Source organism: Tachyglossus aculeatus, chromosome 8, assembly GCF_015852505.1.
Source record: "Tachyglossus aculeatus isolate mTacAcu1 chromosome 8, mTacAcu1.pri, whole genome shotgun sequence".
In the NCBI taxonomy this organism is placed as follows: domain Eukaryota; kingdom Metazoa; phylum Chordata; class Mammalia; order Monotremata; family Tachyglossidae; genus Tachyglossus; species Tachyglossus aculeatus.
The window spans coordinates 20,970,616-21,223,367 of NC_052073.1; the positions used below are offsets into that span (position 1 = coordinate 20,970,616).

The window sequence follows — 252,752 nt, forward strand, 5'->3', positions numbered from 1 at the left end:
ACATACTAACAAAATAAAATAAATAGAATAGATAGGTACAAGTAAATAGAGTAATAAATATGTACAAACATATATATATATATATAACACCTATATACATATATAAAGAGCCTGAAGCCTGGGCTCTTTCCACGGAGCCCTGAAGATCAATCAATCAATCAATCGTATTTATTGAGCGCTTACTGTGTAGTACAGTGCTCTACACGTAGTAAGTGCACAATAAATACGATTGATGATGATGATGATGATGTGTGCAGAGCACTGTACTAAGCGCTTGGGAAGTCCAAGTTGGCAACATCTAGAGACAGTCCCTACCCAACAGTGGGCTCACAGTCTAAAAGGGGGAGACAGAGAACAAAGCCAAACATACCAACAAAATAAAATAAATAGAATAGATATGTACAAGTAAAATAAATAGAGTAATAAATATGTACAAATATGTGTGTATATGTATATATACATATATGTGTATATATATGTGTATATATATGTATATATATGTATATATACATATACATATACATATGGTTCTGACAGAGATAGACTGCCTCTAGGAATCAGAAGACAATAGGAGTTTGCAGAAGGGTAAATACTTAATATTTTAAAAAGCAACATTAAACTTTCATAGACTGAAGGGGCAAGATGCTGGGGCAAGAAGCACCCGTCTTGTGAATGGGAGGCTCAGCAAAATAAAGTTGGGCAAAAAAGCTCTGAAATGAACTGGAGAAGAAATGTATTTCTTGACAGGGTGTTCATCTGTGAAGCTGGGATGATTGATTTTTCAGAGATTAAATTGCCTTCCCTTCCCTCTTTAGCTCACTGAGAACCCACTTTTCAATAAAACAATTTTTGTTATAAGAACACAGACTCCAGAAGACCTCTCATTGGAAAACTCTTTCCTCTCGGCTCAGCTTGGATTCTAGATAGAAATGATAGTAATTCAAGACAAGCCGGACTCAGACTACCAATGGGCATGAAAACTTAGTTTTGTCTTTCCTATGATTTACTTAGGGGAAGGAACAGTCTAGAAGTAGCTGCTTAGCCCTCTGGAAAGCCCTAAAGCAAGTGAGCCAAATAAGTCTTTTATGTTTCAGGATCTCAAGTAGCATTATGGGTGAACAGTGAAAGTACTTCCTTCTTCCCATGTGTTCTTAGGGATCAGGATCCTGCTTCTTTTGGACTGTGGTTTAAATGCAAATCCAGGTTAGAAAGAAGGGAAAGGAAAGAGGAGAAGGAGGTGGAAGCCTTGGGAGAAAAAGTTAAATTGTGGTACTATTTTAGCTTCAATCATGTTTCCTGCAGTACAGCTGACAGATTGGTTTTCCATTGAGAAGCTTCCCATTCTGCCCTGGTGGCACAATAATAAAGCAGCCAGTGCTAAGATGGGTTTGGATTAGTCAGTTCTCATTTTCACTCTACCCAGCTCTCTGGCGTTGAGCAGTCTCAGGGATAGGTGATAGCAACCTGAACTTTGCGCTAGTAGTGTGTGGCCTTTCCTCCTTAGGGTACTAGGTTTGTTTGGAGTCTGTGCTGGACTCTGGGGCTTCTTCTATTCCTCCAATGAAATTCAGAATTGGATGTTACTCCAGGCTATGAAAATTCAATTTATTCCTGATCTCAGTAGGTATGTGATGTTATTAAGTAGATGTCTGGAGGCAACTGAAAGCCTGCACTTAAAGGAAGAGAGGGAGTGATCAGGTGGGAATGAATACTTATTTGGTCAAGGCACCCAAAAGGTAAGTCCTTGATTTGGTCCAAGAGGCTAAAAGAAAAATGGTCTAATCCTCTTCAGCCTCCGTATCACATGCCAGTCAATCCAATTATTCAATCAATAGCATACATTGAGTGCCTACTCTATTTAGATCACTGCATTAGGCACTTGGGAGAGTACAATAAAGGGAGTAGATACCATCCCTGCCCTTCAGGAGCTTATAATCTAGCAGGGGAGACAGAAACTAAAATACATTGCAGGTAGAAGCATCCAAGTATAAAGATGTGCACGTAATGCTGTGTGGAAAGTGCTGAGTGGGTAAGTACTCAAGGGCAGGGTAGGGAGGGAAATAGGTTGGGTATAAGAGATCAGTCAGGGAAGGCTTCCTAAAGGAGATGTAATTTTAGTAGGGCTTTGAAGATGGGAAGAGTAGTAATCTGCCAGATATATGATTGAACACTTTTAAGCTGATGGTCTGGAGTTTCTGTTGGATTTGGAGAGGGGTGGGCAACTATTGGAGGTTTTTGAGGAGTGGGGAGATGTGCATACAAGACTTTCTCATGCCCCCTATGATCTCCTTTGCCCTCTCACTTTCCAAATTCTGAGCACCCACTGAATCAAATCTCCTTCCTCACGCCAAATTGAATGGTAACTTTTCTCCCCTCACATTCTCTCTCCACCCTTGCAAGTATTTGGTGTTCTGTGCCGGTGAGGGGCTTGGCTTGAACTCTCCTTCTGAGTCATGGTTTTAATTAACTGGTGGCAGAGGGTTAGCCTGGGGCACATTTAGCTTAAGGAGCATTTCTGGGAATGGATAACCCTAAAACTATGATTAGCTCTGCCTTCCACCCCATTAAATGAGGAACTGCCTGGAACTTCATCAGTTCCATTGTTATTTATCTTCTTTTCTAATTTATAAATACTCTTCCCTGTTATGTCTCTGTAGGAGAGGATAAGCCGGGAAGGGAAAAAAATGTCATAAAGCTGAAGCAAAGGACTACTGGATGTATCATCAGTCTAGTTTAACTGCTGCTGTGAAGAATGCCATTGAGGGGCCTTGTCAGATCAATAATGGAAAAGGTAAAATCTTTGATAAATTGCTGTTTCATATTTCCTGTGCCCTAGGTGGATGTAGACTAGGTTAACTATATTTTGCAATTCATTTGTCTGCCTACTCAAATGATAATAATGGTATTTGTTAAGTGTTTCCTTTGTACCAAGCACTGTACTAAGTGCTGGGGGAGATACAATATAATCATAATAAGACATAGTTCCTTTCTCATATGGGGTTTGCAGCAGCTCCACCACTTGTCTTCTGTGTGACCTCGGGCAGTTCACTTCACTTCTCTGTGCCTCAGTTCCCTCATCTGTGTAATGGGGATTGAGACTGTGAGCCCCATTTGGGATAGGGACTATGTCCAGCCCAATTTGCTTGTATCCATCCCAGTTCTTAGTACAGTGTCTGGCACATAGTAAGCATTTCACAAATACCACAATTATTATTATAATTATTATTGAATGGGAGGGAAAATAGGTATATGATCCCCATTTTTCTCTATGAGGAAACTGAGGCACAGAGATGTTGAGTGACTTGTCCAAGGTCACACAAGAAGTGTGTACCTCACTGTACCTCGTTCTCGCCTGTTCCGCCATTGACCCCCGGCCCACATCCTCCCCCTGGCCTGGAATGCCCTCCCTCTGCACATCGGCCAAGCTCGCTCTCTTCCTCCCTTCAAAGCCCTACTGAGAGCTCACCTCCTCCAGGAGGCCTTCCCAGACTGCGCCCCCTTTTTTCTCTCCTCTTCCCCATCCCCCCTGCCCTACCTCCTTCCCCTCCCCACAGCACCTGTGTATATGTTTGTACAGATTTCTTACTCTATTTTACTGTACATATTTACTATTCTATTTATTTTGTTAATGATGTGCATCTAGCTTTACTTTTATTTATTCTGGTGACTTGACACCAGTCCACATGTTTTGTTTTGTTGTCTGTCTCCCCATTCTATACTGTGAGCCCATTGCTGGGTAGGGACCGTCTCTATATGTTGCCAACTGGTACTTCCCAAGCGCTTAGTACAGTGCTCTGCACACAGTAAGCGCTCAGTAAATACGATTGAATGAATGAATGAAAGTGGCAGAGTCAGTCTCCTGACTCGCAGGCTCATGCTCCTTCCACCAGGCCACTTTGCTTCTCAAGGACTCAAAGATCAATTTCCTATGCGCAAGTTTCTGTGGTGCATTTACTTTTTAAACGAGTGCTGGTTAAGTCGTTAAGTGCTCAGTAGAAATTCCATGATTCAAATGATGCTCCCAAACCGATGCATGTTTTGAGGCTGTAGCTCAAGATTTAATCTTTAATGGTATTCCACTTTTCAAAGCCTCTCCTCACTTAGTGGAATGATTCTCAGCATGAGTCTCATGAGCACAGCAGAGTAATTCATGGAACTAATTGTCCTGATGTAACTGATGACTAGTGGAAAGCTGTCACCACTGATATACTGCACAGCAGTAATCATCTAAATTCTGAATGGCCTCAGGATAACTGGAACCCAAAGCAGAAAGCAGTAGTATTAAGGAACTCTGACAGCACAAGGCAAGAAACATGTGGCTGGTTCCTATGAATATCAAGACTTGGGAGCTGACTGTTCTTCCTTCTCATATCTCTTACTCTGTTTATTACATTCAGATTAAAAATATATATATTTTAATATATATATGCCCTGGAAGTGAGTTGACAAAATTACAGGAGGAGCCGTTGCAGGGAATTCATTCATTCATTCAATTGTATTTATTGAGGGCTTACTGTGTGCAGAGCACTGTACTAAGAGCTTGGGAAGTACAAGTTGGCAACGTATAGAGATGGTCCCTACCCAACAGCGGGCTCACCGTCTAGAAGGGGGAGACAGACAACAAAACAAAACATATTAACAAAATTAAATAAATAGAATGAATATGTACAAGTAAAATAAATAGAGTAATAAATATGTACAAACATATATACATATATACAGATGCTGTGGGGAGGGGAAGGAGCTAAGGTGGGGGGGATGGGGAGGAGGGGGAGAGGAAGGAGGGGGCTCAGTCTGGGAAGGCCTCCTGGAGGAGGTGAGCTCTCAGTAGGGCCTTGAAGGGAGGAAGAGAGCTAGCTTGGCGGATGGGCAGAGGGAGGGCATTCCAGGCCAGGGGGAGAAGGTGGGCCGGGGGTCGATGGTGGGACAGGCGAGAACGAGGCACAGTGAGGAGATTAGTGGCAGAGGAGGAGAGGGTGTGGGCTGGGCTGTGGAAGGAGAGAAGGAAGGTGAGGTAGGAGGGGGCGAGGTGATGGAGAGCCTTGAAGCCCAGGGTGAGGAGATTTTGCCTGATGCATAGGTTGATTGGTAGCCACTGGAGATTTTTGAGGAGGGGAGAAACATGCCCAGAGCGTTTCTGCACAAAGACGATCCGGGCAAATGTTAATGATGGGGTAGATACAAGATAATCAAGTTGGTCAGAGTCCCTGGTGCCACATGGGATTCACAGTATTAATCCCCATTTTATATTTTTTATAGTATATGTTGAGTGTTTACTCTGTGCCAGGCACTGCACTAAGCACCTACTATGTTCCAGGCACTAACTAAGAGCGGTGGTAGATGCCAGCTAATCAGGTTGGACACAGTCCTGGTTCCACATGGGTCTCACAGTCTTCATCCCCATTTTTCAGGTGAGGTAACTGAGGCACAGATAATTTAAGAGACTCGCCCAAGGAAACAGAGCAGACAAGTGGTGGAGAAGCAGCGTGGTTCAGTGGAAAACAGCGTGGGCTTTGGAGTCAGTGGTCATGGGTTCAAATCCTGGCTCTGCCAATTAGCAGCTGTGAGACTTTGGGCAAGTCACTTCACTTCTCTGTGCCTCAGTTACCTCATCTGTAAAATGGGGATTAAGATTGTGAGCCCCCCGTGGGACAACCTGATCACCTTGGATCCCCCCCAGCACTTAGAACAGTGCTTCGCACATAGTAAGCACTTAATAAATGCCATCATTATTATTATTATGTGGTGGAGACAGAATTAGAACCCTGCTCCTTCCTACTCCCAGGCCCATTTTCTATCCACTAGACCACACTGCTTCAAATATTAAGTTTCTACTGTTGCTCAATTACTCCTGCTCCATTCTCCTCCAATTCCTTCTCAACATGACTAATTACTTACTGTTGCTCCACACTTAGTAAGCGCTCAATAAATACGATTGAATGAATGAATGAATGAACTACTTTCAAAGCCCTACTAAAGTCCCAACTCCTCTAGGGGGCCTTCCATGATTAATCTCTCTTTCCCTGACCCTATTCCCTTTCTTGCTGCATTTCCTAAGCACTTGAGTCAGTCCTCACCCCCAAGCACTTGAATACTCATTCTCTCAATCCTCCACCTCTGGACTTAACATACATATCTTCAAATGCCAATGCGTCTCCATACTTGTAATTTATTTTAGTGGCTGTCTCTCCTGCTAAATTGTGAGTTGCTTGAGGGCAGGGAGCATATCTATGAGCTCTACTGTAGTCTCCCAAACACTTAGAGCAATGCTTTGCACATAGTAACTGCTCAATAAATACTATTGATGTATTGATCAACTGAGCCACATTGGGAGGGGTCAGGTTGGGTAGCAGTGCAAAGCATGGCATAGTGAATAGAGCATGGGCCTGGGACTCAGAATGTCATGGTACTAATCCCGGCTTCGCCACTTGTCTGCTGTGTTACCTTGGGCAGGTCACTTCACTTCTCTGTGCCTCAGTGATGTCATCTGTAAAATGTGGATTGAAACTGTGAGCCCTGTGCTGGACAGGGACCATGTCCAACCTGATTTGCTTGTATCCACCCCAGCGCTTAGTACAGTGCCTGGCACATAGTATTGTTGATGTGAGAAAAGGAGGCTTTCTCCCTAGCAAGGCATTTCTGTGAATGAGGTTAATTGCAGTTTTGTGTGGCTGCCAGTCACTCTAAATCTGTAGTTCTGGCACAGCACACAGATGGCCTGGAGACCAGAGACACCAGCTTAAATATCCTAGGAAACCACCCCTGTGGTACAAATAAAATGAGTCGGAGAAGAGCAAGGCAGAGACGGGTTGGAAAACTGATATACTGGTCAGAGACCCCAGAATGGGATGGTGTACTTCCCAAGCGCTTAGTACAGTGCTCTGCACACAGTAAGTGCTCAATAAATACGATTGATTGATTGATGTTTTACCTTCACCTTCTGAGTGTCTCAAGAATTCCTCTTCTTCCTATAGAAATCTCTGAACCTGCATTGCTTGATGTCCGTGACTTCAAAGATCTTAATATGGAAGGAAAGCACTCATCCTAATGCAGCTCCAGAAGACAACTGGCTCTGAAAGTGGGTAATGAGGCTGGAATGGCAGAATCTCTCCATAAGCATTAAAGGACAAGGTGTGTTTGATTCACTCTTTCTTTGAGCCCATGCAAGGGATTAGAGCATATGCTTAAAATCCAGCTCTTTGGCATCTACTGTACAAATTACAATGAAACTCTTTGTTCAGCAGCAGACTCCCCATCTTTCATTTGCACCATTCCCTTTAAATGGGCTGGAGCCCAAACATTGACATTTTACAATGCACATTCCAACTTCCTCCATTCCCTCCAAGTGGAACAATGGACACTGTACATGTGATGGCATACAGTACTGGTGAAGGTGTACACCAATGGTTAAAAAAATGCACATTTCTTAGGCTCATATGAATCAATAAGTGTAAACTGGGGAATGCAACTTCCAGGTTCACAGATCTCAAACAAATGTTTCAGAAAGATGGAGAATATAGGATTCTTAGCACAAGATCAATGTGGTTATAGTGAAATCTAAGGACATTTGGCTTTGTGTCCATATTTAATTTCTAGAATCACATCAGTAAATTCCATCCCAGCTGTAGACTGCTAGCCTTTGGTTGCATTGATGTCCCCTTAGTAGAGGGCTGCTGTCTTTCAGTCCCTGAAGAGCAGACTGCATTGACATGCCGCTGTTTTTTTGTAGAGTACTATGCACTCAGGGGGCTGATTTCCTCTTTGCTGTAGTTTCTTCAAACCTGGCCTCTGAACCCTTTCAGAATGATTAGGCACTCAGGGAATGGATGAAGTCAAAAGAGCTAATGTCTTGCACCAACATTAATGCACTGTTATAACTTTCCCCTACTTCTATTTAGCTAGCGCATCCTCCCAGAAAAGGCATTCATCTCTTAACGGAGGTGGAATTGCAGGAGTGTTTAACAGTCTAGTTAATTTTGGTAAGTTCTGCTGCGTTTACTCTTTGAGTATCAAATGCAAACATCCCTGCTTTCTTCTGGGATATCTGAAGGTCCCTCTTGTCTTGTCTGGTAGGAAAACTGTGGCACATTTCAGGATGTCTTTCCCATTTCATTATAGTAATCATAAATGGGGTGATGGCACTGTGGGCAAATTAATTCATGAGCAAGGATGACAGAGCACACAGTCTACTTGACCTATCTTTGGATGGAATAGTGTTCCCCTACAAACCCACTCTCTTATATCTCGCAAGAGAAAAATAATCCTCTGAAATAGCATGATCTTCCAAAAGAAAATGTGTCTTCCCTTGGCATTCTGACACCAGGAGTCCTCATTTTGAGTTTACAAAGGACTAAAAATGCTGCAAAGTTTTTAACCTGAAAACATGCTCAGTCCTTAGATATAGATGGAGGGACCCTTCAGTGCTGATTCTCTATTTTAGCTAGAGGGAGAAAAGCATTTTCCCTCAGTTCATTCCTTGGACTGTCATTTAAATTACTCTAAGAGCTTAAATGAACAGTCAGAAAATATCTAAAGGAAAGGGTTAGGGGAAGGGAAGTCAGAGCATGGACGATCATTTTTTTCTTACAGAAGGAGTCTGAACAAAGCAAAGGAGCTGAAATGGGGAGCAAAAAGAGAGGTAGTGTGTATTTATGAGGAGATGGGAGCCCTGGGGGGATTTCACACGCTATCTGTTTCTACCTTTTTACCAGGAAGCGGCTTTCTGAAATGTCAAGTAAATATCTTCTTAGCCCAGGAGCTGCTGTGGGTGACCTGCTTTTGATGGTTTGGCTGCTCACAACACAGAGTGTAATTCCTCCCACCCCATGAATATTTGATCAGTCATTTGAAATGCAAAAGGAAGTGTGGCAAGAAGGCATTGTATGATCCACATAAGCCGAGTTTGCCTGGATGCAGTTTTGCTAGGCTCTGTCCTGGAAAAACTTCAATATTTCTATCTCCAAACCCTCAGATTCATTTCCTCAGCATGTTTCAAACTTCTAGACACATAAGGCCGGTGTGGGCAGGGATTGTCTCCCTCTATTGCTGAAATGTAAAAGCACTTAGTACAGTGCCCTGCACACAGTAAGCGCTCAATAAATATGCTTGAATGAATGAATGAAACATGTTCAGGCACGTTCACTTCTCTGCAGCAAGAAAATTTGGTGCCAGGTGACAAAATGATATTTATTTTGCAGTGATAGAGAGGCAGTGTGGCCTAATGGAAAGAACTTGGGCCTGGGAGCCAGAGGACCTAGGTCCTAATTTTAGGTCTGTCAGTTTTCTGCGTTGAGATCTTGTGCAAATTGCTTAATTTCTCTGTGCTTCAGTTTCCTCATCTGTAAGCATCTAGTTAGACTGTAAGCACCATGTGGGAAAGGGACTATATCTACCTTAGGTAACTGGTAGCTACCCCAGCACATAGAACAGTGCTTGACATATAGTAAGCACTTAATGAACATCATCATTATGATATGGCATTTGATTTTTGTCAGGCTCTTCCTACCCATTTACATTAATTATTCAGCTCCTAGAACCAACCTTAGGGAGGTTGGTTAGTCCCTCTGATCCCACCTTGCAGATGGGGAAATTGAGACTGAGTGATCGATTCCAGATCACACAAAAGTGTCTCTAATCTTCAGTTTGCACTTGGATGAATGAGCTATTGCTAATACGTACTGCACCATCACCTTACATGGAGAAAATCCATTTTTTCTACAAGCCACAGCATGTCTCTGCCCATAAATTCCCATAAGTGGCTGCCAAAAGAGAATCATTATCCCTTGCAATGCTCATACCACTTAGATTATGGTCATCATCATCAGCATCACTACAACTTATATTTACTTAGTCTTTGCTGTGTGCAGAGCAATGTACTTAGCTTTTGGGGGACTTCAAAACAGAATCGGTAGACCCATTCCCTGCCTACAGCAAGTTTATAATCTAGAGGGGAAGACTACATTACTATAAATGAATAATTTATAGTTATGTGCAAAAATGCTGTGGAACTGAGGGTGGGGTGAGTATCAAATGCCCAAAGGTCACAGATCCAAGTTCAGAGATGATACAGGAGGGAGAGGGAGCTAAGGAAAGGAGGGCTTAATCTGGGAAGGCCTCTTGGAGGAGATGTGACCAGGACTCCTTGAGAATCTGCTTTACTATCAATGTGTCAGTGAAACTCTTGTCTGACTTTGTCCGTGATGTGTCTCTCTCCATTGGATTTGATGCCACCACTATACTCTCCTCAGGATAATGCATTTTAGATCTAAATGAGACTATGTGTAAGAGATATTGATTAACTATACTTAGTGGTAGGTATTTTAAAGGGAAAGCAGATTGTGAATGTTGTTTCCTTTTTGACAGTGGCAAGAACCTTGACATTCTACTTTGTTTTCCTAACAAATATGTTCCATTCTGTATTCTCCCAAAATGACTATTTTTTATGGTATTTATTAAGTGCTTACTATGTACCAGGCACTGTTCTAAGGGACAGCATAGATACAAGAATATCAGGTGGGACACAGTCCATATCTCACATGGGGCTTACAGTTTTAATCCCCATTTTACAGATGAAGTAGGTAACTGTGGCACAGAGAAGTTAAGTAACTTGCCCAAGGTCACACAGCAAAGAAGTGGTGTTGCTGGGATTAGAACCCACGTCCTTCTGCTTCCAGGCCCGTGCTCTATCTACTAGGCCAAACTGCTGTGAAGATGAGATTCTTTGCCTAATGCCTCAAGAAAATCATCAGGTCCAAATTCACAGAGCAGCTCCCTGGCTTAGCGAGCTTCTAAATGTTCATAATTGACTACAAACAATTTTGACAGGAGCAGTGATATTATATTTCTTGATTATTATATTAACTCTGTGACCTACAGCTTCACAGATCAAACAGAACTGTCCCCAAGTATGACTGGTGGAAATTTTCAGATGAGGACCCTTAGAAATTTCATCAGGGTGAGCAGGATTTTTTAATACATAAAAACAGTTTAACTCAACTGTTAACTGTAAAAGCCTTGAGCCTGATTTTTTTTTTTAAATGTTATTTGTTAAGCTCTTGTGATGTGCCAGGCACTGTACTAAGCTCTGGGGTAGATACAAGCTAATCTGGATGGACATAGTCCCTGTCCCACATAAGGCTCATGGTCTTAATCCCCATTTTACAGGTAAGGTAACTGAGGCACAGAGTAGCAGACCTGTGGCAGAAATGGAATTGGAACCCAGGTACTTCTGACTCCTAGGCCCCTGCTCTATCCACTAGACCATGTTTATAGTGAGACAGAGTGAAGAATGGAAGGCTTCTTTACAAATGTTTATCCCTGAGACAAAAGTTGGGGGCCCTCAACTCCTTTAAAAACAAAACAACCTCCCCAGGTTAATTTTCTAGCCTTGATGTTTGCTTCTTGGCTCATTCCTTTGTTACTCCATGTTGCTTTTGTATTGCACACCTGATTAGTGCTTAAAAGCTTCCCCTGTTCACACAGTCCAGAACCAATTTCTGCAGACACAAAGTTCAAAGTCTGGGACAGAGGTGAGTGAATGTGTTTATTTAGCTAGCTCACTACCACTTCAGTCTGTTAATGCAGCAAGGGCATCATGAGGAGGACAAAACATAGTGAATCTGTAGGTATTTTTTTTTCAATTTCTCTTAAGATAGTTATTTCCCATAGAAGGAAGTTCTAGGAACTTGTAAACCCTGAAGCTGTGCTCTGAACACTTTTACCCACTGAACATATTTCCTATCTATTTTTTTTCCACATTTCATGCCATCTAACCAGACCCATTCCTCTTCCCGCTGCACTAATGTCTGTAGGAATGAACCGAAGTGGAAATACAAGGTCTCTACCTGCTGCTACTGACCTAACATCAAGCTTTATTTCCACCTGTCTCTGTTGTTTTTTTTCATCAAGTATTTCCCTACCTGGGTTTCATAAGAAGATGCCCAGATAGTTGAGGCCCCTGAGGGCTTAGTTTCAAGACGGCCCCTCTCCCTAACAGAATCCATCTGAAATAGCTAAATAATTTGGTGAACATTTTAAATCTGAACTACCTGGAAAATTTCTAAAGACACAGTAGTTTGCACACTGAAAGCTGTTTTGGCTGCCCTGAATCTGTTACCATTTTCTTTTTTCTACAGGGTTATGGAAAGTAGATGATCTAAATGAAATCAAAAGGGCTCAGAGATTCTAGGTAAATTTAAAATATTTTTCCTTCATGCTGGCTCAGCACCCTGAGGTTATATCTGAGCAGCTTCAATTTCCCAACTAATTCAGGCAGAAGCAATTCCCAGGGCAAGGAAGCCGCTTGGACCTGGCCAGAGAAAGCAGCCAACTGAATCAAGTCAATCAGTCATTCAATGGTATTGATTGTTTACTGTGTGCAGAGCACTGTACTAAGTACTTGGGAAAGATGGTAAACGTGTTCCTGTTGTGAGCCAGGAATGTGTCTGTTATATTGTTCTATTGTACTCTCCCAAGTGCTTAGTACACTGCTTTTCACATAGTAAGCACTCAAATACCTTGATGGGAGGCTTACAGTCAAATGTTCATTTGAGAGTGATTCAGAGAGAGATCGATCCTACTTAGCTTACACTCCCTTTCCCTGATGGAGTTTTACAACGTGTTACACCTGCCTCTGGTTGCTAAACTGTAGGTGGGAATCCTGACTTGATAAAGGGGAAACCTGGGGCTGAGTAGTGATGCATCTGATCATGTGCTTTCACCTGAAGGGGTTTACAAAGCAGCAACACTTTTGTTAAATATGTGGACAATTGAGAAGCAAAGAGGGGCCATAACCAAAAGGTTTCTCTGGCTGAAATGGCCCCAGAGTCTGTCAACCCTCTTTTTCCCAGCCAGAGGTTGGCAATCTGATGCAGCCTTCAAGGCAGTGACTGTTTCCGTGGTTCCCTTCAGGTCAGAACTGTCCCAGGAGAGGGAGGGGGAATTTATTTCTAGAATGGCCATTACAAATATATAAATGAGCTATTTCATCACCTGACCCTTGTCCAAAGGAAATCTCGTAAAATACACTTAGGGCTGTCAGTGAATTCTTAAGTGCCTCTGTACTCATTAGTGAACACTTGTGTCTTTGTATTACAATATATATATATCTATGTAGATTAACACATCAGTGGTTATCACCATGCTATGAATGAAGTTTGGAAGATTAACTTTTAAAGCATCTTGGAAAAATAAAAATAAATTAGCAGTTATTTTTCCGATAGGCTATTCTCTTTGGAGAAAGTGACACTTAGCATGAAATGAATTACACCAGAGGCTCTCATTCAGCAGATATTGTTACAACCCTCGGTAACAAAGTGAGGAACAATTTTCAAGGCTGCCTTAAAACATTTAAAGATGGGGATGGCTTGGGAAACAATTACCCTTTGAAGGTGTTCCTCCAGGAATGAGTCACGTGCACGTGACAAGATACATTATTCAGGGATTCATTTTCATTCATAGTCTCTCACTTTCCCATCCTCTCTGTATTCAGATGCACTTCAAATGTTTTCTGGATCCTTATATCATTCCTGCCAGCCAAGGTGGCAAGAAAAGTCCCACAGTTCCCAATAAGCAAACAATGATAAACATCCAGAGGAAGATCCTGTCTATAACCATGGCGACGTATTTCCAGTCTTCTTTCACCTAGAAACACAAACAGTAACAGTAAGTGTCTACGTGCTCTGACAACACAGCTATAACTGGATTAGACATTGTTTGCATAACCAGAAGTTCATTCTAGGACCTCAACTAAACGATGGCAGTAGTTGAAAAATACATAATACAGTATAGATGGCTTTTTATGTAATTCAAGGTTAACAAAAAAAATCTCCACAGCTGCATAGGACCATGAATGTAGGGTACATTCCTATATACAAATGATTTCCTACTGCTAAATCTGTGAATTTAGATAGGTTTTTACAGCAAAGGAGCAATAATGAAGATATTCAGCATTAAGGAGGGAAATGTATTCAATTGGATTTCATGTTTATTGGTCCTTTGCCTAACCAGTCAGATGACTGATGTCTAGGGACACAGAACTCCTGGCAGGTTCACTATGTCATGAAATATTGATGATAGACTTCAAATCCTACTTATAATATTGAGCTGTGTTGGAAGCATCTGTTCCCTAATGTCATAAACAGTTTTATTATATATGAAGATCCAGAAATAACGAGATGTATTCTTCACTTTTTTTTTAACGGTATTTGTTAATAGCTTATGTATCAAACACTATTCTAAGCACTGGGGTGGGTACAAGTTAATTAGGTTGGACACAGTACTTGTCCTGCATAGGACGTATACTCTAGGAGGATGAACAGGTATTTAATCGCCATTTTGCAGTTGAGGAAACTGAGGCACAGAGACTTTAACTCACACAGCAAGCAATTGGCAGAGTGGGGATTAGAACCCAGGTCCTCTGACTCCCAGCTCTGCAGTCTTTCCACATGTCCCACTGCTCTGATAGACCTTGGAGGGCCCAGGGGCATCATTCTCCAAAGTAGGGGGAACCTGCTGCATTGAGCAGTCAGAGAGGGCTAGGGATGCCATCCACCAGCCTGGGGAATTCTGCCACTTTGAGCAGACTCAGCAGGCCTAGGGACATCTCCTAGCGACATCTTCCCCATCCCAGGGGGAGTCTGCCATTGGGAGTGGCCTTAGAATGGTTAGGGGCACAAACCCCTAGCCTTGGGGGAGTCTGCGATTGTTGTGAACAATCTCATTTATTCTCAGTAAATGCTGATGGTGATCATGTGGAAGGTGGGAATGAATAGGGGCTGGAAGGTTAGAATGCCATAAAGGTTTCTAAGTTGTTAATGAATTTATGTCCTTGGTTAGGATAAAGAAAAAAAGGAGCGGAACTTGCCTCACCTAGAACCAAGATTTAAGTTGTGCTAAAGAAAAATACATAAGGATAGACAGGTCTGGAGTGAGCCCAGTTCAAATTGACTGAAAAAAATAGGGGGTGGGGGACAGGATATTAGCTATTTAGCTTTCCGAGAGCACTAAAGTATAAAATGATTTTACAATACTTTTTTCTGTTTCTTTCAAGTAATTTGAAAAGTACCTCTGATGTTAAAACAATGGAAATTGGACATTCTTGTCCAATAAACAGGAACTAGAGGAACAAAAAAGACAGTGCATTAATAGGCTCTGTAAATAATCCTTTTGTTTCCAGTGATAGTCAAAGAAATGCTATGCCCTAGGTTATTATTTTTTCAATTTGCACCTAATTGTCTTGGCTTTTTTTCCTCCCCGGTTCTCCATCAGACCCTTGAGAGGAAATATATCTAAACAAAGTGTTCTTTTGCTTTTCCCTTGATTGAGACAACTTGTTAAAACAGCTGGCCTCCCCATGAAGGAAAATAGGTTATCTTAACTGAGCAAAATGTGTCCAAATAAAAAGGGAACATGTCTGCTAATTCTGTTGTTTTGTGCTCTCCCAAGTGCTTAGTACAGTTCTCTCGGCAAATACAGAGATATCTGCCTTTTCCAGATCTACAAAGGCTTCCCTGACTGGGACAACTGAGGTAACCTAGACAACAGACCCACTTCTTTCTAAACTCCTTGAGGGAAGTTATAGGGTCTACTAACTCTATTGCATTGTACTACTCCAAGTGTTTAGTATAGTGTTCTGCACACAGTAAATTCTCAATAAATTGCATTGATTGGTACCCACCATCAGATCTTGAACTTGTACATCAGGTCACAAACTAGAAGGGAACACCCCCAATGCAGCATGGAGGTGAGAAGCAGTGTGGCTCAGTGAAAAGAACACTGGCTTGGGAGTCAGAGGACCTGGGTTCTAATCCTGACTCTGCCAATTGCTTGCCATGTGACCTTGGGCAAGTCACTTAACTTTTCTATGCTTCAGTTATTCTGTTTTCCCTCTTATTTAGACTGTGAACCCCATGTTGGTCAGGGACTGTGTCAAACCTAATTAACTTGTATCTATTCCAGTGTTTAGAACAGTGTTTGACACATAACACTAACAAATACTATAAAAATGCTATTTCTTTTTTTCCTCCTGAGCCATCTAATGGCCCAGTTTCACCCTTTAACTCAACCCCTCCTCATCTGGGGAATCTTAATAACAAAAGGATTGGTTTTGGGATCAGATTCTAGTTAAAAGTGGACAGAGCCTGTTTTTCTTTATTTGATTTTCCTCTTCTGCTCAGAGGGTCTGTTTTCTATTCCTGGTCTTACAGCTTTTTGTAAAATGAGTTATTACACTTTTCAGCAGCTCTTAAGTGTGCTTCCTCAGGTATGTTTGTCTTTCATGGAGTTATATGATTATCCTTCCCCCTTATTTACAGTGATGTCCCTTGGTGTTTTATTAGGAAGCAGCTGCAAAGCCTAACTGGTATTATCTTGCTCTTGCTGAGCTGCAATCAGGCCACTGGGGACTAATCTTAGAAAAGACCCAGAAACCTACTAGGTGAATGAACAAGTCGGATGGCTTTCATCTATTCCTCTGCTATCAAAGTTAAAGGCCCAGAGATAGCAGCTGCTTCCCATCACAGCATTACTATTAGCTCTGCCTGCTTTGGGGTGCTGGGCTTGATTATAATAATAATAATAATAATAATAATGATGATGGTATTTGTTAAGCACTTACTATGTGCAAAGCACTGTTCTAAGTGCTGGAGGGGATACAAGGTGATCAGGCTGTCCCACGTGGGGATCACAATCTTAACCCCCATTTTATAGATGAGGTAACTGAGGCTCAGAGAAGTGAAGTGACTTGTCCAAAGTCACACAGCTGACAAGCGGCAGAGCCGGGATGAGAACCATGACCTCTGATTTCCAAGCCGGGGCTCTTTCCACTGAGCCATGCCATTTCTAAAACTACAGCCCAAGATACACATTCAAGACTCTTTACTGGGGGACTTTCTCCTCTTTTCAACCTACATAGCTCACATAGGACACCTTTCCATTACTAAATGGCAATGAGTGAAACTGAGCAAGTTTGCTGGCAGGAAGATAAGGGGGGGAGGAGTTTGAAGGAGAAGTGACCAAGAAGGAAAAGCTAGAGAAGTGAAGCAGTGTGGTAGCGGAAAGGGCACTAACTTGGGAGTCAGAGGACATGGGTTCTAATCCCAGCTCTACCACCTGTCTAATGTGTGACCTTGGGCAAGCCACTTAACTTATCTGTGCCTCAGTTACCTCATCTATAAAATGGGGAATATGAGTGTGAGCCCCAAATGGGACAACCTGATTACCTTGTATCTACCGCAGCACTTACAGCAGTACTTGGCACATAGTAAGTGCTTAACAAATACTATTATTATTATTAAGAGCCAAGTAAAACAATTGCATGTTTTTATAGTGTCTCTCACAAAATATAGTGTCTCTCCAGAACCTTTGTAGACTAGCCTCTGGCCTGTCACTTCCTGTATATCTCCAATGGGGCTTTGTCTAAGGTTGTGCCAGACAAGTAGCACTGATTCTACCCATTACTTCTCCTGCTTGGGCAAGAGGAATAATTTTGATATTAAAGAGCTTTTCCCCTTGAAACAAATGATTTCTGCATTTTCACTAGTAAAGGGAGATTGTGGTTCTCTGTCCATTCCCCACTCCACCGACTCAAAATAAAGTGACTTTCTTCCTAGGGCTCTAACTGATCTCTTATGATATTTAAGGACAAAAAAAAAAAAAATCCCTCAAGTACTTGAAATATCTAGATCAATCAGGTCCAAGAGATTTCTCTACTAGTTCTCTCTGTTTTTCTGCTTGCTTCATCCAATTCAGCCCAGAACAGTTTTTTATGTAATAATAGTAATAATAATTGTGGCATTTCTTAAATGTTTGCTGTGTGCCAAGCACTGAACTAAACACTGGATTTTATACAAGATAATAAGGTCAGTCACAGCCCCTGTCTCATGTGGTCTCACAGTCTAAATAGGAGTGAGAAAAGGTTTTACATTTTACAGATAAGGAGACAGAGCTGAGAAAGTGAAATGACTTGTCCAAGGTCACACATCAGGCAAGTGACAGAACCCTGATTAGAACCCATGTCCTCTGATTCCCAGGCTCCTGTTCTTTCTTTTAGGATATGCAGATATGCTGGTTTTCATTCTTGATTTTCCAGTAATCAACTCATTGCTCACACCCTTCCTCCTGCCTGGAACTCCCTCCCTCTTCAAAGCCAGGAGCATATCTCCTCTAGACTGTGAGCCCACTGTTAGGTAGGGACCATCTCTATATGTTGCCAACTTGTACTTCCCAAGCGCTTAGTACAGTGCTCTGCACACAGTAAGCGCTCAATAAATACGATTGAATGAATGAATGAATCTCTCCCCGCTTCAAAGTCCTCCTGAAAAGCTACCTCCTCCAAGAGGTGTTATTCCCCACCTAATCCCAATTTCCCTTGATTATCATCCCACTAGCTATTCTTAGCACTCCTGTCTATAACTGCTTCTTTCTTCCATTTGTTTTCATTTAATGCTTGCTATTGTTGTACTTGTTTTTGCTCTTCATATTGCAGAAGTTTGTTTGTGTCTGCCTTCTCTCCCAAAATTGTAAGGTCCTTAATCAATCAATTGTATTTATTGAGGGCTTACTGTGTGCAGAGTACTGTACTAAGCACTTCATAGAGTACTTCAGAGAGTATAGTGAAGCAGCATGGCTCAGTGGAAAGAGCACAGGCTTGGGAGTCAGAGGTCATGGGTTCTAATGACCACTTAGCTGTGTGACTTTGGGAAAATCACTTAACTCCTCTGAGCCTCAGTTCCCTCATCTGTAAAATGGGGATTAAGACTGTGAGTCCCACATGGGACAGCCTGATCACCTTGTATCCCCTGAGCACTTAGAACAGTGCTCTGCACATAGTAAGCACTTAACAAATTCCATTATTATTATTATAAAATAACAGACACATTTTCCATCCATGATGATCTTACAAACTTGAAGGGGAGACAGGCATTAATATAAATACATAAATTACAGATATATACTTAAGTGCTGAGGGGCTGGGTGGGGGAATGAATAAAGGGAGCAAGTCAGGACAATACAGAAAGGAGTGGAAGAAAAGGAAAAGAGGCCTCAGGAGCAATTATGGTGGCTTTTACTTCTATTGTAGTAACCTAAACAGCTTTAGTGCTCCACCCATAGTAGTCAAAAATGCTAATAAAGGAACTTTTTCAACCTGAATATGCCAGATACTTTGCACATGTACATACAGCCTATTTGTAGCAGTGAGGTGAGGGACTGATAGTAGAAGCATTTATTGAGCTCACACTCGATGTGGTACACCATACTGAGTGGCATATCCCTTACCAATGAGTTTCTACTCTAAACCAATCAGTCAAATCAATCAATGTAGAGAGGGCCGTTTTGGCTTCCTCTCTTGTTGGCCATTCCTAAAAGTTCTGAATGGGATGAAACTGCTTGAATTAGTCACGAGCCCTCTGGTCTTTGTGACTTGGAAGCCAAACTAGAGGGAAAACCATTTCTGTCAGATTCTCTTCCTTTGTGTGTCTGCAACCTCTCCATCAGTTTCCCTGGCTGGTCTGAGCAGTTCAAGTGAAGTGGAGGACTGAGCAGTAGTTGGGTTGATTTGTTCCATCTAGATGGTATAAACACTGACTTCAGGGCCCAAGTGTGGGGCTCGAATTAAACAGGAGGTTTATTTAAATGGAGCAAATCAACCCAGAAATGTCTTAATCCTCCAGTTTGTCTGGACTCTATATATCCAGCCATGTGTACCTCCAGACTGTGCACTAATGTTTCTACAAAATTATTCAATCCTCTGCCAGCCTGAATGGTTTTTAGGAGGGACAGTAAAGGGAAGAAGCTCTTGAGGTTGTGGCACTATCTAGGTGAGAGACATACATCAGTAAACCTAGAAGAGCTAGGTATTCCTTTGTGAAGAAGCAAGTTAAGGAACAGTATGCTTCCTTATTCTGACATAGTTGATCATTTGAATATTAAGGGAAAATCCCTGAATGTTCAGTGAAAACACAGCAAGAGCAAAACAATGGGTGATGCCCAGAGAAATGGCTGGGGCTTTTCTTATGAACAGGTGGTGATTTGGGGTGAAATGCCTGAAGCTTCATGAGTACATTATTACCTGCTAGCTGACCTACCATCCTCCACACCACTATTTTGTAACAGCTTTTCCTAAGACTGAGGCACAGAAATCAGACTTACCGAAAAATCAGCATCCTCTGCCCTCAGATGGTCTGCGATGTACTGGACACCCTCCACAGCGAGCTTCAAGGCTGGCGACATAAGCAAATGATGCTGCTCTTTGGAGCTCCGTGATTGTGATTTGGCACCTGGGTCTGGAGAGGCCGGAGCTTTGTTCTTTTTACATTTGCACCTGCAAGGGGAAGGCTTGATCTGCTGCTGGTCTTTGTTGAGGTGGCTGCGCAGAGAGGCAGGGGAGCTTCTGGAATGGCCATTAACCTGGGACTGTCCGTTGGTCTGGGAAGAATCTTCTTGGAGATAAAAGTACTGAATGCTTCTTGACCTACAGCGAATGCCCCCTTCCTCCACTTTCCCAGGGCTGTGCATTTGCTGGACACTTAGAGATCTGGTTTTAGGGAGACCCGGGGACTGGGCATCACTTGGAGGGTGGCAGGAGGCTGAAGGAGAGGGACCATCATCCTGCACAGGATACTGACGAGAGGGTGACTTACAGATGGGAGGGGGGTTTGCTGGATCCTCCAGATGAATGCGAAAAGAAGGACAGGGAGTCTCCTCCTGACTCTGTGGGCTGTTGGAAGATGAGGTAGCAAAGTTAAGTTCCCCTTCCGGCTCAGGCCAATACCTTGGTGCACTGGCAATTTTGTGCATGGACTCAATCAATTTCTTACAGTTATTTTTCACAACAGCGGGCCTTTTCATGAAGAGGAGGCGGGGAATAATGTCCAAGAAAACTCTTCGGACCCAGTCCGGCATGGAGTGGGTGCGAGGAGATCGATGGTGGACGTTGAGTACAAAGACAGTGATGATGATAGACAGGGTCACAAAGATCATGGTGAAAAGCAGGTACTCTCCAATCAGGGGAATGACTAGGGAGGTAGAAGGAATTATCTCTGTGATGAGGAGGAGGAACACAGTCAGAGACAACAGCACTGAAATGCATAGGGTGATCTTTTCACCACACTCAGAAGGCAGGTAGAAGACCAGGACAGTCAAGCAAGAAATCAGAAGACAGGGAATGATGAGATTGATGGTATAGAAAAGTGGAAGCCTCCTAATGATGAAGGAGTAGGTGATATCAGGGTAAATTTCGGTGCAGCATTCATATTTCTTGATGTTGTAGTTCCCAACGGCATTGATGATGACCCATTCTCCACTCTCCCAGTAGTCCAGTTGGTCTACGTGGCTGTGCATGCTCACCAGGTCTATTTTTGCTTTGTCGTAGGTCCAGGAGCCAAACTTCATGGTGCAGTTTTGCTGGTCAAAGGGAAAGAAAGTCACATCAATACTGCAGGAGCTCTTGTAGATTGCGGGAGGCATCCATTTGACTCTTCCGTCATAGAAGAGGTGAGCTTTGGTCAGGTGTGTCACTGCAAAATCCCCGTCTGCACTAGGGGGAGGGGGAGAGATGGGGAGGGAGAAAGGGGAAAAAATTGGCCAGAATGTTAGAATCAAACAGGAGCTATTCCCCAATATCAAAACCCTGCTACTCATCCTGGCAAATACCCTATGCTACAGTGTTTACAGGCATTGGAATAGATCACTTTGCCTTGCCCATGTGGCTAAGCCATTGAAAATATTGAGGCCCTGCCTGAGAAGGAAGCAGCTATATGGTATAGCACAGACTAAGTAGTGCTACTCTCTCAATCTGTTGATTTCTCAATCCACTCTAGCGATAGCATCTCCCAATAATGCCTTTACTGCTCAGCTTTAGGCCCCATAGCATGTCTTGCCAAAATGAGACCAATGTGACATAATTTGGACTGTTATTTCTAAGATGAAACTTTATTATCATACAAGAAAACCAGATAGTAAAGGCATGCTGAACCTCCATAATATGAAGCAAGACTAGCCTGGAACCTTAAGCCACCTTGACCCAAATAAAATTTGAAATGGTGGCTGCACATAAAAATGAAATCAACAGACCTGAATTGTTTTGTAAATATAATATACTAACATAGATGAAGTATCTATTCATATCCTTATATTTTATATAAGGCTATCATCACAATTTAGGTATCCAATCATGCACTGTACATTTCTCCTCAGAGGAGAAGCAGTGAAATCTGTTTTGAATCTTTTTCAATTCTAAATCAGTATTCTCAGTAATTACTCCTCTCTCCCTCCTTTAAATCAGTGCCTGAGGGCAAGAAGCCATATGGCTTAGGGCTTTCCTCTTCCTCCACTGGACATTGATCATCTTTTATTATTATAATGCCCTGTAGGACTTGTTTCATTCTCCAAATGATGAACAGAAAAGTAGCCCAAACCACTTTCTAGATGTGGTTGCTTTTTCTGATTGAAAAATAGGTTATAGAAATGCACTGTAATCCAGAGAGTTATGTCACTTGTAAATCAAGATTTTCAGTTTCTGAAGTCACCTTGATTTTTGGCATGACCTGAGGTGGGATTATGTCATCTGGGGCCTTGTCACAGAGACTGCTACCCCTGTTATTCATCTCAGGACTTCCCCACCTCCTCCTCTTCCTCCTCCTCCCCAATCTCTGCTGGATATCTCTGACTGCTTCATCGGGAGAGAAGAGAGGGACTCAGAAAACAAAGTCAAAACCATTCCAAAATTGCCAAAAAGACACCAGAAATGATTTCTCTCATAGCTAACCATTTGCACCAGACCTCTGCAGTGCATCTTCCCCCATGGTGCTCCCCTCTGACTTTGCACTCACTCTAAACACCCACTAAAGAATCATAAAAATAATCAGTTCAGAGAACACATGGTTTTTATACCAGTGCTGTCCGAGGGCTTCTAAGCACAAAAGCATTGCAGAGAGCCTGAGGGGATAGGTCATTCCCAAGTCATTAGGCTAAAATGGTAGCTCTGATTTGGGAAACTCCATTTCTCTGTACATCCATCATACTGAATCATGATTCCTGAGAATATTTTGAAGGGAAGGAAGGCTTGAGTGGAAATGGCCCAGGTGCCCCTAGCATTCAATAATTAGGATGTGTGATCTTTTTGGTCTAGTAGCTGGGTATTTATTAAACTGCTCCCTCCCTTTCTTCTCTTTCTGTCTCATTGCTCTTGGCTGAATTAGCAAGCAGCTCCTGATTTATTTGATGCATATCTAGCCCGACTTACTCCTTAAAGTAATTCTGATTTGCATTCCTAGAAAGAAAAAAAAAATACTAGAAGCAAGTAATACTTTAGATTTTTAATGAGGAGAAGAGATATTTAACAAATCATGAGAGGGGGAAAAAAGGAATAAGTCATTTGTTTCAATTTGTGGAGTTATAAGTGTTGACATAATGGAAGAGGATAGATTCTTCCTTAATACTCCACTCTTTAGAAAAATAGGAGAATGATTTGGGAGGAGAGCTAACTTGTAGGTATTCCTGAAACCCCAAGTACTCAGAAATGCCAATAAATGCATGGAATGGGCACCTCCTAAATAGGTTAATGTCTGATTGACAGCCACTCTACTAAGAGATGTTACTTAAGCTACCACTGACACTATTACACGTGATCTTGGTGTTGAGTTCTACCACTGACGCTGTTACACGTGATCTTGGTGTTGAGTTCTGGAAGATAGATTTGTGATTTTGACATTTGTTTGGCTTCCTTGTCTCCAGCCTCTCCCCACTCCAAACTATGCTACCTGATTCTGCATGGATTGTCATCTTCTTGAAATATCACCTGAAGGAAATCTCTCCACTCCTTAAAATCTTCCATTGGGTTTCCAACTGTGTCTGCTTCAAGCAAAAAACTTATCACTATCATCTTCAAAATTCTCCACCTGCTACCCTCTAGCTCACTCTCTTCATTTCTCCCAAGCTAGTCCAAGCTCTCCTAAAATATCATCTCTTCCAACAAGGCTTCCCCACTTAGTTAACATTTAAGACCTTAAGCTGTACAAATCCATTGGTCATTTTCAGCACATATGGATTTACTTATAACCATCTTCAGCAGTTTTGCATATGTTTAATTATGCTTTCAATTATTTATATTGATTTTCTCTTTGTAAATACTTTCATGTCTGTCATCCCCCATTATAGTGTTAGCTCTTGCAAGATAAGATAACATCAAGGCCATAATAATAATTGTGGTATTTCAATCAATCAATCATATTTATGGAGTGCTTACTGTGTGCAGAGCACTGCACTAAGCACTTGAGAGAGTACAATATAACAATGTGTTTACTATGAGCCAAGCACTGTACTAAGTGCTGGTTTGTTTTGTTGTCTGTCTCCCCCTTCTAGACTGTGAGCCCTTTGTTGGGTAGTGACTGTCTCTAGATGTTGCCGACTTGTACTTCCCAAGCGGTTAGTACAGTGCTCTGCACACAGTAAGCACTCAATAAATATAATTGAATGAATGAATGACTGAAAGTGTAGATACATGATAATCAGGTTCCACATGGGGCCCACAATCTAAGTTAAAGAGAGAACAGGTATTGAATCCCCATTTTGCAGATGAGGGAAGTGAGGCACAGAGAAGAGAAGTGACTTGCCCAGATTACACAGCAAGTAAGTGTTAGAGCTGGGATTAGAACCAAGGTCCTCTGAGTCCCAGGCCCATACTCTTTCCACTAGGTTACACTTATTCTCTAGCAATGCCATAATTGCTAGTTCACTTCCACCTGAGAGGGAAAGTCTGAGACAATGGATCAATTAAATCATGTCTAGCCACCTGACAAAGTAAGCTATCAAAAAAGGATAGCTCACTAATGATCAGAAGAATGGAGAGTGTAGAGAAATCTCTGGGTTCCTAGGTGACACTAAGCTTTTATGGTAGTGAAATCTTGCTGATGGGGATAAACTGTAGTAGCACCTCAGAAAACTGACGGGAGAAAAGTGGTAGAAAATAAAAGTGGTGATTGATTAGCATATACTATGGGTCAAACACTGTACTAAGTGCTGGGGTAGATACAAGATAATCAGATCGAACAAGCCCCTGCTCATATGGAACTCATGATCTAAGTAGGAGGGAGAACTGACATTGATCACCATTTTACAAATAAGGAAACTGAACACAGAGAAGTGAAGCAACTTGTCTAAGGTCACTCAGAAGGCAAGTGGCCTAGTGGGATTAGAACATAGGTTCTCTGACTCCAAGGCCTGTGCTCTTTCCACGAGGCCACACTGCTTCACTTCATTGGCTTAATTGGGAGCAAATGGTTTTAGGGAAAAATAATCCAGGTCATAATACAAGATAATGAACTCTGATCCATTAGACACATTGCAGGAAGAGGCTTGCTGATCAGTGCTGATCCCGCAAATCATTTGTTCAATGTGTCAGCAGCCCAGAAAAACCAATAAAATTTAGGGCACCATTAACACAGAATCACAAACAAAGCAAAAGGCATGTATTTGCTCCTACCTTTGCATTTATTAATATACGCCCATCCTAGGCACTTGTGTACATATGCATATTTAACATTTATGGGCCTCATTTTTAGAACTGGAAAAATGGAAGAAAAGGGCACACAAAATGTTAAGAATGTGGAATGCTAGACTGAAAAAAATAGGCTGCTTCATTCACTGAAAGGGGACTTGGTTGCACTTTACAAATTCATATGAAGTTTTAACAGAGAAAGGTGAAATTCATATTCTCCAAATCCCATAATTTCAGAACCATGAGGCATCCATTTAAGCTTGAAGATGGTAGGTTTGAAACAATTAAATCATGGATAGGGGCCTGGGGGTTAGGGGGCCTGGGTTCTAATCACAGCTCTGCCACTTTTCTGCTGTGTGATCTTGGGCAAGACACTTAATTTCTCTGTGCTTCAGTTACTTCATCTGGAAAACAGGGATTAACTCCTCCTCCTGCCAAATAAGCCAATGAGCCGCATGTGTCCAACCTGATAAATTTGTATTTACCCCAACACTTTGAACAGTGCCTGACACATAGTAAGTGCTTAACAAATACCATTAAAAAAAAACAACGGGAATATTTTACCTGACTTTAAAATGAGCTAGATTGAGACCTTTCTCTTTCAGATGAAATACCCTCTCCAACACTTCACCTCCTAGCCGGTGGATTTAAAAAAAGAAACAAACAAAATCTTTGGACATAATGATCATCAAAGGAGGAGGTCCTACATCCTACTTCAGAGAATATGGTTGGGCAGGTATGAAATCAGGCATGGCAAATTGAGTACTGAACTAATTGCTTGGGAGAGTACAATATGACAGTTGGTAGAATTGACAAACTGAATAATTATGAAATGTATTAAGTGCTTACTCTGTGACAACCACTATGCTAAGCACTGGAGAAGCAGCAAGATGAGATCAGACACAGTTCCTGTCCCATATGGTGTTCAGACTCAAAAAGGTATTGAAAGCAGGCATTTAACCCCTATTTTATGGATAAAGATACTGAGACACAGAATGGTTAAGTGATTTGACCCAGGTCACAGAGCAGAAAATGACAAAGAACTCCTTCTGACTCAAAGTCCTGTGTTCTATCCACTGGATAGAACTGCTTCATACAGTCCATAGCCATAACACTGAACTTTGTCTCCTCTCCTTTAGGGAAAAAAAAAGTACTCAGAGAATTTAGAAAGGAGAGGAGGGTCGGTAAAATTCAAGGGCTGAACTAGAAAACCCACTTGGTCTGACAAGTATTTTGACCCTAGTTTTCTTCTGTTCTTGCCAGCATTTATGACATTATTGGGTTAATGCTCAATTGTCCTAGATTAGCTAGTTAAACCCTCCTATTCCCCTTTCATTCTTTGATTGTGAGCTGGACCTCTCTCCATTTTCAGTCTATTTAATTTCCTCATAAAGAGGGGAAGAAAAGGACCAAGGATGGAAACAAAGACAAAGTGGAGAGGCAGATATGCCTCTTTTCCAATTTATTTATCTGCTCATTTGTAACACCCACAAAAAATCAAATGGGGAAGAGATTTTAAACAGTGGGCAAAGTGAAATGTGCCAGCTATAGTTCTCTGTCCTTTGCCACCATTGGGAGAACTGAAAGATGCCTGAAATTCAAATCTATACAAGCTATTCACTAATACCTTTTGACAGTTGAGTCCCTGAGACACTAACCATCTCTCTCCCCTCTTTCAAAGAGCAGTAGTAATGGAAAGGAATTGTAAAAAAAAGTCTTACATTACTATTCCCAGTGTAGGAGGACTAATGCTGTGAAGTATAAGTTTTTCTACAGGCCACTATATCATAGTTGTACTTCTATGTGGAGCTTTCAATTTTTTGTTTGTATCAATACCTCTTCCAAGGATATTGAGAAGCAGCGTGGCTCAGTGGAAACAGCACGGGCTTTGGAGTCAGAGGTCATGGGTTCAAATCCCAACTCCTCCAATTGTCAGCTGTGTGACTTTGGGCAAGTCACTTAACTTCTTTGTGCCTGTTACCTCATCTGTAGAATGGGGATTAAGACTGTGAGCCGCTGTGGGATAACCTGATCACCTGTAACCTCCCCAGTGCTTAGGACAGTGCTTTGCACATAGTAAGCGCTTAACAAATGCCATTATTATTATTACATTTAAATTAGAATATTCTGGGAGATACTGGAGTCTCTGGATACTTCTGAATACTTACTACTTTCTAGGAAAACATTTGGAAGTTCTGGCAAATATAACAGGAGTTTTAGGGAAGTCTAGGAATAAACCACATGCCTCTTTCTGCTATACAATTTTCCCCTTTGATCTGGTGGAAAGTATTCACAGATTTTAAAAGTGCTTTTATTGTGCCAATTCAGTAAGATTACCTTAGAATATTAATTTAGGTATAGTTTACTATAATTTGATCAAGCCAGTTGACCACCAATTTCGATTAAGGTTGCCTAGTGGCCAACATGGATGTTTTGGAGAACACTGAACTTTGACAACAGAATATTACACACCTTCCAAGACTTCTGATATGCACAGAACCAACTCAAATTAGTTGCTGCCATTTGTGTAAAAGGTGCTCAGTGGAGACAATAACAAAGAAGCTTTTTCAATCAATAAATGGTTTGGGACTTTTCCTTAATGTTTCTCATCTAAAACAATATTGAAAAACTTTTCACATCCATAGTAGGCTTTTACAGGCTAATATTATGAAATTAATGAAATCTAGAGATAAACCCAATCTTCTTAATCAAATATTAACATTTTCTAGTTAAAAGCCACATTCACAGAGACCCTGGTGGGGTGGGTGATTTTATTTTAGCATACTCAGATAGGGCTTGGATCTGAGTGCTTATAAGGGTTTTGGTTTCGGGGTGGGGGTTCTTTTTTGTTTTGTTTTGTTTTTAATGACCAGATGGTTAGAAGTAAGGAGATCAGAAGAAGTTCAATTTATTTTATTTGTAAGCCCCTTAGTAAAACAACTTTTTCTTGGCAGTAGCTTACAGCTAATAATTTGATTTAATTCCTATCCAGGTGGGGATTTGTTTTAGTTTGTCAAAGTTAGTAGAAATGAGGGATTGAGTAATTAGAGCTTTTCCACTATGGAAAAATCATGCAAATCTAGCCATTTGTGACTGTCTGTTGTGCCAGCTAACTGAGGTCTGAGATTTGTCCTATGAAAAGAAACTTGAATTGCTCCTTTGAGCTGCTGGCTTTTTGATGTTTGTTTACGTCGATTTCACATTAGTGGTAGAAAACCTGAAATATGCAGTTGAATACTGGACTCAGGTGGAGCTTTGTATGTTTGGAAAATATCCAAATGCCAGAGATGTTAAGCATCCCAGGTGTGGGAAAGCAAGGGGCTAACGGAAGAGAAAATGATGTGGGCTTTGAGAACAGTGGCAGGTGAAAGGGGCAGCTGACACAGAAGGTGCATTTTTCTGCCCAGGACAAGGAACTTTAAAACCAAAATGAAACGAGAGTGAAACAACCCCATTTCCACAGATGGAAGAGGAACAGGTGGGTTTTCTGGCATCAGATAAAGCCTCCCTCTGAGTTTCTTATCTACTTTCAAGAGTCCCTTTCTGGATTTCTCCTCTGCCAACAGAAGACAAATGGAAAGTGGAAGAGTGATAGAGCTGGCAGCAGGACTTGCTCTGTATATGATGCTGATTTGGATTAAATAACAGCAACTATTTCAGGCAGAATCTAAAAGGTACTAATGAGATGAAATATAAAAAGACAATTTTTTCTTAATGATTTATCATTTCGGGTTTCAGTCGGCTGGGGCTAACAGTAAAAGTTTTCTCCCTTATATTTGCTGGTGCTAATTACCCCAAGAATGACATAATGTGCACAGTCCCTTATGCTTATTTTTATAAGTGGTTCCTTCCCAAAAGCTTTGGAAAGAGACTGGAATTATCCCTATATTTTTTTCAGATATGGAACTATGACATGGCAAAACCAGCATCATGGTCAAAATAACAAAAATGAGGCTATTGGAGAGAAGGAGGCGGCTCACCTCAAGGGTCTCAAATAAACAGGGGGTCTGTGCTGGTAAGTTGGTATTTTGTATGATCAACTATATTTGATATTTTATGCAATGGTGTGAACAAAATTGGGTCCAGATTGTGTAGGATATTGGAGACCATCTTGAAAATTCAATGACTGCTTGGCTGTGGTCCTTTACAACTACTCATCAATCACCTGGAAATTCCCACTCTTGTAGAAGTAGATCAGCAGTACAAGATGGTAGAAAGTTATAGCTTTAAAATTAGTTGCAGCCCTGCCAGGAGGACTTTGAGCCCATAAAATGAATCAAATATTCTGATTCTCTGCCTTCTAAATGATTACTAGATCCCCAAGATGATGCGTCCAGAAAATGTGGCCATTATTACAGCATCTACTTATAAATGATGTACATAGTCCAATGCATTAGCAAGGATACAGGGGATTGCCTGGGTTGTGGGAACTGAAAAGTGTTGTGAGCAAGGACTGACTAACAGTAGGAAAGTTGCAGGAGGACAGGGATAGTGTCTGCCAATTCTGTTATATTGTGCTTTCCCAAGTGCTTAGAACAGTGCTCGGCATACAAAAAATGCTTAGTAAATACCACTGACTGAGTGATTTCTATATTTCAATAGAAGTTTTTTTTGGAGTCAGGTAGAAAGAGAAGGCTTTACCAGAAAGCAAACTCACTTATTGTACAGGACAATGTCCGGTCTCCAGATGAGTTCAGAGGGAATGCGGATGGAGGTGACATTCTCATAGTCCTGGGGATCCCAGCGAAGTTTGTAGTCATGCCATTCCTGTAGACCCGCCAATGGAAAACAAATCCATCCATCAATCAATCATATTTATTGAGCACTTACTGTGTGCATAGCACTGTACTAAGTGCTTAGAAGAGTGCAATACAACCCAGTTAGTAGAAGCATTCCCTGCCCCAAATAAGCTCAGAGTCTAAAGGATATTAGGGTGTTGAAGATAGCCCCATAATGATGAAGGAGAGGTTTGGAATTAGGTTGCTGTTGGATACTCACCTGCTTAACCCACACATTGGTGGTCATCATTTGATTCTTCTCATCCTAAAAGAGAATACAAAGAGAATTAACTTTTTTTTATCCCCATTAGAACTGCCGTAGTTGTTTTCAACTAACAAGTGGAATCTATTTTTCTAAAAGTAGTAATAGCACTTATTTTATTCCCACTTATGTGGTGCACTAAGGTAGGCATTTAGGAAGTACAGAATAATGACGTGACAGGTTTCTTGTCCTCTAGACAGTAAACTCATTGTGAGCAGGTAATATATCTACCAAATCTGTTATATTGTACTCTCCCAAATGCTTAGTACAGTACTCTGCACATAGTAAGCACTCAATAAATATGATTAGTTGATTGTCACAAGAAGTGTTGAATGGAGGAGCTGTTAAATTCAGGAATAAGGGTGAAAATGTCTACTTAACAGAGGCGCAGTCATATAAGGATGAAAAAAAGCACAAACCAATAGTCACCACAGGGCATTATGGACCAGGCAAATCACACTCAGTTGCTTGTGACATGAATTAATGTGTACAAGTGTGGCAACAAGTAATGTTTAGGAAATCACACTATAGAAATGAACTTGATATTCTAAGAGAAAACATATCAGATTTGCAGGATTTTGAGTATTAGAAATTGGGATTTTTATTCCTTTATCTTGGATGGACTTACTGATGGACATGGAAAAAAAACAATTCAATTAAATCACAACCTCCACTAATTTATTCCATGGGCCAAATTCACTGACCTTTTGCCCAGAACTTGACCTCCCCTAATTTTCCTATATTGATTATCCATTTCACCATGAACTAAACTGTCTGTTCCTTCTTGAGCATTTAGTTGATGTCTTCTAAGTCTCTGTGAAGCATAATTGCTTTATCTGATAGAGTGCTTTGGCTTCACAGAGTTAAATTTTGCCACATTTTATCCCCAAGACATAACTTCCTTCTGTGGATCTTTGGCCCCAACTCTCAGAATCCTTCAATACCCTGCATCTAGGTTTACACTGGAGTATTTTGTCACTGTAAGTCTTCCATTCTGCTATAAAGAAAGGAGTGGCTTTTTTGAACAAAATCTTCGTAAGGAATGAGAAACAAACAGCATAAAGAGGAAACAGCACCGAACACTGCAAACATTAAACATAACTCAAGGAAGGACAACTTTTTTTGGATACACAATGTGGCTGGTACTTTGTGTCCCCCACTGGTCTTTTCAGCCACACACATTCTTAAAAATTAGTTTCACTTCTGTGGTATCTTCTTCAGATACAAAGGGCAGTTTTATATTAAGCCTCCACAAGTGCTTCGTGCTATCTGGACCTGTCTGTGAAACGGTTCCTGCTCCTCTTCAGGAACTCCAACACTAGGGTAGAATGTTGCACCCATCTTCTCACCACACGTTACACATACCACACCAGAACATACTGATGATCTTACCCAGTTCATTTTGACTTTTTGTCCTTCTGCATTGTTTTTAGGCTTTCATCTTTGGAAGATTCTGTGTACATATTATGAGGAAAGACAATTGGTAGACAATCAAATCTGGCCTAAAGGGGAGTTCTCATTGAAATCACTCTGGTTTGGCTTCCTGAAATAGGTTTGTTTTGAGGGGGGGTTTTAACGAGAGGAGGGCAGGAGCTGTTTGGATGGGAGGAGGAAGACCCGATTTTGCATTCTCTTTACTTCGGTTTGGGGCAAGTTGGTAAAAGTACTAATTCTCTATTTTAGCAAATGAAACAAATTGTGGTAAAGCAAAAATAGTATTTATCACCCATTTATCTAAAAGCTATGTGTTATGACAACTTTGCTAGTTCCTTCAGTGTCATGAAACTTTGCCTCCTATGATGGGCTCATCACATCTACACTATAATATTCATGAGAATTGTCATGTCCTGTACTAAGGTATAACTTACAGAGTGGCTTTTCTTTTCCCAACTCATATTTTCTTCAATGATGCTATAATGCTCTTTCCATCTCCTGCCTTTCCTTCTCCATCTCACATTTGGGTTGTATTCCCACATCAACATTTACATGTTGACTTGTGAAGAGATACTGAAGAATGAGGGAGGGAAAGGGGTTGGTATTATCGATGCACCAAGAGTATCTCTCCAGAAACTGACAGCTTAAGAAATTAATAAACAGGGATAAAATGCCCCAGCCTAGTCTGTGCAACACTGTTTGAAATGGTTTTAGAGGGAATGCTTGAATGCAAGAATCCCTTAATACATTTGGCCTCCTGGCTCTCTTTCCAGATGTTTGTTGAGTTTTCTTTAGACTCAAGCAAATACCTTAAATACTAATGCATTCATCAGCAAATATTGCAGTAACTGGATTTCAACTGCTCTCTTCTACCATCCCTGACTGCCCAAGCACATGTGAATAAACACACATGCGTGTACAGGCCACATAGTTTATTTCCAGCCTAAAAGGTGTTGAAGTGTTATATTTGCAATAAATATGTATGCATAGATAATAGAAAAAGTCAATCTCAGGGATTTTAAATGCAAGTTAATTGAATTATTGTTTACTAGCTTGCTTATGCTATAAAGCCATCAGCTAAAATTGACAAAAACTACCATAAACATAATATGGGAGTTTTCCACATAAAGTGCTACTGCCAAAAGGTTTTGTGCTAGAGCATCATTTCAAACAGCTTGTAGGCTAGGGCTCTTCATGAGTTGAATTGTACACTATTAACCTCTCCATCATTCTATTTCACAAGTATTCTGGAACTTCAAAGGCTAACAAATTTACAATTAGTGCTGGACTGGCTCTCTAATTCCCCAGAACTCTGTCCCTCAATCTTGTGGCTAAGCTATTCAAATCTAACATATCACACTCCACATCTTTAGGTGACAGAGAGTAAGGAGGTTGCCACCTTTGACAAGCACCTTTCTATCCTGCAGCATTGTTTTTGCATTCTGGTGGCATTTTAGTAAGAACAAGGAGAAGCAGTGTGCCTAGTGGATAGAGCATGGGCCTGGGATTCAGAAGGACATGGGTTCTAATCCAGCTCTTGCCCACTGTGTGATCCTGGGCAAGTCACTTAACTTCTCCATGCCTCAATTAACCTCATCTGTAAAATGGGGATTAAGACTGAGCCCCATGTGGGACATGGATTGTGCCCAACCTAATTAGCTTGCATCTACCCCATTGCTTAGTACAGTGCCTGACACATAGTAAGTGTTTAACAAATAACATTAAAAAAAAGGAGAGCTCAATCATTTAAACTCAATAATTCTGACTTTTGGAAAAGATCACCTATGGTCTTAAACTTCAAGGAGATTGACTGAAGGCAAGCAAAGAGCCTAAATAAAGGAATGAAGTGCAAGTCCTCTTCTCAACAACACTGGGAGATCAATGTGGGTCAGGATTCCACCATCTTTCCTGAGGAATTAACTCACATCCTTTCACACACTTCAATTTGCTCCTGGTGCTGCTCTCCAGGCAACCTGGGCACAAGCCATTCAGGGTAGATGCTATTTCTGCTTCCTACTCGGGAATAGAGGTAGAAAGGGATAGAATCTGTATTTGCGTCTGGCATGGAAGATTTGGGCAGTCATGACAATGACTCAGGAGGCCTTCCCAGACTGAGCCCCCCTTTTCATCTGCTCCTCCTCCCCTCCCCATCAACCCTACTCCCTCCCTCTGCTCTTCCCCCATCCTTGCCCCACAGCACTTGTGTATATGTACATATTTATTATTCTATTTATTTTATTAATGATGTGTATATATATCTATAATTCTATTAATTTACTTTGATGCTATGATGCCTGTCTACTTGTTTTGTTGTCTGTCTCCCTGCTTCTAGACTGTGAGCCCATTGTTGGGTAGGAATTGTCTCTATCTGTTGCCGAATTGTACTTTCGAACCATAGTACAGTGCTCTGCACACAGTAAGCACTCAATAAATATGATTGAATGAATGGATGAATGAGTGAATCACTCAGGACTCACCACTTTCAAATATTTTAGAAAAGAAGAGACCAACATGGCTTTTCTTGATGATCTTCCCAGAGGATGAATCCAAAGAGTGCAATCTGTTATAGAACTCCAGAGCTGGGTTTTGGCTGCTCAATAGACTCTTATTCCCTCTACTTACCAATGCTCATCTTTCGCTTCAACCTATACCACACGCTTTGTTCCTCTAATGTCTGCTGCATGACCTTGGGCAAATCACTTAACTTCTCTGTGCCTCAGTTACGTCACCTGTAAAATTTGGGATCAAGACTGAGAGCCCCACGTGGGACTGTGACGAACCTGATTAGCTTGTATCTACCCCAGCACTTTGAAGAGTGCTTGACACATAGTAAGCACTTAACAAATATCATTATTAAAATACCATTATTAATTATTATTATTATTATTACTACTGTACCTTACTCTCATCTCTTACCAACCACCCCTTGTTCCCTGTGTACTTCCTGATAAATAGCTCAAACTTCTTGACACTAAAGAAAGATGAGACAAGCCCTGATTTTTATTTATAAGATTAATTAAAAGCACCTGATTAAACCCATTTTAAGGGTGAAGAAATAGAGGAAGAGGGACCTACCCAACATTTGTGGGCAAAGTCAGGGAATCTTGTGTGATGAGCACAATGATATGTGACTGGTCTCTGTCTTTGATAAGCATCTGACTGCCAGCATTCAATTGCTCACAGGTGTACTATATGTGAGCCACAAAGCATGCTTAACTATGAGCTGCAGGCTAACTGTCCAAGCCATGCCTTCCTTAGAGGCAGCATATCACAGTCCACATCAGTATGGAAAGGATCATCCCACTAGCATTCGGTGGGATTAGAATCTAAAATACCAGGCTCATGTCAGAAAATGTGTTTTGTGAGACCCTTATCTAAATCCTTTCCCCAACAACCATGCCTCACTGCTATGCTGCTCAGTTTGAAATACTTGTGTAAGAGTTTTGTTTTGCGGGGGAGGGTTTTTTTTTTGCTAGGAAAGGCAGGTCCTTTTGAAATAAAATTACTGACCTTTTTGCTCTACAAATAGACTGAAAGTAGTAGCATAGGTATCTTTCCCCAATGTCACTATTAATGCAGCTTCCTCACTGAATTATTCACATGCCACCCAGGCAGCTGATTGGCATGGTCAGCTGCAGGTGGTCTGGACATCTTGTTCTGCTTCAAAAATGAAAAGGAGGGCACTAGGTGAAACATTAACATTTCTGAAATCTACTCTTTTCCTGCATTTACTTAAGACTGTGACCTCCATGTGGGACAGGGACTATGCCCAACCTGGTAACTTGTTTCTATCCCAGCACTTAGAACAGGGCATTACACAGATGTAAGCACTTAAATATGGTGATAATAACAATAATAATAATAATAATATTCATACATCAGCTCAGTCGTGAGCCTGCATACAAACACACACAATTATACATATGCACACCAAAGACCCCAAATTTAAAATCAAACCACAAATGGGATATTTTTTCCATAGACAGCACCAAAGACCTAACAACCTCTTTTGGGTTTTGTAAGACATGACTCACATCCAGTATTGCAGCAGCTCTCAGTAAAAACTATAAACTGAGGCACAGAGAGGGGCACATTTTTTCTATTGTTATTTTATCTCATCTAATTAGTGCTGAAGGGAGAGGTGAGCCCCATGTGGAGATAGTCCCTATGTCCAACCTGATTGACTTGTCTCTACCCCAACGTTCAGAACAGTGCTTAACACATAGTACGTGCCTAACAAATACTATTTATCATAATTTATTATTATATGTGGGACCTTTCAGTTTTGTTGCTGACTGAAAAGGCAATTAAGAGGCAGGAAAGACTAAGGCAGGAAACTCAGAATTTTAATCTCAGCTCTGCCAATATCCTGGTATGTGTCCTTGGGCAAGTCACTTAACTGCTCTGTGCCTCAGTTTATTTTATATTTTAAGATTTCTTCTCTCCCATCCTCTTAGGTTGTAAGCCTTATGGGGGACAGGGACTATGCCCATTCTGACTCTCTTATATCTATCCTAGCATGTAGCACAAAGTACCATGATTATTATTTGGGTGCTTACACCTTCAGATTGCTTGCCTATATATGCATCACAGCCTTGTCAACAAGTAACAAATCCTGACTAGTGGTAACTAATTTGTTCCTCTCCCGAGTCCTCTAATGGAGGAATTTGCTACTTGTCCATCCTGGTTGGTTACCCTTCATTTTATTTTAGTAATTGTTAAGTATTGTTCTAATCACAAATTAATTCAAGATGAACACAGTCCCTCTTCCACATGGGGCTCTATTAAAGTAGGGAGAACAGCTACTGAAACCCCATTTACAGATGAGAAAACTGAGGCACAGAAAAGTTGAGTGACTTACCCAAGGTCACATAGCAGACAACTGGCAGAGCCAGGATACCCTGAATGAGAAGCTTTTCTCTTCTCTTTCCTACTAGGTTATGGCCATGCTTGTAGGTACTCTGTGACCTAACTCATTTTTCACACTATACAGTTTTCAAATGTAAATTCAGAAACCATTCTCAATCTAATGTCAAACCCTCATACGAGAAAAAACTAAGTCAATTTCTGAATCTCTTTGAAGTCTGGACAAACGTGGAGGAAATGCACTCTGTCAGAAAATGAGCAGAAGGATTTAAAATTTTCCATTTAGCTAAAATTGGAGGTTGAAAAGAAAGCTCACAGTCCTGCATGGTGGGTGCACTTACCACATCAATGAGTTGCGCGATGGACAATCCAAACCGGACCAGAACCACATCGGAGATATTAGCCACTGGCCGAGACCACTTGTTATAGCCGGAGAAGAGGTTTTTCAGGAGCCGCTCCTCAGCATGGGCTCGAGTCTCTATATGACAACAGGCTGCAGGAATACACGAGATAAAACAAAACATGCAAAAAAAATCTAGTTCTGAAACCAAACCTTCCCAGGAGGCTCTGAAGACTCATCTCCTGTTTCTTTTCCTTTCCTTTTTTTATTGAAGGGAAGAGGAGGGTGGGATAGAGAGAGAGAAAGATGAAGGGCAATGTTTTAGCTCTAAGGCATTGGAGCTATTTTATTTTTTCTGTGACTTGTGACAGTGGACTATGTAGCACAAAAAGATGTTCTTGGGTTTTTCCTGATGATCTTCTTAAAGGTTACTTAAAGGAATCTTTAGGGAACTTTTGAAAAAGTAAATAAAAGGCTTTTCTCTCACACACTCGCCTATGGTTCCTCCCTGCTTGCGCTGCTGAAGTTGGCATTTTCTAGCTGTACGGGGCTCATATAATCACCTGGGACCCCTTGAACAGTGTATCAGTCCTTGCTTTGCTTGACAAGATGAACTGGTAAGGGCAAGAAGGAGAATTAGAGGGAAACATAGTATCTCGGAAAGGGTGTCTGATTTCTGAAGAAGGGAGACAAAGGAATCTGAGTCAGCTAATGAAGCACCTACTCCGACACTGAACGGCCACTGAATGTTGATGGAGTGTCAGAGGAGGGCTGGGACCAGTCTGGGATCCAGGGGTTTATAGGGATGGGGGCAGACCAGGCTCTGGGCTCCAAGAGCTCCAGAAATTAATTGCCCCAATAGATAAAGAAGGCTGATTCTGCCTTCTGTCTGCTTGGTTTTTACAGTAGGGGGTCTTTGGACAAACCCCAATTTGCAGCACCAGGGTTTAGGAAAGAGGTGGGGGTGAAGGCCTTTCTTCCACAAACTTGGTTTTGGATGTTCCCTAAATGGGGACACAGGGTAAAGCGTCGGCGTTGGGGGGGCGTGGGGGGAAAATCTCTGCTTCTATGGTGGGGTGGGGCCCAAGCCGGGGTCTCGGAGGGGCTGTAAGTTATTAAAGTAGTAAAATGAAGTTCTCTCACCAGATCGAGTTTCTGCCTAATCACAATAATAATAATAATAATTATTATAATAATTTTGGTATTTGTTAAGCACTTACCTGCTAGGCACTGAACTAAGCACTGGGATGGATACAAGCACATCAGCTTGGACACAGTCACTATCCCATGTGGGGCTCACAGTCGCAATCCTCATTTTACAGAGGAGGAACTGAGGCCCAGAGAAGTGGAGTGATTTGCCCAAGGTCGCATAGCAGACAAGTGGTGGAGCTGAAATTAGAAGCCATGACTTTCTGACTGCCATGCCCCCGTTCTCTATCCACTAAGCCATGCTGTAGGGGCTGGAGCTGCAGTGGTGCGGGGCCCATGGGGAGGGGGATGGGGGAGGTGTCCTGAGTACTCAGTAGTGAGAGATACACACAAAACACACCTGCAGATCCAATAGCATCCTCTCTCCCTCCCCTTCCAGACCCAAGGAAACCCATCCCAGAGTCCGAGGGTTAGGGTTGCTGGATTCCCTGAAAAGCAGCGTGGCTTAGTGGAAAGAGCACGGGCTGGCTCAGGGGTTGTGGGTTCTAATCCCGGCTCTGCCACTTATCAATTGTGTGACTTTGGGCAAGTCACTTAGCTTCTCTGGGCCTCAGTTACCTCACCTGCAAAATGAAGATTAAGACTGTGAGCCCCACGAGGGACAACCTGATTACGTTGTACCAACCCCGGCGCTTAGAACAGTGCTCGGCACATAGTCAGCGCTTAACAAATACCATCATTATGATTATTATTATTACAACCCGAGCGCACAAGCAGCATGGCTCAGTGGAAAGAACCTGAGCTTTGGAGTCAGAGGTCATGGGTTCAAACCCCGGCTCCGCCAATTGTTAGCTGTGTGACTTTGGGCAAACCACTTCACTTCTCTGGGCCTCAATTCCCTCATCTGTAAAATGGGGATTAAGACTGTGAGCCCCCCGAGGGACAACCTGATCACTTTGTAACCTCTCCAGCGCTTAGAACAGTGCTTTGCACATAGCAAGCGCTTAATAAATGTCATTATTATTATTATGCCCCTCTCCACTCCTCCACTCCCCAATCCCTCGTTTCTCCCGGCCCACAGCCCCCCGTTGCCCGCTTCCCCAACCCTCCCGCCCTGGATTGGGAAGGCCCCGGGCTGGAAACTCACCGGGAAGGGCGAGGACGCAGAGGAGGAGGAGGGCGAAGGGCCCCCGGCGTCCGAGAGGCCCCATGGCTCTGGGAGCACGGCCTCTAGACGGGGAGGGTCACGGGCTGATGTCGGGACGCCCGCCTCATGGCCGTGGTCGCCCTCTGCCTTCGGGGCTGCTCCGTGGCCCGGGCCCCCCGGCTTCTCCTCCTCTTCCCTCCCCAAGGGGGCTCGGCCGTCCCTCCGGCCGTCAGTCTGCCTGTCCTTCGGGGTGACTGATCCCTCTCTGTGGGCTCAAGCGGACCGCCTGTCTTCGCTCTTTTCTCCCCGCGCTCCTCTCTCGATCCCCTGTGCGCTCTTCTCCCTGGTCCTCTCTCCCCTCCCCTTTTCTTCCCTTTCCCCCCCTCCCCTCTCCCCACTCTGCTCCCCCCAATTCCCACTCTGCTCTTCCCAATTCCCTAACCCCGCTTCTCTCCCCAGTCCCTTCTGCGCACTTCTCTCCCCGCTTCCCACTCCCCACTCTCCTCTCCCCACTCTGCTCTCTCCTCTCCCCACTTTACTCTCCCTGATCCCCTCTCCCTACCTTGCTCTCCCCAGTCCTCTCTCCCTATTCTGCTCTCTTTGCTCTCCCCTGTCCTCACTCTGCTCTCTCCTCTCCCCACTTTGCTCTCCCTGAGCCCCTCTCCCCAGACCTCTCTCCCTATTCTGCTCTCCCTTCTCCTCCCTCTGCTCTCCCCTCCCCTCTCTCCCTATTTTGCTCTCCCCTCCCCTGTCTCCCTATTCTGCTCTCCCTTCTCCCCCCTGCTCTCCCCTCCCCTCTCTCCCTATTCTGCTCTCCCTTCTCCCCCCTCTGCTCTCCCCTCCCCCTCTCCCTATTCTGTTCTCCCTTCTGCCCCCTCTGCTCTCCCCTCCCCCTCTCCCTATTCTGCTCTCCCTTCTCCCCCCTCTGCTCTCCCCTCCCCTCTCTCCCTATTCTGCTCTCCCTTCTCCCCCCCTCTGCTCTCCCCTCCCCTCTCTCCCTATTCTGCTCTCCCTTCTCCCCCCTCTCCCTACTCTGCTCTCCTTTCCCCCCTCTCTGTGCTGTCCCCTGTCCCCTCTCTCGCAGAGCTGCCTCTTCCCCGTCGGACAGCTCCTCCTCTATCGGGAGCCGGGGCCCGCGCTTGCCAGGAGAGAGGCAGAGAGCCCTGTGCGTTTGGGCGTTTAATCCACTCGGCTCAGCCCACCTCCTGCCGGAGACAAGGGGGAGGGGAGCCGCGGGACAAAGCAGCTCCTCCATCCGCAGTGGGGCGCAGGGGGAGAAACTTTCATCCTAGGATGCCCAATTCTCGACAGACATTTCCCCTTAACAGCGTCCCAATCTCTACTGACTTTTTCAACCTTATGCACTGAACATCTTTGAGCCGGCGACTGAAGGACATGGAAAAGATTCTTCCCTGGTGATCAACTCCTCTCTAATTCTCAATTTTGGGACTTGGGTTTGTGGGTGCAGGCCTGCCTGGTGGCAGGAGGATGGAACAGGTGACCCCAGGGGGCCACTGTCTATTGTTATATTGTACTCTCCCAAGCGCTCAGTACGGTGCTTTGCACACAGTAAGCGTTCAGTAAATAATGATGGCATTTATTAAGCACTTACTATGTGCAAAGCACTGTTCTAAGCACTAGGGAGGTTACAAGGTGATCAGGTTGTCCCACGGGGGGCTCACAGTCTTAATCCCCATTTGACAGATGAGGTAACTGACGCACAGAGAAGTGAAGTGACTTGCCCAAAGTCACACCCCTGGCAAGTGCCGGAGCCGGGAGTTGAACCCATGACCTCTGACTCCAAAGCCCGGGCTCTTTCCACTGAGACACGCAGTAAATGCAATTGAATGAATGAATGGTACACTCTAGAATTTTGTAAGCAGGGAAATAGATTACCTCAGGCTGTTGTGACTTCTGTTGATTTATTTCACTTAAAATACTTACTTTTTAAAATGATTTGATCCCAAGATAAGTGGTTGCACTTTGGATTTAACACTGTTTGACTTTCCAGAGTATAGAGATACCAGGCAGTGTGAAGAACTCTTCCCTAATTAAGAGGCAGCTGGAGGATTAATTCGTAAATGCACTTTATCTGTCCCTACAGCAAAAATCAAACAGTATCTCCATGAATCTATTATTTAGGGTCATCTATCCTACAAACACTTTTCATGATATTTTTCAACAGCTCAGACATATCAAGCAGTGAAATTATGTGGTGCACAGGGTTGGTGTGGTTTTGTGGAGTCCTGTTCCCAGACAGCCTGTGACTAGCTACTTGCATTAAAAATGTTCAGCCTCTCTTGGAGGAAGGAAGGAATCCCGTAAGACACAATACTAAAAGGCTCTGTGTTCTACAAGAAGAATGAAGATTGGGTGGATAGGTGGAAGTGGGAAAAACAGTGCATAACTTATTAATGTTGAATGGGTAAAAGGATGCCTATACTTTAAACATATTGCAGCAGGACAGGAGACCACCTATCCAGGATGAAGAAAATGAGCTGGACATGTTGGAATGTATTTGGCGAAAGTTCAAAATCAGAATTGGTAGTATTGTGGGAGAGTTCAAATATCCTCACATTAGGTTGAATGTGGATGAAAAGTGATGGTAAATTTTTTAGATGGAATGAATGATTTTCCTGGGACAGCTAATCCTAGGACCCACTTCTGGATTTAATTACTATTAGTACAAGACAAGATCTAGTGCAGGAGGTACATGGGAGAAAGCCTTTCTATAATAGAAATTAAAACACAATGAGTTTAACTTTCCTCCTTGGATATTAGGGAAGAAGGCCAAAAAGCCGAAACAATAATGTTATACTTTAGGAAGGGAAATAATGATTGGAGGCAAACTTTTCTTGAATAAAGCTAAAAGAAATAACAACAGAAATTCTACATAGGTAATTTGCAATGTATATAATTTGAAATATATAAAAGGGGAAAATTATTTTTAAAACAGCATGACTTTTCCCCCTATAATGACATTCTTTTTCTTATTTCTTGAAACTTCCTTATTTCTTTAAAATATGGAAAGCTCACCCAAGTGAGGAGAACAAGACAGACCCAAAGGATTGCCTGAACAGATTCAAACAGGAGATTAATGTCCCCAGAGGAATAAAAATGGACACCAATGTTAATAAGAAGAGATTCTTCCAATATATTAAAAGCTGGATGCCAGCTAGAGAATTAGGGGGGGCACTTAAAGATCATGGTGTGAAAGGTACATTCAAGGATGAAGAGATATCAGAGACTCAATTAATTCTTTAGCTCAGTATTTACAAGGAAAATTCTGAGGCGATTCCTTCATTCAAATAATTTTTGAGAGCTACTGGATCACATCAAGGAAAGCACAAGAGCTGTTTTGGGTGGATTGGCTAACAGCTACCTAAGGCATTCTTAATAAACTGTAAGTGGTAGTAATAGTATTTATTAACCTTCTACTTTGTGCAAAGCTCTGTATTAAGCCTTCTAGACTGTGAGCCCATTGTTGGGTAGGGATTGTCTTCGTTGCTGAATTGTAATAATAATAATAATAATAATAATAATAATGGCATTTATTAAGCGCTTACTATGTGCAAAGCACAGTTCTAAGTGCTGGGAAGGTTACAAGGTGATCAGGTTGTCCCACGGGGGGGCTCACAGTCTTAATCCCCATTTTCCAGATGAGGTAACTGAGGCACAGAGAAGTTAAGTGACTTGCCCAAAGTCACACAGCTGACAATTAGCAGAGCAGGGATTTGAACACATGACCTCTGACTCCAAAGCCCGGGCTCTTTCCACTGAACCATGCTACTTTCCAAGAGTTTAGTACAATGCTCTGCATACAGTACACACTCAATAAATGTGACTGACTGAATGAATGAATTAAGCACTGGAAAAAAAAAAGACATGGGTGAGAATTAGACATAGACACTCAAGGGGCTTGTAAATCTTAGGAAAAAGTGTGAGAGGGTTGATGACTGACATAAAGAGAAAGACAAAACACAACACAAAAGGCAAGGATAGGAATAAATCAATTTCATGTACCTTAGCACCCAATCAGAGCTGCATGGAGTCTCAAAGTCACAGTAGCCACGGCCCCTTCACCTCCCAGCCCGTGTTTTAAAAGTGAAGGTGTGCTGCTATTTGTCCTCACCCTGTCACAGGGGAGAGAGGAAGGTGGGCTCCAGGGTCGAGGGGGAATGGCAGCTGTAGACTGTAAGCACCTACAAGGTAGGAACCACATCTTTTTATTTTACTCTTATGTTCCAAAGTCCCCAGGATGAGGTTTTACATCCAGTAAGGTGCTCATTCAATTCTCTTGATGGTGTTGAAAAGAAATTCTGGGGTAATAGCAAGGCCTAACAGCCTGGCCTACTAGATAAAGCATGAATCTGGGAGTCAGAAGGACTAATCCCAGCTCCACTACTTGTCTGCTGTGTGACCCTGGGCAAGTCACTTCACTTCCCTGTGCCTCAGTTACTTCATCTGTAAAACAGGGATTAAGGCTGTGAGTCCCATGTGGGATAGGACTGTGTCTCACCTGATTAGCTTGTATCTACCCCAATGCTTAGTACAGTGCCTAGCACATAGTAAGTGCTTAACACATACCATAAAAAACCATGAAGAAGTTGGAAAATTGCTGACAAGAGTATGTAAACTATGGTTGCATTCAGACACTGCACAAAGAGGACTTAGGAAGTATCAGTTTATCACCCAAGCCCTCAGAGGCCTGACTGGAAAATTGGTGGAATCAACATTCAAACTTAGGATCAGCATGTAAAATCTCTTTGGGGGAAAGGCACAGCATGGATTCTGGAAGGTAAAATCATGTTTTATGCATCTGTTGAAATTCTTTGAAGCATTCAATAAACACAAGGATAGAGTGAAACCAGTGGGAAATATATATGGGTTTTCAAAAAGCCTTAGACAGTGTTCCACACCAAAATCTTTTTAGAAACTGAATTATGGTTGGATTGAAGGTAAAATTTTGACATGGGTAGAAAACTGACTAAAATATAGAAAATGAAGGGAATGACCACTTTACTGGGTGGAACAATGCAAAAAGTGGTGACCCCCAGTTTTATCTAATATTTTCATTACTGATATGGGAAAAGGGGTATGTAGAGAAATCTCCAGGTTCCCGGTTGACAATAACCTTTCTTGGATGACAAAGCACTTTATGAAGAGGATTGCGATACACTAAATTCTAAACTTATTGAGGGTAGGGATCATGTCTATCAACTCTTGTCACGAACTCTCCCAAACAGTACAGTCCTCTGCACACTAAAAACTCAAAATTATTTTACTTGTACATATTTACTGTTCTATTTATTTTCTTAATGATGCACATCTAGCTTTATTTCTATTTATTCTGACAACTTGACACCTGTCCACATGTTTTGTTGTCTGTCTCCCCCTTCTAGACTGTGAGCCTGTTGGTTAGGGACCATCTCTATATGTTGCCAACTTGTACTTCCCAAGCACTTAGTACAGTGCTCTGCACCCAGTAAGCGCTCAATATGATTGAATGAATGAATACCATTGATTGATTGATTGATAAAGAGTCAGGAAAATCTCCAAGAGCCGAGAGATTTCATAGAGAAGTGGCAGGTGTGTTGCTTCATTGAGAGTGTGTGGATTCTGCATTTAATAAAGATTTATAACTATCAATCTCCTCAGTTGGTACACTTAGATCAGATGCCTGCTGGTGGAATAATGATGAAATAGCAATGACCCAGTTATAGCGGAGTTAAGCTTTTCAATAGCCCATCTGACTGCTTGGTATAGGACCATAGTCTTATGACAAACATAAAAATTAAGCGCTGTTTAAAAAAAGAGTTTTCTCTTTTGGAATGATTCTGTAAGGACAATTTTCTATCCAACTTTCCCTTCAACATACAATGCCAACAACATTGCCATGGCAACCAATTGTCATTGTAAACAAATACTTTTTACTGGTAGTAGGAAGCAAGCATCCAGAAAAGAAAAACCTCAAAGACAGAGATGAAATCACTTCAGGAATGAAGACTGATGTGGAGTAAGGATTGTAGACACAAAGGGGAGTGATGGCTGAGGGCAGGGAATTGCAATTAGAACAGAAGGAAGGGCTGACCTGATGAAGAAGGGGAAAAAAGGAAACAAAACAGTTTCCAGTGACTTGATCCACATTCAAAATCAAGGAGGGGAAAGAGTTCCTATTGCTGCCCATTTTGGAGCTCATTCCCTTTAATATTCACAGCTTTCCTAGTCTCCCTGTATCCTTCATGAAAAACCAAGTAGTCTTGCCTTTGCACCATGACCATCTTTCCTGCCTGCCATGGATGTCGAAGAACCTCTCATGAATTCCTTTCTACTTGGCTCTCCTACACAAATACATTTACCCATCTATCTTCAGGAGCATAAACCTGCTCTATTCCCTCCTCTTCCTCAGCCTATTTTGCTAGCTATCCTCTGCCTCCCACTCCTTTCTATGAGTGTCTCACAAGGCTCTATTCTGGGTCCCTTCTCTTTTCACTTCAGACTCACTCCCTTCATCATCATCATCAATCGTATTTATTGAGCGCTTACTATGTGCAGAGCACTGTACTAAGCGCTTGGGAAGTACAAATTGGCAACATATAGAGACAGTCCCTACCCAACAGTGAGCTCACAGTCTAAAAGGGGGAGACAGAGAACAAAACCAAACATACTAACAAAATAAAATAAATAGAATAGATATGTACAAATAAATTAAATAAATAAATAGAGTAAAAGAATATGTACAAACATATATACAGGTGCTGTGGGGAAGGGAGGGAGGTAAGATGGGGGGATGGAGAGGGGGACGAGGGGGAGAGGAAGGAAGGGGCTCAGTCTGGGAAGGCCTCCTGGAGGAGGTGAGCTCTCAGCAGGGCCTTGAAGGGAGGAAGAGAGCTAGCTTGGCGAATGGGCAGAGGGAGGGCATTCCAGGCCCGGGGGATGACGTGGGCTGGGGGTCGATGGCGGGACAGGCGAGAGCGAGGTACGGTGAGGAGATCAGCGGTGGAGGAGCGGAGGGTGCGGACTGGGCAGTAGAAGGAGAGAAGGGAGGTGAAGTAGGAGGGGGCGAGGTGATGGAGAGCCTTGAAGCCCAGGGTGAGGAGTTGTCTGTGTTCACATAGCTTCAACTATCACTTCTGCTTGGATGGCTTCAAAAATCTCCCCAACCTCTACCTCTTACCTCCCCGAAAGTCTCACATTTCTTCTTGCCTCCAGTACATGTAAAAATTAAACTCCTTATCCTCCCTCCCCACACCTCTCCTCCACCTAACATTGCCATTCCCATTGACACCATCCTTTCCGTCTCTGAAGCTGTCTCCCTGGTTAGATTGTAAACTAACTGAGGGAAGGGGCCATGTCTACCTACTCTATTGTACAGGGTTTTGCACACAGAAAGTATTCAGTAAATACCATTGATTGATTGCAGTCTGAAACTTAGGCATTATCTTTGAATCCCTCTCTTTCAACTCTCATATTTAACCTAATGCTAAATCCTATAGGTTTTTCTCCACAGCAGATTCCTGATCCTCTCCTCCCTTCATGCCCGGATGGCCTCCTCCCTTCAGGCTTTAGGTGATTATTACTTCTCAGCTTGTCCACTTTAACAATCGTCTAGTCTCCTGGCCTCCTGACAATCTCTAGTCCATACTTCAGATTCTGAGGTCATTTTTCTAAACTTCTATTTAAACAGCCTTAGTTGAGCTATGTGACAGGCACTCTACTGAAAAATTGGTTAAGGTACATGCTAATCAGATTGAATATAGTCCATATCCCACATGGGGATCTGTTTTAACCCCCATTTTGCATATGAGGTAACAGAGGCACAGAGAAGTTAAGTGACTTATCCAAGGTCACACAGCAGACAAGTGGCAGAGCAGAGATTAAAACCCAGGTCCTTTTTGATTGCCAGGCCACTGTTCTATCTGCTAGGGCATTTTGCTTCTCTATCCCCATTCTTTACCAACCACACCCTGTAGACTACACTGCAAGACTGTAAGCTCCTTGTGAACAAGGGTTGGGTCTACCAACTCAGTTGTATTTTCCCAAGTATTTAGTACAATGCTCTGCAAACAGAAAGCACTCAATTCAAACCATTGATTGACTGGTTGATTCCAAGCATGTGCTTCATAATTTTTCACACAGTACACTTAAAACAAAAATCTATTGATTGATTGCATTCAAATCACATCTGTGACTGGTCTAGAATGTCCTCCCTCCTCTTATCTGAAAGACAATTACTCTCCCCTCTTCAAAGTCTTATTAAAGGCACATCTCCTCCAGGAGGGCTTCCCTAACTAGGCCCTCCTTTCTTCCTTTCCTTGTGCATTGCCTTAAATTTCTTCTTTTATCTATCCTTCCTCCCAGCCACAGCACTTATGAACATATCTGTAATTAATTTATATTAATATCTGTCTCCCTCTGTAGACTGTAAGATCATCATGAGCAGAGAATGTCTATTATTGTATTGTACTCTCCCAAGTGCTTAATACAGTGCTTTGCACACAAGCACTCAATAAACACAAACTGACTGACTGAATCCCCTCTCAGGCCTTATCAGAGTCAGATTAGTAGATGAGGTAGATTGCTGAATGCTGGGCAAATCTGCTGGAGTCTGAAGCAATGAGATTTAATTGATTCTAAGATCCATAAATTTGAGTGAGTGCTTGGGGAACAATAATACCAGATTCTGCCCATCAGAAGATATTATCATGGGCAAAGATATCTTTGCAAGTGCTTTGAGCTCATTAAAGAAAAGGTGATTTGTAAAATCATCAGGGCGCCATTATTATGCTACAAACTGATTGCCTGGGACAGTTCTTTTTGCTGTGCAATGAACATGTTCTTTTTATGTGAGCATTGAGTGGAGTAAGAAAGCAAGTGGCATGTCCTGGGTATACATGCACCATTTCAGGAGTGTCATACTCCCTCTTTCCTCATTATCATTGACTCTCAGAATTACGCCCTCCACTGCACAGTACATCTTCAACCCTGAAAATCGTCTTTCTCCCTGCTCCACTCCACTTCTATTTTCTGCCTGCTTCTCCATCAGCGGAATTGTACTGAGCAGTTTCAGCCATGAAGCTCTTTGAAATTGCTCCATTATATGAATTCAGGATTGTGATCATGTTACCAAATAAAGTGATAGGCCCATTGAAAAATGAGAAACATGACAGAGTAAATCACAGTTTCAGTAAACTGATATTCCCTGAGGGTGTGAGGCTCCCCACTGTGCACAGTATGGCAAAAATCCATTTACAATTGTCACAAAGAATGGGCAGAAGGAATAGACAGGGCCAGTTTTGAAACCCAAACCAATATTTTCTTGACATTAGAGGATTGACTGCTACATGACTTTATAAAAAAGGTATTTTTCCCCCCCAGTCCCAGGAGAACTTTATTTTCAGTGCTTGGCTTTGAAGATTGATTAGCTTTTGGCCATTCTTTTACAGAGGGCAAATGAGATCTGACTTCTCATGCAGAGGAAACTAGAACTGGCTGCTAGATAAGTGAAGCATTGATTAATGCTGACCAGCATAGCAAGAAAGAACGTGGCAGCAGGAAACAAGTTCTATGTAGAGGTAGAAATATTATCTAAGAGATGAGAAGCAACTCATCGTGACCTAGTGGTTAAAGCTCGGGCCTGGGAATCAGAATGACCTGGGTTTTAATCCTGCCCCTGTCACTTGTCTGCTGTAAGACTTTGGGCAAGTCACAACTTCTCTGTGCCTCAGTTACTTCATCTGCAAAATGGGGATTGAGACTATGAGCTTCATGTGGGACAGTGACTGTGTCCAACCAGATTGCGTTGTATCTACCCCAGTGCCTACAACAGTGCCTGGCACAAATATCATTTTTTTAAAAAAAGAAATCAATCAGTGGTATTTGTTGAATGTTTACTGTGTTCTTGAGAGATTACAGTACAATAGATTTGGTAGATATATTCCCTTCCCAGAAGAAGATTAGTCTTGCTCTGCACACAGTAAGTGCTCAATAAATACGATTGAATGAATGAATGACTAGTAAAATGCCTTTACCCTCCTGATGTTTTTCTTTCCATCCCACTTACCAGTTTTTACTTCTCTGCCCCAGCATCATCATCTCACATACATTGTTCCCTCCCATTGTTTTGTACTGGTCACATTAGGCATGGGAGTGAATGGAGTTTCTTTTGGTAGCAAGGTCATTTTTGAATCAAGCCAATGGGAAGCAATGGCCATGGCTTATACAGGACAAAGTGAAGTCAATTGTACTACTGGGAAGAACCACATCATATGAAAGTGTTTTTTTTCTTTGTTTTTTACTGTAATGAAAATAATCTGAAAAATTTGGATTATTAACAAATGTTTATTTCTTCGGTTAGGAAGACCTATCCAAAGTGAATGGACTTGTAACAAGATGTGCAAATGTTTTTCTAAATATGTGTTGGGCAGTGTATCTATGTTAACAAGAATAAACTGGGCCTTGCTCAATATTCTTGATATTTCAACTATCCCAAAACACATACATTTTTTCAAAGTGGATAAAAAATATATTCTTAGAAGCATGGGGTTTATCCTATTTTCTATTGTATTTTCTCATGGGAGTCACATTGTGTCCTCTGTTGTTGGAGCCCTGTTAGTCTTCAGGGCTTTGCATGCCCTAAAATCTTTTGCCCTTTACATTAAAGTTCCAGGGGCACTGCACACAGAATGAGAAAGATTAAGGGGATAGGTATTTAACAACAATATGACAATTTTCACCATCAAGTGTTCTCAGACAAGACTGGACAGTGATTGGAGAATATAGCAATCTAGAATGAACATGCACAGAATGGGGTAGAATTAAAAAGGATCAGTTGGCATAAATCATTCACTCAAGGGATAAAGAGAACAAGAAGGCAAGTGAACAAAGAAAGCAAGCAAAAAAGAAAGATGTTTATCTCAGAATAATCAGAAGTTCTCACAGATTGTCAGCTCTGTGTGGGACAGTTTCTGTGTCTGACTGGATTATCTTGCATTTAATGCTTGTCACATAGTAAGTGATGAATAAATACCATTATAAAAAGAGTTCTTCTAAATACTTTTAAGTTTCTAGTGATTGGGGCTGATCACTGCCTGAACATTTCCTTTATGTGATTTTGATCGCTGACTTCCTCCAGAATGAAGACAAATCATAAATTAAAAGGAAAGTTGTTTGAAGCTTCTATTTTCTCATTTTCTCAATTGATTTGGTTTTGGGGATTGCTTTGAGGAATGGAAGTTGGGTTCATTTCTCACTGCTCTGCTCAAATTTCATTTTAGAACAGAAAACAGCATTGATACCCCCTCACTGGTATGAAAATCATCATCAGATCTTAACCTGAGGCCCAAAGTGGGTGGAAGCTTTAATCCTAACAATTGCCTTAGAGATAGTTTCCTACCTGGAGGCAGCAGAATCTCTGGAGTCTGGTCTAGGGGTTTTTAGGTCTAATTGTCTCTTCACAGATCTTATCTGTGGGCAAACACATCTCTCTCTCTCCCCTCATCACTTTTGGGCTCAAAGGGAATATTGATCACCTGCCTGCATTCAAAGCAATCTCTCATCCCAGGTTTTCCAACAGCAGGGAAAAGATTTTAAAGAGGTTGACAAAAGAAAAGGACACAGCTTCCTTTTTTTGCTGGGTATTTCTAAATTCATTCCTTTTACTACTGATATTTTGGGTTCCATGCTCCCCTGCTGCTGATCTTATAACTGAACATTACTTTTGTGTTGATTTAACAAGGTATTTCCTCCCTTCACTCCTCTCCATTGTTTGTAATTCAAACAGCCTTAGCATAATCATTTTAATAAGACCTAGAAATTGATGCCTTTTAAAAGTGGTAGAAACTGGGACAAAGGGGAGAAGAGCTTGGAGGCATCTTGACAAGTTACACATGCAGGGATTTTTTTTTCTTTAAACAGCCATTTTGCAAATTCTGCTACTATCTTATTCATATTAGAATAGGGAATGTATTTTTCAAGTTTAAAAAGGTGTGATAAAGGATACAGTGGATAATTGGGTTTTTTTTAAAGCAGGAGTGAAATAAGGTTTAAATTTTTAAAATATTACCTTTTTGTTAAGGTGTCTCCAATAATATTTTTCCTTCTTGATATTTGCAAATGAAGTTAAAGGTTAAAAGTTGCTCAACATTACATCAACTTCCTCCAATTCAGCACAATGTTAAAGCAACTTTACTGAACTTGGGTAGGTACCAGCATCACTCCAAAATGTAACAATATCCTAATCTTGTTTTGGATGTAAGTGCTCAGTATTGGCTGGAGAAAAATGATGACTTTGCACAAAAGATAAGCAAAAATGGACCAGTGTCAGTTATTGAGATTCCTTACAGAATGCCTAAAAAGGAAAATTATCCACAGGAAAAAAAAAAAAAATATATGCCTGCACATATACATTTTTCATTTCAAATGTTCCATGAATATATTTAAAATTTAACTTTTATTCCTAAAATGAAAAATCCCACCACATATAACAAGGACAGTATTTATTAAGCATCTACCCTATGCCAAGCACTAAGTTAAGCACTAGCATAGGTACAGCATAATCAGATCTTACTATTGCAGAAACTTTATTCCCACTTTACAGATGAGGAAACTGAGGCACAGAGAGGATAGGTGATTTGCCCCAAGTCACACAGCAGGCTAAATCCAGTGCTAGGGTTTAAATCTGGAACTCCTGACTCCCATCCCTATGCTCTTCACACTAAGCCACACTGTCATCCCAAATCACAGTACAATAAGCCTGTAATTCTATTACTAGGGCACACATTCATTAAATCAAGTTATCAACCCAGTAGCATTGCTTTCACTCTAATTAAAAGAAAGTTGACCATAAGAATTCAATTATAGAAGCCCAGCTGGCTTGCCTGTTGCTGACACCCCTGTTGTCCCTTCCCCTGTCCCCAAGCAGTGATACATCAAATGGTGTCCAGCCACTGTGGATCAGATGGAGCCCAGTGAACTAGTGCCACTTGTTGTGGGTAGCTGTGTCAGTGGTGTCAGGTGTGATCCCAGTGGCATGCAGGTGGGCATTGGGTGGGTGCTCTCTGAAAACTCCAGGTGGAAGTTTTAAATGTCTCTTTCCCACCCCATAGCTCAGCCATACTTTGTTGGTTGCACGAAGAGCCAGAAATGACTTCCAAGCAAAAGGTTGCAGACACCTGTGCTAGATGATCTCCTGAGGGCCCAACCAGACAAGAAGTTTTCTGATATATATGTGCAGTCAACATGGGTGCCTGTACCTCCTCACCATACTCAAGCACCCCACTTTTTGAGGTATGTTAAGTGCTTACTGTGTGTCAAACACCATTCTAAGCGCTGGAGTAGGTACAAGTTAAGTTGGACACAGTCTCTGTCCCACATGGGGCTCCCAGTCTTAGTAGGAGGGAGAATGGGTATTTAATCCAAATTTTGCAGATGAGGTAACTGAGGCCCAGATAAGTTAAATGACTTGTCCAAAGCCACAAAGCAAGCAACTGACAGAGCCAGATTTAAAACCCAGGTCTTCTGATTCTCAGGCCCATCCCCTGAGTAGGCCATGCTGATTTAAGAGGAATCAAAGTTGGAAGGATCCTTTGGAGATCACATAGTTGCATCCTCTGCCTCCACGCAAGTAGATCCCCAAACCATCTATAGCATATTGTTATCTGTCCTCTCCTTACAGAGCTCCAGGAATGGAAGTTCCACCATTTCCCTTTTTTGTGGTATTTATTAACCACTTAATATGTGCCAGACACTGTATGTACTAAGGGCTGGTGAAGATACAAGCTCATCAGATAGGACACAGTCCATGTCTCACATAGGGCTCACAGTCTTAATCCCCAATTTACAGATGAGGTAACTGAGGCACACAGAAGTTAAGTGCTTTGCCCAAGGTCATAAAACAGAAGGGTCAGAGCAGGGATTTATAACCCAGGTCCTTCTGAATTCCAGGCCAATGCTCTATTCCACTAGGCCATGCTGTTTCCTTTAGTAGCTTATTCTAGAGTTTTTGCCAATCTGTTAGTCAACAAGTTTGTCTTTATGTCAAAAACTCTCTCCTGGTTAAATTTAAATTTGCTCTTTTTCAGTCCTCAGTGAACATGGAGACCAACCTCTCTCTAAAACTTTTTCCTATAGTTGAAAATAATCCTTATGCCACCACTCATCCTTTACTTCTATGGGTGACATGATTCATCTCTTTAGACTTTCCCCAGGGAACCCATTTACCAACCTGTAACCATATTGGTCTCTTCTCTTGTCCCTCTCCAGTTTCTCTACATTTTTTAAAGTGTGGTGACAAACTGGACAGAGCAGTCTAATCTTCAAGACTGTGAGCCCGTTGTTGGGTAGGGACCATCTCTATATGCTGCCGACTTGTACTTCCCAAGCGCTTAGTACAGTGCTCTGCACACAGTAAGCACTCAATAAATATGAGTGAATGAATGAATAAAAGTCTTACCAGTGCAGCAGAAACTAAAAGATCAAAATGTGCTTCTCCCCTTAGAAATTGACCTAAAGGAGAGAACTCCAGGAGAAAGATTACTCCCTGATTCATACCTATCCCTACTGAATTTCATTTGTTTTTTTTTTTTTAGGACTCCCTTCCCCATTTACCTAAATTGCTTTGAATTATGTTCCTGCCTTCTGAAATGTTAGTAATCCTACCCAATTTAGCATCAGCAAGACCTTGAGGAAAGAACACAGAACTGGGAATCAGGAGATTTATGATTTAGTCCCAACTTCCCCACTTGCCTACAATTTTCTTATCTGAAAACTGGGCGAGGAGGATACTTGTTCTCCCTCCCTCTTAAACTATTAGCCCCATGTGGGATAGGGACTGTGTCTGATCTAATTATCTTATACACCCCAACACTTCACACCATGTTTGACACAGGGAAAGTACATAATAAATACCAGCATTATTAATATTAGCCTTAGTGGTACTAACTTCAAACTCTTCCTGAGTTCCCAGCCATCTCTTCTGGTCCAATCTCCCCACAATGGCCAGAATACTGTGCTCCTCATCAGAAAAAAACATTTCTGTGGAGCTCTTTGTCACTTCCCTCTGTCACTCATCCATTGTTCGGGGAAATCCAGTTCTTGATTATCCTTCTGAGTAGGGCAGAGAGAAATAAAACCTATAAGGGAATGAAGTCCAAGACACCAGCTTGGCAAAGGAGCCACACTAAAAGTGCCCATGTCAGCTATAGTCCTATCCACTCTATAGGCAAGAAAAGTGGAGAGGATTTTCTAGCAAAGATCAGTTACGTAGAAATAGTGCTATCTTTAAGCCATCCAGCTAGCACTTTAACCAGGGAAAATAGAAAAAAGCACAGAGGAAAAACAAGTTTGTTTCAACAAGCATGTCCTTGGTCTATGCAGACAGCAGGTATTTGGTCAATCAGATTCCTTCAGAGGAAACTGCAAGGGGAAAGATACTTCTCAGCTTTGGAATCTGCTTACTATTTCTGACTAGACAAAGAAGCAGCAGATCTGCTATAGGGATGCATGGAGCTGTTGTTGTGTCAGAAAAGGAAAATGGATCCAGGGATGTCTTTGTGAAAACTTACAGTCTTGACAAGTGAGCTGTACAAAAAGGCTATTGTAAGAACAGGGACTTTGCTGTAATTATTTTTCTTGTCAGCTCAGTGGATATTACTGAGCATCATTTCTAGACTGATAAAGTGATGAGCTGCAGCACAATGGATGCTTTCCGATTAGCTAGCAGTGACACATTTCAATCAATACTGCCCATAGGCCTTTCATGTTAGAGGATTCATAATTCCCCAAGAAATAAAAGGCAGAGAAGCCAGCCTATCTGAACACCACTCTTTAGTCATACTCTTCATTATTTTAACCAGTTGCTATCTTCATTATTAACTAAAGGCAAAAGTCCAGTTAAAGTGTGTTTTGCATTTCAAACAAAATGAAAATGTCTTGGATTTACATGACAGTTTAGTTTTGAAGAACCCTGAGTACTTATATAGAGACCCGCTATTGTATTTTGTTAAACTACCTGAGCCATTGCTGAAGTACAGATATCACTTAAGCACTTATTAACAGTGCTCTGGAAACAGAAAATGCTTAAAAAATACCACTGGTGACTTCATACTTGTCTCATTTAATTTTTAATCTCATCCCATCAGTCTCTCAGGTTTTCATGATCCTCTACCTTCCAAAACCACATAGATTATGAAATGTTTACTGGGAGGAATAACTTCAATTATCCATCATAAAATCCACATTAACTAGAGACAGGCAAGGACTAGTTAACCCCCACCAATTCCATATTATAAATGAAGAAAGTTGGACCCCAAATAGAGATTTCCTCAAGGTTATTTAGCACGTTAGTGATAGCTAGAATGAATTCCTGCCTATTGCTTTTTAGAGTAATAAAACAGAGCCTTGACAAATGAGTTACTAGGGTTTTCTCTTCACAGTCTGTAGGGGACTTACCTGTGTTCACTAGACATGATGAAACAATGTCCAACCAGCACTGAATTCTGACTGCCAAGTGGGCCCTGAATATAGGGGATCAAGATTGGATGAATTTATCCTGCTTGACAACCATTATCTCATGCAGCTGATCCATTTTGAAATGAATGAGTGAGGTTCACCTGAAGCCTGTTAAAGGGCCCTGGGAGCTGTGATAAAGGAGTGGGTAGGGGAAACAGCAATTTTGGTAGTCCTATTTTTGGCTCAAGAAAAAGGCTTTCCTTAAGGACAGATACTTGTAAGAGGTGAATACTCTGAAATAGGCTTGATAGTGATAATGGTGAGTTCTAGAATGGGGAGCTTCATGAGGAGGGTGGAATGGACATGAAGGAGAGTAATTGTTCAAGGAACTTGGCTTGGGATACAAGGAAATTTGTGATACCTGATCCACTCTTTCATTTGTCTCTGAGGGTCTCAGTGGGTGACTAACAGGGACAGGCTGAGAATCCCGGTGCATAAGAGGAACAAAGTGTGAGTTTGTTCTGAAGAAATTAGTCAGTAACTTAAATGGGTTGAAAGAGAAAGGAGCATTCCTAACCAATAATGACTCTGGTCTTTGTAATATCATTTGGGAGTGGCATGTAGGTCAGAATGTTTTAAATGTCAGTGTTGTGAGATGTTAACTAAATTCTGGGTTGGCAGATATCAAGCCAGGTATCCTAATTTCACATACTGCCCCTTTGTATTTATAGGGCTGAAAAGGACCTGAAAGAGGAGCAGTTGAGTAGCAGAGTCATAAACTTAGGTAAGCCAACATCAAAGTCCCCATACTGATGCTGTAGTCCAGTTCTAAAAGGTTCTCTAACTGTTGATATAGTAAGCGCTCAATGAATGATTGAATGAGTGAATAACCAAAACTATGATAAAAGATAGGAGTTAGAGCCAAGATGGAAAGAGGTATTTCCCAGACTTTGAAATCAGGATCAAATGCAGCAGATGTTCCATCAATTAAAATGGGGAATCATAATCACTGAATCAAGACCAATATTCTTAACTAGCCTCCCATTCTCTCTTGACCCAAGCACAGGCAATTACCCTCCAGTCAAGCCAGATGAACTTTGGTATTTAGAATAATGAAAGTCTAGGAAAGAGAGTGAACATGAACATGTCCAGATTCTTTGACTAGCTCAAATACTATAAAAGCTAATGACTTGTCTTATCTTAAAATAAAGCCACCAACTGAAGGGTGGCTGGTCCATTTCCCCTCACCCTCTGATTTTTCTGTTGCAAGCCTTTAGGATAAATTGAAATATCAGATGAACATTGGATAGTAAAATGGCACATTTCAAAAAGATAATAAAGACTATGGAATTAAACACTTTCTGTGAGCCAAGCATTAGGATAGATGGAATAAAATCAGTTGGGACACTGTACCTCTTCCACATGGGGCTCATAGTCTGAAAGAGAGCTAGAACATTAAGGGAGGTGAGAACTCCCCCTCTCCCCTAGAATGTGAGCAAGCTGTGGAGGGATTTTTCACTGTTTATTACTGTATTGTACTTTCCGAAGTGCTTAGTACAGTGCACTGCACTGTAAGCGGTTGATAAATACGATTGAATGAGCAAGCACTTTATTCCCATTTCACTGATGAGGAAAATGAGGTTGTGATGTGCACGCAGCAGGAAAATGGCAGGGCTAGCATTTGAACCCAGGATCCCTGACTCCAGGTTTCAAGCTCTTTCTACTAGGCCACAATATCAGCTGAGGGAGATAAAATCCCTCAGTGCACAACAGAAAGATGTTATACAGCATCCTAGCCCCTAAGTAGAGGCACAGTACTGTCCAGGGCCATGCCAGAAGCAGAAGTTAGTCAGTGGGGCATCATTGCTCTGCTGTCCAGCAACTTTACAAATGCATTTTAGGAACATAATGAGAGAGGGAGCAGTGTAAACAGCTGTTCAGACTCATTCTCCTTTGAAATAATACCCATATTCTTCAAATGTATAATAAAGGAGGTGGGGGTAGTGGAGTGAGGTTTACTTCTTTACCCCATTTCCCCAGGTACATTGCTGCACCTGCAGAAACCTCAAACTATTTGAACTCACTTTTTTTAATGGTATTTGTGTGCCACACACTGTACTAACCTCTGAGATAGATACAAGATAATCAGGCTGAACAGAGTCCATGTCCCATGTAGGGTGCACGGTCTCAATCTGCATTTTACAGATGAGGTAACTGAGGCATACAGAAGTTCAGTAACTTGCCCAAGGTCACAGTAGACAAGTGGTGAAGCCAGGATTAGAAATCTGGTTCTCTGATTCCCCAAGCCTGGGCACTTCCCTTTTTTGATAGTCAAATAAATACTTTGATGTAGGAAATATTTGGAAGACTCTCTCCTTCAAGGTGGGTGGCAGGGTCATTCTAAGGGAAAGTGGTCCTTACTCTGTAGCTGTGCAATATGGATAATGGATTTCTATTTTCAAGCTCTTTCTTGCTTTTGACTTTAGTAGCTGAAGACATAAGGCTTTGTTTTACTCTCCAGCCTTTCTCAGTGGTTCTTGTGCACTGACAATCGCCATGATCAGCATAACAAATGATTGCTCTGGGCCTGCTGGGGGTTCAGGAAAGAAACATCTTCATCTTGTCAGTCACTGAGTATTTAAACAAACTTCACAATCAACAGCAAATGCAAGCAAGGCAGCATGCAGGAAACACTTCCTAAACTGAGCTCTCAGTTCTTTGCCCTTTCAGCCACCTGTGCTGCCAGTGAAAACCCAGACCGGGACTGAGTCTGCTTATGACAATGAGCCTCAGACTTTTGAAACTCTTAAAGGCTACAAATTTCACCATACAACCAATCTCCCCACCACAAATCCCTCCTGATACTTGGCCAAGGAGCTTCACCTCAAAGATAGAAATTTGCTGTGAGTGAACTGGTCTTTTTTTAAAATCACAAATCCTTTCAGTTTTGGGACAATCAGATAATTGTCCCTGGAGTGAGAGATTACAAAACAATAACAGGGTGTGGTTCCTACACTGAAGGATCAATTAATCAGTAGTACTTAATCAGTGCCTTCGACACTGTGGACCACCCCCTTCTCCTCAACACGCTATCTGAACTTGGCTTCACAGACTCTGTCCTCTCCTAGTTCTCCTCTTATCTCTCCGGTCGTTTATTCTCAGTCTCTTTTGCAGGCTCCTCCTCCCTCTCCCATCCCCTTACTGTGGGGGTTCCCCAAGGTTCAGTGCTTGGTCCCCTTCTGTTCTCAATCTACACGCACTCCCTTGGCGACCTCATTCGCTCCCACGGCTTCAACTATCATCTCTATACTGATGACACACATATCAACATCTCTGCCCCTGCTCTCTCCCCCTCTCTCCAGGCTTGCATCTCCTCCTGCCTTCAGGACATCTCCATCTGGATGTCTGCCCGCCACCTAAAACTCAACATGTCCAAGACTGAACTCCTTGTCTTCCCTCCCAAACCCTGCCCTCTCCCTGACTTTCCCATCTCTGTTGACAGCACTGCCATCCTTCCCGTCTCACAAGCCCGCAACCTTGGTATCCTCGACTCCGCTCTCTCATTCACCCCTCACATCCAAGGCGTCACCAAAACCTGCCAGTCTCAGCTCCGCAACATTGCCAAGATCCGCCCATTCCTCTCCATCCAAACCGCTACCCTGCTCGTTCAAGCTCTCATCCTATCCCGTCTGGACTACTGCATCAGCCTTCTCTCTGATCTCCCATCCTCGTGTCTCTCCCCACTTCAATCCATACTTCATGCTGCTGCCCGGATTGTCTTTGTCCAAAAACGCTCTGGGCATGTTACTCCCCTCCTCAAAAATCTCCAGTGGCTACCAATCAATCTGCGCATCAGGCAGAAACTCCTCACCCTGGGCTTCAAGGCTGTCCATCACCTCGCCCCCTCCTACCTCACCTCCCTTCTCTCCTTCTACAGCCCAGCCCGCACCCTCCACTCCTCTGCCGCTAATCTCCTCACCGTGCCTTGTTCTCGCCTGTCCCGCCATCGACCCCAGGTCCACATCATTCCCTGGACCTGGAATGCCCTCCCTCTGCCCATCCGCCAAGCTAGCTCTCTTCCTCCCTTCAAGGCCCTACTGAGAGCTCACCTCCTCCAGGAGGCCTTCCCAGACTGAGCCCCTTCCTTCCTCTCCCCCTCGTCCCCCCTCTCCATCCCCCCATCTTACCTCCTTCCCTTCCCCACAGCACCTGTATATATGTATATATGTTTGTACATATTTATTACTCTGTTTATTTATTTATTTTATTTGTGCATATCTATTCTATTTTATTTTGTTAGGATGTTTGGTTTTGTTCTCTGTCTCCCCCTTTTAGACTGTGAGCCCACTGTTGGGTAGGGACTGTCTCTATATGTTGCCAACTTGTACTTCCCAAGCACTTAGTACAGTGCTCTGCACACAGTAAGCACTCAATAAATACAATTGATTGATTGTGTGCAGAGCACTGTACTGAGTGCTTGGGAAGTACAAGTTGGCAACATATAGAGATGGTCCCTACCCAACAGTGGGCTCACAGTCTAGAAGGGGGAGAATAAAAACAGTCCCAAAAATCTTATGGCAAACTAGTCCCTCACAGAGGCTATCTAGGTATAGTGCTGTTCACTTACATGAATATTCAGTGAAGCCTTGATGGATTGCCTTTGAGTATTTATAATTATCTCTAATTAGATTTACAAAGCCTCCCCTGTGCATACTTCAATAATTCAGACTTTCTGCTTGTCACTTTTTTGTTCAAGCCAATTTGCTGCATTTCATTATTAGAGTATTTCTTGGCTGAGGGAAGACGGGAACCTGGCCCTAGAGCAAGTTTACAAACCTGCTCTCTTCCCTAGGGCCTTGACAGAATAAAAGCTCATTTTAGCTTTTTGAATATACAAAGTATCCTGGCCTCTTTAAGGGGTTCCATGAAAAATAACTTTTCTTAAGAAACATTCTCATAGGCCAAGGAGGGAATCTGTGGTAAATCCTTTCTCACTTTTGTTAAACCGAGAATCATTTTCTTTTTCAAATGCACAAGTTGCTCTTGTGTTCTGGATTTTATCTGTGGATTAGAGTGGAGATAATTACCTTAGCACCAGTTTTCAGAGTTTATGTTCATTTTCTGTGCATCACAAAGGCAAATTTGGCTCCAACATGTTATGCAAAAGTCTGCTCTTTTTCACAAACTGTTTCGTATTTCAGGTCAAGCTACTGTCTGTTATTCTACTATTTTATATTTTAGACTATTCTTTCTTCTTTAAGACAACCAAAAATTGAATTTATAGACACCCACACACAAGGATAATTTTGCATAGCTCATTACCTGAAGCCCATCTGGCTGCCTGACTCTCATTATAAATCAGAATGACTTGAAACCAGATGAGGTATTTCTAGTCTAAAAGAAGTGATGGCTTTTCCTTGAAGGAAGCTGTTGCTACAGAACACGTAGAAGCAGGTAAAAATACAAAGCAATGCAGTAATCACAGAAATAGCCCAGTAGAACTTGTCTCCAAGGAATTCTTCAGTACCAAACACAACTTCTAGAAAATCCAGGCCCCCAGACCCACTTTGGGAGAGTCAATTTTCTAGGAGACCTCTAGTAGGCAGATAAATGTTGATTTTGTTCTCCACATGGCTAATGGAAAAATAATTTTTAAGATTTTGTATCTTCTCTTACAGTATTATCATTACTATTATTATTTTATTTGCTAAATGCCAAACGTTATTCTAAGCACTGGTGTAGATACAAAATAATAATAATAATGATGGTATTTGTTAAGCACTTATTATGTGCCAAGCACTTTTCTAAGTGCTGGGGTAGATACAGGTTTATTAGGTTGTCCCACGTAGGGCTCATATTTTTAATCCCCATTTTACAGATGGGGTAACTGAGGCACAGAGAAGTTAAGTGACTTGCCCAAGGTCACACAGCAGACAAGTGGCAGAGGCAGGATTAGAACCCAGGTCCTCTGACTCCCAAGCCTGCGCTCTTTCCACTAAACCACACTACTTCTCAAATAATTGTCAGACCCACTCCCTGTCCCATATGAAGCTCACAGTCTAGTAGCGGGGAGAGCAGGCGTTGAACTGCCACTTTACAGGTGAGGAAGCTGAGGCACAGAAAAGTTGTGATGTGCTCAGAAACACAGAGCAAAAAAGTGGTAGAGTCAGGATTAGAACCCAGGTGCACTGATTCCCAGGCTTGGGGTCTTTCCACGAGGTCAGGCTGCTTCTCCTCCATGAGATCAGGGTGCTATGTGGATGTCAAAATGCAAATAACATAACATGACAGTGGATGGTTGGGATGCAGCAGCAGAAGACCAGTCACCTTGATGTGCAGGAATCAAAAAAGGATAACTCTCTTGGGGAAGAGGGAAAGGGATTGTTGGCCATGGATGGCTCTCATTAGCCACATTTGTATACCCTTTTCCAAACCTCACCGGTGATAGCATCATTTTCTAACCCAAAATAATCTGAGCAAAAATGAAACCTTCATTAGCTTTGGTGCTACCAAGCAAAATGCTTTGATTCCGTAAAATTAAACTGCTTGCTAATGATGGAAGGAGTGATCACCACTGTGCCCGCAGTGGCAAAAGAGATTGTTTCTCCCTCTGTCATCCAGATTGGGGTCACCTGTGACCATGCCAGCAAATCTAATGCACCTGCTAAAGGTCTGCACTTGCGTTGGCAGATGGTTGTGGAAGCTTTAAATCAATTACGAACTTCTGGATCCTTGAAAATTATCCAAAGGGAAAAACTAGGAGTTTTCAGGTGGAATAAGAGCAATATGGCCATCCGATATTCCCTGCTTTAAAAACTGATCATGAAATGCTGTTTGGGGCACATTCCGATAAGGAGATGGAGTGTCCCAACAAAGAAGAGAAGGGCTCACTTCTTTCACATCCAGTGTCATCTGAGATGTGTGTGGATACCAATGTATGAAAAACATGCAGGGGAATCAATTCATTATCTGTAAGACCTTTCTCTGTGGAGAGCACTGTTCCAAGCACTTGGGAAAGTACAACAGAATTAATAGACAGAGCCCCAGCTCTTAAGGAGCTTACAATCTTTGTGAAGGGTAGTGACGGTTGTTTTGCAGCCCTGTAAGCAGATTTTTTGCCTAATAATACAGAAGTAATGCATTTGTCCTCAAAGTCCTGAAGAGAAGTATTGGAGCTTCCTATCAACTTTGAAAATTCACTGAGAGGAGGCAGGGCTATACTAATCAATTTATAGCCTCTCTTCCCCCATTAAATTGTAATCTTTCTGATGGTTAAGAACTCAACTTTTACTTTTTTTCTGGTACTTTTCTCAAGTGCCTAGAACATCTCTGCTGACTGAAGGTGCTCAATAAATACTGAAGCAGTTTCTCAAGTGAGAGTTTGCACAGCTACTTAATTCCAAATGATCGATCTATCCTCATTGGAAAAATCTTTGCTTTATAATAAGATGAGGTGTTTTTAGAGAATGCAAGCTTAAATGGCTTTTCTTGGGGACTCCTTTAGTTTTACTTCTCCTCCCATTTCCTTCCAGCTTCTCCATTCCTCAGCCCTGAACTCCCCCATTCCTTGGCTGAAGGATAAAAATGTTAACATTCTCTAAAAGGGAACATTTAGTTCTACTTTATCTGGACCTGAAGGGAAATAGTAGAACTCAGGAGGGATTGGTATTTCCAGGAAGTTTCAGTATATCTAAAGAAAAAAAAATTGGAAAAGCATTTAAACTTTTAGATACTGCTTCCCGAACAGTCTTTGAGCTATTCGAGGCATGTGGCTCCTTACTAATGAGTCACATAAACCTTGATTTAACATTAGCAGTGTAGGAGCTGAGGGGCATCTTTCTATGCCTGCTGGGAATGCAGGAGCATTTGACCAACCACTCTCTCACTATTTTACTTGTACATATCTATTCTATTTATTTTATTTTGTTAATATGTTTTTTTTTTTGTTCTCTGCCTCCCCCTTCTAGACTGTGAGCCCACTGTTGGGTAGGGACCGTTTCTATATGTTGCCAACTTGTACTTCCCAAACGCTTAGTACAGTGCTCTGCACACAGTAAGTGCTCAATAAATACGATTGATTGATTGATGTGCAAAGGAGAGTTCTAGATAGAATGTGAACAGATTGGACTTAGCCCCAGTCCCACATGCAGCTCACAGTCTAAGGTGGAGGGAGAACAGGTATTTTATCCCCATTTTCCAGATAAGAAAACTGTCATAGAGAAGTTGTGACTTGCCCAAGGTGAAGTAAGATTAGAACAGAAGCAGAATCAGCAGAAGCAAGATTAGAACACAGGTCTTATGACTCCCAGGCTAGAGAAGCAGCATGGCTCAGTGGAAAGAGCACAGGCTTTGGAGTCAGAGGTCATGGGTTCAAATCCCGGCTCCACCAATTGTCAGCTGTGTGACTTTGGGCAAGTCACTTGACTTCTCTGGGCCTCAGTTACATCATCTGTAAAATGGGCATTAAGACTGTGAGCCCCCTGAGGGACAACCTGATCACCTTGTAGCCTCTCCAGAACTTAGAATAGTGCTTTGCACATAGTAAGTGTTTAACAAATGCCATTCATTATTATTATTATAGTGTTCTTTACCCTAGGCAACACTACTCCTATGAGAAGCAGCACTTAATTGCTTCACTGGTATATGATAAGTTTGCACCTCATCAAAAAGCAGCATCACTGTCTGTGAAGGTTCATTTCCTTAAAGAAACCACTGCCATCTATATTTTAATTTATTTGGATAAATTTGTATTTTTAATGGCATTCATTAAGCCCTTACTATGTGCAAAGCACTGTTCTAAGCGCTGAGGAGGCTACAAGGTGACCAGTTTGTCCCACGGGGGCTCACAGTCAATCCCCATTTTACAGATGAGGGAACTGAGGCACAGAGAAGTTGTGACTTGCCCAAAGTCACACAGCTGACAATTGGTGGAGCCGGGATTTGAACCCATGACCTCTTACTCCAAAGCCTGTGCTCTTACCACTGAGCCATGCTGCTGAGATGAAAATATTTCATTTTATCTGCATTTTTTTTTACAATTCCTCTTAATTTTGTGGACCCGGAATTGAAATAAAGCAATAACCGCTGTTCCCCTCATAAAGTATCTGATTGTCAACTTCAGTTGCATCATTAAGGAACATTTATGATCTGGTGCCTAGTGTTGATGGTGATGATAATGATGCAGACTCCCATCATCATCAATCGTATTTATTGAGCGCTTACTATGTGCAGAGCACTGTACTAAGCGCTTATGAGGGAAGAGGTTTTGTCCTGGGACTTCAGTACTGAGAATCTGTTCAGGACTTCTGATTAAAGGGGCAGTGGCATGTATAGTGTCATTTGCACTTCCTTGTCCTTTTTAGTCATGTTCTTCTGGGGCATGGGATAGGTGGATAGGGGTGCTGCACAATGAGAAGTGCATGTGTGGTCTTCTGCCATGTTAGCTACAGGCAGAAGCAGGGTTAGAATTCAGTACCTTTCCCATATGGGGCTCACAGTCTAAGTAGGAGGGAGAACAGGTGGTTTAATCCCCATTTTATAGTTGGGGAAACTGATGCAAAGAGAAATTAAGTGACTTGCCCAAGGTTATACAGCAAAGCAATTGGCAGAACTGGGATTAAAACGCAGGACTCTGACCCCCAGGCTCGTGCTCTTTCTAGTAGGTAGAGCTGTCTTTGGCCAAGCTTATCCAGTTTCCCGTAGAATCCTGAGTTAGATAGATAATCTTGTCTATCCTCTGTGAATCAGAGGAATGTCTATATCACTCATGACAGATGATAGCCTGTCGTGTTCTTTTTTTTGTTTGTTTTTAAATTCCCCAGAAGTAGCAATTCCACTGTCTCCTTTGGTAACCTGTTCCAAAAGGAATCATTGCTCCTTATGTCTAACCAAACTCTTTCTTGCTGCAATTTGTGCCCATTGCCTCTGTGGAAATGGAAAATAGCATAATAGTGTTAAATACTGTCAACAGTTTAAAGTTTGAATAGACCCTAATCATTGCCAGAGAATACATCTCAGAGATTTTCCAGACTTGAGAATATCCCCTGGCACTGCAGAATTGAAACTTTTGAAGCATTTTAGAAAATCCTTCACCAGGGTACTTTCTCCCATATTTGGATTTTTAAGACCTCCTTGACACTACATAGTTCAGTTTAAATCTTACCTATTGCTTTTCATTCTAAACATGTTTTAGAGTGTTTAATCAGATCTCATCATCTTTAAACCTTCACTTTCCACTGAACCCTGGAAAGAAAGAAGATTTCAGGAAGGAATCTAATTGACACATCTGTACGGTTCTTAGTGTCTGTTCTTCTGCATGCTTGATTGCTTCCACTCTTTTAATCTCTGGAAACTGCTTCTTCAATAGACTTCTATCTTTTCATGGCAACGTATTTTAAATATTTCATTTGATTTTGAGATTTAATGAAATGAATGGGATTTAGATTAGTAACAAACGTTATTGTGAAAAAATGATCTTTTCAGGTCCTCTGTTACCTGGGGCCACTTGATATTCAGCTCATCTCTGCTCTTTGGCAATGTAGGCACCAAACTCACATATACATCAAACAGAAGGCCCCAGGAAAGGTACTTTGCCCTTGGGTGCTCTCTCCGTTTTCTGCCTCTACTTTCTTGCTAAATACCATAATCCATCCTCTACTTAAAATTTCATTCAAGTAGGCTTAGGCTGAATAGCAAGGAGACCTTTTTTTCTCTTGGAAGAATGAGTTTGCTTTTGAAGATTAAGGGACAGAAAGTTGCATTTTCCTGTTGGTATAGACCATTAACAGAAGAATCAGTGACAATGTCAAACACACCATCTATGCCTCAGTGTCCCCTCTCCCAGAGCACACAAGCAATCACATTCCATTTCTATCCATCAGGAGCCAAAATGAAAACTTTGAAAAGGAAAACATGCTTTAGTTCCAGGAATACAATAGCTTTTACATGTCCACCCTGGAGCATTATCCCCTCTGAAAACTTTCCCAATCTGTGATGATGATTGAATAAAATGAGCTATTTCCTTTTTCATCTCTTCTCTCATTTTATATGAATTTTTACCCTAAGCTTCCAGTGCTTCCAGGGCAGGCAGCTTTCAAGGGCATTTCTTTTCATCTTTTTAAAGGATTTATCTTTGCCCCTATCAGTGAACACACACACGCACTTTCTTCTGTCCAATGTGTAAACTTGTGATTCTTGAGTGCGTCTACAAAGTTCCATATTTTTATGTTAGTAACTTTTGCTTCAATTCTTATTTTCTGACCTCCTGAGCTATATTGAACATATATCAAACACAGTTTTTGTCCTGACAGACAACCCGATAAGGTGACATGCTTCTCACATCACATCTGCAAGTTTGTACCATTGTTCAGATTCTGCACATATTGGTTCAATTTTATGGTTTATTTTTTAAAATGCAATCTCTTTCCTCACTGATAAGGGGGAAGCTCATTGACTTTTCTTCCAAATCAGGTACTTTGGGGGGAAAACTTAGATCATAGATATTTTACTTTGATAGGCATCGAAATGATCTCAATTTGTTGTATCAGGGAGAGTTCTTCAGAACAGAAACTCTGGAATTGGATATGATTGGCTAAGCACTGGAATCAGTTAATCAATCAGTGGTTTTTACTGAGCACTTACTCTGGGCAGAGCATTATACTAAGCACTTGGGAGAGTTCAGTATAGCAGAATTGGTAGACATGTTCCCTGTCCACAAGGAGTTTACAATCTAGCATGTGAGCACCAAAAAACAACTCCAAGTATGCCAATAAATAGATAACAATAACTCTTATACTTTTAGTAACTTCACCCAGCCTGAAATCTGTTTAGAGCAGAAGGGTGCAGTCAGAAAACATTCAGGTCATGGAACAAATGACCAACCAGAAAAGTAAAAACATAATATTAAAGAATAAAATATCTCTACATCATTTAATGGCATACCATGCTCATATGAGTTCAGAATATCCTTCTGAAATTCCAGTGTTACTTAATTTCCTTGCCTGGTATCAAGTAATTTAGTGTCTGTCTCCCCATCTAGACTGTAAGATCCTTTTGGGCAGGGATTGTAACTACCAATTCCATTATATTGCACTGTACTAGACACTTAGTACAGGGCTCTGCACACAGTGCTCAATAAAGAGAATTGATTGATTGCATGGCATCGAGGTAGAAATACATCTTCCCGTGTTGTTTAAAACAACTTTTGCATCCCCTGGTGCTGGGATTTTATTAAGTCCTTCATCTTCCCTCCATCTAACTTCCTTATCACAGTACCACCATTCTCCCCATTTCTCAAGCTGGTAACATTAGCATCATCCTTAACTCGTCCCTCTCTTTCAATCCCCATAACTAGTCTGTCACCAAACTGTGTTTCTTCTTCCACGAAATTTTCAGGATCTATGCCTCCCTTCCCATCCCAACGGTTGCCATTCTTATCCAGGCACATCCAAGCATATCTTGGCTTAAGTACTGCACCACCAGCCTCCTCACCATCTACAGTTTCTGTCCTGTCTCCTTTCCATGCTTCTTTCTGCTGCTCGGATCATTTATCCAAAATGATGTTCTCAACCCATCTGCCCATTCCTCAAAAACTTCCATTGTCCAATTGCCCTCTGCCTCAAGCAGAAACTCCTGATGATTGATTTTAAGGCTACCAATCAGATCCATGCTCTTCTCTTCCTATACCCTAGCTCATAATCTCCTTTTCTCTCAAACAATTTACTCACTTCACCTCATTTTCATGTCTCTGGCCACCAACCTCTTGCTCACCCCATTCTGTCCTGCCTGGAACTCCCTTCTTCCCTGTTCATATACTATAGTCCACAGCTCTTCCCATCTTCAAAGCCCTTCTGAAATCATCTCTTCTTTGGGAGGTCTTCCCTGATTAATTTTTAATCTATCCAGGTTATATCCCCCAACTCTCACACCAGCACTTTGGTGCCACATAAGCCACATACACAAGCCCCTGTATGACTTACGTGTGTTATGTCATATACTCTATTGCTTCCTTCTGTCTGTAATTTACTGCAATGACTGCCTCTCCTGCTAGATTGTAAACTCTTTGAGGGCAGGGATTATATCTTTTAATTAACAGTAACAATAATAACTAAGTGCTTGCTATTTGCCAAGCACTGTACCAAGAGCTAGGGTGGATACAAGCAAATCGAATTGGACATATTCCCAGTCCCATGTGGGGCTCACAGTCTCAATCTCCATTTTACAGATGAGGTAACTGAGGCAAAGAGAAGTGGCTTGCCCAACTTCACACAGCAGACAAGTGCTGGAGTCAGGATTAGAACCCATGACCTTCTGACATCCAGGCCCATACTCTATCTGCTGCACCATACTGCTTCTCATAAATTGTACTCATAAGTACACAGCAGAGTGCTTTGCACACAGTAAATTATAAATACAATTGGTTGATTATTAGGTAAACAGGTTGGGAACACTGTGTGGACTGATGCTTAAGGCCTGAGGATGCTTGGTTCTCTTCAGCCTTGTGGCTTATAGTGGGTAAGAAGGGGAATGGATGGGAGAACGGGAAAAATTAGCCAGGAAGGAAATTAAGATCAAAAAGAAAAAGCCATCAACAACAGGATTGTTTCTCCTGGGGTCTTATTTTTGTTCTTTCTCAATGAGTGCTTTAGGGAAGTCAGGAAGAATCTTAGGATGGATTTAAGTATTCATATTTAATTTCATTCTTCTTACTAAATGAATGACTTCCAATGTACAAACATCACACTCCAACAATTTAGTCATAACTGTATTTCTCAGAATACAAATGTATTTCCTCATGACCAAAAATAGCATGGCATCTTCACTAAAAGAAGTGTGTATGAAGACTTCACATTTGAGGCATTTTGACATCAAATAACTCTTTGTCAATATTTGTTCTGAGGGATAATGTAGGATTGAAGAATACAGTGTGAGCCCCCAGATGTAAGAATGAATGGAAAAATAAATGTGATAAACACAGACTATTTGAAGAAAACATAAAGCAATACAAGGACTCTAAGAGGACAGAAAGTTTATCCCTTTTCCACTATTTTAGGTGTTTTATTTAGATTTGTTTTTCTAAGTTAGGAAAATATTACATTTAATTCCAGCAAAAACAAACTCTGCTCTGCCAGTGCAAGACCTGACTTGTCTTTTTAAATTAGAAGTGATAAGTTGGGCCACTCATCTAATTCCTATAAACTCAAATTCACATCTAAATAAAAAATCCTTTTAAATGAAACACCTCTGGGAAGAAGTATCTGGAGAGATGCCAAGAAATAAGGATTTCTGCTAATCACATGCTCAGCACTCCCTCATAAAAGACCTTAATTAGTTGGACTGTTCATTCTCCCATGTTTTCTATATCTTATGGAAATGTTGAGGGAATCAAGTTGAATTTGTATGTAATGGTGAGTTTGTGCAGTCCTTCACCTCTTCTCTAAGTGGAGAATGAGGAATGTTTTAATTTTGTATGCTCAGTGAAATTTCCTCTAGAGGTATTGATTTCTTGGAGCACATTGATTTTGGTGTGAATCGTGGAGCTAAACGTGGGTTGGTAGAGATACTCCTGTCTTTGTTATGGGTTGGTAGAGATACTCCTGTCTTTTTTATGCCTAGAATCCATGAGACTTGTTTTCTATTTCTATAAAAGTCCTATAGTGATTCTGAGACTTCTCTGGACATTCAGTGAGTGCTCATCACCTATCAATTAAGGATGACAATATGAAAGGTCTTGGTCTCTACATGTTGCCAACCTGTAATTCCCAAGCTCTTAGTACAGTGCTCTGCACACAGTAAGTGCTTAATAAATACAATTGAATGAATGAATGAATGAGTCAAGAGGTTCTCTTTTTTTGCTCAGGGATGCGTCTAGAGTATTTCTTTCATTTCCTCTGAAGGCTGTTTTAGTGGATGAACCAACTTCCAGAACTTCATTTCCTAAATTTCACCCACTATTCCCTTTTCTCAGAAGTCAGCATAACCAAAAGAAGGGAAAATTGGCATAATGGAAACTGTATGGGGCAGAAAATCAGGAGACCTTCATTCTGAACCCAGCTCTGTCACTGGTTTCTGAGACACCTTGGACTAGTCATTTACCTGTTTCCTCATCTGTTAAACAGGGATAAAATCCCTGCTACCTCTCCTTAGATCTAGTGCTCTATGGGGCAGGGATTTTATTTTATTTGATATCTGCTATCTATCCCAGTCTTGATCCCAGTGCTTCAGACCTAGTACATGATTAATAAATATCAATTATTATTATTCACTTTGGAAAGTTATTGGTAGGGATACCAAACACTTTATATTCAAACTATTTTTAAGAAATTCATTAAAATTGTTTCTTATCTCCCCTTTCTGCAGTTGGAACCAATAAGCTAGCAAGACTGTCACTGTGTTACGCCCTGGTGGAGAATAATTTGAGAATGATAGTATTAAGCTTCTAATATAGAGCTTAACACAAGGTTGTCTCTTTTTTTATTTGCTGTTCTTTTATTGTTACTTTTCACTGCTGTTGCCTGTGAGTGTTGGTTCTGGTATGCTGTGGGGTAGCAGGAACAGTAATAGAACAAACTACATGAAGATGCCAGATGTCAAGTACCTTATCCTTTCCACTCCATTTGACTATTTCATTGTTTCCAAGAGTGATCCTGGACCTGTGTGTGATTTGTAGCCCACAAAATAATCAATATCCTATCATTTGGGGTTAATGCATTTTTGATGTAAGGGACTCTTCTCTGCCTTTGGCAACTATGTGAATTGTGTTATTTGCAGAGTCATTCATCGATGGAGTTCAGGATGATGCTACTGAACAAATGAAGGTGGCTTGAGTGGCACAGAAAAAAATGGCTTCCCTTTTAGAAAGAGATATATTATTATGTTTACCCCTGATCCATGAAATTGGTGGAGATGCAGAACAAACAAAAATCCAATATAGCAGAATCACTAGCTAGCTCAAGGTTGTGACCCCTCCTATAGGGGTATGTTCTCTTTTCCCCTCACTCATGGAGAGATCTGGGAACTGTAGGTAGGTAGATAAACCCAAGCAAATATAATCATTAATTTCATAATTAGACTATGTTGTAATGAGTGGCACTTTAGTCATCTTAAAAATGGTCTTGTGAGATATTTGTACACTTAAAATATTGCTGTAATCCCTGGTTTGCTCTCGGGGTGGGGGGGAGGGGTGTGTGTGTGTGTGTGTGTGTGTGTGTGTGAAAACATGAGCACATAGAGTGTAGAGAAGCAACTGAATAGCCACATGGATTTCTGGGGAGGTAATACAGCAATTCATAAATAAGTAATGAATGAATTTGGTCTGTAAAATCACTCCTGTCACACTCGTTAACTGTCCTACATTTTACAAGTTCCCCAAGGTCACCCAGAAAGCAGGTTCTGGGCAACAGCCTTTAGTTTTCCCTCACTACCCTGCAGCTTGGTTAGTGTACTGACAGGGCCAACTTTATGTTTAACTGATTTTAGCTCTCTCTCTCCATGAGATCAAGCCTTTTTGTCTATCCTGCTGTTTGTGTTGGGGTCAGTAACTTTTCTCAAACTTCCTATGATCTTGGTTTTACATTATCAATGAACTCTTATGGTTCCCAGAAGAAGCTTGTTGGGAACAGGAGCTAATCAACTTCAGGTTTTGTCAGGATGAGTCACTCAGTTACTGTGTGTGCAAACCATCACCCTCCTCTATACACTGCTCAGAGATTTTCTCAATGCTCACTCCAGCCAATCTTTGGAGCCCTGGGCTGCAATAAAAGGGAGATGGAAGACAGTGACACAAAAAAAGACCAATGTGCAAACAAGGGTAGCATGATGGAGGCCAATCCTGTCAGAGGCTCTTTGTGTCTATCACCCTGCTGATCCTTATAGAAGGAGAAGGGAGAGCAGATGGCTGTTCTGGGTTTAAATGAAAAGAAGACTTGAAGATAGAACCACGTAGCCTTAAAACTTCATACTAAGATTTAAATACAATCGAATGGATTCAGAGATTGCCTGAGAATGTATTTATGCATGTGACTTTGGCAGTATCATATGAAGCAGTGTGGCCTAGTGGAAAGAGAACAGAACTGGCAGTCAGGAGACTTGAATTCTAACCTGGATCAACTACTTGCCTGCTGTGTGAACTTGGGCAAATCACTAAATTACTCTGTGCTTCAGTTTTCTGGTCTGGAAAATGGGGATTCAATACCTGTTCCACCTCTCTTCTATACTTGTGAGCTCCATGTTGGAGCAGGACTGATTCTGCCTGACCTGATTATCCTGTATCTACCTCAGTGCTTAGTACAGTGCTTGGCACATAACAGTTGCTTAACAAGCACTGTAATCATTATTATGTGGATGGGACTGATATGGGAAAGTGGTTGTGCCCCATTTCTTTTCGTATACTGATCCTGTGGCCACCACATCAAAAACAAAATATCCCAACTGCAAATAAATAACAAATTTGCTGGGTGCCTAGAGGCTTTTTCAAAGACACAGAATGGTGGGAATGTATGCCTATTTCAGGGTGTAATATTACCTTTTCTTTCCAGGCTCCATCCTTCCTTTCTCCCATATTGCAGCATCACCTTCCAAGTGAACTCTGTATGCTCTCTAGCATCCCTAATACCTTGAGGATCTTTTCCAGTCCTTTGAGTGATTTAGGTGGATTTCAAGGTGTAACCTGCAGCATTGAGCATGCCTCAACTACATTTGACAGAAAAGGACAGGGGATTTTCCCTTGAGTTCTTGGTTCACTTAGTTTTAGCTTTGTGTCAGTGATTAACAGAACCTTCAAAATCTAGTAATAATTAGTCCTTTGAGTCCTTTTCCTTTCCCCATCTAAGGAGGAAGCAATTTCTGTTTAAAATCCCAGAGCCTTTAGAAGAGCACACAGTGCCTTCCAAAAATCACCTCATTTTCATATTCACATTTCTTCTGAAAGGGCAGTTCAGTCACAATGTATTCTTCTACTTATCGCATTTTGATCTAAAATGAGAGTGGAAAAAAATCACAGATAATTAGCTGTTCCCTAGTGTTTAACTTAATCTCAGAGCAGAAAATTCTTTACTTTGCTGATTGGTTTTCCTGAAAGCTGTTTCTGCTGTGGCTCTCCCGAAGGACTTTACTGAGGAAGTTTCTCATCCTAGAGGTTGAATTTCAAGTCTGAACTACCTGATATGGTTTCTGATTTTCCCCAAACACACTCCCAACCATTGTAGATGCAAAAGTGAAATGATAAAAGACAGTAACTTGGTTTATCCATTTCTGCCCTCTTTCCCCTCTGCTCAAACCTTTAGTGATAATAATAATGGTAGTAATAATGGTATTTGTTAAGTGCTTACTATGTGCAAAGCGCTGTTCTAAGCACTAGAGTAGATACAAGGTTATCAGGTTGTTCCACGCAGGGCTCACAGTCTTAATCCTCATTTTACAGATGAGGTAACTGAGGCACAGAGCAGTTAAGTGATTTTCCCAAAGTCGCACAGCTGAAAAGTGGTGGAGCCGGGATTAGAACCCATGATCTCTGACTCCCAAGCCCATGCTCTTTCCGCTAAGCCATGCTGCTTTGCTTCCCCTCCAGCTATGGAAGCCTTGTTACTCTCCCTATACATGGCTTTCCATGAGCATGGCATTTTCCCTAACTGAAATATCCCCTTCATGCTGCCTCTTTGCTAAATATGCCCTTCTCCTTCACAACTCTACTAAAAGCCCACTTCCTCCATTCAGTCCTCCCTGATTTACTTTACCTAGTTTCAGTTCAATCACTCAGTAATGTTTAGCATGCACAGACAACATACATATATAAATATGAAAAAATACAGATGGGAGTATGTGTGCTAAATATGTTTTTCTGTCATTTCTCATTATTTAATGGTATTTGTTAAACGCTTACTGTGTGTGCTAAACACTGAACTAAGTGCTAGGGTAGATACAAGGTAATCAGGTTGGAGACAGTCCCTTTCTGACATGGGGCTTACAGTCTTAATCCCCATTTTAGAGATGAGGTAACTGAGGCCCAGAGAAGTTGAATGATTTGTCCAAGGTCACACAGCAGACAAGGAGCAGAACTGGGATTAGAACCCAGATCTTTCTGTTTCCCAGGCCTGTGCTCTATCCACTACACAACACTGCTTTCCATGCTGTTTCATGTCTCCCTTGTTATGTTTGTTTTAGCTACCCTATCAAATTTCATGCTTCTCAAGCAAGAGTTGTGTCTAATTCTTCTTTTGCAACTCTTCAAAATGTCTGCACAGGGCCAAGCACATAGTGTATACTTCACTACCTGTTAAGTAAGGACCTGGAAATAATTTTCAGAAATTGGAAGACTGAAAAAGATGCTTTGGCCGTAATAATAATTATCGTGCACTGTATTGAGCTTCATGGTAGATACAAGATAAATAGGTTGGACATAGAATCTGAACCACGTGATGCTCGCAGTTTTAGGAGAAGGTAGAATAGATGTTGAATCCCATTTTTCAGATGAGGAAACAGGTGCAGAGAAGTTGAGACTTGTCTAAGGTCACATGGCATACAAGTGGTGGAGCTGGGATTAGAACCTAGGACCTCTGAATCCCAGGCCATGCTCTTTCCACTAGGCCACACTGCTTATTATCCTTAAACCCTGTAACCTCCAAACAACTCCTTCGATCCTTGATAGGTATCATGGGGAATGGATTCTTGCTGTCTTTTAATATTCCTTTGTATTTTAATATTTTTTTGTATACTCAGGTTCCCCTCTCAGGGTCTCACCTGGAGAGTTTTCAGTAATCTACCAGTCTCGAATATGGGAGGGAGAGTCAAGCAGAGACCTGTCCATTCCATTCCTAGCTTGAGCAGTGCCTAGAGTGGAAGGGGCAATCTGCTACAAATCAAAATTCACCCACGCTGGGCAGCAGCGGCATGGTAGAGAGTCGAGGGCAGAGACTCAAGATGACTGTGCGGAAGGAGGCAATTGTAAGCCACTATTGTATTTTTACCAAGAAAACTCAATGGATACACTACCAGAACAATGGTAGATGGAGGTGGGGTGTTCTGGGAGCGATTTGCCCATGATGTCTCAATGGTCGGAAATGACTTGACAGCATAAGACAAGACAAGAATATTCAGGTTGTTGCCCAGCTCTTAGAACTCTGGTTTCACATGGCTACTCTATAATAGGTCAACAGCATGACTTCCAACCCCAAAGTCTTGCAAGTTCACTTTCCCTTGCACTTGAAAGCCATTAACAACTCATCTGAAATATGTAGCAGCTTGAAATTGTTGGGTGTCGGTGATTTCTGCTGGGGAATAACTCCTGGGAACAGTGACCTTGCATTCAACCAGACTTGATAAAAGACGTTGCAGCCAGACAAGCCAGGTCCTGAGGGGACAGTAGCAGTGTTTGGTGTCCTCTTAAACATTATTGTCCCTGAAAAGAATAATCCAGGATGGTGTTTACTGAGCCTTGGTTTTTCCAATAGGTCCTAGCCAGCTGGCTTGGAAGCTGCTGAAATCCCCTGAAGTAGTAGGAGTGGGGAGGTTGATGCAGAAAGGAGGGGTGGACACTGTAACTACAGGCCTCAGGAAAATACACTCATCTAGGATCTTCACCCTATTATCGACCCCCATGATGGAAGGGCAATGGGGATACGCATTAAGCCACTTCTCGCCCTATTTCCTTGATGATCTACTCAAGTTCTTCATCAGCCAGATTTTTATGCTGATCAATTTAAAATCATTTTACACACTTAAATGAAGGTCTTTGGTCTTTCTTTCTTTTCCTTTTTTTTCATTCTCTGTTCTTTCCTGGGTCTTCTCTCCCATTACCTCACTCCCTTAATATCTGGTCTTTCCCTAGTGCTGCCTTGCTTCAGCAAAGAACACATTTAGGTAATTACTGAGTGCTATTTTGCATCCCTAATCAACAGCCTTGAGATGAGTTAGCATTGAAGGATCTAATTCCAAGAACTGTTCAATCAAAACTTCCAATGACATGGTCAGATTTATTCCTTAATGGACCTGTGCAATTTTATTGACTTCTCCACTGACATCAGGTCTCTCCATCCCTGCTTATCCTGTGCTTTACTGAGGGGCAAGTCTTGAGTTTTGTGTGTGTGCTTACTTGAATGTGTAACACAAATGGAAACATAGCAGCAGGTGTGGTGTTAGCCTGAGAAAAGTTCAGAAGCCCCACGCTAAATGTCAAACTGAAGCTGGGGGCTGAGTCAAAAGTACTGAGTAGTAATGGTAATGGCATTTACTTAGGAGTTCTCATGACCTGTTTCTATGCTGATCTCATTTGTCTAAGCCTCTCTCTTCTGAGGACAAATATCAGAAGTCTAAGACATTTAATTTACCTGGGAAATGCTTTCACACCATTCTCTAAAATGTATTTTTGTGTGAAAAATTGGGTTAAATGGAATGAGGTTCTTTATGGCATTGGTGATTGTCCATTTTCCTCTGGACAATCCCTTAGGACTGGGTCTATTACTGAATGACGTTCTCTGTGTTGGACAGTATAGAGGGAACCTGGGAGTTATTAACAAGGCACATTGATGCTGACTCAGCCACTTTAGACTTCATTTTTTGGGATTTAGGTTTTCTTTTTTTTTGCCCAAGTTATCACTCCCCTTACTTCTAATAACTTTCAGGTTTTAAGATGTATTTAATTCATTCATGGCAAGTTGCTAGATTCAAAGACTTCCTTTTTAGGATAGATGGAGGATGGATTGCAACTTTTACTTATTTGGCATGCTCTCATGGTATTTAGACCTGTGACCTACACACCATAACCACTCATTGGTTCATATGATTAAGTCCAATTCTCCTCCTGCTCAAGCATGGTCTTGGGAGGATGAAGCTAACTGAGGAAGTTGCATTAATACTTTTGATCCTCTCCATATTTTGAAAGATCCTAGAGTTGTATTCCCTACCTGTTAGCCAGGGTGCAATAGTGTGACTTCCTGGGCTTCCTCTGGCAATTCTGGGTGCCACCATGTTTGATTGGGTGACACAAATGCAGGTGTCCTCCCAGAAAATGCTTACAGGTGCTCAGGGAGTTACCCCAAACCTCATCCCAAAGTCACTCTCTCGCAACTGGATATTAGAGGTAGAAAGGAGCTCACAAAATGTCCTTTTGCCCTCTGAGTTGAGATTACCTGAGAATAAAAATGGCTGGGAAAGGTATTTTTTGACGTAAGGTTGCTATAGCTATTTGATAAATGGATTCTAGTGAGATGAGAGAGAATTAATGTAGCTTCACAAAGTGCTTAATGAACTCCCATGGAGAAAATTCCTCACTGGGAGAAGCCAACCCTATATGAATCACAGTCCCCACCCTTAGTCACCATTATATTATCTTATTATTGGAGCATTAAAAAACTCTTTTATCTTTTTGGTTTTTTATGCCTCTCTGAGAAAAAAAGACCTATGTAAAATTCTTTAATTGCACTAGTTCTTTCCAGTTCACCTTCAACATGAGCTCTTCACCTTTCTTTGCTCACCCCTTTCCAGTTTCTTTTAGTTCTCACTTTCCATTTAGCAAAGGAGATTTTGCAGAATTATTCAATGCTATTCCTTCTTTCCAAACTGCCCCTAGGATCACCTTGATAAACCAACCAACTCCATGATCTGCCTGCTCCAGTTTGGTGCCTTCTCTTCATGCAAAATCTCTAACTAATTTTGTTAGCACTTCTTATATGGGTGAGCAGTTGGATGGAGGATAGAAGTAAAGCAAGTAAAGCAGTGACAGCCCAAAACCCTGCTTTCTATGACATTTGTTAAACTCTTACTATGTGTCAGACACTGTACTAAGTGCTTGGTTCAGGTACAATTTAATCAGATTATACAGAGTGGCTCAGTGGAAAGAGCACGGGCTTTGGAGTTCAAATCCCAGCTCTGCGAATTGTCAGCTAAGTGACTTTGGACAAGTCACTTAACTTCTCTGTGCCTCAGTTATCTAATCTGTAAAATGGGGATTAAGACTGTGAGCCCCCCCCCCCCCCCCGCCGTGGGACAACCTGATCGCCTTGTAACCTCCCCAGCACTCAGAACAGTGCTATGCACATAGTAAGTGCTTTATAAATGCCATCATCATTATTATTATGTACCTCATGTCTATCAGTCTTAATGCCCATTTTACAGATGAGGTAACTGAAGCACAAATAAATTAAGTGACTTGGCCTAGGTCACATAGTGGACAAGTGGTGGAACAGGGATTAGAACTCAGGTTCTCTAACTCCCAAACCTGTGCTCTTAACACGAGGCCACGCTGCTTCTAGTGACCAGCTTTCAACCAAGGTTAATAGAAGGAAATGAAAGAAATGCAGGTTGTGCTGCTTTCTTGGCTTTGACATTTTCAACCCCAGTCAATGCACCATCTATAAAGGAAGGGCTCCAGGACACTCTTTATGAGCCTCTCAAGTCAGGGTGATAGGGACAACGGCTGGTGTCCAGATCTGAAAGCTGGGCACAAGCTTTTCTTTATCTCAGGTCTCTTACAAGAATTGAGAGCTTCCAATCATGGCTGAAAAGGCCCAAATTGTAGGCTTTCTGACATAATAGCTCTATGAAGCCCATTCCCTCCCTGCCCTCTTCCTGCCCCATACATTCAAAATGAAAAGTTGGCAACCTTGCTATGTCCGAAGTGAATCAATTTTTTTTTTAGTATTTTTTATTTAAAAGTTCTTGATTAATGTAGGCATGTCCTATTTGGTATGAAAGGCTTCATAGCAAAACTTACAAGGTTTTACTGGCTTTCTATTAAACTGGCAAAGTAGTTCCCAAAGCAGAAAACATCCCATCTTGATCTGTTAAAAAGTAAAATGAGCCGGGCCATGTAACTGGAAATTCCTGATAATGTCTTTTACACTATTTTCCCCCTTTTCTGGGTAAATAACATTAGATAAAAACAAAAAAGGGGAGATTTCTTTTTTTAATCAAATTTGTGAAAACTCAAAATTGCAAATACGCACCCTTTTGGAGGAAGAACAGAGAATATTCCACAGCTCTGTCCTTAATGTCCCTTTGATATGTTATTCAACAGTATCATTAACCCCCTGAAGTTCTCTTGTTTTATAATTAGCTCAAATTTTTTCATGAATGTTTACCCCCAAATGGGAATCAGAATTATTTATGGTTTACGATGAGTGCAAATGGACTTTTTTTTTTTAAAAAAAAAAAAAAGCAACCTTGGGCTGTCCTCTGGAATATACTGAAAATTCTAATGAGGGCTAAATGGTCATTTGAATTCATGTTAAAAGGGAAAGGAAGATTTGACAGATTAAAAGGCCTGGTCTTCGATCCGTTGTGTTGGAGTTTTGACCTTGATTTTCTCAAGTCAAATACATTTCTTGAAAATTCAAGTAGGGGGGTGGGGTGGGGGGAGGGGAAAGGTGCTTTTCAAGTTCAAATTGGCACCCTTTCCCCCTCCTTCTCTCCTTTCTCAGTTGCCAGAGGCTGAGAGTAGTTGGCAACTAGTTGTCTGAAAGGGGCTCCCAGCTGGGGGAAACTGCTAGTAAAGTAAAAGATGTCCAGTGCAGAATGAAAGTCTTGGAAAAGTCTTTTTATCTACACCAATATGGTATCCTGGATAGTATTTCACTGTCAGTAGTGAAAAATGCTTGAAAATTAGCATTGAAATAGCATTTCTCACAGCAATCATTCTAATAATGCTCAGCACTTGAGGATACCTCAGAGTGGATGCACTGCATGTTTTTACATTTGTCATGCAATGCTTGTTTTTACCTTTGTCATTCCAATCAATCAATCAGGGGTATTTAATGAATACCATACTAACAGTTATGCCCAGAGCACTATACTAACAATTCTTGTGGTATTTATATACATAAAGTTGTCATTTATGTTGCATCATTTATTTTGTGTTTTACTTTATGTGAATTATGTGGCTGTCCTGCATGTTCATACCTTTGCCATTCCAATCAGAGATATTCACTGAGCACTATACTAACAATTTTTGTGGCCTTTATAAGTATAAAGTTGTCATAGGCTTTGGAGTCAGAGGTCATGGGTTCAAATCCTGGATCCACCAATTGTTAGCTGTGTGACTGGGCAAGTCATTTAACTTCTCTATGCCTCAGTTATCTCATCTTTAAAATGGGGATTAAGACTGTGAGCCCCCCACAGACTGATCACTTTGTAACCTCCCCAGTGCTTAGAACAGTGCTTTGCACATAGCAAGCACTTAATAAATGCCGTCATTATTATTTGTATTGTATAATTTATTTTGTGTTTTATTTTGTTGTGTGAATTAGCAATGGTTGTGTCTTTCCCTAATTAACTGCAGGCAACTCTTATAGAAACTGGGTCTTTTTGTTCCTCAAGTCTCTGTGGGTGGCATGTAGTCAGTGCAGACTGTTGGCCAACTGTCTAGCAACTTGCATGTATTGGCTCCCTTTTGACTCGAAGAAAAAAATAGTTTGGAGATAGAATTCCCCATCCATTAATCTCTTATCACCATAGTATTTTGCTTGCCAGGGGCACACCCCAAGAGAAGACTTTTGTTTCTTTAACCTGGGTCTGTGCTTAAGTTTTAAAATAAAAATAATTCAGGGAAAATAGTGGAATGTTCAAATAATATTAAGTATTTGTAGTGGCACTGAGGAATTTTAGGCCCTCAAGATCAGTGGAATTTTTCTCTCTCAAATGAACACATGCAAAAGAGTCAATCCGCAGTGAAGCAGAAAAACAGACTGTCGTAAATAATAGGTCAGCTTAAAATCATCAAGGAAAGCTATAGAGTCAGAAAATTAATAGGTGATAATGATGGCATTTGTTAAGTGCTTACTATGTGTGAAGCACTGTTCTAAGCGCTAAGGGGGATATAAGGTGATCAGGTTGTCCCACATGGTGCTCACAGTCTTAATCCCCATTTTACAAATGAGGTAACTGAGGCTCAGAGAAGCTAAGTGACTTGCCCAAAGTCACACAGCTGACAGGTGGTGGAGCCAGGATTAGAACCCATGACCTCTGACTCCCAAGTCCATGCTATTTCCACCGATCATTGTAGATTTCCAAAATAGGCTTTAAATGGTAAAGAGCAATGTTGAAGGTAAAGGAAGTAGACCCTTTTTTAGGCAGTGAAAACTGATTATGAAATAGATATAGTACTCACCTGACTGTCATAATAATAGTAGTAATAATAGCATCTGTTAAGCACTTGGTTTGTGCCAAACACTGTTCTAAGCACAAGGTAGGTACAATAGCAGTGGATTGGACATAGTCCCTGACCCATATGGGTCTCGTAATATAAGGGAGAGGGAGAACAGGTTTTTAATTCCTGTTTTACAAAAGATGACGAGGCACCAAGAAGTTGTGACTTCCCCAAGGTCACACAGCAGGTGAGTGACAGAGCAGGGATTAGAACCCAGGAGTGAGGGCCAATGTAAGGGCACATGAAGGTCAAGGTCAGAGTAAAGGAAGTGCATGGGTGAGAAGTACTGTTATGTAGCCCTATGTCAATGTAATTTTTTCCCATGTTCTTGGCAACAAAACGTTGTCACTGCTTTCAAGAAGCTTAAATAAAGTAGAGGGATGTGTTTACCAACTTTTTTTATCTGCCTGAAGCTCTTAATGCAGTGTCCTGCCTACATTAAGTACTCAGTAAACACCATTTACTGATTAAACACATGAATTAACATGAAAGTTGTCAAAAAAAACCATGTTTGAGGCATAAGAGTTCCAATGGAACAAAAGGTGGCCAGAATCATCTATTTTGGTGCAGGTATTCATAAGCGGCAGGAGAGAACTGGAGTGAGGTAAGGCTTATCTAGAAAGTTTCCTTTTAGGAAATAGTTTGGTGTTCCTTCAAGATGATAGAGATGATTTAGTTAAGTCTCTAGCAGTGCACTTAAATGTGGCCTGAAATAATGCATGTACCAGCCTGAAGGAAAGAACACGGTCCAGGGAGATGGAAGACCTGAGTTATAATCCTGTATCCACTATTTTTTTGTTGTGTGATCTTGGACAAGTCTCCTAACTTCTCGGTGCCTCAGCTTCCTCATCTATAGAGATGAAGTACCTATAATTCCTTCCTCTTAGATCGTGAGCCCCTGTGGGACAGGGACTGTGTCGAAACTGCTTATATTGCACATACCTCAGAGCTCACTACAGTGCTTTGCACATAGTAAGCTCTTAAATATCATACTTAAAATATCCATTTGCTCCTTTATTTCTTGGTTCTAGTCCAAGTTTCTCTGGAAACTTGCTAGCGTAAGTGAGGGTCACACTTGTACATCATGATGTCGTCCACCTCTGGCCACCTACTTGTCTTTCCACCCTGTTGCCAGTGGAAATATGACTTGCAGGAAAGAGAGAGAGTGATTCACTGCAAGCCTCGACAACTACAGCTAATTCCTCTATGCTGGTGCTAAATATAGAGATGCCAATGGTAACTATTTTGATGTAACCATTTGCGCATCAACCAGTCAACTAATGATATTTACTGAGCTCCTACTATGTGAGCATTTGGGAGGGTACAACAATAGAGCAGGGAAATACAATCCCTTCCCTCCAGACTCTTACAGCAGAATGGTGGAGACACATGAAAATCAATTATAGGTAGGGAAAGCAAAAGCTTTTTGGGGACAGGGAATGTGTCTGTTTATTGTTGTACTCTCCCAAGCACTTAGTACATTGCTCTGCACACAGTAACTGTTCAGTAAATACGATTGAATGAATGGATTAGAACAGTGCTGTGCACATAGTAAGCGCTTAACAAATGCCATTATTATTATTATTATTATTATTATAAGGATTTTGCCACAAATATAATGGGGGTGGGGTGGAGCTTTAGTGCTTATAGATTTGTGTGTAAGTGATGATACAGAAGGGAGAGTAAATAGAATAGGGATGTGAGAGATTAGTCAGAGAAGGGTTCCTGGAGTAGATATGATTTTAGTAAGGCTTTGAAGATAGGGAGAAAGGTGGACTGTCAGATATAAAGGAAGAGGGAATTTCAAGAAGGAGGGAGAAGATTACACCTCAGCATCATCAAAATTTCAGACATTTTCCATCCAAGCGTTGGTATATAAGTAGACTGTAGCCCTACTGAATTGCTTTTTAATCTAACATTTATGTATATATTCCATAAACAATGTTGTATCAATGCATTTAGATATAATTACTTGTAGCACTTTTAAACAATGACATATTAGCTCTGTTATGTATCCACCCTTCTTTTTCCTCTTCTCTGTAAATTATTTTAGTGTGTATCTCCCCCTCCCAAATTGTGAACTCCTCCAGGTCAAGGATCTTGTCATCTTCTACTGTACTCCAAAGTGCTTAGTAAAGGGCTCATGATTGATTGCATTTATTTCAAAATGAAACCCTCAGGGATTGTTTTTTAATCTTTAACAGAAACAAATTTGTAAATGTCCCAGTTTGCATGAACTTCACAATATCCTACCTCTGGAAAATAACTCTTTGAAAAACCCATAATCCAAGTGGAATTCCTAATTGCATGTATTCTTCGAATGAGCCCCAGGTTTGTAAATTGCCTAATTGGAATGGAAATATATTTTAATGAGTTTTCTGGTTATTAGAGTGGCCTGTAGTTAATAAGTAGAATTGTCTCATGAAAATTGGTCTTAGAGAATTGGGTTATGAATCTTGATTCCATCATGACTTGTGTGACCTGGGACAAGCTGATTCAGCTCTCTGTGCCTCAATTTTCCAATTTGTATAGATGATAATTCCTTTCCCTCTTTACCTAACAAAGAGGATAAAGTTGAAAAGAGGTATGAACAGGCTTTCAATTTCTTGAAAGAAATGTGCTATAGAGCAATGAGGCAGTAGTGAATTATTTGAATTTATATCACATTCCAGTTCTAAATTATATGTATGACAAAGAGAATACTATTTAATGAATTCATTCCTTTGAAAAAAGCATATAAAGAGAAATTCCTACAGGATGTATTCTGCTGGGTTTTAAAAGATTCGAGTTTCACTTTGCTCTGCATGTAATATACGTATAGTTTCCTCTTATTCAGAGATGACCTCTCCAATGATGAATTTTACCCATCTGTCCAGAGGCATATGAAAAAGCTGATGGGTGACTGACAGACTATAGCCTAATATTGCACACATGTTTTATCTGACCTTTTTATTATTTTTCAGGGTCTGAAGCTGTTTTGGTTTTCCTCGGTCCTAGTCAGTTCAATATTTTACTATTTCCAGTTAGTAGTTGGAGGAGCTTAGTACCCAGAATGCTTGTCAACTTAATCAAGTTAGTAAACAAGTATTAAACTATCACTGAATTTTCTGTCTGTGGAAGAGGAGTTTAAGAGGATAAAAGTAGATTTGCTTACAATCAGGAATGAAGAGGTGTTAACCTTTCCTGAGGCCCAATGCCTCGCAGCTATCAAAACCCTCAGAAAACACATCCTGGTGCTTCCTCATTTCCACTTGCAAACTGATTTGAGTATTTCCTATTTTCATTTATCGTTTGAAAGTCAATGTTCACTTAAGCTTCTTCTTAGTTGTATCTGTTTTTGAAAAGTGATTCCTTTCCTCACTATAAATTGGGTCTTATTGAGTCCTTGATTTTTCTTATTTTTCTTAAAAATTGTCTCAGTAAGGTGAGTTCAGGATTTCAGGAACCTCCTGATTTTAAGATTCCTGAACTTTCTCCCTCTCCTTTGTCCTTTTTACTCTTGCCCTGTTGAGCCTCATCTCTGTTTTTTGTTTATAGTTAGGCTTATGTCTAAGAAATAACTGAGAATTTTCTGTCATAGTTGTCCATTCAAAACCAATCAGCCAGCGGTGCTAGTAGAAATTATTCCATTGGTTTACAATACCTGCTCATCTAGGGAAGAGACAGCCAGATTCAGGGTAGGGGGAGATTTCCAGATGAAGTAATGCTACTTAAAAATGCATACAAGACCTTAGAGTTGATAATGGGATACAATTTAAGATAGACAAGCAGCATGGCATAGTGGATAGAGAGAGCGTGACCCTGGAAGTCAGAAAGTAATGGGTTTTAATCCCGGCTCCCCTACTTATCTGCTGTGTGACCTTGAGCAAGTCACTTCACTTCTCTGGGCCTCAGTTCCCTCATCTGTAAAATGAGGATTGAGACTGCAAGCCCCACATAGGACAAGGGACTGTGTCCAACACCAATTTGCTCGTATCCACCACAGCGCTTAGTATAGTGCCTGATACATAGTAAACACTTAACAAATACTGTTTTATTATTATTATTGGAAGCTTTGGTAATGGAGGAAAATAAGTAAATTATAAGGATTTGTTCAAAGACAGAGGATAGGGAAGAAAAAGGTGACTTTTAAGGTTCTTTGAGATAATGCATGGTTTTGAGCATTGCTGAATTCACAGTCTCACTACCTATTCTGGCTACTGAGCAAGACATAGGATCCTTATTTTTTAACTAAAAATAAGACTCGCTATAAACAAATTATGAAAAAATAGAATGAACTTCTGTTTGTGTTTCTATTACAAGATGATCGGCCTCTAACAAGATTTTTTTGCTTAATTTCTCATCTATGAAGAAGTGCATTTGCTCTGTTTTTTGAGACAACTTTGACCAAGTCTACATAGTTTTCTCTTTGAGAGAGATTCTTAGACTAGAAATAAACTACATGGCATATAGGGCATAAGTTTGACCTCCGGTTCTGTGCCTCACAAAATCCTGAGAAGACAAGCATGAAAGTAATGAATGAACCATCACCCGCCCAGTAAAATTCCCTGTGAGAATATACAGTTTGAGAAATGAGTTCTTGTGAAACCTGAGGGTAGTGAAGGTGTTAGCCTCATGCCTATCGTGCCACCTTCTGGAGGCAGCTGAGAAAAATCCCAAAGGATTTGCCATTTACCACCTCCTGTCCGAAATGTTATTAATAATAATAATATTAATAATATTTGTTAAGTGCCTACTATGTGCAAAGCACTGTTCTAATCAATGGACAATCACCCTTATCCTCATCATTCTCATTATCATCACCTTGAGCCAGAGCTGGGTGGCATGAAGCTTCCCTGACTACTTTGGAAAACTATGGAAAATAGAGAAATAGTAGTCCCCGGGATCATGAAGCACACAACCTAGGGAAGGGGTATGATCTAGAGAGAGGTTTGCAGTCTGTTCAAGCATTTATGGAGGAGGAGAAGCAAACTGCTGCCTCAGAAACAACTTTGTGAACTTTAAACAATGTTGAAGGGCCTGAGATCTTAGAACAAAATGAAAAGAGTCATTTTCTACCGTGAAACTTGGTAGACATTGAATAAGTTAGTGAGAAAGTTTGCAGAATTTCCTTCCCAAAAGTTTAAAAATTTGGATGAACCATCATCTGCCTGGAAGGAATGATCTGAAGCTGCATTACTCAATGGAAAGAGCACGGGCTTGGGAGTCAGAGGTCATGGGTTCAAATCCTGGCTCCGCCAACTGTCCGCTGTGTGACTTTGGGTAAGTCACTTCACTTCTCTGTGCTTCAGTTACCTCATCTTTAAAATGGGGATTAAGACTGTGAGCCCCCCGTGGGACAACCTGATCACGTTGTATCCTCCCCAGCACTTAGAACACTGTTTTGCACATAGTGCTTAACAAATACCAAAATTATTATTATTATTATTATTATTGAATCAGTCAATGTGATTTATTGAGCATTTACTGTGTGCAGAGCACTGTTCTAAGAGCTTGGGAGAGAATACAATAATGTAGAGTTGGTTATTGGGTTGTGCCATATAAGCTCTCGGGGTTCCTTCCAGTCACAGGAGTTAAATGAGTTTGTAGTTCAGTTAATAGTGATAGCCATTGTTGCAGGTCCACTTAAATATGCTTTGGTCCTAACAGTATATTAAAGGGAGATTTACCTGGGTCATGGTGGGATAGAGTGTCATGTCTTGATCTCTTCACTTAGTTCCAGAGGAATTGCTAAAGGAGCTGGAGAAAAAAGGGAAAAATACAAACTGGAAGTCTCCTTACAAAATGTGGATCCTATGAATTCAGTGGCTATCTTGGAAGCTCCTGAAGGGGGGATGGGTGTAGGCAGTATTGGAATCATATAGCCATAATTCTATTTATTCTGATGGTTTTGACACCAGTCTACATGTTTTGTTTTGTTGTCTGCCTCCCCGTTCTAGACTGTGAGTCCGCTGTTGGGTAGAGACCGTCTCTATATTTTGCCGACTTGTACTTCCCAAGTGCTTAGTACAGTGCTCTGCACACAGTAAGAGCTCAATAAATATGATTGAATGAATGAATTAAGGTGGAGATTCCAAGGCCCTGACTTGGAGTGATCCCTGCAGAGACCCTTTAATGACCCTCAGTCATTAAAGCAATCAGAAGCAGAGTGGCTCAGTGGAAAGAGCACGGGCTTGGGAGTCGGAGGTCATGGGTTCAAATCCCACTCCACCAATTGTCAGCTGTGTGACTTTGGGCAAGTCACTTAGCTTCTCTGTGCCTCAGTTCCCTCATCTGTAAAATGGGGATTAAGACTGTTAGCCCCACATGGGACAACCTGATCACCTTGTATCCCCACAGTGCTTAGAACAGTGCTTTGCACATAGTGCTTAACAAATACCATCATTATTATTATTGCTTTCCACAAGCCATCTCTTGCATTAGTCCCCTCCCCAAATCTCTTGTTGCAGTGGGCCACGCCTAAGCACAAGTCCTGGTGTTCCCTTTGTCCTTAAAACCAAAAGATTGAATTTGAGGCCCCAGAGAGGCTGAACACTGCTCAGAGCTATGAATAGCTCTGGAGAGTTTAACATTTGCATTCTGACACAGTCTTCCCTTTCGAGAAAAATTTTTTCTGATTCACAGCATCTTCTCTAAACTGCATAAAATATTTAACAGATCATTCCATGTAGACTTAAGAAAATATATTCATTTTCAGTTTTTCAAGCAGCCAAACTGTCCTTTCCATCCCCACTTAAAGAGAATTTTAATAAGTTCCCATCTTCTTTTCCCCAGGAATTATTTATCAGCAGTAGTTTTATCCAACATTCAGTTTGAACAGTTTTGTGATTACAGTTTCACTGATTGGTCTTTTACTTTGCTTATGCTAATTCTCTCCTCTTGGGGGTAATGCTTCTGTCCCAGTCCTTTAACTCAGTGCATTCTGCTTGCAAGACTGTCTTTGAAGGCAAATTTATCTAAATCCCTTTCTGCAGGGTTTGTAACTGGGCATGGTTGAGCCAAAGACATCTCCGAATGTTGGAAGGGAGGAAACCTTTCATTTTTCCTGCAAAGAAGGAATCAAGATTTAGGTGAAATTTGGCCTTAGAGTTCTGAAAGAACCCTATCATTTTGCTCCACGTTTTTGGATGGCTAACAATGGAAGCTACTTGCTGAATATTGCTGAGCAGTACTTATAAAGGGCAAAAAATAAGGAATCTACCCTGGATTCAATTCATAAATTCGACACATGAGGGTTTAGGTCAATTGGGTGATCTCCTTGGTTTTAAATGAAAGTTGAGAGTTTGAAATAGTTCATCTTTTTTCATGAAAATGAGATGCACTTTCTCTTTTTTTAATGGTATTTGTTAAGTACTTACTGTGTGTTAGACACCATGTTGAGGTAGATACAAGCTAATCAGGTTGGACTCAGTTCCTGTCCTTCATGGGGCTCACAGTCTTATCTATTCTATTTATTTTATTTTGTTAGTATGTTTGGTTTTGTCTCCCCCTTTTAGACTGTGAGCCCACTGTTGGGTAGGGACTGTCTCTATATGTTGCCAATTTGTACTTCCCAAGCGCTTAGTACAGTGCTCTGCACACAGTAAGCGCTCAATAAATACGATTGATGATGATTCCCCATTTTACAGATGAGGTAACTGAGGCCCAGAAAAGTTAAATGACTTGCCCAAGTTCACACAGCAGACAAGGTGTGAAGTGGGATTAGTACCCAGGTCATTCATTCATTCATTCAATAGTATTTATTGAGCGCTTACTATGTGCAGAGCACTGTACTAAGGGCTTGGGAAGTACAAATCATCAACATATAGAGACTGTCCCTACCCAACAACAGGCTCACAGTCATTAGCTGATGTGGAGTGAAGTGGAACAGAACAAAGCAGACAGTGGGGACGTAAACAGAGCTGCCAGCAGGACATTCCACTGCCTGGGAGGCTAATGTCAGGTGAATTGTTACCTTCAGGGGAGGCCTTGCAAGTCACAAGGACAGACCATGCCTGGTGCTAGGGCTTCAGCGATTAGGGGTAACGGAGGAATCTGTTTAGGGCTCTCCCCTTCATACCTAACCTTGTTAATCTCCTTCTAGACCCAGCCCACACAATGCTTCTCCAACACCATCCTGCTCACTGGACTGTAGGTGACTGGAGTATTAATAATACTTGCCTCTCTATATCACAGGAAAATGTGATAAACAGAAAGTAATTTGGAAAAAATAAATATTATACAAATACAAGGTATTAATATACATATTAATATTTCAGTAGTCTTTGTCCACCCTGAGACTTCAGCCCTGGGGAGTGCTTGGACTACTGCACCAAAGAATATTCCTTAATTTGCGGAGAGAATGTTTTGGGATGGTCTTCTTGAACCATCTTGGAACATACCAAACATCAGCAATTGACTGTCATGAATGCACAATTACACAATACACTACTAACAGTAACCTGGAAAATAGAATAAGCTATTAGGGTTTAGAGAGAGCAACTCTTTCAAGCACTTACTATATGCCAAATAATATACTAAGTGCTGGGGATGATGGAAGATAAGCAGATTGGACCCAGGTCTTGTCCCACTTGAAGCTCAGAAGACAGAGCGAGAACAGATCATTTATCCCCATTTACAGATGTAACTGAAGCAGAGAGAAGTTGTGACTTAACCAAGTCACAAAATAGACAAGTGGTGGAGATGAGATTAAAACCCAGGTCCTCTGATTTCGAGGTACATACTCTTCCCATTAGGTCACACTGTTCTATGGTACTCTCCTAAGCATTCAGTACAGAGTCAGCACCCTATAAATATCTTTGATTGTTAAACCTAAAGCAAAAAAAAAAAAGCTCAGGATGTAGCATCTCCTCCCAAGATAAAAACATATTGTCCGGAGCAAGAATGGAAAACCTAGGAAGCAAATGCTTTTCTGGGCTGTCTTTTCCCTCCCAGCTTTTCTCTTCATTGCATTTTGAAAAGCAATTTTAAATTCAAATTGGGCTGTTGCCTGGAGCTTCAAAAGGAACTTGTTCCATGAGGCAGCTATCCAGGTGTTTGAAAGGAGAGGGAAGGAGCAGCATTGTAACCAGGGCCTGAGGCCTGTAGATAATAGCACTGCCATGGGAACAGATTTACTGGAGGTAATTGTCTGGGACTTGATCAGGAAGATCACACTTTCTCTCCTTGCAGAGGGAGAAATATGCATGGAGACCATAACCGTGTTCCTGGTAGTCTGGTGGCCACAGATAACCACTCTGCTAGATTATTTGTGGGTGATCTGTCAGGCCTCAGTTCATTTTAGAGTTATGCCATTTGTTGAACTTAATGCCTTTTCATAAATGGGCAGAACAACTGGAGTCTCTGGGGCCTCTGCCCTTCTCACGGGACTTGGGCAAAGTGGGTCTTGCTTTTGGGCAGGGAATGTTTCTATGAATTCTGTTATATTGTACTCTTCCAAGCACTTAGTACAGTGCTCTGCACACAGTAAATGCTCAATGAATATGATTGATTGATTATGGGACAGAGCGAAGAAATATCTCAGGAAGGGAACCCTCTGACTTCTCTTGATGATAGGGCAGGAAAGTTAATGGACAGATGAGGGAAAGAAGGGGAGCTGTCCATTGTGGGGGCTGGTGCCCTCTCATGATTGAGGTTCTCTAGTCACTAAAGACCAAAGCCTACGTGCTCCTTCCATTCCCTATTCTGTCAGGTCAACTGTTCTTTCCAGGCAGGTTGCAATTGATCTGGCTCCCAGTGGATCTCCTAAATGTGAAAGATTAGGATTGCTATGACTGGGGGGCCAGGATCCCAGACTCTGGTGAGGCTGGGAGGTTTCTTAAATTTCAATAAGCTTATTTTTATTGTTAAATTCTTCAATAAGATATCCTCAGAAGAGGTTTTGATGTCCTAATAGTAAAAGATGCTGGGGATTCCATCCAGCCATCTGGCAAACTTTCTGTTAGTGTAACAATTTCTGAGAAACATGTATTTGGAGACCGTTGGGTGAAATGGTGTTTGGGAAACATTGATTAGCTACTTTGAGGAGGAGCTCAGCGCAGTACTAGGCACATAGTGTTTACTATTATTATTATTATTAAAGTAGTGTTATTTGGAATTATTATTAGGTGGACAGCCCAAGACATCTCTCCAGTGGCTCTGAACTCCAGCATGACTCAGTTTCTCTCTCTTCCTTTATTATCATTTTGCCTCAGTGGTTAGATCCTTGGTGACGTACCACTGCAGAGAGAAGGGGAATGAGACTGACAGATTTCTCCAGCAGTTTGTTTTTATGCTCTCAAACTTTCTGCTCAGAAAGCTCTGCCTCCCTGGAGTCACTATCTTGGACCAGGGCCTCGGCTTCAGAGGCATAACATAATAACATGGGGGATGACTAAGAGCCAGATAAATTGGAAGAAAGAGGCTGCCAGGTTCTTCTGTCAAACTGATTTTCCTTTTTGTGAAGTGTGTGGGGCTGGGCTGACTCACAGACTCTCCCTCCCCTACAAGTCCAGGTTCCAAAGAAGTTAAACTCCCAACCAGCTTCTGAATGATGCCCTATTAAGTGACAAAATAAATATGCTTCTTAGAGCAGGTCTAACAGTCATAATTCATCATGGTATCTGGGACAATCCAAAAATGTTTTTCCCATAAACTCAGAGGTTGTGGTCCTGCCACCCTGTATCTATCCTATTGCTTCATTCACCCCTTGGCTAAGCTATTTGAACAAACCAAGGGGACATAGGGTGCCTTGGTTTGTGTCTGTTAGCCTCTCCCATGCTGAACCTATTGACTCTTGGGTAGCTCTGAGTTGGAATCAGCACATGGGACTGGGAGCAAATATCTGTTCTTTCCAAGTGGTATTTTTGATTTGATTAATTCACATTTTCCTTATCAATGGCATCATCAACTTTAACAGTTCCCACTAAAATTGATGCTGGTACATTTACTTTCCTATCTGTTCTATCTGGTTGATGCTGCTGTGGCTGCTTAAATATTAGGAAAAGGTAGCAATTTCTCCAGGCTCATGATGGGGAACATACTGCTGCTGGGGGTTTGCCTTGGCATCTATCTCAGTTGATGCCCTGGGATCTGAGGCCCTCCTCCCTGCTTTTATAGTGGGGGACCACTAGTGGTTCATAGGGCCTTTAGGGGTTTTGCTGGGAAGGAGATGGTCATGTTATTCTTCAGGCAGACCTGCCTAAATAACAATCATGATGATAATAGTGGGATTTTGTAAACTGGGCACCAAGCTTTGGGATAAGCATTGGGATCGATACAAAACAATTAGATCATACACAATCCCTGCTGCACATGGGGTTTACAGTCAAAATGGGATGGAGAAGAGCTATTTTATTGCTTTTGAAGATAAGGTGTCTGAGGCACAGCAGAAAGGCAAGCAGGAGGCAGTTGGGATTGGAACCCAGTTCTCCAAATCCCAGGCTTGTGCACTTTCCCCTAAACTATGCTGCTTGCTGGAGAATAGCCCCACTGTGGGGTCAGGGGTTGCAGGTCTGAGAAAGAATGGATGGAGCTGGTTAGGCAATGCTGAGATGGAAACAACAGCGTGGGGAAGATAAACAGCCTATCCCCTTCTTCCCCACTCTCACCAGTTATGCCAGGCAGTAGGAGGAGAGTAGTAGTAGAAGCAGTAACATTTATTGAGCACCCCTTTGGTTGGTACCCTGGACAAATATTTGGGAATTACCCATTGAAAAGTGTTATGTTCCCTGCTCCCAGGTTGCTTACACTAATGGGATAGATCAAAATTGGAAATATAGCTAGTGTGATCAAAATTAATAATTGAATGAAGATATAAATGGGTGTCAAGGAAGGATATAAATAATGTCAAGTTCTAGAGTCAGTGGATGGCATTGGATGCTAGGAAAGTAATGGGAGAAGACTTGAGGAGGTGGGATTTTTAGGAGGGTTTTGAATATTGGGAGAGCTGTGGTCTGTCAGATTTGGGGAGGAGAAGAGTTCCAAGCTAGGGAAGCAGTATGAGTGAAAGGCAGTGGGGAAGACATTTTTTTAGGCTTTGGTCAGGGCCTGGTGGTCATTGTTTCACTTGCTTTCTCTTTTTTAACTCCTCTTTCATTACAAATCTTTGAGGATACATCTTGATTTTTTTCCTTCTCATTCCATGATGGTCTTGTGTTCAGTCTAGCTTTCTATTTTTAGCTTGTTGCAGTGGCTGTACAATTTTAAGTGTTTTTCCTCTCCATTGCTTGTATAAATTGGCTCTTGATGGAGCACATTACTTGTTTTAGTATTTCTTAATTTGTCTATTTGGTTCTCTCCCTCCAATAGTTTATCCGTTTTCTTGTCAATTCGGAACTTTTGTGAGAATTTTTGTGGAAACTTTTTTGGGGTTCAAGTTTCTACTCCCAAGATTATCTATGGTGAGACACTACGAAATGCTGCTATATCTCTGGTGTAAACCCCTCACCAACTAAAGGAGTAAGCATTTGATCTTCTCATTCCCATTCACTACCTATAGGTTGTATATATATGAAGAGGAAGTCATTAAGCCAACTGGGTTGTAATTTTTTTTAATGCTGATTCCATTCACTGAGAAGATCCCACTTCGGTCTTGAGATACCTGCTGTTTACAATCTTGGTCTATTTGAACATTTTGGATATTTTCCTGCTATTAAAATTATGAGTTTTTAATTATTTAATGTCCTTTTCAAATAGGATTATTTAGATATTGTCAAATCCCCTCCCATATAAGTTTTAGGATTCTTGAGATTAGGGGACAGGTCTTCTAAAATGTCTCTATTATTTTCCAAGATCCAATTCATTGCTCTGGATATTATGAGTCTTCAGTAATTCATGGTAAATATTGTGTAAATAAGTCAGTTGGCTCTAAGAAATGTCGACCTGGTAAACATCTGAGCCTTCCAAATGGGCTCCTAAGCACTTTCTTCCCCTTTGTCCTTCTTCTTCCCCTCCTAGTTGGTTAAAAGAGGAGGTGAGGGGGTTAGGGAAAGAGGAGAAATCAGTTCTTGAAAAATGTTAATTTTTATATTGAGTTGGAAACTAGGAATGGAGGAAGGTTCTTGGAAAATTGTGGTGTCAGAATAGTGACCAAACCACAAATCACATCTCCATTTTCAGTGTTTTGAAGTTCATCAATTCAATTGTAGCTATTGAGCACTTATTGTGCGCAGAGCACTGTATTAAGCACTTGAAGTTGATTATTATACTAATTTAACCCCAAGGTTCCGTTCCTATTCCTTTGAATCTTCATCAGCACAGGAAATTTAAGAACAGAAAAACATTGATCATCCAAACACTTGTTCATTTAACTAACCATTTATTGGTATTGAGGCTGACCAATTTTTAGAAGCCCCCAAAAAAGCAAAGCTTGGGTTATAAATTAGGTTGTGGCCGCCCAACACAGTCAACCCAATTTTTTCCACTATTATCCAAAATCCCAGTTTTTTAAACTAGTATCGATCCTAATTAGTCTGGAAAATTAGCTTTCAAAGCTGTAGGTGAATAGTTGCTTAACATGAACTGAAGGCATTTGCATCCCTCCAAGAGCCCAATTAAGAATGTCCTCATGGAACTCTCTTCACTGGATCTTGAAGAGATCTGTAGTGGAAAAAGACATGATCAATGTCAAAGACAGGGAAATCCTACTTTCCTTTAGGACAAAAAAAAGGATCAGTTGTAAATATACTGTCGTCAAACTGTTGGTATTTCTAAAGCTTTCCAGAAGAATAACTTCCTAAATAGCATTAAGGGATTCAGCTTGTTCAGAAGGAATGTAAGCAACATAAATCTATTCTGATGCAAATGACAGCTCAACAATTTTGATGAAAAATTAGCAGCTCTGAATGTCAGAGTGAGTTCTGTAGCTTGCACCTGTCTCCTTCAGCCAAAGTGTCCAAACAGGGAAATGTGTTGCAATTTCTGAATACTAGCACTGGACAGGTACATTTTGGCATTGATTATGGATGACAGACAAGCTAGGGCTTTAAGCCATTGGATTGGGATGTTCTAAGTTTTTAGAATACTTCAATGTGAATTCATGCTAGATTTTGGTCAGGTAAGGAGGTTAGACAAAGAGATACCAGAAGTCTATGAGTTAGGCTGTAATGAAGTAAGAACTAAAGTCACATTTTGTAGATCTTGGGAAATGTTTGGAAAGTTTCTCTCCATCACTTTGTGGACTAGACATCTGTGACCTTTAGATGAGTCTAGCCCACCGTAAACAACTTTCCCCAGGAAAGTCCCCTTCCAAGGAAAATGGGAGTTGCTGACTAGTTCCGGACATTGCACTTTGCAATGTAAGAGGGCTTTCCAGTCTGTTGGTGCCTCTACCATACTATTTTCTAAAGTATTTTTAGTTTTCTTTAGCTTTCTTGGGTTAAAATAAACCCCAAACCTTCTGCCAATCCAAGGGGAATTTTCTCTGTTCACTGAGGGGGAATAAGTGGAGGTGAGGTGAGTTGGTTTAAATCCAGCAGCCAGTCACTGAAACAGATTGGAAATAGAGCTAAAAGTTGTGGCTATTTTTTTGCCAATTTATTTTCATGGAATTTGGTAAGTACTTACTATGTGCCAGACACTGTATTTAGCTCTGGGGTAGACACAAGATAACTGAGTTGGAATTTTATTCAATTCACAGTTTCAGCGCTGGGGTGAGAGCAGTTTTTTGAGTTGATCTAGGCATTTGTAATGGAGACCATCTCATCTCATCATTGATAATAAAGCTTGTTGTTTTATCGATGTAAACATCTGTTTGCCTGGTGGCAGACATGCTTCTTGATTAAGGAAAATCATGGGGAGAGATCTCTGCAAGACAAATTCTGGATAGGTGTACTGGAGGAAGAATAAAAGCTTTGGTGTGCAACATTAAATAGAATCAGAAATTATGCTTTGAGTCTAAAATTCTTATCAAATACCCCAGGGAGGAGCATTTTAGTTTGTTTTGAACTTCTGTAAAATTAGTTTTGCAGTAATTAAATGTCTACATACTTGAAACACTATCTTCAGAGTAAATAGTTTAGTATTGAGATTAGAAGCTTAGCAGAGATTTTTGGCTCAGAGATCAGAAACTTCTCCACCAGCATTCTTTAAAGTTATGTGACTGAGGAGTCTTGGAGACCTGGTGAGAAGTTAGGAACGATTCCATGCAAGCCAAAAACAATGACTGGAAAAAACAAATTCAGCCTACAACACCTAACCCTTTTTTTGCTCACAAATCTCAGTTATCGGCATCATCACCTTTGAGCCACAAGAGCAGAATTTATTGTTAACTTCTAAAGCAAATGTGATCAGTTCCATATATGTGTTTTTAATGGTATTTAAGTGCTTACTATGTGCCAAGCACCGTACTAAGTGTTGGAGTAGATACAGGCTAATCAGGTTGTTCACAGTCCCTGTCTCACATAAGGCTCGTAGTCTTAATCCCCATTTTACAGGTGAGGTAACAGAGGCACAGAGAATTAAGTGACTTTCCCAAGGTCACACAGTAGACAACTGACAGAGCTGGGATTAGAACCCATGTCCTTCTGTGCTCTATCCACTGGGATACAATGCTTCTCTCTATTCTTATATACCTATGCATGCATTTACCTTTCCTTTTTCCTTCCTTGAGTATCATCTCTTTCTGATAACTGAACAAGCCAGCCTCTGAATTGGAATTCTGATCTTTGGGAAGGCTCTGTTGGAGACAACCCTTCCTTTGATTGTTGCATGCCAGGCTGGTGGATGTATGATACGGTCTCTGAAAAGTCATCTGTTCCATCGCATTGTTTGAGACTGTGTCTCATGAGCCCTTTAAATCATTTATTCTCTTCTCTGGCTTGTGCCCCGTTCCATCACCCTCAATAGTATTTGCTGAGCACTGACTGGGAGCTCAGTATCTCACTAATGCTTGGGTGAGTACAGTAGAGGGAAAAGCAGGGTGGGAAGAAGAGGAAAGAGATGGGACTGGGAGTCATAGTCTAATCCAAGTTCTGCCACCTGTCTGCTGTCTGACCTTGAGCAAATCACTTAACTTCTCTGTGTCTTAGCTTCATCACCTATAAAATGGGGATTAACTCCTACTCCCTCCTAGTATGTGGCACAGACTATCTAACCGAATCACCCTTTTCTACCCTAGCACTTATTACAGTGCTTGGGGCATAATAAGTGCTTACCATTTATTATTATTATTATTATTATTGTTGTTGTTATGCATGGTCTCTGATCCAAAGGAATTTACCCTCTATTGGAGGACCTCTCAATACAACAGCTACTTGGGTATTCTACCTTCCACTGTCCACACATATTATGTAATAATAATAATAATAATAATGGCATTTATTAAGTGCTTACTATATGCAAAGCACTGTTCTAAGCACTGGGGAGTTTACAAGGTGATCAGGTTGTCCCACGTGGGGATCACAGTCTTAATCCCCATTTTACAGATGTGGTAACTGAGGCCCAGAGAAGTTAAGTGACTTGCCCAAAGTCACACAGCTGACAAGTGGCAGAGCTGGGATTTGAACCAATGATCTTTGACTCCAAAGCCTGGGCTCTTTCCACTGAGCCACGCTGCTTCCCAGGAGAATCCCACCCAGGAGAGCTATGTGGCTATAAGTTTCATGAAAACACTGGTGAGTGGCTTGGGTTTGAGAGTCTCAGTGCTTGTAATCTTGTCCTGACACTTGGTGTTAAGAATGGTTCATCAGTAATACTACTGAAACTGCTTGAGAAGCAGTATGGCTTAGTGGAGAGAGCACAGGCCTGGGAACAAGAAGGACCTGGTTTCTAATCCTGGCTCTGCCAATTGCTTGCTCTGTGACCTTGTGACTTTTCTATGCCTCAGTTTTCTCAACTGTAAAATGGGGATTAAATATCTGTTCTCCTACCTATGTAGATCAGGAGTGCTTAGTACAGTGCTCTGCATACAGTGAGTGCTCAATAAGTATGATTGAATGAATGAGTCCCTTGTGGGACAGGGACTGCATCTGACCTAATTAGCTTGTACCTACCCCATTGCTTTAAACAGTATTTGACACATAGTAAGTATTTAACAAATACCATCAAATACAAATTCTTGCCATCACTCCAAGACTCAGAGTTATGAAGAAGGTTGGACAAAAAAGCTTCATAGGCCTGTGACTTGGTAAAGAGCTTGAAGTTCCCTTACCATGACACTTGGTTTTGCAGTTTGAGCCATGTTGACCTTTTATGATTATTTTTTATTTTCTTTATTTGTTCATTTAAGCAGCGTATTTGCTTTTGGGACAGAATTCACCATTAAGTTCTGTATTAATCAATGGTTTTTATTGTGTGCAGAGTACTGTACTAAGCCCTTGCAAGAGTAAAATACAACAGACAAGACTTAGTTAGGGGCTAGGGGCTTCCCAGTCATAGCCAGAGAGAACTCGGATATCTTCTGACACATTGGATGTCCGCAGCGCTATGCTATAGCTGCAAAGTCAATGGATCTTTCCCACAGGCCTATTTTACTCTGGATGTTTATAGGGTGAAAAGTTTACCTTTGATTCAACCAAGATATTGGTGAATTTCTAAGGACAGCCAATTGACTCAGCAATTGCTAGTTCCATGGTCTGCTTTTTTGAGGGCCAGGGAAGTAGTTTGGAAGTCTTGGGAGTTATATTCTGCATTTCCTGGGTTTGCTTTGCTGTCTAGTTCAGTGCTGAACTGCTTTGAGATTCAGTAGATCGTAAGCTGCTTGAAGGCAGGAACATGTCTACCGACTCTTCTATTGGATTGTACTCTCCCAAGCACTTAGTACCTTGCTCTGCACTCAGTAAGAGGGCAACAAATTCCATTCATTGATTGTGTGGTCTGTGTGGAAAGACTGAGTCTTGAGACAGCTTTACAAGCAATGATAAAATGTGACAGTAGAGGGCAATGGTTGAACGTACTGATGAAATTAAATTATGTAATTATAAGCTTGTGTATTATTAATGCCAACTAAGGTGTTAGACTTGGCAACATTTGCATCACCCAGACCTCTCAGCAACTATTTCAATTTTAATGGTCTTTTTTCCCCCAGAGTGTAAAAAAAAGTCCTTTTCAAATATTGTCTTCATTCTCTCAGTTTTCATGTGAATGAAATAATTATTATTATTATTCTAATAGTGGGTTTACCATGTACCAAGCACTGGGATAAATACAATCAGATCAGACACAGTCCCTGCCCTCTATGGGACTCCCAGTCTTGAGGGCGAAAGAGAACAAGTATTTAATCCCCATTTCCTAAGCCGTTTTGAAGTAGAAAAAAGTAAGTTCTAATAAACACTCTACTAAAATATTTTCCCAAGGAAAAATATTTTATCATACTTACTTCCCTGACTAGAAATTCCTCTCATATTGGCAACTGTGGGGATGTTTTGAGCAAAAAGGGTATTGCCTTATTTTGTTTCCTCTCAATCAATGATATTGAGTGCTTACACTCAACAACACTGTACAAAGTGCACAACACTGTACAAAGCACTTGGGAGTGTACAGTAAAATAGAGTTGGAGCTTCCAGACTGAAGGGGAAGACAGACAGTAAAATAATTATAGATAGGGGAAATGGAAGAGTATGAGGATATATACATCAATGGTGTGAAGCTGAAGTTGGCACAAATATCATCATGCTGGAGAGGAAAAAACCAAAGTGCATAGGCAGAGTAGAAGGGAGAGTGATTTGGGAATATAAGGGTTTAGGGACCAGACTCTGCCAGAAGCTTGAAATAGTTTAGTAATTTTTTAATACAGAGTGAAGGTTAATATGGTAACAAAAGTAATGGAAAACTTAGCAATTGTCATCACATTCCCTGAGAAATTACATCTCCCAGAACTAAACATAATAATAATAATAGCATTTAAGTACTCACTATGTGCTAGGCACTGGAGTGGATACATGCAAATCGAGTTGGACACAGTGCCTGTTCCAAGTGGGGATCACAGTCTCAATCCCCATTTTACAGATGAGGTAACTGAGGCACAGAGAGGTGAAGTCACACAGCAAACAAGTGGCAGAGCAGGGATTAGAATTCATGACCTTCTGACTCTCAGGTCTGTGCTCTTTCCATTACACCATCTGTTGAATAAGCAACTTGTGGAAAGGAATCGAGAAGTGGCATTCACTTCACTAAATGTTTTAGGAAAAGTCCCCTAGAGAACTGATGAACCTGTTTTGCCACTGGCAGTGTGGCTCAGAAACAGCATGGGGTTGGGAGTCAGAGGTCATGGGTTCTAAATCCCGGCTCCGCTACTTGTATGCTGGGTGACTTTGGGCAAGTCACTTAATTTCTCTGTGCCTCAGTTACCTCATTTGTAAAATGGGGATTAAGACTGTGAGTCCCACGTGGGACAACCTGATCACCTTGTATCCACCCCAGTGCTTAGAACAGTGCTTCGCACGTAGTAAGTGCTTAACAAATGCCATTGTTATTATTATTATTATTATTATTATTATTATTATTACCTGGCCTTTCTCTCCTTCCTGATTTGACCATTAGGAAAGAATCATCCCTGAGGAAACGTAAACTGAGACTAGGAGAGATAGGCAAGTGGCAGAGCTTGGATTAAAATTCAGGGACTCTTCCACCTATCCCCACTGATATTAGTCCTGACATTTGAGGACTTGATTTTTTTTTTCACTGTTCAAAATTTGGCTTTTCAAGCTGCCGAACTTGTAAGGAGGCTGGAAGGGGTTCGGTATCTTCTGGAGTTCTGTTTGAAGTCGGAATTAGTTCTCAGATACTATTAGGCAGCAGGGAGGATCCATTGACAACCTCTTCATCTTAAAAGAGATTTGGTTGGTGTCTTTGTAGTGACCTCTACCAAACTCAAGTGACCTTGCTTGCGTAAGCCCCTACAAATCTGTAGATTTGAATCTTTCAAAGAGACTATGTAGAGCCCTACTTGGCTTCTGAGTTCAAGTAGTAACATCTCATTTTCTTCCTGTCCCCTGGAGGGATAAATAGCTGGTAGCTTTATAAATTTACCATTCACTCATAAACCCAGCAAACACAGTGTGGAGTTTTCCAAGCCTGAGACCCACTCTACTTTTCTCGACAGGCTAAAGCCACTTCAGTGTGTCCAGTCACTCAGTAACCTTGAAAGCAACAAATGCCCTGCAAATTAAATGCTCTCAAAATCTCTACTGGGCTCTATTCAATTATAGGCCTAATGGAGCAGGGGAATTTCAGTGTGTGTGTGTGTGTGTGTGTGTGTGAGAGAGAGAGAGAGTGAGAGAGAGAGAGAGAGAGAGAGAGAGAATCCTTTTTCCATTTATGACTGGTGCATCAGATTCAGCCGAGAACATAGTCTGAATTATTTTAGATCCTCTCATCTTAAAAGTAAAAAACCATGTTCCCCCTCTCCTGTGACCATTGTGCTGATTTCGTAATTCCCTTTTGTTTTTTCCAATTCTTTCTGGCCATCTATGCTGTGATTTCTGGATGTAATGACTGAATCGAGTGGGCTGGGGAAGGCGTAAAACAGAGTGAGAAGGGGTGGCTGTAGAGGAGAGCTACTAAGTGCTAAAATAAGACTCCACATGCTCAGTAGAGAATGCCCAAATCCATTTATCCCCTTTTGAATTTCTTTCCCTTTTTTCCCCACTTATACTCTCCATTTCCTTGGCATGACATACGTCTCAGTTTGAAAGGCTCATTTTTGCTGGTATGTCAAGAAGCCAAGACCCCAACTTTTACTATGACACAGTTGAATGTCACACTAAAGCAGCATGACCTAGTGGAAAGAAGATGGACCTGGGTATCAATCAATCAATCAATCAATCGTATTTATTGAGCGCTTACTATGTGCAGAGCACTGTACTAAGCGCTTGGGAAGTACAAATTGGCATCACATAGAGACAGTCCCTACCCGATAGTGGGCTCACAGTCTAAAAGCCAAGTATCATGAGACTTGGCTTCTATAATAATGCCTCTGCCACTCACCTGCTGTGTGGCCTTGGGCAAGCCACTAACTTCTCTGTGCTTCAGTTTCCTACTCTGTAAAATTGGGGCATTAATACCTGTTCTCCCTATTAATTAATGATGACATTTAAGCCCTTACTATGTGCAAAGCACTGTTCTAAGCGCTGGGGAGGATACAAGGTGATCAGGTTTTCCCACATGGGGCTCACAGTCTAAATACCCATTTTACAGATGAGGTAACTGAGGCACAGAGAAGTTAAGTGACTTGTCCATGGGCACACAATTGACAATTGGTGGAGCTGGGATTTGAACCCATGACCTCTGACTCCCAAGCCCACTCTCTTTCTATTGAGCCATGCTGCTTCTCAATCATTCTCAATCATTCACTAGTGTTTACTGAGTTCTTACTGTGTACAGAGCACTAGACTAAGCATTTCGAGGGTGTAATAGAGTTGGTTGTCATGATCCCTGTCTTTATAAAGAGCTTAAAACTAGTTGGGGAGAAAGACATTAAAATGCATTACAGACAGAGGAAGCATGAGAGTATAAGGAGTGGTAATCAAACTGCTTAGAAATACAGAACCAAATGAAAAGGTGAGACAGAAGGGATGGAGAAAAGGATAGGAATAAAGTTAGTCATAGAAGGCATCATGGAGGAGACTGAGTCCCACATGGAAATGATTAGTTCTGATCTACTTACATTGTATCTACCCTAGCATTTACTGTGTACCAACCGCTATACTAAGTATTTAACAAATACTATTATTTTCATGATTATTACTCTACTATGAATTGTGAAATGAGTGTGGGTGTGATAATGTCTATTCTCGAGGAAGTCATTCAGAGATTGTTCTTTCTACTTGTGCCCCCTACCATCAGCCATATCAAAATATGTGTCATTGGCCATGTGGGAAGTAACTGATTATGGTGTTTATAGTGTGCTGAGCCCTGTACTAAGTGCTGGGATGAAAGCTGGGTTGGGGACAGACAAGTAGAAAAGAGGGAAAAAAAAATCGACCCGCCCCCGGCCAAATGCAGGCAATAGATAATGGGAGCAGTTATAAAATATAACTTTATGTACATACCGAGTCCCTTACATCAACAGTCCTTGATAAGACTGAGGGTTCCTGATGGCCTTCCTCAGTCCAGGTCACTCCAGGCATTTCACACTGACCTAAAGTAATACTGAATTTTTTGTAATGGAATGAGAGTTTAGTTCTATGCTGTTAGCTTTTTGCAATTTAAAAGAATTTCTGATCCCAGAAAGTGAAGGACCTCAAAAGATCAGGATGATCTGGCTGTCCGGTCTTGGATATTAGTGCCTAAACTACCTAAGCTAGGTAATTGGTTTATTTAAATAGCACTGAGGAAGAAGACTTCCGAACCTAACCTATTCAAGTGTCTCATCATTTGACAATCAAGAAATGCTTCCTTACCTCAGACTGGACTAATTTGCTGCAACATCCATTTCTTTTTTCTCATTCCTTTGTGGAAATGAAGAATGGCCAACATCTTCTGCAGAAAAACTTGGATGATATTTAAGCCACCTTTTCTCAAAACTAAATAATCCCAACTCCTCTAACCTTACTCCACAGTGCCAATACTCCAACTTTTAATTGTGTTGTAGCTCTTCTCTGAATCCTCTTCTGTTTGTCTCATACTGTCAGTCATGGTGTTCTTGCTCTTTAGAAAATATCCACAGCATTTTTAGCTGGAACAAAATCCAGATTCCAGCAGGAGACACTTAAATGACTTAATTTGATACAAGAATGGTCCTTCAAGGGGTAGTAACGCAACAGTAGAAGGAGAGCCAACCCGAGGCCTGTGTGGGATTTATGGGTTCCAACCTGGGAACTTTATTCAGTACATCAGATAGGGCCTTGAAGAAATCAGATAAATAGCATGGTGGGAGCTTTTAACCAGAAGTTAGTAGGAAATGACCTATGTGCCAGAATCTGTGAGGTTTTGTTACACATATCCTGGCTCTGGTGAAGCTTTGTATAATACCACATGGGTTAGTCATGGTATGGAAAAAAAATAAGGTTTGTGTCATTCTGTTGTACTTTGTTCTAAGGGGAGGAAGATATGACTTTCATATATCATAAAGGAATCATTGTGGTATTTGTTGAGCATTGAATAAGTGCCAAGCACTGTGCAAAGTTCTGAGGTAGATGCCATACAACCAGAAAGTGTCTCTTACCTCTTCCGGACAGGAATTTAGAATAATACTAATAATTGTGTTTTTTTTTTAATTCCTCTTATGTTCCAAACACTATTCTAAACCCTGGATTAGGTACAAGATAATCAGTTTAGACACTGTCTCTGTCCCACTTGGGGCTCCCAAGTCTAAGAGGGTGGGAAAACAAGTATTAAATTCTCATTTTACAGGTGATTAAACTGAGGCATAGATAAGTAAAATGACTTGCCCAGGGTCACACAGCAGGTAAATGGCAAAGCTGGGAGTAGAACCCAGGTTAATTTCTATGGCCTAGTACCAATACCGCAGTGAGAGTCAACATCAGGAAGATTTTATCACCTCCCCAAATTTTCTTTGAAACTCAGAAGAGAAGCTCTTGCTGCATCTTAAGTTTTTGTTGAGCATAATTTGAGGAAGATGCCTCTGTCCTCAGTCTGATTGATTTCAGATCTCAGTGTTGAGCAGTGAGTAGTGTTGGGCAGCAAGTGTCTCTCAATGACTACTATGGTCACTGCTGCAGTCCTCTGTTAGGGCTGCCATGGCAGGTGTGTGACCTTGGACAAGTCATTTCACTTCTCTAGGCCTCACTTACCTCATCTGGAAAATGGGGATTGAGACTGGGAGCCCCATGTGGATGAGGGATTGCGTCCCACCCGATACGCTAGTATCAACCCCAGTGCTTAGTACAGTGCCTGCTACACAGTAAGTGCTTAACAAATACTACAGTTATTATTATCATCTTTCTGAGAGTAGGAGAACTTGCAGGCCCACTTGTGAACTCCCTTGGGCATCCACCCCAGCTTCTCTAGTCATTCCTCACATTACAGTGAATGACTATCATTAGTGGCTCAAAAGATATGAGTTTAGCCATCCTATTCTGTCTTTGACAGTGACAGACAGATGGTTGGAACAATAGTGATACCTCTTTTTTTATTCACCCTAATGGTTATGAATATAACATTTAACATGCAAAATTTTATCTTTCATCCATGAAGTTATCCCAGGGTTTCACAGATCTACTGATATTTTCTCCCCTCACAATTTCCCATGGTAACAAATTCTATTTTCTTACCCTGGTCTGTGTTTTTTTAATTGCTTTGAATCGTGTTTACTTCCAAACATGAAAGGATTCCCAGTCATTCTGGTGCTATGGAATTTGGGGAGCAATAAAGCTAGTTTTCTCTAAGTGTGCAGTGATGGTGGTAGTTTAATTTACCAACTATTAAAACTGTATAGATAACAATACATGGTCATTATTAAATGTTGCTAGTGGCACATTCAAAGACGTTACTATTTGAGGAGCTCCAGCTCCTCTTTTATTACCCAGTGAGCCCTGCATTCCTATAGCAAAGCACAAAAGAGGGATCTGCCTTGTACGGGAACATTGCTGGGTTGTACATTCATTCCGGGGCTTATAAACCTGGATGAGCTCTGCCATCTAGAGGGTTTGCTGGATACCGACAAGTTCAGCAGGACACTTTTCAGGACGTCAGCATACAGCTGAGTGTTTAGGGCTCTGATGAGTAATTCATCATATCCTAATTTGAAAATTCTGAAGGTTAATCCTAAAAAGAATCAATGTCCTCCGCCCCCCCCCCCCCCGTGCACACACATTTCCTCCTGCCTTCAGGACACCTCTACTTGGCCGTCCCATCGACACCTCAAATTTAACATGTCCAAAACAGATCTCTTCATCTTCCCAGTCAAATTCTGTCCTCCCCATGACTTTCCCACCACTGCAGACAGCACCACCAACCTCCCAGTTTCACAAGTGTGTAACTTGGTGTTACCCTTGACTCATCTCTCTCACTCAACCCACACATTGTGTCACCAAATACTGTCAGTTCTACCATCACAACATTGCTTTAATCTGCCCTTTCCTCACCAGCCAAACTACTACTCCACCGATCCAAGCACTTATCATATCCTGCCTTGACTACTGCATCAGCATCTTCACTGATCTCCCTTGCCTTCTGTCTTTCCCCACTCCAGTCCATACTTCACTCTGCTGACTGGATCATTTTTAATAAATAAATAAATAATGATGGCATTTGTTAAGTGCTTACTATTGTATCTCTATCTTGCTGCTGACACATTGGCCGTGCCCTCCTTCTGGCCTGGAACTCTCTCCCACTTCATAGTTGACACACCCCTACTTTCCCCTCCTTCAAAGCTGTATTAACATCAAACCTCCTCCAATAGGCCTTCCCTAACTAAGCCCTTATTTCCCCTGCTCCCTCTCCCTTCTGTGTTACCTTTCAGCACTTGCTATTCACCCCACCCTCTGATCCACAGCACTTAGGTACACATTCATAATTTATTTTAATGCCTGTCTCGACACTCTAAACTGTAAGCTTTGTGGGGAGGGACTGTGCCTGCCAACTCTGTTGTTGTTGTGTATTTTCCTGAGAGCTTAGGACAATGTTCTGTGCACAGTATGTGTTTCTTGAGCACTGATTGATTGTTTGATTGAAATCACATTGTGGTCTAATGAAAGGAGCAATCTGAGGCACAGAGAAGTTAAGTGACTTACCCAAGATCACACAGCAGGCCAGCAGGGATTAGAACCCATGTCCTCTGACTCCTAGACCTGGGCTCTTTCCACTTGGCTACTCTCAGCTTTTCTCAGATTTGTTCAAACTGTTCAAAATCACTGCTTCAGTGTGTTTATTAGCTCCATTGGTTATTTTTAAACCTGGGCCCACCCTTTTCATCAAAATACAAGTGGAGAGTAGTGCAAAGCACAGCGCTATGCATACAGTGGGTCCACAATCAATACTAAAAATGAGAACATAGTATAGAAGTGTGAGGGGTCTTACAGTGCTTTAGATGTTCAGAAACAATGGCCCCAAGACCTGTGCCTTGGAGAGAAATGTAATATTTATTAACATTGTTTCTGAAGATTGCCAGGAAACAGTCTGGACCTCTAAATTGTTAGCTATGCATTTGCAGGAGAAATGATGCTCCTTTAAATGTCTTCTTGCCCCCACTTTTCCTGGCCAACATGTTTGCTTTCCCACATGATATTTGAGGTGGATTGTTAACCTCCTTGTCTTTGTGGCCAACTGTTGACATTCATTGAGGTTTTCACCTTTTCTGTTAATGGAGGTAAGAAGGTTTTTGGATCTTACAGGAGGAAAAGAGTGCCTTGCATGTACATAACTAGATCATTTATAACAAGGTGATATAACCCCAAATTTCCCCTAAACTCGGCATAGAAGTCATTTGACCTTTCCTTCCATAAAGCCTAGCAAGTCTTGTGGTCACAAATATGTATCTGTTGTGGCAGATCCCAAATTTCAAACCTTCCAAAAGCCTTTTAAAACCTCCTGATTTTAGAAGACCACATCATTCAGGGATTTGGGGAATTGCAAGTTGTGAAGAGTTCAGAGCTCTTCAGACGGTACCTATTGAGTAAAGCAGTAATCAGATAGAATAAAGCCTCTTAAGGAAAGGGCGGATACTTAACACACTATGGAAAGACTCTTAAACAAAAGGTTGGATATTTATCACACTGTGGTATAGATTTCAATGCTTGTTTTCCAAGACAAGTATATGGGAGGTCAAACTATTCTTTGAATCCTCTCTTCTGACCTGGCTTTTGGAAAATGGTTCAGAATTTCTGTACCAAAAGGGACCTTCTCTCTAATGGGTCTGTCTGGAATTAATAAAGCCCTCCTCTCCTTCAGAGTTTCGACCTGGAAGGTGAGAATCTGGGTAGTATTCTTGACTTTCCTCTCCTGCTCACTCCAGGCCATTGCAGTTATAGTCTCTCAGCTCATTTCAAGGATTAGGCAACCAACCAAGATCATTTATTGAATTCCTACGGTGTACAGGGAATCGTGCTGGCATTGGGGCAATACAAAAGTTAGGAGATAGGCTCCCTGCCCTCAAGGAGTTAAAAGTGTAGCAGGGACGGAAATGCTTACATTTCAGTAGGGGGTCATGATAGCATATATAAGTACAGAAGTGTTAAAAGTCCCTGATTTTGTCTGAATTACTCCAAAACTTGTGCTTACTTTTGTACTGTGTGGGCCCTGGCCTCTTTGAGTCCTGCCTTTTTGTTCACCAGTGCCCAAGAGATTAGTGACCTGGCCTCTTTCTTTTCACCACTCCCTTTGGTGAAAATGGAAGCTACTCTGTCTCTACTTGTGTTTTGCATTAACTTCTGCGGTTAGTGGCACTGTGTTTAAGCCTGGATGGTTCTCAGGAGAGAGGAGTGTGGAGGAGATGCTCTGACAAGTTGAACCATAAAATCTACTTCTGTAAATATTTTCTTCAACTCTGTTCCATTGGGGCCACTCACTTTTGTGGCCACCCATTTCCAGGCTGTGGGGGTGATAGGATCAGGACAGTAGCGTGCTGTGACTTACAATAATAATGGCATTTATTAAGTACTTACTATGTGCAAAGCACTGTTCTAAGCGCTGGGGAGGTTACAAGGTGATCAGGTTGTTCCACGGGGGCTCACAGTCTTAATCCCCATTTTTACAGATGAGGTAACTGAGGCACAGAGAAGTTAAATGACTTGCCCAAAGTCACACAGCTGACAATTGGCGGAGCTAGGATTTGAACCCATGACCTCTGACTCCAAAGCCCATGCTCTTTCCACTGACTCATGCTACTTCTCTTAGGACCTTGGTTCTAACTCTGGCTTTGCCAGTTACCTGATATGTGATCTTGGGCCAGTCACTTTACAGTTGAGAAAACTGAGACATAGAGAATGAAAATGGGGGTTCAAAACCTCTTCTCCCTCCTACTGAAACTATGAGACTCATGTGGGACAGGGCATGTATCTGGCCAAATGAACTTTAAAAGAAGATAGAAAGCCAGATAATTGCTCCATTAATATTATTATGATTATTATTATTAGTAGTATGATATTTGTTAAGCACTTACTATGTGCCAGGCACTGTACTAAGTGCTGGGGTGGATTCAAGCAAATCAGGTTGGACACAGTCCCTGTCCTAAGTGGCGCTCTCAGTCTCAATCCCCATTTTACAGAGGAGGTAACTGAGACCCAGTGAAGTGACTTACCCAAGGTCACACAGCAAACAAGTGGCAGAGCAGGGATTAGAACCCATGACTTTCTAACTCCCAGGCCCTTGCTCTATCCACTGTTCCACGTTGCTTCTAATTAATTCCATTAATGCCCCTCCCTCCACTCCAAAATAATCAGACTAAAATGTGTGCAAATTAACAATGTGTTTAGAGAGAATTAAGAAACTCAGTAACACTTCAAATTTCATGTTTCATATTTTGCATATTTAAGAGGATGATGGGTCAAGTTTGAGGCTGATGTGTTAACTAATCAATTATGTCATGCTTAATTTACTGATAGTGCCAAATATAATGGGGTAAAACCTTAACTAATGAAAATTCAAGGTTTTCCCCTTGCTCTGGAGTCAGTAGTTTTACACATTCTCATTTAGAAAGTGTTTGCCTTACCCAAGGTTTGTGTTGCTGTTTCAACTCCCCAGCCACCCCAAGAAGGCAGCACCCAGGACAAACAGCACAAAGAACTCGTTAATAGTTTTGCCCCTTGGTATCTTCTACTTACATGGCATGATTAATCAATCAATAACACTTACTGAACACTTAATCTGGGCAGAGCACTGTACTAAGCACATGGGAGAGTACACTAGTAGACACAATCCCTGCCCACAAGGAGTTTGTAATCAACTGGGAATGACATTTGCTGAAATAAACTACAGGTAAAGGGAAGCAGAGAGTTTACAGGTATGGACATAAGTGCTACCAGGGCTAATGCATGGAAACCCTTCCCCCCTTCAAAACCCTACTGAAGGCTCACCTCCTCCAGGAGGCCTTCCCAGACAAAGCTCCCCATTTCCTCAGCTCCCCCTCTCCCCACCTCTCCCCAATTTCCTTTTCTCCACCCCCCTCCCCACCCCACAGCACTTGTGTATATATGTAGTAATAATAATAATGGTATTTTTTATACACTTACTATGGGCCAAGCACTGTTCTAAGCACTGGGGTAGATACAAGGTAAACAGATTGTCCCTCATGGGGCTCACAGTCCTAATCCCCATTTTACAGATGAGGTAACTGAGGCTTAGAGAAGTGAAGTGACTTGCCCAAAGTCACACAGCTGACAAGTGGCAGAGCCAGGATTAGAACCCATCACCTCTGACTCCCAAGCCCAGGCTCTTTCCACTAAGCCACACTGCTTCTCACATATGTACAGATCTATAATTCTATTTATAGTAATACCTGTTTTACTTGTTTTGATGTGTGTGTATATATATATATATACATGTATATATATATATAATTCTATTTATTTCAATTGATGCAGTTGATGCCTGTTTACTTGTTTTGATGTCTGTCTCCCCCCTCCAAGACTGCGAGCCCACTGTGGGCAGGGATTGTCTCTCTTTGTTACTGAATTGTACTTTCCAAGTGCTTAGTACAGTACTCTGGGAGGCTATAATGTTTTGATATTCTGGGCCTACTGTCAGTTTGGGCAGTCCTGAGCAGGAGAATCTTCAAGGTGTAATGCTACAGCAGGACAGGGACCAGGTTAAAGGAAACACTACTTTTGGTGATGGTCCAGTTGTTCATGGGGAAGAGGAGTTCAGGGTTGGTCACGGCAAGGTTGGGTTAAGTGGGGAAGAAAGATAAATCAGCTTACCTGGGTAAAAATCAGTTCATATGGAATGACAAAGTATATGTAGGACAGGTAGTTAAGACACTCCTCTGGTACTCACCTGCCAGTAGTGCCACAAAATCTGAGTAACAAAAGTCAACCAAATGCTTTTCATCTACAAAAGCTCTGTTGTACGAGCCAAGACTTTCAGGAAACCCCCCAGCTCATGAGCCCACTCTCAGTAGGGTCAGGGATGACCATGTCTGAATCCATGTCTTTTGTGTATCTCTCCATACTTATGGCAAGGTTCTACACGTTGGAATGGTTGATTATAGGTCATTACTAATAGTGTTTTCTGCTCTGCAGAAAGTGCTTTTCTTGTTTCAATGATTCAGTCTAACCTCTACGCGAACTTAGTCAAAACTCTTTTTAGGTTCACCCTAATATTTCTTTAAAGGCAGGCCCCAGAAATGAGACTTGGGGAAGGGGGATCATACAAAGCAGTTCTATGTTAATTCAAGGTCCTATCATTATTGAAGAGCGTACATGACCTTTTACCATCATTGAGACGGGGAGAAGAGTCCGTTTTAATATGCAGTTGCCTAAATGAGGATTCATTGGTTCTCTATGCATTCTAATATAGACCCTGCAAAATGAGTTAATAAAAGAACTCTAGCTGAATCTTGCCCTCAGGGCTGCTAGGTGAAATTATACCATACTGTTAGATTGCTGAGGTCATGCTAACATTTGTTAAGATCAAGGAATGTGTTAGAAAGCTTGAGCAACAGATGATACCTTTCCCAATTAAATATTTATAAGCTACAGAAAGCAATCCATTCATCTTTTTATGGTATTTAAGCGCTTACTATGTGCCAGACACTGTACTAAGCACTAGGTATTTAGATACAAGGTAATCAGGTTGGACACAGTCCCTGTCCCATGTGGGGTGCACAGTCTTAATCCCCATTTTACAGATGGGGTAATTGAGGCACAGAGAAGTGACATGCTCAAGCTCACAAAGCAGATGAGTGGCATAGTCAGGATTAGAGCCCATGACCTTCTGACTCCCAGGACTGTGCTCTATTCACACGTTTCTAATTAATTGAGATTTAATAAAATCACTTATTGAGTGCTTATCATGTGCAGAGCACTGTACTTAATACTTGGGAGCACACTACTTATGCTTCCTGCGTCCCTCAGGTCAAGGGGTAAGACAGAACTAAAGACATGGTGACTGGGAATGAAGAAGACCTTTTCCTTTAAAGTATCCTGAAAACTCAGAATCCTAGGACCTTGGAAACCTCTTGAGGTTAATCCAGAATCCTGCAGAGTGTTTGTCTTATACAGAAGAGGAGATAGAGCAGCATGGTCTAGTGGAAGAAGCATGGGCCCTGGAGTCAAAGGACCTGGCTTCTAATCCTGAATCTGCCATTTGCTTGCTTTGTGACCTTGGGCAAAACACCTAATTTCTCCTTCCTTTAGTTTCTTCAACTGTAAAATTAGATTCAATGCCTTTCCTCCCCACTACTTAGACTGTGAGCCCCATGTGGGACAGGGAATTGTGTCCAACCTGAGTAATTTGTATCTACCCCAGCATTTAGAACAGTGCTTGTCACATAGTAACAAATCACATAATGATAAAAATAATACAGGAAAAATATTGTTCTCATCTCAGAAGATACTCTTCAATAAGGTCTTGGGCATACAATGAGTTTTTGTGTTATTGGTCAGCCTGGTCTTTTGTATTAATCATTAATGCAACTAGTTCATTCACACAGAATTGACCCAGAGGAGGTGGGTCAATTACAACAGAGCAACAAATTACAACATACTTCATCCCAGCAGGTTGAATCACTGGCCTTTTACTAAATACACATCATCCACTTTGATACTTAGATGTATAAATTCTCCTGGAAGTCTCCTCTTTCCCCTATGATCACAGGATATGTTTATTATAGTATACATACATTTTCTGTAGCTTTTACAATCTTCCATGGGATGGAACAAAGTATTTCATGCTGAAAATGTCCATGGAAAAGTCTGGCTACATATCAGTTAAGTGGTAACAGTGTAAAACCATCAGTGATTTGTGTAATTTAATATCTTTGCTATTCCATTAGAAAACTAGAGTTCATTCCCTGGGCATCTATTCCTATAAAATGTACAGTGCACAAAGTCATGATTGAAATTTACAGAGGAAATTACACATTCACAAAAAAAGTCTTATTACTATTGTACAAGAGAAGTGTGTACCATTCAATACATACAAAAATGTTTAAAATTGTACTTCGGTACCAAAGGCATTATGAAATATTCTTTGGAGCATGAACAAAAGTGCAAAAAAGCCAAGGCAACAGAGCAAATGAAAGGAAGCAAAGCAGCTGCCTTTGTTTTCTAGAGGACAACCAACCAAGCATTAATGCTAGTTCCAGGCTGTGTGTAGGTGGGTGGAGTTATGATGATTGTAGGAAGAAACATCAGTCAGACCAATCTACCCCGGGAGACCCTGAAGAGCCAGTCCCACCAACAAAGCCATTTAAGCATCATTTGAGGTGCTTCAAAACCATCTTCGTTGAGTTGGGCAGCATTTAAGCATCTAAAGTTCTAGTTTTAGGTTCTTAAGTCTTGAGTTGAGTTGCCACCACAGGAGATGAAGTGAGGACACCCGAGGCCAGTATGGGTCTTCAGGTGGTTTGGTTGGTCCCATTAGTAGGATTTTGCCTAGACCGGGTTTGGGAATTGTCACAGTCTCCGAACAGAATGCAGTTTGAATTAACCACGTTCTGCCATTGAGTAGAGTTGCACCTAGTGAATCTTAGAAAATCCATGGACTTTTCTAAGGTACCTAGGAGGCCAGCTGGGAAATTACTGATGCAAAGCACTAAATGATACTTCTAGCCAAATAATCTATGCCCTCTGATACGGAAACAAATGCCACTTGTCTATGTGCCAATGATGAAGGGTAAAGAAGAATAACTCTTCTCGAGGGAACTGCATATAGCACCAACTGCCTAGTGGCCATGTGGATGCTTAAATTTCTGGGATTACTTTGATATTTTTCATCATTGCCAGTAGTTGCAGGATTTTTTTAAACTATTGGAAGAAAAGTTTTCTTCAAGAGTGCAGCCCATTTCTAATTGCAAGAATTACTGGAAAGATGTGAAAGATCTGAAGTCCTAAAATTTTAAATGTAGATCAAATTTGAATACCCTGGTCTGTATTCTGGGTTCACAGCAATGCACAGCCCTACACCAGGGTAGGTTTGACTTATAGCTCCCTTGCTGAGGAATTTTTGCCCAACTTTAATTATAAAATGCACCATCACCAAGAAAAGAAGATTATATTTCCTTGGAGATTTGCTGCTTGTTTATTGGTCTTCAGCCATTTTCTAAATGCCAGTGAGTAGGCCTTGGTTTCTTAAGTGCAATTAAATCATTTTAAATCATATCTGTATATAACTACAATTCATGGAATGACTGTGGATCAGATCTTAAGGAATGAGGAAAAATAGATCTAAATCACAGAAGAGGAATAATAATTGCTTTAAACCTGTTCTTACTGTGGTTTCCTCTTGGTCCCCTTAAACATCCATGCCTACCTTCCCACAATGTCACTATCTAGTCAAACTTCATTAACTTGTATTTCAAGGCACCAAAGCAACCGAGAATTCAAGGGTTCCACATATTGTGTCGGTTATTTCATTTAAACAGTGAGGGAGCTGAGCAGTTAACCAAGGCTGGATCTTCTAACCTATGAATGGTCCTTACTTATCAATAGGGTCATGATACATTGCCTTGCTTGTTTGTTCCTTTCAGAACTTTTATTTTGGCCTGTTAGCCAGCAAAATATGTGACTCTCAGATGTTGTTTTCTCTTGGTACATTACCTGTATTTCTGCTTTAAAACCTTGGCTTGGAAAGAGTTGCTGTTATTAGAATGCTCTTGTGAATGAATTAATAAGGTTTTAAGGTAATTATTCATGTATCCATTGTAAATTACAGAAATCACACCAACATACATGACAGGACGTTTTCTCTCCCATCCTTGGCGGAAGAGAGAGGTTCACATTTTCGCTTTCTAGTAGGAGACATAGTATTTATTAAGTGCTTATGGTATGTTGAGTGCTATTGTACTAAGTGCTGGGAGAGAACACACAGGGTGGTATCTGACACAGTCCTTGTCCATTGTGGGACTCCAGGCACCAAAGACAAGTGACAAGGCTCTGACTCAGCTAAAGCATAATATACTCCTTAGGATAAACAGCCATAGGATGCTAAAACTAAGATCACTTTTGGGTACCCAAAGACCCTGGGTCCAGGTAGGTTAGGCTACTCTCCTTGCTCCTCTGTTGATTTTGGCAGGTTGATGATTTCCCAGCCCCTGTACTTTTCCCTAGAGAAGCTTTCCCTAAGGGGAAGGAGCCTATGGACAAACAGTGTCCATTGAGTAGGAGAACCAAGCCTAGCCTGAGGCTTCCTCGTGACTGGAACACAGTTTATTTTCCCTTCAATAACCAGGAAAAATGGGATCAGTTGTTTTGGATAATTCCCTGACTCAATTAAAGAACCCAAACTCCCATCAATTTAAATACCCTTCAAAATTAAAGAAGCTGGTTCTTGGAGACAGGTAACGTAACAACTGAAACATACAAGCTGCAAGCACTGCTTGTATCCAAAGTCACTTTAAATCCTAATGGTTCAAAAAAAGGGAACTCAACCTGGGAAAGACAGGGATTTAGGCTGGCCGGGAAATCTGATGCAAAGCCACTCTGAGGGCCCGTAGTCCTCAAAGACATTAAGGCTTTTCCCTTTGTCTTCAGCTAATAGTGAATGGACAGGAACTTCGAGTTCTAGGTGGCACTGCCACCCTCCATAGGAAAGAAGAGTAGATTAAAAAAAAAACCTTTAATTGCTCTCCAACCACCAAGTAGGACCAACCTTCACTAGCACTAAGGGGGTCCTATTTTTAGGAGCCCAGGACAGTCAAATCCACAATTTCATTCTGGTAATTCATAACCTCCCTTTCAACTACCTAAAACGTTTACACTCAGGCCACCTCTCTATTATTATTTTTCTTTAAAAGACTGCCCTAAATCAAGGATTTTCAGGTCACCTATTATTATTTCTTAAAATGATTGCCCTAAATCAAGTATTTTGGCAAAGGCTCCTTTTTAAAGTTGTGTTGTCTTTTTGAGCTTTGCAGTGCATGACACAGAAAAGATGTATACACTAGTAACTCTATACATTATTTACAGCTTGGAGTAGTTCACTGTGGTGAAAATTAAATAATATCAATCTTTTTTGAGTGAGACCAAACTCTTCAGAAACAGTCTTGCTCTATTTTGCTTTCTGGTAAATATTTTACAAAGCATTCCCATACAAAATTTCTCTCCGTAGGATGAATTGCCTTCGTAAAAGAAAGTGGTCACAAGTAGGCAGGTAATAATGAAGAGAATTAATTTCTACTAAATGCATAACTAGATACAGGCTTAGTGCACGTGACAGATTCTATCAGTGCTAAGAAGACAACGTGCAATTCCCGCTCTGGATGTGAAACTATACAGAAATAGCAATAAGCACAAGGAATCTCTTTATATACGTAGTGTCTTTATGAAACTATACTACTAGTCATCACTAAACTAGTCATACATAATGCTCTGAATACTAGGCTAATTAGATTATTTTAGTCCAACTCAATTTCTGCCATTAAGTCTAAAGAGTACACCCTTGACAAATTGGAAATTCATCAGCTGAAATGAAAAAAAAAATAGAAAAATAAAATTCTTGACCTCAGGGTTAGTAGTTAAGCCATACTCTTGTTCGTTGTTACATCTGTATTTTGAAACTTACAAATTACAAAGAGAGGTGTAGGCCACTGTCCTTTTGTACAAATATTCAATTTCATATTTTCCTTATAAAGCTAATGCTGCAGTTTTACACTTTAGGGGATAAGGCTATCATAAAATGTGGTGTCCAGATCCCTTTGTTCAGCAAGGTCAGAAGCACTAAATTTTAAAACTGGGGACAAGCTTGGGGGCTGGAAATTTGTTTATTTGGTAGAAATTGCATTTGTCCAAATTTTCTTTTTAAAAAAAGTATTTTGATTTATGAGAAACTTTTTGAAAAAGTGTGATGATTACTGTCAGGTTTAGGGAGCATTTCCTACCATTTTTTTAAATCACCTAACAGCAAATGGTGAACTCTAGACTTGCTACTGCAAATGCTCATTAATCTTGTACACTTCCAAAATGGACTAGTTGCAGATGAACCTAACTCCATATCAAGAAGTAGAGAAAACCATTTCTGTTTTTAATTGTCAGTCTATCAATGGGTTCTCAATATGGTATACGATTTATCATCGTAGTTATAGATGTAAACACGGGAGAATGAGATAAGCAAATTTAAAGAAAATTCAGAAATATGGTAACGATTCAACTAACCCCATGTAAATACTTCCTCCTCCTTTATATTCACATAGTGATCATTAAGATCAATGATCAGTGTTTAGGAAAAGAGCCAATTTTGTCTGCACCACAATGCTTGATTATGTTTGAGGACTTATTTACAATTATTTATTCTCATTACCCTATTTCTAAGTATTTTGTATGTCTTTCCCACTGGAGCGTAAGCTCCTCATGGGTAGGGTATGTGTCTCATGCTTCTGTGATACTTTCCCAAGTGCTTAGAACATGGATGAGACCTGATGGGCACTCAGTAAATATCTTTACTGTTACTACTGCTATTACTAATAGGGGTGGTGCATGAAAAGATCTTAGTCATGGTGTTTTACTGTATTTAAAAGGACAATGCCATATAAACACTGGATATCAAAGAGATCCCAAGTCAAGTTTGCAGGTTACAAAACAATCCTGAGTCTAAGTCCACTGGTCTAGGTCCTCTCCAATGTCCCCAAATAACATCTGGAATTTAAGATTTACCCGGGAGGCTTAGCCACAGAAAATGCCTAAGAAAGAAATAGAAAATCTTGTAGGGATATAAGTGTGTGTATGGTGTATGCATGTCTGTGACTTATTTGAAAGGGCTAAAGATGATCTTACCTCAGAACTTGCTGTTGACACTGCATTCATTAATTGTCCTTTTGACTTGTGTCTTGGTCACTTTGTTTTTAAGCACATGCCCATCCAAGAGAAATACTTGAGAGAGAGGAGTAAGACCCTACTTCTAGAGTGTAAGAAACAAATCAAATAAAAATTTAGACCACTCATAAAATATTTGCATGCATTTTAACATTGGCAGTCTGGTGAATAGACAGCCAAATTGGAAAAATGTCTATGAAAGTTCGGGGCTGCATATTTATCCTCCAATGTGGATTCCAGCCTTCCATGAATGAGCTTCAGAAGAAGAAAGTTTCAGGTCAAAGAATCAAAGGGTTGAAAAGAACTCCTGCCTTTGTGAATCTTTGTAGTACTCCACTTAGATAGCTAGTTGTCTATTAAATTACTTAAAAAGTCTCCTAATAAGGAAACACTATCATTTCAGTACCTCCCAGCTTTGACAGTCTTCAGCCTCAAATTGTTCCTCTGCAGTTTAAGCTCATTAGGAATGATTTCAGCAGAAACAGAACAATTACCGTAATTTCCAAAATGTCTCTTGGTCATCTCATAAATAGTAATTTGTAGTAAACTCACACTGCATCCATGTGTCCATTCACTTGTGTATTTCTGTGTATTTATATGCTAGATGGGACCTACTTCTGGTTACATGTAATGGAGCCCATGCATACTTGGAGGGTCATGTATAAGATGAACCAACCCATGTAACAGATGCTGTTACTTCAATGATACCTATAAAATGATTGAGTGATTAGTGCATCTTTGGATGCTCCAGGAGGTGTGATATTTTACCACTGTAAAATGGACTGTATTGAGAAAGAACAAACTGGGTAATGAAAAGAACATGATTCTGTTCTTGAATAGCATGCACTAGCAGGCAAAATTGAAAGTTAGATAGTTCATTCATATGTGCAAAGTATGTTTCACTTTCCCCTGGACCATTGAGCAGGAGAGTATCACAAGTGTTTTGACTCAATCTGAAGTCTTATGAACTCATCAATGACAAAATTCTGAGTATTCCTCTCCTGCTCAACATAATCTAAGGCAAGCAGCAATTGTGTTTTTCAAGCATCAAATTTAGATATATATTCAAGAAGAATCATCCTATATATTTTCCTAAGTATTCTTTGAAATCACCAGTTTAAACACTGCTAACATGATCTAAGAAAAGATATCAATGCCACTAGAAAAACATGTGCACTCTTCTGAAATGCATATTGTATTGAAGTGGAGATTTTTTTAAAAAGTTATATTACACTGAAGAGTCTATTTAGGGGACACAGTGATGACACTATCTGGCACACTTTTTCCTCCTGAAGTTCATCAGTGTTCCCCATTTATAGGAGATGGCTAAATTTACTGACTTTAAAGAGCCTAGAGGAAGTCTGACTCCTGAATTTAGGCAAAATAGCTGTGGGGAAGAATCCCTAGATGGTGCAGACCACCCACCTTTTCCAATAACACCTTTAATGTTATTGGAAAAAAAGGGAGGTGTCATTAATTTCCTATTTGTTTTTAAGTATTTCTCTAATGGGCCATCACTATGGAGATGATGTTGGTCTAAGACAGAACTTTAATATCGGCATTGAGTGTGTATTGAGATGGAAAAGAACGATTATACATTCAACTCATCAAGCAGTGGGGTAAAGAACTTTGGGAAAGGCACCAGAAGCCTCTGAGGGATGTCCATGGCCAGAAAAGCTGTATTCAAGTTTGCAAATCCACCCCTTGTGGCAACGATGTTTGTGCCCCAGTGATAAAATAGTCTGCAGAGCCATGCTGTCATTTTTCAGAAGTTCACACCCTGTAGTTTCCAATGAGAAAGGGATGGATGCTGTTCTAGTCTTTCTTGCATAGAAGGAGGGTTACCCAGTGTTGCTGGGTCAATGGCTCTAGCTAATGGTTGTATGATGTTTTGGTAGCTCCTAAAAGTCCTATAATGTTTAGGACACAGAAGCAAACTCTGCAAATTGTCCAGGGTCCTGTTTAATTAGGGTGCTGCGGGGGAGAATTCTCTTCTCTTTCCATCTTCTTACTTTGCCATTTGACTTCCTTCTGTGTCGCTTCCATTTGCCTAGCTGCCCAAGTGCCTTTAGCCAATCTAGCTTGCCTGATGTGCCTTTTGGTACTTGGCACTAGTGCCAAGTGCCATTAAGAAGGGTCATTTTAGATACTCTTCGTGATGACTAAGTGCAGGGGGTGGGGGAAAGAGCCTCAGGTTACTTCACAGCTGTGGACACTGAGGGGAAGAAATCAAGTATCACTCTGACCAAGAGGGAAGGAGTAAAGAGAAGCAAGGGAGAGAACGCTGATCAGGCTGAGGAGAATTCTTCTCAGGGACAGGATGGGCATGGGAGATTAATCAGGAAACTAAATTTACTTTGTCTTTAGGTAAATATTACTCCTCTTGAAGATGTAGCTGAATTCTTCTCCAGTAAAAAATGGAGAATTTGTAAATTTCAAGAGCTAGTTTTTAATGCTAATCTCTAGGGCCATAAGTCAAAACCCATTATTAAAGTAATAATGTTAGCATCTTGTTTCTTTATTAGGAACTGAACTATTTCTAAATATGGGATCTTAAGAAGTGTATTTTGTTCTACTTTAGTAATACAAATTATTTTATGGCTGCAGTTCAGTTCCATTAATTATTTAGGTAAAATGTTTATAAATATTGGAACCCACAGTTATTTTACTTATCTATTTTTAAAACGTTGTAATTAAAAGTACATATGCAAATTGTTAAACAGAATATTTTCACAAAGGCATATGTATATTCATTGTATTAATAGAAATGACACTTTAGCTGGTGCTGGTTGCTGAGCAAACAAATAAAAATCCAGTCTAAGTAAAAAAAGCAATCATATACTTTACCCAAGAAAACTAATCTAATATTAAATCTGAGTTGGATTTCTTGTTTATCATTTTTGTTGAAAGCATTCTGTTTAAAGAAGCACAAATCATCACAAAAGGCACCCAAATTCTTAAATGACATATAAATATCCTGTGTTCAATGAATGAATGCTCCAGAATGATGAAAGTTACTGTTCAGAGTGAGAAATCCAGTTTGCAGTTTCCCTTGTGACAGTCTGTGGTCATTTAAATCTAGTTTTCTAGATGTGCCATCATATATGCCTAGCCACCCAGATGTTGGATGGAGATTCAATTAAGACAGGCCTTTATTTAAAAAGGAGAACTACTTATCTGGCATTCTTCATAATGCATCAAAAGATTAAAAGATAGGAAAATTACTCTCCAAAGGTAAATATTTTAAACCAACAGTTTGTGAAATTTAGAAGGTATGGTACTAAATCACTGAATACCTTGTCAACGTCTTCAAAAGAGAAAGGGGAGGCAGTCACTTCCAAGGAGAGAAGGAGGATTATATCCAACATGGGATGGAAAATGAAAGAAAAGTGTCATTTAAGCAAGAACACTATGGAGCGTGTTTCTAATCCTTTTGTTTTGGAGTTAGTTTAAATCAGAATGAGCAATGAGTCAGAGTTTTTGTTGCCTGGCAAATGGGAAGTTACCATCCGGAAAAAAAATTACATTCATTATTGGTTCTATAGGGTGACCCATGGGAAAAAAAACCCACCCAACTTGGTAGTGATAGAAATGTTACAATTTGAATGCAGAAGGTTTTAAAACCAAGACTTTTTTTAACAGCAAACTTGAATTTAGTTCACATATGTGCCAGTTTTTATTTTTATGCCAATTTGTACTCTGCCCAACATATGGTATGTAATACATATGGCATAGTATGGAGTTCTTCTGTTGTTTTTGAATCCAAGTAAACGGCACCTCTTTATCTTGGGACATCCTATATTGTCTCAATAAGTACCTCTGAATCTGCAGTTCTAGTAGATCAAATGACAGAGCATTTACTAGGTTTCACTGTGTTAAGTTTCTAACTTCCAAGGGGGCTTTGCTGTCCAATGGGTGAACAAGGCTGCTCTTTCACCTCATGAATTAGTAATTTCTTTCTTTCACATGGAGTGGGATTTCTAAAGAGAGCTTAGAAAACAACACCCCGGTAGCTGCTTTTCCTGACAATTCTTGGATCAATATTGGGTCACTAGTTAAGATTCCTTTTAAACAGGACAAATCAGCACAAGAAAGGACTGGGGTTCAAAGTGGTTGTTGGACACCTTAGCACTCTTCCTTCCTGCTCTAAGTACAGTGAAGAGGAAGAAGAGAAAGCCTAGGAAATCAAAGTTTCCCTGTCTATCCTCTGTGACACAACTGGCCCCTGGCACATGTTTCAAACAACACGAAAGCTGAGCCATTATATCACTAAGGAAAGGAGTGTGGATATGAGCTGACGGGAACACGAAATCCTGGTCATAGCCTAAATACCTCAGTAGGTTTTGGTTTTATTTCCCTTTTAGAAACATATCAGAAATACAGGATAGGAGGTTAAAAGAGGACTTAAATGGGACTTTCAGTGGGGGTCAGTTTGAATGAGGTTTTTGATCACCCTCAGAATCCACCAACCCCATGTCCCTTAAATGAGGTTTGTGGTTATACAATAGTAAAGGATCACTTTGTGACTTCAGTTTGGTCCCCAAAAGAAACCATCCTTGTTCTTTCTTCTGGCTCTCCCTCAGCTCCCAGCACTATTCCTGACTCATGACCCAAAGTAGGATTATCCATATGGGCACTGAACAGAACCCTACCCAAAATGTGGAGAAAACAGGGAAATGGTTGTCTGGCAGCACTTGTAAATTGGTACCAAAAATGTGAGGGGAAAGAGAAAAAATTTCTGACTCTAGGCAGGAAATCTGCCCTAAAATGCTGGAGAGAGGCGCAAACTCAATGAGGAATGTGAGGGATGTGGGAAGGAGAGTCAAAGAGGAAATCTCAGTTGGAGTGTGAGGAAAACTTTCTTTGTAGAAATGTAGAGGACACACTTTACCAGGCACAATATGAACCATGGAAGAAAGGGCAACATTGAACTACACAAGGACAGGACAATCCTTCCACTTGACTGTTCACTACTCATCACATAATAAATGCACTCACCAGATACACAAAAATAAAGTTTCCCTATTCACCCATTCCTCTCCCTCTCCCCTGCTGCACACACACCAGTGTATGGAGTAAAGGTGGGATTCCAACAGCATGCCTGCAGAAAATCACATCTAAAGGGTCTGCAGTTTGAGGATAAACTACTTGCTGGAAGATAATTCATGGTTCCAACCCTCTCTTCTTGCCCATATTGACTGGTGTCATTCCCCTTCTCATAATTCTATGTCTAAAGTCTTTTCACCTCCTCTGTGATTAAGTGACCCTCAAATGGCTTTGGTCCACCCCAACTTCCATCCTAGCTTTCCTTCCCTAATTGCAGGATTCATGTCCTAAACCCTCTCACAGGAAATTTCAGTGTGTCAAAAGAGTTACTAATTTTGACAGTGGATCCTTCAAAATGAAATTTTCCAGCCCCGCCCAAGCTCCTATGTTTTTAGGCAGCAATTACACCACGCTTCCACTGGTCAATAGGAAATTGAAAGATTCCAGCCTGTTCACGATCATTGCATAACATGAAAACTGTTTCATGAGACAGTCATTATCATGTTTCCTTTGTAATCACATGGCACTCCGTATGTAACCCCCTTAGCACAGTAGTGCAATATCAGGTATCTTTTATACATAAAAACGTGCTTGGCCGATATCTGTGCCCTGCAACTGAAGGTTCACCAAGAAACAAGGTCACCCACCCTGCACCAGGTTACCACTTTACCTAGAGAGCTTAGAAAGACATTTTCAGAAGAATCCAGACATTTCAGGCTCCTGATCGCTTATTCAACCCAGCAGCCGTCTGGACTCCAGGTAGCAGTATGAATTTGTTCCAGAACTAAGTGAAGTCCCAAAGGGCAAAATCTTAGCTGTACATCTCCTGAAGGAGTTCAACACGTGGAGTGCATGAAAGAACAGCTGGCTGGCAGTCTTCAGCTCCCTTGGATGGCTTCATTTTCGGGGCCCGGACCACCCCATGTCACTGAAAGGACCCTCCCCTGTTGCTGATCTTGGGGGAGGGCCGCAAGGAGTGCAGAGGTCGGAATCAGTGTCTGATTCGCCTTCTGCAATGTAGGGTCTGATTTTGGCACAGGGTGCCACGGCTGCATAGCAACTGTTGAGGACGTCCAAGTTCTCCTTGGACTGGGAGATGCTAAAACCACTGAAGGAGCGCTCCAGCTCCTCGTGATCGACCGACGGGATGGAGATGGAGGTGTCGCTGTCCCTCAAGGCACTCTCGTGGTGCTTAGTGGTAACGTCTTCATTGCGGAGATATTCTGTGCTGGCCCGGTTGCCCCCACTGTAAGCCGATAAGGAGCGCTCGTGGGAAGGTGGAGGGGGGATCCGGACTAGGGAACCGTTGTTGTCTCCCACAGGAGAGGAGCCGTGGCCTTGCCGCTGATAGGCCTGGTGTTGCCAGGAAGTGGACGGTGGGCATGTATTGGTGGGCACTCCAGGGACCGGAGGAGCAGAGAAATTCTTTTGCCCCATGGAACTGGTCGACCGGATGATCTTGATGATGCAGCCATTTTTGTCGATATGCTCTCGGCTCTCCTCTGGGCTGTGGTAGGGAGGTGCAGGCTCTGGTTCTTTAGATCCAAAGTAGGCTTCGGTTTCTGTTGGTGGGATGCCCATTCGCTGCATGTAAATGTTTACCAGGAAGTCTAGCTTCTTTTCCATCGACAGGACCTGCAAAATGTCATACTCATCTCAAATGAAGCCAGGAGGCCTTCCCAGACTGAGCCCCCTCCTTTCTCTCCCCCACCATCCTCCCCGCCCTACCTCCTTCCCCTCCCCACAGCACCTGTATATGTGTTTGTACAGATTATTCTATTTTACTTGTATATATTTACTATTCTACTTATTTTATTTTGTTAATATGTTTTGTTGTCTGTCTCCCCCTTCTAGATTGTGAGCCCGCAGTTGGGTAGTGACCGTCTCTATACGTTGTCAACTTGTACTTCCCAAGCACTTAGTACAGTGCTCTACACACAGTAAGCTCTCAATAAATACGACTGAATGACTGAATGAATGAAATGTGCTGAATGAAGAACCTTCAGGGCAAATACCCAAGATTAAGGAGATGACTACTTCTCAGGGAGGCAACATTCACATCAACAAACCATCAGCATAGGGACCGTCTCTATACGTTGCTGATTTGTACTTCCCAAGCACTTAGTACAGTGCCCTGCACACAGTAAGTGCTCGATAAATACGATTGAATGAATGAACAGTAAATCAGAAGACATTCCAAACTAAGGCTGTCCGCTGCAATGATGACTGGGAAAACTGAGGGGTGGCATGTATAGCCACCACCATCTAATAGAAAATATGACTCAGTGGGGCTTCTTTATCTTGGGTAACCTATGATAGTGGTGGTCCCCACAAATCAAGTGATCATTTTAACAAGACTGTACCCTAAAGATTAATGAAATGAAGAGGTATGTAGCTTCTTTAGCATCCCTTGTCAAAAACTTCTGGTCTGGGACTCCCCAGATGTAAAATGTGAACACAGGGTAATAAGAGGTCTGATTTATTAAGCAGGAAGTAGGGGAAATAACCGACAGGTTATAATAATCCAAATAATGGCATATCTTCCTGCTATACTTAATTAATGCTAAACATCGGTAAAAACAACAGTACTTCAATGTTAAGATTCCAAGAATCCTAGAACAAAGCAGTGTGGGAGATGCTAGAGGAAACTATAAATGTTTTTAATCCTCACTCCCATTCGGTGGCTACCACTCACGGAACACTACCCAGAAGATTCAATATAAGGTGTACTGTTCCAGTGAGTGGAACAAAGAGTTTTAGATTATAAAGACAATTTTGAAGATGGCAGTCATCTGACAGCTCAACTTTTAATATTAAATAGACACTTTGAAACATGAGTTAGTAAGTCAGAAACAAGAGTCACAATGTACCTGTTTTTCCACCTTTCCAAGCCTGCCCATCATGCTCGGATCTTCTGGCAATTCTCCTTCAGCTGGAACTTTGGTTCGATCCTTGTCTGTTATAGCTGGCCCTCGTCCGACAATCTGGTCAACTCTACCAGGAATATAAAATCCCCCCAAAGGACCGTGAGTTTGTCAGGTGAATTACTTAAACAGTACTGTGACCACAAGGTTTCTTTATAGAAAAAGCAATTGCTCTTTCTCGATGAGGGGGCTCAAAACGAGTCACAGAATAGTTTTGGGAAGGCTACTAAATTAGATGCCTTTAGGTATTTTGGTTTGTAATTGTTTTTTATTGGAGAATTTTGAGTGGATCATTTTGGGGACGGATGATGGCACACTATGCAGAATAAAATTTTGAAGTATGGAGAAATTGCTGCTTTTGGAAGCAATCGTTTGCATTTTCCCCTTTAGGCTGAAATGAATGTTGAGTCTTTCAGAACTGTAAATGGAAGGGCACTGATCATTTGGAAATGTGGTTGCTCTGTGTCAGTTCATTTAACATTTTATCTTCGCTCATGAAAACTCCACAACTGCATAATGGGAGACTGATTTAAACCTGGCCATAATGGTTTCAAAATTCCTCTGTGAAACACATGTCCCCTTAGAAAATGCACTAGAAGGCCTTCTTCAAAAAGACACAATTCCCTCTTTCTCAAAAAGTAATTTGTTTTATGGTTCATGCCATTTTATGAGGTTGGGACAAACTGAGTCCTGGCTTCATCATCAATCTCTGGGGACTTTGCTGGCTTTTCCTCTGCCTGATCACTCCTTCCTTTTTATTTGCTTTGTTATCAAACTTGTTTTGCCCTTTATTTAACCTGTTTCCCATTTTTTATTGCTCATGCTAATCATTGGATAATGTGACTCAATATTAGGGAAATTGTTCAGTGGTGAGGGCTATATGTTCTCTGTACAACACTTAGTACATTGTAAGAAGCCAGAGACTATTGAATAATGAATCAAATTGATCCCTGTTCCAGTGGCCATCAGGACCCATCTGAGTCCATTCCTCCCGGGTTACACAAGCTTTCTCCATTCTTCTTAGTAACTTTGTTTTACTCTTGCATAATGTACCACTAAGTGCAGTTAATACAAATTGAGGAGTCAGATTGAAACCAAGTTAATTGTCTTGAGCGGAAATAAGAGATGCCCCTTAGGTAATGTGGGTAATGGATCCATGCACCAGTATGAGGAAAAGATAGCGTAGATAACCGACAAAGGAAAACCATCAAACGCATGGATTGAAAGGAAAGGGATGAGACAAGGCCATTTCCACCAATAGAACAGTCCGTTTTCCTTAAGTGTTTCTTGTGTGTGTGAAGAATTGAAGAAAAGTCAGCTGACCTCTCCTCAGACTCAATGGCCTATGTAGAATGATAAGAAAAACAGCAGATCTCTATTATCCTTACCCCTGGTGAGCAGATACGGCTCTTTGATCTGGACTGGCACATTTCATCTCTGTCTGTGGCAAGTCATTTAACATGGTCATTCACAGTAAGAACTGGTCAGTGGTACAATGCGTTTTCAGGGGGATTAATGTTTTGTTAAGAGAACAGATCCTATACCCTACATTTCTCTACATAAACAGCTTTTTGCCTTTCAGGTTGATAAGACTATGGAAGACTGTGGAGTAGACTGCCCATTCCAGGAAATGAAGTCTTCGGTGACTTCTCATTAGGTTAGATTTTAAGGGTCCTGATTCTCTCCTGTATAAAGGGAGAACATATTTGGATGTACCTGTGGGGCACATCTACTCGACCTTGCTGGTATGTAGCAAATACCACCTGGGTTCGGAACCGGGACAGGCTGCGACACTCTAGTGCCAGTCCTGCCACCCATGTAGCAGTGCCACCTTGCCTCCTTGCACATCCTTCATGGGTAAGCCAATGGGTGCTCTGAACCCGCATCCTCAAACTTGTAGAATCTTGGGGGCATCCCCAGGGCCCCAAACAGCCAGGAAGCTTGGAACATGTTTGTCGGAGTCCCAGCCGAGCTGGTTCTGATCCTGCTTTTAGCAGACTCTGAAGAAAGGTCTAGGGTGGCTCTTAGAATTACCATCCCCGGCAAAGTTAATCCTGAACCCCCTTTGCAGCTGGTACCCATAATGTACTTCAAGGTAGCACAAGAACTGATGATTTCAGTCAGGGCAGTGGAAGCAATGGGCAAGCTGGCTGTACTCACTAGAGTGCAGAGTGCTCTCACAGGTTAATGATTCTGCCATTAAGACAGGGATCTCTGCATTGAGATTGCAGTTGCAATTGACTGGTTGGGGTGGGGTCTAGCCAGCACTCTGAGACAACAGGGTATTTTATCAGATGCTGGGATTCATGACATAAGGAACAAGTTTAACAGCAGGGAAGGGCATGTATTCACTGTTACTTTGAGAAACTTGGCTAATACAGAAATGCAGTAATTTAACAGAAGACCCGAAATAGTAAACACTAGGAGGGTTCTAACCCAGTCCTAATGATATATAGCAATTCTAAACTGCATTTTCCTGTGCTGTTTCTGGGCTTCTCCCACTTACTGAAAACTCATCCTGCCCATCCTCCAGATAGAGTGGAAATGCAGGCAACTGGCTCTGGGAGATGAATCCAAGATCAGATATTTCATTGCATCAGTTATGTCAGTGGGACGAGATCAGAATTCTAAACCTGCTGCTGACAGAGCCAATGGGCCCAGAAGGGGACCTGTAGGATAGTTTGATTAAAAGAGAAGTTGACGTATCCCACATGTTTAATGGTTCCTGAGCTGCTTTGTTTGTAAGCAAATAGAAAGGTGGGGGTGTGGATTAGCTTTTTTAATCACCATGAATGTAAGCTAGGAGGAATTAACTTGTAGGTTTTGTTCCCTTGAGACTGGGTCCTTATGGAGGCTTCTTTGGCCAGCTGTTGCTGACACAGGTCGTGTTCCCTCCACACTGTCAACCTGCTTAGAGGTTGCCGTGGGGCCTTGGAGCAGGCTTTGGGCTGGGAAGAGGAACCTAGTACAGGAGAATCCTGAGATGGTCCATGAAAGGGCACGTTTCTCTCTGGCTGTTGTTTGTCTCCATGTTTGGAGCAGGCTAGGGGGCCCTAGTGTGGCAGAAATTCCCACGGTTTGTTCTGTTGACCTGAGGCTTCAGTACCTGCCATTAGCTTGGTGTCTGGTGTTGGACTTTCACTGGGTGGAAATGGAGCAGGAATCATCTTTTCAAAGGAAAATTTCTCATTCTAAAACAGCCTTGCCTCATGGAAACATATTTACTGACCCTTTCTGTTGCCTTGGCTCAATCAATGTTTGTTTGTTTTGTTGTTTTTTTCTTTCTCTCTCTGCCTCAGCCTGCCCATTTGAAAAGCTGGGGATAGGGGCTCTTATCATTCTCTCAGGTTGCTGACAAGACCAAGAAGTTTAAATGCTCAGAACAGAACAATTTTTCCAGATGCTACCTAGCCCTCCATGCATCAGCCCTTCAAATGATTGTCAACCAAACTCCACAGAAAGGCAAGGGGATGGAGAAAAAGGGAGAAGAAAAATGCGAGGTGGGGATTTTGCTGCCCTACCAGGTGGAGAGTTGACCATTCATCTATAAATCCAGGTTCCTGCAGGAGAATAGGACACTGGGACATAACCAATCTCAATCGAAGTTTTTGTATAATTCAACCCAAAAGGGATTTAAAGGGAGGGAGAGAACTGAATCTCAATGCACCATTTTTGATTCATGCAACAAGACCCAAACAAAGCACGGTCACTTCCTTTATCTGCCAGGAGTCTAATAGTACACTCTGCACCAGTGCTACTCAATTTGGAAAGTCACAGGGCATTTCTGAGACTCTACTGAATGAAACTGAAAAAGGCAACTTTTTGCATCAGCCGTGGTGCAATTTCTTTCATGCTTCATTAAGCTTCATGCTTGCAGGGCATGCACAAAGATATCAGGAGTCAACCCTTGGCCAAAAGCAGACATCAAATGTCAAACAGCTCAAATGAGAAAAATGGAGTGGGGAATTAGAAATCGTTTTTTAAAAATTACTATTATTATTATTATTAACATAATCCAGGCAGGCATTGAAGCTAAACCCCCTTCATCCATGCCACATGACTGGCTATTTGCCTACTTGGCTTGAAAGAAAAACAAGCTGCTGGAAAATAATCATGGCAGAATATCATTTTAAAAAATACATTTTTATCCCAATTTATCTTGAACAATTACAAGTCCATGAAGATTTTCTTCTCATATGCAAGTGATGGTATATATTTCATTGGATTATATACACAATCCCAGCATATAGCCCCACTACCTAAACCAGCTCTTGGAATCAGAGTTCCACAACTGAAGATGACACTACTGCAATGCTCTTGATCTAGCCATTAATTCTGAACTCTCCTCCATCCAGGAATGGATTTAAACAAGGATAAACTCATAGGAGATATTTTAACCTCAGAAAATCAAAACATCGCTTATTCTAGAGCATTAAACTGAAGCTCTGGAGCTAATTTTTGGGCTTTTCGATTTTACAAGTTTATCCTATGTAGGAAACTGGGATCGTGGGAGGAAATATTCTCATGAAATAAAAAAGAGGGTGCAATAAGGGAGGTATTACAGGATTTCTTTATGGTCCATTTGTTTGCGATCGTTTAGATTTTCTCCTGTTTAGAAGCAAAGGGTTGAGTTGCTTGACCTCTTGAGGTCTCTTGCAGCTCAAAGTCTATTTTTGTAGGTTCCATGGGAGTATGGTTACTGAATGTATGGAAAAAGTTAAGGGTCAATTGGGCTGTTTCCAAAGAAACCAACACTCAGTGAAAAGAAATTATTAAGAACAAACACATAATAAATGCCATCATTATTACTATTATTATTTTCCCTGTGCAGATACCTCTCCTCTTGTTCAAGCCCTCAAAATTATCTTTAGGTTTAGTAATCTCAGACCAGCTAGTATTAACCCATGAAGCTTCTTTAGGATTTAATCTTTTCAGGGATTGGATCAGGGGTCTGTCAAATACCCTGGCCAATTCTTCCTCTTAGCTGCTTCCCCAAAGCCAAAGCAAAGTGGACTGGGAAGTTAGGCAAGAGTTTGAATTACTGAGAAACTTTCCACAAACTTAAAACTGCTTTGCTCTGGGTGTGGAGATATGCTCTGCTTTTCTCAAATGCAGTGGTTGCTTTGAATACTGTATTTACTTGCATAATTTCCCCTCCCAGATTTAAGGAAGAAATGTTTTTTTGTACGCTTATTTGAAAGCAATGAAAGCTGAATGGGAGTAAGGAGAAGGGGCAGAAGGAACAAAGCAGGTGGGGGTAGTTAATTCATTCAGACTGTGGAGGATGTCGAGAGACAAGGTAGGAAGAACAGAAGGATGAGAACATAGAAAATACAGCAGGGGTGGGGAAAGTTAAATAATCTACCCAGTGCCTGTTTTATGCAACACTTGGGTGAGTGCAATAAAATAAAGTACAGTCTTACCTTTTTCCTCTTCCTTCTTCCTGATCCCCAGATTGCAAGACTTAATACCCCACATAATAGCCTCTCGCCTATTTTGGAGTTGTAAAATTATGCAAGTAAATACGCTAGACGAAGTCCTCTCACTAATTCAGTGATACAAGAACTGTCTTGGACATGCAGAGCTACTTATGGAACCACATGAAACAACTCTTGATTCTGATTCAGTTGTCACACTGAACAAAGAATGGGCCACATCCTGCCTGCATTTCTTGTTAACAAAAAGAGGTCAGGATGGAACAGAACAGCTTTTACTTCAATATGCAATTACTGTAGGAAATGCATGTGAAACTCTAGAGAGAACATGCAACCTACTAACATGAAGCTTTTCATTCTTTGCAGAAATTCAATGTTTGCTCTGCAAATGTGGAACAGTTTGATCTTGGATGAGTTTTCCTCGGTTGTTACTGAAATAATAGGTCGACATTTGAGAGTATTTTGCAGTCCATGATAACCAGAATGATATGAGTTTCTTGCTGAAGGTGAAGGGTGTGTTTGTAAACAAGGTATTACTCAAATGCAATGTATAATTTGTGTGATGCTGTGAAAAAAAATGCCAGGAAGAGAAATTAACTTCTTCCTACATTTTTTTTTTTCAGGATCATAGCACGATGGGCCAGTCTATGATTCATTTAAATTAAAGCACGTTGTAAAGTTATCTGGGCTGTTTCCAAAACAATGTAGTTGCACACCTTGTTACTAGAGCTAAATGCCGTCATAGAGCCTGGTGTGAAAGGGGTTTGCCATTGAACAAATGAAAACTTCAGAGAAAGAGGCATTTGGGTTAGTCCTAACCTAGGCAAGTATTGGGGTGATTCTTTAGAAGAGAACATAGGTCCTTTGGTTGGATACTTCTTATGCCGGGGAGTTGAAGGGGGCGGGGGACCCACAATCATATCTATCCTGGCAAAGTAAATAAGAAAAAAGACACCAGCAAAATGCATAATGAAGCAACATGTGGAAAAGAGTCGGTTGGAAACTTTGCAGAAACGTAGGGAACAACTAAATAAAATGACAACAGTGAGATTTCAAAATTAGATTCCGCTTGAAAAGCAGGAGACATGGTGCTTGATTGGTTTGGGATTTGCCAAATCTTATTCCACCAATGCACAGTGTTCATGGAGCTAGCATCAATGTAACATATCACGTCACTGTTGTATTCAATGAAGGCATCACTGGGTCTAACAGGCAACATGCTATACACACTTGGAATAAATTTGCAGAAATGGGCAATATACCAGTGAATATGGTGGCTACAGAATAACATTTTCATTATTATCATCAAGGTCATAGAAAACATCCTGGGCTTCTTTTCCAAATATATTGTGAAGTTAAAAAGGAAATTTTGGACAGAAGAGCCTGGTGAACAAAACACATCCACAGTGAGAAAGATGTCAAAAGAGAGACAACTGATGGAGACATAATACCAGCACCAATAGTTCAACACAGAGAAATATACACAGTAGTAACAGTGGGCATGGATACAGAAAGGTTAAGTAGATACAGACACTCCAAAATGCTTGTTGAATAAACTTATTTTTGCTAGGTGGGGGCCTCTCAGGGAAGGGAATGAATTAAAGAGGAAGATTAATTCAAACTGGGACATTATTACAATTTTATCTAAGGGGAAAGGGTGGGTGTCTTCAGGCTTCTTGGAAGCACCATTGCTTAGGGGAAAGAGAAAAAACCTAGGAGTCAGAGGACAGGAGTACTAATCCCCACTCTGCCACTTGCCTGCTGTGACCGTAGGCAAGTCACTTAACTTCTTTCTGCCTTGGTTTCCTCATCTGTAAAATGGGGACTGTTCTCTCTCCTATTTAGACTGAGTGCCCTCAGTGGGATGGGGACCGTGTTTGACCTGTATATATGGTGTTTAGTACAGTGCTTGGCACAGAGTAAGCACTTAACAAAAGCATTATTATCAGCTGGTGTGTGAATGCCATAGAATGTCTTTGGATAATGCTCTCCCTCCTTCAAATATGCTTATTTCTTATCACCCAGACCCCAAGAGGAAACAAAATTAACTGAGAGCCACTTCCTGGTACACAGAAATTAGTCTGGAGAAGTTCCAGGGCAGCTAAAGAATGACTATCAAGAGGCTTTCCCCCATGTTCTTCTTTACTTTGAGGAAACAACCACATAACTGGATCTTGGGTATGAGTGGGGCTGCAGCGCAAAAAGGTATTTTCTAAACCAGGTCCAGGAGGTTGGGACGCACTTTTACCTGGCTGCCAATAAGTACTTAAGCAAACAGACACAACAACGCTGATATAATTCAAAAATTTGAAAATCCTGACCTGGCATGTTTTTGTGCTTTAATTCAGGAGCTAACCAAGCGTGAATGTCACCTTAGACTGGGCTTTTCTTCTTATAAGAACAAGCCTTCCAAGCTTCTCCCTCCTTTCCACTCAATGATCTGCATTACAGTGGAAATGAGAATTCCCAGAATTTGGAATGCAGAGTATAAGTGGAGGATTGAACTCTTCCTGTTCATTCAGGAAGGAGGTATGTCAAGTAGTTAACCTACAGTTTGGCCTCAGAAATGATCTGCAGACTCATTTACATCTGAGGAAACCACTTGGGGAGTGGCAGGTGGGCTTGTGGCCTAACCAAATCCTTTGATGAATAAAACACACCACAACTGTTTCCACCCGGCAATCAAAACAAAATCTTAAATAGGGGGTGGAGAGAACGGAAGTGTGGTAGACAAGAAAGATAGAAAGACAATGAGAGAGGAAGAAGACAAAGTGGAGAGTAAAGACAACAGAGAGAGAAACAAAGAAGCAAAAGCAATTACATAGACAAAACAACACTCTCAGATTGCACAGGACAACTTCCATCCTGATTAATCAGCCAGTATTTGGGTCATACAACCATAGTGAGACATGGTCTCCCTATGCTAGGAGTCAATGTCCATCATGTGGTCTGCCTCTAACTGTCTAAGTGAAATCCTGTGTTTTTCCTTGGACTTTGGGTGGAGATGAACTAACAACCATCACACTTAAGTCTCTTCATAAATTCTGTTGCATTGCTTCACACCATTACCAAACAGTAGAAATGAGAGGAGTAGAGCAGAAGTGTGACTTGCCTGGATTGGAGGTTTTTAATCCGCGACAGCATGTCCAGGTGGCCTGCTGAGTACTGTTCTATGACGTCCATCACATCATATGGCCGCAGGCTCTCCTTGAACTTCCGCTTGGACACAAGAAATCGCATGACACTGAAAGGTTAAAAAAAAAAAGGAGCTTGAAATGTTATGGTGGCAGGAAACAACAGCAGGGTCACTCCTATAACTATGTGTTAGCACAACAAGACCATTAATCAACTAGAAATGAAAATTTCCCGTCTTGCCTCTCTCCAATCTCAGTCCTCTTTGGAAGCCTCTACAATGGTTTACAGACCAATTATCATTAATTTGAATTTGTTCCCCTGCTTATGTGTCAATAGATATTTTTCATTAATGTAACTGAATGACATCATTATAATTTGTGGGAGGGGAGGGCAGAAGATCAGAAGAGGGAAAGAAGTGGAGGGGAAAAGGGAGAGGGGGAGTAGAGGAGAAAGTGAAGGCATGAGGAAGGAGAAATGGGACAGGATGTAAAGGCGAATGAGACACACACATACACAGAGAAAAGGGGAAGAAAAAGCAGGGATGAGGGGAAGTGGCATGGAAGACTAGCCTAGCTCAGACAAATGGTCTTGATAAACACTTTCCTGCCAAACATAACCCCCACTGAGTACAGTGCATCCAAGAAGAGAAAAAACAATGGCTGTCATCGCCTCTTTCCTCAAATCCTTAAAGTTCGCCCCACTAGTCACAACGTACTCCCAGACTAAAACCCCCAAATATATGCTATTCCCTTGATCATTGATCATTTTCAGAGAAACCCAAGGAAAAATCTCTCCCCTGCTCCAAAACCTCTAATAAAGTTATCCATTCTTCTCTGCCTAAAACAAATTCCTGGTCACTGGGATTAAGATGCTTCATCAACTCTCATGTCATTATTCATCCATTCAATCGTATTTATTGAGCACTTACTGTGTGCACAGCACTGTACTAAGTGCTCGGGAGAGCAAAGTACAACAACAAACAGGCATGTTCCTACCCACAGTGAGCTCACAGTCTAGAGAACAAGCTCATAGTCTAGCTTGCACTTTCCATTCCTCCCTGGACCTTGTAATGTCCACTCTGACAACCTCTACCTTGAACCTGGTAGCTCACTGATGGGAGACAAAACTTCACCCAGTTCCCATTTCTAAAATGAACCTACATCCATGCAAACTATGGTGCAAAAACCAAACTAAGCCAGAATCAGAAGTTAACCTCTTCTAGAAGAATTTGGAATTTGGGCTGCCTTTTAGAGGGGTAACTAAGCATATGGACCAACAGCATTTTGTTTCTCACTAAGAACCTTATGCCACAAAAAAGGAACTTGGTTAGGGACAATACAGCCTGCAGGTTTTACAACATCCAAATGGTAATAATAATAACAATAGCGATAACAGCAGTAGTATTTGTTAAGCTTGTTACTATGTGTGAAGCACTGTTCTCAGTGCTGGGGTATAACCAGATGGACACAGTCCTTGTCTCACATGGGGCTCAGAGCTTAAATCAAGGGAGGGAGAGTTAATCCCCATTTTACAGATGACGTAACTGAGGCACCGAGACGGGAAGGGATTTGCCCAAGGTCACACAGCAGATAAGTGGCAGAGACGGGATTAGAACCCAGTTCCTCTGACTCCCGGGCCTATGCTCTTTTTATTACGCCAGGCTGCTTCACATTTGTTCTTGCCCCTTGTGCTTGTCACTTGTCCTTGCAAATGAAAATATACATCAAAGGAGCAGCTAAGGTTGTGAATCACATTGTTCTTCCCTGGATCCTTCTTGGAATTATTTACAAGGCTGCTCTGGAGACTCTTGACACGGTTTTTCATTCCCTACAGAATCCATTCTCTATGTAGATGGTAGGGACAGAGTCAAGCCTGGGCCCAACCAAACCCTGGCAGGGGGTAAGGACACTGCGCTCAATAAATACAATGAAATGAATGACATACTTTTTGGTGGTGGAAGCAGATAGAAGCTGTCTTTACTTCTCTGGAGTCCCATTACCTAATGTGTCCTAAGCAGTTGAATGCTTCACCTGTCCAGAGATCCATCCCTACCCTGGGAGTGAAAATTAGATTCAGAACCCACCACCCAACTCTTAGGCTACTCTGTTCAGCAGCATTGTTAGCAGCCAATAGGGATGGCAAGAGACGTATTTATGGGTCACTGTTAATTTGTCTGGAGAGTTGAAACTAAGGGAATTTCATGTGGAACAGATAACATTTCAGGGGGACTTCAGTTTCATGTAGGATAAACACTCTCAGCAGTTAATGAGGCACCAGCTTTCTGCCCAAGGAGAAGTACAGGTGCAGACATTTCCCACAGTCTCATGGAGGTCAAATGAATGCGTCTTTAAATATTTACCCTCTCAACTCCCTTGCAATATCCTCATTTGCTCTGGTCTTGGCAGTTTTAAGTGCCCTCTCACTATGAGGTTTGGCCTCTTCAGCGGGACAAATAGAGCAAACCACACCAACTGAATTAAATGAAACACTGCGGTGTGTTGGGTGACAGGATGGTGGGGACTTCTTACTTTTGCACGATTTCTTTTCCCAGCAAAAGTACTTTCTCTGCAAGCCATTACAAATAAAAGGCCAATCTGCCCAGGGGGCGTCTGGTCAGCAATAAACGGATTGAATGTGGCTAGTATTAAACGGACCTCTTCTCTCTCAACTTCAGCAACTCACTGTAAATTAGAGAATAAAACAAATAAAATTCCCTATTGTTCTCCCTCCTTGGCTCTTACCACACAGCCCTGATGCTGACTTTAAGTCCTGGCGTTAAATCTTCAGTCACAAACTCACAGTTGCAGCTCTTGTTGTCATCCACGATGTCCTCTCCAGGAAGGCTTGCTTCTGGGTGAAAGAAATCACAGTCTATAAATCAGAATAACACAATCGGATAAGTGTGAGAAGCAGAATTCCAAGGTGGAGTGAACTGGTAGGGATGAGCACTGAGGAGGGAAGAGCCTCTACATTTTGGCTATTCAGAATAGAATAGATAATATTATGCCTTTTCACTTCCCTTCACCCCCTCACCCTATTCTCTTCTTTAGATGAAGAGAACTAGTCACATTCTCATTTATCCAGAGTGACACAACTGAGTTAAAAAAAAATGGAAGGAAAGTCATTTTCATCTTTTGTTACAGTCTTTTTCTAGGTCTTAGATCAGGTCCTCACACATTTGAATAATAATAATGACAATCATAATAGTGGTATTAGTTAAGCACTTACAATTTGCCGGGCACTGTACTAAGCACAGTCCAAACCCCATTTTATAGATGAGGTAACTGAGGCACAGAGAAGCAAAGTGACTTGCCCAAGGTCACACAGAAGACAAGTGGCAGAGCCAGTATTAGAACCCAGGTCCTTCTGAGTCCTAGGCCCATGCTCTATCCACTTTGCCATACTCACTGACTGACAATATTCTAAACAGTAAATGTATACCAATTCCATTATATTGTATTCTTCCACGTGCTTAGTACAGTGTTCTGCACATAGCAAGTGCTCAATAAATATGTTTGACTTGATTGAATGAATGTGGACATAAAATATTTGGAGGCAGTGTCCTCCACTGAAGTGAAAATATGAGGCTGAAAAGGCCAGTGGAGGATGGACTGTCCTAATCTTACATATTCCCATTCAAATTTCTTACTGGTAACACTGGTGTGCTTTAAACCTTTTGTCTTTCTCATTATACTTCCAAATCTCTTGCTCAAAAAGAGCCATTCATTCCTTGACTGCAATATACCAGGCTGGTTGTTCTACTGCATTTGTCTCCCCAGCATTCAGCTGTGATATGCCCTGGTGTAAAGCTGCATTTCTCTAAATCTTTAAAATGATTCCTCTTCCTCACTGTATGCCAGTTGACCATAGGGCAGCTGGTTGGGTAGTCCTTGGTCATCCATTTTCTTTACGTGCCCCACCTAAAGTTTACATTAACTGGATAATCACCAACTTTCCACAGCATGCGTTTGACTTGGATTAGATTGATTTGATTACATCGTCGGCTTTTTAATGGCATCAAATATATGAAACACTTTAACGATTATGTAACACCTTTCTCCCAAGGCTTCACAGGGAGGGGGCTGCTATTGTAAACAGCATTTAGCACAGCATGAGATAGAGCTCAATTCATTGTTTTTATTACTGCTTAAAACCCTTAGAAATTCAAAATCAACCCAAACCCAAGTGTTTTAAAAGAGTTTCTGGACTTCTTAAAAAATTTACTAAACATGTTTTTTAAAGGTTTAGCTTTAGATTCTGGCAGGAACCAAACTGCCCCAAACTTCCAAAAATTAGGTCCTGGCTCCAAAAGCCATATTCATTTTTTGAAGATCACTTTCCTTTAGTAAATTCAATTTTAAGGACCATATCTGCCTAAGGCATAGCTCTCATTTTCAGGAAGAATTGGGATAAATTCAGGGACAAGTGGTGCCTGCTGGGAATAGAGAACAATGTTAAGGAAGTTAACAAAACTTCCAAAACAAAAAAAGTTAAGGACTTTAGAAGGCTTAAATAAGATTACCATTGATTCATGACAGATGGAAAATGTGGAATGCCCACTAGGAGAGCAGATATGCAGATACCTGTATATATGTATATATGTTTGTACATATTTATTACTCTATTTATTTATTTATCTTACTTGTACATATCTATTCTATTTATTTTATTTTGTTAGTATGTTTGGTTTTGTTCTCTGTCTCCCCCTTCTAGACTGTGAGCCCGCTGTTGGGTAGGGACTGTCTCTATGTGTTGCCGACTTGTACTTCCCAAGTGCTTAGTACAGTGCTCTGCACACAGTAAGCGCTCAATAAATATGATTGATTGATTGATTGATATGCCACTGTGTCCACAGGCACAGAGAATATTGGGTAGGGTGATCTGTTGGGCTGACCAAAGGGTTAATGCTTAGGTTATTAACTTCAAGTCCCAAACTAGAATAACGTCTTTGGGAATTGTGCCATGGAGAGAGGTGCAGTGTTATTAGAGCTCTCTACATTGCTCATACCTGCCTCTGATCCTGCCCCGGGAGCTTTGAAGCCAGCGTAATTGTCAACTAGCATATCTGACTCTTCTGTCCTGCCAGCCCCAAACTGCCACCCTTCGGTCACTTTGGAATCCCCTAGAGTCTAGGTAAACTGGCAGCATGCAGCAGCTGTCAAACCTGTATGATTCAAGTCCCAGAATGATCTAGATGGATGATCATCTCAGCCTAAATTACTCTGCAAATTACCTGCTTTCCACATCTTTGCGCTCTATCACTGAGCCTGGCTTTCACCGAGTCTTACCTTCGGAGTTTTGCCTCGATGCAGCGCCTTTGATCCGGAAAGCTTGCCGGGCTCGGCTCCGATCCCCAAAACTCCAACTTTTGGGCACTTTACTCGGGCTATCTTCAATACTCTGGTCCGCACTGGGAGACCTCCGGACACTCTGGGCCTGTGGAGAGCCCTTCCCCTTGGCGCCAACGCCTCGGGGACTGGAGAAGACACGATCTTTCAAACTGACCTTCTGACTGTTCAGGTAAAGCCAACAAGAACAAACAAACGGACACACAGAAAAACAGCAAGAGAAGTCACTCCAGAAATCACACACAGGCTTCCTTTCAGCTGCTTAGGACTGACACCAGTTCAACTCAACTGAAAGAGAGACTTGGTTTGAGAGCAAAACAGCCAGCCCAGAAATGCTTCCACAAGAATGAATGGAAAAGTGAGGGGAAGTTAGTTCAGAAAAATTAGCTGAACGGAGGCTGGAACAGAGGCAGTGTCCTGTCATAAAAGAATGAGGAAAAAAAAACCCCCCAGTTCTGCAGCCCTGACTCTGACAGAGCTCTGGCTGTAGTCAATGAGAGAGCTGTCTTCAATGAGAGAGCTGTCTTCAGAGAGAACTGCAAAACCAGGTCCCATGGTCATGAATAGCGATGTTAGTGAATCCTTAAATCACTTTTAGGCGATCTTCTGAAGGCTCCAAAAGCCCTTTTCCACAGCAGTCCCCTGCACCCTTCAAGCTGCAGCCTCCCCAGGCTCCCATTCAGGATAGCAACAGAATAAACCAACAAAATATTTGTCCAATTACAAAATACCAATTGTTTCTTTTCCCTAAAAACTTTCCCTCTGCCCTTGGGCCTGTCCTGTTATCTTCAACTGTTTCTCTCCCACTCATCCACCCAGAGGGTCTCTTCTGAAACATTCCCCATCACCTTTTCAAATACACACACGCACACATTCCCCCTGCACCCTCCCCCAAAAGCACACGCACCAAAGCAAAAAAGCAGACCCATGCTAATTTGCACTAATGAATGGAAGACTCATTATGGATGATCAAATTTGCTGACTAGCAAGTGTATAGCTAAATGGAATTAGAATTCAAGTATGCTGCCCTAAATACACTTAGTTCTTTTATTAAGCCAAGTGTCAGTTAAATTGAATTATTTAGGATGCACATTCCATAATATTCAGAACACGACTGGCCATGTATTAGGTAAAAGCAATAAAGTCGAGAAGATGTCATTAAGGCTGATGGCTATTAACTAACTGCTGAGCATACTTGATATTTGTAAGGATGACTTAGTACAGTGCTCTGCACACAGTAAGTGCTCAATAAATACGATTGATTGAATGAATGAATGAGATGGGAAAAAGTGAGGATTAGACCTGATGAAGTTAGTGGGGTATTGGTTCTTTAAATCCCAGGGGAGACACTGTGTGTTGGGCCAGAGGACACCCCCTCAGCCTGCCTGTCCATGGGGGCCCAAACAATGAACCAATGTAATAGGCTTTCCTTTGGTCCTTAGGGTTATTCAGCCATATGGGGCATTAGCCAGTCCGGGGGGATTCCTCCCTCTGAAGGCAAGGGGACCTCTGGGCTTAGAGGCATTTATAGAGGGAAGAAAGCTGAATTCAGGTTTCATTGGTTAGCACAGGGGTCTTACTTTTTAGGATGCACTTTTCCTCCTAGAAAGTGGGGGTAGAAATTAACATTTAGAAGGAAAATATTGGACAGAGTGGCTTTAGCCATTGTGGCAGATTCTTGAAGCTAAAACGGTTCTTATGTTCTTATAATTCTAAATAGTCCTTGTGCTGAGTCCACTTTTTTTCTGGTATTTCTCAACTCTATTTGTTGCCATGGCGAAGACTGTAATGCCTCAATTCACTTGCTAGCAGACTTCACTGCAGCATCGAGGAGGGCAAGATGGGACATGCAGAGTACATCTTTGCTGCCATCGTTTTCGGATTGAGCCACAGGGATGTGAAAAAAAATGGAAACCTGCACTTTCTGTTAAGCATAGGAAAAAAGTTGCATTGACATAAAGAATGACTCCTCTTTGAAAGACTTTTCTGGATTTACTAAAAAGTGCTGAAATCTCAGTAATGGCTTTCTTTCCTAAGGAATCAAAAATAACATTAGCAATAAAAAGGCAGCAGTAATGTCCATTTAAGTTTTCCTTCCACCATGCAATTTCCAGGGTAAAGCCATCTAAAATCTTCATGCAGGCATGACCTCTGCAGTGAACAGTGCAGCTACAGACCAGAGGGCAGAGGGATTTGGGGAGAGTTGCAGAAGGAGAGAATGGGAAAAAACACAAATGCTTTCAGCAACTCTAACATTACATTCTTAACCAATCTGATGGCCATGCAAAGGGCAACACGGCAACCCTGAGAAACATCCCTAAAACACTCGGAGAGCAGAAACTAAATGGACATTTCTGAAAGAGCGAGATAGTTTGCAGCACAACTATACATGCACGGAACTATAAAATATACACAAAAGATAAGAGAGACATCTGTGAATTGCCAGTGACAATTGGGAGCTATTTAGTTCTAAAGTATGAGTGATTTAGTGTCTACTTGGTGCAAAACACAGGTGCAAGAAAGAAAGGAAACATTACATTGTAGAAACAATTGCCAAACCCTTCAGGCAGTTGGATTCAAACACAATCAACTCTTGATTAACTAGAAAAACATTGGAAAAAGGGAACACTCAGGTAAACAACAAACCATCCAAAAGTGATGGTATGAAAGTGACTCATTTGTTTGTTTCACATCTCAACTGTGTTCGTGTCAGATTCAGCTCTTTTTCCCTCTAACCCTCCCACCCAAGATTCTGAGCAATGAAATGAAAATGTGTGAGCTTTGCAGGTTGGAGGCTCAGGAAGGAGGCAGAGGGGAGGGAAGAGGAAAAGGAGAAATGACTTGGGAGCCAGTGAACCTGAAGACTGGATAATTACCAAAGAAGACTGCCTTCAGTGTGATTAATTTCTTTTCAAGAAGAAATGGAATGTCCGTGCAAATTTACACATCGATATGTATCAAATGATGACTTTCTAGAATTGTAAGCCTATAGGAAATCCCAAGTTATCACTTTGAGCTGGGCCTGAGCCCCTCAGGCCATTTCAGGCTCCTAGACATCCCAGGGAAAGTCTGAATTTCCCACTTCCTGTGAATTCTCCAGACCAGAGATGAGTTGATCCAGTAATGTTATGGCCCCTTGGGAGTGGAGGGAATCCACAAAATAAGGTAGTGGGATCTAGTGGAAAGAGCATAGTCCTGGGAGTCAGAGGACCTTGATTCTTATCCTGACTCTGTCATTTTCCTGCTGGGTGTCCTTGAGTGGGTTGGTGAACCTCTCTGGGCCTGAGTTTCTTATTCTGTAAAATGGGGAAAGTGAGAAATAATCTGAAGGCTGGAAGCATAAGGATATAAACTTCACTGTGGGTTGGTAATGTGTCTGTTGCTATGTTGTACTCTCCCAAGTGCTTAGTACAGTGCTTTGCACCTAGTAAGCACTTGATAAGTCTGATTGAATGAATGAATGAATTTTGGGCGTCCAAAGAATTAGACAAGGATGATATAGTTTGTGAGTCCCATGTGAGAGAGGGACGAGGGACTATGTGTACTCTTGTATTCTTGCCCCTACCCAACTGTTTAGCACATAGTAAGTGTCTTAATTGCTGTTATAAAAATAAGGAAGCCCTCTGGAGCTGGGGGGAGATGAGATCTCTTTGGATCCATGTGAGTCTGCTCAAAACCACTCCCCTCAGTGTGCATCTTTGAGGAACCACAAAGACAGGCTGATACTTTCCTGTGAGGTGGCTACATTTGCTGATTGTGCTTGCCTGACTTTCAGAAGGGAGGTTCTCCAAATTCCCTAATATTTTATGCATGTTGAGTCTTAGAGTGTTCCTTTTACTTGGAGTAACTCCTTCACTTCTCTAGTAAATCTGAACCCTCAGGCAGAGAGGGTCGGATCACTGGCCAACCTCTCTTGCTAGGCCGCTCTTGAAACTCCAAGTGCAACAGATATGGTCTGGCAGTTGGAGGGTTAATTCCAGACTCTTCTTATTTTGCCAGTGACCCCAAGTGATCTGAGCTAATACGGCATCTATATTATGAACAGAGGGGAAAAGAGGAGAGGGCAAGAAAGGAAACCTGGATTCTAATCCGAGCTCTGCTTCTTGCCTAGTCCATGACCTTGGGCAAGTCAATTAACTTCAATTAACTTCTCTGTGCTTCAGTTCTTTCACTGGCACTATGATGATTAAATACCTTCCACTTAGACTGTGGGTCTTATGTGGGACAGGGAACTGCATCTGAGCTGATAATGGTAATTATTATTATTATTATTATTACTGTACTTTGTTAAGCACTTACAAAGTGCCAAGCACTGTTCTAAGCTCTGGAGTAGATGCAAGTTAATCAGGTTGGACACAGTCCCTGTCCCATATGGGATTCACAGTCTAAGTAGGATTCAATCCCGATTTTACAGATGGGGTAACCAAGAAGGTTGAGTAGATCAATGAAGGACCTTGAGTCTGAAGGTAGAAAGCACACTGGGAAGCCAATAGGGAACCTGAGAGGGTGGTGATGTATTTGGAGGGGTAGGAGAAAGGACGGCTTTGGCAAAAGACTAGCTTTGAGGAGAAATAGTAAAGATTCAAATGTAATTCTTGGCTTAATAATAATCATGGTATTTGCCATGGTATGAGATGACATGAATTGTATCTGTCCCCAGCACTTAGCTTAGCACTTGGCACGAAGAAAGACAGGCCTAAACAAATACCACAAATATTATTAAATTATTAAGAATAATGATGATTAATAATATAAAGTCCTTAAGGTCCACCCTAGAATTCAAGCCACAGTTTGGTGAAAAGAGAAATGTGCAAGGTGAGTATAGGGCCCCCTATAGCAGAAAAGAATTTTTCATGGGGGGACAAAGATGAAACAGTTGTGGAGCAGGAAAAGGAGTGTTGGAAGTAATGGGAGGGTGGAGCAAGAAAAGCAGTGTGCAATCCTGCTCCCTTCACCCTCACGTGGAAAACCTTTGCAGTGGTAATGAAATTTGGGGAAGGTGAGACTTGAGTTACAGGGTTACAACCACATCTCTAAACTACTTTCAACCCTGATAACAAAAGCATCACACACGTTCTTTCTCTGAAAAATGCAATCCTCTCTTCAGACACAGTCTGTCAGAACCCACCTTGTTTTCAATGAGACTCCTCACTGCATTGTAATTGCAGGATAATGGAATTCACAATAAGAAGTGCTTCTAAATGACTTCTAACTATAAAATTTCTGGTGATAACACAATTGATAAAACCCTTCAGTAGACTCAAGTGTAATTCCTTCATAACTCACACTGTGTATTTGGAGCAGAAATAATCACATATTTATTTTGCAATTACGGACATCTCTATCTTGAAATTATCAGATCAGCAGTTGCTCTAATATTAGTTCCTTGTTGCTGACATCAATTTATGGAAATCCTCCACTGAACATAGATGCCTTGGCTTTTAGAACAGATTACGTCAACATGAAAATTCGGTTGCATCTGTAGTATAGGAAACTGTGATTCAGGTCTGGATTGAGTGATTAGGTATGTGGAAATGACCTTGAACATCAAGCTTGGGCTAAGAAAGGTAAGAAAATAAAGGACAACACAGGAGGCTAAGCTACACTTGATTTGTTCAGCTGGAAATTCACTTAGAACACCTTTTGCTTTCCCCTTCCAAGTTAATAAAGTGATTTAAGTGCTTCACTTATGTGGCAAAACGAAGAGTGACACCTTCCCCAAATCACGTTATTAGTAGCTGCTAAAATTGAGCTGTTCCTCGGTGCTCTTCTTCCAGAAGCAAGAGGAGTTCTGTTACCACCCAGACTATTACAGGGCAGATGGTGACTTTTCTAGTTTTGCTGGTGAAACACCGCCAAACCCTCAAAACAATTCAATTCCATACCTGCACTTCTTAGATAAGTAATTTAAAAGAGGATAAGCACTGTGAAGCATTCATATTTTCCAACAAGAGACACTGGAGAGGGAGGTTCTCCAGTTGAACTAGGAAAGCTGTGATTTATGGAGTCCAGTTGTTCACACAAACAATGGCGGCAGCTTCTGATGACTCCTTTGGTGGTTAATCACTGCAGGGATGAAGATGGGAACATGAGTTTCTGTCAGAGGTAGAGGATCTGGATGGGTGGGACAGATGGGGCTGGCAGGGGAAGGAGTCTGACCAGCCTAATCTTTCCTGCTTTGCCACCACAGAGTCACCATGTGTCCAGTTGCTGAAACAGTGACACTGTTTCCCTGCTCTGAGTGAAGTGGTTGATAATCTGTAGGGTCAGGGGTGACCTATAGCAGGATCCCCACTCTTGGACTGCAATTTGCTACTATTTTGCTAGAAAGGACTAGTGTATTTCACTGTTCAATAATAGTCGTGCTAGAGTAACGTTAAGAATGCATTAATGATTGGTTCTGGAGGTTTTACCGATAGAAATGCATTAGAACATTTTGTGACCTGACAAAACGGATCCCAGACAGGGAAATAGGAAACCTGGCTCTGCACCTTACCTGCTGTATGACTTTGGGCAAGTTACAACTTCCCTGTGACTCAGTTTCCTCATCTGTAAAATGAGCATAGAATATCTGTTCTCCTTAGATGGTGAGTCCCATCAGGTGATTTTGTATCTATCCCAGTGTTAGGGATATATTTAGTGCTTAATAACTACTATCATTACTCACAGATATGCATGAGGATAAGGAATCTGTTGTGTTGTGATCTATTATCATTTCAGTTTTGCCTGGCTACAGTTTCAACAAGGGATTGGCTCTGGTGTTCCCTAGAATTTAGAGCAGTAGAGGGAATTATTTCAGCTGGAAGGCTCCTTACTCGGTTTCATAAGTTCCTCAGGCTTTCACAGTGAAATAGGTTGTTAGGGAAGGAAGGTGAAGTTTTAAGACAAGGAAATGACAACTCACTGGCTTCAAGCCTGAAGCAAACTGACTGCTTCCATGGCAGCTAGGAGCCATGCTCTTGAATCAATTGGTGGCCAGAGTGAATCAGGTGGCAGGCTGTATATTGCCCTTAGTTTGTATTTTGTCCACCCCAGAACTAAGCCAGGATAGTCAGACCATATCTGGGGGCTGAATGAGACAGGACAGTTCCAAGCCATGTTTTGATAAGACCCCTGGTTTGGAAATAAATGTAGAACTTCTTTGGTGGAATAAAGGGAGAAAGTCTGGGAACAGCAGCAACAAATAAATCAACCTTTCTTCTCTCATGACTACGAAATTCAGACACCAAAGGAGCCAGTGCGTTGTCCCCAGAGATGGTGAATTAGAAACATCTACCATCTCTGTAGTAACTCAGTAAATCTGTTTCTAAACTTAACAACAGGCTGATTTAAAATGGCAAAGTCCTAGGCAATCTTCAAACTTCTTCCTTCCAAGAGAGGAGCAGGGGTTTCCGATCTGTAACTCAGAAGCTGGAGTTGGAGGTGAGGCCCGTTCTGCACAACAAGAACTATTTGTGTTTGCTGAGGCCCAAAAGGGTGGATGCATCCATCTAGGGGCTTTAGGACATAACAGGGAAAGACCCAGGACCTGGGCAGAATGTGATTTAATAATCAGCATTCCACCAATTTATCGGCTGGTCCACATCCTCAGCGAGCCTGAGACCAAGACATAAAAAGAAGCAGGCACTGATAGTGGGCAGAATGGTATACATGTCTGCCCCTTGTCATTCCAAACTTGGGAAAAAGACTCATCTGAACTTCAGGTTTTGGAAATTTTCATTCTCAGCAATCAAATTCTAGAACCTCATCATCTCCCCTGCTTCTTTGGTGAAACTGCGCATCATCACACCATGCAGCTTCAATTCCCAATGACTCGTGCCTTCTCAGCTGCAGAAAGATCAGCACATCTGTCTGTCGCCTGTATGTTAGAGTGCCAAAAATGGGGTTGGTGAACGTTTCTTTGAAATGTCAGCTCAGATATATATAACAGCTTGAGCAGAGCTATAGGGCAGAATATAAATGCATTCTTGAGACATTTAAACTCTACCATTCAAGCGCTGTTCAAAATTGGGATTTCCCATTTTTGGAGACTTCCTCTCAGGAACCCACACAAACATAAAGAGATTTCTGCTCTATAAACTTATTTCCTCAAACAGGCCCAGTTAAAGGGAGACCTTAGCGTTTCAAACCCCCTAAGCTCTAAGCTCATTGTGGGCAAGGAACGTATCTACCAACCCTGTTATAGTGTACTTTCCCAAGCGCTTAGTAAAGTGCTTTGCACATAGTATGTGCTCAATAATTAAGACGGTTTTTCCCCCTTTTCACTCGAAACTCCATGTGCTGAAGAAAATAGATGTGTGCCCTATTCATTTAAGAACATACAGAATCCTCCAAGATAGTCCTTCAAAGAGTGAGACCAAAAGCAAAAAGCACTTAAAAATCTCACACTGGGGATAAATCCTGCTTTGGCAGGCTAAAAGAACTAATGTCATGAATTTTAGTAATAAATGAGAACCAGAGTGAGTCCCTCACAATTAAGTTTTGCACAAGAGGACAGACACCAACAACTAAAGAAGTGATGTAATTGATCAGAAGGAACTAGATTCAGTTTAAACAAAATAAACCCACATGAAAGGTAAAGTGAACCTTCAGAATGAAAGTCTCCCTTGACTCATATCACAAAGTGAGAGCAAATATTTTGGATCATGTCTTATCCATAAGAAATTAATAACTAGGGGCATTTTCTGAGCCCATTTTCTTAGTACTCCTAGTGGGACCATCTGAAGAACTTTATTACCCAAAGCTTTTGTTTGCAGAGAATGTTTCCAGGCAAAGCCATCAAGCAGCCTCTGTCTTCAGAGGTGACGCTGGCCATACCATCTCCTTGGAGACCCACTCAAACGCACAGATTTCAAATGGGATGTTCAAAACCACATTTATACCCTTGGAGTCATCCAGTTGGAGAAAAAGGGCAAGGTCTGCAATATTTAAATGAGGAACAGCTGACATTCTCCTGTAACTCTAAAAGCTATTTGTTTCCCAACAAGGATAGGTCATCTTGAGGATTTTGAATGGATTCCCACTAGCATGCAGGGATGTCATGTCACAAGCATGCTGCACTACTCAGCTCCCTGGCCTCACTGCATTTGCCAATTCACTCTCAGCACGTTTTTCTCTCATAGACAGCATGCGTAGATATAGTAATTTGACCCCAAGGGACAAGAGTCCACTGCCTGAACTTTCCATGCTTTATTGCTCTTAATGGCTGACTGGCTGGGGGGTGGAGGCGAGGGAAGTAGAGTTTGAGGCAAGCAGGAGAATAACAGGCAGAGTCCAATACCGAGACAATAAGAAGGGAAATGATAAATGAATGCCTTACGCTCCTTGAGGACACCAAGAGTTCAGAAGCTGGTTTTCCCCCTTCTTGCAGGTCTCTTACAGGTCCTCAGGATTTGAATCTGGGGTTGGCACTAGCTACCTGTTGCCTCTCTAACTGGGTAAGGGACTCCCATGGAAGCTCTTGGGAGCACCACCACATACTGAGAAAGATGCATCCCTTGGCTCACTTGGATAGCTTAAAGATTAGTCTTTCTCTAACTGCTTAGTAGAGGTGCTAGACCATCAAGCCTCATGGTAGCTAGACCAAATCTTCCCAGGTAATGGTCTCTCTGTAGCTTGCAGGCATCATCTCCAAAAACCAGATTTTTTGCTTTTTTAAAAAATAGAAAATGCTATTTGATCTTGTAGCATCTTAACTAACACAATAAGAAGGTTCAGTGCTGGCTAGTTAGTGGGTCAATTTAGAATTTGTCTGAGCAAGAGGAAGAGAGAAGGCAAGGAACCTAGAGGCTTATAACCAAGGTAAATTTTTTTCTGGGACTGTTCTCTCCCCCTCTCCTTCACTCTCAGTTTTCAATCTCAGCATTACAAATTTCCCCATTTGTTTGGATTACTTCTTTTGATTGCTGGGATTTTCTTATGTTATATATATATATACATATATATAACATAAATATGCATATTTATATATAAATATGAATATTGTATATCTATATATGTGTGTGTACATCTATCTATATAGATATATACATATAAAAACACACAGATACACGTCATTGGAAATTAAATTTTCTGTGGGTTGCTGTAAGATTCTGCCAATCAATTTTTTTTTCCCCTTCATCTAGTACCTCTATTAAGCAGAGAAGTTTTTAGAACAGGAAGTAGCAGGGTAGAGAGAATGAGCCGTGCAGCATTGGATTAGTTCGTGCGACGCGTTTCCGGGGTACCTAGAGTTTCCAGAGCAGCATCCACAAAGTGACTCTTTACACGGTTTGCTTTTACTGGAAATGAGGGAGAGCACAAATTAGTTCTGGAAGCCAACGCCAAACGGGAAACTTTTATCATGGTTTGTAGGTGAAAAAATATCTTTTTTTAAAAAAATAAGGCTGGGTTCACTGTGGGAGTCTGTATTCATCACCTCCCTGGTATTGTAAAATGGATTTAGAAAATAAAAAAGTACAAACCAATCAACAGTTTGCATTTGGAGCTTGAATTAAACTGCTACATGAGAGAATTGAGAATGTTCCTTCTGTCATGGAAATGGGCTCATTATCTCACCAGCTACTGACTTTGGGTCACAACTGGTTTTTATAAACACAGTAAGGAGAACTTCAGGTAAATTCTTCACCTGCCTGAAACAAAGTAACCATTTAAAAAAGAAAATTGTATTTTTTCTCCCTCCAAAGCCAAAATTTGATTTTCTCTCTTTTTTTGTATTATTTTTTTGCTATTTTCATGCTAACAATAAAATAATACAGGGAATTGGGGTTTAAGATTCAAAGACCAAAGGCGGAATACCCCCAATTCCTCAAAGCCACTGAGCTAATGAAGGAAGCATATATTGAGAATCAAACATTTTGGGAGGAACAAAATGGAGCACCGCTTTATCAATTTGCTGCCGCACCAATAAAGCGCCATGAATCCGGCCTGGAGTGAGACATGACTTGTGCTCCCGCCCTCTCACGCCCTTTGGAATTTCCTGAAACAGCTTCCCCCGGTATGGAGTTGCTGCCACTTTGCATAGATGCGACAGGACAATTAGATGAAGCTGAAACACAAGCGAAACTCAAAATTATTTAGGAGGCAACGGCTGGGACATATTGGGAGATTTGCCATAAATGAACAATTGCTCCAGCGGGAAGAGAAGCTAAACCCAATTGATATTTGAACTTGACAGCCCTGCACACCATAGAAGGGCTTTGGAAAAGTGACTTTGTCCTACCTGGACTTTTGTCCCCACCTAATCCCCCTTCCTCCTTTCCATCCTTAAAGGTTCAAGTTCCCAACCTGACTTTTCTGAAAAAGATGGCTATCACAGGTACACATTGATTTACATGCTGAAATCTAACAGGCACGTTTTAAAGTGAAGAAAACCTGATATTAAACTTGCCTTACTACCTTATATTAGTCTCCCAGTAATTACTGTCTTTCTAAGTTAGCTCAGGGCCACTTTAGGTTTCCCCATCACAACCTGGGAAACTGATAGCATTTTAGTGATAGCATTTCATCAAAAAAGCAGTTCATTAACCTAATTGATTTTCCACATACTAATGGTTTAATAGTTCTCTCTTTAATGAATTCTGGGCTGTATAATATGGGATGGTAGAACCTTAATTAAGTCCCATGGCAAGCCACCTGCTCCTTTCACCTTAAGTACAGTATATAGATCCTTCTAGGCATGTTTCTCTCAATTGCTTTTTTCTTTTCATTCTCATGGGCAATAAAACATTAAAAGGCACCCCCCAAAAATGCTTCCTTCTTTCCTTGCATATTAAGCAAGGCATTTCCTATGTCTACTAATTGCCTTCACAATTGCTTCTCTAACTTTCAGTAAGAAAGAATCCTACAATTTTGGATTAACTCTGACCTCATCAGGTGAACAATGTGAGCCAACCAAAATCTCTTCTTTGTTTTAAAAAAATTCCAGCATAGCACTGTTGCCAAGAAACATCCCTGCCCTCGATATCTTCCAACGGTCCACAATTAGATGTGTTCAGAGAAAAAGGCCGGACAGAATTTTTCAGCCTGACTTAGCCAATGGAGTAATCATGACCCATCTCATCAACTGAATGTGGAACTTCTTTAAGATAAGAGGGGTTAAAGGAATCTTCCTTCATGCCAGTCCTTTTCCCTTCAGATCCATGAGCAAGTAGGCTAGAGTCCTGTCTTGTGTCTCCCCATCTCAGCATTGGCCCTGAAGCAAGTTTCATAGATGGAGCTTTGTTCACGTCAGCCAAAGGGAGTCGTTACCACCGCTGAACTGCAAAGCGGAAAACCACAACTAGAACAGTTTGCAGATAAGCAGCACTGTGCAGATCCAGAGAATTGAGTGAGGGTGGCCCAGGGCTCAACACCCACACAGATTCTCTGTTGAGACCAGACAAACGAAAACACACTCAACACCTGATCTTCACTTCATCGGCATGGGGTCCCAGGGGAGAAAGATGGACACAGACAGATTACAAAGTGAGAAGCAAAGTGGTATACCAAAATGATGAGGGAGGGCCACTCCAACTTATCCAAACATGAACAAATGAAGCAGGTGGAAATGACAGTGAATGAAATGAGGTAAGACAAAGAATAGTTAAAAACATTTATCTGGCATCTATTGAGATTTGTCAGAATCCTTCAGGGCTCCAAGAGCTGGTGTCACAATAACACCAGAAGCACGAATTGGGGTTTGGGCAACTTCAGAGTGACCCTCTAAGCGTGCTGGTCTCACTTGCCAGATGCCTCCCAAACCTGAATGCCAAATCAAGGTAGAAGTGGCCAAGTAACATCAAGACCTCGTTGGAAACAACCGCCAGACCAACACTGGATTCATGATTTCTTGATGTCTCTGGGCATGAACACTTAATGATGATTTTTTTTAAATTAAGTTGTCCTTCCTACTCAAAGAAATTCACCAATGACTGCCTGTGCCTGAGAGGGATCCACAATCTTAACCATATTCAGGGCACAAAAATATATCCCTTGTTGTTGTACCTGCAGCTCCTTGTGGTGTGTTCTGTCTTCTCCTTGTAACTCATTCCTTATAAAGCTTTCTCTAGAAAAGTCACTTTTGATAGTCACAATGTTGGATCGTGCTTGGCAGTTGACTCCTTGTTTTCAGCCGGGGTGCAGCATTGTATTTTACCAAGTCCAAAGCCCTACTGAGAGCTCACCTCCAGGAGGCCATCCCAGAGTGAGCCCCCCATTTTTTCCTCAACTCTTTCTATGCCCTCCCCACTTCTCCTCCCCACAGCATCTGTATATTTGTACATATTTATTACTCTATTTTATTAACAATGTGTATATAGCTATAATTCTATTTATTCTGATGGTATTGACACGTCTACTTTTTGTGTTTTGTTGTCTGTCTCCCCCTTCTAGACAGTGAGCCCATAGTTGGGTAGGGACCGTCTTTATGTGTGGCTGATTTGTATTTCCCAAGCGCTTAGTACAGTGCTCTGCCCACAGTAAGCACTCAAATACGATTGAATGAATGAATGAAATGATACTTGAGCCTGCCCATTGGATGTCTGTCATATAGTTGGGTTTTCCTGCAAGTGTTGTTCCCATCTGCCTGAACAAATGACAAACTGCCCTACCCACAATTTTGCCAGTAGCTTTGCAGCCATAGTTTAAGTGGGAACAGGGTGCCAATGTGCCCTTAAATAATGTTCCCAATTCATTTAGTGGCACCCCCAGCACAGCACTGATGGCCAAACCTTGCCCAGGGGCATGGTTGAAAGGTCTTCTTGCCTGTCCCTAGCACTAAAGCTTGATATCAAGACAAATTTGAATCTACCGATGGAGAAATAATGTAAATACAGGTTAGTCATCAGGGGAGGTGCATTGCCAGCACTTACACAGAAAACAGAATCTTCAATTTGTATTAAAAGACAAGCCACAGGAAGCAGCATGGCCTAGTGGAAAGGGACTGGGCTTGGGAGTCAGAGGTCCTGAGTTTTAATCCAGGCTCTGCCACCTGCCTACTGTGTGATCTTCAGCAAGTCACCCAACTTCTATGTGCCTCAGTTTCCTCCTCTATAAAACGGGGATTAAATACCCAGTCTCCCTCATTCTTTGACAGTGATCCCCATCTACCCAGAACATAGTGCAGTGTTTAGCACATATTTAGCATTTAACAAATGCCACAATCATTATATAGACCAGAGACATTTCAAAAGGAGAAAAAAGTAAGACCTAGTCACCTGACTCGCTGCTGTATTGTCCTGGGCAAAGGTCGAGTTTTTAGGACATTTTTGCCAACCAAGAAAGGGGCAGAAGGCATTTGAGTTTGAGAGATTTCATGTGTCATAAAAAATGGTTTTTTTGGTGGGGGGTCAATTAGTGGCAAAAATCTAAACTGGTCGAACTTCTAAAATATGTGTCAAATCTGAATGAACACTGGGAATTACTGAAACTGGTAACAATTCTGGAGATCAATTCCCATTTTCTACATTTAGAAAAACTCACAACCTGTACCTGTACTGCAGCTAATTGATAGAAGGTACCCTCCTGCGGAGATGCTGTTTATTCCTTCTAATACAACACAGCAAAGAATAGACTTCGCCTAAGCTAGTCACACTGTGTTCAAATGCAGTAGGACCAAACCATTCAAAGCAAGGGCTTGTAATCCCCCTGTATTAGTGTGCTATAAATAGCTAACTAACAATTAAGAGTGTCACTCTTTGGAGTTCTGCAAGGGAAAATATTTTCCCATTACCCCATTTTCCATGAATCAAATTGCTACTCAACTTAGTGGTGTTTCTTAAAGGGGCATGGGTTGTGGAGTGCAGTGGTGAAAATGGAAGAAGGTTAGGGAAAGGGGAGTGGGTGAGCTCTGAGCCACCCAGCCCCTCTCTGAAGAAATGCAAAACTGCCAATGTAACAGACCACTGTCAGTTCAGCATTAAGGTCATAATATAGTATTAAGGGGATGAGTAGAAAGAAAGTATGTTTCATGGAAAAATAGGGAAGCTGAGCTGCATTGAAAGGGAAAGGGGAGGCGGAGAAGAAGTTGAAGGGGGATGAGGGAAAGGTTGATGAAAAGGAGGAGGAAGAGAGGGGAGATTAACACCAAACATAGTAGGGAATGGTACTATAGGAGGCTTCCTCACCTGGAATACTGATTTCACTGATTACCACCTGATCTCAAAATAGACAGAGCAGAAATAGAGAAGGTCCAGAAAAGAGGAATAATCATAGTTAGAAAAACAGAGGTAACCAATCTAAATGTGAAACAGCAGGGAGACAGAGATGCAGAAAGCAAAGAGAGACAGAGAGACAGACACAGAGATGAAGAGACAGGGAGACCAAAAGAAAGACCTGTTTTGGGAAGGAGCAAGTTTCTATAAATAGTGCACACACTCATAAATTACTTAAAGGAGGCCAACACCTCATGACTACTTCTTCCCATAGCATAAGCAAGTTTGGGAAGGCAACACAGTTGAAGTAGGTAAAAAGAAAAAAATATGACCTGGATTCTAATCCCAGTTCTGCTGGTGGCATACTGTGTGATTTTGGACAAGTAACAGCTTCTGTGGCCTCAGTTTCTTCATCTGTAAAATGAGTAGCAGTTAGATTGGGAGCCCCATGTGGGACAGGGACTGTGTCTGAGCTGATAGGTTTCTATTTAACAAACTGCTTAGCACACAAGAAGTACTTGATAAATGTCATAATTATTATCGTTATTATTATATGGCTCCATGAATACAAAGCCTGGAGAATTCATGGGGATATCATCCCCAAGCATAAATCCTCAACAAGCCAAGTGTACAAAGCCTCCCCTTCGTTTTCAGACTACAGCAGGAGGGCAAAGGTCAGAATTAGTTAGGTTCTCTAACATTGTCCTTCGACAAAGACTTGAGAGAATCATTTTCTCTCAAGAAAACTCAAGAAGGATTTCCAGCCTTCACTCTCAGGGCTTCAGGTGCTCATTTTCTTTGACGGGAGTCAGAAAGAAATTTTCTTCCCTTTTATACCATTAGATGGGTCCTGAAAGGAAACTGAGGAAATGGATAGGGAGAAGGATGGGGAGGGTGAAGGAGAGCTGGAGGGGGAGTGGGATGGAGGGTAAGAGGAGGAAGAGGAAGGGGAGAAAGAGATAAGAGGGGTGTGAGTGACCGAGGGGAAAGAGGGGGATGTTGGAAGAGAGAGGGTGAGGGAAGGGAAAGTGAGGAAAGTGGAGGTAAAGGGAAGCTGAGGTTAATTTTTGCCTTGAACACTTGAACAAACTCTTGCTCTGTCAAGAGGAGTGTCAGACCTCTAATTACCTCTAGCAGAGCAGAGCCCTGTTTTCTGAGGTCAGTAACCGAGGGACTGCATTCTCTCTGCCTGCATAAGGTCTGGTCTTAGGGAGACGTTGCAATCACGAGATGCGGGCAGCAGGGCACTGAACCGAGCTATCAGAATTTGGAAAACAAGTTTACCATTAGCCCATTAGCATGCTCACTGATCATTTTGTTGCAAAAATGCAGAATGGCAGTTATTTCTCCCCTTGATAACTCTCTGCAATAAAATTTACCCTTTCAGGACAAGGCCAAGTGTGAAAATTCAATCAAATCTAGCTTACTGAAAATGATCTGGGTCCTCAAGGAGAGAAGTAAGGGTCAGAGGTGGAATGAAGAAGAGATAAGGGAGACAACAGGCCCAGGAGCAGCTGGGAAAGGAACCCCAGAGGGACATCCCCCTCACCCAGCTCTGTGCTTCTCTCTAATCGACCCCCCTTCAAATCCCCTAAATCTTCTGGGAGGTGGGGGGATCAGGAAGAGAAGGGCTTGGCCCACGGCACCAACGCACAGGTGCATACTCCCTGCCAGCCCCCCAGCTCAGAGACGGTGCCTAGAACTTGTCCCAGAGGGCCGGTAGCAGCCCAGTAGCTCCTGGCCCTCCCTCACGGCCATGACTCCTGAGGCAGCCAGGGCCAGAAGGCTTATGCAATGCCAGGAATCAGCCTGTGTCAACCATGATGCACACTTACCACTGTGATCATGGGGAAATGCCTCCAAGTGCTCTTCCCAAGCCTTGCAGGAGGACCATGCTGCCCAGAGACTGCTCCTTGGCCCATTTCCTCCCACAATTCTGTGGGAAAACAGGAGTGGGAGGAGGTAGACCAGGGGAAGATGGGGGAAGGTTCTGGGTGCAAGCTGTGCTGGGCCGGGTCCCACAGTGCTCAGTGCTTAGAACAGTGCTTTGCACATAGTAAGCGCTTAATAAATGCCATTATTATTATTATTATCCCATCTCTGTCTTCGCTCTGCTGCCTCCCTCTGCCCCAGCAAGCCCTATATATGGAGTGAGCTGGAGCAAAAAGGGAAGCAGGTGGGAAAAGACTACAAAACAAGTCTGTCCTGTGAGCTAAATTCATATGTTCCACCATTGTTGGAGACCCTTAAGGGTGAGAGAGCACCCACTGGCCTCTTCTGAGTGCTAAGGCAATAATATCGCTCTTTTCAGCCAAGGTCAAATTGGGAAAATATGATCTTGAGCCAGACCCTGAAAAAAAAAAGGGTAGCGGCTCTGCTGGGTCATTCCCAAGCTACCCTTGATCTTCACTGGTGACTCTGCCAAGTACATTTAGAGTAATGTCTTATTAGTCCTGAAACAGGACCCATTCTCCTTAGAAGCCCTAGAATGCTAGAATAATTGAATATGCTTTCCCTCTCCACACAACATTGGGAATGGCCAAGAGAAAAGGCTGGAATTTAGCGATGATACTTGGAGCATAAAAGACATCTCAAGGTGCTCTGGACACCCAGGTCTGCACTGGTTTCTCAGGTTATGTCCTTAGATGGGAAAATCACAGACGAGATAGAGTAATGAAAAAGAGCTTTGTCTCAGACACATAGAGAGGGAACTCTTATCTGGGAAAGGTTTTTGTTGGGAGAATTGGTCCTCACACACCCACAGGCTGCCATCAAATGCCCCCAGAGGCCACAATCCACAGAACTGCAAAGTAATTCCAAAATACACTGTGGGCAACACTAAAACAAAGGAAAAGTGATTTAAGGACCAACATCACCATTATGCACATGATACATAAACACCCACACACAAGTACAAACACACAGAAAACAGGAACACACGCTGAATTGCAGAAAGCACACACAGAATTTGTCCTGGGGCACTCAGCTCCCTTTGGCTGAATACATCACACACAATTGTCTATCCCCATAATCTATATACACACACATTGATATATGGTACAAAAAAGAGCACAGGAAAGGAGTGCTATTCATGATACAGACCTGGGTGATGGTTCTGGCTGAGGTTCTTTCCTTTAAACAAAAGCAACAGTACATTAGCAGTAGAATTAGGGACAACTGGCATAAATACAATTCCGTTTGAACCCAACCCAAAGGACCATATCAAAACACAATAGGATCATAGGCAGAATTGGATGCTAGAGATGAAGATGATGGCTTTATAGTCATATTTTCCTTGGATTCTTTTGTCATGAAGAAATAGGCTGGTATTCCTTAGTATTTATAAGGACAAGCAACATGGACAAAAACAAACCTCTCCTCTCCAACAGCATGGAACCAAACGAGGCCTGTATTTTTTGTCATTATGTTTTCCCAACAATGGAAAGACCATCTTCTTCTGGGCACCTGCCAATTCAATTAGTCTGGGAAATACAGAATAAAACCTCTAACAAAAACTATAGTAAAACATCTTTATAATGAACTCTAATAACCAAGCTTCCATACATTTCAGTTTTTTATTAGTCAGAGCAACCCACAGGGTAATTCAAAGTATTTTAATAAGTCATCAGAATCCTCCCATAATAAAGCTTCCCAAACCAGTCCTTCCAGCTTCATTATAAGAGGTTATATTGCATTTCCCACACTGGAAATTCATGGACCCCCACTTCCCTGAACAACCACATTCTCTGAGTTAATGACAAAGGAGAACACAAAATAGGTTGATCCAGCCACTGTCTCTGGAAGGAGAGGCCCTCATGAGAAAGGAGCCTTGAGTCACTCAACAGGCATTCCTGTGACCAGCCAAAAAGACTCCTGGGATCCCTGAGTCAGTTGCCTAACCCAGTTCACTATTTTAAGTTCTGAGTGGCCAATGAGTCACTAAAATCTCAAACATGCATAGTGAGCCACCTGACCTGTGACCACCTGCCACCTTCCCTTCCATCCTCTAAAAGATGTACCTGTTACTGATGTGTCAAAACATCAGGCTGCTAAAATGTTCAGTTGACTACACAGTCACAGAATATTCGCATTATTTTCTCCTCCACTTCCATTCTCTTCCCCCATCCTCCATGATTGGGAGTTATGGTGGTGGCAAAGATGGAAGCTTTAGGGTTAAAGATTGGCCACTGAAAGCTCAGCAAAACTCATCTCCTTCCTGGTAATATCTATCATTTGCCACAGATCTCAACAGTTGCAGACATGATCACAGCAGAGAATGAACTCCATCAATCAAGACAATGGAGCCTGGGAAACTTGACCCACATAACCACCTCCCACAGCAGTAATAACTGCATTTACTTGTTCCCTAGACCTGCTTTGGAAATCTGTGGGCCTAGACCTGCTTCGGAAATCTGTGGACTGAGGAATGAAATGTACCCAACCTCACTGGAAAAATGTCCTGGGACCTCCAGCTCAAAGTAGTATCACCCAATCCTTCCATGCTGAGTTACAGTAAAAAAGTAAGATCTTTAGTGGAATAACAAATCAGATGATGTTAATGTGTCAGATAATATAAATGCTGTTGAGATGCATATAGATACTCTGAAATCATTTTCAAGCTCTCTGGAGCGAACTCAATGTCAGATTAAGGCTCTTAGTTGAATGGTATTCACATCCAATATTTAAATTAGAAATCATTCAATACCTTATCTCCATCCATAAGAGGTTAGTATTAGCAACCTACCTGGTGGGATTGCTGTGAGGATTGAGCAACACTGAAAATATGAACAACTCTATAGACAGAGAAGCAGTGTGGCACAGTGGAAAGAGCCCGGGCTTGGGAGCCAGAGGTCATGGGTTCTAGTCCCGGCTCTGCCACTTGTCAACTGTGTGACTTTGGGCAAGTCACAACTTCTCTGGGCCTCAGTTACCTCATCTGTAAAATGGGTATTAAAACTGTGAGCCCCACGTGGGACAACCTGATCACCTTGTATCCCACCCAGCGTTTAGAACAGTGCTTTGCACATAGTAAGCGCTTAACAAATGCCATCATTATTATTATTAGTATTCCAGATAATGTCATCACTGAGCTCCTACACAAATGGACGAAAAAATAAAAACAAAAATATTTGATGGTCATTGGGGGCGGGGGTATTCTAGGGTCTCAGGAACAGCTTTGAAACATGATGCAAACTACTAGTCTATTCCCTTTTAACAGTTTCATAAGCCAACATGGGTTACCTGACTCGAGGTCAGGGCAGACAACTTGATAACATCGGGCATCATAGTCAAGCCTGACTGCTTACATTTCTCTGAACTTATAATGATCTGAACTCTAATGTAAGGCAGGTTGAGTTCAAATGACTTTGCTTTGTAGTCCAAATCAAGCTGCATCCTCCACTATTCACTGATGAACCAATCCTCGTTTTGGCCAAGGGCTGAAGGATACTCTACAAAGCTGCTCTAAGCAGGTTCAGGGTAGACCTGAGGCTACTACTCTCACAACCTGGGTCTAGGTCTAGCCTGCAGGTCATTTCTGTTAGATTTTCTGCTGAATTCTCATTATTACCTTAAACAGGAGTCCAACACGAGGAATGGCTTAGGAGGGAAAATTCATAAACGCTTCATGGACAGATAACCAAGGAGAAGGGGCAATGCATATTCTGTACCACAGGGATCCAGTTGACTGGATCTTTAGTACTAGTAGTAGTAGTAAGTGCTTACTGTATGTAGAGCATTGTGCTAAATTCTGAACTTCAGTGGCAGTGATATGAACAATGGATGACAGGGAGAAGATGGTTGATGGAGGAATTTCTTGCCCCCTGCTCCACACATTCACGTCGGTCAGCTGCTAACCTGAAAGTGAGTCCGGATTTACTCTTCAGGTTCCTTAGGAGCTCCAGCTGGTTGAGAGGTGGAATTAGTCTGAGAAAATGAGAGAAAAATCAAATTGGAGAACTGAGTCCTACTAAAGTGTCCCACTGACAATCTAGAATTATGTTTGCATCATGGTGGGAGGGGTGGATTTCTGCTTAAAGACTTTCCAGAGGAAGTCTTGAGCAGAGGCAGAAGAGAGAGAGAAATTCCACTGAAACTCTAAACTTAGTGTTTCCCCAACCTCCCCTCCCATCCATCACCCTGTGAAGCCAGTTCCTGAAAAGCAGGGTCTTCACCCCACTTTATAGCTCCCACAAGGAACAGACATCAGAACTGAAGTTAGGCTGTAGGAGAGGGAATACCCAGAGACAGGGAACGTCCTAGGCAGATTATGCAATGTTTGCACAGAGAGGAAATTCGCAGAGTGTGGAAAGGGTGATGGAGGAGACCTCATGTATTTGGACTCTTCAGGTCACATCTAAAGTATCCCAATGAGGAGTCATATTAAAAGGCCTAATAGGAATCAAGAGCAAAGGACAGTAGGACAGTGGGATAGCTACCTTAGCATTCTGCCCTTTTGCCTCTTTTGCCCTCCTCAGCAATCCTGCCTCATCAGTGGATTATTGTTTGGGTGAAAACAGCCAATGCTAAGTTCATGTTTGCATCCTGTGGATGTGTCTTCTCTATAACACCTTTCAACTAACAAGGGGCCAATCACAGTGTATGTTTCCCTTAACATCCCAGCACAGCATACCTGGGACTTGGGCATCTGTGATTTGGCCAACTAATTGATCAATCTGATTTGGCCAATACTATTAATCTGATGATTGATGAATCAAAAATGACTCGACGACATTTGATAATGGCAACAACTGATATAAAAGGGTAAACGGGTCTACCTTCTTGTGTCTGGATGAACAATCTACTCATAAGCTTCTCTGTAGTCCTTCCAGAAAAACTTTGGGGAGAAGAGGTGAGGGAGTACTATAAATATTTCAAACTGATGTTCCCAGTCCAGCTCAGAAAGCAGAGGACTGGAAGCCTGGAGACTTGAGAATAAAAGACACAAACAGCCAAGCAAGCAGCACCTACTTTGACTCATGTGGCAACTCATAAAAATGTCTCCAGTGACTGGGTAAAACTTGTTTTTCCATGACTTAGGTGTCCTTGGTCTTCTCTGAAGCTGCCATCTTCAATATGTCTGCCCCCAAAGTAGGAAACCAACACAGCTAAAACCTCATGCTCTTAAACGCCCAAAGGAGAGGAAGGAATTATGGGATTACTCATTAGGAGATGCCAGAAAATCAGTGACATCTACCTTTTCGCAGAAATACCTTTGGAAATAGCACTTGCCCTTCATAGCAGAGAAAGTATTTTTGCTGTTGCCCATGGACCTTCTGGGTGGAGAGCAGGTTGGAAAAATAGGCTCCTGGGCCGGTAAAAATCTTTGAATTTCTTAGTAAGAAGGCCAAAGCAGTGCTGTTCAATAGCATTGTTTTGATTCTAATGGAATATGAATTCTGTCTGGTCTATTTTCTCCAAATAATTATGGTGTCAGAGAAATGGGGAGTATGACCCATTTTTTCCTGTGGCAACTCCCTGGTTACCCTCAGTACTCGGCTTCGGTGACCCCACCCTAATCTGGCCTTTCCCCACTTTTACTCCTTGGTTCTAAGACTTAGTTCTATTTCTTTTCTCATAGCTATTTTAGACAGTCTAAGAGGTGCTGCTCAAAGATGTGGTGACACACAATGGCTCTTTACAGTCCAAGGTTACTATCTAACTGCCAAAGTAACTGTTGTACTTTCCAAGCACTTAGTACAGTGCTCTGCACACAGTGCTAAATATGTGCTCAAATATGACTGACTGAATGAATGAATGGATTTTTCAACAAGCTGGTTATTCATTAAAACTAAACAAACTTGAGAAAGATGTGTCTATGGGGTCACTATGGGTCAGAGATGACAACAGCATAAGACAAGACAAACAAACTTGGACCTAGCTGTTTTTGAGGCCACAGAGTTCTTTGATGCTATTTATGTCCCAAGAAGTACAACACTCTAGTTTCATACACTTGAACCTCACTGGTATTGGGTTTGGGTACGTAAGACTCTTAGGTGGATTGAGGAAAACAGTGCTTGCATTCATCAGTGATTTTTTCCCTTTATTTGTATTTATAGCACTGTTTTCATTCATTTGTATTTATTGAGCACTTACTGTGTGCAGAGCACTGTAAGCGCTTGAATGTATACCCTTAATGTATACTTCTCAATAGGAAACTCACTATCCAGGAAGTTACTAAAGAAGTTACTTCCTCAAGGAGCCCTCCAGGAGGAAAGCCAAAATATAATGAGATGTGATCTAAGTAAGAGTAAATTTAGGTTTCAAAGTAATTCCAAATCCTTACAGCAACAATTAGTAAATATAGTACCACACTGAAAGTAGGCATGATGCTTGATGGAACTGAAGACTTTGTATCATGGGATTAGACAATATTAATATGAAACTGCACAGTGCATTGGTCTGACAGACTTCAATGCTGAGAGTGACCTGTCCATAGATAGCTTGACTGGGGTGGGAGTTTGATTTTGAGCCATCTGAATGCATTTATACTAAGCCATAAATGAAAGTTTTAGATGTACACAGTGGGTTATAGTTTCTCTCTCTCTTCCCCATTCCTGTAGCCCTTCTTGTAGGAAATAAGTTTTCAAATAATTTAGACAGGGAAGCAAAAGAGTTCCAACACTGCAAAGGATTATGCAACTCAAGCTAACAGGAGAGCCAAGCACCTAACTCCTCCCTGCTGCATGGACCTTGGAGATGGAGAGATGAGATGACTTCAAACAGCTAAAACTCCACTCTCCCTTGCCTGCCTTCTCATGAAATAGCATCGGCCCCCACCCCCACCTTTTTTATTTAAATTCAAAATTAAACCCAACACTCCCCATTGACAGCAGAAGGAGCAGGAAATGAATCAAAGAACCCATCTTTCCCCTCCCCCCAACAAAACTCACACCCATCCTTGGGGAGAACGAACAATACATAGCACCTAAAGGCAAGACCATAGGTGGGGAAGTTCTCATGCCTTGGGTACAGATACAGCACCATCACAAAACAGAGCATGGGAGAGTCTTACAATAGTGCACAGATATATCAACCCAGAGAGCATTTCAGATGATATTGGGAAGCTTGGTTTAGGAGAGGGAGCGAGTAATGTGCCAGGTAAGAAGTGTAGCATTACAGAGTAGGATTCAGAGAAAGGAAGAACTGGATGTCACTCCCAAAGGGAAGAGTGCTGCTACTTTTTGTGAGTCTGAAGAACAGATAGTTATATTGAATGTAGTATCTACATGAAAAGGGCCTATACCCAAAGGGTTTTTTGGTTTCTTTGTTTTTTTAGCATTGTTATCCAACACAAGTTGTTCTAACAGGATGATTCCACAATTGCATTTCAGCTCTAACTCTGAGAACTCACTGGGGACAGGCTTAAATCGGGTGGGATGCCACAAGATATCTGATTTGATATCTTCTTTTGTAAGCTCAGAAAAAAGAGGCTGGGAAATGTTTCCTTAGGTCCCATAATGGGCAAAGGGCAGGGACATCTATTTGTGTTTCCACTCTATTGCTTGAGTCACAGTCATGTTTCAGAGCTTTATAAGTTCACTAATTGAATGAGTCTGGAAAAGAAGACATTTTCAGTCATTCTGGAGAGCACCTTAATGTAAAAACACTAAGGCATGCACACTGTGGATAGGCTTTTTGGCAAAAAATTCACCCATCCAGAGGGGAAGGCCGTTTAAATGAGTTTGACTTAAATGGTCAGCCATTTTGTAAGACAGGAGAACTTGCGTGAAATTTCTCTCTGGTGAGAGATGGAAATCAAAGGTTCTTACACTTCACTGCAATGAGCTTCTTCCTGCTTTCAACATCCCCCCTCAGGGAGATTTTAGGGACCTAAACTCGAAGATGCAGACCATAATGTCAGGGGAAAGTCTCTTTTTAAAGTGAACCAGTATTTGATTCTCTTTAGGACATTGTCCCAGTTTCATTACACGCCTTTACAGAGACTGTTACTAATATCACATGCTGGCTTTGAGCGACCATAAATTCTCCAATTTTCCATGAGTCAGGAGTTCAAGGCCAGTTCTATATGAATATTATTAATAATTACAAAGTGGTAGGCTTGTATACTACATACCTCTTTTCACTGACAAAGTTGTGCACAAGCACAACTGGTAAAAAATGGATCCCCAGATTGTGTAGTGCTTGTGAAAATCCAATAATAATTTGGCCTCTGTGCACCAAATTGCCTCTGAGGTCAGTACCTCAGAGAGTTCCATTTTCCTAGTCCTCTTGTTATAAATCTGTTTTAGGATATAGTCCCACCCACATGAACTGTTGTGAGTTAGGAAGGGTCATCAGAGATCTTGGGAAAATGCCTTGGATTTATTGTATTCCATTTCAACCAGGACTAGTGGCAGCAGCTGCTAAAAAAAAAAAAGGAGTGAGCAACAAAACAGGGGAACAAGGATCAGAGAGAGAAGCCCTTGTGGAAGGACAGGAGAGAAAAAAAGACAGCAAAATTAGGGGAAGAAGGAGAATAGGAAGGTGAAGGAAGACATTAATAGAGGAAGAATAAAGGAAAGGAAGAGAAACATGAGAAAGGAGGAGAAAGAAGAAAATGAATCAGCCGGAAAGGGAAGTAGACAAAAGCAGGGACTAAAATGGCAGGAATCCCTTACCCTAGTCTTAAGCATACAATTTAAACTCAATTCATAGGGTGGTACAACTAGATCTGAGAAAGCAAGGATTACAGATGTTTTCTTTTATTTTACATAGCCACTAAGGTACAAGAATTTTCAGCATTTGTACCAAAATAACACAGGGAGCATTTATGAAGATGCATGGAATTAAATCTGCACACTGGAATTTGATTTCTTTTGACTTTTTCTTTTTTGGTTAGGCTGGTTTGAGGTTTTGAAGAGGCTCAACGTATTACATTCTCAAACGAAGAACAAGAAATAACACCACACACGGTTTTCAGATTCACATGCACTTCATACCTGGAGGCACCGTAAGTTTGTGTTTGCGAGCTTTTCAAGTGTTTTCACCAAAATAATCATAAAAAAGAACGGGACAAGAGAAAGAAAAGAGTAGAGGAAAGCATAGGGTAGGGTCAGGGGAGAGGGAAACAATAGAACAAGAAAATTAGCTAAATGCAAGTCAACGAGCAGGTACATTATGTGAGCTGGGCAAATAGATATCAAGCCAAAAAGGCCTCCTGACTGCTGGAGATCTATGTTTAAGTTGGATAACGGAGAGAGAACAATTTTATCCTTTACAGTTCTCAGAGACTTCTGGCCCTACTGAAAAGCAAAGTTGAGCCAACCAATACGGATACTTCCTAGATAACTCTGTGCCACTTTACAGGCATCTATTTATTGGGAAGGAATCCACCTCTAGGGGATATCACAAGTGTATAGAAGTGTCGCCCTTTAGAAGCAAAGACTCAGCACCTATATTAAGATAGTTCACAAATTAAAAAAAAACAAACCAGATCCCCACAGTCTTTGACTTTTCACACCCAGCTAACATCAACCAATAGAAACTTGTTCCTAATTAAGAGCAGCAAATGCTCCTGCTAACCACGGGAACAGTTTCATTTTTGGTTGATTATTTTTCAGATGTCATTCATCTGAAAAAAAAATGGAACTATGCAAATACTCCTGACAGTCATATAGGATCATTGAGAAGAGCTAGAATGTATTCTATGGTATTCAGTCATTAACTCAGGAAAGTGACTCACCCCAGAGAACAAAAGTCTGTCCAAGTCAGAGCTCCAGGAAGAGAAGTTTAAGCTGTGTCACAGCGTTCCCACCGACAGACGTTTTGGGATGAACAAGTAGCATGCTGAGAGTTAAAAGGCTAAGACATCTACTTAGGGCTAAGGCAACAACAACCACCACTTCTCTAACAACAAATAGCTTGGCACAGAAGCCAAATGGGTAAAGGGAGAGGATGATCTCAAAGGGAAGCAGTATACTTCTGTTGCTCCTTCCTCAGTATAACTAAGCAAGTCCCTTCTCTACCCCTAGAAAATCCCACTAGTTACCATTTAAAGTGCGGGGCATACCATGAAGAATACACTTATGTAGTTTGACATCTCTCGAGAGGAGTCTGTCGAAGCCCCCCCAGAAAGTGGGCAGCGGAAAGATACTTGAGGATTGTCAACAGAAGCATCTTAGGGATTCAGGAAAGAAAAAGGATCAGCATAGTATAGAGACTATAACTGGGGAAGCTGAAGGCAAAGAACTTCTAGGATCAATGGGAATGAAAAGACTTGCTAATATGAGTCTAGCCCTCTTCATACCCATTGCCAAAAAACTCCAGGGTTTGTTTCTGTTCATTTCCTACTCAAGCCACTAGGATGGGTGTTTGCTAAGGACATCCTCAAAAGTCTTCAGTCCTCAATCTCGACTTCCCAAAACAGGATGTCAATTCTAGGGAACTTTAAGGAAGCCTGCATGGAACTTCTTTCCCATTTCAAGGGCCAGAGAGTTCTCAATAGCCTCAAGACTAATGAGCCACTTCATGGACTCTCCAGGTCATTTTCTACTACTTTTCCTTCCTTCTCCACACTCAGGGCATTTCACTGTTATTAGCACCTCCAACAGGAGGTGCTTCTCAAAGCAGCCCTAGTAGGAGGTTTGATGAGAGGAGGTCTTTGAGACCCTTGATTTATATGGGAATTTTTGGAACATCCATGATTCTAGTGATCCTTGTCTCAATCCTCCATCCTCTTGGATTATATGAGTAACTGATCACATTTCAATGGAGCCAGGTATAAAAAATATTTTGATTAAGTAATGTGTGACTGCAAAGTACTTTACTACAACAGAATCTTCTCTCCTCAAGTAATCAATCAGAAGTATTTATTGAGTTCTTACTGTGTGCAGAGCACTGTACTAAGTAACTGGGAGAGTACAATAGAGTAGGTAACCAGGGTCCCTGCCCCTGAGGAAGGCGTTTACAATCTCCCACCAAGATCACCTTGTTAGAGAAGCAGCGTGGCTCAGTGGAAAAGAGCCCGGGCTTTGGAGTCAGAGGTCATGGGTTCAAATCCTGCCTCCACCACTTGTCAGCTGTGTGACTTTGGGCAAGTCACTTCACTTCTCTGGACCTCAGTTCCCTCATCTGTAAAATGGGGATGAAGACTGTGAGCCCCCCGTGGGGTGACCCGATCACCCTGTAACCTCCCCAGTGCTTAGAACAGTGCTTTGCACATAGTAAGCACTTAATAAATACCATTATTATTATTATTATTATTATTATGTGAGTCCAATTTTTTTTCTTTTCAGATATCTGGAGTATTTCATAATGAGAGGTATTATCATAGTGTTTTGGGGGTAATTCATTAAGAAGTCTAATCTGTCTAATCTGCTATTCTTATCACAAACAATGTGGTGAAAGCAAAAAATTGGTGGACTAGTAGGAAGAAAAGGAGAGGGGGGAGGTTAGTTGCCTGGTGAGTCCCCAGGCTCACATGGGCCCCTATTATGGACAATCTCTCTCTTCAGCTCTTTTCCTTTGACTCTGATGTCCAGAGTATAGAAGAGGCACTAAAAACAGATTTAGATGGCTTGAAGCACTCAATTGTTGCTGTGAGGGACCTGGCTCACCTCCAGATCACTTACACAATAGAAGTGAAACCCCACTGATGACCCCAAAAGAGCTATACTTACCCAGCAGGGAGAACCCAAAAGACTCAAAATGAGTCCTAGTACAATTAAACTGGCTCACAGACCAACCTAATTCCTACGGCACCCCAGATTACCTTGGCACAAATCTTAAAACACCAGGAATGCTCAACCACAGCACCTGTCCACAGAAAACTTCAATCAGGTCTTATCTCTGGTATGTGACTGGCCAGAGTTCCTGCCTTGCACTGCGAAAACAGTTAGTAAGGATTTCGGGAGCTGCTCCGGAACGCACCATGTGCCCAGGGTATAGTGTGTGGGGGTGGGGAACACCATCTGGTCTGCTTTTTCCAGAGAAGAAGACAGGGAGGGAGAGGCTGAAAAGCCCTGGGTTTCCTGCAACTTACTCTCTACAGGACTGCATGTGCTCCGATCAGGATTTCCCTTCAATTCTTCTGCAGGGCTGCAGCACGTCAGCTTTCTCTCCCTGTGAGGCCTTCCATTTCCACCCTAACTGTCTCTACTGCGTCTGATGCCTTTTAGGACAAGCGGCGTTTTAGGGACCACTTTTGCCCAGCAGCCCGGACTTCACGATGTATGAAGGAGAACAGCGTCTCTTTGGGTCACTCAAATGATTCCTTTTCAAACAATGCTTTTATGCCCTTTCCTCTCCACACACAGATGTTTTCAGGTCACTGGAATTTTCCTACCTGCCTGTTTCATGTCCCAGGGAACACAGAGAATTGATCTCAGTGTGAAACCCCGTTTCCAGGTTAGAATCAGAAAAACTTTGAAACCTGTCTTATGACTTGACCATAAAATACATTCTCACTGTCGACATCCCAAGCTTTTAGAAGTGGAGGAACTGAGAGATAAGCAGCTTGGAGGAAGTGGAAGGGTGTTGGCATTTTATCCCTGGGACTTCTACCAAAAGAGGGTACAGGGCTGGACGCATGTGGTGGTAGGGGTGGGGAGATGTTTTGCACTCTGGAACCACTGTTCAGATCCACCTTGCTGCAAAGTTCATCCTTAGCAAGTTATTTGGTTTTTGTGAATAAGGGCAAAGAGGATCACAAAACCAGCAACAGAGACCTGGCTTTAGTGGACAGTGATGTGTTTAAGTTTTAAAGAACATCAGCAAAGCTAGCTCAGTTCTTCCCAGGGCCTCATGCTCTCTTTGTCCCTCTGGTAAATATGTAACCCTAAGTGGGGGTAGGGAGAAGGGATTTTTTCGTTTGTTTTACTTTTGCTTTGTCTTTTTTAAAGTTTACATTTACCTGTCCAATTGTTAGTGCAATTCTGTGCTGGGAACAGAGAGATAGTCCATGTGGGGGTGGGATAAGCTTGTCAAAGAGCAAGAGATCCAGCAGAGTCTGGTTAACAAGAAAGGCAATGCAGCTAGGCAACTGAGGTCTACATGGCACGAGGAGCATTTACCTACGTTCCAGAGCAGCTCTTGAGGTGGTCTTCTTGCACTGCCAAAGCAACGGTCACAACACAATGCAACTGACAGTGGAAAAAAAAAATGGGTGCAGAGAAATCAAGGTGAAAAACGACAGCAACAAAAACAAAGAAAATTAATACCATGGAAATTACATACAGAACCAAAAAAACCCCAAAGACCGACCAACCAAGAATGTGGAACCAAGAATAAGCTGAAAAATGCACAAACCATAGGGGTGAGTTTCTAGGAATGCGCATTCAGTGAACCACAGACTACACGTCCTGGATGATTTCACAGATCTGGGAGAAAAGAATAGCAGGAAGGGAATTAACAGCTGGTACCTGTACATGGGGACTGTGACGGTACGTTCGTAGTACTGCCAGGTTGAGTGTAAGTCTGTCCGGGAAAGATTGGTCGCGTAGAATCTCCATGCAGACTGAGGGAGCAGAGGGAGAAAGGAAGAGCTGATGTGGCCAGTAAGCGAGGCTTTATTTCAACCTAACGCCCATTATCAAGCAGAAGAAACAGCATTAATACCTTCCTCTACAACAGCAGTTATTAGCATGTAGTTAAAGGAAATTCAGGGCACAATTTCAAGTCCATGGCCTCCTTACAGACTATTTTGCAAACACAAGCTGTTGGGTTTGTTGCTCATCCGGAGGGTGTTCCTCCAGTATTTGGAAGGCTCTCCCTCCAGGCAAGGATTCATTGTTCTCTAGAGGCCATTGGTTGCCCACTGGCCATATTGGGCAGCCTATCTCCTGGCTGGCTGCCACCTACTTACAGGTATTCCAGTAAACAAGACTCCATTATAGGGCTGAGCATTGGGTGGGTGGGAGTCAGGACACTAGAGATCCACTGATGAAAATGCCTGTTTGAGGATTTGCATCTTCCTGGAGCTGAAATCCTGAGCATTTCCCATATTTTACACCGTCATGGACTCCAGCACACCCAGATATCCTCTCCTCAGCTATTTCCTCCCATGTTTCCCCTGCAAGGGATTTGCAGAACGGCTTTCTATCTAGGCAAACTTGAATGAATAAAAAGTCCCTCTTGCACACAGGCCACCACCATGATGGTCAAAAACATTTACTGAGAATCTATTGTATGCTTGGGGAACATTCAAAATATAAAAGAAATAAATATGATCTCTTCCCTTCAGGAGTTTAGTGTCTAGTGGAGAAAATATCCAAGCATACGGTGAACACTTTTAGAAGAAAAGGAGTGCAGCGTTCTGGATTAAAAACAATTGATGAAGCACAATTTTCAAAATATGGTCTCAGACACACCTTCTGGGGTAGACATCTGTTTCCATTTAAAATACACTGACCTCAGCTCAATTTATCTATAAACTCTATCTTATTATATCCAAACCATTTGGGGAAAACAGGCCCATTTTAATTAATTTTTTTGCGGTCTACAAGCATTAAATCTGCCTGATTTAACTGCCAGAATCAGTCTGGATTCTGAAGATGATTTCCTCACATTTATTTTTAAGACAAGTCTTGTTCCCCATTTCTGTCTAGCACCCTTCCTCATGTTGCCTTGAAATACCATCCTCCTCCTTTGGCCCCTCACCCCTGGAATATGGCAACAAAATTTATAAACCCAATAAATGCTAGATGGATTGACCATGAGAAATAAGGCATATTCTTCTCCAGCTGAAATATGACTGGATCTTTACTCCAAAAAGTCATGTTGTCAATCAATCGACTGAGCCCTTACTGGATGCAGATTAGAATGCCAAAATTTGACATATATGTCGATTGGGCAGAAAAAAATGAAACCTTAAAGACTGAAACAAGAGGTTGGGAAAAATCTTTCAATTGCTCTCTACCCATATTTTAGACCCTAGGCACTAGAGGAGAATAAAAGTCATATTTTGTTTCAGGAGGAATGGATCCAAAGGTACTGTCACAAAATGAGGGGGAAGGGAGAGTATACTTGAGGAATTTCATTTAGTGACCAAAACTTTCACTTAACATTGGGGAAAGCATGAGAAAGAGGGTAGGAAAAAATGCTAGGTGAATTAATCCTTCTTACCTTGGTCCCTTTGAAACAAAGGCTCAAGCTGAATTCCATTAGTAGTGAAAAGAAATTTCAGATAAAATTCTGGTGAATATTTGTTCCACTCCCATTTACTGCTGCTGATGGCACCTTTTCAAAGCCAGCCTAAATATCCCATTTCTCAAAGACCCTGGAAGAGGAGGCTTGCCTAAATGTTGCCTTTTGAATTAAGTGTATTTTTGAGCCTCATTGAAGAAACCTACTTTAAAGATAATCAGTAAATAAGGTTCTGGGCAAAAGCAGCAATATTAAGATCTGGGATTTCTTTAGAACCATTTAGTTCATAGCCAGCCCCTGCATCTCATATTCAAATGTGATGTGCAAGCTCTGGAGAACAAAGACATTTTCTAAATTGGAGAAGACACTAGGGCACCCCTCAGCCCCCGGGGGTCCTTTTGGCTAACCTGGATCAGGCCAGCAGCAGGATTTCGCCTCTTCTCGAAGTGCTTCTGACGATGCTGTTCTTGGACCTTCAGAGCAAACCCAGAGCCTAAAATGCCCTGGAACACAGAAGAGTTTAGAATTACCTTTCAATTGTAAGCTCTCAAGAAAACCATGTCCAATCTATCTGTGCTCTTAGCTCGAATGAGAGTAATATTCTCAAAGATTTTGCATAAGTGGGTAGAATTTGTTCAGCTTGCCTGTGACTCTCCTTTAGTGACCCTGGTCTTCCCCCAACATAAGGCCTTGAATTAATCAACAACAAACTGCATCTTCTACTTTTTATGGTACTTGTTAAGCACTTACTGTATGCCAGGCACTGTACTAAGTGCTGGGGTAGATAAAACAGATACCATGTCCCACAAGAGGACACAACTTTAATCCCCATTTTAAAGATGAGGTAACTGAGACACAGAGAAATTAAGTGACTTGCCCATGGTCACACTGCAGACAAGTAGTAGAGCTGGGATTAGAACTTCTAGGCTGGGAAAAAGAAAATTATGGAAAAACCTGGAACTAATTTGTTGGCACTGTGGTTGAGCTTAAATGTCAGTTTTCTCCAGTAGCATTTAAGCATTTTTTTAAATGAGCAGTGAAGGTTTAAAAAAAAAAACCCACTGGAAATGGCAGGCAGAAATTTCTTAGTTCGAGCAAGGACTAAAAATTCAAACCAAACTGGGTGAGCAAAGCTGAATGTCAAATAGGTCTTTCACTATATTTCCCATCAGAAAACCCATTTTTCTTTCAGGCAATCATTTCAAAAATTAAAGACACCCTGTTTCTCATAAAAGATGAAAACATTTTCTGTTTTCCGCAAATATAAAATCAACAGCAATAGGGAAGCAATTAGCTCATCCAGGTAAGGAACAATGCGACTGCTTTGAAGTGAAGAAATTCAGTTTTCCTGGACATTGTCATTTAAGGCCCTGGAACAAACAAGAGCCAAATCCAGTGTCCATGGTGTTACCAACTTGAATGTAACTGACTTACAGCTGGGAGAGCGAAGAAGGAAACCCCAATGAGGGTGAAAGTTGCAGCCAGAAGGCGTCCATTCCAGGTTTTAGGGTACTTGTCTCCGTAGCCAATGGTCGTCAAGGTGATCTGGGGAGCAACAACATCATTCAGTTTGGTCCACATTTTAAAGTTAACAGCAGATACACATTTCTCAGTACACAGTTTGTTTTCCTCATCTCTCATAGAAGTAAAAATACAACAAGAATATGTAAATATACATATGGGTATACATTTCCATATCCTTACTATATATTTGTACCTCAGTGTGTGCTGATCCATCTTCATACCCTCTTTAAAGGGAAACTTTATTCTGCATTTTGTCATCGAGAGTCTACATTAGGTATGTATCTAAACCCGGTAATTTATACAGCTCTTGGAATAATAAGCAGTAAATTTCCTTTGGTTGTTATATCTAATTAGGTTGGAAATTGAACTAAAAATTCCCCACAGATTTCTCAGATGAAAACAGAAGAAAGTGTAGGGGTAGGGAAAATGAAGGATTGAAACGACTTTAGAAGGCTCAGAAATGATTGACAATCTCATGTTCTTGTTACAATTAGAATCAACATTTTCAAAAACACCAGCCAAATTTCCCCACTTGCTTAGGAGACAGGTTTGGAGCACTTCTTGTTTCACACATTACAAAACAGAGAAGTGTTAAAACTTTCTAACAAATTTGAGATTTCATGTGACCCAGAGCTCCCACACAAATGGGGCTTTGGTGGCATTTAAATTATTATAAATGACATTTATTTATAATTAATGTCTGTCTCCTCTCTAGAGTGTAAGCTCATTATGAGCAGGAACATTCTGTTATACTGTACTCTCCTAAGTACTGTAATAAGTACTTAGTACAGTACTCCGCAAATAATAAGTGCTGAATAAAAACCACTGGTCGATTGGGGAGTCACCAGCTGCCTGGACAGACTACTCCCTCCCTTCCAAAGCATGGCGTAGTGGATAGAACACGGGCCTGGGAATCTGAAGGTCATGGATTCTAATCCCAGTTCCACCACTTGTCTTCTGTGTGAAATTGGGCAAATCACTTCATTTCTCTGTGCCTCAGTTACCTCATCTGTAAAATGGGGATTGAGACCGTGAGCCCCAAACTGGACAGCGACTGTATCCAACTTGACTTGCTTGTATCCACCCTAGCGCTTAGTACAATGCTTGGCACATAGTAAGCACAAGTGCCATTATAGCATCATCAGGAGCCAAGTTTGCATTCACAAAGTTGAAAAACCTAAATCTTCCACTTAGATTGTTAAGTCGATCATGACTCCTAGAGATCCTACGATACATCTGAACTCTATTTGATTTTCTCGTAACTTTCCCACCACTTAGTTCAGGGCTTTACATACTATAATTGCTTAATATAGGTCATCATCATCTTCACAGAGCCCCATATCATCAACAGCTTCACAGAGATTTTCCAATCTGTTTTTCTTCTAGCCTAGTGTTTGGCACAGAGTTCCCACTTAGTAAAATCATAATTATTATTGTTATTATCCTCCTCATCATCATCACGTGGGGAGGTAAGATGGTGCAAGAGGAAGTATGATGAAAAGCAAAAGGCATTAGTAAGGCTAAATACCACATCCTGAGACTGTAAGCTCCAGATTGGCAGGGATCAAGTCTACCAACTTTATTGTACTATACTATCCCAAACTCTTAGTTCAGTGCTCTGCAGGCAGGAAGTACTCAATAGATACCACTGACTGACTGAACCAAATCAATTCCTCTCTCCAACAGTGGAGGATGAGGTTGTATTTCAGTAAGAGGCAAGAGAGAAGTACTCACCAGGCCCCACCACAGGGCATCCGCATAGGTATCGAAGTGCTCATTTTCTCCCTTCTCTGCCAAGTATACCAGGAAAGAGGCCAGGATGAGGCAGAGAAAACCAATATACCAAGCAGTCACCAACTCCTGGAGAGCAGGGAAGAGACCAAACAGTGGGATGGTCATCATAGATGGATTCCTAAGCTTTGGTTTCCCAAGGACAAAGCCACAATGACACTTGCACAGCAACCAGTTTGGAGGTGAGAGCAGACGAGCCCCCTCAGCCCCTGACCTTGTCAAGGCTCCGCATTCCCAAAGACAACCCCCACCCCTGACACAGATTTATTCTCCAGTTATCTGAGAATAAAGGTCATAGTTCACAGTGCCACGCAGGACTGCATGATTCCCTGCCATGGTGGGCAGAACACCAGTCCCATCACTCCTCAATCTCTCTGAAAATGCCCATTTGGTTGCCTGAAACCTGTCCTGGTTTCTCAGATGAAACCGGCCAGGAAGCCAGATTGGCAAGCACATCTGGGGATACAAAATCAGCACCTGCAGCAAAATCAAAAAGAAAGGTAGCCCTGAACTTGGGGCTTTCTTGCATTTCTACTCTATGTGAATTCAGACCCAGCTATTGCAATAAGAACTCTTTCCTCATTAAGCCCAGAGAGGATTTCACTTACCTTAACCTAAGCGGAATTTTGGTTTCTGACAAAAATCAAACCACCCCAGAATCAGAGGAATTTGTTGCCTGCTTTCAAACTATCCAGTGATCTTTGTGAGACTGCTGAAACCATTTGCATTCAGACAAACTCCCCTGAAGAGCTATCATACTATCATAAAGGACCAGCTATCACAGTTCCCCTTCTTTTTAAGGAAGAGTTACTAAGTGTTAAGAAAACAAAAGTTTCAGAAGACCTTAGAAATATAATAATTACATTAGAATGAACAAGATTCAGTCATTCATAGAATTATGAAGCTAAAAGAAATTCCCAGAAGTCATTTAACCTCATCCCCTGGACCTGGCTAATACACAATTAAATCTTTCCAGGCAGGTGTAGGTGTTTGCCCTGAGCCAATAACTCTTCAGGGAAGAAGACTTCAGAGGCTGCCTTCAATACTTTAAGTTTTGAGCTGCACTACTGTGGAAAACTTATAAACAAGGTGAAACAATAAGGAAGCAAATTACGACTGACTGCTCCACAGAATGTAGAAAGCAAAATACTGACTAGATTTCGCAATGGGCTACCTATTGTTTGGCTGATTTAGAGGAGAAGGAAGACATGGAAACAAAGTTGGAAAACTTTGTTGCTGACAATTCTACTTTTTGGAAAAAGAAAACTGTGGAGAAGTGTGGGAAAGGCGAGGATGTGAGCATAAAGTTTTTGAATTTACTAAATGGACAGTGGAACATGTAAGCCTTACTTTGGAGTACCATTTTCCTACACACCAAAAAACAAGGTGTCCAGAGCAGTCACCATAGACATAGCAATTAATGCAAGAAAACTTATATTTAGAGCAATAGTATAGTGGCTTTAATGAGTTAATGGTCTCAGGGGCCTGCAGGGTAAATTGACTCAGAAATTATCCTCTAGTGAACAGGAAAAGGGCCTGGGAGTCCGAGGACCTGGATTCTAATCCCAGTTCTGCTGTCACCTTGGCCAAGTCACTCAACTGATAACAATAAAATAATGATAGCATTTATTAAGTGCTTACTATGTGCAAAGCACTGTTCTAAGCACTGGGGAGGTTACAAGGTGATCAGGTTGTCCCACGTGGGGTTCACAGTCTTAATCCCCATTTTACAGATGAGGGAAGTGACTTGCCCAAAGTCACACAGCTGACAACTGGCAGAGCCGGGATTTGAACCCATGACCGCTGACTCCAAAGCCCGTGCTCTTTCCACTGAGCCATGCTGCTGGTGGTCTGATCTTCGATTTCCTCATCTGTAAAACAAGGATTCAATACCTGTTCTCTCTCCTACTTAGGCTTCAGGGGGTTTTAAGTAAAGAGGTTGTCCAATATTATCTACAGATATTAATTATTTATAAAACAAATTGCCTATTCTGAACTCCTATCCCCAAATTCATTCATTCAATCATATTTATTGAGCGCTTACTGTGTGCAGAGCACTGTACTAAGCGCTTGGGAAGTACAAGTTGGCAACATATGGAGATGGTCCCTACCCAACAATGGGCTCAAATCCTTGCTTTAGTTTCCCTTCTCAAAGCACAAGATCCTACGGAACCCAGGCATCTTAACAATGGAATTATGTTCACAGTTCTAGTACTGAGATGGAGGCCGTGTTGTAGGAGGAAGCAGGTTTTCTGGAACTCCCGGCTTCGAGGGTGAGAAATGGAGGGGGAAGGACATCCCTGAAGATTCTCTTTGCCTGCCTGCCCCCCACACTGACATCTGTGTCCCAATCATTCTTCCATAAGGTAACGCTCAACCACATCAACCATAAGGAAGCAGCATTATCTAATGGATAAGGCACAGACAGGCCTGGGAGTCAGAGGTCCTGGGTTCTAATCATAGCACTGCCACTTACTTGTTGTGAGACCTTAGGCAAGTTATTTAACTTCTCTGTGCCTCAGTTTCCTCAACTGTAATGTGGAGATTAAATACCTGTTTTACCTTCTATTTAAACTGTGACTCCCACGTGGGACAGGGACTGCTTCTGGCCTGATTAACTTTATTTGCCCAGTGCTTGGCTTCTCTGTGCCTCAGTTATCTCATCTGTAAAATGGAGATTAAGACTGTGAGCCCCCCGTGGGACAACCTGATCACCTTGTAACCTCCCCAGTGCTTAGAACAGTGCTTTTGCACATAGTAAGTGCTTAATAAATGCCATCATTATTATTATCATATAGTAAGTGCTTAATGAATACCATTTTTTTTAATAAAAAGCTCTGTATTTCAGGGACTTGTTATTGAAATCTCAGAAGCATTTCCTGACACAGGAGAATGGCTGAGTCAGGGTGCATTCCCTTGGGGGACTCCCACTACCTGAGGTAGGAGCCTGACAGATTACTGCACCCCTGACTGGGCCATAGCATTGGGGCCTTAAAAAAAAAAAAAACTCAACTAAGCATTGGGTATCAGAGCCCAAGTGAGGAGTCAGCCATGCACTGGATGGTCCTGTGCCCTGCTACATGGGGGCTAACCATGAACCTCCCCTTCTTTCCCACATAAAAGTGTTCAAACCTGCAAAAGACCACCTCCATGGATTGAAGAGTTTTTCCTGAGCTTTTATCTCTTCCAGAAAAATAAGCTCATTCTTAATAAAATTGGCCTTCATCGAAACCATAGCAACTCAGTATGAACCCAGTATCTCTGGAATACTGTCATAGCTTAGTTACCTAGTATCTTTAAGAGGGCTTTAAATCACTAACTGGATTTTCACATAGAAAGGTACAGTGCTTACAGCAAGGCTTGCCACACACAAAATAAACACTCTGGGTTAAGCAATAACACCTCAGTATTTTTCTGGAGATTCCTTCACTTGCTCTGGCTTGACAGTCAGGACTCACCTTGCTGTGGGCATACACCACAGACCCAAGAAGTTTCCAGGTACCTCCTCTCCGGTCCATCCGAATCATGCGTAATATCTGCAGGAACCGCAAGCTCCGGAGTGCTGATGTGGCAAAGACATTTCCCTGGGAACCGGCAGCCAACACGGCGATGGAAGCAATCAACACCATGATGTCTATAGAGAGGAAGATGGACCAAACCTGTGAGACTAAACACTCTCTGGATCCTCTCGCTTCCATGGATTTTTCTCTAAGGATTTTAAAAGAAGAAGAAGCAGCAGAGAAGCAGCGTGGCTCAGTGGAAAGAGCACGGGCTTTGGAGTCAGAGGTCATGGGTTCAAATCCCGACTCTGCCACTTGTCAACTGTGTGACTTTGGGCAAGTCACTTAACTTCTCTGTGCCTGTTACCTCAAATGCAAAATGGGGATTAAGACTGTGAGCCCCCCATGGGACAACCTGATCACCTTGTAACCTCCCCAGTGCTTAGAACAGAGCTTTGCACACAGAAAGCACTTAATAAATGCCATTATTATTATTATTATTAAAAGACACTTTAAATTCATCATCCATCTCCTCCTCTCCAGTCCACATCTTACTCCATTGCCTCCTTTCTATCCTCACTGAGGTGGCATGTTACTAGTTGGTAAGATGGTGCAAAACCTTAGAAGAAATCTGAGCTCTTACAATAAGGATTCTCCAGGATCAGCTCTATTTTGTGCTGCTGCTTCCCGGTTCTACATAGAGGTCTTGATCTCTTTCGTTCAAAGGCTTCAGGGGGTTTTAAGTAAAGAGGTGGTCCAATATTATCTACAGATCTTAAGCATTCATAAAACAAACTGCCTATTCTGAACTCCTATCCCCAAATCCTCACTTTAGTTTTCCCATCTCAAAGCAAAAGATCTTATGGAACCCAGGCATCTTAACAATGGAATTATGTTCACAGTTCTAGCACTGAGAAGGAGGCCAAGTTGTAGGAGGAAGCAGGTTTTCTGGCACTCCCAGCTTCGCGGGTGAGAAATGGAGGGGGACGGAGATCCCTGAAGATTCTCTCTGCTTGCCTGCCCCCCACTCCCTATCCCACCCCGCTGCCACACACACCGACATCTGTTCCCCAAACATTCTACCATAAGGTAACGCTTTATGCTTCAGCAACCTCCTTTCCTAAGCAGTCACCCGCTCTGGGGAAATCCTTACCGATCACGCAGAAGGGCTTGCGAGCAAATTTTAACCTCCCCCTCCAGCCCCGATAACGGCAGCAGCAGCCAGCAGCCCAGATCCTCACAAAATACTCGACACCGAAGACCACAATGGTGATGATTTCCTGGGAGGAACACAGAACAGTTAGGCATGGACAGGACAAGTGGCAACCCACCCGCCCCAGCCCCCAAAAGAAAAAAACAAACAACAAACAAAAAAACCAGCAACATACATGGGGAGAACAGGATCTTGTACATATAGCCTTCCTGGCAATTAGAAAGAGGACAGGCTTGGGATTCCACCACTTCCCTGTGTGTGATCTTGGGCAAGTCATTTGATTTCTCTGTACCTTAGTTTCCTTATCTGCAAAATGGGGTTCGGTACTTGTTCATGGGCTGTGAGTCCCATGTAGGACAGAGACTGTGTTGTGTCCAACCTTTTATTCTTGTATCTACCCAATCCTTAGTGGTGCTTGGCACATACTAGCACTTAAATACTACAGTTATGATTATTCATGATGGTGTACCCTTGATATAACACCCTCATCAAGGCCTCCTTCATTTTCCATAATGAAAAGAACATTTTCCATCTGCCTTTGAATGGAAAGTGTTTATATATCTGGACAATTTAGTTGTTTTTCTCTGAATCTGTTTCAGACCAATTTTACTTTCCTTAGGATGAAGTTAACCAAATTTCATGCAGTATTCCAGGCACAGATGGACAACAGCTCTTTACAGTATTTTCTTTTTGATCCCTTTCCCAGCATAATAACAACCTTTTCTTTACTATTGCTATACATTAGGCCAATGATCTAAGAGAACAGTTAACAAGGACTCCAAGATCTGCTTCCAGAAATCGTGACTGATAGCTCAGGATCCACCATCATGTGGTTGTAATTTAGATGATCCTTCGGTGCATTACTTAACCCTCACTCATACTGACATTTACCCATCACTTTTCTGCCCACTCAATTATTTTTCAGAGATTTTCCTGGAACCTATCCCCATCAGGATGGCATATTTCACCACCCTGAGGAACATAATCTCATCTGCAAATCTCCTTCTTCCAGATTTATGAATGTTAAAGAAACACCATCCCTAAACCTCTATTTACATTTCTCCAACAGAAAATTGGCTACTGATCCCTACTCTTTTATTCCTAATTTTAAGCCAGGTTTATATCCATAACAGAATGTTCCCTCCAATCCAGAGAAAATTTCTCTTTTAAAAACAAGTCAAAGATGATGCTTGTTAAAGACCTTTTAAGAATCTAAATAGACTTCATACATGGGCTCCCCAGCTATCCATAGCCTTGTTGACTCTTTCAAAACTCTCCATCAGGTTAGCAAGATGTAATTTCCATTTACAAAAAGCCTGCTGTCTTTTCCCCAGACTAGTTTCAGGGAAATTTAGAAAGTAAGCCTCATGTGGGACAGGGACTGTGTCCATCCTGATAACTTGTATCTACCCCAATGCTTAGAACAGTGTTTGACACATAGTAAGGGCTTAACAAATATCATAATCAAATACCAGAAAAAAAGTTATCCATCAGGTTAGCAAGATGTGATTTTCACTTACAAAATGCTACCTTTTTCCCCCGGTATTGAGTTTGTCTAAATGACAACTCGTCAAATACTCACTTATAGTTTCTTCCAGTTTGCCACATATGGAAGTGAGGCTTGTTGGTCTATAATTCCCAGAGTCTCATCTAGAGCCCTATTTTAATAGGAGTCACATGGGTGATCTGCCAGTCTCCAATAAGGGAACCATTTGGAATGATGTTAAATATTCTGACCAGGAGTTTCCTTCCACATTCCTTCAGAACTCCTGGGTAGTTACCACCTAGTCTTGGTTATTCATTTGTAATTAATTATAAATCTACATGTGTACTTACTACATAATGATCTTCTTCTTCTGACCTTTTAAGGCGGGAACACCTCCCCTAATTCCTTGCTTGATAAAGATACAGATATCTCCTTTTCTAATCTGAACGCAGCTATTACCCCTGAATCATCAACCTCTCCAGATACTCTCTAACTAGCTACCGACTTCTGATCTCTTTGAAAAAAAAACCTCTGAGATACAGCTTTGGCAGAGCTTGCATGGTGCCTCTCATACCCCTTTTCAACCTGCCTATTTGCATCTGGCCTGCCAATTTAGGAGGATTCTGTTCTTCCGTTATGCAGGTGTTGCATATTTTTAAGGATGACTTTTTTCCCTATAATGATTTATTTACCTTTGCCAATTAGCCTTGAAGAACTTCTGTTTTATTGTATGTTTCTTTTTTCGGTCTGTGGGGGCATATCTAGTGTCTTGAGGACAGGAAGTATGTCTTTAAACCCAAGTACTCTCCCATGCATTTAATACAGTGTTCTACACATTGTGGGGTGCCAAATAAACACGATTGATTAATTTACCTGGCACAACCAATCTGGTATTTTTTTAAAAACAGCCTCTAGGCTTCTTGTAGGCTTTTTTTTAGAATTTATCTAATTTAGGTAATTCGATAATACTACCTATTTAATTTAGATTTTTCTATAGAGTTTCCATTTTATCAAATTTCCATTTTCAAAATGTAATCTTCTTGTAGGGTTAATTAGGGGGTGAGGAGGGAACTCCCATCCCTAAAGGAAAAAATAAGAGACTGAATTGTGCTGTGATCACCACTACAAAGTGGCTCTTCCTGATACCCTCTGGACCCTGACCTTTCCACTATTACCCACCCAGTTCTGTCATAACACATGCTTTTGAGATGCATTTTGGCTAAACTCTATTTAGGAAATTAGGGAGCATTCTTCCAGTGAGGCAAGCCTGGTGGGAGCCAGGTTGTCATGTTATTGTAGGAAGTTATCCCAAGCACAGACCTCGCTTCTTTTTCTCCTGCCTCTGAACTTTTGCTTATATCCATCCTCCTGCTTAGAACACACTTCCCCTTGAAATCCACCAGACTATGAATGCCCCAATTTTCAATATCCCTTTGAAATCATATAACCCCCAGAAGGTCTTCCCTAGTTAATTCCTCTTCTCCCCAGGAAGCAGTGAGGCCTAGTGAAAAGAGCACAGGCCTTGGAGTCAGAGGTCCTGGACTCTAGTCCTGGCTCCGCCATGTACCTGTTTCATTACACTGGGAAAATCATTCAACTTCTTTATGTCTCAGTTCTCTCATCTGTAAAATGGGAATTCAATGCTTCTTTTCCCTCCTACTTAGACATGTGAGCCCCATGTGGGACCTGAACATCTTATCTACCCCAGCACTTAGAACAGTGCTTGGCACATAGTAAACACTTGAATACCACAAGTATTATTATCGTCCCCCCACTACTTCCAACTCAGAACTTCTGTGCTAACTATGCTCTTTAGCACTCAAAACCACCAATAACACTTCTGTACATATAATAATACTGATGGTATTTGTTAAGCACTTACTATGTGCAAAGCACTACTTGCATGCTCTATTGTTTAAGCCTCTGTGTCTGCTCATTAAACATTCTCTTCTAATCTATAAATTACTTTATGTCTGTTTCCCCAGCTAGACTGAGTTCCTTGAGGCCAAGAATCATGCCCTCTAACTCTACTGTAGTGTCCCAAGTGTTTAGAACAATGTTTTGTAAATACCAGTCACTCAAATAATACTATAGATTATAGAGTTTAAGAGACCAAAAGATTTTACAGCATGACAACATTTCATAAGTGCCCTGGAAGTGAGCAGAAAACAAAGGAGAAACCCAGATTGCACTCAAAAAGCCTGAAGACAAACCCTCAAAAAGAGCACCACTGAAAGACAAAAAACAAAACAAAAAACCACTAGTCATTTTGATGCCAACATAATGTAGAAGAATCAAGGAATAATATAGCTGGAAAGAATCACAAAAGGTTATCTGCTTCAGATGTTGCATCTAGGGAGGTAAAGTCTAAACCACCCAGAACTGATTAGTAGTGAAGAGGGATTGCAAGCCCCTTGAGGGATCATGTCTATTTTATTATACTCTCTGAAGTTCTTAGTATAATGCTTTGTACAGATAAAGTGCTCAATAAATACCACTGACTGAGGAATTTCTATTCTTTTCTTAAACTTTCCAAAGATGGCAATGCCCAATCTCCTTTAGGAGTTCCTTTCATCATTCAACTATCCTCTCTTTTGCTTCAAGTTGCTCACTGTAACCACTGGGTCCCACGACTCGTACTTAACTCTGACTGGACAACCCACAAAGTATCAGCCTTATTGACTCAAAATACCCATCAAGTGACTGGGAACAGCTCAAACACTCCTAACAACTTTCTGTACCTCCATGGCTTTTGAGGTAATAGCTGAGGCTTCACCAAAAGATCCTCATTGGTAGCTAAATGGGTCTCCCTTTTTGCTTTGAAAGTAAAAACTGAAGAAAATGACTTCTGAGAGTCCAATCTTACTGTGTGTAGGAAGTGAAAGAACAAAAGGGAGAGAGGCCAAAATCGTAAAGCATGTGAAATTGTCCAAGCACACTGCGTACGCACCAATAACTGGCAGTCCTGACTTCCCCCAGAACCTCTATGGTGACCTTCATTCGCACTTCTGATTGCATAAGCACATTGCTTGCCAAACCTGCTCATTGCTCCAAGATAGCAATGTGCCCATGGAAATCAGGTCACTGTTTCCCTAACAATGCAATTTGCTCATTCAAAAGCCCTATTTTCTCCTAAATGCTAATGAGTCCTCCCCATTTCATCCCCTCTGCAGATCTGTGGGTGCACTGCTGAAGGTCAGATTTTCTGTTCGTAGAAACATGCCTTTGAAACTTCCAAACAGGATGAACCAGCCAGTAGGATACTCACAGATTAAAGGAGAAATTTTATTTTAGGCATCAGCTGCAAGAAATACAAGAGGCCTGAATGGGAATCAGGACTCTTTGTTTAATGGAGAATCTTGCTGTCTCTGGGGCCGTGTTAAGGGAGAGAAATTAGGTGATTTCAACACCAGTTTACAAACTGGGAAGTGCCTGGAAATCACTAGTGAAGAGATGCAGAGTCAGAAAAAAAGGGACAAGCCAATGAGGGGGAAGTTAAGGATAAGAGCATCGATGGAGGGATTTTCGCTCACCTCATTTCTCTGGGCCTCATTTACCTCATCTGCAAAAAGGGGATTAAGATTGTGAGCCCCATGTGGGACATGGACTGTGTCCAACTTAATTAGCTTGTGCCTACTCCCGTGCTTTATACAGTGCCTGGCACATATTAAGCACTTAAATACACATTTTTTAAAAAGCAGGTGCTGTTTGATAGTGTGAGTATATGTGTATGAGAGCACAATGTGTATATCACATTGTTCTTTGTTTTCTAATCTGATTCAAGACCAGTTTGCAAGTAACAATCCTTTCTACTTCACAAGCAGGTACAGATAGTTCCTTGCTGCACTGCTGCATTTGCTACTTGGAGGGTGTGTCAGTTCTCTAGTCTACCCCTTGGTTTCCCAACTTTTCCAAAGCCTCTGCCCACAGAGAGGAAGCCCTCGCCTGTTCTCCATCAGGCTGGATTGTCTGCTGTAGTCTCTAACCATCCACTGCAATGCCAAAAACGGAGCACTCTGCCCTTTATTTCTATAACATCCAAATTGCATTATTTCACAGAAAGCACTTCATCATGGAGAAAGCTGGAAATTTTCCAAGCCCATGATGGTGGAGATTATTAAATTCATTTCAGAATCTGTTCTTTTCTTACCTAAGAATTTGGGGTTATAGTTTTGTCTGAACATTAAAAAAACCAATTAAATCCCAGTTACCATGGTAACCCTCCCTCTGCTTTGTCACTGAAGCAGGACTGGCTCTGAGTGACTAAGAATCAGTACCTGGACTCATCCCCTCCCATGTTAATGGTGAAAAATGAATTTGAAGGGGGTAATTCTCACTTTGCCATTTTATCTCTGGCTCCAGCCTCTGAATTCCATAAATGCATGGACTCACTGATTTATACAAACAAAGGCTTGTGGAGGCTTAAGGCACATGAAGATCAGTCACCTAAACCATACTAGCCCCTCTACAAACACCCACAGCTGCGCGAGCTATTCCTAAAGCCAGACAGTTCTAGATTAATTAGGATCCATTTCTCTCTGATTCCCTCACCACTCATGATTTTGTTTAAACCCAGAAGACCGAGCCTTTATAAAACTCACCAAATACCTTTCTTAATCTGTCTCATATTAGTATTTGTAAAATGTTTTCCAGCCTTGAAAGGTTTAATGCCCTTTAATGAATGTTTCATATTTTGGTTCGGTTCTCGGAGCCATTCTCTCTGTGGTTTGTGTTTTAAAAAGTGAATCTCCATGTTATATGTAGGGAGAAGAACATTGGGGTAATGGTTAAAAAAAAGGCTTGCATTACTAATTTTTAGGTTCTTTAGAAACACCCCAGTGTTCACCCTGAGAACTTGATAGGTCACTCTCATTGACTGTCTCTTAAAGGGTGCAGTCCACCTCTCTCCAATGAACTTTCACATCAACTTCTGGGTATTTCTATTTGAAATCACTAACTCACCAGAATGTAGAGGGCACCCTCGGAACTCTTCTCATACTCCTTGATGGTGGAGAAGACAGACAACACCAGGCAGGAGAAGACTAATAAGAATCTGTAAAACAGAATAAAATGAAGCAATTTTATTTGCACCTCAAACTTCTCCAAAGGGAATCCTTTCTAACTAGAGCCACATAACATGAGATTGCCCTTTTAAGACACATTTTCCACCTTTCAAGACCCCAGAATTATCAACATTCCGGACAGACCAGAAAAAGAAAGTTACAGTTCAGAAAAACAGGAGCAAATGTCAGGAACAATATAGTACCAAACCTCTGTCTGTTGACATCTCCACCTAGTTTCGAAACATCTACTGAGGATGGTTCCAGGTTGGGCCAGCGGTCTCTGTGAATTTGCAACTGAAGTGGAGACGGAAGGGTGAGTGGACAGAGTTACAGAGTTGAGTGGAAAAATGAGCAGTTCTGGCAATCACAAGACCTGGTTCAAATCCTTCTGAAAGACCTTGAATAAGTTATTTAGTTTATCTCTGTGTGTGTGTGTGTGTGTGTGTGTGTGTGTGTGTGTGTGTGTGTGTAAAATGCAGATAATAATCCCTGCCACTGCATTCTCTGTGTGGATTCCTTGAGGACAAATGAAATTATTAATGATAAAGTGCTTTGGAAAATAAAAGTACTGTATAAATTCAAATTAGTATTCAAGAAGAGATTACCTCGTGTAGGAACAAATGGCAGCCATTATTTATATCAGTGTCAATAAATCTCTTTGACCTGATGAATTTTCCAACTACCATTAGCTAAACTGGGTCAGATTTCCCATACAGGCATATTCTCTTGCCAGCACACAATGCCATGTCTGTGCTCATGCCTGGACCCTCACTCGTAGTCACCTTTCCCCTCTCCCCTGGCAGAAAGAAATGGGCAAAGAGGTCTGTTTGCCACAAGGCTTCATCCTTTTCTCCACTCCATGTTCCCAAGTGTGAAGAAACATTGACAAGGAGGATGGAACACTCTAGGTCTTTGCCTCACACAAATAATAACAATAATATAGTGATTATAGTATTTGTTAACTGCTTATTATGTGCCAAGCACTGTTTTAAGCGCTAGGGTAAATACAAGGTCATCAGGTTGTCCCATTTCAGAGATGAGGTGACAGGCACAGATAGGTTAAGCAGCTTGTCAGCACACAGCTGACAAGTGGCAGAGCTAGGATTAGAACCCATGACCTCTGACTCCCAAGCCCATGCTCTTTCCACTAAGCCACGCTGCTTCTGTACCCATAGGGCAGAGACAGGGGAGGGGAGGGATCATGACTGTGCCACAGACATATTGCATATTTGGTTAATCAATCAATCATATTTATTGAGCACTTACTGTGTGCAGAGCACTGTACTAAGCTCTTGAGAAGTACAAGTTAGCAACATATAAGGCCACCACACACTTCCCTTAGCTCTGGGGCAGTTATGTAGCCACCACCTCTCTACCCTGTTGCCTCTGTTGGCATTTAGCTAGGCTTTGGATTCTGGTCTCTAGAAGGATGGCATATAACGACTAATTCAATTGTCCTGAGTTATAATGAAATTTTGGGCAATTAGAAAGCTAGGGCATCTGGTAAAGGTTTTCAATCAGCTCACAGCAAGTCAGAATTGCCTCAAACAACTCCAGTAAAATGAACTTCCTCACAGCAGTTTGAGACACATAACAAAGTCCACCACACTTCATAAAAACCTTTAAAATATCCCTCTAACTCTGCCACATACCATGGAGGTGAAGCCCTAGAATGTCTTATGCTTTCTAGTCTATTGGATGCTCCATATGACTTCCTTCCAACTAGATACTAACACCAATTACTGCATATCTCTTTTACATACATACATACACAACAATCTTAAAAATTGCAGTGTCATTGTGTTTTTAAGATTTGGTCCTTTTTTCTATGGCAACTTGGGAACAACTTGGTATATTGGTTTTTCTATTATTATACAAGGTTTTCCTCTGTCCCAGGAATGAATTCATTCAATCCAGCTTTTTAAAAGCTGGTTTAAAAGGTCCAGGAGTCTGGTCCTTGAAAATAGTAAAAGGAGAACTGTGGCAAAGCCATTTGTGCTCCAATGAGACTAAGGTGATGAGAATTATGTAAGGTCTGAACTGCTGCACTTGAAAGGGAAAAAAAAATACAGATGGCTGAGAGGTGCTTGTTCATCAGCCAATGAAAGGGTCAAGCACAGAAGCTGTTGCAAACTCACATCATCTTCTTTTTGGGGGTGGAAGGGTGGAAAGGGAGATCAATCTATAGTACTTATTCAGTGCTCACTGTACAGAGAGCACTGTATTAAGCATTTGGGAGGGTACAATAATTTGTTGTTGCAAGCCAGAGTGCCAGCTCAGGGTTTGGATCTATGGCTTGCTGAACAACAACAGTCATCAAAGTCTGCCTGGAGGGGACCACAGAGAAAGCACAGCCAGTGCCCATGCCACTGCAGCCTGGACACTATCAGCAGCATGAGAGCAAGATCTGTACTGCTACTTCTATGACCTGGGCAGAAACAGGAGTGCTGGCTCTGGGGACTAGCCCATCTTCTCTATATTCCTTAAGGTGACGACAGTACTAGTAAATGCTCCTGGGAAAGGGGCCTACAAAATGGCATCTGCAGAGATGTGCAAGGCCATTCACTAGGAGCACACATGACCAGAGCTTTGAGCTTCAGCTTTGGTTCAGCAATCAGACCTTTATTTAGCACTGCAGAAAGACTTGCTGCTAGGAGTGTTTCTCCAGAAGCCACCTAAGTCATTGTTCAGGGGTCTATTGAGAGCCATCCAATCCAGTGTCCTTCCTTGCTACACTGGCAAAGAAAGGACCACCATATGATAATAACAATAATAATAATAATGGTATTTATTAAGCATAATAAAGGACCACCATATAATAATAATAATGGTATTTATTAAGCATTTACTCTATGCTAGGCAGTGTACTAAGTACTAGGGTGAATACAAGCAAATCAGGTTGGACACAGTCCCTGTCCCATGTGGGGCTCACAGTCTTGAACCCCATTTCACAGATGAGGTGACAGACATAGGAATAAAGTGACTTGCCCAAGGTCACACAGCAGACAAGTGGCAGAGCCAGGATTAGAACCCATGCAAAAACCCCAGAAGGTGCAGTTCTGTGGAGAATAAGTGGATAGAGCTCAGGCCTGGGAGTCGGAAGGTCATAGATTCTAATCCCAGCTCTGCTGTGTGACCTTGGGCAAATCACTTCTCTTCTCTGTGCCTCAGTTATCTCATCTGTAAAATGGGGATTGAGCCTGTGAGACTATAGGCTCCTACAATTGGCCAGGAACTGAAAAAAAAAAAACAACATAGCAGGGTTCCCAGAAAAGGGAACAAATTTCCATACCTCTGCAGCAGAACTCCGGAGTTCATTTCACTTGAAGAAGATCAAGGCAGAGGGAAAGGTCTGATTTTTGGCTCTTGTTAAAGCTTTCACCTCTCAAGCAGGAAGGTAAAAGGAAGGAGCAGGTTGGGTAAATATATTCAAAGTAGGGAAGCAGAAGAGCAGTTGGGCATGTTACTGGTGCTGGACAATGCTGATCTGAGCCTCTAATGAAAGGGACAGTGTCCAAAAGAATCTGCTGAAATTACACTTACTGGTAGCATTTCGGAAATGTTGATCTGATCACTGGGCCTGAACAGAGTGTGAGTCAGTAAAATGCTGAGATGCAGAGAAACATTTAAGGCCTCAGAGCCTCTGCTGTCACCACTTGAACTCTGGGTTTTCCAACTTTTCAGATCTCAAGCTGATTTTTTGGGAGTGTCTCCACCCACGTTTGCTCAGGGTTCAGAGGACAGAGAACCAGCAGAGGACATGGCGAGCTAAGGTGAATCTTGGAGTTGCCATCACTGAATTTACAATTAATTAAGTCTCTCTTCATCAAACCCATGACGAAGTCTTTCCACACCCTCCCCCCGAGGGTGAAAGCATCAACTTTCCCATTAGGCTGGGGAGTCTGAGCCTTAAGGGTGTTGCTGGTAACAGTCACCCAGGCTGGCTGGAAATGTTTCTTCAAGGGCAGTGTGCACCTGTTTCTCTAGCACACACGCACTCGAACAGAAATGTTTCTCTTTGCTTGCCTCAACATCGCAGATGTCCAGCAGTCTACAGACGGTCAGGGGGGTGTGGGAATGTGGGCAGAAAAATAATAATTGTGGTATTTGGTAAGTGCTTGATATGTGCTAAGTACTGGGGTAGATTCAATATTAGCAGACTGAGCACTGTTCATGTACCTCATGTTGCTCATAGTCTAGGGAGGAGGAAGAACAGGTACTGAACCCCCAATTTTACAGATAAGGAAACTGAGGCACAGACAGGTTTAGTGACTTAACCCAGGGTGACACAGCAGACAAGTGGCGCTATCAGGATTAGAACCCAGATCTTCTAACAGGCCTGTTCTTTTTCCACAAGGCCACACTGTTTCCCTAATTTACACTGCTAATTTGAAGTATTGATTTTGAACTTTACAATGCTTTGCTATTGCTCTAAGGGTGAAGGGCTGGGACTATCATTCAGCTAATGGTATTTATTAAGGCCTTACTGTTTGCAGAGCACTGTACTAAGCACTTGGGAAAGTACAGCAGCGTGGCTCAGTGGAAAGAGCATGGGCTTTGGAGTCAGAGGTCATTGGTTCAAATCCCAGCTCTGCCAATTGTCAGCTGTGTGACTTCGGGCAAGTCACTTAACTTCTCTGTGCCTCAGTTCCCTCATCTGTAAAATGGGGATTAAGACTGTGAGCCCCACGTGGGACATCCTGATCACCTTGTATCCCCCCAGTGCTTAGAACAGTGCTTTGCACATAGTAAGCACTTAAATACCATCATAAGCTCTTAGAACAGTGCTTTGCACATAGTAAGCACTTAACAAATGCCATCATTATTATCATTATAGAGTTGGAAGATGAAATCCCTGCCCACAAGGAGTTTTTAGTCTACAGTAGGGACTCAGCCTTTTAACTTGTATTTAACTCAGTGCTTAGCATGGCGCTTCACACCATCAGTGCTTATTGATACCATTACAACTACTATTACTAGTTGAAGGAGAAAACCCCAGAGATTTTGGATCAAACTATTTTGAATTTAGATAGGCAATTCAGCAGGAGAGAGTATTAGGATGGGTGCAATGCCCCATTACTTCTGAGGAAAAGAAACTGGTTTGGGGGCAAATGTAGGGAACAAAAACTTCACAGGAAAGTATTTTTGACCCCCAGAGTAAATTCAATATGATTCTCTAAACGTCATCACCCTCCCCTCGCTAAGGTGGTGTTGCCACAAGCCTTTTAAACACTGGCCACACACTCCACCTCAGACCTGGCTGCCTTTCAAATTGGAGTAAATGCCTTCCTGTCACCGCAGGCTGTCAGCCACTCTGCTCTTACTTGGAAGAGGAGGTCTCATATGATGGCAAATCATGATTTAATACTGAAGATCTGATTGGGCCAAAATGTGCTTGTTTGGGGTTTCCACCTGCTTCAGGCTTGTGTGCTACCAGAAGGCTAAGAGAGGAGCAGACTGAAAGGTTATTCTATGGAGAATGGTCACCTCCTGTGAAAGGTAAACAAGCGGGCTTAGACTGAAGCAGGAGGGATTGAAGTTAGGTATGAAGGAGGACTTCCTGTAAGAGTAAGACTATAATAATAATAGTAATAATGGTATTTGTTAAGCACTTACTATGTGCCAAACACTGGGGTAGATACAAGGTAATCAGGTTGTCCCACATGGGGCTCACAGCCTTAATCCCCATTTTACAGATGAGGGAACTGAGGCACAGAGAAGTGACTTGCCCCGGGTCACACAGCAGACAAGTGGCAGAGCTGAAATTAGAACCCATGACTCCCAAGCCCGAGCTCTTTCCACTAAGCCATGCTGCTTCTAAATAAACAGAGTAAGTAAACAAATCAGCCTTTCCTGAATTTGTCAGAGGCAGCATAGATGAAGGCCTCCAAGAGTTAGGATTTCATTCAGGGACCCTGATGGCCTCTGACTGTTCTCAGGAATTGTGAGATTTCTCTCCTTCTGGCAATTCTTCTCTCTCTTTTGGTTTCTAATTTTAACAATTTATTTTCATATTCTCCTGTGAAATAGGTTACAGAAAAAAAAAAAAAGAAAAAAAAAGACCCAAGGCTAGGAATAGGAATGGCTGACCCAGTTGTAAAACAGGATTGGCCTCACATCTTGCTTGAGGTGGGGTGACTGGCACTGCTGTTTGGAGTGGGTACAGTGGGGGCTGACCCAGGTGAATGAGAGGAACACACATAATCCCCTGGTATACCCAGGTGGTTCCAAAATAGCTCAGCACATTCAGAATTTCTGTTGGCCTGATCAGGCTTTTTCTCTCTCTACAATTAGTTCTCCCTATGGTAAATGAAAAAATCGGCCAGGAAAGAGACCAAATGGGCCTGAATTCAAACTTGGCAGCATTTCTCTTTTATTACCTAAAAGGAACAGCCCCAGGCAGGAGACATTACTTCTGCCTCTACCTTGCCTTCCTCCAGCCCTCTGCCTTTGTTATTTAGATTCGGGACATCCACATCCGTTTTGAGAACAGTTGGAAAGTCGGGAGGGGTAAGGGTGAGAAAGGTGGGAGAAGAAGGGATCTGTTACCCTCTAATCAAGGCAGTCAATTGCAAGCACACAAAAAACTTCAGGTAACATCATGGAGAGGAGCCTAGCAGCAGGGTCTAATGGAAAGAGCACGGGCTTGGGAGTCGGGAGGACATGGGTTCTAATCCTCGCTCTGCCACATGTCTGCTGTGTGACCTTGGGCAAATCACTTCCCTTCTCTGTGCTTCCAGTACCTCATCTCAGTACCCCAGACTGAGCCCCCTCCTTCCTCTCCCCCTCCTCCCCATCCCCCTCCTTACCTCCTTCCCCTCCCCAAAGCACCTGTATATATGTATACATGTTTGTATGTATTTATTACTCTATTTATATATTTTATTTGTACATATTAATTTTATTTTGTTAATATGTTTTGTTTTGTTCTCTGTCTCCCCCTTCTAGACTGTAAGCCCACTGTTGGGTAGGGACCGTCTCTATATGTTGCCAACTTGTACTTCCCAAGCGCTTAGTACAGTGGTCTGCACACAGTAAGCGCTCAATAAATACGACTGAATGGATGAATGAAAAATGGGATTAAGGCTGTGAGTCCCATGTGAGACAGGGACTGTGTCCAACCTGATTACCTTGTATCTATCCCAGTGCTTAAAACAGTGCTTGGCACATAGTAATCACTTAATGAGTGCTATTATTATTATTAAGATGGCTAGTGGCAACTGTCCACTCCAAAGGAAAGGCCAAGCCTAGTTGAATTCAAAAATTGAAGAGCCATTGGCTTGGCCTGCTGCAGTGATGAATTGGGAGTTCAGGTGTCGACTGAAAGAGAGCCAACTTCAATCACTTCAAGCATCATTTGGGTGTTTGTTCTTTGCCACTTCCTAAACTCCTCCTCACTGGTCCCAGTGCCAACTGAGATGTATGTAGCTAATTTGCCTTTTGGGGTGCTGGATGCTATCAATATCTCTGTGGGAAACTGACTCTGCTCCCATTTCTCTGATGAGAATTCTGCCCAGCAGAGTTGTAAGTCTGAGTCTGCCCAGCAAAAGATTATTCCTGGAAGTACACCATTTCAGATATCATTTTGTTTACTTCATGAAAATTTATCCTTGTTGCTTAAGTTTCCTCCTGACAGGCCTCACCTAAACCACATTAGTCAGAATGGACTCACTTTTTCCTCAACCCTTTCAGGTTCCTGTGGGTCATTTAACTTACTTTGAAACAGTCACGCAATGGAATGAAATCCCAGTGACCTCTGCAGGCTAAACGTCCTCTCATAACACAGATGATGTAGGGTTTTTTCCCCCCCAAGTGGACAAGTGATAGCCTTGACTTCCTTCAGCAATGTGAGCGAATTATAGCTTTCAGAGGTAACATTTCCATTATGGGAACTGGAGATTTCAGTGTCCTGACAGAAGACTTCTGGGGAAGCATCACTAAGCTGTCCATTTGTGTGAATGTGCTCATATTATTTCTGGAATTGTCCTTAGGTGGAAATGCAATGTATTTCTGAGAGCAGGGAAGAGAGAGACAACTGGAAGCAAAGTTGTGGGCACCCAACAAATGCTTGAAGCTGACAATTACTCTAGTACTATGTCCTTCCGCCCCAAATTCCAGCTAAGTAAGGTTTGACATACATCCCCATAAAATCCCAGTTGACTAGGGTTTTACATAAAATCCAGTTACCATTTATTGACGGGGTAAAGATGCCAAGGCAGTATCTGACCAAGAAAAAAGCATCTTAGGTGGTGGGGATGAGGGGGCAGTATGATATCTTTCCCCATAATCAGCTCTTTCACTTCTCTCCCACAACAACCCAGCCAGCACACTTTGCTCCTCTGACAAATGGTCTCAACTTCCTCACCATTGGCCCCTTGCTCAAATCCTCCCCTGTCCCAGACCTCTCTCCCCTTTCATAGCCAAAAAAACACCACTCTCTCAATCTTCAAAGGCCCTGTTATAATAATGGCCGAGAGGCAAGAGCAGGAAGTCAGAAGACTTGGGTTCTAATTCCAGCTCTGCCTGTTGCCTGCTGTGTTACCTTGGGAAAGTCATTTAACTCCTCTGTGCCTCAGTTTCCTCAACGAAAAATGGAGATTCAATACCTTCTACTTGGACTGTAAGTCCCATATGGGATATGGATAGCATCTTACCTGCCTAACATTTACCTACCCCAGTACTTAGAACAGTGCCTATAAGGGTTCAAAGAGCACCACTCTCCCCACCTAACCTCTTACCTCTCCTCACTGTTTTCCCTCTATTCTGCATCAACTGTGGGCTTAACTTTGTACCCCTTTAGCATTTTGTTACTTCCCTGACCCCCATGACACTTATGTACATATGCGTATACTCTATTACTTCCCCCCTACTTGTAATTTATTTTAATGACTGTATCTCTCAATAGATTGTAAGTTTCAAGAGAGCTCTGCTTAGTAGTGCTCTGCACACAAGAGATCAATGCCATTGATTAACTGTAGTACTCTCTCTGGGTTTCACTGTCAATAACAAATCAAACTAACTGATCTATTTGTTTCCATGCTAAACATCTGCACATAGTAAGCACTTAATAAATACCACAGCTAACCCAAATGACAGGTTTTTTGTGAGGATTTGTAAACAGAAATGGAGGAAAAGCAGAATACCCCTGAAATTATTGCTAACTGGGTAAATATGGACTTACAAGCATTCACAAGGAAACTATTTGATTACAAGCCATTTGATTACTAGTTGAGGAGACAGAGGCCAGGTTTAATGCCAGGAAGAGAGGGAAGGAAGGAGGTAGAAGAGGAAATACTATATCAAGCCTGGTTTCACTTTGCTTAATCCACCCAGACAATTCAGGAAACAGGACAAGGAAAAACAGATGGCTGAATACAGGAGCAGAGATCATCCAGGGTGGAAAAGCAGAGGTATATCTAATTTTAAGGTTAATAGCTCATCAAGGGCCATTACAGCCCAAGTTCTGGGAAATGTTAGGGAGCAATTTGGAACAATCTGAAATCCATCAGGGGTGATGCTGATGAAGTAGGTTAGAAATAAAAATCACCAAGTTTAGTGAGCCCTGGTGAAAGCCAATAGACTAACAGTCCGGGACACTCAACAAACCTGTCAATATTTTGGAAGTGTCAAGAGGGGCAGAAATTTCCAAACTCACTGGTCAAACAGCTCCAACAATGGTGAGAGCTCTTGGTTCGACTCAGGGAGCAACAGGGAGAAGAGTATCTTCTGAAAGACTGTCACAGCTTGTGCCCACTTGGCATGTTGATATTTTGGGTGAGGAGGCCAGGTCACCTCCTTCAGCTTGACATTTCTGAGGATGAACCATTAAGGCAAATCGTTCCTCTGAAATGTCAAAGACTTTTTACACACTTCCCCGCTGCCAAAGTCCCAAAGCAGCAAGAGGGACAATACTACCTCTTGCCCTGAAAGCGGATGTATCCTTCCAGATGGTAGATTAAATCAAGGGTTGTTTTGCCAAAAGCTTCTACCATTTCTGGTGATGAATTAATACAAGAGAAATAATCATCAAGTTTCTTGAGAAGAGAAGAGGGGAAACTTTCATCCACAAAAGGACAAGATGAAGAGGCATTTTGCTTTTTCGCTTTTTGTGACTTTGCACTAGAAATCAAAATCTGTTCATTGTACTCAGTGGAGACTTTTAGGCTACTACTGGCACATGGGTCAGGCAATTAAAACTGCACACAGCTGAGCCCTAAAAGATGCTGAGTTTCTCAGGGCATCTGTGTAAATTAAAGTGTAGCAGAACCAGGGTGGAACAATAATATTTGTATTCCTGATAACAGGCTGACATTCCTGACAGTACTACACAAAGATTTCATGTATAGCTTCAAGAGCCTTTTCACTAAAATGAGGGCTTTTCTCTATAACTTCTGTGATGCCAATGTTGTGGACAAAAAAGTCACCACAACATGGGACAAGAGTGGCAGGCAGAGAGAGATTTACAAGTAACTTTCTGTACTGGTATGTCCTTAAGCAGAGGATCACGATTCTCAGTGTTCCTTATTGTTCTAATGTTGAACCACAATGTGAATAGGGCCATTTGATGGAGTATCTTAGCTGCACCATGGCCAACGTTTTGCTCCCCTTCAATTAGGAGAAACCAGAGGTGGCATCCTTCATTTAAAAAGGACAATGTATTTTGCATTTTTTCTATACTGCATATAAAAAACTTTGTTCATCACATAATCTAATAATAATAATCATGGTATTTGTTAAGCACTTACTATGTGCCAGACACTGTACTAAGCGCTGGGGTGGATACAAGCAAATCACATTTGGACACAATCCTTGTCCCACAGAGGGCTCACAGTCTCAATCCCCATTTTACATATGAGGTAACTGAAGCCCAGAAAAATGAAGTAACTTGCCCAAGGTTACAGAGCAGACAAGTGGCAGAGATAGGATTAGAAGCCATGACCTTCTGATTCCCAGGCCTGGGTTCTATCCACTACATCATGCTACTTCTCTAGTTTCCCCTGCCCAAGAGTAGCCTTCCAAGAAGATTTAAAAGGCCAATGAAAGAAAATTCCCCTGCAAAGATGGGTTTCACAAACATTTTTCAGATGCAAAAGACTAGTTTAGCCCTGAGGGAAATCAGAGGATCAGATCAGGGTTGTAGGATTCAAGAAAGCTATATTTTCTCTTCAGCCCTCTATCCTGTCTGTTCCACCACAAAGTAGCTAGGGGGAGGGGATGTCAGCCCTCTTGTTCCCCTCCTTCTACCCGGCAGCAAAGGTCTGGGATTCTCCTCCATCCACACTAGTACTCTGCTGATCTAAGCACTTATCATACCCCACTTTGACTACTGCATCAACCTCCTTGCTGACCTCTCTGCATCTTTTCCCTTCCCACTCCAGTCCATATTTCATACTGCTGCCCAGATCATTTATCTTTTTTTTTTAAAAAAAGGCTACATTCCTCCCCTATTCCCACAGGAACCTTCTGCAGTTGCCCATCCAACTCAGCATCAAGCAGAAACTCCTTATCATTTGCCATAAAACACTCAATCAGATCGCCCACTCCTATCTTACCTTGTTGATTCTCTACTACAGCCCAGCCACTAGCCCAGGTTGCTCACTGTGCCTCAGTGTCTCTCACCACCAACCCTCTTCCCACATCCTACTTCTGGCCTGGCACTCCTTCCCTCTCCACTTACACCCCACAACCAACTCTCCCCATCTCCTCCAAGCATCCCTTCCCTGATTAAGCTCTCTTTTCCTCAACTCCCTCTCCCTTCTGCATCACCTATGCACTTGACTCTATACCCTTTAAGCACTTGGTTGTTATCCCACCTTCAGCCCCAAAGCACTTATATACATATCCATAATTTATATTAACGTTTGTCTCTTCCTCCAGATCGTAAGGTCCTTGTGGGCAGGAAATGGGTCTACCAACTTTGTTATACTGTTATTCTCCCAAGTGCTTAGAACAGTGTTCTGCACATAGTAAGCATTCAATGAATACCACTGATTGATATTTAGCATCATTGTAGTCATGATAAAGATGGAATAATTAAACTGATTCTTTCTTTTAAAAATCATTTTAGTACATTAGAAATTCCAAGCCCTGATTTTTCCCAATCAGTTCAAGAAAAATGATTCCATTTCCCCAATAGGATGGGACCTTCCTTCCTTCAAAGTCTTGTTTCCCTAAAAATAAATAATTCAGTGGTATTTATTAAACACCTACTGGGTGGGGAGCACACTATCAAATGCTTGAGGGAGTACAATAAAACTATTGCCGCGCTCACACCTTCAGAATCCTTCTGCAGCTCTCACACCTTCAGAGTCCTTATGAAATTTTGCCTCTCTCCTCCTGATTCATTTTTCTTCTCCCTAGCCCATATCTTTCCAACTGCCACTTCAACCCTTTTTCAGTACAATCACATTTATATGCTAACAACCACCTGTAGCATTTCTGAACACAGATTTGCATAATCTACAATTTAAGCATTTATTCACCCACATACCTTTCAATTTTCTTTTTCTACGAGCTGTATATTATTTTGTGCCTGTCTCACTACAATTCTATAAACTCCTTGAGAGTAGGAAGCATGTCTTCTAACTTGATTGCACTCTCCCGAACACTCAGTACAATGCTCTGTATGTAGTGGGCCCTCAAATATTTATTGACCAATTTTAATTGAGGCAGTTACTCCCATGAACCAATGTACGTTTGACTTAACAGGAACCATTATGTAATTAGGTGAGGTGGAGCTCCCACTCCTGCTTAGATTTCCCTTACATTTCCCAAGGCCAATAGGCTGTGCTTTTAGGCAAGATGATGTTTCCTTAACAATAAATCCATTTAAAAATTTTAAATGGAAAAGGAAACGAAAGCGGGATGGCAGAAAAGAACAAGAGTGTACTTTTGTTCTTGGAAATTGAATGTTTAAGACCAGATCTTTCCTGTTTTCTCGGGACTAGCCTGGCCTTTGTAGAGAGTACGATAACAGAAAAATCAAAAGGCTGATCATATTCACTGCTGATAAGAGGACAAAAGAGATGGTTAAGGAGGGACTTCCTTAAACACATAAAGAGCCACTTAGCATCACATAGTTAGGGAGCATCATGAAGTGAAAAAGAGGCCAAGAGTATTAAATGAGTGATAGATAGAAACTTGGTCAATACCTAGACCTCAGAACTTATTAATTAAATCTATTATAGTCCTGGTCAAAAACTAAGATTTTGCTTTGAGTTATAGCTTAACAACCCAAGGCCACCAGTATTCTGACTTGTTGGAGGTAATTATGATCCAAGGAAGAACTGTCATGGAGGCAGAGATAGCTCATTATCAACAAAATGACCAGCAAAATTCTTACAGCTATCTATGTGGTATGAGATAAAAATAATTGCACCTGTTGATTTTGATGGGCACAAGGTCGGGGGTGGGGGGGATGCAGGAAAAAAAAACTGACCACAAGAAGAGCGTTACTGAAGGGAATCAGGCCATCATCCATTTTGTGGGCAGTTAAACAATGTCCCTACTCTGCCATTGATACAAAGAGCCACTTGCCCAAGGTGAATACTGAATATTGTATTCATCAGGTATCACAAAAGCATGAAAGAAAGTATCACAACTACCTTGGGGGAGAGCTGGATGCTTCAGGAAATTAGAGAACATTTATCTGAAAGGCCTCTTTAAGAAAATAAATCACAGGTTGTGGGCAGGGAGAGGATGGTCGCCTTATAGTACATAAAGAGCCGGAGGTTAAAACTTGGGCATATTTTCAGATACCTTAACATGGTGTAAAGAAATTAATAATACAAGAGCAGCCCGCAACAAAATGGAATGGCTGCATTTTCTTCCCATTCCTAAACCCAGCATGAATCATTCAGTAATGGTTTGCTAAATATTCACTTCACATTGCCTGTGTGCCCTGTGAAAATCAGATGTCTACAGGAAAACCCTTTGCATTCATCAAGAGGGCCCACCTGCAGGAAGAAACAGCTCTGGGCTAGAATAAAAACCAGGAATGCACCAAAACGAGAGCTCACGAATGCTGAGTGGGTTGAGGCACATTTAAGCTTGCAACTGTGCCAATCTGACAAGCAAGCAGAGCAAACAGGAAAGAGGAAAATCACACAACAGCTTGGGAGAAGAAACTGGAGAAGCAAAGAGGCTCCTTGCCCAGTAGTGAGGGCATCTTTTCTGGTCTCTGAGTGGTACAGGTTCAATCTTGTTCAATTTATTCTATTCCATAGTAAATCACACAAAAAAAAGACCAACAAGACAAGGGAGTAGAAAAATCAAAGCAAGAGGGGAGTGTGGCAGCAATGTAATGTCGTTTCACACCACACTGAAAGTGTGAGCTGATTGTGAGACTTAGCCCCTACCTCCCTCAAATGTCACATCTGACTCCTTGTCCAGAATCACGTTCGGACCATATTCAACACCAAGTGGCTACATGCAATAAAATCCTGCAGGAACTCAGACTTCTAGCTTTGAAGCAATACTCACTTCACCTCAGTTGCTGGGTGGGATAATGGATAATGATGTCGCTTAAACAACAGTGGTTTGGTGAACTGGAATTGGGCAGTTGAAAACAAGGGGGATAGAGAGAATGTTTCAGGGACACAATGTGATGCCTCAAACAATGTGGTGGAAAATGGGGAGCAACTGCAGGAAACAGGCCAGCAGAGAGTTGTGTGATCAAGACTATTTGACTAGTAGTTGAAAATATTGTGAAACAAGGAGGCAAAGGTGAAAACGGCACCAAACACTGAAAGCAACAAACGCAACCTGCCACGAAGAACAATCTTTGATGGTGACCAGTGTAATTGAGGCTGTAAGTGTCACGCTGGCCCTCCAGTCACACATGGCCTGCTGAAGATGACCATCACAAACATCCTTGGCACTAATATTTGCACTCATTCACTTTTTCAGCCCTACAGCACTTAGGTACATATCCATAATTGATTTATATTATTGTCTTTCTCCCCCTCTAGACTGTAAACTCATTGTGGGCAGGGAACAGGTCTACCAACTCTAAGTTGTACTGTCCTAAGTGTTTAGTACAGTGCTCTGCACCCAGAAAGTGTTCAAAAAACAGGATTGATGAACTCTACCTTCAGGTCAGAGTACACTAGCCACTCCAGCACAGAAAAAGCCATGCATCTTTTTACAGACTTCCAGAGGAATCATTTTTACAACTTTCCATTACTGATAAAATAAAAATAATAATAATAATAATGGCATTTGTTAAGCACTTACTATGTGCAAAGCACTGTTCTAAGTGCTGGGGAGGATACAAGGTGATCACGTTGTCCCACGTGGGGCTCACAGTCTTAACCCCCATTTTACAGATGAGGTAACTGAGGCTCAGAGAAGTTAAGTGACTTGCCCAAGGTCACACAGCAGACATGTGGGGGAGCGGGACTAGAACCCATGACCTCTGACTCCCAAGCCCGTGTTCTTTCCACTGAGCCACACTGATAAAATTGAAAGAAGCTTGAATTCAAGAATGGATGTTTAGGAAGGAAGTTTTAAGAAGCAGCCAGCACAGCCTAACCTCTAACCCTAACAGGGGAGACTTTCTCCATTTCAGCAACACGTTGCAGGTCCTACTTTTTTTTTAGTATTTGTTAAGTGCTATGTGCAAAGCACTGTTCTAAGCGCTGGGGAGGTTACAAGGTGATCAGGTTGTTCCACGAGGGGCTCACAGTTTTAATCCCCATTTTACAGATGAGGTAACTGGGACAGAGAAGTTAATCTCTTAATCGTATCTTAAATTAAATAATTAATTAATAACAATAATAATTAATAATTAAATTAAATCTTAAATTAAACTTCTTAATCTTAAGACTGCAGTGGAATTTTGTCCAATTTTGTTCCAGACACTTCCAGATTTTTAATCATTCAATCATATTTATCAAGTTCTTATGTTTTGCAGAGCACTGTACTAAGTGCTTGGGAGAGTACAATATAACTGAGTTGGTAGACAATTTCCTTCCTCACAGCTAGCTTAATCAGGCTGGGGAGTGGCAGAAAATAACTTGTGTTTCTTCAGCCATTGGAACAGACACACACTACATACACTCACCCTCACTCATATGAATCCAGCAACATTTAAAAACCACAATTAATTTCCTTTTCTCATTAGCCTATTCAATTAACCAAGCGGAGGAAAAAAAAATTGTTTGGACATCTGAGCCTTATAGTTGTAATTCCTCTGCCTATTTAATTATATTTTCTCCTGTTTCAGTTGATGAATAAAAGAGTCTCTAGGCCAGGACAAATTGGACAATTGATTGAAAAAGCACATAACAGTCACTTTGTTGGCTAGAACAGTGATCCTGAAGATGTTCACCACTAAGGAACAATGGAAAGGAGCTGAAGTCATCCTAAGGGACTGGAAGAGGGGAACAAGAGAACTGAATCTAAATTAACCAATTATCCCTTGATGCATGCTTCAATATATCTATATTGAATATAGATTCTATATATTGAATATATTCTATATTGAATATAGAATGTATTCTACATAGATATATTGAAGCAAGCATCAAGGGATAATTGGATAATATACATTATATATATATGTGTGTGTATATATACATATATATACACACACACACAGAAGATTTTGGACTCAGGCAATGACTATGGGAAATGATGAGAGCTGGATTTGCAAGATTAAAGATGAAACACTAAATCCATGGCACACAAGGGCCTAATGACTAGATGCCACCTGTCTCAAGCCCCAGTCAAAATGCTTTGTCACGCTTGGGATTGAGACTGTGCTGGCTCCCTCAGTGGCACTGGCTAGGCTGTTAAAGTAATCCCCACATTAGTGATCAAAAGTTTTCCTTGAGGAAAGCAATAAAGCCACTAAACTTGACTCGCACTTTCAGCATATTTAGAAATGATTAGTACACTTGTCCTGGAAAAGGTAAAACATGTTTTTACTTATATCCTTTTCCTTGGTTCTAGAATATTATAACACAATGTGGGCTGTAGTTTGTTTCTTTCACCTTTTAATTTGTAATCCAATCAAACCCTAAACATAACCCCCAAAAGTCAGTCATTCCTAGCACTTATTTAGTTTCATGCTCCATTCTACTCATATTCAGCAGATCCTTGTTAGTCACTAAATGGAACAATGATTTTCGGTCACTTTTTTTTAAAAGGAGAATTGTGTGCGGATGCATACACAAGCATACACACAGTAAACGTACTCCCCACAGAAATTGACAGCAGATTACTATCAAGTAATAGCAAGAAGCAGCATGGTCTAGCGGATACAGTATGGTCCTGAGGGCCAGAGGACCTGGCTTCTTGTCTCAGCTTCACCACTTGTCTGCTGTGTGACCTTGAGCGAGTAACTTCACTTCTCCAAGCCTCAATTACCTCATCTGTAAAATGAGGATTAATACTCTGAGCCCCATGAGGGACATGGACTGTGCCCAATCTGATAAACTTGTTATCTACCCCCAGCACCTAGGACAGTTCCTGGCACACAGTAAGTGCTCAACAAATACTGTAAAAAAAAGTACTGGAGTGTATTCTGCTGAGATTCTGGATTTGCAAAAGACAGACTCCTTTATATGCCCAAATACAGTCCCTTCAACTACATCTTTGTCGCCTAAATAAGGAAGCTATCTGGAAAGGGAATTGGATGCCAGTATTATTGGGTGTGAAAAGAAATTTCTTCCCTAGTTGCTTATAGGAACATTTCTCATTTGTGGGTTGAATGTTTAAAGTCCATTCCTCCGCCCATGGACAAATGCCAGAAGAACAAATGGAATATGCTCCTAAAAAATAGACTAACCTCACATTTTGGTACTGTTCCCAATGGAACCTAGTGATGATAATAATGATGATGATGATAATAATAATGTATGATAATAATAATGTTATTACTATGTGACAAGCACTAGGTGCTAGGCTAGATACAAGATAATTAGGTCAGAGTCCCTGTCCTACATGAGGCTCAGAGTTTAATTCGGAGGGGGTACATTTTAATCCCCATTTTACAGTTGAGAAAACCGAGGCCTAGAGAAGTTAAATGACTTTCCCCAGGTTGCACAGGAGGTAAGTGGCAGAGCTGGGATTAGAACCCAGGTACCCTGAATCCCAGGCCCATCTACTTAGGCTGAGGGTAAGTAGAGCTCGAGAAGGTAGCAACCAGAATATTTTCAATGAAATATAAACAAATGTTGCCATTACTCAACAATCTTCCAGCACACTTTCTCTTGGGCTATGCAAAGGCGATTCAACATATGACATTAGCATTCTTTCTCATGTGCCCAAACATCATTATTCCCCTAGGGTAAACCGCTATTTATGAGAGAAGAATAGAGATCTGCAGAGGTTCCTCCCAGGGTGAAGATATGCCAATCGCTTTGCCAAAGTGACAAGCTCATTTATTCTAGTCACCAGTTTTAGAACCTGTTCTTGATATTAAAGCTCTTGGCTAATTAGGAGATTAAGGGCTGGAGTCAGATGGTCACTCATGCCAGCCCCCAAAATACTTTCATAAATATTCTTTTACTCTACTGTCTCCCCCATCCCTAATCTAATTCCATATCTATCTCCCCTGTAGACTGTAAACTCCTTATGGGCAGGGTTTGTGTCTACCAACTCTGTTGTATTTTCCCAAGCACTTAGTAGAGTTCTCTGTACACAGTGAGTGTTCTGTAACTGCCACTGGTTAATTTGAAAAATACAGTTGATCGATGGTCCATTGCACCAGCATAGAATGGTCTTCTCGTGAATTAATGTAAAATTGTCTCCAGTACCAGGAGGAAGACTGTTCATTGCTATTACCTCTAGTTTTCTTGCTTCTCCATACTTCAATGTGGAAATCAAAGGACTTGGCCTTAATGTATCAGTATGACAATCAAGATTTTATTCCTCTCCACTTCTGATTTTTTCAAGGAAAGGGTTCCCAAAAAACTTTGTGAAGGAACATCTGCTAACCCTGTCATGGAGCTTTTTGGTAACTGCAACTTGGATTAAAAAATAGACGTAAAATACAAATTTGTCATCAAAAATCCAAATGCTTATCCAATTTCACTGAGATTTATTTACAATCCATCAATGGAGTTTACTGAGAACTTACTGGGTGCAGAGTACTGTACTAAGCACTTGGGAGAGTAGAATACAACAGAATTGGCAGACGTGTTCCCCCCTCCCCACTCCAGAGGGGGAGACAGACATTAAAATAAATTATGCATATGCACATAAAGTGTTGGGGGTGGGTGGAAGTACTTAAATTATATAGCTCCAAATGCATAAGTGACACAATCAACCCAAACACTAATGCCTCTCTTTACCTGCCTAGGCAGTCACAATTTATGCCAGGAAAGTGGGAAAGAATACCAACATCATTCAATTTACTCCATGGGCAAGAGGCAGTGGGTTTATTCAAAATACGCATGGTCTGTAACCTCTTCCCATCATTTAACAAGACTATATTGAACATTCAGGTCCTACCCAAATGTTGAATACACATTCTGAAATCATCAGGAACAACATACAAAGAAGAAAGATTCTGGGAGCTGTGGGAAGAAAAATTAACCATACTCATTTCCTCGCCTCCTTACGACCCCCAGAAAATATGGGAGCCTGAATAGATAAGTGAGGGTGGAAAAACTATCCAAGAGCTGCCCATTATGACAGAAGATGCAACAGCTTTTTAGAACACAATGCTTGAAAATCCCCATTGTGCAGGAACAGTTTAGAATTTATAATATGAACGCTTTCTGATCTTATGAAAACAAATTTGCCTTCAGAATGTTTCACATACTGATGGTTGCCAAGGAAACTTTCAAGGCCACCAGAGAAGGCGGAGAGAATACCTGGCTGGGATTCCAAGGGGATAGGCAATGACAGAAATGTGGATTCAAACTTCACAACAAAAGGAGCAAGCTGGAGGGGCGAGCGGGGCAGAATCACGAATAATAAAACAGCCATTCTAGCCTCCTTGTCCAGCAGTCCAATTTTACATGCAATAATGGTTGCTTGATTGACAGGCTGAATTCTCCAATGACTTCATGTTCATTTCATAACTATCCACCTCTAAAGATGAAAAGTTAGCAGTGTCAGCAGTAGATCTCACAGACCAGACTCCAGGTGCCCTGGGCAGATTCCCTTATTATACTATTTCCATCCCCCAAGCCCCCACCTTCCAAACCTGCCATGCCATACTATTCATCTTCAAAATCCTCCTGAAATCCCACATCCTCCAGGAGACTCCCCAGATAACTTTCTTCTCCACAAGTCATCTCCTCCTACACACATCTTTTCACTTAACAGCTGTTACCGGCAAGTAGGGGGCAAAATAAGTTAACCGCTGTAAATCGGTCACAGGCTTTGAGGACCCAAGGTTGTGACACAGATAGGAAAGATGACTCGGAGACATTTCAGATAGAGCGGGAAGGGCAGTAAGGTTGACTGCTCGCCCGTTCGCCTCCCGAGAACTACGAGTGACGAACAACCCCGATCCCAGCCACTTCTTCCCTTTTATTTGGTTTTCCCATCGGAGCTACACAAAGGATTCCCGCGCATGAAACTTTGGCATCCCATTATCAGGAGACATCGCCCATACAGGATGGGGTCATCTCAGACAGGGCGTAGCTGTTTTGATCAGTGTCAGCCCTCCTCGATTAGATTACAGGATCTTCAGCGAGGCCTTCACCTATTCCTCACACATCCTGTCGTTGAGCCTTGCACGCAATGGAGTCGGTTATGCTAAACCTTTAGGGAAAATGCAGTCAATGCCGCTTGTGTCTATGGTGGACAACACAACCACCCATGGCACTTTTGTACATGTTGATTAATATACTCATTATTCAATCATTTGCTTTTTCCCTTATCCATCTATTATTCCTCCTATCTGTAAATTAATTTGCATTTGTCTCCCCCATTATACTGTAAGTTCCTTAAGGGCAGAGACAACTATTTCACCTTCCCAATAATAATAACAATTACGGTATTTGTTAAGCACTTATTATGTGCCAAGCACTGTTCTAAGCACTGATACCTTAGTACCCTGTTCTGAATCAATCAGCGGTACAGTGTGTGCACAGCACTGTTCTAAGCACTTGAAAGAGTACAATACAACAGAGTCAGTAGAAGTGTTCCCTGCCCACAATGAGCTGTCTCTAGACTTTGAACACCTCTCTAGACTGTGAACTTATGGGCAGGATTGTGTCTGTTGTTATACTGTACTCTCCCAAATGCTTATTACAGTGCTTTGCACCCAATAAGCGTTCAATACAATTGAATGAATGAACTTAGAGTCTAGAGTAGGTACTCTCTAAATACTGATTAAAATTTTCGAACCTCCAGTCATGAGTCTGCTCATGACAGATTTGTTTCTGTTTCCGTTTACTCCATGCCTGGTCAGAGAAGGGATTCAATGAGCCCATACAAAACATCAAATTCTCTCTTGGCAGTTGAGGGCATGTTTCCCAAATTCTTCCTTTCCTGAAGGCCCTCCCATATTCAACCTGTGATGGGCCAAACTAGAATGGCATGTGGAGAAATTTTCAGAAACCTCTAGATCTCAGAAGGAAGGCTACTTCACATACTGTAATTATTACTATACAATGTCAATTGCTAACCTGCTGACATCACTGGAATGCAGACAGGGACAGGGGAGGAATTGGCCAAGGAGATAGGGTCTAGAAGTGATTACAAAAACCCAGGATCCAGGAAGAAAGGTGAGCCTGCATAGTTCATATCAAAGAAGAATAAGTGGGTACAGCTGCTAAGGGAAGTATAGCCGTGTTTCAAGAATGTGGGAACTTTCTATAAGGTCACCAATGACTTTCTTGTCACTCTGACAGACTGTACTCTATCCTAATTCTCCTTAACTTCTCTGCCAATAACACTGTGGACTACCCCCCTCTTCTGCAAACATTTTGTAAACACCGTCTTCTGTAAACATTATATAACCTTGATTTTACTGACAAAGCTCTCTTCCTCCTACCTCTCTGATCAGTTCTTTTCTGTCTCATTCTCTTGCTTCCCATCCACTTAGTGAGAGTATTTCTCAAGCTTTTGTTTTTCATCCCCTTTTGACTTTAAAATTCACTTCTTTGGAAGTTCATCATTTCCCACAGTTTTAATTAGCATCTATGTGTTGATGACTCCCAAATCCACCTCCCTTGACTTTTCCCCTTCTCTGCATTTCCTCCTGCCTCTAAGATACTGTTTCATGGATATCCAACCTGTATTTCAAGCTCAGTTTGTCCAAAACTCAACGCCTCATAATCAATGATATGCCACTCCCTCTCCAGTTCCTACTTTGCTCTATTACCCAGGATCTTTTTCTAATGTGTCTTTATGCACATGCCTCCCACTCCTCCACATCAAGCAGAAAATCTTGAACATTAGCTTTAAGGAACCCAGTCAGTTCTTTCCCTCATTCATTCAATCATATTTGAGTGTGAACTGTGCTTCCCTCCTACTAATCCACTGTCTCTACAACCCAGTTTACATCCTTCGTTAATCTTAAAATGCTCATTGTGCCTTGTTCCCATTTTGCTCACACCCTCCTTCTGGTCTGGAATCCCCTTCTCACTCCTTCAATTAGACAGACCACAGGTCTCCCAATTTTCAAAGCCCTCTGATATTACACCTCCATGAGGTCTTCCCTGATTAATTTTTAATCTCCACTGCTTAAATCCCCTCTACTGCCTATTCAGTACTTCTGCCTCAAAGAACCTAAGCACTCATAACCTCACAGAGCAATTTTGTACTCTCACATACCCTATTATGTACCACATTAACTCATGTACATTTCTCATTTTCCCTCCTCCTAGATGTAATTTAAACTCCTTGAAGGAAGGAGTTCCTTCTAATTCTATTGTATTCTTCCTAGTTTTCTGCATGCAGTAGGTGTTTAAAAAATGCTACCGATTGTTTGAATGGGGAGAAGACAAATCAGAAATGAAACAAAAAAATCCAGCTGGGGTCCACGACTGCTTTGATACCAAAACCCGGCTTCCTGCATTCAAGGCATGATCTCCCACTGCTTGTGGTCACAGGAACAAATGGTTTCTTTGTCTTACGGAAGTACTTCAGGGGATCTCTTGATTATTCTAAAGTCTGTGCCTCAAGCCAAAAGCAGACTAAGGTATATCATTTATCCTCTGCTAGTAAGTACCACACACTCATATCAGCACCCATCACAAGATCTGACATCCCTCCAAGCACTACTGCCTACAGAAGATTAATTGGATTTTTCCCCCCTCAGAGTTGGGCTCTCTTTCAATTTGATTTACAGGAAATGCATATAATTTTTGAAAATCAAAAGTAATATTTCCCTAAATTTCATTTCTCTTCTCTCAACTTGCGGGTCATCTTACATTTATTACCATATTGAGTTTTCTGGGTGAATTACAAGCAAATGTTTTCCCATCAGCTCCTGCAAGGTGGCTGGAGATGATAACATCAACTGTCAACCTTTTAAGCAACTTTATGCTATTTTTCTGTCCTTGCCTTTTGCCATCCCGGAGGAATCGTACAGAGCACACTCCAGACAAATCTAGGCCTAGACAGTTCCATTTCTGCAGTCAGATTTCTGCCATTCTCTACTTTATTTTAAAGTTCATTGATTAGTTTAGTCCTGGAAGTCTGGGTCATTAATGCTTCTTTATGAATGAGAATCTCCACTCCCTGTTTTCCCAGAAGAGTCAATTCCTTCCATTTCTACTGAACTGGCAAGATGATATTGGATTTTCAGCGTTTTAATCATTCCTTAGGTTTTTAATGAAAGTTTAACAACCCAGTGCTAGCAGGGGAAAAGAATGCAGACTCAACTGAATTCATATTGTCAGTTCCTTTATTCGAGCCTTTCAGCAAATGGCAGGGAAGGAACCATACCATTTGAGGAAAGACTGAATGGCTCAGACCCCTTTGTTGTGGAAGTATAAAGGCTAAAAAGGGGGATATGTTTGAAGTGTAAAAAATACAGGATGCTGGCAGGGCCAATGCAGAACCACTGTTCACCAAATCCACAACTGAATAAGGGACACTCAAATTATTGCAGGTATAGTTTCAAAACTAATTAATAAAAGAAAGAAGTTTTTCATACAGTGTTTGGTAAATATGTGTAATTAATTACTATAAGTTACCGTGCTGGTTGAAAACATGGGTCTAGTGGAAAAAACACAGGCCTGGAAGTCAGAAGACCTGGGTTCGAATCCCCAGCTCTGCCATTTGCCTGCTGGATTCATTCATTCAATCGTATTTATTGAGCGCTTACTGTGTGCAGAGCACTGTACTAAGCACTTGGGAAGTACAAGCTGGCAACATATAGAGACGGCCCCACAGTCTAGAGGGGGGCGGACAGACAACAAAACATGTGGACAGGTGACCTTGGCTAAGTCCCAACTTCTCTGTGCCTCCATTTCCTCAACTGTAAAATGGGCATTCAGTACTTGTTCATCCTCCTACTTAGACTGTGAGCCCCATGTGAGACAGAACTGTTTCTGATCTTATGGACTTATAACTTCCCCAGCACTTGACACAGTGCTTGACACAGAGTAAGTGCTTAAGTGTCATAACACATGCACACACATCCACACCCACAAAAAACCCAGCATATTCAGGAGAGTTTAAATTCATGCAAAAGAGATTAATAATAGGTATTAGATGGCAAATTAGGGATGCAAAGGAAAAGTTAAGGAAATTTTCATAGCTTATTAGGATAGATGCTAAAGGTATCCATTACATTGTTTTCCCAAATACCCTGTTATCACTTAACTAAGTTGGCTGGGCCACTATTCTGACCCAGTAATACCATTAAATACATTACTTATGCTAACACTGCCAGGTTTTTTCCCCCTTCACCTTGTGTGGCCAGGCTGCTTCCCCTACAAAACCTACAGAAACTTAAGTCAATTCTGTTCCCATTTGGGATTCTAAGCAACTTTTCCTCTGAGAAACCTGACTGCACTATTGTTAAGTGATTCATTTCCTGATGTGATCTGGGAAGTTTGGGGAATGTTTTCAGAGAGGTGATAATAATAATAATTGTGGTATTTAATAAGCACTTATTATGTGCCAGGCACTGTACTAAGCCCTGAGGTGGATACAAGCAAATAGGGTTGGACATAGTCCCTGTCCCACATGGGGCTCACAGTCTCAATCCCCTTTTTACAGATGGAGTAACTGAGGCCAAGAGAAGTGAAGTGAGTTGCCCAAGGTCACACAGCATACACATGGAGGAGGCAGGATTAGAACCCATGACTTATTGACTCCAAGCCCGTGCTCTATCCACTATACCATGCTGCTACCCTGTCTCCCTCTGTATTTCCAGCACCCCTAGCTATAAACTGAATTCTCTGTCCAGGTTAGGTTTGGATGCAAGCACAGAACTCATGCAGAGGATTATCAAAATACAGTTTTCTAACTGAGCACCTGTCCTGTTTATGATGTGATTTTACTAGGGCTTTGGTAATTCCTTTCTCTGTCTTCAAACTGTAAGGTTAGGACTGACAGATATCCCCAACCTCACGTACTCCACGGAACATAACTCCCATTTTAACCCAATGACCTGGGGACTTCAAATGGATGCAGAGGTGCAGAGGCAATGGTTGTGTGAGCCAAAGAATTCATCTGGCCTGGGTTCACTGGATAAAAACCATTAATCTTGTCAGTTCATCAGGTCTGGGGTTCCAATTCTATACTTATAATTCAATTTGACCAAATCTGATCCATTTCTGCCTCTTGTATCACTGCCAATAATCTAAAATCCTGACCACATCAATGGATTTATTTACCATGTCCATTAGAAAATAAAAATTCAGACACTTTTTTGATCCTTGGCTTACTAGTCAAATTACTCACTTTGGAGGCTTCTCAGATGCCATCTTCATGAATCAACTGACAAATTATACTGTTAAAGCTACTTATCTATTGAACCTTTCCTTTCCCAATAAAGAGAATCCTGATAGCATGAATCCCAGCTGATTCCCAAGCAGCTAAATTCAAAGTGAGGGAGTTGGGGAGAGGAAGGGACTACCGAAGTACTAATTCACTTATTTGCTCAATAGTATTTATTGAATATTTGTGTACTGTACTAGGTTCCTTGGGAAAGCACAAGAAAGAGAACCTTTAGAGAGAACTCTTCTTCCTCCTAGACCTCACTTATTTTCTCAAACACACACACACACACACACACACACACACACACACAAGTGAGGAGGATTCTCCATACTGCCTAAAGATTGTCATTGTTTTCTGCTTCTTAAGATATCTTCACAGTGCTCATGGATCTGCTCAAGAATTGCTCAGTGGTAAGAGCACGGGCTTTGGAGTCAGAGGTCATGGGTTCAAATCCCAGCTCTGCCAATTGTCAGCTGTGTGACTTTGGGCAAATCACTTAACTTCTCTGGGCCTCAGTTACCTCATCTGTAAAATGGGGATTAAGACTGTGAGCCCCCGCCGTAGGACAACCTGATCACTTTGTAACCTCCTCAGCGCTTAGAACAGTGCTTTGCACATAGTAAGCACTTAATAAATGCCATCATTATTATTATTAATATGGCACTTCCTAACTGATGAGTTTCAAGAGAGAAGAAGCCCTCCACCTGAGGACAATGCTCCTTGCCTTGAATGGAATTCCCTTTTCAAGACACTACCTTCCCAAAAGTGTAAGCCTCAAGTCTGACATGCCAAATGGAGTTGACTGAACAGCTCTATAAATATGTATTTGCATCTGGTAGATTTGGGCTCTGAGCCAGATGCAGAAGAAGTGAAATTGATGTGCCTCCGCTAGAGTGGTACAAAATGTTCTCCTGAAGAGGAAAAATAAGGCATCTCCAAACTCCCAAGAAAAACAAGTTTAGCAGACAGTAAGGAATACATTTGGTTTTCTATCATAAAATACACATCTTGGGGGATTTCTTGGGTCACCCAATAACCCTGGTGGCCTGGTTCATCGTCTTCCTACACAGCGAATGAACCCTTAAGAATATTTTGTGGTACACAAGATTCATGCTTAATGTCTACTCTTTTTTATGGTGTTCGATAGGTGCTTAGTATGTGTCAGGCACCATATTAAGTGCTGGGGTAGATACAAGCTAATCAGATTTGAAGTTCCTATCCCTGTTTTATACATGAGGAAACTGAGGCACAGAGAAGTGAAGTGACTTGCCAAGATTACACAGCAGACAAATGGCAAAACTGGGATTAGAACCCAAGTCCTTCTGACTCCAAGGCCTGTGCTCTATCCACTAGGCTACACTGCTCTTCAAAAACTAACCAAAGCCCCAGTAAACAATAATATAATTATGCAAGGGGTCACATCTTCTCTGAGAGGCCTTCCTTAATTAAGCCCTCTTTTTCAGGCCTTCCCTAATTAAGCCCTCTTTTTCCCAGCTTGCTATCCCTTCTTCATTGTCTATGGACTAGAATCTGTGAACTTTGGGCATTTGATATTCACCCCACCATCAGCCTCACAACAATTATGTACATACCTTTAAAATTACATATAAATTATGTTAATGTACATCTCACATTCTATTCTGTAAGCTCATTATGTACAGGGAACATGACTGCTAATTTTGTTATATTTATTGTACTCTCCCAAGTGCTCAGTACAGTGCTCTGCATATTAATAAATACCATTGATTGATAGATTGGGTGGGTATTTGGGAGCAGTTTCCAGAATAATCTGGGATACCCTCTACCCAACTTCAAAGAAAAGTACCATTTTCCTCTTGTAAGATATGGTGCAAGATTTTTGACAGGATTGAGGGAGAGGAACAGTGAGGGAAGTGACTCATCATCCGTAACAAATTCCTTTGGCTCCCTGTCAGCTTGCCAGACTTAGGAACTGTAGGTACAGTGTTACATGGTGATCCTCCCTGGCTTTTACCTTTGACATTACCCAAACTTATTACTAAACCCACAACTAGGAAAGTGCTATGTGAGTCCCACATGGGTCAACCTGATTACCTTGTATCCCCCCCCCCACAGCACTTAGAACAGTGTTTGGCACACAGTAAGCACTTAAATACCAACAATATTATTATTAATATTATTTTAGGGACCATCCAGCAAGATTACAAGCAGAATCCTTAATAGCATGTGCCTGTCTGGGTTAGATTATATTCAGATTAGATAAAATTTAGTCAGCCCAACGGTTTTAGAGTGTCCCACTTTCGGAAAAACTGATTCTAAACTATCTTCAGAGATTACATCCCCCTTCCAGTCCTTGGACATCAAATTGTCAAAATCTAGATCTTTCTCACAGGAAGGCTTGTCAGGGTAAAAACAGACTAAAGTGAGCCCTGTTCAATTATTTCTACCTGCTGTCTCTTGAGAACTGAGAGTTGGTAGCTCTAATTGCTTGCCATATTGAAATATACCAGAAAAAAGTTTCTATCCTTAGGGTTCCCCAAGAAAGAGAGATGTGTTTCTCATAATTCTATCTCCAGGAGGTAAAAATTTGCGTCAACTCTGTCTCCCAGAGCCCCTATGGAAAAAGCCTTCTCAATCAACCTGACTTTCCCAGGAGAACGCACTCTCATTTTTCTGTTTGGAGACAAGACATTGTGCTATTGGCTGCCACATCTGACTGGTAGTTCCTCTCTTCCCTCTCACTTCTCAACTATAGCATCTCTTCATTGGTTTTCTGGACTCTGATGCTCCTAGGAAAATCTTGGGGAAAGAGTGAGGTGGGTTGTTCATGGAGTGGCCTCATTTTTCCCCAGCATAGCTAATAAGAGGACTTTTTGTCCCAGGCAGAAGGTATTCTCATGTCCTAGCTAAAGATCCACCCTTTTAAAAACCCTCAGTGTCAGTGATTTTTCCAAACTCTGCTCATTTGCTATCCTGTTATCCATCTCTACAGCAGTCCGGATGCAAGGTTTGAGCACAAAAACTAAAAGATGCAGGCAGGTGGGTTAGAGAGTAATGGTCCATCTAACCCATCTCCCTCAGAAATTACCCTCTGAACTCTTCCATCCCACCGAATGGAACTGCTTTAAAAGAACAATGAAACACCATCAAGTTGAAGCTGATCTAGATTCATCTGCCCAGCTAGTTTGAGGTGGGATTGGACATTCACCTCAATTAACTATTTGATTCTTCCATTACATGCAGTCAACTCAGTAAAATGTTTATCAAGTGTCTACTGTGTGCTGAACACTGTATGACAGCACATGGGAGAGCATGCCAGAAGCAAGGCAGTCTCTGTTATCAAGGGGCTTACATTCTAGACTCTTGATTATTCTTGAATTGATTCAGTCCCCTTCCTTCTCATTTTTCTCTTTGTCATTTGGCTATTTCATAGCTCATTGGCATACCTAGTAGAGACTGGGCAGAGAAGAGACAGAGTCAAATGTGAACTAATCCATACTTCTCAGCAAGTCTGGGGAAAGGTTTAACAATTGAGGCAATTAGCTAAAATGGGGCTTTTGGATTACTAAAGGCTTTACTTATCCAGATTCTCCTTTGCTCCCATCCCCCTGACAATTGAGCAATGCCTGTATTAAATTCTGTGTGTGATATGGCAAAAGACAGATCTCTATACACAAATCCTGATTCTCCATACTTTGTTCCTTTGTAATTCAAAAAAAGAGTGAGAGATAAGGGAAAAGGAAAGGAAATACAGTGCCAGAAACCACTCCATGAAGGAAGAATTACATTTGAAGCTGCAGACACAAAGACATTAACAAGGATGGTTCCCACAGCAACTCCACACCAGACAGACTGACCCATATTGAAGTATCAATTTAACAGGATGCAGAGAGAATAGGGATCTTATCCAGTGGTGAGGCAGGGATCCCACTAAATGGCCAACAGAAATCATGGGTATATGTTGGAATGCCAGGTGGCAATGAATTTGGGGAAACACTGAACAGAGGACTAAAATATCTGAAACTGGGGAACCTAATATTTAAGCAAAAACCATACAACAGTTTGGGAAGGAAAGACTAGACCAGGGTGATGGCTATTAATTTGTAGCTGGGAAGTCAAAATTAGGGGTTTTTCACAAGAATGCATGCAAGAAAATACAGTGTCATAGACAGAGGAAGAAATGAGGGTCTAGTATTGTAATTATAAAAACGTTTTAAATTCACATTTTTCTGGAGCTGATTTTAAAGGGTTGACTTCTGAAATTATAAAAGAAAAAATCTAGCTGGGCTACAGCAAGAGAATATTGAGTCCATATTCAGGGTAAAAATGAAGTCCATCTTTATTGGGTCCACTCGTCTGCTCTGAGGCAGAACTAATAAACAATTTAATTTTAACAGAGGCATCACTACTTAGGAGGGTTTCTTCTGGCTCCCAAAGAAATGCTTAATTGGATATGCATTAGGGTGAATTCCAGTATTAATAGGCATTAAAAGGATGTACGCCTACAGAGTCTCTTTTGGGCAACATTCATGGATCTCTTTTTTAATGGCACTTATTTGTGTGCTTACTATGTGCCAAGCTCTGGGGTAGATTCGTGAAAATCAGGTTGGACAAGGTCCCTGTCCTACATGGGGCTCAGTCTTAACCCCCACTATAGAGATGAGGTTACTGAGGCACAGAGAAGTTAAGTTAGTTGCCCAAGGTCACACAGTAGACAAGTGGCAGAACTGGGACTAGAACACAGGTCCTCTGACTCCCCCATGCTCTTTTCACTAGGCCACAATGTTTTTCAGTTCTACACTATGAGCAAGATTGACCTGAGAGGATTTTCAGCTGCTTAAAAAATTCTGTTTATAGCATTCACCTTTCATCCATTTCCTGCCACACACAGATAAAATCTCAGATTAAAACAACCATCAAGTACTATTTCTCAGTGGTATTCAATGAATGCAAAGCACTGCACTAAGCTCTTGGGAAAGTACAGTACAACAGAGTTGGTATACAAAATCCCTGCCCACAAGGGGCTTGCAGTCTACAGTCTCATATTCATGGCACACATAGATGTGAAACTCCTGGCTCACCATCAGATGAGTTTCTGAAAGAAAGGCAATGATAGGCATTTCTAATCTGCCATGACCAAGCACACATATGCTGCATTACAGTATCAGAGTCCTCATTTACTAGATTAAGATCTCCTCAAGGACTGGGTTGTTCTTTTTTGTTCAGTTCATTATAGAGGAAGCCCTAAGCCATAAGTGTCTCTTCCCCTAATGACCAGGGAAGTCATACTTGGTGGTACAGCTGGGCCTGAGTCTGTGTACTACTGAGTCCACACAAAAGTTGTAAAAGCCGAGGTATGGCCCAGAGGGTTTCGAGCCCAGCTCCAAAACAAACCCTTTGGGCTACACCCAAAGATGGCCCTCTCCCTTCAGGTGCCACTCCTCAGTTTATATTAATTAATCAGTGGTATTTATTGAGTGCTTATTTGTGTAGAGCACTGTACTAAGCACTTGAGAGACAACGCAACAGAGTTGGCAGATATATTCTCTGCCCACAAGGAGTCTAGAGGGAGAGACTGATATTAATATAACTTATGGATATGTACATAAATGCTATGGGGCTGATGATAGGGTGATTAAGGGTGCAAATCCAAGTGCAAGAGTGATGTAGAAGGGAAAGAGAGAGATGGGGGGAAATGAGGACTTAATCAGGGGAGGCCTCCTGGAGGAGATGTGATATGGATAAGGCTTTGAAGGTATCTGTCAGATATAAAGAGGGAGCGAGTTCCAGGCCTGAGGCAGGATGTAGGCGAGGGGTCGACAGCAAGATAGATAAGATTGAGGTACAGTGAGTAGGTTGGAAGAATATTAACATATATTAACAGTATTAACAACAAAAGATTGGATCCAGGGCAACTAATGCCTTTCTATTCTGGAAAGTTGGAACATTGAATCACTTGTTCAGTGTAGGTTTGAATATGAAGAAGAATCTAGAGTTCATTTTCTTTTAAATAGCTTAATGTGATTTAAGACCACAGAAGGAATTTCTTTAGAAATAAATGGAAGAAATAGAATCATTTGAATGAAACATCGATATATCCCCTCTTTATCTTGTGGGAATCTGGTTCTTTAAGTGGAATTTCCTGTGGGTGACTCTTGGCTCAGTGTTCCCGGCAAACTTGCTGAGGTTTTTTAATTTCTAAATATCAAGCCTAGAGCTGTCCTTACTCTGACCCCCGGGACAATGGATTTCAGTTCCAGATGAAATTCCATCAAGGAGCTCTAAACTCAATTCCCCAGTGAGTTGCAAAAGGACTTAAGCATATTGGTCAGACTGATGATTCTTCCAGCTCTATATTCTGGCCTTAATATAATAACCAAAATTCAGCTGAGGGAAGGGTGAGGATGGTTGTCTTACTATCCCTCACTGTGGTTAACAGTATACCAGCTAACATCCTTAATTTTCCCTCCATTAAGCTGAGATGGATTTACTATCCATGAAGCTATCTAACCCTTTCTTAGATATGTATTTCCTCAAACTTTACTAACTTTTCCTTCTAATAACCCAATACTTTAGGTAAACCCATATCTGCTTGACAATTTCTTCTTTCTCAGCTTCCTAAGGTAATGATTTCTGCTGGGTGAAGTACTTATGTTTGTTTCAAACCTGCCAATGTCAACCTTCAGTAGTTATTCATCAGTTTTGGTATTGCGGGACATGATGAAGAACAATTCCGTGTACTGACAACCCCCTCACTGATTTTGTAAATTTTAGTCATTTATGCCCTTTTAACGTTTGTCTCCAGTCTGAAAGACCTAATCTTATCAGTCTATTCTCAAAAGATGCAGTTCCATCACCCTGATCATTTTAGCTGCCTGTTTCTGTATCTCTTCTATCTCTGTTATATCCTTCCTAAAGTATGGCAACCAGAAATCAGTAGTCCAGGGGTGGATATAACATGGTTTCTATAGAATGGTAAGACCTGGGTTCCTGATTAGTTTTTAATAACTTTCCTGATGATTTCCAGCCTTACGTGAGCCTTCATGGTTGCCACTGCACATTGAGCTAATGCATGGGATCTGCAAATTTATGGTAACAGAGGGCAACTCACCAGGATCTGTACATTGATGTGGTCTTACAATATTGCTGAGCACTGTTCTAAGCACTGGGGTTGATACAAGTGAATCAGGTCAGACAGTCTCTGTCTCACAAATATCACCATTTTACATATTGAGGAAACAGTGAAAAAAAGTTAAGTGACTTGCCCAAGGTCACTCAGCAGGCAAGTGACAAAAACCTAGATTAGAACCCAGGTCCTCCAACTCCCAGGCCTGTGCCCTTTCCAGTAGACTACGTTTCTTAATAATTACGGTATTTGTTAAGCACATACTACGTGCCAAGCACTGTTCAAAGCACTGGTAGACACAAGGTAATCAGGTTGTCCCACGTGGGGCTTATAGTCTTATTCCCATTTTAAAAATGAAGTAATTGAGGCACAGATAAGTTAAGTGACTTGCCCAAGGTTACACAGCAGACAAGTGGCGGAGCTGGCATTAGAACCCACGTCCTCTGACTCCCAAAGCCCATGATCTTGGCACTAGACCATGCTGCTTCTCTTGGCTGTATTTGTTACAGCCTTATGATGTGTCAAATACTGTCCTAAGTGCTGAGGTAGATGCAATCAGATCAGATGTAGTGTCCCTGTACCACATGGGGCTTACAGTCTAGAGCCCTGTTACTATAACCTGGAGCAAAAAATATTGTTATCCTTGGTGCCAAAACACTCAGGACAAGCCTACTAAAATGTTGTTTTATTTCATTTTCTTTCCAATCTCTTTTTAGTAGAAACTTAAGATCTACACTGATTACTATCTTCAGACATACCTCATTACAAAGGTTTCTGTTTTTCTCTTTCCTGGTGCATGTTCAACTCCTTTTCCCTTTCTCAAACACATTCTTATCTTAACGCAAGTCCCCTGTAAGAATGATTTCTTAAAAACCTCTCTCAAATAAAAGGTAAAGCCCCTGGGGTAAAAACAGATGGAGAAAAAGTTCTTCATAATTCTATTTTGCATAAGCACAACCTCACTTTTCAAATAAAGACTCTAATGCAGGAAATAGCCTGCATTTTTCTGGCAGGTTCTTTACTGCACCTGTTAACATTCTGTCTGATTCAAAACTGTTGATTATCTTTCACATATTAATTCAGTTAGCTAATTAAAATAGTGGCATCTCCAACTTGAGTGTCTTATGTAATTCATTTCGAATGCTAATTGGAAAGGAAAGAACATCGAGACCATTACAATGAGGTGAATCTGGAATGATAAGCTCAAGTAAATTGTTTAGACCTGAAACTTTAGAATTTGCCTAGACAAGTCCTGCTAATAACAAGAACATGCCAGAACAAAAATTTGTAAGGTGAGCTCTTCACAGATTCACACAAAGCTCCTCAGCAGGATCTTAATGATTTCAAGATTCAAGACTGGTACAGTTAGAATGTTACTGGCAATCTGAAACCGTGTTTTCAAATGAGCACAAGATTTTGGGACCAAATATTAAGACACAAATACATCATGAATGTAACTTTTCAAAAATGGTCTTTGGATTTAGAATAGAAGTTTCTAGAAAAAAAACAAGCAGGCCTACACTGTGCTCTTGTCAGTGCTGGATCATTCTTGATGGGCAGCAATGACTATGTAGCATAAAACTCTTAAAATGCAAGGCTAATTCTAGAAATTTTAAAATCTAGCAACAAAAGTCTGTGTAAAAGTGTCAGAAGAGCTCCTAGTTCCCCATAACTGTTGTTCATGTTTCACAGCTCAAAGGAAATAAGAAACAGGCTGCAATTCAACCCTCAACATCAATGGAATGTACTAGCTAGGTTTGTTTTACACAGATTAAAAACAGCAATGATTTTGATGGGAGAATGGTCACTTGCACACTGGTTATTCTGCCTAATCCTTAATGCATGTGGAAATTATCAATCCTCATTGGGTACAGAACAAAATGACAGGTTTCAAAACAATGCAGGGTGATGAATTTAGGTTAAATATGAGGAGGAATTTTCTAACAGTGATAGGCAACATGTCTTAATGGACAAAGCATGGGCCTGAGAGTCAGAGGACCTGAGTTCTAATCCCAGTTCTGCCACTTGTCTGCTGTGTGACCTTGAGCAAGTCACTAAACTTCTCTGGGCCTCAGTTACCTAATCTGTACAGGGATTGTATCCAACCTGATAATCTTGTATCTACTCCAGTGCTTAGTACAATGCCTCCTCCATGAAGTAAACATCCCACCTAAATGTTATTTTTTCTATTACTTTGAAGACATTTACGATTGTTTATAGAGATTTACTCCATTATATAATTAGGCATAGTGATCAGAAAAATCTTTTCTAATCACAAAGTAATTTCACTTTGAATTATTTAGCTCATTTTAGGGTTCACATGCTGAGGGACTGCGAGCATCAGATATTGCCAGACACATCTCAAGTTTTCTAGCCAGGAGTAGTCCACCTCATTCCCAATGCAGAGCACTTTTTTTTTAAACTAAATTTTCCCAAATGACAGAATAGGGACAAAGGGAATACATTAACCACATTGACATCCCGGGTGAGCCCAGCTCCATTTTTCTCTGACAACTCTAAGGTCTTTTCCTTGCCTCGAAGTGTATCTGAGTCCCTAGAAGGAAAGGGAGGCCATTCTAAATTTATAAATGAAGCAGCAAAAAAAAAAATACTGTGAAGCCTAGGACTTGGGGACAACTTTATTGGTGGACCCATAAACACTGTCTTGATCTGGCTATATGATGCCAAATTATGATCAAAGATGTGATATCTTATGGACAGAAATGGAAATCTAGCCATGATGTGGCTGTCATCTTCCCCTCACTACAGCATGTAAAGAATGAGACCTCAACTTGATTGGAAGATTTGTCCTATAACCCCTTCAGTCATTTTAACTCTTTCTCCCCTCAGAGAGGATTACAAAGAAGGAAGAGGTATGGCATTTAACCCATAATACAAAGAACAAAAAATGTTCTTGACTTCTTTCCCCACAAAACCACAAAGTTCCACCTACCCAATAATTTATCCATTTCCCCAATTAGAATCAGCCTTTAAAGCAGCCTCCAATATGTGCCCATAAGTAAGTCTCTAAAATAAAACACCTAACAAAACTCCCATAAATATGCAATATTCATTTAGGGTAATGGGTGGAAATAAGGTTGTGTGAAGGTTTTAGCCATGGAGTAGGCAACAATGTTCAGCCACCTCTCCATTCTTGACCCAGGAATAGGCTTCAGTCTCTGGACTGGTGAAATAATCTTTCAGAACAAATGTCCTTTCCCAATTATTCTGGCTACGCAGATTTGTTTTGGACAAAGGTAAATATCCCAGTGACTCACTGGACCACCAACGTTGGGTGAAATACATTTTTCAGAGAAATATTTGACCTGGACCAATGGAAAACTCTTAGTTTGGATTCATCATTAAGTTAAACCAGATCTTGACCTAAATGTCAGTAGAAATGTTTCTTTCTGACATCTTTAATAAAATTTTCCCCTCAGAAAACAAAAATGGCAGTCTAGCTTCAGAAATGTCAGGTTAGTTGCAGTGAGGAATTAAGCAATTGCAATGTCTGGGTTGTCAATTTCAGAGGAAGCTATTCCAAACTTCCCAGTCTAAATTACAGTATGATAAAGTGGATCCTTCTTGAGTGATAGAATGACAACTCTATAACTTTTGATGTATGGGCTCAATTATGTAATGACAACACATCCAAATTTAGAAAGTCCTGTCATGACATATTTAGACCTAAATGGCATTCAACTCAAACCTATACTATGTGGCTAATCAACTATTCACTATAGTGAGGTACCACATGCCCTGATAATGTAGTCCCTCAAATCTGACACCATCTCATTCCAGCATTCAAAACCAAAAGCCCCAGAACAGGGTCCTAAGTCTGGAACATGGAGTCTCCTCACTCATCTCCATTCTCTTCAAAATACGTTCCCCAAAGTTTCCAGACATCTAGTCACAGGCTGGGATCCGGGAGCCCCTGTAGCAGAAAGAGCTGCAAGGGAGCTCTTTCTGCAGCTTCAGACCACATAGATTGATCACGGTTATTATTTTAATCGGGTATTCATTTTCAGATTTCATTTTCCCTATGAAAAAAAAATCAAGACACACAGAAGAAGAGAGGTGCAGCATGAGAAAAAATTGGCATAGAAAAAGTGTTCTTGAAGTAGGATAATGGCAACTTAAATACCCCAATTTATCCAATTTATCTCTGGGGCATTTCAAAAAGAGGAGAGAGGAGAGGGAGGGGGTAAAGTAAGCCTTTTGTATGCATACAGTCTATCAGTGTATCCTGAGAAGGATATTATGCCTGGGTAGTTAACACTACTTTAAATTTCTGGGTGCTGATCACAACCATTTTGGCAGGTTCCTCATATGCTAGCTCCCATTTGGCATGGAGCTGCCTTAATACTTAGCTTCCTGAATTAAAGGTTCTAGCCCTACATATATATGATCAATATCCTGAACATTAATCAACTTGCGTTTTCTTTCCTCCCTTTACCTGCAAAAAAATCCTGCAGCCTTGCAGCCCATCCCTATCCTTGCACTGAACTCACCAAAAATTGCTACGATGTGATGGAAATAAAGTGAGGTCTGGCCTACTAAAGCAACTGCTGCATGGTACCAAAATGCCACCATCCCATTCAACTTGCATTACCACTAGCCAACTGAGCGGTGCAAGCAGCAACAGGTACTACAGCCAATTAGAACAGCCTGGGAAATTCAGGAGACAATTAGTTTCCTAGGATTTAACACTCTTTACAGCTGCCAGTATAGAGGCTTATTAATGACCATTAAAAGTTATTAGGTCTCACTCTCACCTCTTCTGTTCCACACCATGAGACCATCTACCCTCCAGAAAGTCACAGGTTCATTTCTGACTCCAAGGGAATAGCAACGATAATAATAGACACTATGAAGGCATATCATCACCAACCTCTCGCCCACATCCTGCCTCTGGCCTGGAATGCCCTCTCTCTAAGTGTCTGTCTGACAATCACTCTCCCCACCTTCAAAGCCTTATGGAAGACACAGTTCTTCCAAGAGGGCTTCCCCAACTAGGCCCTCAATTCCTCTTCTCCAACTCCCTTCTGCGTGCCCCCTGAACTTGGATGTGAACCCTTTATTCACCCTTCCCTCAGTCCCCCAGCACTTATCTACCTATCTGTAATTTATTTATATTAATGTCTCTCTCCCCCTAGACTGTAAGCTCAGAGTGGGCAGGGAGAATGTCTACAAACTCTGTACTCCCCCAAATGCTTAGCACAGTGCTTTGCACTCAGTATGCACTCAAGAAATAAGATTGATTGCTTAAGTTTTCCAAAGTGTTGCCTTTATAAAAATAATAATGGTATTTGTTAAGCACTTGCTATGTGCAAGCACTGTTCTAAGCTCTGGGGTAGATACAAGGTAGTCAGTTTGTCCCACATGGGGCTCACAGTCTTAATCTCTGTTTTACAGATGAGGTAACAGGCACAGAGAAGTTAAGAAACTTACCCAAAGTCACACAGCTGACAAGCAGCAGACCGGGGATTCAAACCCACAGCCTCTGACTCCCAAGCCCGTGCTCTTTCCGCTTGCCCTGGTCCTGACAATACCACCATTAAGTAAATAAAAAGCTGGTATTATTATCCATATTAAAGATGAGGAAACAGAGGCAGAGAGAGGTTAAGCAATTTGTCCATAAGCATAAAGCAAATTATCAGCAAAGCACTAGAATACAGGTCTTCAGATTTCCAGATTTCATTCTATTACCTTTAGGCCACCTGCCTCTCTGACTCAGCCATCAAAAATGCTATAAATAATAGCTGTTCTTCCTTGGAATCCTGACCCAGCTAAATCACACCTCGTTTAAATAAGCATAACCAGTAGCACTTAGGAGTGTTTACTGATTACCCTCTTGGCATAGCATATGGTGTTAGGTGCTTGGGAAACACAGACTCATGAAATAAGGCTTTCCCTGTCCACAAAGATCTTATGCTTTAACAGGGAAGGGACGAAACAAAACCACAGTGGCATATATGCTGATTTATGCTATACATTCTGCTAAATTTGCAAAGGATATGCACTTTACAGACATCTTCAACCCATAATTTACATGTGAATTTCAGGGGACAATATTTTTATTTGTGAGTGCCATATCATGATCTCTAAGCATGTTCTTTTCACCCCAAGCTTCTCAGCAAACTGGTAGAAATTCCCATCCCTTTACTTCTATTGTTAAAAATAAATCAGGCAGCATTCTAACAGAGAATAGTGGCAGACTTTACTATGAGACAAAAGCCTCACTACAGCCTTCATTTTCATCAATACTCATATTTGTTTCCATTTGCATGATCTATTATTGACAATGAGATTAGGCAAACAAAATGTGAAGCATGATGCTCAAGTACCAGGTTGAGTGGTTACATTCAATACCATCAGTCAGGAAAATGCAACGTTGTCATCACCTACAAGCAATTTTCACTAATTCTGTGACTTCAGGCTCTTCCTGATTTGCCTCCAAAATGCCTGGGTTCCAACATCTTGAATGTCACTGCATATGTGTAGAATTGTGTGTGAGATCAGAGATCCAGGGAGTTTGCTGCCATTTTGGGTGCACTTAACTAGGCTGCTGGTCTGTGTCATCGCATACATGAGACCCTCCCAAATGGTGCCAACCTGACCAGAAGATAAGCAATTTGGAAGTGTTCAGACGTGGTAATCTAGAGCACAGTCCTACACAGAGGATTCAAGCTCTTAATCACTCTTACCAATACTGCCAAACTAGGACTTGGAGAAAAAAAAAATCAAAGTTCTTTCTATATGTTGAGCTCAGTTACTCTGGAATATTTAGAAAACTACAGGGCGGAATGTGCATATGCAATATAGCCAAATTTTAAATGCAGAGTGATCTAGGAGAAAGTTTCTTGGACCGGAATTCTAGTCTCAGCTCTGGCAATGACATCATGTTGCCTTGAACAAATTACATAATTTAGCTGAGTCTCATTTTCCCCATTTGTCCATCACAAACCTTCATCCAATGTATTAACTCTGGATTAGTTTTTTTTTAAATGCATCTGTGAGCTACAGAACAAGGACCTGGAGTAGAAAAAGACATCCAGATGCCATCTGACCCAACACTTTCCTCCAGGCCGGTAAATTTTAAGCACCCAGAATGGGTGGCCCTCTGTTCCTTAGTATTAAAGATTTCCAGGGACATAGTTTTTCCCCCACCTTCCTCAGGAGACAGTTTTAGTGTTGACATATCGGAAGCCAGTCATTCAGCCCTCCGCCTTCTCTTCTAAACAACCCCAGTCCCCTTAACCTTTCTTCGTAGGGCCTTTTTTTACTATCCCTCTCTAGTCACTTTTGTTTTTCTCCAATCAATCATATTTATTGAACTCTTACTGTCTGCAGAGCACTGTACCATGTACTTGGTGGAATACAATATACAAGTAGAGGACAGCTACATGCTGTTGGTCCAGCTCTTGCCTGCAACACTCCTACATTCGGAATCCCAAAAGGAAAGCTCCACTCTTTGCCTGCTCCATTATCTATGGGTTATCAAAGGGTGACAATCCCCACATTCATGCACATGCACCCCCTCTGTCAGCCTCTCCTTTTCTACATTCCCCATTCTGTACTTAATGGTACACCGGCTGGGGATTGGATATCCATTTCATCCCAATGGAAGAAAGAATGATGAGAAATGGAGGGAAGCTACAACAGTGTTGATTCAGTGGATAAGGCTTCACCAGAACTTAGAGAGGGGTAGCTAAAGGACTTGAGTAGGGCTCCTGAATTGCACAAACTCCATTCTCTACACAGATCACATTTCTGCCAAAAAAAGGTGATGCTCCTTCGAGACAGGGGACTTCAGAGTAGTAAGTTAAACAAGTGAGATTGTCTGGAGTTTGCTTTCTCAGGTCAAGCAAGATGAACTGGTGAGACTGAACACATTCATTCAATCGTATTTATTGAGTGCTGTGTGCAGAACACTGTACTAAGCACTTGGGAAGTACAAATCAGCAACATATAGAGACGGTCCCTACCCAACAACGGGCTCATCCAACTGTGACCAGGGTTCCAAAGTGAATCCAACAGATTACTGGGCTGTTCAGATGCTCACACAATTCCCGTGAGGGTTCAGAGCAACCTAAGGGGATATTTTCTTTCCTGAAGAACTTCTCTTCTCATGAATCCAGGACCTGGAATGAGCACGCCTCTTCCTCATGACATTTGTTCTCTCCCAAGGCACTAATATACAATGCATTACAGCTCAGTCATTTGTCTTAATGAAATGCAATTGTTTTTCTGGGGGATTTAATTGGTCACAGAGCTCAATGATGTAGGTATCCAGATTAATCACACAGACAGGGACAATTGGACAAGTTCCTTTCTTGCTCTTTTTCTTTGTTTTTTTTTTTTCGGGGGGGAGGGGGGTTGTTCTGCTTTCTGGAATCGTGTCCACAAGCTTACATATGCTAGAATGTGAGGCAGGTGGGAAACCCCTACCCTTCGGGTGACGGAAGCTGCCTCACCTTCGCACTGGACTTAAAGATTCCAAAGATTCCAAGCTCCTGCAATGCCCAGATTGTTAACGGATGCCAGCCAGTTTCTCCATCCTATTTTAGGTATTTAATTGCTCATTAAAATCCCAGCCTTTGCAATAGAGCTGGAGAGCTACATAGATTGTGTCAGCTATTCGCAATCTTCCCACTTTAGGCTCACGTTGTAATTATGCATCAAGCAAGCTACCACACCATGCAAGACTAAAATAGAACATGATAAATACGGCATGTCTAAGCACACGCCATGTAAGTATCATTCATCCAGAACAAATGCCATGAAATGCACAGAGGTCCCTCTCATCCTGTGGAAGTCTCCTTGTTGCTCATCTGTGACCCTATCAGCATGAGGGTTTGGGGGTACATTTTCTCAAAGCTCCCTGAAATGCCTCAACTTACAAAATGGCTGAGTCCTTAATGTCATCCCCAGTGGCTTTGGGACCCACCTTACTGGAAAAAGGCAAGTCACTGCAAGCAGAAAAGGAGGACAGGGAGTACTTCATTTCCACAAACCCCACACCCAGGCTTTGGCACCACCGTGGAAACCCCTTACGGGAGGAAAGCGCAAAGCCCTAGCTCATCATTTGTCTCAGTCTAGGGCTGGAGGCTACTCTGCAGCTTTCTGCAGAAAGATGCCTGCAGTATCAGATGCTGGGAAGCTGCATGCCTTCCACTGCACCACAAAAGTTCAGCTTGTTCAAAAGGAAGGCTCTGAACGAAGACCTCCGTACCGATTGCTTCCTGCTTCGGCCCCCACCCCTTTGCTGCCGGGCACATCAGACCCTACTTGGCATCTGACTGCATATCTGCCTTTCTTATCCTGCTGAGGTTTCTTGGAGCCCTTTAAGCATGACCCAAAGAGCTGATTCTGCAGTCCAGTGAAATAGCCACACACATTCCCAGAATTAGAGCTGAAGAGAGGGAGGAGCAGCGGCAGAAGGCAAAAACACCCCATCGATCCAAACTGCCTGATTTCAGTCCCCTGCTAATGCTACAGCATGACAATGGTAACACTGAGCAGAAGCAGTGCCTTGATTTTACCGAATTTAAATCTGAGCAGGGGGGTGATTGAAAAGCCTGTGACTTGGGTCTAAACCCAGGGATTTCCCAGGTCCAGAAGACCCCCAAATAACAATCGAAATAAAGAAACCAGCCCAAGCTAGTTCCTATAGTTGGATCTTTTGTCCCCCCACCCCATCAGTGAGTTGGGAGGGGAGAGAAGAGGCAGAGGAGCCTCTCCTTGGTGACATCTCTCATGGAGACTGGCTTTCCCATGGCTATGATAGCCCAGACAACCTGGTGGTTGGAAAATACCCAGGGTTGGCTGGAAAGGGAGGGAAAGAAGAATAAGATGGGAGAAGAGGGGAGTCACAGGGAATATACCATGTGGGGTCGGGTGGTCCTGCATAAGATGATGGTGTAATCCACACAGCTATGGCAGGTAGGAATCTCCACCCCCACGCCAGGTCCCTTTGTTCATCTCTCAGCAGAAGCGCGAAGTGAGGACAAATGAGAGAGTAGGAGAGAGGGAGGGGACGGGCTTCCCCTTAGTCAGAGAAAAATCAGGGAGCTACAGCACCTCTCCCCCTCTCATTTCCCGCAGGGAGATAAGGGGCTGACTATTAGGGGAGGGGGGAGTCAGTCTGCAGCCCATATTGCATCACTCACCGCCTGGCAGGGCTGGGGCTTCCCCAGCGGAGGGGAGCAGGAGGATGGGCAGCCAGAGACAGGCACGGCCAAAGCCAAGGGGGAAAAAACGGAGGCAATCATCAGGATGATAATGATGATGGCATTGATTAAGCACTTACTATGTGCAAACCACTGTTCTAGGAGCTGGGAATCATTCGGGGGAGGGAACCCCCAAAACAAAGAGTTTTGACTTGTATTATCTGAAAGGTTCTTTTTAAAACGGTGGGGGTGTGTGTGTGAATGAGCTATTTGCTCCCATTCTCCCCTTTGATTTGACCGTGGAAACTCGTCTACAACCCCCTCCCCTTTCTACCTTCCAGCCCCTCTTTCCCCTCCCCAGACACAGAGCCCCTCTCCCTCAACTCCCACCCACTGCACCCAGATCCTCGCCCACGGAGGCCCAGCCCCACAACCGCATCCCCCGGGCAACCCGAAGCCCCACACCTGGTCCCCAGCCCCTTTTGACTGCCCGGGCGTGTCCCCCCCCCCCAACCCCCCGAGACCCCCCACTCACACATAGGCGTGATAGATGAACGCCCAGCCGCGGGGTCTCTCCAACACGTTGTAGAGGAAATTCTGCAGCTTGCGGTAGAAGGCGTTGCGCTTGGGGGGCTTCCCCGTGCTCGCCACCCCGGAGCGGGGCTTGCTGAGGATGCTGCCGCGCTTGGTGCTCTCGGAGCCGGCGATGAGCAGAGCCCCGTCCCGGTTGGAGTCGGGGGCGCCGGGGTCCAGCCCCACGAAGCCCACCTTGAGCTTCTTCTCCCCGCTGGGGCCCGGGTAGACGCCCCCATTGCGCGATTTCTGCACCATCCTGCTGGCTCAGCGGGGGCGAGGGCTTGGGGGGCAGGCGTTGGGCACCCCTTGGCCCGGGAGGAGCATGGCCGGGGCGAGCTCCACCCTGGTTTTCTGGTACCCCTCCGTGCGCCCAGCCTCGCCGGGGAGAAGGGGCGACTCTGCAATCTTCATCGGCAGCCCACTCGCTCCCCACTCTGCTGCGGCTCCTCTCCACCTCCTCCCGGCCACCATCCGCCACGGCCCCCCCCCCTTCTCCCTCCCCTTAACCCTTTGCCAGTCAGGACGCAGCTGGGAACCCTCCTCCAGATCCACCATCCCACCCCCATCCCCATCTAAGGGGGCGAGGGAGGAAGGATCCAGGGTCAATCCGAGTTTTAGACCCCACGCTCCGCTTCCAGGCAAGGGGACCTTGATTAGCCTTGGGGCAACTAATCTGCTGGAGATGGGGAGAAATCTAAACCCTCCGCCGCAGATCCAGCGTCTACAGACCTGGCTTTCTCTCGGTTCCCCTTCCCCAGGGACACTGTCCCGATCAGGCCCACACTGCACCCCCTTTTCTCCCCCGCCTTGTTTTGATTATCGGTCACTTTGTATTATCCCTGCCCCTTTGGGGCAGATAACTGAAAACACTGTGCCGGGATATTCACCATCCCCACCCCACCCCCGAGGTCCACAACAGATGAATTTTTCCCTCCCCCTACCCACTCAGCCCCATCCTGGGGTGGGGGAGAGGAAACAGAGTGAGGTTCAGGGGCGAGGAAGAAGGGGGGGCTTTCCAATTAAAAAAGAAAAAAAAAACACTTTGAGGCAGTTTGGGTCTGTCCTCAGCCCCGCCCCCAGAAGATTCCAGAACCTCTCCTAAGCGGAAAGCAATGAGGACCCAATCGATGGGACCAAATAGCAACAAAGTTATTGTCAACTGGGATTCGTTGCAACTCTGAAACCTAGGAAACGGAGGAACTGGGAAAGGTTGGTCTCATCTCCACTGCAGATGAAAGTTTAAAGGCTCGCAGGGCAACACAAGAACAGCACTAGCCAAACTAAGCTTAGGAGGTAGTCAGGGTTTTGGTTGTGAATTTCCTCCCCTCTCACTTGGGACAATACAAAGCAGCTTGGCATGGTAGATAGAGCACAGGCCTAGGAGTCAGAAGGTCATGGGTTCTAATCCCTGCCCTGCCACTGTCTGCTGTGTGACCTTGGGCAAGTTACTTTACTTCTCTGTGCCTCAGTTACCTCATCTAGAAAATGGGGATTGAGACCGGGAGTCCCGTGTGGAACACGTATCGTGTCCAACCCAATTTGCTTGTATCCATCCCAGCCCTTAGTATGGACGAGACAAGACACCCCCAACTCTTGCTCCTCGCCAAGATCTCCTCTGGGAGACCTCAGCAAAGATGTGCTCTTTCATACACATCTTTGTGAGCACATCTTTGCTGAGGTCTCCCAGAGGAGATCTTGGCGAGGAGCAAGAGTTGGGGATGTGTATGAAAGAGGGAAAGGTGGTTCAAAACCAACCTCACTCCGAACTGCAAATGTCAACCCATTCAACTCAATCAGGATGCATGTTTGGAGGTGCTTTCCAAGAAAAAAAAAATCTGTCATGTCAAGCTAGTTCTGTGGTGTCCTCCTGGGTGAATTTGGACAGATTATAGAAGAAAATCACTCTTATAGAAATGAGTCAGATATTACTAGTGCTGCTAAAAACAGATGGATAATAATAATAATGATGATGGCATTTGTTAAGTGCTTACTATGTGCCATGCTCTGTTCTAAGAGCGGGAGTAGATAGAAGGAAATCAGGTTGTCCCATGTGGGGCTCGCAGTCAATCCCCATTTTACAGATGAGGGAATTGAGGCACAGAGAAGTTAAGTGATTTGCCCACAGTCACACAGCTGACAAGTGGCGGAGTCAGGATTAGAACCCATGACCTCTGATTCCCAAGTCCACGCTCTTTCCACTAAATCACGCGGCTTCTGCATATGTAGTAACGTTCTCAATTTGATATTAGGTTAACCCCGTGCAGTTGTGGCCAGTGTGTAATTTAATACACTGCTAAAAGATCTTTGTACCCAGGATTCCATAAAACAAAGTTCCCCCAAATTTGTCCTTAAAGAAGAGAAGCATCTTGGTGATAGTGATATTATATCAGTTCAAGAATTTTTGAGTGATTTATTTACAAAATCCATACATCAATTTTGACCTAAGTGGGGAGAAGGGAAGGAAAATTACAATTCCTCTCATGGTCAGATATTAAATTCTCTGCCAATAGTCCCACTATTCCATTCACATTTTGAAATATGAACAAGGGGGTCTACCTAGCCCAATTGACACTGACACTGCAAACTCTCGCTCCTTTAGGATAATGACATTAAAGTGAAAAAGACCTCAACTTCCTGGATCACCAAACAGCAGTATTCTGAGACATTTTGAATTGTCTGTAATTCAAAATGATACTCTTACGTGTTCTACTGCAGAATGGGTGGCGGGGGGAGAGCGAGGAGAAGATAGCGATAACCAAATAGCCTCTTCAGGAACCAATTTGGAATTCTCATTTTTCATAGAAGTTGGAAACATAGTTAATTTGGGAACTTGGAAATACCTTTTTTATGGTATTTGTTAACTGCTTACTATGTGTCAAACACTGTTCTAAGCACTGGGGTAGAAACAAGTTAATTAGGTTGGACACAGTCCCTGTTGCACTTGGAACTCAATCTAAATAGGAGGGTCATCAGGAGAACTGAGGAACAGAGAAGTTAAGTGACTTGCCCAAGGTCACACAGCAAATAGCAGAGCTGAGGTTAAAACCCAGGTCCTCCGACTCCCAGGCCTGTGTTCTTTCCACTAGGCTATGCTGTTTCTCTTGAAATCTCTGATGAAGTATAAGTGATATCAGTATGCCTTTCCAACCAATACCAGCAAGTCTTGGCATTGCAGGAGCTTGGAATTTTTAGGTCTGATGGGAGGGTGAGGCATTTTCCATCACCCATAAAATAAGGGTTTCCCATCTGCCACACATTCTGCTCTAAATATTCATGTGAACAAGATTACAAAAAGCAGAACAAAAGAAAAAAATGACAGCTGCATGTCTAATTGTCCCTCTTTGTGTGATTAACCTGGATAACTGAATCACTGAGCTTGCTGACCAATTACATTTATTAGAAAAGTGTCTAAGCAGCATGTCATCAACATGTGTTTTGGAATGTGTGTATTGAGAAGCATTGTAGCTTATTAGAAAGAGCACAGGCCTGGGAGTCAGAGGACCTGAGTGACCTTGGGCAAGTCACTTAACTTCTCTGTTCCTCAATTACATCGTCTGTAAAATGGGGATAAAGACTGAGCACGCCTGGTGGGACAGGAACTGGGTCCACCCAGTTCCACCTTGCATCTACCCCAGCACTTTAATAGAGTGCCTGGCACACAAAACACACAAATACCACATTTTTTTGGTTTTAATTTTAAAAATCTCTCCCCAGGGCCTGGGTTGCTCTAGACTCTCCTCCAAAGTTTTAATGTGCAGAGATACACAGCCTGCAACCAGAGAAGCAGCATGGCCTTGGGGCTAGAACACAGGCCTGGGAGTCAGAAGGGTCTGGGTTCTAATCTTGACCCCTCCACTTGTCTGCTTTGTGACTCTGAGCCAGTCACTTATCTGTGACTCAGTTATCTCATCTTTAAAAATGAAATTAAGACTGTATCCAACCTGATTAGCTTGTATCTACCCCAGCACTTAGTACAGTGCCTGACACATAATAAGTGCTTGACAAATACCATTAAAAAGAAATTCCAAAAGGAGTTTCGGGGGTTGGGGAACTATTGAAGCCCAGTGCTCCGAGTCCATGTTCAGGGGCCGGTGACCTGCAGGACCCGGGGACTGTTCCTAGGCTGTGCTTGGCTCTAGTTTCTACACAAGACCATGACTTCAGCCCTAAGAACGGCGACGGATCCAGAGGATCACACGCACTGATCTCTAGCCACCGGAGCTGTCCCTTCAGAACCACCCCCAAATCCAGAGGAATGGAGAAAAACCTGAGTCACTGTGCCTTTCCTTCCCAAGCACTGGTCATTGGGAAAATGAGTCCCATAGAGCCAGGGCCTTGAGTTAGTGAGGTTAGGCCTAAGAAAAACCAGTAGGTTGCAAATAAGAATGTTTATTCAAAGGGAAGATTCCAGCCACATCACTGGAACTTTTTTTCTTCAGGCTGTTACTACCTAAGCCCATTCCAGACTTCAGTCACAGGACACTGGTAAAAATTTTAGACTGTGAGCCCACTGTTGGGTAGGGACTGTCTCTATATGTTGCCAATTTGTACTTCCCAAGCGCTTAGTACAGTGCTCTGCACATAGTAAGCGCTCAATAAATACGATTGATGATGATGATGATGATGATAAAAATGGGTAGAGTTCGTTCATTTTGGTGGGGTCAGGGAAATCTGACTTACTAGCATAACAGAACTAGCCCCTTTATTGTTCTCATGTATATCTCCAGTCCTAAAAATATCTTCACTTGACCCCATTAATTCTCTCCAGTTAGCACCTCATCTCCTCGAAACATTACCCAACCTTGGCTTCATTGACTCTGTCCTCTCGTGGTTCTTCTATCTCTCTGGCTGCAACTATTTAGTCTCTTTTGCAGGTTCCTCCTGTTCCCTCCTTTGTCTCCCACCCTCTGACACTGGGGATCCCTCAAGGATCACTTCTAGGTCCCCTTCTATTTTCCAGCTATGCCCACTCCTTTGAAAAAACTTATTCTCCCCATGGCTTCAACTGTCATTTTTATGTAGATGTTTCCCAAATTTAACTCTCTAGCCCTCACCTCTCTCCTCTGCAGTCTCGCATTTCCTCCTGCCTTCAGGAAATCTCTTCCTGGATGTCCCACTGACACCTCAAACTAAACATGTCTGAAACAAAACTCCATATCTTCCCAGCCAAACCCTATCTTCCCCATCACTGTAGACAATACCACTACCCTCCTTATCTCACAAGCCCCTAAACTTGGCATCATCCTTGAAGCATCTCATTCAACCCAAGCATTCAGTCTGTTACCAAATCCACCTTCACATCATTAAAATCCATCCTTTTCTCTTCAAACTGCTACTGTGCTTATCCAAGCACCTATATCCAGCCTTGACTACTGAATGTGCCTCCTCCCTGACTGACCTCCCTGCCTCCTGTCTCCCCCGACTCCAGGCCATACTTCACACACTGCTCCGTGGATGGTTTATCAAAACAAAAATCATCTTTCCACTCCTCAATAACCTCTAGTGGTTGCCCATCCACCACTTTATAAGACAGAAACTCCTTGCTATTAGCTTTAAAGTGTTCAATCAGCTTGTTCCCTCTTACCTTACCCTCACCAATCTCCTATTGCAGAACAGACCACACACTTCACTCCTCTAGCACCAGCTTGCTCACTGTACCCTGATCTCATCTATCTCACCAACAACTCCTTTCTCACATTCTCCCTCTGGCCTGGAACACCCTCCCCCCTCCATATTCACCAGACCACCACTCTCCCCATCTTCAAAGCCTTATTTTTTAAAAAAAAATCTCCTCCAAGAGGTCTTTCCTGATTAAGCCCTCTTTTTTCCCTGATTCACTCTCCCTTCTGCCTCACCTATACATTTGGAGTTGTATCCTGTGAGCACTGATATTCACTCTTCCCTCAGGACTTATGTACATATCTGTAATTTATATTAATGTCTGTCTCCCACTGAAGACTGTAAGCTCTTTGTGGGAAGGAATATTTTAAAACACTAAAGAGTTTCTATAAGGCCGTGCTTTCAACCCTGAATACAAAAGATATCTAGGAATACAATTAAGTAAAGCATAAATGAATGCACCTTTCTTAAATGGGAACTGCTGCACTCTAAAAACTGTAGTCATATTTAAACACACTAGCAAATGGAAACTCCAAGTGTAATTTCGTAATCTGACATTGAAATAAAATTGGGCAGGAGATTATTGTATAGGCATCTTCACATCTTGCCACTCTTCCTTACCCTTCCCAACCCTCCCCACCCCTCTCAACTCAAAAATAATACTCTTTAGAGTCATCAGTGTTTTGGTGTCACTCAGCCAGAGTGTAAAGGTATAGAGAGGAAACAGCAAAACATTAGAAGGAGAATAAAGGTCTTTGTTTTAAGAGAAATGAGAAAGGATTCTATTACTCTGAATTATTTAACCAGTCATAGTTTTATTTGGGCTTACAAATTAGATAACTGCATTTAAGTATAAAGTTCCTGCCCCCAAAGGAATTCTCCATAATTAGAGGGGATTGAGTCTTGTATTTCATCTACCTTATGAAGGAGTGGGGAGGTGAAGATATAAAATATTGATTCTTTAAAACATTTTACACAAAAGTCAATTAAGATGCAACTTATTGTTTGAAACAGACCTGAGCTTTCACCACACCACTCAGCCCATGATCATATAGCTAATGACACCAGTAAATTGAGTTTAGTAAGCAGGGAGCTATTCTCCTGAGCTACTGTTACTATCATAATTACATTTCAGGGTCATATAAGAATATTCCAGGATGCAGCTGACAGAATGAATTGTACTTTCCAAGTGCTTGGTACAGTGCTCTGCACACAGTAAGTGCTCAATAAATATGATTTAATGAATGACAAACTTCTCCAGTGAGGAGCAATCACTGCTGGACAATTTTAACAATCATCTCAGGTTGGAGGAAAGGTAACAATACAGTCAGTAATTTGTCCATAGTGAATGGGGATTTCCAATTCATTTGCCTGGCTATGTACCCATTCTCTTGTTTTTAATCACTTCTGGAGTTTGGTTAGGAGCAGCAGTGATTTATTGAGAATGCATATGGTGCCTACCTCTACCACTGTGCTAGGCCTGAGTCCCATGCATCTGATCCAAAACGAAGTCCGACTATTCTTCTGTCTCTCTAGAACTATGGAAAAAGGGCCCGAGCTTTCTCTAAATCTGTGGGAGCAATGGGAACAGATTGGATGCCTCTATAGACTGTAAGTTTGCTGTGGGCAGAGACCGTCTACCAACCATTGTCTCGTACTCTCTCAAGGGCTTTGCATTGTGCTCTGCACACACTAAGTGCTCACTGATTGAGACAACATGGCACTAGAATGGAACATTCTTAGTCATCTGAGCAATAGAAGCTGAAAAGCAACATGGTGGAGTGGATACAACACAGGCCTGGTAGCCAGAAGGTCAGGGGTTTTAATTCCGGCTCCACCATTTGTCTGCTGTATGATCTTGGGCAAGTCACTTCACTTCTCTGTGCCTCAGTTCCCTCATCTGTAAAATGAGGATGGAGACTGTGAGCCCCACATGGGACAGGCACTGTGTCCAACCCAATTTGCTTGTGTCCACCCCAGAGCTTAGTACAGTGCCTAGCACATAGTAAGTGCTTAAATACCAGTTATTATTATTACTTTCAGACTCAAACTTCTTGTTATATAAAACCTAGGGTGGCCATGGAAAAGAGAGGTATGAGTAAATTGGTGCATCACAGGAAGTTCAAGACAATTGCTCCCATGAAAGTCTGTGCAAGCATTCTCTCTCTCTCTCTCTCTCTCTCTCTCTCTCTCACACACACACACACACGCACATTCATATTCTAGCACAAATGCTCTTCAAATATTTCAAGATGTTTAGCTGGATTTGGAAACATTCAGACCCCTACAGCTAGTCTCTCTGATCATAAATCTGCTAAAATCTAAACATCACTATGAGTGTGTGTGCAGGCAGGAGAGCTGCCTTTGTTCATAAACAGGTATTCTTTCTAATAGTATTTAAGTGCTTACTTACCCTAGCACCTAATATAGTGCCAGGCACATAGTAAGCACTTAAATACCACTAAAAAAACCCCAAACATATTTTAGGAACAACTGGCAACTTTTCTACCTGCACACAGTGTTCGCCCTCTCTTTTATATGTTCCAGCTTTTCATCCTGTAGGCATGTTTCACATTCCACGCTAAACACTCATGGTGATGTATAGCTTTTAGCACATTGGAGAGCCTCCAAAATACTGTAATGGCATTTCAAGGTGGCATGCATTTTATAAAATGTGACACTGAACAGTTAAAAGGGTCAACTCAGAAGAGACAGCCAGCTAATCCAGTGCTGGCCTTGAGCCAGACTTAATGTCACATCTCTTCCCTGAAGTATGAAGCGTGTTGGCAGAATTTCAAGTGGATTTTCCCCTTTAGCACAACAGAAACAGGTTGTAGTGAATGATGCCCCATTTTGTGTATTGTTCTCCATCACTCAGAGTCCTGGGCAACAAGCATCATCCCCAAAGACACTTCTCTGTTGAGTCCTTTCACATGCATGGGGTTAGGAACTTAGATCCACTTCATACCTTTGCCACCCTCCCTCCTCTCCTCAATCAATACCCAAGGAGCTTTGTGCTCCACCTGACTATTCCATCTACTCCCACATGTCTGAGCCATCTCAGCCTGTCAGGGCTTCCCATGTGAGTTCTCATGAGACAGAAAGGGTTTTGCTGTTTGTCTCCAATTCCCTCTCTCTCCCAGTCCCTCCTGCACTGCCTTGGATTTTCACCATCCAATTACTTGGTTTAGCAGATGGGAGAGGGTGTCTGTGGCTTCCTGTGATATTTTCCTTGTCTACTACCTCTGCTCTTACTGAAAACAATGGGTTGTCTTCTCTCCATGGTATTGCAGTCCTGGGGAAACCATATGCCGAGACAACTTGTAAAAAAATAACAATGTCCCAACTTAGGGCCAGGATCTCCACTGTCAAAGTGCACTCAGGTTTCACATTTTGTTCTTAGCCAGACAGTCAGCAATAATCTAAATTGAGCATTTACTGAGTATGGAGGAGCTGAAGAGAAACTCAAGAGAATTAGATATGGTCCCTACCCTAAGGAGCTCACCAACTAACGGGGGAAATCAGAGCAGAAACAGACACCCAAACCTTAATCTAAATTAAGTACAAATGAATCATATTAACAGCTATTAGTAATACTAATATTTTACATATAAAAGAAACACTTGCCTAAAACATGCTCCCAAGAACTTATGAATGCTTCTACAGAACCAGGCACCTGGAATCAGGGGACTGAATTAAGGGAAACTTCTGGTGGCATTTTCACATCCCTACCATTAAGTGGTCTCACATCCACCACAGAGTTTAGGTTCTAGGTTTTATTGCTTGAACAGCCAATGACTCTCCTCTTTGTGCACCACAATAACTGGACACTGACTTAGCAAGGCTCGCATTGAAGCTACATTTTAAATCACCAAGTCTGATTTCTTCTACTCAATTTCTGGCTTCCTTCCATTTCCTCCCAGTGCTAATGCCCATAGCAAGACACCAGGAGACACACGAACATATTCAGGAAATGAATCAACCTCCATACATCACTTTTTAGAGACAATGGCATAGGGTTTCACATTGACTGCTATCAGATGTTGCCACTCCAAATAGCCCCCTTCTTCTCCCCTCTCCCCAGCACCCTCCACCAGGTGCACAAGTGCTTTCCCGCCTTCATTGCAAGAATTTGGAAAGACCACCAACATGGTTCCCGCAACACACGATATTGGTATTTGCTTTCCTGGCTCATTCAGGATGGACAAACCTGATGATAGAAATAGAAAATGAAACCATCATCCCCAAACTATGAGAAGATCCGCCCAGAGAGTTGTTTGGAGCAAATAAAGGGAACTCAAAGTTCTTTTTCCTGCCTCTAATTTCCTGTTCCCGCTGTCATGCGAGGAGACAGACGCTCCAGCCAACTCACTTGGCCAGCTTCCCTCCAACGTTGAGGAGGGGTGATCAGGGCTAACAGACTGATCTTGGTTTCCCCAGAGTCTACTTAATGATCCAAGCCACTCTGGATAAGTCTCAGGGAGGGAAGGCAGTTCTCAGAACTGTTGTTTTAGAGGGGAGAGAGAAGGGCAGACCAGGATCTTTAGGGATGTGCCATAAAGATGAATTTATAGTGAGGTTAAAGATGGATTCCTGGCTTCTCAGGACTCCAAGTCTTGGGGAAGATGAGTCTCTGGGAGTACAGCCTGGATGTCTCTTGCACGAAAAAGACAACCAAGCGAGGGCAGCAAAACCCAGGAGCACACACAGCAAACATAACCCTCCACCTCCTATCACTTTCATTTTAATGAGAGTCGGGGGCCAGGGCTGGCTGAGACCCTCCCAGTCCCTGTCAATCTATGGTATTTATTGAACACAATGTGCAGAATACTTCACTAAGTGCTTGGGAGAGTAAAATACAACAGAATTAGCAGAAACGTTCCCTGCCCATAATGAGCTTACAGCATTTGTATTTATCATTCAGATTTAGAGAGCTTATTGTGCACAGGGTACTGTCCTAAGCCCTTGGGAGAGCATGATATAACAGTTGGTATACACACTCCCTACCCATAATGAGCTTACAGCATTTGTATCTATCATTCAGATTTATTGAGAGCTTATTGTGTACAGGGTACTGTCCTAAGCCCTTGGGAGAGTATGATATAACAGTTGGTATACTCACTCCCTACCCATAATGAGCTTACAGCATTTGTATCTATCATTCAGATTAATTGAGAGCTTACTGTGTACAGAATACTGTCCTAAGCCCTTGGGAGAGTGTGATATAGCAGTTGGTAGACACACTCCCTACCCATAATGCGCTTACAGCATTTGTATCTATCATTCAGATTTATTGAGAGCTTATTGTGTGCAAAATACTGTCCTAAGCCCTTGGGAGAGTATGATATAGCAGTTGGTAGACACACTCCCCACTCATAATGCGCTTACAGCATTTGTATCTATCATTCAGATTTATTGAGAGCTTATTGTGTGCAAAATACTGTCCTAAGCCCTTGGGAGAGTATGATGTAACAGTTGGTATACTCACTTCCTACCCATAATGAGCTTACAGCATTTGTATCTATCATTCAGATTTATTGAGAGCTTACTGTGTACAGAATACTGTCCTAAGCCCTTGGGAGAGTATGATATAGCAGTTGGTAGACACACTCCCTACCCATAATGAGCTTACAGCATTTGTATCTATCATTCAGATTTATTGAGAGCTTATTGTGTACAGAATACTGTCCTAAACCCTTGGGAGAGTATGACATAACAGTTGGTAGACACACTCTGGGCCCACAAAGAGCTTACAGTCTAGAGGGGGAGACAGACAATAATATAAATCATGAAAATTGTAACATATAGCATCATTTCTGACAAGTGTCTTGGGTGATGGTCAGAGGGAGAAGTCGCCCCCATTTGAGACAGGCAATATTAATTATCCTCTGGTTGCTTCCATCCCTAAGAGAGTGGGTAACTGGGGGTTTTATTGTGATTGATCAAGTTTGCCCAGCTCAGCATCTGGAGAACAGGCTCCATTTTAGCCTCTCAAACTCCTTATGAATTTTTTAAAGAAGCCCGAAGTGCCTGCTGAGTCTGCCACTCAGCAGCGATGGATGATTGAGACAGAATCTAAATTATTAACCAAACTCAGGCAAGCACTGGAGGGAAAGAGTTGCTCATGCTCACTTAAGCCCACGAACAAATTAAAACTAAAAAAATGCCAGGTTTGAAATGGGATCCACAACGCCATGTGGAAGTGACCTAGAGTGGGAGAATTTTCACCCAGAATAATTTTTCTGTCAATCTTGTGAGATCAGAAGCAGGGATTATTCTCTTCATTTCAAGATGGAAAACAAGAGCTCAGAAAGGTTACTGTTTGGCCCACTGAGAAAACTTGTGGCAGGTAAGGGACTGGAATTCTGACCTCCTAATGTCTAGTCCTGTATTCTATCTTGGTTCTATGCTTGCTTCCCATTCTCATCCTGGGAAGGGTCACCTCTCTGAGTCCAGGGAATCTAAGAAGCTCAGCTGCTAGCCTAGTGACCCAGAGGAGAAAGAAATAACACACACCTCAGAGGAATCATGAATTCCATGTCCAGGGAGAGATTTTGTGCATTGATTATTCTTCATTCTGATGTTCACTCATTGGCTCTTCAAGAGAATGCCTAGCTTGCTGCTCAACCTCATTTGTGCCATTCGGCATTTGACTTGGAGTTGGCTCAGCTACTCTTTGAATGAATAGTGACAGGTGCTGGAAGTTGCCTTTGTTCAGCTGGAGCATTCTTGTTCCAGAAAGGAGTTCTAGTCCCTCTGCAACTTGAGGGGAGAGGGGCTGTTAAGCCCACAGTAAAACAGTGAAATGTAGGAAAGTAAACTCCTAGGCTAGGGAAACCAGGGATAGGCAGCCACTCTGCCCTGATCAGCGCCAAATGGCCGTTCAGAAGCCCCAGTATTGGTCTCCAGGAACAGTTTCTGAGGAATCTTTCCTTGCCTCTTACCCTCTGCCTCTCAACCCTTGGCTCAGCAAGTCAACAGTCCAGGGATCACAATCTTTCAGTGGCTTTTACTGAGTGCAGAGCACTGTACTAAACATTTGGGAAGAGATAATACAATGGATCATGGAATGACATGACCCCTGCCCTCAGGGAGCTGTTTAGAGGGAAAAAGAATCTGCTCGAGTCACTTCCATTCATAAACTACCTCCACTGCTCACTGTAGTAGTAGTTCAATTCATTGAGCAGCCAATGAGGAAAGTACAACAAAAGCATGAGCTATATTCCCTTTTCACAAGGAGTTTCTTCTGTAAGGTGGGGATTAAATATCAATTATCACTACCTTAGACTGTGCTCCCCATGTGGGACAGGGTTGTATATACTACAATGCTGGACACATCATAAGCACTTAAATATCACAATTATTGTTATTATGGGGGAGATGAACATAAAAGTCACCTGACCAGTATATTTTGCCTAGGAGGTAGAGAAAAAGCCAATATCATAAGGAGCCAAACCTGTGAAATCCCTTATCGGTTCTAGATTTCATTATCCTGAGTCTTGGAAGGAGTAGACCATGTTTTTCTAATAATGAAAAACGTCACCAGGTTGCTATTTCTCTAGAGATCCATATTAAATCATAACCACCTCACCTAATTAAACTTTTCTTCATAAAGCACTTCTTCATAGTGCTTTCAAACCTGGCACTTTGTCAATCTTGTGAGGTTGAAAGGAGCATGGATTATTCTCTTCATTTTAAGACGGGAAAACTGGAGCTCAGAAAGGTTACTCTTTGGCCAACAGAGAAAACATGTGGCAAGTAAGGGACTGGAATTTTGATTTACTAATGTCTAGTCATGTTTTCTATCTTGGGTCTATTATGCCTCCTATTCTCATCTCCCTGAGTCCAGGAGATTCAGGAAGCACAGCTGCTTGCCTAGGTCAGTGACACAGAGAGCTTGAACCCTGAAAGAGGAATGGTATTTCTGTCAAGGATGCAGGTTTCTCAAACAATCAATCAGTAAAGGGTAAAGCCTACACTATTCCTCCACCCCCCACCAAGGAAACACAGACTTTCTCAGAAGTCCAAGTGTATGACGGTAGAGCTTCAGTGTAGACAATAAGGGAGGTCAAGTCATTTTAGCTGATCAGCATCCAAGGACAGACTGCTTGATGTATATTCTCTGTAATTTAGAAACTCAGCCAACTTCAAACAACAAAAATACAACTACACTTCCCCTGCCTCCTGGGTTCATATGGAACCAAATTCTAAGTCCTGAGTTAAGCAGGTGGCACAAGTAATCTGAATTATTATGCTCTTCCAAACCCCACTTTATAATGGAGCAGATGAACTACCCTTTTCACAGGGAACATTAAGATTGACTGACTCGAGAAAAAAAACCCACAACATTGATCAAAGTGAAGCAGAAATCAATATTTACCTAGAGAGATGATCCCTTTTGGTGTTACAAAAAGCACAAAGTCGATATGTGCATTGTTACCATACGTTACCACCCATTAGACTAAACCTCAAATACAGAGGGAGCTCTCAGAAAGACATTTCATTTTTTGTTGAACAAGTTTTTTCTACTAACTCCAAGTATGAAATTTGCATATGTATGCATACACACATTTAACTGTTCAGGTAAACACACACACACACACACACACACACACACAAAAGCAGTTTGGCTGAGTGGAAAGAGCACAGGTTTGGGAGCCAGAGGGCCTGGGTTCTAGTCCCAGCTTGGTTACTTTCCTGCTGTGTGATCTTGGGCAAGATACTTGACTCCTCTGTGGCTCAGCTTCCTCAACTGTAAAGTGGGGATGCAATACCTGTTCTTCCTCCTACTTGGACTGTGAGCCCCATGTGGGACAGGGACTGTGTCCAACATGATTAACTTGTAACTACCCCAGTCCTTGAGGCATACATAGTAAGTGGTTTAAAAATGTAATAATAATACCATCACAAATTAGGAGTACAAATTCATCTCTGTCCTCCCTTCTACCACGACACAACTATCAGACTAACATAGATCCTTCTTGGTATGCCTTGTTTTCCATTTTGGCCTCTTTCACATCTATACAGTGTATTATGATGGGCAGATCCATAGAAAGTATTTTTGCTCAATATAAATGCAGCCAAACCCACATTATGTGTTGAAAGTGATGGACTAGCTATACACATAATATTCCCCCTCACTTTTCTGGGGAGGCAAAAAATCAGAAACTCAGCATATTCTAAGTGTCCAAGTGACTTTTCCTCAATCTGATACTGTTTCCTGCAGACAGCAACAAAGTTGCCTCTAGAAGGGATAAAACAGTCTCAGGCAAACTTGAATCCCCAGCATACTCTGGACTCTTCTCTTCATAAGCCCTTGGGAACTTTGCAGTTGCCCTAATAATAATGATAATGGTATTGGTTAAGCACTTACTATGTGCCAAACACTGTTCTAAGCACTAGGGTAAATAGAGGTAATCAGGTTGTCTCAGTCAAACATCAGGTTGTCCTATGTGGGGCTCATAGTCTTAATCTCCATTTTAGAGATGAGGTAACTGAGGCACAGAGAAGTTAAGTGACTTTCCCAAAATCACACAGTTGACAAGTGGCAGAGCAGGGATTAGAACCTCTGACTCCCAAACCCATGCTGTTTCCACTAAGCCAAGTTGCTTGTTCTTGCTGTTCTACTGCCAATCACTGTCCTATGTCCTCCTCGGGAAGAGAATGATGTCTGCCTATTAATGAACAAGTCACAGAGGAATGAAAAAACCCAATTCAAAGACCAACAACTGAGGAATGGCTGAGGGTTTTTTACATTATTATTTCTGGACTGAAAATCCCCTTAACTTTGACTTCCCTAGAAACCTCATGTCTAAAGGCTAGAACACCTACCAAGCGGGGGAATGCACATGAATTTCCATTTTCCAGAGCTAGTTAGTTTCCTGTGCTTGAAGTTAGTAATTCACATATTTGTTAACTCTTCTGTGATCCAGACTCTTTCATATCAGATGGAGTTCAAGAGATTCAAATAGACTACCCAGTCTGAGAAAGCATTAAGCCATAGAGGTTGTTGTAGTGTTGCTATGCACATGTATTAATAATTCCAGGCAGGGGAAGGTCAAGAAAACCTGCTTACCTTGAGCATTCCCACAGTGCCCTTAATGGCCAAAGGAACACTTGCTACAATAATAATTTTCAGAGCAAATCTTCCCCTCTCCTCTCCCACCTTGCAGGGCCAGGGGCAGAGACACAGAAGGCATGGCACCTCGTGTCTATGGAAGGAGGTCCCCATCAAGGCTTTCCTGGAGGGAAAAAATAGTATCCAATTACATTTATGATTTAAAAAAATTGCTGATGCCATTGCGTAATTTGGGAGACTCTACTGGATCTTTACTTGGTCTACTGGCTTACACAGTTTAAACACATGAGTTAAATTCTAAACCAAATGTGAAAAAATCAATTATATTTATTGAACACTTACTGTATGCAGAGTACTATACTAATCACCTGGGAGAGTATAATACAACAGAATTAGCAGACAGATTCCCTGCCCATAACGAGTTTACAAACCAGAGTCAGGGAGAGACATTAATAAGTAAACATGAAAGAATAATAAAAAACCTGAAGCCATCAAAGCAATAGTTAAAACTGAGGTGGGGACCCTTTTCCCAGTAAGGGCCACACAACTCACCACCACATGCTTAAAAAGTTCCTTTGTTAATTAAAATACTCCCCCAATACTTGACCTCACTCTTGCAATCACATTACTCTGCCTACCTAGATGAATAGACTGAGTTTTTCAAAGCAACACTCTCACCTCTTACACAAATGCCTGTCCTTTTATCCAGTATAAAGTTGTTATGCTATGGACAACTATATTTCTGCCTCTCAGAAAGCAATAAGGTGGGCTCCCCTTCAGGTGGAAGCTAAAAGCAGATATTGCTGGAGAGGATTCTCCTTGGGGCTATAATTATATAGTAGAAAATTCAGAAGCTTCACCTCCAAACCAAAAACCTCTTTCAAAACAACTCTAAATCACCATAGTTTCAATGACTTTCCACTCTATAACTAGCTTAACTGGTGTTAAAATTTAGCAATATATTACTTTCTTTTCTGGTTGCTTCATCCCTAAAAGCAAATAAACTTGTTTAGCTGATAAGTTTACAGTTCTTAATGCCCCAGCCAGACCCACCTTGAAACTGGCTTTTCCAAGTTCCTGGAGTCATTAATGAAATTGCCCCCAGACTCCAAGTCCTCTTGCTTGCAGCTTTTTCTTTTGGGGGCGGCGTGATTGGGATTGCTACAGTACTAGATAGGGAACAGCTGGTTTCCAAGAGGCCCTTGAAACCTTCCTGATTGGGTCACTGCTTTCAGCCGGTAATGTCAGCGTTTCAGCAGGAATTCCCTTCACCTGCTGTCATTTTTGCATTTCTTGGTCATTTCACGCTCAGGAGGGTTAAAACTCCAGGATTTGATCTTATTTTCTACAATGCCATCTGTGCCCACTCCAGGCAGCTGCTGCCTCCTTGTGGTTTTATTAAGAAAAACCATTCTATTCCACATCATAAGCTGCCCGAATGAACTGTATTTGTGTTTCAGGTGAAAATCAATAGCAGAAAAATAATCATCTTTATCCTTTAAGATTTCTGCTCCACCTCTCAGTTCCTCATTCCCAACCTCAGTTCTCTACTCCATTATGCCAGTTCTGCAGTCTTCAGTGAGTCCAGGGAGCATGGCTTAATCAATCAATCAATCAATCAATCGTATTTATTGAGCACTTACTGTGTGCAGAGCACTGTACTAAGCGCTTGGGAAGTACAAGTTGGCAACATATAGAGACAGTCCCTACCCAACAGTGGGCTCACAGTCTAGAAGGGGGAGACAGAGAACAAAACCAAACATACTAAAAAAATAAAATAAATAGAATAGATATGTACAAGTAAAATAAATAGAGTAATAAATATGTACAAACATATATACATATATACAGGTGCTGTGGGGAAGAAATGAAATGAATGAAATGAAATTAATGAAAGGCTTTATAAGCAGAAGCACGAGCTCTACCCCAGAATCATTTATTCTTGATAATAAAAGGAAATGCAGAGGGAATGTCTCAATGGAGAGACACTGAAAATGCTCATCTCATGAAAAGAACAGCAATGAGACATTTCAAAGTTATTTGGAGGTCTTCAGATTTACGCAGGGAACGTTAAGGCAATGGGGCTAACATTCAAAAAAAAAAAAATTCTCAAGCTTTGTTCTAAATTGCCAAAGCCCCAGATCCTCCCCTGTAGAAACTGAGACTGAGGGAGGGATAAGGGGGGAAAGGTGAATATATGAGAGTATTTATGACTGATGGCTTAGGGACTGGGAACTACCAATTTGACTTTTTGTCCTGCAACACAATGAGGAGTTATTTGAAGAAGTGTCATTCTTATAATAATGATGGTATTTGTTAAGTGCTTACTATGTGCCAAGCACTGTTCTAAGATCTGGGATAGATACAAGGTAATCAGGCTGTCCCACTTGGGGCTCACAGCCTTAATCCTCATTTTACAGATAAAGGAACTGAGGCACAGAGGAGTTAAATGACTAGCCGAAGGTCACACAGAGACAAGTGGTGAAGCCGGGATTAGAACCACATCCTCTGACTCTCAAACCCATGTTCTTTCCACCAAGCCATGCTACTTATCTCATCTCTCAATTGCCTGCAGACCCAATCTGAGCAGTCAAACAAGTGGGGAAGGGAAGGAGAGGAATAATTCTGAGGTTTGTTATTTGGCACTGAAGAAAGTCAGGATGATATAAGTCCGAGAATCAATTTAGGAGTTCCAATTTGGTTTCACTCCTTCTTTGCTGTGTGACCTTGAATAAATTGAATAAATTATTTAGTTAACCTCTCTGCTCAGTCTGCCAAGCTCTAGTATGAGAGAGAGCTATTTTTTGGTCAAGAATGTTGAGTGGCTTAAAAAAAACATAAGATGGCATCTTATTTCTGGTGAGTCAGAGAAAAGACAGAAAATTTGGATTATAATTTTTTGCCCCTTTTACTCCAAAAATAGGATGTGTGGAACAAGGAACTCAGAATAAGAATAAGATTTTGAGATCCTCCTGGTAGCAAAACTTTGAGCTCAAGTTCTAGGAAAGCCTCAAAGAAAAAAGAGGAAAATGCTTATGTTGAGAAACTCAGCATATTCTACCAATATATTCTTTTTTTCTTATTCATCTGGCAGCATCCCAGGGAGATAAAGAGTCGAGGTTCAGTTACACGCATTAAAGCTGGTGTCTTAATCTCAGATTCTGTGATTTGTCCCAGACCACTTAATCCAGCAGGAGCTAAACCAAGAAAGGAATTTAAACATTCTGCCTCATGTTTGAGTCCTCTATTCCCAACAAAAATATGTAGCCGTTCCAGAGAGGTAGGAAAGTAATTCAAAAAGTCCAAAAGTATAAAAATCAGGGGGAAATGACAGCCTGAAATAGAGTAACTAGGTAGCTGTTGTGAAATGGAGAAAATCTTGCATTGTTCCCCACCTATCACTCTCATTCAATTCAGTCGTATTTATTGAGCCCTTACTGTGGGCAGAGCATTGTACTTAGCATTTGTACTGTACTGTACTCTCCCAGATCTATTTTTTTCCTTGCCCAACTTTCTGGCATTTACATATAACAGTAAATCTTGTTGTTTGTGCTCTTATGTATCTATGTCCCCTGTCTCTATCATCTGCCCTTCAGTTTAATGTTTGTGCATTTGTGTTTTATGTGATCTCCTCCTTTAGACTAGGTTTCCTGAAGCCAGAGACACAGCACCTAGAACATGGATGAACATACTTATTAGATACTCAGTAAATTATCCTGATTGATCACTTGATCCTTTCATCGACATTTGTTCTTCAAATTCAGTTCCCTTTAGTCATCTCCCACGAGTCACTGACTTGAAGGACTTGGAATCCCAAAGAGGAGAATCAAGTGGATTTCCCTCTCCCTGTTGATTCTGAGAAGGAAGATAGTCTGGAGAATTCATGTGTCTGTGTCAGATGGAGTTTGACTCTCAAATTGCTGAGAGCACATTTCTGAGCCACCTACTTCCCAAGGTGAGGGCCAGGAATCTGACCCAAACCCTCTCCTGGATTTGAGAATGAGAGGAGCCCCAGCATCTGTTGGGGTCTGTAACAATGGTAATGGTACTTGTTAAGTGCTTACTATGTGCCAGACATTGTATAAGGTTGGGGTGGATGTTGTCATGAGACCCCAGCTCATATCAACCAGGACTATCCTGGACCAGGGGAGCCTCAGTAACATGCGGTAGAGTCAAACCACACCACCAATCAACAAGGCTACTGTGGAAAGTTTTTTTACTTAGTTTTACCAACGTGCAAGGGAGTGACGCATACACACTCTCACTCTCTCCATCGAGGGCCCAATACCAGTGTGCTGGCCAAGGGAGCCTATTCTAGCCGTTCTGTCGATCGCACAGCAGAAGGTTGAGAGAAGTTTCTGGTGACATGCACCATTGACACTGCAAGCCTCCTCCGCATGCTGCTTCCAAGTGTTGCTGCCTTCTCTCCACGTGCCTCTCCCTCAATGCTTGCTTCTTGAATTCTTTCTTCCTCTGCATGCTTCTTCTTGCTTCTCCTCTGTGTGCTTCTTAAATGCTTGCTTCTGAATGCTCTCACAATTCAAAATAACTGCCTTTTATCTGCCTACGCGTCTTGGATGTGGCTCTACGTGGTCGTCATTGATCGGTCCAGGCCCGTTACTGGGTAGAGCAGGGAGAGAAGGACATGCCTCCCTCCATGCTCCACCCCCACAGGCCAGCAATCACCTGTCTTCAAGTAGAACCCATCAGTGCTTTAGCAAGTCTCTTCCTTGCTGTGGCTTGCGGGATCACAAACAGTCACTAATAAGGCAGCTTGTTGTGGGCTCACGACAGATACAAGGAAATCAGGATGGGCACAATCCCTGTCCCATATGGGGCTCACAATATTAATCCCCACTTTACAGATGAGGTAACTGATGCACAGAGAAGTGACATGATTTGCCCAAGGTCACACAGCAGATGAGTGGCAGAGCCGGCACTGGAACCCAGGTCCTTCTGACCCAATCTTCTAGGCCATGTAACAAGCAGTGGGGCAAGTGGGGTAAATGAAAAGTTCTTTGCCCTCAAACTTGTCTCTGGGTGAGAGTGATAATGGACCCAGCCAGCTTGGAAGATAATGGAAATAAACCAGGTCCCAGGGTCACAAACACGGTAACTCAGATTTGTAAATCTGTAATAAACAAATATCTTGTTCCATTTCAACCTAGTCTAACATCATAACCAAAGATAAAATGCTAAAGTGCCTGGAAATGTTTCCCCATCACCCTGTTTTGTTTATACAGCTGTGCACACAAAGCTGTATGGGTAGAATTAGCACAGGCCCTGGGTTTGGAACTTAGTTTGAAGTCAGGAATAAAATGTTATGAAAAGCTGGAAATATATTTTACAGTTCTGGTCTCTTGATGCTCACTTTCACCTTAGCTGGGAACTTGTACAGAGTGGCATTAGTTGGGTGCTGGTTGCTGAGATTGCTGACTGCTACCTATAAGGCTGAATTACGACTTCTGCAGGTGGGGTGAGAGGTCTGATTTGATTATGCCGCATCTAGCCCAGTGCTTACAATACTGAAAGTGCTTAATGAATAGCAAAACTAAGCAGTACCGCCTTGAGCCACGTAGTTAAGTTAAGGGACCTGAGCCAGTGAATTGTTCTTGGGTTGGGATCACGTCTACCAACTGTACCATATTCTCCCAAACACTTAGTGAAGTGCTCTGCACAATGTAAGCACTCAATCAATACAACTGATTGATTGATTTTGCATTTGTACTTGACCCTCTCTACAGCTCCACAAATACTCTACAGGGGTGACTTCATCCACCCAACTAAAGTCAAAGGAAACATTTCCCTTTTTCAAATTGAGA

At 41.8% G+C, this 252,752-nt stretch overlaps 2 protein-coding genes and 1 long non-coding RNA gene across 14 annotated transcripts; 1 reads left to right on the forward strand and 2 right to left on the reverse strand.

The window, feature by feature from the left end:
- Positions 1-11,529: 11,529 nt before the first annotated feature.
- On the reverse strand, positions 11,530-55,952 carry CHRNA4 (cholinergic receptor nicotinic alpha 4 subunit). Of its 3 annotated transcripts, none has more exons than XM_038750639.1 (6): positions 55,921-55,952; positions 37,177-37,328; positions 30,494-30,538; positions 30,153-30,262; positions 20,149-21,535; positions 11,530-13,641 (listed from the first exon to the last, which is right to left on the reverse strand). In XM_038750639.1, exons 3-6 carry the CDS (start codon positions 30,521-30,523, stop codon positions 13,516-13,518), a joined length of 1,653 nt encoding a protein of 550 aa, XP_038606567.1. In that variant the 5' UTR covers positions 30,524-30,538; positions 37,177-37,328; positions 55,921-55,952; the 3' UTR covers positions 11,530-13,515. The 3 variants fall into 3 exon arrangements, with proteins under 3 accessions (XP_038606567.1, XP_038606564.1, XP_038606566.1); XM_038750636.1 differs by lacking the exon at positions 55,921-55,952 and adding an exon at positions 39,472-39,752; XM_038750638.1 differs by lacking the exon at positions 55,921-55,952 and having other exon boundaries at positions 20,149-21,530; positions 37,177-37,231.
- On the forward strand, positions 29,078-32,122 carry LOC119931754. The gene is made up of 3 exons (XR_005452154.1): positions 29,078-29,169; positions 29,394-29,510; positions 31,969-32,122. It is a non-coding gene; the product is annotated as an uncharacterized LOC119931754 (long non-coding RNA).
- Positions 55,953-121,636: 65,684 nt separating the features above from the next.
- Positions 121,637-231,594, reverse strand: KCNQ2 (potassium voltage-gated channel subfamily Q member 2). 10 transcript variants are annotated; one of them, XM_038749994.1, is made up of 18 exons: positions 231,193-231,594; positions 187,417-187,507; positions 180,909-181,035; positions 179,714-179,889; positions 176,199-176,324; positions 174,375-174,485; positions 173,348-173,443; positions 171,218-171,312; positions 166,799-166,828; positions 161,715-161,783; positions 158,961-158,990; positions 150,954-151,007; positions 140,668-140,891; positions 138,121-138,250; positions 135,357-135,488; positions 133,064-133,171; positions 126,756-126,879; positions 121,637-125,520 (listed from the first exon to the last, which is right to left on the reverse strand). In XM_038749994.1, the coding sequence occupies exons 1-18, from the start codon at positions 231,486-231,488 to the stop codon at positions 124,783-124,785; spliced, it is 2,757 nt and encodes a 918-aa protein (XP_038605922.1). In that variant the 5' UTR covers positions 231,489-231,594; the 3' UTR covers positions 121,637-124,782. The 10 variants fall into 10 exon arrangements, with proteins under 10 accessions (XP_038605922.1, XP_038605923.1, XP_038605918.1 ...); XM_038749995.1 differs by lacking the exon at positions 150,954-151,007 and having other exon boundaries at positions 138,121-138,229; XM_038749990.1 differs by lacking the exon at positions 133,064-133,171 and having other exon boundaries at positions 140,668-140,855.
- Positions 231,595-252,752: the final 21,158 nt, after the last annotated feature.

What these genes read in the sequence shown, in the direction of transcription:
- CHRNA4 (XM_038750636.1), bottom strand. Translation starts at nt 39,535, where the DNA reads ATGGGGCCTCTCGGACGCCGGGGGCCCTTCGCCCTCCTCCTCCTCTGC. An exon ending in TCGCGCAACTCATTGATGTG is followed by an intron (nt 30,539 to 37,176) that starts GTAAGTGCACCC and finishes ATTCTCTTTTAG; the next exon opens with GATGAGAAGAATCAAATGAT. An exon ending in CCAATGTGTGGGTTAAGCAG is followed by an intron (nt 30,263 to 30,493) that starts GTGAGTATCCAA and finishes GCGGGTCTACAG; the next exon opens with GAATGGCATGACTACAAACT.
- KCNQ2 (XM_038749994.1), bottom strand. Translation starts at nt 231,488, where the DNA reads ATGGTGCAGAAATCGCGCAATGGGGGCGTCTACCCGGGCCCCAGCGGG. An exon ending in TTCATCTATCACGCCTATGT is followed by an intron (nt 187,508 to 231,192) that starts GTGAGTGGGGGG and finishes TCTGTTTTACAG; the next exon opens with ATTCTTATTAGTCTTCTCCT. An exon ending in ATGCCCTGTGGTGGGGCCTG is followed by an intron (nt 174,486 to 176,198) that starts GTGAGTACTTCT and finishes GTTGCTCCCCAG; the next exon opens with ATCACCTTGACGACCATTGG.